The sequence below is a fragment of the Simochromis diagramma genome, unplaced genomic scaffold (genome assembly GCF_900408965.1).
Source record: "Simochromis diagramma unplaced genomic scaffold, fSimDia1.1 OVJJ01000646.1, whole genome shotgun sequence".
NCBI lineage: Eukaryota > Metazoa > Chordata > Actinopteri > Cichliformes > Cichlidae > Simochromis > Simochromis diagramma.
In genome coordinates this window covers 2386453-2674810 of record NW_024387279.1, presented here as the reverse complement: position 1 = coordinate 2674810, position 288358 = coordinate 2386453, and the positions used below count along the sequence as shown (strand labels likewise).

Genomic DNA, 288358 nt, shown 5'->3' with positions numbered 1-288358 from the left:
GTTCTGAACAAATTGCAAATGAAGCTACCACTTTAAAATAATGGCTTTGATTAATAATGATAATCAGTGATGATAATTCACTTGTTTTAATTTTGTTAGTGGGGTGATTAATCACATTCAGTTTTATCAGCGAGTCATTACTGGACCCATTGCCATGGACTCTATTCCTTTGTTGATCACACCAGGGATTAATGAGTCAGGAAAAGACTAGTTAAAGATCCCAGATTCCTTTGTGAAGGCTTAATGGACTGGACACCTGCTTCATATAGGCTGACCCATGTTTTGAAATCTGTCCATTGGAAAAAATGTTAAAGGAAACAAAAATTCCTTTCTCCCTCAACATCTGTGCTAGAGCTACGATTTTCTTATTAAACTGTCAGAAAGTGTGCAATGTATACACAATATATGTATTTAGCTTTTTTTGTTTTTACCATTTATCAGAGAAAAAAGTAGAAGACAAAACATTGCACTGAAATATGTATATTTTTCACAGCTTTTAGTCCATTAATGAGTGATAAGCTTGAATATGTTAAGCCACAGCCGTAGGTGTAGTCTTACATTAAAAGCTAAAGCTGAAATATCTCAACTCAGGACTAGCACACAAAAAGCTTTATATGAGCCATCTGAAAAAACAGCAACAAAAAAACCTGTTTGCACTTGTGTTCGTGGTAAGAGGTGCAATTTCATAACAAATACAAAAGTAAAACCACAGCTGCGCCACTCCAAGCAACTCAGCGCAAGCAGGATTGTTTTGAAGCCTCGAAATTACCGAACAGGTGCAAGAGTAAATAATCAGACTCCAACCAACAAATATGGCAGTAGTTCTAGTGCCACACTCTCTTTACCCAAGAGGAAAAAGCACCGTGGCATATAGGAAGGGATTTAATTTGTTTGTGGGAGCAGTGGCTGTGTTTAGAATGAATATGAGATGTGCTTGGTGAGTGACAGTATCCAGTATTAACAGAAACCCAAAGACCAAACATAAAAAAAAAACATTCCTGACCCCATCATATGTACACCCAATCATATACAAGACTAACTGAAAAATCACAGGGAAATGCATATGTGGACATATAAATGGTATATGGACTGGTTTTTAAATCGTGTGTACTGTGAATTACCGGTTCAAAGCTTCCTTTGTCTTGCGACCCCTCAGCCAATAAGAGCCTAGTTACAAAAATACTGACTGAAGTGATTTCTTTGCAATAGTTGAAATGCACTTTGCATTTGTACATCTGCACTCGGAAAGGAAAAGCTCAACATTGGAACCTCTCATCCATTCCTTTCACCCGACTTATTTACTTGATTACTTTTGCCTAAATATTTCTGCCAGTTTGAAACACATCCACTGAAACTGACCAAGGCAGAGCAGCAGACAGGTGATTAGATATTTACTGAAGATTAGTGTCAAGTCCATTTCTAATCCCATCCAGCTGTTTGTTTTCAGAACCCATTTAAACCCATTTAAAATTGCTCTTAGTTACTTAAAGGAGAATATGGAGTCTTTGTAAGTCTTTTAGATGCAGTCCATAGTAGAGTCAGGTAACTGTTCTGAGGCATGTCTATCTAAGGTCTGTAATACAGCTTTTTTTTTTCAATATTTACAATAATTATTTACAATAAGGTAGAAACCATACAATAATTTACTATAATTTACTATAATTATAAGAAGTAAAGTAAGTAGTACAGTTTTATTTGCAGCTCTTGCTGCAAATAAAACTGAATGCAATTACTTATACAGTAATGTACATTAGCAGAAATATATAGAAACAAAGTAACCAGTGCAAATCTGTAACTCTCAATTTTTAAAGGAATAATCAGAAAAGTTTTAATAGAATAAAATACATCCATCTTTCTTTTCAGCGTGAGAGCTACAATAACTGCCTTTAAACATAACAGAATCGTGTCCAACAAGCTAACCTTCTGAATGGCACATTCTCTTCTAACATTTATTGTTACAGGTGTTAGAGTGTGAAAGTGTTAACATTTAATCATTATAAAAGTATTCCCAGTATGCCTTCAACCATTTTACATGAAAATGCTAATTACTACTACCATTGTTGGAGCAGTGCACTGTGCTCTGTTCCCACTGAACAGAATACAGACCATAATTTAGCAGCTCTAAAGAGTGAAGCTAAAACCCTGCACTGTGTGAAGAGAGGCATGGGTGACAGTAGAGACAGACATCGAGTTCATCCTCTTTGGAGCATGAATCTGGTTTTACGCCATTATATTATGTAATTATTTTCACCCTCTGTCTGTTATAGGAATCGTCCACTGATGCTCTCACTGTTGGGATGGGAGAAAAGTGTGGTATGAATACCTGCCTTATTTAATATCCTAAAGCGTTGCTGTAGAAAATCATCTCATATTTGTCTCCACGGAGGCTGATCAACACTGCATCACATTCTGTGATCAAAGAACAATATGTGCCCAGTGTTTTTAAACTTGGACTCACTCTCTGTGAAATGCTGCCCTGGAAGCTTCTCTTTCTTCTTTTCTTAATAAGGCGTGGTGGGTGGCTTACTTTGTTCTCGCGCTGGGTTCAAGTCTATGGGATGCCATTTTCAGTTAGTCATTTATTACGTAAGCTTTATCAACCCCCCTGAGATTATAGCAGTTAGTAGGAGCTTCACAAATATGCCTCAGTTTTTCATGTAATACATTTCTGAAGCTTTTAGTTTTTTGGCAGATCATAGTGGAAGGCCTTTGAAAGGCACTTTTAATAAGTTTATCGCCTGTTTACTGAAACATGACACAAGAAGCAAGGCTAGCTTTTTTTCTTCTTTATAATCATCTTCTCTGCTCACTATTTGTCTTACAGTTATCTTCTCTGCGTCCTCTCCTGACACGTCGAGCTGATATTCCCCACCAGGGTCGTTTGAGTCTGAACTCGTCTGACCTAACAGAATCTGCAGCCCAGCTAAGGAAACAAGTCAGTCGCCTGCCTTAACTGCTGTCATCTTTCCTTATCTCGTGACACCTCAGTGACACCCAGAGTGGCACTCGGAGTCGCCTCCACCAACATCCACCTTTCAATCACACTTTCAATTGCAATTGCTTAATTCTGTGCTGGGATTTCAGTCCATGGCGAGGATATGAGATTTGTCAAGCACGAGCCCGGGGGAGAACCTGCATCGCATAACGCGTAGACGTGCGCCATTTCCTCAGCATGTGAACTGCAATTCATTTTATAAATGTCAGATGAAGCCTGGCAAGCCATCCACCCACACACACACACACACACACACACACACACACACACAAATAGCATGATGGGTAATATTCTTATTAGAGATCATTTTGATTGGCTTCCGCTGCCCTTTTCATTGTGTGAGCGACAGTGAAGGGAGAGATGATGAAGTGTGTGCCTAATGTCTGTATATATATATGTGTGTGTGTGTGTGTGTGTGTGTGCGTGCGCGTGTCCGTGTGTCGGATGTTGAGGGTTTGAGGGTTTATGTAAGCAGAGATTAAAAATGCAATAAACCTGCCACATGGAGAATGCTGCTGTCATGTCGTCAAAACCTGAGTTTGCTGTCATTCGTATCTACCTATTTCACACACACACACACACACACACACACACACACACACACACACACACACACACACACACACACACACACACACACACTTTTGATAAGAAAGGGGAGAGGATTACAGTTGGATATTGAGCATCTTAAGCCATCCTGACTCTCATGTCATTCTGTACCAGTGTGTGTGTGTGTGTGTTTGTGTGTGTGTCTGTGTGAGACAGACGAAGTAGAGTCACAGGGGCTCTTGAACAGGCAGCTTGCTTTCCCATTTCTTGCGGTGCCATAGCTTATTTCACGGCTCTTCGTCTGCTGTTTATATGAGAGCGTGTATGAGAGGCCTCCCAGTAAGAGTCATTTACCATGCTTTTGGTACCTGATTGTGTGTCTGTGTCTATATGTGTATCTCTGTGTGCATGCATGTGTTTGCACCATGGCCGAGGCCCTGATGGGTCCCTAGACACAGAGGATGAGTTAGCCTCTGCCCTGGTTTCCATGGCAGCTGCTAGCTTTATTAGACTCTCGCTTCAGCCCCCACAAACACACACCCACTTTCTCTCACACACACACACACACACACACACTTCATTGTACACTGACGGGGCTACACGGCCTCCCCGCCCTGAGGCGCTCACATTTTGGAGCAGTTAAGAAACTTGTCAGGAATGAGAGATGGGCGATGTGTGGCTAAATGAAGCGCAATGGAGAAAACGTCACGCGATTTCACACTTGAGTAGCCTCCGGCATTGCTGCTGCCCCACACACACACACACACACATACATACATACGCACACGCCCTCACACAAACACAGAGGCAGGGTGAGATGAGCCTGAAATGAGAGCCATAGTGAACATCAATACAGGCCCCCATATCTACGCTCGGCAAGAACCATTCGAGATCAATATTCTCCAAACCAAACCAGTGTCACATTCTGTATGCTGCAAGCCAGACAGCATTAGAGCCGGTCCGCTCAGCATCAATCAGCTGCGAGCGCAGCTCCGTCCAACCACTTACGTGGCTCATAACATGCTCCATAGAGGCTGTAACCATGATGACACGCACACCACACTGACATTCAGATCTGATATAGTGGTAAATACTGCAGTTATGCGGTTCATCCTAAGCCATTACTGCAACAGATATAAGCAAATGCCTTTAATGCTCCTCCTGACTTTGGCCACCTTACCTCAGGTGCTGCTAGACCTGCGGTCCCCATATTTTTGCAGAACATAACTGATAAGTGCACAACAAGTTATCAGTGAACTGTCGGTTTACTATATTGAACATTAGTTTGTATGCACTCATAGACAGGCGAGTTTTATACCACATAAAATATTTTAATGTTGCATTGTCAGGTGGTGGGGACGAATGACAGCATAAGACATCAATTACCCTCGCCAGTTTGCATCTTCCACAGGGAAACCTTTAGCTAACAACCACTGCAGATGGCCAGTGACCACATGGAGCGTTGAAAAATGAAATCAGCTCTGAAATGCCCTCTATCTAACCTCTGCTGATATCTCAGCCTCCTTTCATCTAAATGCAGTTACTTCTGCCTCCAAAAGAACAACAGAGCCAAAGTTGAGGTGCCAGTGCCTAAATCCATCTTTTACATACAGTCAATGCAGATGGCCCCCAAATAAATGGTAAATGTAGTTTTTCTTATATAGCGCTTTTCTACTCAAGGACAGCCAAGTTTAAACCATCAACTTTCTGATTAGTGGATGACCTGCTCTAACTCCTGAGCCACAGGCAACCTAAAACAGGTCCAGATGGTAGGGATGGACTGTCAAAATTGCTTTCATTTGACAATACAATTAAAAGAGGTCGAGTTACATATTTTGCACAGATCTTAACAAAGTAGACATTAATTACATTCTCCTCTTTTGTACTCCAAGAAATTAGCTCCCTCAGTTCCCCAAATAAACTCTGCTATGTGCTGCAGATATTGTAAATGTAATTTTTGCATTTACAGTAGAATTAGTAAATGGTGATATGTGGGACCAGGCAATGGCAAAAAACTTCCATTAACTTTAGTTTAGTCAAAGCTTACTTGCTGTGTGGAGAGCTGTCCTTTGTATGAGTATGTTGAGAGATTGGAGATTTTATTATCCTAATCCACAGGGGAGTGACTTCAGAGTTCTTATAGCCAGTTGTTAGCACTGCATATTAGTATAAAGGTGCTTCCACATCTGTAGCTTGGGTCATTAATAATTAATTTGGCTTCCACAACACTGTAACACAATTAATGCAAATGTGTTTTATGTTGTAAACATTAAAACAGGAGCAAATTTCTTTGATTACGTGCACAAGATGAACTCAACCACATACTGTATGAACATTTCTCTGCATAGATATGGACTCATAAGTAGCTTGTTTATTGTCATCATATTCTAATTTTGACACCATGACACAGCAGATTAAAATTACTTATGCCTCAGTGACCAAGGCCTAGAGCCCAGTCAGTGACCTATCTGAAAAAATGTGCATTTATAGCTTATGTTGTGTGAATGGGGGTTTATAGATTCCCCAGCGACTGCCAGCAATCACTTGCAACTGTTTGGTGAATATACATTTGTTTGCAACATGGATTCTGACTTGTCTCTAGGCCTGTGTGAAGCTTTACTCTGCATATGTACTCACACCATGAGAATGTTTCTTTTAGTTTTGCCACCATAAATAATACGACAGTCAGCCTGGAATTGGCTGGATACACTATATTGCCAAAAGTATTCACTCATCCATCAAAGTCATTGAATTCTGGTGTTCTAATCACATCTGCGCCCACAGATTTATAAAATCAAACAGCTAGTCATGCAGACTACTTCTACAAACATGTGTGAAAGAACTGGTCGCTCTCAGGAGCTCAGTGAATTCCAGCGTGGTACTGCGATAGGATGCCACCCGTGCAACTGTTGTTACATTTCCTCACTACTAAATATTCCACAAAGCTTCTACTGTTAGTGGCATTATTACAAAGTTGAAGTGAATGGGCGTGACAGCAACTCTGCCACAAAGTGGCGTAAAATTTCACACACACCCACTGTGAAGTGACAGATCAGGCTTCTCTGTCTGGCAATCTGACAGACAAGTCTGGGCTTGGCAGTTGCCAGGAGAACGGTACTTGTCTGAACGCACTGCGCCAAGTTTAAAGTTTGGTGGATGTAGGGATTATGGTGTGTGGTTGTTTTTCAGAAGTTGGTCTTAGTTCAAATGAAAAGAACTCTTAATGCTCCAGCATACTAAAAACATGGACGAGCGAGTTTGGTGTGGAAGAACTTGACTGGCCTGCACAGAGTCCTGACATCAACTTGACAAAGCAGCCTTGGGATGAATTACAGCGAAGACTACAACCCACGCCTCCTCATCCATCATCACTGTCTGACCTCACAGATACTCTTCTGGAAGAATGAAAATTCCAATAAACACACTTCCAAACCTTGTGGAGCCTCCTCAGAGTTGAAGCTGTTATAGCTCCAAAGGGCTGAGATCATATTAAACCCTATGGATTAAGAATGGGATGTTACTCAAGTTCATATATGTGTGAATACTTTTGGCAGTATAGTGTATATAGTCAATACCAGGATTTGATTTACAGCTTCACACCAGTTCAAAGGTACCAGGTGAATGTTAACAAAGAAAGCAAATAATAACTTGTTGGTCTTGCAAAGCAAAGTTATTGAAAATAAACAATCATTTCAAATGCTTTTAACTCTTTTAACGATTTCCAACTTGTAAGACAAAAAGAGCAGACTGTAATTGACGGCCGGCTCTGACAAAGCAAAATATAAAACACGAGTTCTTTAAACTATCATGAACAAATGCCACCGATATTTGTGGTTCTTGTACAAGAATTCTTTCTGTGTGAGCAGTCTGCCTTGGAATTATGTTTGTATTGAGTGTCTCTGCAAGATATGATTTACATCCAGCGGTCCAAGAAGCAGTTTACGGTTCGTGCAGTGTGGTGAAGTAATGGTGTAAAGTCCGCTCTGGTGTTGACCTTGTTATAACAAACTATAACTGTATTTTATGCATACTGCAGTTATAATGCACAGATATTTGTGTCTTAAGAACAGACTTTCGAGTTTTAGCTGATCTCCAGAGTCTTTTTCGTCTGTCAGTTACAGATTAATTAGATCTAAAATCTCTTTTTCTAAATTCTAAATTTGCACATAGACTTAAAATGTAACTAGATGTTCCCATCTATTATTGAAACTGCCTTTATTTTCTTTTATTACTTTTTGCCCTCTCTTCCAATCCCCTCAAAATTAAGTCTGCAAAAATTATACCATAGGAATGTTTTCCCACTTGGAAATTGCAGCTGTCACTTGGCATTAGCAGTACTTCATTTCTTCTCAGCAAGCGATGTAATTGCAAAACACCTATGCAACCATATAATTATTTTTGATTCTTTGTATCTGATGGCCATTTCTCATGTTTTATTCATATTTCTATCCACTTAAACAGTTCTTAAGGTCAAGTATCCTCCATGATTGCAGAAACCTGGGCACAGGGCTTTTTTTCCTCATGCCTGTAATTTGTGCGTCTAATGAAATGTAATTTGGCACACTCAAAATTTCACACAAAAACTGTCAAATTGAATATGTGCACTGTTTGAGCTTCATAATGAAGACTGACTGACAGCCCAGTGAGGAAGATTACTTCTCTAAGCCAATTTGATGTCACAATATCTTCTGTGCTGGGTGATATCTTTGCACAGGGCTCAAGTGTTTGAATGCTGCTAAATATCGTTCCAATCCTGTCATTCTGTCTGTCAAAACTACCAGCTTCCTTTCACTATGTCAGCAATGAGATTAAACAGAATTTTTACATATAATGCATACATATATATTTTACATAGCCATAGTGATGCCACTCATTGGTTTTGGCAATTTGACTGGTACCATGTTGGTTTTGTTTGGAGTCAGAAGTTATATCTGGATTTGCTAGCAAGTTTAGTTAGCAAGCTTTCTAGCATTAGCTCATCCATATTTGGACGAGAGAACATAGTGCTAAGTTATCAGCTAATGCTATAATATAACCTATAACTATGCCAATGTACCTGTGCAGCGCTTGTGATAAGTGTTGAATCCAACAACCTCAACTGGACAGCGTAAAGTGGAAAGGACACTTGTGGCCTCAAGTTTTGCTTCTTTTGGTACTAGCAGACATCAGCTTTAATCTACCGTATCAGAGCTGTGCTAAGTTAGAGCTGATGCAAAGCCAACATAATTTACATTATGTTTACACTGGCATACCAGCAAATAAACACAAAATAAACACAAAAGCATGTTGTGATTCAAATTATGATTTATTTTTGTAAAAGATTCATAGTAAACTAATAGGATGTTCATTTTTTAAGCTAGTTATTGAATACAGTGTTAGATGGTTATGATGTCAAGCATTGATTCTATATTGGTTTAGTATTATGCATGCTTTGGACTAACTTCTGTAAAGTACTTTTAAAGTACTTCTTTGTTATTGACAGCTCAAAGTTGTATCTGTCCCCGCACCTACAGTCACCATTCATGTGGGAGGAAACCAGAGCAACTCACCAGAAACAAGGAAAATAAAGATAAAACCTTAAAATTGAATAATAATAATAATAATAATAATAATAATATTTTAAATAATATCTATATAGCTAGTAAACAAATTGTCTCCTGATATTGCTCCTTAAAATTTAGACCAGACAATGCAAATATATATATTTTTGACCCTTGAAAAAGATATACAGTTATCCTGAGATCCAAAATTAGCCTTTGCTGATCAACTTGTTTATATTTTAGTTACAGGGATAGAACATTTGCAGTATCTGTTTCTGAGAGTATAGCTGACCTGTAGTTACCACAAGCTGTTCAATTTTAAAAAAAAAAGAAGTCTAAAAGTAAGCACACTGCACATTATTTTTATCACATGTTGTCAGATTATGATTGTAAATGTCTTTGTTAGCTAAAAAGTACCTGGTATGAGCAAATGATCCGTACCATCAGTAACAATGGTGAGTCAGTTTAATCAGCCCAACTGTAGAGATTCATTGCTAACCATTGCTTTAGATATTTACTTGCCACGTCTTTCTTTGGGATGTTATTATTGTGAGAACCTTAAAGGAAATGTAATGAATTTAGTGTATGCTTATTCACCCAGGTGAAATCTATATTAGAATAATCAAATTAGACCTGTGTAATGCAATAGCACAAACAGATACAGCACACCTCTGTTACTTAATCAACCATATCTTGCATTGTAGTGGAAAAACACTTAAAATGTGTCAGTGTGGCTCAAGTGCTAGCAGCTATTCACAACATAGCTTGGGGCAACCAGCGTCCCTACTGTGGAAAAACCCAGTGAGCATTTTCTTTCTAATAGTTTTACTGCTACTAATACCTCCTCTAGATTATGGAAATGGTCAACTTTGCCTCCCTACAACTTTGTGTAGTTCTCAAAAGTGAAAATCAAGTTGACAAATCACTGCTTTGACTTCCAAAAGACAAAAGGCTTTTTGTTTTTGGCCTGTGATCAGAACTTTTGCAGCATTCCTTTATAAAGGAACTGCACATGAATGCAATGCATATGTTTCGTCGGGAAACATATGCATTGCAAACTGTTTCCCAACGAGTTCCACTGAGTCCAGACCTCTAGCTGTTTTCCCTCCACTAACTATTTCAGTCTCTACCACTTCTGGTTATCACATCTGTTGCACAATCTTCTTGACCAATTGCTGCAATAGTTTCAAGTACAGCTGTCTACAAAGTCACATGAAGGAATTTGGTCTGAACATTTTGTTTTACTAGTTTTCCTAAAACTCCTGTCTGTACTTTTTGCTTTGAGGACGTTGTAAGGCATGTCTGATCCCACCACGACACGCAAGCCTCACCATCTGGCGTGGACACATTTCGGCAGCAGCCTGAGAAGACGCCAAATTAGATTTTGTTTGGAGTAAACTGCTGTTCGTGCTGCTACAAGCTTCCATTTTCTCTCTGTTGGGATATAGCTAATCACCTGTGATTACTAAGCACGCCGCAGGCTAAAGGCGTGTGTATGTGTGACACAAGTATAGATTATATAACTTGTCTCAATTTACTGTGATATTAGGTAGACCTGAGCATTAAAGGGGGTTATATTCAGCTGTGTCTTATTAAAGGTGGATAAACTGAGTGCAGGTGGGTGTACCTTGCACTCCATCTCTCTGTTTAACACGTTTACTGTGTATCGACACTCAGCGGACAATGTCCTGTTCAGCATTAGCAATGCTTTAACTGTCTGTTATAAAGAAAGCAAGGTATGTTTAGAATCATCAGTCACGCTGTGTAAACTTTATCCACCTGCATTTTGCTGCTCATACCTCCATCTCCATCTTCCCCCTTTCCCCCCCCAACCCTCTTTCTTTCCACTCTCCATCAGCCATTGGGAGTCTCATCTGAGAGAGGAGAACAGAGACGGAAAAAATAAGAGTGGGGATGCAAGGACGCGTGGCGCAGAGAATACTAAGCACCTATGGGTGTTTAACACAAAGCCCTGTACAGACACCCGTGTGCATACACACACAGAGGTGTATATAGGCACACATTTCTCACTTAAGCATGCACACGTATACACAAACACACTCTGCTGGGTATTATCAGCCCCCTTGGTGCAGGTTGAATAGAATGTATTTGTACCTCAGGCTTAAACAGTGAGGATTATGGGGGATACGAGGGGAATGCTAAAGCCGGGAGGGAGGCCGACGACCTTGGTATGGACTTGGAAGGCAGGAGGAGGGGTTGGTTGTGGTTGGCGTATCATTCAAAACTGCGGTAAACACGAGGGCTGAAAATAATGATGGTCTTGTGTGATGTGCGCGTCCATTTAAGTAGAAATCACAGCATTAGGGCTGTGAAGAGTTTCATTAGCCCAGTGCGAAGCAACATGTTGGTGAAGAACGAGCTTGCGCTTGTCTGATATTTCCATCAATAACGCATTCATGTTTTTGTTTTCACTACGTTTTGTGTTTGCGTGTTTACATGAGCATGTCCGTTCCCATTTTGCACGTGTTTTTGTGTGCCCAATTGTGTGGAAATGGGGGATGCATCATATACTTGTTACAAGTGGCAGGACAGAATGCATAATTCATTTTCATTTGGACTGCTGTAATAGGGTGAGTTTGTGTCTGTGTAGCGGCCGCAGGGAATGTGCTTTTTCTTTCACTAAGTGTGTGTGTGTGTGTTTGAGAGAGAAAGAGAGAGAGATTTGGCACATCTGTGTAATAACCTGGGATTGGATGTGTCAGGTCATTTCTACAAGTGTTAAAGAAAGCAAGGAGGAGAGACAGGCAATCTGATGAGTAGAGCTGCATCTCAGCTCATCAGTGTGGGGGGGAAAAGGGGGGGGGGGGATGTAGGAAAATTGGAAAGAGATGGGTGTGGAGAGGTAACATGGGTGAACAAACAGCCCGTGGACAGGGGCGGGGATGGAGAGATGGACGATGGAGGAACGAGCTGAAAAGAGGCAGAAGGAGGAGAGAAAAGTAATGTAGGAGCGATGGAGATAAATCAATAGGAGAATGGTGAGGAAAATAACAGAGAGGAACGAGTGAAGAGCTAGGTGAGGGTGGAGAGGAGAGAGAGTAAAGGAACGGGGGGATGGAGAGATGGTTGATAGAGAAAGGGTTGCAATTAGAAAAGCTGCAAAAAGGAGAAAGAAGACAGGAATATAATATTTATGTAAATGTGTATTAGCAGTGTTTCAAGATACAAGATACACGCATACATCTGCAGCCTGTGCTTAAAGTCAGCTGGCCTTTGCTGTGCTCATGTGTATGGCCTCTCACCACAGTTTTACTAGAACTAAGTTAAACTGTTTACCCATCCATCTTCGACAACTTATCCACTTATCCAGGTCCAGGCTGCAGGGGTTGCCTACTATTGTCTAAGTGATTTCAGTTCATTACATTACAATATAATACATTTATTTAGCACCAATTCACCACAGCAGTTGTCTCAAAGACCTTTTAATTGTAAGCTAAGGTCCTACAAGCCCCAGTCATCTATGAGAAAACATGTGGTGGCTGTGGGAAGGAAGAACTCACTTTCAACAGGAAAAGACCTCCCACAGAACCAGAATCAGAGAGGAGCAGCCGTCTGCTGTGACGTACAAGGGCAGGATTACAAAGACAGAAACGCATAGAAAAAAGTGCTTGTATGAATGGGTGAATGAGGCATGTTGTATAAAGTGCTTTGAGTGCTGCAGGACAGTAGATAAGTGCTATATAAGTCCAGTCCGTATAATCCAGGCAGCTGATATAGCAACACAAATAAGGGATGGTTTTGGGTCACCTGATCTAGTCCTAACTCTAAACCTTATCCAAAAGCACCAGCCCTTCTCCATTTTACCAGATCACCAGCAAGGGTGTAGGGTTCGAGCTGTGTTTTTGTATGGCCACATGCTAAACGGAAGATGCTACATTTCAAAGAAAGTCTCATACATTTGGCTATTTTTGACAGTTTTTCAATTGAAAGCTTATAAACACAGTATTCCAACCTGGGAAAAGGAAAGGGGTGGACGTTAGGGGAAAAACTCTAACAGATGGGTTGCCAGTGGCATGGTGGTTGTTAAGAGGTTAAGCCCAGTCTTAAAAGTAGATAGGGTGTCTGTCACATGACCCAAACTGGCAGCTGGTTCCACAAAACAGTGGCCTGACAGTTGAAAGTAAGGCTGTACTGTGAGAGCAAAGTGGTCTATTAATATAATATATAGTGCTGTCTTTGGTGGGAAACACAGGTATTTGCCAAAAAAGCTGAGAGTATAATCCTTCCTGCATATTCTGGGTCTGCCCTGGGGTCTTTTTCTAGTAAGACTTGTCCAGAACACTTTTCCTCAGAGGCATGTCGGAGGCATCGTGGCCAGATGCCCAGACCACTTTTCATTAAGGAGCTTCTCATCCTAAAGGCAGCACCTGGACAACCTTCAGAGAAAGCTTATTCCTACAATCTCAGAAAGCTGATGCGGTTCATCTGGACATTACGTTTTCAGTGGGAGAAAGGTTTGAAATAGGTGAAACTTTTCTCCCACTGAAAAAACTTTGGCCAGATGAACAGACAAAGCTTTCTGCGATTTCTGGGATTGAGCATGCAATAAGACCTTATTTTACAACCATATTCGTTCTGCCAAAACCAGCAGTTTGAGGCCATAGAGGGTAAGTTAAGTTGTTCACCAAACAAACCGAACTGAAAAATAACGGATCTATCATATACTTAAATAAATCAAAGCATGTTTTGTATGTGTGCCCCCTGAATAAAAGGTCTACATTTTGGTGTTAGAAATGAATAGTGTTGAAAAAAAAAAACGACAGTCTCAAAAGAAACCTTTGTTTTTCTCTAAAAGTATTGTACTTCTAATAGAAAAAGGTCCAGGTAAAGTCACCCATGATAAAACAAACAAACAAAAAGCAACCATAAAGCTATTGACAAATCACAGGCTGTAAAAGCTGATTGAACCACACTGCATTTGAAAAACTAGTGGCTGTGCATTCATGCTAGGTAGGAGGTCCACGTAAAAATAAAGTTGAAGTGCTGCTGACAAAAATCTGAAAAGCTCTCTTTGCCATTTTGCATGCACTTTTTAGATGGTATCGAACTCCAGCTCAGCAGTCTATCACTCCCCCGTCTACTTTCAAGTTGTGCACAGTGTCAGGCTTCAGTCTTGATCATGTGGGAAAAATAACATCTATGGAGTTTAGTTTAGTTTTAGTTAGCTTTTATACAGCTCTGAACAAAAAACTGATAAACTTACACTTAAGGACAGTTCTGCCAAATGCCCACTTTATTAGGTTATTAATCACCAGAATTATCTATTTTAAAGAATATTTGTTCTCAATATATAGATGGGATTATGTAAAGGTGGAGTTGTGCTAGTCAAAGTGCAGTCAGTTCATATTCTTAATGACAATCGAGGATCTTAATCTTTAAAATTCAATTCAATTCCACTTATTTATACATCACAACAACAGTCCCCTCAAGGTGCTTTACATTGTAAGGTAGACCCTACAATTAAACATACAGAGGAAAAACGCAACAATCATATAAGCAAGCACTTGGGCGACAGTGAGAAGGAAAAACTCCCTTTTAACAGGAAGAAACCTCCGGCAGAACCAGCCTCAGGGAGGGGCGGGGCCATCTGCTGCGACCAGTTGCGCAGAGAGAAGAAAGACAGGAAACAAATAGGGAGGGGATAAGAAGCATGAAAGTCAATAGATCTATAAGAGCAAATCTGAGCAAGACCATGGACTTTCTTTTTTCTCAAGTCCACGTTTTGTTTTGTTTTTCTAAAACCTAATGCCAAATAAAAAGATGAGCTATCCTGGATGCTTGGTTTGCAAATGTAGTCAATAAAAATGCGATACACGATCGTATCCCTACGCCAAGACTGAAAGTGGTGGTTCCATGGTGTAATGGTTAGCACTCTGGACTCTGAATCCAGAAATCTGAGTTCAAATCTCAGTGCAACCTGTATTTTGGACAGGGGTAGCTCCCCACTGCTTCTTTGAGTGAACTGGTTAAATGCAGAGGACTACAACATTTCCCATGTGTGGGATTATAAGGGTTGAAAAATAAAGTTCAAATTAAAAATTTTCTCTCAACCAGAATCCTGAAAGTTGTGAGAAAGCCTCAACTCCGGTAAAAAAAAAAATTAACTTTTGAGTATTTTTTCAAAAAACAAAAGAGATGATTTCCTTGACAGTAGATGGAATCATCATAAATAATTTATGACCATTTAAAATCCTTTGCCAAACTCACAGGTACTCAGAACATTTTTTCCTGGATGTCTTAGCGACTCCTTTAGATCTCAGCAGGATGACACCATGAAAGCAAAGAGAACACAACTGCAGATGTCAGAGGTTCAAATAACACAAGTTCCACCAGTCGTTTCTACTCATTAGTGCCTAACCTGGAAACTGAGAGTCTATTTTTATCCGTTTGATGATGTGATGAACTTTTTCCCCACGACTGAACAATTAAATTGTTCAACAAGTATTTCACTTTCTTATTGGGCACTGCTTTAAACACCTTAGCACCCAACAGGTTACTGGGAAAAAACCCTATAACTTAGCTATAGGGTCAGGTTTTACCTGGATACTAAAAAAAAGCACATTTTCAATAAGATAACTCTTTTTTTACTATGAGATATCAATTTGGGTCTGTCAATTAATTAAAGGGGTAGATGTAAAAATGAACCTAGACCTAGGCCTAAACCAGTTAACTGGACACCTGATGGATGTCAAGCCGGCCAAACCAAACCTGAAGCAGAGACAAGGAGGAGTTGGGGAATGCAGAAGGATAAAATGAGGAATAAAAACTATGACAGAGTCAAGTTTGAATAAATCTGAATGGAGTCAGATGGAGAATAAGCAAAGAGGATATGAGAACAGAAGACAGCTTTAATGAGGTGTGATAGATACCTGGAAAGGGGGCTGTTGATTACTATACCTCACTCAACAATGTGGTATATGATTGTGTGTGTGCACGTGTGTGTGCGTGCGTTTGTGTGTTTATGTGGTGTATTTGATGTTAAGGTGAGCTGATCAGTCACTGGAAACTCCCCCGTATGTCCCTCGCTACGAGCTGTTTAAGGTCAGTTCGTCCCCGTGGCAACATGGAACGTCAGTGAACTCCCCTACCATCACCGCCACTGCTCCCAGAAACCACAACACGACTCTGGCCAAATGCCACTGTCTGTGCGTGTGTGTGAGTGAGCGTGGATGTACACGCATTTGTGTGTTTCCTGAACTCTGACAAATGCCACTGACCGGTGACACTATCAAGCCAAACAACAGGGTCTTGGTAGGGTTTTCAGATCGTGTTAGGAGCGCTGGCTTTACAAAGTCGAGGCCACGCTCACACACGAACATACACTAACAGCAGCCAGCTTTTTCTTTTACCCTTCTTTGCTACTGCTATTTTATTTTTTTCCAAAAGTTTATACTAGTGTGTGTGTACCTGATATTTATGTACAATATGTGTGTTGTCCTAGATAGACACACACATACACAATCTGCCAACTGCACAGGTAGTAAACTAATTGGACTTTAGGCCATGCATTTACTTCATATGCATTAATGTGACTGTGCATATAACCGTGGCCCTTCTCATTTGCCTCCAGTGACAGGCTCGCCTCTCCTCGCTAATACTAACACGACGCTGCTTAGCTTCTAATTAAGATGTATGAGTCACCATGTCCGCTTGTGTGCGTGTGTGAGAGAGAGAGAAAGAGACAGAGACTGTGTGTGTCTCATCATCATAGTCTGCCACACATGAATGGTGCTGTCCGCGTTGTGTTTGGCAGGGTTGAATGGTTTTGCGGCCAGGAACGTTGTCTAATTTAAGATGTCACACATGCTCGGTAGCTCATTTACGCAAGCCGCGCACGCACTCACTACACTGTAGTAGCAGGCGACAAGCGCCCATCCAAAGGCCATACACACACATGCACAAACTTGTGCCACGGAACATCTTGATGGACAGACAGTTGGGCGAGGGGGTGTTGATGAGACATACACACAAATGTCATCTGTTTGCGAACCCACACACATGAAAATGCACCACTTTTTAGAAACAGCAGCCACTGTGCCTTCAGTTCCCTGGCAGGGTGATTACTACTTTTATCACTATGCTCATCATCAATCATCAGCCCACAGACACATGCATGGTGACAAAAGTGCTCCAGCTCCTTAACACACATGTAACATTCTTGTTAATGGCTGTGTCTTATGAGCACAGATACACATACAAGGGGATGGAGTGAAAGTCAAAAATTCTGATAAGTTCTTTTTTTTTTTTTAAATCGCGTGAGTAAAAATGGAAATATTTTCATTACCGAGAACTAAAAATGTTTGGGTGTACTTTTAGTTACAGTCAGTGTCAGGTGCAACTCCACAGCAATATAATATGTGTTAAATGGTCACCATCCTGCACTACTGTTCTAAATAACAACATAGCAGTTACTAATCAACCAATACTGACATTTAAACTGAGTTTATGTGGAAAGAGAAAATGTATGGTGACCTAAAACCTTTCAAGAATTAAAATTACTTCTGATTAATTCCATGAAGGATAAAGAATGAAAACTGCTCAGACCAGAAACAACAATCCATCAGCGTGAACACAGCACCAACTTGTCACTGATCAGAGGTGGGAAGTAACAACGTACAAAGCAAACATCCTGCAAACCAAACCAAGCTATGCTAACTTTGTGTTATTCAAATGCAAAGCACTGTGTTGGACTGGTACATCTGGTTGAATTGTGTAAATCCACATAGACACTAAACACTACCCTGAAAAACCCAGTGGATCTCACATTAGAAATGATTGTGATTACTGAGTTGTGATCCTTTGGTTCATTTTTAAATTGAACTTTCACTACTTTTGTCCTACATAAAAGATTCAAACGGAGTACCTTCTTCTGAAATAGAATTCAGATTGCATTGTCATGTAACAATGTTATTTTATACGAAAATAGTTAGTAGGATTGTCCTTCGAGGAGCTACTGTTTACTTTCTCAATTTCTTACTATAGCTTAATTTTTAAAAAGTATCAGTTCCTGCCCCAAGTGGAGGAGTTCAAGTATCTCGGGGTCTTGTTTGCGAGTGATGGGAGAAGGGAGCAGGAGATCGACAGACGGATTGGTGTTGCGGCCGCAGTCATGTGGACGCTTTCCACATTCACCCCCCCCCCACCGCACAAACACATCCTCCAGCCACACACACCCATATTTTATATTCAAACTCCATTGTGGTTTATTTCACACCTCAAAGATTTCGTAAACAATTAAACAAATAAAAGTAAACTGCAATAAATTACAGGTAGCAATGAAATAAACTACTAATTCTTTTACGCTACGTCCACACCTACACGGGTATTTTTGAAAACGCTGCTGTTTCTATGCGTTTGGGTCTTTCGTCCACATGTAAAGGCAAAAACGTAGTTTTTCAGTGATTTTAAACGCCGTTTACGTGTGGACGAGTAATACAGAGTTTGTCACGCAACGTCAAAGGTATGTGCCTTTTTTCTGTGCGCATGGTGTATTAATTTAAGTGTAGTTGTTTTTTTCCCGTGTAATAATATTCAACATTGCTATCAATACATTTTTCAAAAATGGGTTTAAAAACATAAACAACTGTGGGATACTCTTTGTACGTGGTTTGGACAGGGGGAACAAATTATGGCAGGATCAGCCTCATGTTATTTGTATCCCACTGTAACTTTACTGTATAAAGAGCTAACATCTCCAAAATGTCAGGAGTAGTTAGTCATTACAACAAGTGTTTGTGAACTACAAATAAAAGATGTGGGATCCTGTTTGTCTGTGATTTGAGAGCCCAGCGCTGCTCCCGACGCAGGGAAAACAAATTCTGTCGCAGAGACCCACATCGGCACTTGTCCAGGTGAAGCCAGAGGAAAGATATGCTTCATCATATTTTCTAGTCTTTGGTTTGGAAACATATTCAGCGATGCTTCATCTCCTGCTTTGCGTTTGTGTGGGAGCCCTGTCAAAAGGCTGTCCATTATGCTAGCAGTGTCCAAGCATTCTGGGTTTTTTTTTTTCCTTTTCATCCCCCCCTTTGGGAACCTCTGTACTAACTAGTGAAGACAGTGTGTTGAGAAGATGGAAGAGCCAATGAATTTAGAAAATGAGAGTGAGAGGAGGATGGATGGAGGATAGTTAGTCGAAGTGAGAGAAGCTAAGAAGAGGATTTAGAGTGGAAAGGGTTAGTTCAGATGACATACTAGTGCAGGTAGGAGATATCCTTTTTAACCAGATTGTTTAACATAATCTTGGGGAGTGACAGGATGCCTGAAAAAGGCGAAAAAGTGTATTATACCAATTTCCAACAACAAGGTTGATGTGTAGAGCTGAGTAACTACAGAGATAAAGCTGATGAGCCACAACATGAAGATATGGGAACGAGTTGCTGAAGTAGAAGTGACACATTAGTCAAAGGTGGGGGTGGGATTACATCAGAGATCAGCTCTGATACACTTCATGTTTGCAGTGGTGAATTGATAGGTTGACTCATGACGTCTCTGTGGACTTTGACATTTGTAGATGACACTGTGAGCTGTAGTGAGAGATCACAGGTGAAAGAGAGCCCGGACAGGTGCAGCTAGGCTCTGGAGAGAAAAGGGACAAAACTCAGTAGAAGCAAGCCAGAATACATCTGCGTGAATGTGTGGGAGACAGGTGTACCAGTAAAGCTGCAAACAGCAGAGGTATTGGAGGTAAGATGACTTTAAATACATGGGATGAACCACCCGAATCAATGTACACTCCACAAGAGAGGTGAAGAAGCGAGTGCAGGCAGGGTAGAGTGGGTGGAGAGGAGTGTCAGGGGTGATTTGTGAAAGGGAAGCTTTACAAGATGGCAGCAAGACCTGCTATGATGTATAGTTTGGAGATGGTTGCACTGACAAAAACACAGGAGGAGGAGCTGGTGGTGGCAGAGTTGAACATTTTAAGGTTTTCATTGGGAGTTAGCAGGATAAACAAGATTAGAAATTAATATTTCAGAGGGACAACACAGTTTGAGCAGCTTTGAAATGAAAAAGGAGCAGACAAAAGAAGAAGTGTTAAATATTTTTCCTGAAATCAGCCCATTTTAATTCCAGGAACTGAAGCCAGTTTTTGTAGGAATACCAGCAAATAAACATGTTTCTTTCTAATAAAAACTTCAGGTTAGCCTTAGGCTTTTAAAGTAACACTAAATACAACAAGGAGAAGTATCTAGACATGTGTTCACAACATGACATGTCAATTATTCGGGTCATGATTAAGGCCAAAAAACTCAGAATTTATGTTCAATAGTATTAGTAAAATATGAGCTACTTTCACATCCCGCCTCTCTGCTGGTGTGAGGCTGTGAACACAAAGTATTCAATCTACTGTAATAACAAAGCAATAAATTATAGCCTTTGTGTAAATGACCACGGCAGACCCGGGTGCAAGTTCATGCTTTGCAGCATACTTTATTGACTCACACGGTTGCTGTTCACAATGCTCACAGAGCTCTCCCGCTGCCCGCTCAACATTATCACAACCACCACAAACACAGCACCCATTACAATATTTAAGTCGGCGGGGCGTGATTGCAGATGTCGTGCAGGTGCGTCCGCCTTCCCTGCACGGCACCGCAGGCCACGCCCCGCCATGCTATGGCCCTTTCCTCAGAAATGTTGACTCTAAATATCACACAGTCTGCTTGTTGACACTCCTGAAGATCTTCTTACCTGGTCACACAATCTGCATTTAGCACCACCGTCCTCCGTGTTGCAAGCCAAAGCTGGTAACAGACATTGTGTTAGCTTGATTGACAAAATAGGCTGCTAGCTACCTGTAACCTGTCCTAGCTACCTGTAGCCTGTCCTAGCTACCTGTAGCCTGTCCTAGCTACCTGTATGAGGCTAACTGCAGTAATGATGCAGGCAGCCTGATGCGCTGAATGAGGCATTACCATATAAACATAGTTCCTCAAGATCATTCTAGGAAGTTGGAGAATGTTTCTACTAATTAGCCACAAGGATTTGTATTCATTAATAGACATTTTTGGAATGTGTTGCACCCAAGTTGGTTTTTTTTCCTGTTTCCTGTCATTACATTTTCTGGGAATTGGGAAAAGGTCTTGACTGGTCCTTCTGGGAATTCCCTGGATTAAACTGTAGTACAGATATGTGTGTTGTTGGATAATACTACAAGTAATCAGTAGCGTTAAAAAATTCGTTTGAACTAGGGCTGTCAACGTTAACGTGTTAACGCCTCATCATGATTAAAAATTTTTAATGCATTTAACAAATCTGAAGCGCAGAATGGACAAGCTTTGGACAAACTGCCCGAGATGTGCTGACAGAGACATTTCAGGGACTTTGAGTCATTCTGCGCTTCTGCAGAATGACTCAAATTAATTCGATTTTAATCAAATTAATCGTGATGATGGATTAATCCACTTTAACGCATTAACGTTGACAGCCCTACTTTGAACAGATAAAGTAATAGATTACTTTTTTTTTTTAAGTGCTGTGCGACGTTTAATAGATTACAGTTGTAAGTAGCATTTTATAAGAAGCACCACTCAAGGAAAAGAGTTCTGAGTAAAATCTGAGAAAAGGAATGTTGCATTGCTGCTTTTAGGTATTTCATATGCCTTGTAATCAAGATACTATAATCTACTATAAGTACAGTGTGACAGCCTTTATGCTTTTGAAGTTTATAACAATCAAAAGCAGCTATATTGTATGTGGGCATGATAACATGCTCATAATGGCAGCGTGTAGTAGTCATAGGGTCTGTATAATGTTTACTACCATTTCTATTTTAGTTTAACACCACCAGCACACTGCAGTAGGCTGATGAGAAAGTCAGAACAGTGGCATTTGACAATGAAATGTTATGTCAGGGTCTAGTACCTGGAAAATAATCCCCCCCAGAGTATTCTGGATCTACTTTGGGATCTGGAGGTGGGGATGGAGGGGCATCCTTATCAGACACCTGAACTGGCTCTTGCAAAGGATCAGGGGTTCTAGTGTGAAGCCCCCATGAATGGTGAGCCCAAACCACACAAAATAACTTTCAGTGAATTCTCAAAGCTTATAACCATGTGTGAGGGTTGTAACTGGTAAATCACTCAAAGCGCTTTTATACACCATGCCTCATTCACCCAGTCACAAGCACGTTTTTCTACACCTAAGTGGTTTTGACCAAACAGTCACACTCTGATATTCATATCAGAGAGCAACTTGGGACTGTTTTCCCAAGAATACTCTGGCATACAGCCAGGAATCAAACCACCAACCCTCTGATTCGTGGATGACCTACTCCACCTACTGAGCTACAGGTGATAATAGGAGCTACCAAAGTCAGTTATCATCCACCTGTGCTGACCTTTTCTGTCTGTCGATCCTGCTTGTGCTCCCTCTTTCTCCAGTCAGTGTGAGTAATTTTTACTCTGTTACTTGGTTTCAGAGTTGGGTGCACCTCTGTGCCTTTCAGCCCTCCTGGCGAGCATACCTGAAAATGGTTTGCTGATTAACTCACTGGTTTTGCAAGCAGTCATCACCTGCTGCCTTCTTAAGGCTGACGAGATTTTTCAGTTGTTACCAGACCACTGAGTCTACTGTAGGGTGGAGTTCGGCTCCATGTTTGGCACAGAAACTTCTTTTCTGTGCCAAACCCACTGTCATTGTGAAGTGTGTGCGCGTGCGTACCTTTGGACTTCCTATGGATCAAGCTTCAGCTAAAACCCAGCCAGCCCTCCCACCTGCTCCCCTCTGTTGTTATTGTCTGAGTCAAACATTCTGCTGTCTGCATTAAACCTGTTCAACTTTGATGCTTCTGTGCTGAGTGTGAGTTCAGGTCTGGTGATTATGGACTTGACGGACATGTACCTAATCCAGAGAGCCATTACCTTTCATGGAGCTCTGCTGGGAGAACATGAGTGAGTCCTCTGTCATCTCGCCTCTACACGAGACGTCTTCTGTCGACGTTATTTATTATTCATATATTAAGGGGCAGAACACTCAAATGGACTTAGTATAAGCAAGAGCTTCATTAGCATTTCTTACTGCCTGAGTTCATTATTAAATTTCAATGTGTATTTGATAAAGGTTGAAGTTCAGATGCTGCTGCTCCCAGAATATTTAGTCTGTGACAGGAAGAAGTGTGGAGGGTTACTCCATTGATTTGTTTGGATTTTGGCTGAGGACAGTAGTTGGGAGGACAAAGCTTCCCATTGGGCTTTTTCTCATTGATTAAATAATTACACGAGGAGTGAATTAGCTGCTCAAGTATTGCCTGATTACCTTCACTCACTTGATTCTATGGGTATTGGGATGGACAACCACATTCATAAGGACTGCCTCACTTAAGCTTATAGTTCCTGTGAGGCTTCTTTGTGGATAGTTTCCACTTTCACTGAACATGGAAAGAGAGCGAGTATGATGAATTAGGTGCTGAACCGATGCAATTCTAAGGTCTCACCTATCTCTGGAGGACAGTAGCAGAAGAACTGTGACTGGGACATGTTTATACTGTGGCGAGAAAGAACATTTCATTGAATCCTGCCCCCCAGTGACCAAAAGACCTTCTTATTTCATTTAATGGTTTCAGCCAAGATTTGATGTGAAAATGATTCCGTGTCTCACCAAACTTTAAATTATTCCAGGGAGGAACAAAGTTTTTTGGACATAAAAAAAACTAACTAAACAACTTGACATTCTGTTAGAAGGCCCACTCCAGGTCTCCACTCTAAGTGGCAACAATCTTGCCCATATTACCCCCCACCAGTCTCTTCTGCTCTCTGGAAATCACAGTTAAAATATCTACCTTTACATTTTTGATATGACGTGCACGCCGCTTGTTCTGAAACGCCCCTGGCTTAAGACTCACAGCCCCACTATAGTGTTCTCTAAACAAGACAACTGACTAGAGCCTCTTTTGCTATGAATGTTGTTTGCAGTCCATTCTGAAACGTAAGACCTGTTTCCCCTGTGTATCGTGACTTAGTAGAGAGTTAGCACCATTTCCCATCAGTTGACTCCCAAGCCACCATCAGGCACAATATTGAGCTATATGTCACATGCATTTTGTCTACACTAAGATCTAATAATTGTGCACATAACATTAAAAAAAACGATATAAAGGTATTTAAAGCTTGCAAGTATCAATTACAAGTAAACATGAGGCATTATAAGCCTCTGAGGTTTAAGTCATCATCAGTGATGACCCTAACTCTGATGTTAGGCAATCAGAATTTATCATTTTTGTTTTTCTGGAAATGCTTACCCAACTGTAGGCAATCAGGGTACAAAGTAAAGTAGTGCTCCTAACTGGCATGCCTTGTTTTCTCCAAAATATGGGCTTAGCCTAAGGGTGCCATATATAACGATTCAGGCTTCAGAGGGTTAGAAGCTTATGCAATTCAGTGACCCGGCAATTGCCAGATCCCATGAAATGAATGGGCCACCAAGGGATAAGCATCTGATGCCCCTCACCATCTTCTTATTGTGGTTCGCAAAATCTTTCTACATAAAACTGCCCAACTTGGGCTTTGTCTGTCCAGTCAGATGAGTACAAGTCAAACATTTGAAAAATGGCATCGGGTGTATTATGACATGGATGTGTCTACCAAAGTTCATGGCACACAACAGTTGTTAAGTCATTTGAATGTGTGAAATTGTTGGCGCTATTAAAGAGAAAAAATGAAATGAAATCTATTTCTGTCTTGACCGATGTGTCTGATAATTGTTGATGTGACAGACTGACAGAGTAGCATTTCCTGGAGACATGCTGTTAACAGTCAGCAGCAGGTTTGTCTATATGTAGAACTATTCCGATGTTAAAATGAATGAAACCTATTCTAATGAAGGCTAAAATGCTTTTGTTCACTTTGTCAAATTCATTCACTAGTCAGGCTAAATCAGATAATACAAATCAGAAATGTTTCCTCTCCCAAGCAAGACATCCAATCCACACAAAATTTTCACACAGTATGTTGACCGATTTCACTGTTGATTTGCACAATGCTTACTAGCCAGACTGTTTATCATCCACTGAGGGGCTTTTTGTTGTATTGCTGTTTCACACCACCAAGGCATGCAGGCAGGCTGCTGCCAGGAGGCCGATTCTACCCAGCCAGTACGTCACGGCTCAGCTAGGAGACTTTAAACACGGTTCCCACACACAAACAAATACGCCTCCTCCCTGTTGTTCCATCTTCATAAATTTCTGCAGATTGTAGCCCTGCTTATCCTTGTTACAGTTTTGATTCTAAGCATCCAAAGTGATTGTGTGCAAATCAGTGTTTCAGGCTTGTTTTTCTTTCTTCACATTGTTCTCAATGAGCCATTTCACTTTGTCTGCTGAGTTACAATGTTTAATCAAAGGCCCTGCTGTTTTTCAGCAGGCTCATAAAGACAATTTATCTAGTAGAGGGAAAAGTTTAATGCGAGCAGCCAAAGCACTGAAATATTTCACTGAATGAATGTAACAGCATTTCTTAGTGAACCTTTCAAAAGTTTTCAAGCCTTTTTATCAGATAAACTCAACTAAAAACTGAAATTCTGTCAAGAATTAAAACTGTACTTGTTCTTTGGCTACGAAGAGAAATATGCATTGGTTATACATACAGATGGTCCAACATAGAAATGTTACTTAGAAACTGATTTCTACAGCCACCCTGTAAAAATCGCAATTAAAAAACAATTTAAAAAAACAATTTAAAAAAACAGTTTCCAAGTTCTGTTGAACAGAGCAAGAGATTTTTAATACAGCTTTTCCAAATGTCCCAATTGTATCTTGGATGCTTACATTATTTTAATTTACACACAGAAACATTATTTCACAAAAAAAGAAAAACTAGGTCAGAATTATCAGCTAATAGTCAGTTGTGTATCCCTTTTGATAGATAACAGCCTGCAGTCGTTTGCTGGAAAATCTCCCAAACTCGTCAGGATTTGATGATCTTTTGGCATGAATCTTGGTCTTCAGTTTATCCTACAAATTTTAGTGGGATTCAAGTCAGGGCTTTGTGTAGGCCTGTCATTAATGCTCCCCTTTTCTTCTGGAGGTCATTCTTCGCCAGGAGCATGTATGTTTTGGGTCGTTGTTGTGCTGGGGGACAAAGTCACAGTTTTGCTGCTGACTGCTTGAAGTTTTCTTTCACAATCTTCACACATCCTTCTTTCTTCATGATTCCTTCTACCTGGACAATATTCCCAGTTCCAGACACAAGCATTGGGTCTGGAACACAAGCATCCCCACAACATAATACTCTCACCAGTGGGTTTCACTCTGTGGACATTGTTCTGTGGGTTGTTCGCGTCTCCCTACTTTGTTTAAACAATAGCAGCATCTCTTTAAAGAGATGCAATTCTAAGATGCAGTATCTCATCAGACCAAAGGATGTTCATCCAGTATAAATAATCTTTCTTCACGTCATCTTTACATACTTCAGTCTGGTTCGAATGTGGTTCTTTTGCAGAAGTGGAGTTTTTTTCTTGGTCTGAAACCTCAGTCATTCCTGTGCAGAGATCTAGTGATTGTCCTCTTTGAGACCACAATTCACAGCTTCATCGCTCTCTTGTGTCTTGGCAGTTGTTCTTGGGTCTTTTAAATGCTGTGCTAACTTTGTGTATCCATCTCCTGCTTCGATCAACAGTTCTTTTTCCAGTCTAAATGGACTCCTTTGGAAATAGAAATAATTTATGCGTATAAAGAAAACGAATATAGTTAGAAATAGGTTGGAAAATCACTTGGAATTATTTTGACAAAAATTTAAACTTAAATAATCTTGTCATCATCCTTTTTCCTTTTAAAAGGAAAAATAACCACCCGAATGTAGAGGCAATGTCAACCATATTGATAAATCACTGGATATTTTTAGATTATCTCAGTTTACTCAGTAAGTACCTGGTTTTATGTATTCATTTAAAAATATAGTCAGTCTAAAGAGAGAAAAAACTTTACAGTAAAATATCAAAGCTGTAACTACGTGTTACACGCAGCTAATAGGTAATGTTACTTCTCTATTAACTAGTTAGCTACTCACTGTAGTTAATGCTAGCTCCATGTTATCTTGTACTGGGACTGGTACAATGACATCCCCATTATAAATTCAGTATTACTCAATGCATGCTGGGTACTGCCACCCATCAGAGGTGGCCCCTTCCTCAGCCTGGTTCTGCTGGAGGTTTCTTCCTGTTAAAAGGGAGTTTTTCCTTCCCACTGTCGCCAAAGTGCTTGCTCATAGGGACTCATATGATTGTTGGGTTTTTCTCTGTATGTATTATTGTAGGGTCTACCTTACGATATAAAGCACCTTGAGGCGACTGTTGTTGTGATTTGGTGCTGTATAAATATAATTAAATTGAAAATTGAACTGAAGTTTGTGTTGACAAGTAGTTACATTCGTGGAAAGATACATGTCAGATTACAGCAGTGGGACTGGCTGCCCCTGAGTGGATCCGGGGCAGGCGTGGGGGTTTGGGGTTCGGGGGTGCTTCGCCTCCGTGCTGGGGCTCTGGCTGGGCCTTGGGGGCTTCGGTCCTCGTCGGTGTGTCACCGAGGCTGTGAGCGGGTGGGTGCACGGGGGCTCAGCCCTGGCGCAGGGGGCCTCTTGTGCATCGGCCTAACTGGGGGGCTCTTCAACTGGCGGGGAGGTTGTTCCATCCTTGCAGGAGTCCACTCTGCAGGAGGGGGAGAGACATAGGAGAGGTGGAGAATAAACTTAACCTGGGTGTCTGTTGTCTTGTGTAGTCTGGGAGATGATTGAATGTTGGGGTGGGTACAGTTTCCTCTGCGGTGGGGTAGGGTGGGCTGCCCCGGGTCCTGTGGGGCTTGGCAGTGCTACCGTAGGCCCCGGTCTGGATGGGCCTGGGCTCCCTTGCCTTGGTGGGTACCAGAGGACGGGGGTGCCTACTGGGGTCAGCGGGGGAGCTGGCCCTAGGGAGGGGCATCCTCCCCTCCCTCCTTTTCCTCCCCATCCCCGGCTACCTCCCTCTTCCCGCTCCACCACACTCACCCACACAGGTAGGGCCTTGGGGTGTGGGTGTGTCACCAGGGTGCAGGGGAGACATTCCCCCCCCTCTGTCCCCTTCTGGCCACCTGTGCCTCAATTTTATCTCACAACTTAGACATCCACATTACTCACACTCTCATAACACACTAGAGGCCTTGAGGGTGGGTACGTTAACGGCGTCCAGTGGACAGTCTGTGTGCTCAAACCTACTTCTGGCGCTGGTGCCCACCTCTCAATTTTAAATCCATGTAGACATTGAGGGTTCTTGGGAGGGGCCGTGCTAACACCTGCTGCTCTCTGGCAGCAGCACCATGCTCTCCCGTGTTTTAAATGCACTTTAGAACAACACGCAGCAACACTACACATGAGCGGGAGGAGGGAGTTATGGGGTCTTCACACACCCCCGTTCTCTGCTAGCCATCGGGGCGGGGGGGCTGGGAGGAGATGTTGGCTGTCCGATTGGCCTCCCTGCTGCTGCGGAGCCTGGGACGGTCTGCTTGCCTCCACCCCGGGGTGAAGGGTAACATCTCTTGGGTCTGGGTTCTGTTTCCCCCTCTGGGGGTGAGGGTACCTGGACCCGGGGTATAAAGTATGTTTGGGGAGTGTGATTGTGTGTACAGTGTCCATGTATGTCTATCCCTACGTTGGGTGAGTGCTGAGTATTTGTATATGTGTGCATGAGGGTGGGAATGCATGTTTGTGACTGTGTGTGCCTGTTTGTCCATGTCTATATGTCAGGTCGGGTCTTAGACTCCACCTCTCTGGGAACTCCCAGGCCCTCCAAAGGCCTGTCTCCCCTCACCACACTCCCTGCCGGTGACTGATGCCCTCAGGGGTCGGTGCATTGGTGGTTCTTGGTGTCCGGGGCTGGGCGCTCAGGTATGTACCAGCTCACTCCCGGTGGCTACCTGGCAGGGGCCGGCGCCTGTTGCTCGGTCAGGCCTCCTCCGGGGTGCGGGGGGCCCTCGGGCCTCCGGCCTCTGGGCCTGTGGCTCGGTTCACTCTGGCACAGCTGGCTGCCGGCAGAGCCGGTGCAGCCCCCTCTAGCTTCTGCTCCGTGGCTACTGGGTGACCCCTCGTCTGGGGATCCTCAGCCCTTCCCATGAGGGTGGCACGGATACCCCTCCGGTGGTCCTCCTTGGGCTCTCGCACTCTGAGGCCTCTGGATGTCTGGGGCCTGGATCTCCTCCATGCCTGCTTCATGCCCTGGGGGACGGGGCTGTGGCTCTCTACATCCTCTTGCAGACCATTACATGTGGAAACCATTTGAATACAAGCGCGCTGATCCACACAGGTATGCACACGGGTGTTCACTGTTCGTAAAGTTAAATTACACCTTTCTTGGCTGCTACTTCAAAGCACATTATGCGCTGTCTGTCCTGCGTGCTGCACAACAACATTGAATATTTAGTATTTACTGCTGTTTACACTTAGCTAGATTAATGCGATGGTGTTGTGTTTAGTATGTTGCTCTGTTTTTTTTGCTTGTTTTCTATTCTTTTTCTCTCAACAGGTGATCCAGGAGATTTTTTTTTCTCCCCCCCTTTCTCGCTGTCCCTCTCCCCTTCTGTTTTTCTTTTCTTTTCCTTCCTCTTTCCTCCCTCACTAATGTCTGTCCCGTCTGTAACAACTGAAAATAAAATAAAATAAATAATAAAAACAAAGGTCGATCAAATGGACCAATACGGCAATGCCACGATGATCCATTTGGCAAAATAAATCCATTGGGTATCCTTGTTGGTCTTCAGACAACAATTCTGACAGCTAAAGAACCAAATGGGACAGGCAAAAAAAAAAGAAAAAAAAAGAAAAAAAGATTACAGCAGTGGGTTTAGGCCGTAGATACAGCTTAGTTTTGACCTCGTCAATCAAGCATTATCTGCCACATATCATTCAAGGTTCAATATTTGCCATTTGTGCATAAAACCAGCAGTTAAGGCACATCGGAATACTTTTGGAGAGCTCTCTCAGTCATAGTAAGCATGTTAGAAAAATCAACAACAATAAACAAGACAATACAATGCTAATACAAATTGTTAATTATAAATCCCCCCCCCCCCCGCCCCCTTACAAGAGGGGTGGCACTATATACACACGAGTCTAATGATATTGCAGATTTTGCACAGTTAGGATATGCACATTTCTCACTTGTCATTTATATGACAAGCGTGGAGTTATTATTGCACATTGTTCAGTGGTTTTTGCTTTGCCATCAGTCCAACTCTGGTTCAGAAGAAACTATTGAAACACCTTGTTCTGTGAGTGATGATGGTGTGTGCCCTGCTGTGTCTTAGGTTGATCGCTTTATATTTGGTACATACCTGCAGTATCAACAATTTGATGGTCACCAGTTACAGTAAAGTACCTTACTGGTGTTTGAGAGTTAACATAATCTCTGATAGAAAAAGGCTCACAACCAGTAGGTTCCAGTTCCAACTTAAGATCAGAAACAATGAAGTGGACCAAACTGCAAGAATGCATCAGATAGAGCTTGAGTTCCAAGAAAGGAGTAAATTATCTATTACCCTTTCTTCTAATTCAATTGATCTAACTAAATGTGTTGCTTGTGTACCAAATTTCTGCACACCAACTGTGGAGAGTGCTGACAAAGTGTTTAATAAAGTTTCTTATTCTTAACAAGAATAAATGATTTGAACATGCCGTTTGTTCTGACCTCTGCCCTGACATATGTTCTGTGGCACATGAAAGTCAACAATTAGAACATTTAAATGTAAGAGACTTTTTTTGGCCAGGCTTAAAAATGTTTGTTAGATGACGTTCAGGCTATCCTGTCATATGAGAGCAATATGAACATACTTACAGCATAGTATTTTTTTTCTCATACCTGCTCTTCTACAGCACATACTGGTTGTTTCCACATGCTCTTGGCCAGTTATTTTGTTTTTTTCTTTACGGTGCTCTGTTCTTTGACAGACCCCTTTTGTTCCCTAACCTGTTTTTAAACTTGCCTTTGTTTTGAAATTTTGTCTCAGCACATTCCTTTGTACTTAGTTTGCCTATTTGCATTGTTATTTCCTTGTTATTGAAGAAGATTCTGATTTTTTTAAAAAGAGTTGTCCCCTTGAATGTATTTTCTGAAAACCACAACACTTTTTAATATCTAGGAAACATATTGCCTCACAGAAACAAGGTTGTTTGTTCAAAACTGCCAAGGTGGGTGCTCCTCTGTGATATGTGGTGCTCTTATGGTGACCGGTCCAGGAAGTACTCTGCCTTTTGCCTGATGCTGATAAATGTTCTGGCACTTTGACCCTGATTTAAATATCTCAGAGTATATATATATATATATATATATATAAGTTAGGCTTTACAGAAAATCATGTAGCCTCAGTATAAAATAAATAAACTTTTGTACTTTTGTAATCTTTTCCTCTAGTGCCATCATCAGGTTGAAATATGACCTGATCTCCATTTATTTGTTGCTTTTAACCACATAACTACAAACTCTGTGTCTAGCACTACTTAGCAAATATTAGCATGCTAACACGATAAACTAAAGAACAAGATGGCTGTGGTAAGATATAAATACCAAAACACTGGCATGTTAACATTGTAAGCATGTGGCTTATTACTTATTACTTGCTCCTTGTATTGCACCTTATAGCATATATAACTTGTATACAACTGTATACATCTGTGTATCTTTTATCTTTAAATTTAAAGTAATTTTAATATAAAAATATGCATTCTGCTAGTGGAGAGATGCCAAACTGCCTTTCATTGTTCTTGTAACAGTGACGATAAAGCTCTATCTTCTCTTATCTTATCTCATGCTTGCATGCTGACAGTATTTAGCCTCGCAGCTGTATTCAGTAGAGTGTAGCTGTAGATTGAAGTCATGTTTGATCTTGGGAACCATCACCCATATGGGCATCTACCTGTGCATTACAGGTCTTTTAAGTGGCACAGACTGAAAGCAAAGTTCTTTAGTTTCTATGAGAAGCTCAGCCCAAGACAGCAAATACACTTTTGTGCAAAGTAAAATGTGGTGTACAGACCATCTGTACAGATACTCCTCTCGCATATACGGAGGTATGGCCTCGCTCCTGAAATTTAGATGAATTATCTCCAAGTAATAATTCTGCTACCCTGTGAAAAAAGTATGTCACTGTAATCCTGGTTTTAATTAAAGTCACATCCATCTATATATTTTACTTCGCTTCCTAACCTGTGTGGGGCTGGAACCTATCCAGGCTTGTACTAGTTAAAAGACAAGCCAGAAGGCGTCTTAGAGCCCTTTAGAATATTAACCCTCTGAAGTGGATGTCATCATCAGTAATGACCTTAACCCTAATCACATGCCATCACAATATCCAATTTCTATTCCTTTAAACCCTGTTCTCACAAGTCTTGGCAATAAGGGTATTGCCCTAATGGTCATGCTTTAAAATCTATTAACGTTTTTTCAGAGGGTTAAAATTCAAGTTACATGTGAATGCATCAGGAATTGGTCACTTCTAATAATTATCACTCATAATACACTGCGATGCTAACTTGCTAAATGGACTATATCGTCTTCTACTCTGAGGGTGCTAATTACTATAAGCTGCATTTACCCAGTCAAACCTCACTGTATTTTATATTTGAATCACTTTCGAACAAACATGCACATACTTGCACTCTCATAGACAGAACAGGGAAAATTGAGAGGGATTGACTTGGAACTACAATTACTGTAAGTAAAGCAACACTTGCTGTTTTGGCAGCACGAGACCAGTGAGATTAGGTGAAAGCACAATTGAGACATACACCAAGCAGCCATAAGAAGAAAACTACTGGCTGGTGAAGCAAGTACCATTAATCATCTTCTTTTAGACTACATTATTCTCCTGTAAAACCTTGGGTCCTGGCAATTGTGGATTTTAAATGCAACTATGTTAAGGTGGTTGCAGCCTATTGAGCCACACTGCTCAATGGCAAAGACTGTCCGTGTCGCAGAGTTAGACTCTTGCAGATATGGCACACTGTGGCATTTTATATGATGTTTAATCAAGGCAAATAAGAGGGACTGAGTTTGTAGTATGCAACAAGACTGAAAGCGCGTCAGTCAATGTGACGTAAAGAAAAACTGCTGCAAACACAGTGTCACTGCCCACTGAAACCTGTTGTTATGAAATCATTACATAAAACAGCTTTGAATGAGAGTTTGAGACCTGCTCATCCAAATAACTTCACACATTTTCCAACCACACAACCTTTGTTCCCAATACAACAAGCTCCATGTAAAGTGTACTTTTTTGGGAATAGCACTCAGGAGTCGTTGGACAATTCACCGACAGTTTTACTTTGTTGATACTGTTGGTAGATGATGAGAAATCATTGAGATGAAAAGTAGGTTTCACCCTTTTTTAAAATATTTTATTTTAGTGAACTGTAAAATGAAACTCAAGCCAACTTTACACATTTTTTACTTACTGAATTCCAGACTTAATGCTTGAGTATTTACATCTATGTCTTCCTTATATATATCCTTATATTTGTAATTCTTAATGTGTACTGTTGCACTTAGGCCTCTGAAAATTGGTGGTAATGATTTTTTTACATCTGCTGTCATTGTGATCCTTTTAATGAGAGAAATGACATAAAATCCAAATTTCTGTCATGATTCTGTCACAGTAGCCTTATCTGAATGCTAACGCGCAGCATATTTAAATCTTGACATGGTCACGAAGACAAATGGTTTAGGTTTTCAGATTAATTTTCTACCTGCAAGTCATGACCAAGAGAGATGTGCAGCATGAATAGTTTGACAGAACTGCAATTACCTCTGATTACTTTCCTAATCATAATCAGACAGGCTCCATGTTGTCCGTGACGGGGTTGAACTCAAACAGTGTCCTTGTCAGAGAGCAGTGCCTGATAATGATTGCGGTTTATGCCTCAGGTGGGAGACGATGTGTTTTATGTTTGAAGCTGTGTTTACTTCCCACAGCAAACACAGCTTATATCAGAGGAAGTGATCAGAAATTAAATCACAGACTTGTCTTTGTGTCTAACACGATAAGGCCTGAATGACACTCATTTGTGCGAATCACCTACATGTTAACTACCTCCGGCTACTTAAACCGACATAAATTTGAGTTTGTGGTTAATTTACCATTTAGCACTTGGTAACATGTTCCATCTTCATCTCATTGCAGTTAACCTGATCGATTCTTCTGGACACCAATACATCTGCCAACTCGTCATCCTTATGAGTCAACTATAGTACCCTGAGGATGAGATGGTGGTTAGAGGTGATCAGCTTGGGCACAAATGAAAGGAGAATAAAACCTAATGGCTGATGTGCATCCATTCCATTCTGCTCCAGTAGTAATGCCGTACTCTGCACAAAGGCTACCCATTCATGTGGTCCTTCATCTGTTACTCCTCATCTATGAGAAAAAGGCACTACCCCAAGCCTTGTTTTTGAAGTGTTACATTAACCTCATGGTAGGCAGTGTCCCTCACACCATTATGATTTTCACCTACTGCATCATATCATCATAAAGATTTAACCCTTTGGGGTATAAGCCATCATGGGTGGCAAACCCATAACCCTGACCTCACCCTAGATTTTAGAAAAAGGTAAAGTAGACTTCTTTGGGACAGAAGTCTAAATAGGTTTTAATGTGTGTCAGAAAAATAATTTTCTTTGTTCCCTTTCTGGCTAGATCTGGGAGAATAATTTATTAAAACAAAGATAGCCCAGGATATCAGAATGTAAGGGTAATTTATAATGTACAGTTGAAGCAAGCTGTTTTTTTCAGTAATTCGAATAGATACTTAAAACCACTCTTAAGGGGGGAAAATGGGGAAGATTTATCAGAACTTCTTAATATCCAATAGTTCCCTAACATCTTGCCACAATGTATTAGACTCTATTAGAAAACAGTCTCCAAACCCTGGATGAAAGATGTTAAGAGATTTACTTAAGAGGATTCTATCAAATTATTGTGGTTGTTGCGTTACTCCCTTCTTCCAACCAGGGGTCGTAACATTTACAAAGAAGAGGCAGTGACTGATAAAGTCATACAATAAACACAGTTAGCAATCAAAAAACAAAAAAACAAAAACTAACAGCCATTGCCTTTTCTCCTTGCAATCCATCATTACACAAGTTAACTGCTGGCCATAGCTCTGCATTTACCAGAATGATAGGAATTCTCTGAATGTATTATTGTAGGTTCTACGTTACAATATAAAGCGCCTTGAGGCGACTGTTGTGATTTGGCGCTATATAAATACAATTGAACTGAATTGAATTGAAAAGAAAAATGTGTATATCCCAAAATATCAAACTAACCCAATCCAGAATAGAGGACCCAAATCCAGAACATGACACAATTAAAAGGGCAAATCTGGTGAAAAAAGACAAGGACAACATGTGAAAGTCTGAGTAATTCTTCCACGTAAATTGGCAAAACAATTTAGGAATAATCGGGAAGAAGGACCAGAGCTTTTTTTGTATTAGATGAGTTATTGCCAATGTGTGCCAGGTGAGAGATGTGCAGGAACACTGTGGAACAAACAAGGCCCAGCACATATGCAAACACACAGAAGGAATAGATAAAAAGTGACAGGTCAGCACTGGAGGACAGGTCGGACCATCACAGGTTACATTTGTAAGCACCTACTTTAGAGAGAGTGAAACAAAAAGCAAACATTTGTGTTTTGTGCCCATCCCAGTCACTTACCTTTGTGGACTTTCTTTGCTCTTTGCAAGCGAAGAGTCAATTCTTGAATAATTCCTTTAACACTGTGTCATTTCTCTCAGGAGGACATTTCTGGTCTAATAAGTTTAAAGCCTTTTTTGCATAATTTGGTATTGATGTACCCTAACAGGTTTGTCATTGGTAGTTACTGCATTGCCTGCAGTAGAACATCTGTTCTAAATCAACTTGTGAGATATAAATCTAATAATCACTCAAACAGCTTCCAGAGTCCACATTTTTTCATACAGCGCTTTGCATTACCAGAAGTAAAAAGTAAATCATCTAGTAGATGAATATGTATCACTAAATATAATAAATAAAACCAATTACTCAGTGCCGTGAGAGATGATAATTCCTCTCCATTCCTCCCCTCAGAGAGACAGCAGGAGGTGAGGAGCCAGCTCAGCCGTCAGATGAGCTGCAAAGAAACAAACATGTTGTTGTTGTAAGCTGTTGATGGACTCTTACCATGTACATAAACGGACATATTTCTTGGTATTAGAACTGCAGTTCCTATCTCTCCGTGTGTGGGAGTTTACACAGTTAGTCAACATGTGATTGACACGGTCATATGTCATGAATGCAAAGAGAGGACATATGAACTCATCAGTCTTATCCCCTTCCCCCACCCAGCCACTACCACCCACCACCATCCCAAATGTAGCAAAAGCTTGGTTTGCATTGCCATCAGTAGGTTTAGGCGTATCCAAGGGGCTGAAGGTTTCCAGTTCAGTGCTCTCAGGATCAAGTCTTTACTTTTTGGGGATGGTGTCGCCATGCTAACCTCAATGTACAGTAACCTCCAGTTTGTGCTGGGGCGTGTGCTGGGATCAGTGTTGCCAACTTAGCGACTTTGTCGCTATATTTAGCGAGTTTTCAGACCCCTTAGCGACTTTTTAAAGAAAAAAAGTCGCTAAAAAAAGACGTGAAAGCGCTACTCTCAACAAGCAGCGGGTGCTGTAACGCAGTCAGTTCTTTTACTGTTATGCTGTTTTGTGGATCACAAGGTTTAAAACTACTTATAAACACACACACACAAAGTAACTCCACCAGAGCGCCTATTTCGGGTCACTTTTGCCGGTCCAAGCCCGGGTAAAGGAGCAGGGTTGGAATTGTGACATTAAAAAAAACAATAATTGCTAAAAGAAATTTAATTTGTAGTTCTAAATAAACTCTAAATGCATTTAGGACGTTTTTAACTCACTTTATGTCTCTTCCACGATGTTATTTCTCTCTCCAACAACATAGGTTACAATTAGATTAGCATGACCAATTACGCAAATTAGGCGATGACGTCATTTAGCGACTTCTAGCGACTTTTTAGGACTTCCTTACTGAGGAGTTGGCAACACTGGCTGGGATTGCAAAGCAGCACTGGACAGGTGATTGGAAAGACTGGCGCAATGTCTACAGTGACTGGTGTGTTTTGGTAAAAAGAGAGAGCTGAGAATAAAGGCAAAGCTGTGAATTGACTGGTTGACCTACCTAATTACCCTCACATAGGCCACAAAGTCATATTCAAAGAAAGACAGAATCAAGCTGCCTGTGAAGGGTGTCTGGGCTCAGCCTTAGAGATGGGTTAAGGAGTTCACTCCTTCAGAAAAGGCTCCCCGAAAGGGGTTAGTTAAGGTGGTACAGACATTTAACTAGGATGCCCCTTGGTTGGCTCAAAGGCTATATGTTTCTGACACATTCTACTTGGTGAAGAGCAGCAAGGACACTGAATGCCATTTGCTGCTGTGGGGTGCTTTGCTGTTTTAGTCTGCCAGTGTGAACCAGACCCTGATAAATAGTAGAAAATGGATGGACTGATGGATAGATTAAACTTCTGCTAGCACACAATAGATTCTTCTCACTGAAAATGCACAAAAAACATCGCTAGAAAATTATTCTGTCAAGTTCAAGAAATTGAATGCTAATTTTATCTTTATTTACTCTGGAATTATGCAGTAGAGAGACTCCAGCCCCCCCGCTACCCTGAATTGGATAAGAAGAAAATGGATGGATGGGTAATGCAGCAGATATTTAGTTTTCTTCAGTTTCACTGTCTCACTGTGTAATCCTGTGCTTTCTTTAAACCGGGTGTTAATGTGTTTGTTCTTCTGTTAGTACAAGCTTCCATAAATAACTTTTAGCATCAACTGAAGCATTTACACAAAAGCCTGTGCAACTGGGTGGAAAGTCTGAGAGAAGATAACTATCTTACCAGACGAAATCATAAAGCCAGAGTTCTTACAATTAGTGTTGCACTTAAACTGATTTCATATGGCATGTTGGAAATGAAGTTAGATCTTATTTTTAAGGCCCTGGAAGGTAACATCGGTACATGAAGCAATTTACAGGAAATAAGCTCCCATAAACTTTAATGATTAGAAAGGTGCATTGCCACTTAGGATAACAGCTTCAGATTCCTGTGATGATTTAATGACTTTTCTTTAGTGTAAAGAAAAGAAAAAGTGCAAATTTGTGGACTGCAGGGATCCAACTTATGGCCCTTGGCAGCAAAGAGGAGGGATGGATGCAGTTGTGTTACTGATGACTTCGTGTCATGCTGTGATGCATTCTTCTATCGTTTAACATTTTTAATAGTGAGGCCAAACCAATATGTTGTACTGTATTTTACCACCCATGATAATCGAAGGTGAGGAAATTACTCTTGTATGTTTCTCCAGTCATTGTTTGCTACCTGCGGTGGATATTTATAGCTGCTTACTAACTCCGTCTGCACAGGTGTTACAGCAGAGCTCTTTTTTTCCTGCAGGAATGATCTCTGGTAATATGGGTGATAAAAGATGACCTTGCTTCGTCAGAGTTTTGTTCAATATGTTTTGACATTTTGTAACCGGTGCAAAACTGATGTGCTGACAATGTATAAATCAGACTGAGAAGAAATACATTTAAGAAAGGTTAACTGTGTAACGGGGCACAAGCAGTGACATCTACTGGATCCTTATCACATGTCAACGTCAGTTCTTTAGATATAGCTAAAGCAGCCATAGTTGTACTAGTAGCTTGGAAATTGCAGTAGCTTCTTTATGATAAACATGCTAACATACTTTAAAAGCCGAATGTGTGATTTCATTCCAATCAATTACCATAAAAAAACAAAACACATTTTTATCAGAATATGATATTTGCAGTATTTTTTTTAGCTTTCTGTAGATGTTCAGGTAACTAATGCAGGTTTATCTTCAAACTCACCAAACATCAGAGGTCTTCTACACCTATTATTGGACACAGTGTCCATTGTTTTCACCCAATGTCACATCATTATAGAAATGCCCATCTGAAAGGCACATTGGCTGCTGTTATGGATCACGAGGACTCAAAGCTTGTGTTCTGTTTATTTGGGGCCTATGGAATATTGACATGCTTGTGTTGTGATTCAGTTGAGTGCCAATTATTCTGCCCTCCAGAAATCCACACCATCCACTTGACTGAAAACCATGAATGTATCATGCTACAGTTGCACTAGGGAAATCCATGGTTGGAGACTGTAGCACTACCAGAATTATTGCGACCATGTGCAAGGAACTCAAGAGCTTGTTGCCTCTGAAACGGCTGCTTCATTTGAACGAGGCACGTGACCCGTGTCATCTTTAAAGTGTACAGTCTTGTTCCACCAGAGTCAGTCTGCTATCAATTTGGGTCAAGTTTGTAATTACATGCAATCTGTCTGTGATAATGTGGCAAAAATCTAGAATCTGTTGCTGTTATTTGGAAATCTGTTTCCATCTACACGCACAGAAACTCACATTAACGACTTGCGTTCCAGCTGGAACCTCACGGGCTTCAAACAGAAAATAAGAAATTCCACCTCAAACAGTGATGGAGTTGCTGCAGGATGGAGATTTGACTGCAAAATGACACAAGTGCTAGATAGTCTGAACTGGGACAAAATAAAAATCAGCCCTGGCATTTTTGGTTCAGGCGGCGTAGCATGATTGGACATGTTAGTGTCACTGTAGTGCAGCATGTGACAATTAAAAGCTACACTTTAGCTTTTAGCAGTGGCTTACGCTCAAAGTAGCCATTCATTTTACTTGAATCTCTCTCTTCCTCATTATGTCCCTCCATCTACTTTCTTACCACAGTAATTATATCTAACTTGGTCTCTCCCCCAGTCTGTTGTTGGGAGTGCTGTCCCTGCACTTATCCACAGTTACACAGTTAGTGGTATCAACAGCAGCCTCCTGTGACTGTGAGAGCTAGTTATTAAATTAGTTGTTGCTGGTGCTACTGTTGATGGTGCAGCAGCTGCACCGACAGCTAACATGTTGGTTAATTTAACACATTGCTTTTTCTATTTCTCTCTTAGCTTTCAGCTCCACTGTTTCGCTTTTGTTTACCCATCTTTAACACCAACACTAAAGTCTGCTCTGAGCACTGCAAAGGTGAGGGAGGGGTTGGTTGTGTTAAGAGATTTGATTGGGCAATCCAGTGTCAGTAACAAAAAAGAATGAATGGGCTGACTTCGGTGCTTGAAGGGCTGCTGAGCAGCGACCTTTCCAGCCGGCCCATAGCCTGCATAATAATATCAACACAGGAAAAAAATTACATCGATCCTGGTGCTTCACCCCAACAGGCAGATTGCCAGTACAGGCCTGGTGCTCGGCGACCTTACCTCCATAGAAGAATAAAGTCAGAAAACAAGCAGCTGGAAACCAGCTGAGTTGAACCCCCTGCTGCAAAGAGACACATCACAGACGAGTTGGTCCCCTCAGCACCGACTGACCCTGATTGAATGGAACGTTTTGACAATATGTTGTATGCATTTATAAACTAGACAACAATTATTTACAGTGCTTCACTAAGCTGACTCAGACTGACTTCTATCAGTGCAGAGTCAGACCATGGTGACTTAGAGACAGGTTGCTCAACCTCTGTACAAGCAGTTGGTAACAAGGAGTTTACCTATTTTTTCTCTAGTGTGACTGAGGTATTAACTGTTACCTTACCACATAATCTCCCCATTTAAAGGAACTAGCTCCAACTTTCTTTTATTTCCATCCTGTCAGCTCACACTGCTTCCATCAGCCATGATACGCCAGCCCACTGCTATTTTTGCCAGATGCTAGCACTCAACTATAAACAGTGATACATTGCTGTTTTGCTAAAAACCTGTATGTGCTGTTCCAGTTTGTCGCAAGGGGCCAGGATCATACACCAGCTGTCACTGAGTGTGAGGCAGTATACAACATGGACAGGTCTATTAGAGGGCTCGCACAGACAGATAACCACACAGGGTCACCTCAACACCTACTGCCGATTTTGAATCGCCAGTTAACCTAATAATAATGTGTTTGGATTGGCCAGATGAAGCCAATGCAGACAAAGTGAAAACATGTTAATTTCCTACAGGAAGGTGATGCCCCTAATAAATTTAAAAAAAAAAGTGCAAGTGAAATTTCAATCAGCACCGAGATTCTGAACAGTTTCAGGAAGCATAAATATCTTCCACTGGCAGTTTATCCAACATTACACAATAATTGTAACTACAAAAACTGAGATTTTAAACTTAAAATTCCCACATTTACGGTATTTACCATTGCTAACCAGAGGTGTAATCTAAAGAAAATTTGAGGCAAAATCATTGCATTGTAAAACGCGCTGTGAAATACGTACTAATATAATATTTTAGAGTATTTTCACTATTCCCTCTATCTGTTTAAATTGAGCCAATACGCTGCCGGCGGTGATAAGGGCTGAATGAAACTACATTAGGCCAGGTTCCCGTGCAGCAACACCATCTGTCTGTCTCTATCGCTCTCACACACATTTCTTTCTCCTCCTCTTTGCTGCACCGAGATGCTGTCGTCTCTTCCGTTTTCCACTAACTTCCCCTTTGCTGAAAAGCAGATGCCCAAAATCAATTGCATTCACTCAATTTATATCAGCTCAAGTAAACACGGCTGAATGAAACGGAGGGACGTTCCCCGCTCACACCAGTCTGAACAGCTGCTGCTGTTCTGCTAATCAATAACGCCACTGATAGACATCAAGTACAAAGAAAGGGCACAGAAAATAAACATTGCTGATAACAGTATACTCCATTCTCCTGAATAGCACTGAAGCAATTCAGATCAGACTATTAGACATGCAGTCACTTCGACTAGCAGCAGCTGCTGTCTCATAACTAAACCTGCCCGTGGCCATGAGCAGCGCTTTAAAATTGAAATTTATTTTTACCCAGAGAATCAAAGATTGGACAGAAAAAACACTTATCGAACACATGCATGTTTTTACATTTTAATGAGACTTCTGGGAGATTCTTTACAGTATTTTCTTCTCTTTTTTGCATTAGTGTGTAACAGCACAAAGTTTTACACACACAAAAACTGTTTCAGTTTTAGCCGATTTCTGCTGATGTGGAGATTTCAGAGGCTCACGGAGAAGGAAGAAAGAGAAAAAATGTATCCATTACTTGGCTGCGCATGTAACTTTGAATTATCTGACACGAGCTGTATAATTCTGCACTGCTAAATGAAATGCATGTGAATTAATTCGGAACAGTGGTTCCTCCTCAGAGTGACTGCAGATACACAACTCCATTTTGCCTTTAAAATATTCATAGTCATAATGTATTGGCAAACACAAACAGCTGACGCAAGTGTTTGCTCAGGGATATTGGGATGGAAAGAGCAGCGTCTTCCCCTCACGGAAAGAAAAATTCAATTGAAGGATTTTGGAGAAAATCCTGTCGGGCAAGCTGTGTGTGCTCCAGTTACAAAAGCAGCGTTCTTCAGCATCTCATTGTTTTTGCTCTGGGCTGTTCAGTAGTGTGTGTGTGTTCATAAGACACTGTGAGGGGTGTGTTAGAAAGAAAGCTGCAGGTTCCCAAGTTGTCAGAAGTGTAAAAACTCAGTGTCACAAAATCAACAAGCGCACGTGTCCTGTTTCCTCCACTGCTGTACCAAAGTGAGAACACTGATGATCACAATGTGTTTTGTTTTTGCAATTTTAAAACAAACAACAGCAAAAATCTTGTTAAAAACACAAGAATCAGACAGTGCTGTGCAAAAATCTTGAGCCATCTGCTATTTATTTTGCTAGGAAAATGGGAAATGGAGGGAGAGACTTATTGGAATGTAAAGAGATAAATGGAAACGGTACATAAACCATGGCTCAGGGGGTTGGGAAGCGTATCTGTAACCGGAAGGTCGCTGGTTCGATCCCCGGGCTCTCTGTCCTGGTCATTGTGTCCCTGGGCAAGACACTTTACCCTACTTGCCTACTGGTGTTGGCCAGAGGGGCCGATGGCGCGATATGGCAGCCTCGCTTCTGTCAGTCTGCCCCAGGGCAGCTGTGGCTACAACCGTAGCTTGCCTCCACCAGTGAGTGAATGAATAGTGGCATTGTAAAGCGCTTTGGGTGCCTTGAAAAGCGCTATATAAATCCAATCCATTATTATTATAAGGCAAAGGCAGAGTACAAGTGCATATTTGATATGACCACCATTATTCACTCTCATGCACTCTCTTCTTCACCTCGTGTCCACACACAGTCTACTCTACTCGCTTCTTCTTACTTCATTTCCTCTGCTCTCAGTACGTACCTCTACCTCTCCATAGAGTTATATCAAACAATCTCAGTTAAAAAAAACACTGCCATCTCTCCTACATATCTCAAAATATCCCCAGGTATGTCACCTGAACCAACTGCCTTCATACCTGCCTTCATTTTGTCATTAATCCTCTGTACTTCCTGATTCACTAACTTTCCTGTTATCCACATCACAAATCACATCTCTCATTTTCTTCATACACTAGCTCCTCGGAGTGCTCCTGCCATCTTCCCAGCTCTCCGTTCCCATGTTAGCACAGGAGTTTTTTTTAAATCACTCTAACCTGCTGCACATCCTTTCCAGCTCAGTCTCTCTGCAGTGATACAAGTTATTTTGTCCTTTCTTAGTGTCCAGCCTCAAATACAACTCACCGTTTGCATTTTCTTTTGTCACCTCTCTATTTGCTCCCAGTATTCCTATCCCACTTTTCCTTCTGAATTCTTTCCTATACTTCGTCATTCCACCACCAAGTCTTCTTATCATCTTTCTTCTGTCCAGAGGTTACACCAAACACCTTTGCAGTTTACCTCACTACTTCACCTGTAATTATTCAGTCACTGTCAGTCAGTGTAACATTCCCTACCACCCAGAGCCTGTCTCAACTCTTCCCTAAAACTTGCACAGCATTCTTCCTTCCAAAATTTCCACCACTTAATCTTTGATGCTAGTCTGCAGAATGACTTTGGAAATCAAGAACAGTAGAGCCAGATGTTGTCTAGCTCTGTTCTCCCCTTACACTATCTTGAATTCTCCTGTCTTTCAGACTGCAATTTCTGTGCAAGATTTAGTCCACCTGAGTGCAACTTCCTCCACTCTTACACATCGCACTGTGGTCCTGCCTCTTCTTCTACTGTGTTCAGTGTTCACCATCAATACGCCATTCTTCCATTAAATCCACCACCACTATTCACCCCTGTTCCCTTCATCTACATGTCCATTGAAGACTGCTCCAACTGCCCCTCCCTTAAATGTCTATATTAAACACATTATGCTGACTAGGTTTTACAACAGACAGCTTTGCATGAAAGCACTCATCACTCCTGCCTTGCATCAACAGTTCAAGCTGCTGGTGGAGATGTAACGGTGTGTGTAACGGTGTGGGGGATAATTTCTTCTTCTTCTTCTTCTTCTTCAAAAAAAAAGAAAAATCTGGAAGGGCATCAATACCTTTTTCCAGCACTCTACGTGTTCTCATCTGTAAGATGAGGAAACCTCACTCAGTCAGTGGTACTGCCATTCTCCACCTGCTACTGGATTCATGTCTGAAACATTTCCAGTTGACTCCTTCTTTACACTCAATAACAAGGATGTGCATCAGTATTACTCAGATACACCTGTGATATTAATATGCATCTCCTATTCCTCAGACTGACCCCTCGTAAATGTTCCTTTATATTATACTTACCAGTTTCTAGACTCATCCACTGCAGAAGACTCTTCACCCTGGGCCTGATAAAATATCCTCAGCTGTAGTTACCGGCTACTTTCACTGTTCTAATTGTAAATAAATCTGCATTTGAGTCCAGCTGTTGTGATATTTATGATATGATCCACAATAGATGATTGTATTTGCCATCGAGTATAAACTAGGTTAAAGTGTATAATCTTGTGAAGTCTGTCATTAACACACAATGCTAATTAGCACTTTAAACACTACCCAGTGCAAATAGACTGAAATGTATTACTTTGTTTAGTTGATGCTCTTTCTGCACATCAGGAGCTGTCCCGTCATTCCACTCTTATTGCTGCCATTGAGGAGCTTCTTTTATTTGTTTTGTTACCTCATACAAATGACAAATTAGTGGCAGGATTTGGAGACCCACACAGAATGCCAAGAAGTCCTCAAACCTCCTCTTCTCACCGGACATCACTAGATGCCAATAAAGATGTTTCTGTGATCCATTCTTCTCAGTTTGTCTGCTTCCAGTAAACTGCCTCACAGTAGCTCCAGACATGCCTGTAGGTAAGTCGTAGCTTCAACTAAACTGAGTAATGGGAAGCTGTGCAACTGGACTGAGTCTGAGCACACACTCTTGATAGGTGTATCTTGTCTGCCATCCAGTGGTTTAACGCCAACATTGCATTTCCATCAAGGATATCCAATTCCACATTCCTACAGCCAGCCAGCCTTGGAGAGGTGACGTGGATAATACTGATTACTTTGTTCTGCTGAGAAAACTTGGGTCTTGTAGTATGAGTGACATGAACCACCACTCCAAACAGACCAGGAACCTCCAGGGTTACAGGCAAAATATGGGGTACCTACACAACATGATTATATGGTGTAAAAGCTGAGAAGTTAACCTTATGCAAGACATTTTTCTTTATGCCGTGTCATGGTTTTATTTTTTTCTTTTATTTAATTATAATAAATATAGTTATTGTTTGTTTTATCTGCACAGTTTCTGTACCATTTGTTCCCAATCAACTCATCTCTTCCTCCAGTATATACATATACTCCATCAGTTCTCTGTTACTCTCCAGATTGCCCTGTCATTCTGGCCAGTCAAACATATTTGTGGTTTACATAAAGTGAATTACATCCTTGTTGGTACTGCCTGTCTAAAAGCTAAAATCAGTTTTTGACCACCTTATTTATACTACTGTAGCTGATGAATAGAAACAGTTTGATGTGATCTCAGAGCACTCAGTCTTATTGTGGTATACAACTCATTAAACACTTGGGCTGCAAATTATACAGTGCCTTTAAAATGTATTACTAGTCCTTGATTTCTTAGAAGAAGAATGAATATCCAGGCAGATTGTCAGCTGACCTGATCTTGGCTGCCTCTGTGCTGCTGGTATGGTTAGGTGACTGTCTGCTCCTTATATTCATACTATATGTTCTGTACTTTAGAACGTGGACAAATGGCCCGTATATGCAATTCTGTTCTATCCTTACTGTATTTATTTGTACTATTGAGAAAACTGAGTAAAATACAGTGTTAGGTTGAAATTGTTAAATGTTGTCATTGTTGTACTTAAATTTGTAAGTAAACTGCATGGTTAGATATTCGTCTGTTCCTCCCCTACACATCTATGATGCTGAGGGAGGTAATTAGCTGTAGCTGTTTATCTGCAGGCACATTCCATGTGAGATTCTGGTTTCCTTATCTTCTGAGGGATGTCCACCCCCGGCCATTTAGGGGCTCGCCTATGCTTGCATATGGTGAACCATTAAAGTTAAGCCATATACGTGTGTGGGGAGATGACCTTTGGATAACCAGGAAATGTGGTTAAACAGTTGTAAGCATATATTGTGTGGCAGGAAGTCAGGTGGGCACACACACACACACACACACACACACACACACACACACCTTTTAACCTTTTGTGACCATAGGGTTTTTTTTTTTTACAATGGGCGGTGCTTGTGTTGGCTAGGAAACAGGTGATGAGCGTTCAGCTCCAAGAGCCTGGTTCTGACCAGCCTCCCTTGCTAGCAAGTAAAACCCGGTTCCGTCATTGTCTTGCTTTCTTCATGAGTGATGAGTCTCTGAACTAGCAGGTCTGCTGAAGCACAGATCCAACATACAGGTTATTTCAAAAACAGTGCTGTGTACATTAAACTCCTATTTTAACTCAAACACATTACACAATTTTCATTAGTCTCTCCATTGTTCTTCGTCACATTGTGGATCCCTGTTATCCAATATTAACCCTTTAAAGCCGGTCGGAGCCGGCACGCTCTGTTTTGCGTAACTATTTTTAAATCTCGGTAGCTCTGCAACCAAGTAAGCTAGCGCAATAATTTTTTTTGCATATGAAACCAGAGGAGTTGCACTTACATCTTATGCCATCAGCTTGTCCTAGGTCACAGTTTCCTTCCACATATAGCTTTGCAAAAACTGCATAAAAAGCGCTTGCAGCAACAAAAACATAATATTCCAGAAACACGCTTTGCCGATCCAAGCTGTTCATAACACTTCCTACGTTGGAATAGACGTCAGCGCGAACTTTTGCATGTCCGCCATTACCTGCCCGAAACCGGAAGTGACGTCATTTTCGCGGAGATGTAGTTTTTTACCATCAGGGCCTCATGAGCCTATACTTTTTAAAAGTTATGTTTGACTTTATGACTTTCTGTGTCGTTTCTGGGATGCTTAGAACTCAAATTGCATTGCTGGAAATAGTTTATTTTGATGCATATGCTGCTTATTTGCAAATTTGCACTGTAATATTTATTTTCGTTTTTCCTGCAATATATAAAAATTGGTGTATTTCAAAAATAAAACTATGAAGACACTCAATAAATTTCCTGTGGTGGGAACCTATTTTGTGCAACTTTTTTGTATTTACACTTTTGAGGGATAAGCCTCTTAAATTTTTCTAACTAGAAATATATGTTAAAAAAACAAAAACAATTTTCAATTTTTTTGTAGTTTATTGCACTTTCTTGCAATTTATGTAATTTCTATGCACTTAATGCATACATATTATTAAAATTTGGGCTATAATGGTTGTATTGATGTATAGCAACTTGAAATGCTCCCAAACCCCCCCTCCCATCCATTTATTTTCACTCAAACAAGCAGCTGTTTTTATGTACATTAAAGCTATATAAAAAATTAAGAGTGCAAATGCAAATTCCTTGCTGAAAGTTTAACCAAAAAACATTTTCAGTAGAAATGGGCTGACATATCCTGAGCATAACCATGTATAATATCCACTGAAGTTAAAAAGAGGTGCTTTGCTACATTAAACTGCAGTGTGCCAAATAAAAAAGTCAAATACGTATTTTTCGGACCATAAGGTGCACGGGATTATAAGACACATTAAGCAAAACAATAGTCAGATAAATCAAACTTTATTCAACTCATTCTTCTTGCTTCCTCCACTTCCGTACCATTAATTCATTAATGTTGAATTCTCTCGCAGCTGCTCTATTCCCGTGTTGTTGCAGTATATTAATGACTAACCTCGTATTGTGGATGGATTACCTCAGTTGTTCTCCTGACTTAAGTTTGGTCCGTTTACAGCATCCTGCCATGCGATTGCATTTGTCTCTAACCATCAGGAACCCTCATGCAGTGTTGCCAACTCCTCAGTAAGGAAAATCGCTATTGGTTGTCCTAAAAGTCGCTAGAAGTTGCTAAATGGCGTCATCGCCTAATTTGCATAATTGGTCATGCTAATCTAATATTAACCTATGTTGTTGGAGAGAGAAATAACATCGTGGAAGAGACATAAAGTGAGTAAAAAATGTCCTTAATGCATTTAGAGTTTATTTAGAACTACAAATTAAATTTCTTTTAGCAATTATTGTTTTTTTTTTATGTCACAATTCCAACCCTGCTCCTTTACCTGGGCTTGGACCGGCAAAAGTGACCCGAAATAGGCACTCTGGTGGAGTTACTTTGTGTGTGTGTGTGTGTGTGTGTGTGTGTGTGTGTGTGTGTTTATAAGTAGTTTTAAACCTTGTGATCCACAAAACAGCATAAGAGTAAAAGAGTAAAAGAAGAACTGACTGCATTACAGCACCCGCTGCTTGTTGAGAGTAAAAGCGATACGCGCTTTCACGTCTTTTTTTAGCGACTTTTTTTTTAGAGAAAAAGTCGCTAAGGGGTCTGAAAACTCGCTAAATATAGTGACAAAGTCGCTAAGTTAGCAACACTGCCCTCATGTTAACTTTTATCGAGTGGAAAAAAGTTAGCGTTCATCCTCCAGTTTCACTGTTTATGTTATGCTAACATAGCTGTGTCGCTAGCGATCACGTAGCACATCATGATATACCAGCTAGCCCAACTTCAGTTACAAACGTCACTGCTGTTTAGTTTTCTGTCTTCATTTATGTTGGAAGTGATAGCAGAGCTGTACGTTTGAATTTTTTCAGAAATCTCTCAGTCAGAACATGCTATATCATGTATAGGTAACTAGCGAAACTAGCGAGCTAACTTCCGCTAGCTTCCTGCTAACTTCTAACTCCGTTAAATGTAATAAATTCTGTTTTCATGGATGCCTGGATGTTAAACTTCGTAGTTACACCTGGTAAAGCAGCAATGCTGATCGTTCTTAATCATTTAATGTTTGTTAAATTAATCAAATTCATGTCGCTCAGTGTCCACAGTGCCAGTGTAAGCAGGCACCCCCCCATCAACCCTCTGCATGTTCTCCTTCACTACATCCATAAACCTCCCCTGAGGTCATCCTCTTTTCCTCCTGCCTGGCAGCTCCATATTCAACATCCTTTCTCCAATATATCCACCATCCCTCTAGCATTGTCTCTACATGCTTGGTTCCCACCGTGAAGCATGGAGGCATGATGGTGTGGGGGTGCTTCGCTGGTGACACTATTGTGGATTTATTCAAAACTAAAGGCACACTGACCCAGTATTGCTACCACAGCATCCTGCAGCAGCATCCCATCCAGTTTGCGTTTAGTTGGACCATCATTTATTTTTCAAAAGGACAATGACCCCAAACACACCTCCAGGCTGTGTAAGGGCTTTGTGACCAAGGAGAGTGATGGAGTGCTGCACCAGATGGCCTGGCCTCCACAGTCATCTGACCTAAACCCAACTGAGATGGTTTGGGATGAGATGGAAGGCAAACAGGCCAACAAGTGCTCAGCATCTCTGGGAATTTCCTTCAAGACTGTTGGAAAACCATTTCAGATCACCACCTCTACCCCGGTTGCCCATCTCCGCTATTCAAGTTAGCGTTTCAAAATATGTAAAGGAAACGACTGAAGTGTGACGCATGCGCGTAGCAATGCTTTTACTTTCGTTGTCTTAAAGTGTTTACAATCCAAAATGCTTGAAATCATTGTCCTCCTTTATCCATCAAATCTCATCTGAAATATAAACGTTCCCACGTGTTTACGCCAAAATGGCATTTTATACGGCGTTGCTTGTTATCCGAGTTTCAGACCCAATTAAAAATTAAACCACCTGTCAGCCTGTAGCATGAGCTTTCCAATGAGTGATGACTAAATAGTGTAGATGTTTTCAGTGATTGAGCGGCATCTGTACACTATATTTACTGGTGTAGTGCACATCAGCATGACCCAACTGAGCAAGGGTGCTCTGTGTAGCCTTGTTTGTCTCATTCCTGATATTTGTTGTCATATTCTTCGTGTTTGTTGTCTGTGTCTGTGTTTTTCCACTGTCAAACAACCGGTCAGTTAGCCTGGCATTCCGCTGCTAAAGTGGGCTTCAGAAAGTGTTTTTTTTTTTAATGGAAGATCAAGGCTGCCATGCAATATTTATTTGGCTATTTAGAGCAAATAAGGTAAATAGTTATACAAAGGCTTACATTTTGTGTAGTGTTTTATAACTGTGCCTTGAAACAATCTTGGCTGTGGGGTAGTTTAGTGCCAAAATTTCACTATTTATGGAAAGTGTGTTTATATGTCATCTCTTGGCCACTGTTTTAGTGTTATAATAAGACACCTTGGAGGAAATGATAAGATCCTGTCCTGATTGTGTTTTACGTACAGAGAGTTATTAATAAAAGTATGTTAAAAAGGAAATAATGTCACTCCAACAGTGTACCCACTAAGAAAACTGTTGGTGCACTTTTACTGTATCACCTCCAAGTCATTATTGACTGTAACTGGATTATTTAAATGTAACTGAGAAGTAACTTTGACTTTTGTCTTTGGTATTAGGTGAAGGAAGCCACGGCAGCAAGCCAAACACAGGTATGTGCCTTCTTATCGAATATTTGAACATTGTTCTACTAAGAACAATGTAGTCTTTAAAATTCCTACATACAATTCAGTAACAATTACTAATGTCTAATAGGTAAAGATGACAACAGATGCAAACTGGAATCTGCATCAAGAATCGACAGTTAAGGTGGGAATAGGTGATTCTTAGATCAGACGTGATTGTCTTCAACAACGTGATTCTTTGTTGCTCTTAATATGAACAACTGCTGCTAGAACAATACTCATGTCTGTGAGGTCAGCCCCATGTTCTACATAAAATGCAAATAAGACATTGATCTTGCCTTTGTACCTGAAAATGGCACAAGAACAACACATGGTTGAAACTCAGCATTTTTAAAATATAAATGATGTAAGCCAGATATGAGAAAACAGTCTAATTCAGAATAAAAAAAAGTTATATTGGTGACGACAAACCAGTCTATTCATGTCATTTCTACTGTTATGTTTACTATGTCAACAGTAGCACAGATAAAATAGCATGGACGAAGCTGGCAGCAGAGGATCAGCAATTTGGAGGTTTTCCACAGAACTATACCAGATTTCCTTCGTATGGTTGTACTTTTTGATTTAATTGCAAACTGTTGTCATGTGGGTTGATACAACAGAATGTTTGTGGAAAGAAAACAAAAAGTCATCTTTGGTGTATGGCACTAGTGTGACTGACAAAAGGTTTTCCATGCAATAAAAGGTGTCAGCATACTGTATCATCTCATTTTAGTTCATTTTTCTTTTACAGTCCCAGGTTTAAAACAGTTGGGACACTGAATTCTGCTTTTATTTACATTCTACACAGTGTTTTTCAAATCTCCTAAACTCATATTTTATTCATAGTAGAACATGGAAAAAATTCTCAGTTTAAGCAACTGATATGTTTTCTATTTAAAAAAAAAAAATAGATCAGTTTGAACTTGATGGCAGTAACATGTCCCAGAAAAGTTGGGATAGGGCCATGTTTCCCACTGTGTAGTGTTCCTTTCTTTTTACAACACTGTAAACATCTGGGAATTGAGGAGACCAGATGCTGGACTTTAAGGATTAGAATGTTTTCCCATTCTTGTCTGATGTAAGATTCTAGCTGCTCAACAGTCCTTGTTTTGCTGAAATACGCAAGGCCTTCCCTGAAAAGAAGTTTGGATGGGCGCATATGTTGCTCGATAACCTGTATTATCTTTTAGCGCTGATGATGTTTTTCCACATGTGCAAGCTGCCAGTTCCATAGGCACTAATGCTCCCCCATACCCTCAGATGTGGGCTTTGAAAATCATTGCATTTTAACTTTTTGGAGTTGGAATTATGTAATAAAGCCGTAAAACTATCCTTATAATTACATTTGATAGTTCATCTTCAAGATGACACTTAAGGTGTCTTTAATGTTTGACTTCTTCTCATGATAATTATTCTCTTTACCTACAGTCAGGTATTCAGGAGGACCAGAGTGATTCCTCAGAGCTGGAGTTATCCATTTGCTCAGACACAGAATACAACAAGTCAGAGCTCAAAATCAAGTGCTGGTGAAACCCACAGTCTGCCAAGTAAGATCCCTAAAGTTCCTAGCACTACTTCAAGAGATGATCAAGAAATGAGAAATGTGACTGTTAAAAAGAAATTCAGAACACATGGGAAAAGGAGAAATAATCACAAGAAAAAATAAATAAATGTGAAATCAAAGGTGACTGTAAAAACCTGTACAAAAAGCAAGGACAAACGAGTATGGGACAAGAGGCATTATGTCTTTACTGCGGTAAGTCTCAAGCAAACATTTCAAGACATCTGCAGAGGAAGCACATGGAGATGGCAGAGTTGGCATATGCCTTTAGCTGCCCTCTGAGTTCTAAAGAAAGGAAGAGTCTTTTTGAAACAACTACTCAATAAAGGAGACTTAAAGCACAACAGCAAAGTGCTACAAAAGGGCAGAGGAGAAGTTGTAATATGGAAGCAGCCATCTAATAAAGCATTGGTTGGAGACTATTTACCTTGCTGTTATTGCTTTGGAATGTTCAGCAAAAAGATCTTATGGAAACATCAGTCGTCGTGCAAAAGTAAAAAAATCATGTGTGGCAGACAGCTCAAAAACCAGACAAAGAAGAGTCCAGAGTTATGCTGCACGCCTGCTTCCATTAAGTTTCATCTGAAAGATGTCAGACTTTATGTCCCAAGTCCTAGGCCACATCCTTAGAAGAAGGCCGGGTCCTTTGAAGGCCAGAAGTGCGAGGCTGTGAAATGGAACTGGCTAGCCTTCAGATTTGCATCACCAGCTGTTCCCGCCCTTACCACTTCTCCCCCTCGGTGAAATGATATTCATAAACTCTCACTTATTTTCTCTTCTTTTACGCAAGTATAATAATCAAAATAATGTTTTAACATGTTAAATTGTTTGTTTTTTAAGAAGAACAGCAACATTCATAATAATGACAAGACCAGACCACAGTACTGCAGGATTAACATGAGTGTCCTAGTCCTGGATTTATTTATTTATTTATTTTTAAACCAGGAGAATCTGAGGCCTGATTTTTGGCTAAGCAGGGAGTCTCTGGTAGTGTTGCTAAATCTCCTGAACAGGATCGGCAGCATAGTTGGGGTGCCACAATTGAGACCCTGGTGTTCCTTTTCTGGTTGGCAAGTGGAGCATCCTACAGGGTGGTCTCAAGAGTGTTTGGGATGCCTCGTTCTACTGTCCACTACATTGTTCACCGAGTCACAGAAGAAGTGGTGGCTATTCACCACCAGATCATCCACCTCCCAAAGACCCCGAAGGACATGGAGATAGTGTCCTGTGGGTTTGCAGTGCTGGCACGCCACCAAGCTTTTCTGAAAGCGGTGGGTGCAATCAACGGCTGCCACATCCGTATCAAGTCTCCAAGCTGCCCTTATGGTCAGTGCTATGGAAACAGTTTCCTGTTACTATCTATCATCTTTTACAGGTGGTTTGTGACCATCAGGGCCACTTTATTGACACGTACGTGGGCTGGCCTGGGTCGGTGCATTTCATCCTCGCAGATGGAGGGTACCCATGCCTCCAACACCCACTCCTCCTCATCACTCTCTACAAGAGGCCAGTTCAAGGTGTGGGAGCCCAGCACTTCAACTCTCATCATTCCAGGGCATGCTCTATTATAGAGAGACAACAATGGCGGACGAAGCGGGAGTGAAAAGCTACTGAAGGGGTAACACTCCTAAACGAGCCACTGAAAGCTGTGCTAAATGTCTGCAAATGCATCACAAAATCCCAAAGTTTGATATTGAAGGTTTATTTGGACGTGTGTTTGAATAATTACAACATTTGTATAACACCATACAGCACAGGTGTCGAACTCCAGGCTTTAACAAGCCTGCCCTTGTAGCTTCTTATTGGTAAAGCACTCCTGAACCAGGTAATCAGCAGCAGGTAGGGCAGGGATAACTCAAAAACAAGCAGGATGCTGGCCCTCGAGGACTGGAGTTTGACACCCCTGCCATACAGGGACGTTTGTCACTTTTGAGGCTTTTACAACATGCAGTACAATATCTCCTCTGAAATGGCAAAAATAAATGGTTGTTACTTTTTATTTTACTTGCTCGCATGTTGTATTTTCACTTGTTTGGTTTCCTATTCGCTTGTCTGTCCCTCACACCCATCTCACTACTATGTTCTGGAAATCACTAACATCAGAAATATGACTTCACTTTCTCTTTTCAAATCCTCACTCAAGACTCATCAGTTTAAATTTGCTTTCAATCCACAAATGTAACAGCAGTGTCAAATTTTAACCAGTCCTATGTTTCTGGTTTCTGTATTTTACTGTTTGTAATGTTGTGCAGAGTACTTGAGTGCCATAGAGGCCCCTTCAATTAAAATGATAACAGATCTATTAATACTTTTGTTTGTTCTCAGGAGCTTCATAGAAGAGAAGCTGGTCTGCAGAAGAGACTTGTGCTGTGGGGGGGGGGAAGCAAACAAACCCCCAAAAACACTTGAAAAAGATTCACAGAAGGTGGCAGAGTTCCTGGCAAGTCAGACTGTATTGAGTTTATTCAAGCTTCACCAAAAGAACTTGGACAAAGGACATGGAAAGCAGTTAAGTTCCATGTCAAAAAAAGAATTACAGCACTCAGGGACCAGAATTATAGAGGTAAAATCAAAGGAGTAGTCAGAAACTGCTAATTATACCCTTGACTCCAGAGGATTAAAAGCACCTCCTGTAAAAGATCAGTTTTCACTGTAAACTACGTTCCTGAAATATTACAGAAATTGTACAGTGTATTGCAACGAGGCAACCAAGAGTGAAGATTAAACCCAAAGTTGCACATTTTTTCATTTTTGGGTAGGGACAAAGATGGATTTGAGGTCAAATTAATCAATTTATTCAAAGGTGAGATACTAAGATACTTGAAGATTTTTGGTATAGTCATAAGTTTAACCACTGTGGTAGATTAATGTTGACATTTCCTATTTTCTTTGTAAGGTCAAGGAGTGTTTAGTAGGTGGCTACCTTGTGAAATATTGTGGAGATGTCATAAGCAAGAAGGAACATGGAAGACTAACAGTGCATACACACTGAATGCGATAGAAGCGACCAAAAAGCGCCACACGCCCCTAGCTGGTCGCTTGCACAGTCGCACCTCGAAGCGTGTCCAAGGCAAACTGGTCGCACTTTAAAATATGCAATTTTTGATGGCAGCTATCAATCCAGCGTTTGAAGAGAGAGTCTCCCTTCTCTATTTACTGTGGAGAGCAGAGGCAGCGGCGTAAAGGACGTCCTCGCCATACCTGGGTCCATCAGCTCCTCCAGAAGCGTGAGCAGTTTGGTGAGTTTCACCACTTGCTCCAGGAGCTGCGTCTGGATGACGCTTTCAGCGGTACCACCGTCTGTCCCTCGCCCAGTTTGAGGAGCTGCTGTCCCGCGTCAGCCTCTACCTGGTGGAGAAGACTGTGGAGCCCAGCTCCATGTCTTTGTGGCTGATGAAGCATTCCCGCTGTGGCGGGAGCTCATGAGGCTTTTCCCTGGACGCCTCCTTCCATTAAAGAAGAGGATCTTCAACTATCGCCTCTCCAGGGCCCGGCTGGTAGTGGAGTGTGTCTTCAGTATCCTCTCCTCACAGTGGAGGTTGTATCGGCGCTCCATGGAGCTCCGTCCTGAAGTTGCGGAGAAGTGTGTGAAGGCGACGTGTGTTCTCCATAATTTTCTGCGCTGTTTGGTAGATAGGGGCACCTGCTGTGAGGGGTGTGGCACCTGCTGTGAGGGGTGTGGCACATCGCAAATAATCCCCCAGAATAACAGAAGTACGTGTATATGTAGTTATTTTCATCAGACAAAATGGGATGAACGCATTTACATTTACACTACACTAATTTTGTCTCCCCTATTCATTTGTAATACCTGATTTTTTTTTTTTTTTTTTTTTTACCTGAAACTGTGCAGCAGGGATCCCAAAGGCATTCTCTCTAACTCTCCGGGCATGAGAGAGGTGTTAATATCCTCCTTAGCTGGGTAAGGCCTTTTTTTTAATTTTATGACCATTGCGTCCTGTTTCAGAGTTGGTGTGTCCACAGTGAGCCAGATCATCCCCCAGGTAGCGACGGCCATCTGGGACTGTCTAGTGGATGATTTCATGGCTATGCCTTCAACTGCAGACTGGCGATCCATTGCAGAGGGATTCCAGGAGCGCTGGAACTTCCCTCTCTGCTGTGGAGCTCTGGATGGGAAGCACGTCCAGGCGAAGGCACCCCCAACTCAGGATCCATGTTCCACAACTACAAGGGAACTTTTCCAATTGTTCTCCTTTCGGTTGTGGATGCAGGGTATCGCTTCCGCGTCATTGATGTTGGGGGGTATGGGAGGACCAGCGACGATGGTATTCTGGCCAACTCCACCTTTGGTCAGGCTCTTCGGGCTGGGACTCTCCATCTGCCTCCTGACCAGCCTATACATGGTGGAGCACACAGTGGAGCCCAGCCCCATGTCTTTGTGGCTGATGAAGCGTTCCAGTTGTGGCGGGAGCTCATGAGGCCTTTCCCTAGACGCCTCCTTCCATTGGAGCAGAGGACCTTCAACTAGCGCCTTTCCAGGGCCCGGCTGGTAGTGGAGTGTGTCTTCAGTATCCTCTCCTCACAGTGGAGGTTGTATCGGCGCTCCATGGAGCTCCGTCCTGAAGTTGCGGAGAAGTGTGTGAAGGCGACGTGTGTTCTCCACTATTTTCTGCGCTGTTTGGACGAGAGAGGGGCACCTGCTGTGAGGGGTGTGGCACCTGCTGTGGTGGAGCCGTTGCCAGGCCTGGGTCGTATAGCAGCCAACAACTCCTCCAGAGAGGCTGTCCCGGTGAAGGAGAAGTTCATGGCCCACTTCTCAGCAGAGGGAGCAGTGTCTTGGCAGCCAGAAGCATAGCCTATTTTAAGTCCCAGTGACTTCCCCACAACAGCTCTTTTAAGAGCCAACCCACAAACCTCTAAAGAGCGTTCCTGCCTTTTTTTTTTCTTAATAAATGGAGCTTGCCTCCAAAATAAACTAACCTCTCTTTATTCTCTTAAATAATTGGTCTTCACTATGTTCCTATATAGTACAGGGCTCTAGAGTGCGACCAAATTTTTCAGTGGTGCGACTAAAAAAAAATATTTGGTTGCACCTGTGCGACCAACTGTTCAGGTAGCAAAAAGACAAAAAAAAAAAAAAAAAAAAAAAAAAAAAAAAAAAAATCTGCAACCTTCCCTGTGGTCAACAACAGACACACATTATGCCCCTATCGTGGACTAAACCAATCAGAGATAGTAAGGGGCGGGACCTCTCTGATTGGCCGTGGTCCAGTTGAAAGTGCAGGTGGAAGTGGGAGGTGAGTAGCTTGAATAAAGCGATATCAATTCATTAAATCCTGAATCGACTTTTAAATATAACTGTGTTTTGCCAGAAACGCCAGATTCTCAGATTAAAGCTCACAAAACCATTTCAACAACAACCAAACAGCAAATGAGAGCAGGTACACGGACTCCACACAAAGACGTAAACACAGAACGGACCGACGCATCAGAATCAACTTTGTCTTTCTCGGCTTTCTCACCCGACGGCCCGTAGACGGACACGCTGTTGGAGCTTAGCGATCCTGATGCATCCGGTCCGCGCTGTGTTTTAGGGGTGGGGGAAAAAATCGATACTGTGTAGTATCGTGATATTTTGTTTGCTAATAATGTATCGATACAGGGACAGCAGAAATCGATATTTTGTTACAAAAAAGGTTTTTGTGCTCTGACTTCAGAGCATGTTGATCCTTTTTCTGAGCAAGAATCCTGACATTCCTTCACTGTCCAAATGTGTTTAACTTAATTTTGGCAGCAATAAACATGACAGTTTATTTATTTTAATTTAAGACATGTTTTATTTTAATTACGTTTAAAACTTTTTTATTTAATGTAAAATTATATTTTGTTTTAATTTACTTTCAAATTCTTCAGTTGCTGAATGGGCTGCATAGTTTTCATAAATTGCATAGTTCAGAATAGCTATAAGTTGGACTAGACTGTAATACAAACCGTTCAGTTTGTCAACAATAAAACTGACTGAAATAAGAGAAAGACTGAGTGTGAGACTTTGATATTAGATAAAATGAATATTGATAAAGTTTACCTTTATGTACAGAATCTGAATATCGCAAAATATTAAAAAAATTGCAATAATATCGTATCGTGCGTTAAGTATTGTGATAATATCGTATCGTGGGATGTATGGTGATTCCCACCTCTACTGTGTTTACGTCTTTTTGCGCTGATTCTGAGCTGCAGGTTTTGTCTCTCCAACCAAAATTCACCGAGCCAGCAGCAAAAGAAGCAGCAAACTGCGCTTCACAGTTGATCAATGTCGTCATGAATTTTGCTGTTTTGCTTCCACAACAATTAAAATCACACTTCATACACGGCTACCTCTCTCTATACTTCAAGAACAGTTTCCTGTCTCCAATCTGTTTTCTGTATTATTCATTTGCTTATTACCCACCAGTCTACCGTTGTTTACAGCGCTGTGGCTGCTGTCTTTTTCTTTTCTTCACTTAAATGACCTCGGACAAGAAAGCCTATTTTTTCTGTTGTTCAATACTGAAGAAATTTAAACTTTATATGCAGAACATTGTAGAATATTTTTAAGGTTATCTGCTATAAAAAGCCAGACCAGGAAAATCTCCTTCATGTTTTTCTGTGTTTTATTCTCAGTTACTTTCACACAAAGGCATCTGCTGTGATGTTCACAATTCTGATGAAGTCAGTACTGATAAATGATCAGAATTATAATATTTCTGACTGTCTGAGGCTAAGTTGAATCGAATCGGGACTTTAAAAACTGGAATCGAATGGATTATAGAAATCAGTGATGATACCCAGCCCTAGTGAGCAGCCTAGGCAGGACAGAAGTGGATGTAGCTGTAATAGGAAAAAAACTATTGCTAACTTTTCTGTTAAGGCCTGATCCTTCTGAAATTCATAGCCAGTGCTCTGACACGGTGGCATCAATCTTTGAATGCTGAAAAAGCACAGTGTATCCAGAAAAACACATTATATTATATAAATTATTGTGAAGTTTGCGGACGACACTACAGTGGTGGGTCTTATCACCAACGGTGATGAGACGGCTTACAGGGAGGAGGTCAGCGCCCTGACCCACTGGTGTCAAGACAACCATCTCACCCTCAACGTCGCAAAGACAAAGGAGTTGATAGTGGACTTCCGGAGGTGCAGAGAAGTACACACCCCCATCACCATCAACGGCGCTGCTGTGGAGAGAGTGAGCAGCTTCCGGTTCCTTGGAGTACATCTGGCTGAGGATCTTACGTGGTCAGTACACACAAACAAAACAGTGAAAAAGGCGCAGCAGCGCCTCTTCTTTCTCAGGAGACTGAAAAGATTCCGCATGAGCCCCCGCATCCTCAGGACCTTCTATCACTGTGCCATTGAGAGCATCCTCACTGGATGCATCACCACCTGGTATGGCAACAGCACCGCCTACAACTGCAAAGCTCTCCAGCGAGTAGTGCGGTGCTCTGAACGGATAATTGGAGGTGAGCTTCCCTCCCTCCAAGACATCTACAGGAAGCGCTGCCTGAGGAAAGCGGGGAGGATCATCAAGGACTCCAGCCACCCCAGCCATAAACTGTTCAGACTGCTTCCATCAGGAAGGAGGTTCTGCAGCATCCGGTCCCGTACCAGCAGAATGAGAGACAGCTTCTTCCACCAGGCCATCAGACTGCTGAACACGTCATAGACACCTCAGCTTCACTACTGGAACTTCAACATTATGCACTCCACACTGTATATAAATGCCACTTGTTTTGCACATATTCAACTCTGTATATTTTATATATTTTATTATTATTTTTTTTTTTTTTTTTTTATTTTTTTTTTTTTAACTATTTAATTTGTAAAATGTGTATACACACACACACACACACACACACACACGTAGGAAAATATTTAGTATACACATCCAGAAATGCATACACTATTATATATTGTACATATATTTATTAGTTTCAGGTTGGCCATTCTTGTATTTTGCTCGTTTGTGTTGTTGTGTTTGCACATCTCTGTTGCTTGTGGGGCTCGCACACAAGAATTTCACTCGCATGTGCTGTGCCAGTGTGCCTGCACATGTGATGTGACAATAAAAGTGATTTGATTTGATTTGAAATTATTATAAAATTTGTGTGCGCCTAACTTTTGTTCCGGTACGCCCATGGCAAAAAGTTAGTCTAGAGCCCTGTAGTAGTATATTTTTTTCATTAGTATAATATGAAAAATTCTACATGTGTCAAGTTGTGTGCCAATATTTGCTGTGTAGTAGAACTGATAAATTAGTCATTACAATTTTTTTTTTTTAAATAATATTAAAATTCTCAAACAAAACAAACATTAAACATAAATATATAAAATATAACTATTTACAGAGAGACAGGAATAAAAAGGACTGAAGAATGAATGGCTTTGGCCGGACCTGCCCCTTTGAACTAGGGTCAGAACATCACGTCACCAGGCTCCTGATTGGTTGTTGCGGCGTGACTTAAAGCTGGAGTTCAGATTTTTCCAACTCGAGCAGTAGACGCGAATGCACAAAATGCACCACACAAACTGCAGCGCGTATTTTCGTCATGCTAATTGTTCGCGTGAATCAGGCAGAAAAGCGTTTTCACGACGCCAATCTGCTTCTGAAGTTTCGCGAGACCCCAGTTCGCGCTTCATCGCGCTCCTCCATTGACTTTACTTGTAAACGTGAAGCTCTGGTCGCTTCTATCGCGTTCGGTGTGTATGCACCGTAAGATTGTACCATGATGCCTTGAAGGTCTTTCTGTTCGAATTTCAATAAAATGGAAAACAATTATGGTATGTAAATTAGAGTAATTTATGCAAAGCATACTTTTTGCAAATGTTATGACGACCACATTAAGACAAACTGCTAGTTTGTTGCAAATCCATATAATTAAAAATGTAATCGAATTTATTCTGCCTGTTCATAAAGTTTGTCATTTTATGTCTTGCAATTTTTTTGGTTTCAGCACTTATACGGCCAGAGAAGATGACTCCTTGGGCAGACTTGTTAATGATGATCATGTGAGTCCAAACAGCAAAATAAAGACCATTACTATGAATGGACAGCCTCATCTCTGTTTATTTGCAGTAACAGACATCAAGCCGGGGGAAGACATAACGTGCAACTATGGAGACTCTGACTGGCCATGGAGAGTAAAAGGTACATATTTAACTAGACAGACAAAAGACAGTGTTGTTTGGATGTTGATAGTGAGGGTGATAGACAGTTTTTACAGTGCTGGTTAATGCAGTGGTTCCCAAACTTTTTTTGCTAGGCCCCCCTTTGTTCACCCCCACCCTCCCCGGCACAAACACATCCTCCAACCACACACACACCCATTTGTTTTATTTCACACCTCACCTTTTATTTAAACGATTAAAGTAAATTGCAATAAATTACAGGTAGCAATAAAATAAACTTATGCTACATCTACATGGGCATTTTTGAAAACGCAGCTTTTCTATGCGTTTAGGGCTTTTCGTCCACACGTAAACAGCATTTCGGATAATCGAAAACAGATTTTTAAAAACTCGTGCCAGGGTGGAGATTTGAGGACTCAGTTTTTGCGTTTACCTGTGGACAAGGGATATGGAGATTTAGTCACGTAACATCAAAAGTTTGTGCCTTTTTTGACGTCACACTGGGCGCCACCTTATTGTTTACATGAGATTCATTTCTACAGTGGCGCATATGGACAAAATTCTCTTGCTGTTAATCTTGCTCGGCAGTTTTGTTTGTTTTTTGTTTTTTAAAACCACGTAGATAGACACACACAGTTACTGTTCCTCCATTTAGAAAAACAGGCCTCACAGTGAGCTTCTACATTCAACACAAACACTTTCAAAATCCAAATCCCGACCAAATTCTTTTTTTTTTTTTAATTAAATTTATGTACGCTGTATGCATTTTGTCCATTCTTAAGTTGTGAGTCTACACCAGCCATATTTCACAGCGCTGTGACTTATGAATCACTCAAACTAATGTCAAATTTTCAGTCTCCTTTTTGACCAACTCTAACCAAGAGAGTCAGTGAGACAAAATCCAAAATACCGTCTTTAGTTATTAACATTTGAGATGAAGGCACTTGAAAAGCAACACAAAATTAGCTGGCTTTCCAGAAAAGCAAACTTTTCAGAGAGGGTCCCCCCAAACGGAAAATCTCCATTTTCATACCCGTGTACGTAGCCTTGACAAAGCCAATAACAGAAAAAACAATCTTTATGGTGCAATTATTTTACGTGTAGTTGTTTTGCCCCCCCTATTTAACAATACTCAACGTTGCTATCATTAACTTTAAAAATAAATATATGAATAAAAATGCCTCTGTGCAAAATGGGTTTAAAAACAGACGACTGTGGGATACGGTTTGTCTGTAATTTGGACGGGGGGGACAGATTGTGCCAGCATCAGCCAGATATTATTTGTATCCCACTGCAACTTTACTGTATAAAGAGCAAACATCTCCAGAATTTCCGGAGCAGTTAGTCTTTATATGTTTTTGTGAACTAAAAATCAAGAGATACTGTTTGTCCGTGATTTGGATAGCTCAGAGTGCAGGGGAAATGAATTCTGTCAGGGATACCTACCTTGGCACCACCATTGTGCAGCTGAAGCCAAAGGCAAGATGCTTCATCGTAAGGCTCCTGGCTACACACAAACAGCCAAGCATTGATGCAATGAGGAACAGACTTTTTAGCATGTCCAGTGTTTGTCATCTTAACTTCACTGTCTGCATATAACATGCAAAACTAAAAATAAATTTAAATTTAAAAAAAAGAAAAGAAAAAAAAAAAAGAAGTTTGAGCAGTTTCTGATCCACAACATATAAATGAGCAGCACACTGATACAAAGACTGACAGTAACAGAGTAAGACTAATTTTTCCAACCTAACAGTATCCCCTCATTCATTTTATGATATAGGCAAACCTCCCCCCCAGTGATTCTTTCACTTGTTGCTTACTCCCACCAACAGCGACAGCAGACTGTAGTTCTTAAAAGGCCAGAGTAGCCTGGCAAACATCAAGAGATCTTCTTTAGCAGACAACAGATGATGGCAATTAGTATCAGCTAGCCTAATTAATGTCAAATCTCTGAGAAGGTAGACCCAGAGGAAACCAGACAAGCCTGTTACTGCTGCTCTGTCGACCAGCACACAAACTGTTTGAGCCTTCTGATGGAAGCTGCAGGTAGCAGATATTTTCCTGTGGTACCAAAATTATAAATAAAAACCCACTATCAGAGTTTATACAAGTGGCAATTGTAAGAAACAAGTCACTATACAGTCAATGTCTCATAATATTTAAATTTAGTCTTTAGACTCCGAAATGCCTCACCTAACAATCTTTGCTGTAACGTGGCATAATATCCTTGTTATGTCATCACATCTATCACTTTAGGCAATCATGTTCTGAATGTTACAGTGTGATGAGATTACATTGTGTGGGTTAGGATGATCAGGGTCAGTGTCATTCCTGGCTTTTTTTTATTAAAGCTAAAATGCGCTGTTTCAGAGCAGGAGGTATAACTAAATAAAATAGAAAAAATTCAGATTCAGAGCATTGGAAGACTCAGGAGGGGGAGAAAAAAAAAAAACACACACACACACACACACACACACACACACACACACACACCACGGTCAGCCATTTGCCTGACCCATAAAAACAAATTTTCCTACAGAGGTGAGCTGTGCAGCTTGTTCTTAAAGCTTGCTAAACAGCAGCTTAATGCAGAGGCTACTGTCTGTGACATCCTGCCAAAAATCACGTGCACGGTTTGTTGGCTTTGCATAAAGGCGTATCTGTTGTGCAAAAAGATTAACCTTAATGTGACCATCATAGCATATCACACGCATATGTTTGCATTATTTATTTAAAAATTATTTTTGACAAAACTTTGTGCTGTTGAAATTTGACCTTCATGTTTAAATTATGGCACAGCTGGCTAAATAGCTCTAAGTAGATTTAAATCTAGTCATGAGGAGATGAGGACCTAGAATGCAGTTACCTAAGCAGGATTGGATGGAAAAACAAAAGGCAAACAAATCTTTAAGGTGAAAAAACTCTTAACATGTGACCAAAACAGCATAACTGTCACGGTCCGGGGCAGCGGCCGTGTGGAGAGTGGAAGGAGGACTCAAAGTGCAGCACTTATTCAGGTGTGAGGGTGATTTATTGATAATAACAAACATAAAGAGGAGATGGCAAAACAGAACTACGGATGAACTAAACTGGGTGAAACTACACAAAGGAGTGGCAAACCTGAACACGAAGGGAGAACAGCAGGGAGAGCACGCAGAGGATTCCACAGGGTAGATGCAGAGTAAGCGGGATAGCACAGAGGATGAACACAGGGTATGTACACAGGCGACGCGACAAGGAGCAGAGGAAATCACACACTATAAATACACAAAGAGACACTGGGAAATCACACACAGGTGGGGGAAACAGCTGGACCTGATTAACCTGACGAGACAGGGGAACACTAACACCAGGGACCAACAGAGGGAGCACAAACCCAGAACCCAGTGTCTAAAATCCCAAACACAAACCATCCCAAAACAGCCATGAATAATAATGAAAGTAATAACGATAAGTACATAAACACAAAGTCACTGAGTCATGGTCGCAGGACCATGACAATAACAACCCCACAGATGGCAAAATGTGAAGACACAGGGGAAGAGACATGAGAAACACTGGGGGTTTAAATAGATATGTGAGGTAATCAGGAAGACGAAGCATAGCTGGGGACACAAGGCACAGGTGAACAGAATCAAGATAACAAGACAACAGCACAAGAGATTGAGGACTACTGAAATAATGAAAAGGAGGTAAGAAAACATGAACACATTAAACACAGCGAAGGAGACCTGACCACAGATCTCGAGGAGCACAGGGGAGGCAGGAGTAAACGGAAAAATTTTAGAAAATGAAATGTAAAAAATCCATACAAAATATAATATTTTAAAATCTCTTCATATGAAGAACAGAATTAAAGCAGAAACTCTATCCAAGTGAAACATAGCACAGAAAACCAGAACTTTAAAATAACTACATATTCAAAAGAAACGAGGAATAAACTCTTGTATACTTGAACTCAAAAGAAAATTAAAACTTAAAAATCCATTTTTCCTATTTGTTCTGTATTTGTTTATACATTCCCCAAAACGTGATTGAAGTGTACTTTAAGCTTTAATTTAAAGGGTTTAGCAAAAGGCTCAAAAGTCCCGGGATAATGGAACATAATTTGACATATAATTTCTTTAGGGATTAAAAAGTATTCTGGTTGTGAGGATTGGTTTAAATTCTTTGCAGTCAATGGGGCTAAATTACAAACACTGCTTATATACAGATCATGTATATGAATGTTTCATGCACTAATTGATAACGCATGAATATTTAACTACAAATTTATAAGTGCCTATGACCATGTGTACGAAGAAAATAAGAATTTTTAATCATTAAGCTGTCCATCACCAAAAATAATGAAGTTAATATTACACAAAGTCAAATTCTTGGAATTGTAATTAAATTATCAAAAATTAAACTGCATGAAGGGAAAAAAAATACTAAATTAAAATTTGTGGGTTCTAACGTTTAAACATTCAAATATCCATTATCTTACCATATAATTATTTAGAACTGACTTTTACCGTTGTTGTTGTTGGATATCATTACATATTGTCTTATTGGCACTGTCCCACAAATGTGACTGAGAATATGTCCCCACTGCAGCCAGTTTCTCAGCTTGGACCAACAGATCAGCTGCTCCTTGTCCTCTGCCTGTTATGGTACGCAGTGTTGCCAACTCCTCAGTAAGGAAAATCGCTTTTGCTGTCTTAAAAATACAAAATAAACTATCACAGCTATGCAGATGACACACAAATATATATCACAATGTCACCAGGAGACCGAGGCCCTGTACAGGCTCTTGGTAAATGCATTGAGGAAATCAATGACTGGTTGTGCCACAATTTTCTCCAGCTAAACAAAAACAAAACTGAGGTAATAGTCTTTGGCGCCAAAGAAAAACGATTACAGGTCACCAGAGAACTTCAATCTATACATCTAAAAACCACAAACCAGGCGAGAAATTTGGGTGTAGTGATGGATGCAGACCTAAACTTAGAAAAACACATTAAGACAATAACAAAGTCAGCTTACTATCACCTCAAGAATATATCAAGGATAAAAGATCTGATGTCTCAACAGGACCTGGAAAAACTAGTCCATGCATTCATCTTTAGTAGGCTTGATTACTGTAACAGCATCTTTACAGGTCTACCTAAAAAATCAGTCAGACAACTACAGCTCATTCAGAACTCTGCTGCTCGAGTCCTCACTAAGACCAAAAAAGTGGACCACATCAGTCCAGCTCTGAGGTCTTTACACTGGCTGCCTGTCCGTCAGAGGATAGACTTTAAAGTTCTGATGCTGGCCTATAAAGCTCTGAATGGTTTAGGACCAAAATACATCAATGACCTCCTGACCCAGTATGAACCATCCAGATCCCTCAGGTCATCTGGATCTGGTCTTTTATCAGTTCCCAGAGTCAGAACCAGACACGGAGAAGCTGCATTCAGCTTTTATGCTCCTAATATCTGGAACAAACTCCCAGAAAGCCTCAGATCAGCTGAAACACTCAGTTTATTTAAATCCAGGTTGAAGACTCACCTGTTCTCAGCTGCATTTGAATAAAGCACCAAATCCACACTTTAAGCTTAAATTTCAAAACTTACATTTAACTACTGATTTTATCTACTGTTCTGATTTTATCTGTTTTGATTTTATATACTGTTGTTTGTTTGTTTGTTTGTTAATTAGTTAGTTAGTTTATTTGCTTGTTTTAATCAATTTTAAATCATGCTTTTTATTTGTTCTTGTTTCTAATGTCTCTGTAAAGCACTTTGAATCACCTTGTTGTTGAATTGTGCTATACAATTAAACTTGCCTTGCCTTGCCTTGCCTAAAAGTCGCTAGAAGTTGCTAAATGATGTCATCGCCTAATTTGCATAACTGGTCATGCTAATATAATTGTAACCTAAGTTGTAGGAGAGAAAAATAACACCGTGGAAGAGACATAAAGTGAGCTAAAAACGTCCTAAATGTATTTAGAATTTATTTAAAACTACAGATTAAATTTCTTTTAGCAATTATTGTTTTTGTTTTTTTTTAATGTCACAATTCCAACCCTGCTCCTTTATCCGGGCTTTGACTGGCAAAAGTGGACCGCCAATAGGCACTCTGGTGGAGTTACTTTGTGTGTGTGTGTTCATAAGTAGTTTTAAACCTTGTGACCCACAAAACAACATAACAGTAAAAGCAGAACTGACTGCGTTACAGTCAGTACGGGAGTAGTGGCTTTGCTCATGCGCAATTCATTTGCAGTAGTGATGTGCGATACCACTGATTTCCTTTCCGATCCGATACCAAGTAATATTCAGGGTGGTATCGACGATACTGATCCGATACTGATACTGTGTACAACAACTTATTTTATTTATTGTATCTCAAATTATAGCGTCATAATGATTACAGGACATCAGATTACTTGTTCTTATCACTTAATAATGCAGGGTTCATCATATAGAAATAAAAAAAACTAAAGTTGTGGCTATTTGAACACCTTGCCTGCCTGCAGCACTAAAGGACTCCGTGAGAGACGTCTGTCTCGCCCTAGCAGCACCTGTCCCTCTCATCCTCTTCAGTTCACCTCAACATACGCTCGTCATATTCTGTGATATTTACTCTGAGGTGTTTGACAAGGTTAGTGATGTTGCCACAACCATACATGCCAACCCTCCCAATTTTTCCGGGACAATCCCAAATTTCAGTGCCCCTCCCGAAAATCTCCCGGAGCCACCATTCTCCCGAATTTTTCCCGATTTTCCACCTAGACAACAAAATTAAAAACCATATCACAGAATTCATAGCGCGGCCCAGCCAACTACAGTCTCCAATAATGACGGCAGCTGCTTAGTTTTAATATTACTCTTATTTCTCTTTCTGGGTCGCAAAAAACCTTTTAACATATTTTCAGGTGAGCATGTAGCTGTGTAAACTTCAAATATATGAGCCGACCGACACATCGTTTTCAAACCCCCGCGGTCTTTCAATACTCGGGTTAAACATGATATATAAGTCACTTAGATAACTTAAAAATCTTATTTTTTGGCTTTTTCAGTGTTTTATTTGTTTGTGGGTAAATCGGTTTGGCTGAGATTAAAGTTATTAGATTAGATTAAATTAAATGTAACTTTATTAATCCATGGGGTGGGTTCCTCCGGGGTTTTCACACAGCTGAATAAACGTCAAACAGAAAACTGATTAAACAGAAGTGTGAGACGGTCCAGAGTTTACGTCAGCGCCCTATTATATTTTAGATCAGCGGTCCCCAACCCCCGGGCCACGGACCCGGTCCATGAGTCATTTGGTACCGGGCCGCGAGAGTGAGACTCGGGTGTGAAATGTATGGTTTTCAGGGGTTTTAGCGGTTTTTAGCGTTATTTTGTTATCGTTTTTTCGTTAACTCGGTTTTCCTGGGTCTTTTCACGTGTGTTATGAATAAATCTTATTTTTTTTCGGTACCGGTACTAGTTTTATTTTGTTGTATTTATCCGCGACACCTTAAAGGCCGGTCCGTGAAAATATTGTCGGGCACAAACCGGTCCGTGGCGCAAAAAAGGTTGGGGACCGCTGTTTTAGATAGCAAGGAGCAGACGGCAGCATTTCACTCCACCAAGAGAGCCTGTGACGTACTACCCGGCTTTCTTTAGACCGCGAAGGCCGGGTCCTCAGGTGGAAGCAGCCTCTGAATTTGGACACCCCCGCTGTTTCCAGGCCGGCCAATAATAACGGTGACATTTAATGTATTTTATCCGATAAATAAACATTGTAAAATGTATTTATCACCCCCCCCCCCAACAGCCCTTTTGAATATCTCCCTAATAGTTGGGTTGCGGTCACGTGGTTCTGATGACGTGCGGAGGCAGCGCGATTTTTGAGTGGAGGGCGGAAGTAAACATGGAGGACACTGTGGAGAGTCAGGAGAGCAGCTATTGTGCAACTTTAGACCCCGTTTCTCGGGAGAGATATAAACAGATAGTTAAAAAATATATCGGACGTGATCCGTATTCTTTGAAAATGTCCAAATACACCACAGAAGTAAAGGATTTGCCTACTATCGAGGCTGTGGATATCACCAACTACTTGGTCCTCCAGACTTCTTACTACACTAGGCAGCAAATGAAAGCTTTCAAGAGTCTGGAGGCGTACAATTTTTTTGTCAGCGGGTGGGTCCACAACCTTGGAACAAAACGTCTCCGTGATGGATACAGTTTGGTGTTTGCAAGGGTGAGTGTTTGTTCTTATATTGCTGGAAGCTGCAGTTCGGGGTTCTCCACTGTCACTAGGCTCAAATCCGGGCTCTCAGCCGTCTGTTGCATATCCAAAATCGCCTCTGCACATCGATGCTGTTCTGCCTTAAGCTTCATTCTTTTCTCTCGTTTGAGAACTGATTCCGATCTGGATTTTCGTTCGTAGCCGAGATTGACCGTCGGAGCCCAGTCCTCCGACTCTTCGTCATCCAAAGCACTTGGGCAGCCTATAGTCCCAATCAAGTCAATATTAGACTACTAACTTAAAAGCACTAAGTAAACGAGAATTTAACGACAACCTAATGCTAATAAGTTCGTTTGCAAACATAACATTACCTCTGACGAAGTGGTCGCTGCAGACACGGGCATTGGCAGACTCTGCTCCTCCCGACTGTAAACGTAAATTTAAAATCCATTTTTTCCTACGTTTTTCGGTTAGAATTTTCCATTTTTCTCCTCTTCGTTGGGCTATTTTTGGTACCCTAAAATACCGTTTATCAGTTTCTCAGGTCGACCTACTGGAGCATCCGTAAACACAACAGGACATATTGCGTACTGTCTGTCTGTGATTTTGCGCTTATCTTTTTCACTTCCGACCGCCAGTCAAATTTCGCGCTTTACGTCGACGTCACGTCTACGTCAAATGAAACCTAGCTATTCTGAGGTCTCAAGATTGGCAAGTATGGCCACAACACCTCACTTTTTTGCCACATGTATCGCAAACCACGTCTCAACTGTTTGTGGAGGTAAACTACGTCCGCACATGACTCCAACTACGCTCAGCCATTGTTGTGAGTGAGTGCACACGCCAGCGGCTGCGAGACATTTACATTTAACTATGAGAGGCGGAAGAGGAAGTAGTTCCTTTGAATGTAGACAATACGAATGTTATAGTTTCTTTCCACTGTGTTCCTGTTAATGATAAACTACAAATTTACCCTAAATTACTAAAATATCGATATTTTAATGTGAGAATCGATTCTAGAACATAAATGATTGGTATCGGAGGAATCGATATTTCAGGATCGATCCGCACATCACTAATTTGCAGTTTGGACGCATAGATGGGAACATCTCCTGATATCTCTGCTATCTGCCAGCTGCTGTCTCCCTGATAGCAGCTGGGGGATAGTGATGGGATTTCTGGCTCTTTTTAGAGAACCGGCTCTTTCGGCTCGGCTCACTAAAAAGAGCCGGCTCTTTCGGCTCCCAACCAGCTCTTCAGGTTGTTTTGCTGCTTTAATTAATTTATTATTAACAACTATATAAAATTATGCACAAAAGGAATTACTAATGTAAAAAAAAAAAGTAGTTTTATTTATACATGTTTATATATAAATAGATACGGTGGCCCTTAGAGACAAAACACGTACAAACTCCAAAACACATTTCTAGCATGAACTGAACTTCCAAAACAGAGCTACCTAGATCACTTAAATTACACAATTGAAAGCATGACAGCATATGTGTATTGTTTGTGTATTTATACACAAGCATTCATATATAGTCAAATTTTTTTTTTTTTAAAAAAGTTCATTTACCTGTTATTACCACACACCAAATCCGGTCGTTGGTACCTGCTGGATTGTGTAGCCACTAGGTAACAAAAGCTCAACACTGCCCCTAGCATCTTGGAGCACTTCTGTTGTCTTTTGTACGTGTTTTGAGTTTTTATGTGCTTCTGAGTTTTTACTCGTTTTGGAGTTTGTACATGCTATGGAGTTTGTACGTGTTTTGGAGTTTGTACGTGTTTTGGAGTTTTTACGTGTTTTGGAATTTTTACGTGCTTCAGGGTTTGTACGTGCTTCAGAGTTCGTACGTGATTTGAAGTTTGTATGTGCTTTGTCTGTAGGGGCCACCGTAAATATACTTCTATTTATTCACCTCACATAAAATATAATAAATAAATCATATAATACAAAAATCAACTATTCACATTTCAACTTTTAACTATTTAAATTTTCAGCTTTTTCCTTTTACAAATTTAAAGTGAAACAACACAAAACACTGCAAACCACAACACAATTAAATATAAATTATAATATGAAAACAAAAAAAACATGCACATTCTCTGTCATATGGACCTGCATGAATAAACTTTCTGACTCCTTTATCATCTGCAACTGAAAATAGTTGTGGATGATTGCTATCCAGTTGTTCAGTGATGACGCGACGAATCCTACTTCCGGGTCTATAGTAGTCTGCGTTTAATATGGCTTTTGTGTTGTTAACATGTTTAATGTTATGTATTTTCATCTATTTGATCTCAAAAAGCTCCTAAAACAGTCAGTGATCCCTGTTGACCTCCCTCGGCTTTTATTACCGCTAATCATTTGTTTAAGCTCAGTTTTTAAAACCTTAGGATGTAACTACAGCCCAGCCCATGCAGCAGTATATGAATGACTAACCTCGTATTGTGGATGGATTATCTCAGTTGTTCTCCTGGCTGAAGTTTGGTCCTTTTACAGCATCCTGCCATGCGATTACATTTGTTCCTGACCACCGAGAACACTCACGTTAACTTTTATCGAGTGGAAAAAAAGTTAGCTTGTTTATATTATGCTAACATAGCTGTGTCGCTAGCGGTCACGTAGCACATCATTATATACCAGCTAGCCCAACTTCAGTAACCCTACAAACGTCACTGCTGTTTAGTTTTCTGTCTTCATTTATGTTGGAAGTGATAGCAGAGCTGTACGTTTTAATTTGTTTCCAAAACCCCGCAGTCAGGACATGCTATATTGTATTTAGATAGAAGCTAGCGAGCTAACTCCCTGCTAACTTCTAACTCCGTTAAATGTCATAAATTCCGTTTTCATGGATGCCTTGATGCCAAACTCAATTGTTACACCTGGTAGAGCAGAACGCTGATCATTTTATTAAAGATGAAAGACTTTAGACAGTTTTTCAACTCTCAGTAATGCCATAGTGATCGTTTGATATATGGACCTGCAGCGGAGTTTAGACCCAGACACGGCTAGTGACGTCAGACTGAACAACCGGATACCTTTCTACCGTGACGTTGTTGTCCCTGGCTCTTTCTCTGTCTCTCCCTCCTGCTCTGTTCCTGTGCTACTGCGAGTGTAACTACCGCCCCTCCCCCCTCTTCCCACTGTAAAGCACAAGGCTCGCATGCTGAGTGAAGCGGGGGGAAAAGTGCGAGAGAGAGAGGGTGAGAGAAAGAAAAAGAAAAAAAACCCCACAGCTCGCGATAAGGAGCCGGCTCGCGTCGTTCATGCCAAAGATCCGGCTGTAAGAGCCATTTCGTTCGTGACCGACACATCACTAATCTGCACAGCAACCTGAGATGAGTGTAACCTGATTTTTTGTTTAGAGAGCACCCAGCTGTGTCGGGTTTCAGTACAGCACACACTTTGTGATTGTGTAGAAGTGTGTGCACAGTGAAAATATAAATACTACTGATTGTTCTGAATTCCCTGTCTGGATCTGTGTTGAAGGTAACCCACAAGAAGCAGAATTCCTGCTATGGCTATTTTTTTAGTAATAAGAGAATTTATCACATTTTTATTTTCAGTATTTTAGGTAACAGTAATCTACCTGTTAGATCCAAGCTATCCCAGTGTGGTCTGGATCGAGCTATCTAAGGGTCTGAGTTTCTGGTCCCAAAGGGTGTTACCCTAATAGAAATCGCCAGAAACTTGTTGAAGCCAATGGTGGGGAGTAGGGATGGCAATCAAGAACCGGTTCTTCTAGAGACCCAGTTCCCAGTAGTCCAATTCCTTGGAATTGTTAGTCTGCCTGCCCATAGATCCCGCTTATCAGTTCTTGCACACTCTTTACGATCAGCTGATTTCAGTTTGTGTGTCTGAGGAGGAAAATAGTGGAGCAGTCTCCAGCGTGGATATGGACATTAATTTTATTGTTATTACACAAAAGGATGAGAGCGTGATGCTAAACTGGAGACTGCTCCAGGACAGAAATAGCTCCATCATACTGTTAACCAACTTCAGCTCTTAGCAAGCACCTGCACAGCATGCTAATGCGGATTGTAATCCATAGGCAGCAGCAACAGAACATAATGAAGATCAGTGGAGTCCATGTTTCTTCTGCTGATGATTTAGTCCTGTAAACCATGGGCAGCTGAGGAAAAACTGGCAGTAAATGATAACAACAATTAGGGCTGAACAATTAGTCATTTATTGTGATTAAAATCAAACTTTAGTTATATTCTTTGACCAAATATGTTTACTTTGATATATATTAAAAAAAAAACACCCAGCACGCCCCTGGTTTATCCTTCAAGCTCGGGTCCTCTACCAGAGGCCTGGGAGCTTGAGGGTCCTGCGCAGTATCTTAGCTGTTCCCAGGACTGCGCTCTTCTGGACAGAGATCTCCGATGTTATTCCCGGGATCTGCTGGAGCCACTCGCCTAGCTTGGGAGTCACCGCACCTAGTGCTCCGATTACCACGGGGACCACCGTTACCTTCACCCTCCACATCCTCTCGAGCTCTTCTCTGAGCCCTTGGTATTTCTCCAGCTTCTCGTGTTCCTTCTTCCTGATATTGCTGTCATTCGGAACCGCTACATCAATCACTACGGCCGTCTTCTTCTGTTTGTCTACCACCACTATGTCCGGTTGGTTAGCCACCACCATTTTGTCCGTCTGTATCTGGACGTCCCACAGGATCTTAGCTCGGTCATTCTCCACCACCCTTGGGGGCATCTCCCATTTTGACCTCGGGACTTCCAGGTTATACTCGGCACAGATGTTCCTGTACACTATGCCGGCCACTTGGTTATGGCGTTCCATGTATGCCTTGCCCGCTAGCATCTTGCACCCTGCTGTTATGTGCTGGATTGTCTCTGGGGCATCTTTACACAGCCTGCACCTGGGGTCTTGCCTGGTGTGATAGACCCCAGCCTCTATGGATCTTGTACTCAGAGCTTGTTCTTGTGCTGCCATGATTAGTGCCTCTGTGCTGTCTTTCAGTCCAGCTTTGTCCAGCCACTGGTAGGATTTCTGGATATCAGCCACCTCCTCTATCTGCCGGTGGTACATACCGTGCAGGGGCCTGTCCTTCCAGGTTCCTCGTCTCCCTCCTCTTTCTTGGGTTTCTGCTGCCTGAGGTATTCACTGAGCACTCGGTCAGTTGGGGCCATCTTCCCAATGTATTCTTGGATGTTCGTTGTCTCATCCTGGACTGTGGTGCTGACACTCACCAGTCCCCGGCCCCCTTCCTTCCGCTTAGCGTACAGCCTCAGGGTGCTGGACTTGGGGTGAAACCCTCCATGCATGATAAGGAACTTTCTTGTCTTTATGTTAGTGGCTTCTATCCCCTCCTTTGGCCAGCCTATTACCCCAGCAGGGTACCTGATCACGGGCAGGGCGTACGTGTTGATGGCCCGGATCTTGTTCTTACCATTCAGCTGACTCCTCAGGACTTGCCTGACCCTCTGCAGGTACTTGGTGGTTGCAGCTTTTCTAAGCGGCCTCTTCATGGTTCCCATTCGCCTGCGGGATCCCCAGGTACTTGTAACTGTCCTCTATGTCTGCAATGTTGCCTTCTGGTAGTTCAATCCCCTCAGTTCTGACTACCTTCCCTCTCTTTGTTACCATCCGACTACACTTCTCCAGTCCGAACGACATTCCAATGTCATTGCTGTATAGCCTGGTAGTGTGGATCAGTGAATCGATGTCTCGTTCACTCTTGGCATACAGCTTGATGTCATCCAGGTGGCTGACAACTGCTCCGTTCCGTAGTCGGTATCCGTAGCCAGTCTTGTTAATGATCTCACTGAGGGGGTTCAGGCCTATGCAGAACAGCAGTGGGGACAGAGCATCTCCTTGGTAGATCCCGCACTTGATGGTGACTTGTGCTATGGGCTTGGAGTTGGCCTCTAGTGTTGTACGCCACATCCCCATTGAGTTCCTGATGAAGGCTCTTAGGGTCCCATTGATCTTGTACAATTCTAGGCATTCCAGTATCCAGCTGTGGGGCATTGAGTCATAGGCCTTCTTGTAATCAATCCAGGCAGTGCACAGGTTCCTTTCTGTGTCCCGCTCATGTATTGACCCATGTGCCTGTTCATCTTAGCCGATATGATGCCTGACAGGAGCTTCCATGTAGTACTGAGGCAGGTTATTGGTCGGTAGACCCCTTCTTGGGGTCCTTGGGGATCAGGACCGTCCGACCTTCGGTTAGCCATTCCGGGTGTCTCTCGTTAACTAGCAGCTGGTTCATTTGTGCTGCCAGACGCTCGTGGAGTGCAGTCAGCTTCTTTAGCCAGTAGGCGTGAACCATGTCGGGCCCTGGTGCTGTCCAACTCTTCATACTGGAGACCCTTTCTTGGATATCTGCCACTGTGATGGTTACTGGACCCTGTTCAGGGAGGTCGCTGTGGTCTGCCCTCAGATCCACTAGCCACTGAGCATTGCCATTATGGGTTGCGTCCTTCTCCCATATGCTCTTCCAGTATTGCTCCGTCTCCAGCCTTGGTGGTGCTGTTCTCTTATTATTATTGTTCCCTTGCCACTGAGAGTACACCTTCTATCTCTCTGGTGTACCTCCTCAAGCGGCTGGCCAAGGCTGTGAGTCTTTGCTTGGCAGTTTCCAAGGCCTCAGGTATGGACAGCTTGCTGTATTTCTTATGCACCTTCTTTGTCGCACCTTTCTGCAACTCCGTTAGTTGGCTAACCTCCCTCCGTGCTACTTTGATCTTGCCCTCTAGCCTCCTTCTCCATGGAGGGTACTGCCCCTTGTGGCTGTTCAACTTGTAGCCAAGCATCTCACTGATCACTGCTGCCATATTGTAGATCAGCTTGTTAGTGTCGGTAATCGTGGGTGTAGGTATTGTCCGTAGTGCTGCATTAACATCATCTAGCAGACCTTCTGAGGGTACTTCACGTAATCTTGGTAACCGGCTACGGGGGATCCAGGTTTCAAACTTGGCCATGATCCTATTTTTCAGGTCAATTCCTCTCGCACTCAGCGATCCTTCTCCTATTGCACTTGGGGCTATGTACCCAATCTCGGGTGGGGGTGATGATATCTCCCCCCTGACCTGGCGTCCTGACTCCTCCTTGCCGTAGCATTTGTGTTGTACCTCGTCAATCTCTAGCTGTGAGAGCAGTCCCTTCTTTCGAATGTTGGAACACTGAGCTACTAGTTGTTTCGCCGTCATTGTGGTGTGGATGTTGGGTATCGAAGAATCCATAGGTCCCTCATCCTATTCATGTAGCCCCTTCCGCCGGGGTTACTTGCGTAGTAGCATTCCAACAACGCCCTGTTTTCATCTCTTGCCCACCGATGCCTTCTTGTTATATATATATATATATATATATATATATATATATATTTATATTTCAACTCTAATCTAAAATACAATATATGTTAGAAAAATCTGAAACAATTTCAATAAATCATTCAGCTCTCAAAGGCATCAGGGATCACACATTACTCTCCATAAAAATGGATTAGTTTGGTCATCTGTCTGCAAAGCAACTTGCCCGTTTTTGCCATTTCAGTTTTTCTTCCTGCAGAGTCACTAAATCTGACTTTGCAGTACCACGTGGGGGCCATTTTCACAAGTGCAAATCCTGTGATGTAGCTGATCACTGCCTCTTTGTATTCAGAGAGGTTGCATACATCTGGGAGGTCAGGAATCGAGTGATCTTCAGTGTCATTTACTTCCACAAAGTGCACTTCCATTCTGCAACAACATTTACAGCTGCAGATGTTGAATCGAGAATGTATGTGTTGTCTTGAAGTAAACAATTGTCTGTGCCTGTTTTAATTTGGTGCCTAACAAGTAAACGTTTGTAGGCTCCCCTGAACTGTCTGGCATTAGGATTGTCATTGTGCCCACCTCTTGCTCTTATGGCAGTGAAGAAGAACTCCAAGTGGTCCTGACTCAGTTTGTAGGTCAGAAGATACCTGCATGGGTCCTCTCAACAAGTTTATTATAGATGTTAAGTGCACTTATGCTATTAGCAATGAAGCCATATATGGCAGTCTTCTTTTTTGTTGTTTGAAGTGGCACCATCTTGTCATAGTGCTTGACCTTCAACCCACGAAGCAAGGTTTCTGCATCCTCCAAGATTGTCTCAGCCCTGTGTTTAGTTGTTGGCTTAATTAGAGCTTTGTAACCTTTTCCAAGAGGATTACAGCTGTTGAGCACATCAAAAGCTGCATCTACAGTGTGCACCAACTCCACAGTTGCAGCACAACTTTTAAACTCCTCCAACTTCACAGAACTCCATTGTATCCGCTGCACTTCTGCTGAAGAGCTGTGCTGCTAGATGGACTTTCAGTTTTTGTTTTTTCAACTGTAAATGAGCCACGTCTTGGAGTTTATTGAGGGCTTCAAAGTACTTCCACTTAATCTTCCTCCCATCTTCTGTCTCAAATTCCATCAAAGATGCAAAGGCATTACGAAGAAGCTTTAGCATATGGCATGCATCCAGGATCACATGCACTTTTTGTGTGGGATTGTCTGGATGAAAGAAGTAGGGCTTCATGTTGTCGATATTTAATTCTGTGCCAAGTTCCCTTATCATGCCGAGGTTACTTGTAGGAGCATCACACGTAAGGTAGACAACTTTAACAATGACCTCATGAAGCCTGCTAAGGCTTTCCCGAATAACATTGGCCTTCTCTGATCCATCCATACCATCGATGAGGACGTATACAACGAGTCATGGGAATTTTCCATGACTCGTTGACAGCCACAACCATAAGGACCAAGGCCTGGGTGGCGAGTGTGTTGTCAATTTCACCAGTGCCTATATCTACATAGCCATGGAACTAGTCCTCTGCAAACTCAATCATCTTTTGGATGTACATTTCATCCATCATTAGAGCACACACTGTGTCCTTTCCCTATTCTCTGTTTGCCTCCACATGACTTCTCAGTGCTCTGAAAGATGCTGCTGTAAATCCAGGATCAGCTGAGACACTACTTTACCAAGTGCGAATGGTGTGACTCTGTGGCAACGCTTTATTAAAATTCTCCCGTACATACTCATATGCCTTTGGGCAGTAAAAATGAAGTGTGGTGGCAAACTGTTTCAGCTCCTCAGAATATTTAGCTGACTTTTTCCCCTCTTGTATTTTATGCAAGATGTGTTTTAGAACTTCACTGATTGACTCAAGCAAAGATGCACACTGATTTGAGATCAAGAGCTTTTTCTTGAGTTCTTTGGTGACATTCTTTAAGGTACAAACTTTTGTCTTTAAACTCCTAGACTTTTGGCATTTCAGTCTCAGGTTTTTCCTGTACTTTGTTAGCATCTCTTCTGAAGCCTGATTTTTACGCTTTAAAGACTTTGGAGACTCAATGTTGTAGCAGTGATCCTCTTGAATACCGCTCGGTTTTGCTAATGTAGTTGTTAATAATGCGTAACTATGGTCCTGATGGTTAATATCCACTGTTACGGCAGTGTCATTTTCAATCAAGGTGCTGTAATTGGCAGCAGATGTCATGTTGTGGTTGAATTTTGCATGTGTTTGACCAACATTACGATTCCCTGACACCTTGCTTGATAAACCTGGAGAGCCACTTACCTCTGTGCCAGTACCTACCAAAATCTTACGTCTTGCTCCTCTCACAGTTGACTTCAGCTGAATACATGGAAAACTGAAAATAGTTGGAACTGCTGTGCTACTTAGGCAACAGAATGAGGAACTTTATATTTAATGTTATTTTTTATAATATTACATATTGTATAGTTATAGATTTTATTAACCTTTGAGTCCGTGATGATGACATTTTCTTCAAAATGAGCACTGCAAAGACGACATGATGGTGTGTGGTGCTGTAGCCTGTAGGTTTATATTGTGAAATGGTAATTATGTGACAGTGCGTTTCATTTTACAGAGTAACATGAAAGTAACGTAACGAGTAGTATAACGACTGTCTTTCTCCTGGGAGTAATTAAGTAACAATACTGCACTACTTTTAAGAAAAGCGTTCTCAATAATATGCGTAATAATGTTTTTACTTAACTTTTTTGACTAATGACCCCAACACTGATCACAACCTTGATGCTGATCACACCTCCAATATGCACAAAACATTTGATCACCCAGCATGAAATGAATTTGCATGAATGTAATGTCTTTGACATGCTGCTTAGAGATGATGGTGACTCTCAAGTTGGAGCTCAGAATTGCTAAATTCTTATCTATTTCAATTCCTGGTGGGGAGACATGCCTTTATCACAGTGCCCCACTAGTGCGGTACCATAACCAGCCAGACCCATTAATAGCAGTTTTCCATTTAATGATCTGTGAATTTTGCTTGATAAAACTTGTAGTTAAGGCTAGCCTGAGTGACCCTAGCAATCCCTTATGTTATTTTGCAAGAGATCAAGGGTGCTGGGGGGGGGGATTCCCATGATACTTTTCCTTCTTTACTCACCTCTTTTCCCTCTGTTTTATATGCTATTCTGCATTTAATCATTAGTTGTTATTACTCTTGCTCTCCTCCACGGCATCTTATGTCTTGCCTCTCTGCCCTCAATACCAACCTGTCGGCTGATGGCCGTCCCTCCCTGAGCCTTGTTCTGCTGGAGGTTTCTTCCTGTTAAAAGGGAGTTTTTCCTTCTCCCTGTCAACAAGTGTTTGCTCATAACGGTTGTCTGATTGTTGGGATTTTCTCTGTATTATTGTAGGATCTTTATCTTTAGATATAAAACTCAGTGAGGAATTGAATTGGTGAATTGCTAAGATTTTACTTTAGTTGTCAAGAAAAGGAACTATGAAATATCTCCATAGTTCCCTTGAAATCCATAACGCAACATAAGAGAGTGACAAGCATTGCTTGTCTTTTCAAAACACAAATCTATTAAAACGTTTCAAAGAGCATTCTGTTCGTGCACATTTTCCTGTGTTAGAGGCCTGACTTCAGTTCAGGAGATGTGGCTTGAGGTAAGGAGGAATAGGATGATATTTTATTGAGATGTGGGTCAGCACGGCAGCTTCCGCAAACCAGCACTTGCTTCTATGTTGTTTAATGGATAAATTGTCAGTTTATGAGACTGCATCGGTTTGTTGAGAGATGCAGTTACACACTAGTCAATATATGCATTTGTGAATACAACATTATTTTTTTTATTAAATAACCTAAAAAATCATCGATTGTACGTTTTAACTAAGTTCAGTACAACCGATAATTAAGGAGTATTGTTTGTTTCATATATTATGAATACTTCATGTATTCATATATTATGAATACACGTGTGCTGGCTATCACCACAAAGGAAAAACTTCTGTAATAAACTCAATGTGCTCACAAACCCTAATTACATAAGTTACACTGAGGAAGAAAACTTCTGTCCTGCCTGACTGCCCTAGTCCTTTTTTGCCTCGCTCGCTCTCTCTCCCTGGTTAACTACTGTACCAGGACCCATCAGCTTGTCTTTTTGCCTGTCCGTCTGTCAAGCTTTCCACTTGGTTTCCCACCAAGATGTGTTTTTTCCACCTCATGGAGCAGACATAAAAAAGAAAAGATTTTCTATTTCCCTTATTTTTTTCCCCCAATATAGCAGTTTGGGTTTTTTTTTTTACCCGAGTGAGTAAAATACACAAGTACATGATATTCAGTTGGAAAAAAAAAAATCTTTGCTCTACAGCATGGTTGAATTCTTGCTTCTGTTAATCCATCTGTTATTCTCTTTTTGTTCATTGTCAGTCTGTTCTGAATTCACAGGAGCAGACAGTGCTGCAGTCAAACAGCTCCACTTGTTCTTTGTCATCTGCTCGTTATTAGTTTAATGGAAGTGTTAAATCAAAACCATGTACAACAGTAAATCCAAATCACAGTGGGCTTCTTATAACTATGTATTCATTGCTGTTTGTTCATTCTCCCTTTGTAGCCATCTGTCTGAGGTCCAACCCTCAGCATTCATTTTCCTTTCATCTGTGTCTGAAAAGGCTGGACTGCATAATTCATTATGAAAACCGACCTCATTATATACATGCCTCTAATTTACAATCATTTAAAATAAAAACACATTTATGACTTTTAAAATTCCTAGTAAGTGGGTTTCAACCATCTATAAATGTTCCTGCTTAATTCTTCAGTGGAATACAAAATGCATAGATGCATTACACTTTGATTCTAATAAGAGCAAGAAAAACAAGTTGTTCATTTTTGGGGGGGTTTCTATTACATTGAAGGCTTAAAAAACAACATTTACAAACTGTGTAGAGCTGCCAATTTACAGATCTAGAATGTATAAGGGAACAATTCAATTGTTTTGGAATAAGTTTTAAATGTTGGAACATTTTCCAGTCGTTTAAGTTAAAGTTTTGGACTGTACTAACTACTGACAGAAATACTTGGGCCATTTATTCACAAAGCTTGATATTAATGCTATTCTAAAAAATCTAAATCCTAAAAAAAACAATTAACGAAAGTTATAGAAGTGGGATATTTTCTAAGATCGTCCCAGTAACAATAAAAGTTGCTCACGAAACGTGTACTGTCTACAAATCATGTGACAGCAATGTGCACCCTTGTAGTGTAAAAGACTCTCTGTTCCATATTATGATGACTTAAAATATTAAATACTCTATGCAGTTTTTATTCTGCTAACCTTGAGTTTAGATCAACTACACACTTTTGTTAATTCTATTTAGTTGTGATCATTTCTGCACTTTTCTTACCTTAGTGAGTGATTTCATCCTGTGATATGGTATTTCTCTTACTGACCTATTTTAGCTATTTTGTTGTAGGTGGTGGGGGGTTTGGTGTCTGTGTCATGGGCCTGGGTCTGTGACCCGGTGTTTTTGAATTATTAATAGTCTTTGACTTCATTGTTATTTATAGTTTCTAGTCTCTTGGGTTCTGTCTCTGTGCCTCCCCGGTGTTCCTCGTGTCACGTCATCTTTTCATGTCTTCCCCAGTTCCAGTGTCAAGTCCACGTCTCAGTCTGTGTCTCATGTTTCCTGTTTTATTTTGCTAGTTCCTTGTCTGGTGTGTAGCGTGTTCAGTTTTGCTTCCCTCCCAGCCTTGTGTGTGATTACTCCCACCTGTGCTCTCCTCCTGTGTCTCATTCCCTCGCACACTGGATGGGAAGCTGTGTGATAGCAGGCTGAACAAAACACGTTCTTTTGTGGGGTAATCAGGTTGTTAGTTTTTAACTGTTGCAAATCGGCAACGCCTGCCTTGAGAGGGTTAAACAGGATGCGATGGTTTAAATGGCGTTCAGGACCTTTGCTCCTGGTATTATGTGCAATTGTTGCCTCCGGCATTAAGTGTATTCTTCTCTAACTCTGGTGAGGTGAATGATGCGCCTCCTTTTGGTGACAGCAGAATTTATAAAGGTTTGCCATGAAACTCCCGTGCTTATGTTCATTTGTTGTCTCAAAAACCCATCCCACAGATGCTGCGAATTTGATTTTACTGTGAATAGAAGGTTTTTCTGGAAGGACATTATTGCCTCCTCACCTTCTACCTGAGCCAAATGAATTGGCATTGATATAGATAAGAGCCTGCTGCTGAAAATACCCCTGCTATCATTATCGGAGGTGCTGCAACTGTTTAGAGAGAATAGAGATCTCAGCAGGTTTAAGAGACAGGAGGAGGTGTATTTATCCTTCTGCTGAGAAGAGAGGTACACTGCAGCGTCTCATCTCTCATTGCACTGTTCAGCCTGAAGGGGAAACTCCGCCATCTGTTTCCCTGCAGGGAAAATGTTATTTGGCTGACTGAGACAGCTTCCACGATTGTAGCCACTGATGGTGGGTAACGTGTGTCTGTCCATGTGCGTGCTGTCTCTTCAGTTATTTGGAGATGATTGTTAGTGCTACACTAACAGAAAAAGGAACAAGGAAAACGGGTTCTTTACTTTGAATTATTGACAGTTTACCTTACAGCTGAGTTCCTGGTATTAACATATGGATCTATATGATTCACATAATATAGATTTATATGTAGACCTATATGTTTGGAGCAGCCTGAGTATGTGGCTCATTTTTACGTATGAGGTATTTGATCCCCACACAACCACAATCACAGCTTGGTCATTGTCAGCAATGAGTCAGACTTATTTCTGGTAGGGTATTGGACTTCACCAAGGCTTCCTTTTGTCAGCTATTGTGTCTTCAATGATGTGCACGCTGTACTGATGCTGATGAGAAAGCTGAGCGTAAATATGAAACTGAAATTTGAGGACTTCTTTAATCCCACTGAGATGTCGTCTGTAGAGGAAGCAAAGTCTGGAGCAAGGCGACTAAAAATAAACGTATCCATGACATGATGGGGGTTTTCGAAGTGGGAAAAAGGTATCGTGAGAATATGTTACTTAATCACATCATCAAAATGTTTTTTGCTGGGTTGACTGACAGTACCCTGTGAGTTTACATTTTTATGATTATTGAAGCATGTTTGTGTGCTTAACATGATGAATTTTGTTCGTTGGCTCACTGGAAACTCTTGTCAATGCTGTTTTTGTTTTCTGTTTCCAGGTGCCTTCCCAGTTACCACAGCCAACTTCTGTAGCATGACCTTCCATCCTCAAGCTTCCATAGAAGCCAGTAGACTCAGCAGAAATTACACTGTCCAGAAGCACCTTCTACACACACTTAAGTAGTTTTGTCATTACATAATATTAGATGGGTTATTATGGAAAGCTGACATAAATCGATTTTCACACAAATAGGTTGTTTTGTGAAATTTTAATTCCCTTTTGCAAAGGGGTCAAACAACAATACAGAGCACAACAGCACTCTGTGTGGCTTTTCAGAAAGAATAATAAGAAAAACCAAATCATTTATAGAAACAAGTTATCTCCCTGCTATGGTCACAGCATACAATACGGACATTCCATGCAAAACAAATGGCATTCATAGTCGACTGTATCTTGTATTCAAAGATTATATAAATGATGCTTTGGAACCTCCTGTTCAGCCAGGTCAGCTTAACACACACAACGAGAGAATCTTTACATTTTCCATCATTTTTTCATCGTCACACATCATGTTTACAAAATGGCGCAATCAATAAACTTCGAAACATCTAACCACTAACCACTGGGCTCATAAAAACATCAGCAGAGGAGAAAGAGTTAAAATGAAAAACACGAATAATGCTGGAATAATAAGACAGAATTCCTTAATCTGTGGCTCAGTTGCTACTCTTCCACATTTAAAGGAGGCAGGTAAGCTGGTTCGGGCATATGACCAGGATGTCTCCTCGAGATTACATCTCTCAGTTAGCCTCGGCTGGCATGGAGACGGTGGCTGGGAAAAGAGAGGTCTCGGCTTCATTCCTTAGAAAATGGATGGATTTTTTTTTAATCCTAAATGTGACATTTTTTTTAATGACGTTTTAATTAAGAATTTAATGAAGATTTCTTATTCTAATTCCACTTTCCATTTATTTGGGTATTTATTAATGCATTAATAGTTCATTTAGAAATATTTACTTATAATTTGGCTTTTTATAGTAAATTTAAATGATTAAATATAGAATTACGTCATCAATGTCTCTCAAATGATTCAGTAAAGGACTAGATGTTACAATCCCTGATAATGCATTGCTTCAAATGGAGAAAGTCTTGAGGGGTTATTAGGAAAGGCAGTCCAGAGACTTTACCAGCGGGACACATCTATGTGTGCCTCAACTTCACAGGGTGTTTCGGTCTTGTATCCCAGGCTAATCTGCCCTTTTTTTCCCTTCCTTGGTTAGGGTTTAGGAATTAGAGATCTGATCTAGATTATCATATTAAAATTTTGGGACACATCGTCAGTAGTGGACCTTGGATTCATCGGGTGTTTCAGCCATTATTACTAGACACTCTCATCCAAGGAGGCCTTCCATGGTTGATCAGGCCCCGGAGTGTGTCACTGGTTTATGTTAAATTGTTATTTCTACTGCTTTCTTCTGTTTAGTTTTCTACAATAGTAATACTTACCTCTTTAATATTTATGGAGCCTCACTTCTTCAAAGGGACAGAAAAGGTGATAGAGAGAAGTAAAACAAAAGGGACAAGATAGGAGAGAGCAGAGAGGAGACACCTCCCCACTGCCTCCCAGAAAAGGGAAGAAGAGCAGAGGGGAGAAAAGCGGAACATTTCCCTTTTCTTTATTTCTCTTTCATTTAGTTTCACTACCATGAGGTTGACTGCACAGCCCCCAGGAGGCCCTGAGACAGCTGTATCAGTCAACCAGCAAAATTTCTAGTGTTTTCTACCCATTTGACACCCTCTACTAAGGCAGGCCCACCACAGGTTAATCAATCCTGGTTGTGTGTCTCACGGTTAGCTGACTGCCTTAGCTGCCCAAGTGTTGTCAGTCCTCTTTAGCCACAGCCAGTGACTGGTCCTCTCAGCAGTGTTAGCTAGTTCTCTTATAGCCTGACGTTGCGCCTGTCTTCTGATCCCAATCTCTCTAAGCAGTTTTGCTGTTGTACTGGCAACAAAGCCCCTGTACCCCACTTCCACCGGGCGCACCTTGATCTTTCAGCCTCTGTCCTCTGCCTCAGCTGCCAAGTTGGCATACCGCAGCTTCTTACGCTCAACTGCTTCCTCAATTGCATCCTCCCACGGCACCGTCAGCTCAAAGACGTAAACAAGTTTTCGGGAGTTGGACCAAAGGACTATATATTATAACTATATTATTATATTTTTATAACTATATAACTCAACCATAACTCAGATTGCTTTATTTTGATGTGCTTGACTCTCCTGATCCTCCACAGTAAGCATTTTCGTTTTGCATTTAAAGAATTTCCCAGAGGACATATTTTGTCCAAATGCTTCATTTTGCAATACATGCTAATTAGTTGGGTCTGTTGCAAAGAGAAAACTGATTGTGCTAGCACATTTTGTTGTGATTTTGTAAGCAGATTTTCCAAACATCTGCATTTCCACAGCTATACAAGAGTGTGGTCTCTATCATCAATATTTCCCTTTGAAAATTTAGTTTGTCTTCAGAAAAACCGTATAGATGAATGTTTGTTATCTCTATGTCTGTAACTGTGCATTCAGCCAGGCTTGAATGAAAGGATAGAAACAGAAAGCGAGATCTCTGTGTTTGCTCATCAAATATGAAACAGCCTCCTTGGTGGCAGCAGCTCCCCAGGATAGATTTTAATTTCTGTAATGCTGTGTGCTCGTACACCATCTCCCTGTGTGTGTGTGTTAATGAGTGAGTAGGAAAGAAAGAGAGAAACTTGCCTGCTGCTGAAGGACGAGGGCAAGCGTGTGTTTCCATCTGTTTTTACACGTGTATGTGTCTTTATGGCAGTTCAGATGAGTTAAAACCAACATTATGTAATTTTTAATTTCGTGGGAATAATATAATGAATGTTTTCTACCTTATTCTTCATCATTATTCTGCAAAATGAAACACTCGCCTGCATTGATTCGTTTTTTGTCACTGCAGAGGACAAACGTGAGTGTCATGATTACATCAGACTTCAGCGTCATTATCAGCTTCACTTTTTTTTCTTTTTTTTCCTCTTAATATAAGTTAATAAACCTTGATGTTTTGAGAAGGGCTGCATGCTGCGTCGTGTTAATCATTTGATTCAAAAGTGGATTTTTCAGATTTCCCTTGTGGGTGTGTGTGCAATAATGCAGAATGACCAATTATAAACAATGTCCACCAAATGGACTGGACTATATATAGATATACTAGATATACACTCCCAACTGGTGCATCTGTGTCCAGTAAAGGTCCCTAGGCTAGACTTCAATGCCAACCAAGCCTACCTCAGACATGTGCAAGAGACAGAAAAATGAAGCGATACCAGCTCAGACATCACCCGGATTAACAAGGTCCACATCAGGTGTTGAGGAACCAGGACACACTGAAAAGTGGGCAACTGGAACAAGAAGGCATAAGTGGGCAAGAGATGAAAATAGGGCGCTGTTGGAATGCTACTACGCAAGTAACCTCAGCGGAAGGGGTTATATGAATAGAATGAGAGACTTATGAAATCTCCGATATCCAGCATCCAGATTGATGGCGAAACAATGGTTGCTCAGTGTTCCAAAATTGGGAAGAAGGAACTGCTATCATGGCTAGAGACTGACGAGGTACAACACAAATGCTATGGCAAGGGGGAGCCAGGACAGTGGGTCAGGGGATTATGTGAGGACAGCCTGGAAGGCTTCTGGAGAAACCTGCAGCAGAGGAGGGACTGGTTCCATTCAACTACCAGCCGATATCCTGCCTCAGTACCACAGGCATCAGAAGAATCAGAATCAGAAAGGGTTTTATTGCCAAATGTTGAGCAGGTTTACAACATTAGGAAATTGCTGCGGTACTTAGTGCAAACATACTGTCAGACAACGCTTAAATAAACATAAAAATAAAAATTAAGTGCTAAGTAGATAGATATATACATGAGTGCAGGTGGTGATCACTGCCAACATGGAATGATGCAGTGAACACAGCGTAGGGTCATGTGTTAGTGGTGGGAACAGTCATACGGTTATTGTTCATGAGTCCAACAGCAGAGGGGAAGAAACTGTTCTTATGGCGAGAGGTTCTGGTACGAATGGACCGGAGCCTCCTGCCTGAGGGGAGCAGGTCAAACAGACTGTGTCCAGGGTGAGAAGGGTCAGCTGAGATCCGAGCTGCACGCCCCAGTGTCCTGGAGGTGTACAGGTCCTGCAGAGATGGGAGTCTGCAGCCAAACACCTTCTCAGCAGAGCGCACAACACGCTGCAGTCTCTGTTTGTCCCTGGTAGTGGCTCCAGCGTACCACACGGTGATGGAGGAGGTGAGGATGGACTCGATGATTGCGGTGTAGAATTGCATCATCGTCCGTTTTGGCAGGTTGAATTTCTTCAGCTGCCTCAGGAAGTACATCCTCTGGCTAAGATGAATAACCACATGGCTCAATGCATGAGCGGGGCACAGAAAGGAAATGGCAAGAAAACCAGAGGAGCAAAACACCAGCTACTGGTAGACAGAGCAGTCGCCTGAGACTGCAAGACCAGGCCGACCAACCTGTGCACTGCCTGGATTGATTACAAGAAGGCCTATGAGTCAGTGCCCCACAACTGGATCCTAGAATGCCTATAATTGTACAAGATCAACTGGACCTTAAGAGTCTTCATCAGGAATTCAATGGGGATGTGGCATACAACACTAGAGGCCAACTTAAAGGCCGCAGCACAAGTCAATATCAAGTGCAGGATCTACCAAGCAGATGCTCTGTCCCCAATGATGATCTGCATAGGCCTCAACCTCCTCAGTCAGCTCATTGACAAGACAAGACGGATACAAACTAAGAGCAGAGCAATCGTCAGCCACCTCCTCTACATGGATGACATCAAGCTGTTTGCCAAGAGTGAACAAGACATTGATTCACTGATCCACACTACCAGGATATACAGCAATGACATGGGAATGTCATTCGGACTGGAGAAGTGTAGTCGGATACTAAAGTGAGGCCTACTAGTTTAATTTCATTTAATTGGTTTTATTTGAAAAGGGATGATGTACAATATAAACAGAAATCTTGCCATTTGATGAATTATACCAGAGTTAGCTTAAAGCTAATTGGCATGTGCAGTCCCTTGGCAGGTTACATGCAAAGATCACAAAAATGTCACTGTGAGACAAATGAGGACACACACACAGCATTGCACATTGCTATGTGCTTTATTGTGTATACGATTAGGCACTTTCTTTCTGAGCAGCTTTCCAGCTGCTACACCGCTCTCCCCTCCAGTGCCGGCAACATCCTTTAAAGGGGAGACACATTCGATGATGGAGGTCAGGTGTGTGAGTCAGCCTCCCCTGACACCACACCCTGAACACACTGCTCCACACCTCCCCTGCAGCTGAGCCACAAGCCACACCCCGCCGAAGTTATTCACACAACAAAAAATGAACTAGTGCAAACATCCGTCAAATAGATCAAAACCATAAAATTATTGGACAAATAAGAAATGAAGTCTGTATCCTCATCATAGATTTTTTTCTGTTTCTCATTTTTTCTGTCCAAATTGTAAAACAATAAGAAATAAACAAAAAAAATCTACATTATATGAATTTAAAGTGCACATAGAATACATAAATATGTGACTGGGCATCAGTGTATTATAATTTCATTGCAATAAAGACAGATTAAACAAAGAGAACAAACAGTGAAAACTCAGTGCAAGGCAGCAGCAAAGAACTCTAAAGGGATTTATTTTAATTCTGTAACAGGGTAATTAATCTGCTGCAGAGAGTTCAGTAGTTCATTGTTTTTTCTTTTCCACCCTCAGGATTCATTCCAGAAAAACACAGCTGAACTTTCACCTCTAACATCTTTTTGACCATGTGCTACAAAGTTCTTTTAAAAGACTCTCCAGCTGGTCCCGCAACATCTGACAAGCCTCCTTTTGGAAAGTCTGACCTTACTCGATATAGCTTGTACATGTGCAAGGCTCTGAGGCTGTCAGCATGTGAATACCCATCACTGACGCAGACAATCCTCATCATGCTTGACCTCAGCTGCACTTCTTTACCAATGGGAGCCGCTCAAAATATACTAGCATAATGTGGCAATACTTTACCTCAAATTACTCTAATCCAAGATACTGGAGATATACATTTAAAATCAACAGGTAATTACATCAATGGTGATAATAATTCCCTTTTTACAACCTACTAATTGTGTTTAAAGATGTAACAAGACGTGTTTAAACTGGTTTACTGCCAAGATTGCAGCTTTGCAATAAACCAGTAAACTGTAGAGTCTGGACTATGGAGAGTCGCAGAATATGACCTTACAGTCACTCAGAGACTTTTTCTTTATCAGCTTGCTGTCTTGCAGAGAATATGAGAGGTTTTGAGCTAGGTATGTCATTTCCACCTTTGTTTGTCAAGTTTTGCATCAAGGTAAATAGGGACCAACAGAAGCAATCTTTGCATTAACATTAGAATTCAAGTCTGTTAAATGTACATCAAAGCAGTGGTAGATGTACACTTAAACACAAAAAGTACTCAATTAAACTAACAAACTCTAAAAATGAAATCTAAAAAAGCATTAACAGCACAATATTTCCATGAAGTGTTAAAAAAGGACTTGTTTTCCAATCAATGGTGAATAATCAAGGGGGATTAGGTAACTCAATTGCTGGAATCTGAAGGGTACAGTGGTCCCTCGCTATAACGCGGTTCACCTTTTGCGGTCTCGCTGTTTCGCAGATTTTTTTGGATGCAATTTTGCATGCCTTTTTTTTCGTACAGCGCATTGTGTTCTGCGTCCTGATTGGCTGTAGACCATTGTCAATCAATCTCGTGCTGTGTCTCCTGTACAGTACAGAATGCGTTCAGATTGTCAAATTTACATAAATCTTCGATCACTAGCAGTGTGACTCTGAAGTGTCACATTCTATAATACTGGACTTACGGGGCGATCGTGGCTCAAGAGTTGGGAGTTCACCTTGTAATTGGAAGGTTGCCGGTTCGAGCCCTGGCTTGGACAGTCTCGGTCGTTGTGTCCTTGGGCAAGACACTTCACCCGTTGCCTACTGGTGGTGGTCAGAGGGCCCGGTGGCGCCAGTGTCAGGCAGCCTCGCCTCTGTCAGTGCACCCCAGGGTGGCTGTGGCTACAATGTAGCTTGCCATCACCTGTGTGTGTGTGTGTGGCTGGATATGTAAAGCGCTTTGGGGTACTTAGGGACTAGTAAAGCGCTATATAAATACAGACCATTTACCATTTATTTTTCTACGAAGGTTTGAACTTTGAGAGCATTTAAACAAGAGAGAAAAGTGTGAAAATGTTCGTGCCTGTCTGAGAAAAGTGCATAAATTGTGTAGTGAGGGGTTTTACAGCCTTAAGACATCTATAATAATTGTAAAAAATAAAGTTGGCTACTTCGCGGATTTCACCTATCGTGGGTTATTTTTGGAACGTAACTCCCGCGATAAACAAGGGACCACTGTACAAGATAAGAGGTGACTAATGCAAAAGTTCTACATAAACTTGAATGGACTGACTTCTTTGTGAAATATTAGTTTCATTACCTGTGTAGTTATCCAATTGAGTCCTTAAATATTCACTGTGGCAAAAATGATCTTAATCATCCTAAAATGTCACTGTCTGAAACTGTGTATAAAAGATGGATGTGAGCACCATGACGCCACCCAGTGGTTAGCGAGGGTTCATGATGAGCAAGTGGTTACTTGGATACATACTCATGAGCCAACAACGTCTCAGCAATGATGTAGATCTGTTTTATCCTCCTTTTCGGAATGTGTTTTTCCTTACTTTTTTGTTAAGCCACTTAAATCTGACCTATGAAACATTCAGGAGGAAGAACCTGAGAGATGAATCTACTGTTCAATGAAGCGTCATCAAAAATGGCCTAATTAAAATGTAGCAGTTTTTTCCCAAATTTTAAACACAGTCTATGATCAGACAGCATGGAAAGAAACAACTCACAACTCTTCTGTACGTAAACTCATTGTTGCGTAAAACCCTCAATAACTACTCCTGCACAACAGGTTATATTTTAATGTTACTGCTCTCATTAATCACCACGGTGTTAAACACACAACACAGTGACCAGCCACAGCTGCTCTTTACATAACACGATCTATCTGAAATGTCTACAAATGGAATGTGATAGCAGTCGAGTCACCACTGCCAGAATGACTTCAATGTTGCCTAGAGGGGAAGGGGCATTACTAAATTTGTACATTCACAACAGAGAATGAGAGATCAGAAGAAAAAAGAGGAGAAGAATCGTAGGGTTAGGGTTAGATTCCCACTGGGAAAAGGGTTGTCTTCTGAATCACTGTGATAGTGTCAAACTGAATTAAAATCAGTGTAGCCACTGTTGGATTATGAATGAACATTTGTTTGATTTAGCCTGAGTAATATAACTTCTGTATAGAAAGGATGGGCGTGGTTGTGTGGCTTTTAATTGTATTATTTCTAATGGCCAGCAGGGAGAGACTCCTCTGTTTGCAAAATGTTCTGCTTCCTTTATCTTTGACTGCAGTAAACACTTTCCCGATGAGTTTCTGGGGTCATTTAATAGTTTCTTCTATTCACAGTCTTTGATTAAGTGTTATAACATGGACCAGACCTACCAGATGTGTCATGGTCTTCAAGTCCTCCTAAGCTGCCTCACTCTTTTCTATCTTTTCTCTTCTCTTTATTGCACGATCTCTCGTTCTCCCTGTCTATCTGAATGTTGGTGTCAGTGTGTGTGCTAGCCACACGCTGTGTTTCAGGGGTGGGTCCTACTCTGGTTTCCCACCCTCAGAATCTGCACACCTGGAACTAACAAATTCACCTGTTGGTTATTACCTGAGTCTTCTACTTAATAGGAAGGAAGACCTTCAGCTGATGCCTGATCATTTTTTGGGACCAAGTTAGTGATGGTGCCTCCTTACCTGCCTGTTGCTTTATTTTTGCTCTGTGACTTTGTCTAACCTTCTGTTCTCCTCTGTGCAGAAAACCTGGAAGTGGAAACTGAGTGAGTTACCAAGAGAGAGATTCCTGAGAGAGGTTTATTCTGTGCATGTGTTTGTGGGAGCCCAGGCTAAGCTAACCTTGAATCTTTATTTACTGTAAATAAACATGCTGAACTCTTCTCCTGAGTCCAACCTGTACCTCTAGTCAAGAAAACATAGTATGATGTCTCAGTAGCTCTTCCATGGTAGCTGGAGCCTGGCTATGTAGAGCTTTATGAATTAATGATAGAATTTTAATGTGGATGCTGAATTTCACTGGAAGCCAGTAAAATGAAGAAAGAATGTGAGTGTTGTGCGCCTGCCTTCTAGCTCTTGTTAGCAGCCTACCTGCTGCATTCTCAACCAAGTGAAGTCAGGCTAAGGAAGACAGAGATGCACGTAACACAATAGTTACAATAATCACAGCAGGAGAGAATCCAAGTGCACACTGAAAGTTCCAAATTATTGAATGACAGTAAATGTTTAATTTTTGCAATACTTTTGCAAGACTGGATAAACTTAGATTCAAACTTCAATTCAATTTTATTTGTACAGCGCCAAATCACAACAACAGTCATCTCAAGGCATTTTATATTGTAAGGTAGACCCTACAATAATACATAAAAACCCAACAATCATATGACCCCCTATGAGCAAGCACTTTGGCGACAGTGGGAAGGAAAAACAGGAAAAAACCTCCAGCAGAACCAGGCTCGGGGAGGGGCGCGACCGGTTGGGGAGAGAGAAGAAAGACAGGATAAAAGACATCATGGTCAAAGATGATACCGTGGTTTTGCTTTAAAGGGGGCCGATATAATGACCGGCCTCCTTAGAGAAGCTGTCAGGATCAAACACAAGAACCCGAGTTATCCCAGGGTTGAGATGGAGGAAATATGGGGACATCCAATTCTTAATAGAAATGGAGAGGCTTTTGAGGTTGTTTTGAGGCTGCTGGGCTTAACAGAAAAATTGAAAATAATTATGATGAAACCCATTTGAGAACATCATTGTGCCAGTGATGCGAAAACAGTTCTATAATCCATTAATAAGAAAAAGGTTGCTGAAAAACTGAAATGGAAAATTCACCTTTGTCTAAGTGCATAACAATATTAGTAATTTTCAGTAAAGTGGACTCAATGAGCGATGGCAGTTTGAAATAAACGGCAGTTTGGAAGTAGGCCTGTAATTCTAAAAGGACAGAACTCTAGGAAGAAGTTGTTTTAAGCAGAGGAAGACATGAGCTCTTTGACCCCTAAACTGGGCGAGTGGCTCCAGCAGATCCCAGGAACAACATCTGAGATCTCTGTCCAGAAGAGCGCAGTCTCAGGCCTCTGGTAGAGGACCTGAGATTGAAGGGCAAAGACTGTTGCTAGGTGAAATTAGAACTCTTTGGGCCCTAGCTAATTGCTTCATTTGCCCATAGTTTGCATGGAAGATGCTGACTTGTTTGCCACGCTCGCTAATTAACCACTAAGCAGCATTTAAAAAATGAAGACATGAGGCAAACAAAAAAGTAAAATCTGTGCCCTGCACACATAACTTTTTATGCTCATCAGCCATTCTGTGAGATCATTTAGAGGAACATCCTGAAACTTTCCTCCAAGGGAACAAGTAGACCCAAAGCAAAACTTCCCCACAGCATGACAGATTGACTAAATCCCCTCACTGTGGCGGTCAGTGTTTCATTTTGTTCCTTAAAGAGTTGGAGTCACGCACACAGACACTTTATGTGCAGTACATAGAAACAAGGATACTGTGCATGTTCAGATTTACACACAAATATGCACTGTTATATGCATTCTTTCACACACAGAAACACACACACATGCTTTCATAGATGTCGCCACGCTAGTGTGTGCGCCCTGTCAACACTACAGGCTGGCTCTGGGGGAGGAGGGGGAGGGCTGAGAGGCAGAGGCTCGTGTTTTCCCGAGTGGTAATTGGCAGTCGCCATACCAACGAGGGAGGGCCAAAGTCAGAGATTGGTGGGGGAGGAGTTGCAGGCTGATTAAAAAGCCCTCCTCAGCAGCAGTTTCTCCTCTCCTGAGCTGTCTCCACTGTATTTCTGTGTCTTTATTTAGTCCTTCCTGTTATCTGGCCAGTGAAGCGACGCTTTGCGTGGAGGACGGAAGGGAGGGTGGAAGGGTGAGCTGTCAGAAGGACTGGTGGACAGGTTGGTCAGTTTCTTTACTCTGCCAAGTCATCTGTCCATCACTGTGGCAGAGCTGCCTACATCCTGTGGATTTATCTCTGTTTAAGACTGTGAGTGACACCTGGGAAGGCGAGGAGAAACCTGAGAGACAGGAGGCAGGAGGCTGCTCAAATCCCCTCCTCACCTCGCCTCTCACTCCCTCCATCTATCCATCCATCCATCCTCTGTGTGTGTGTGTAGATGACCTCTGCTCTTCTGTAAGTAAGTAGCTCTGCTGCAGCAACATCCACTCACAATGTTTATTAAAGGCGAACAGACTTCATAGCACCGATCAGGGGTTCAGGGAAAGCATACTTACATTTCTTTTTTTCTTTTTTCTTTAGAAATCCTCATTACCTCACTGAATATCTCATTCAGTAGCTGTAATTTGCCACATAAGTTGCCAGTTTCGGTTTGACGCTTTGTCTGGTGCAAATACAAGGTCAGACTTAGAGACTGTTTACACATAATAAAAGCTGCTATTACATAACATGCTCTAAGTACAACAGGTACTGATATGAGGAAGCATTTTTCTTAAAGTTGTACATCTGCACAATAACTGTAGCTGCAACAAAAATAACATCTGAGCACATCTGAAATCCCTGCTTACTCCCACCTCTCCCCTCAAGGTCTCTTCTCTGTGATCAGCTTCATGCATTAGTACTCACATGTAACCTGACACAGTGATAGCTGTGATGTAATAAGGACCCCTCACCCCAATTTACAGAGATCCATCTACAAACACTGTACACACTGCACTGTTTGCCCATAAGGGCCTGCAGGTGTAATTGTGCATCTGATGTGTGTGTATGTGTGTGCAGACCAGCTTCTCTTTTCCACTTCATTGTCACACGTTGTTGAATCATGCAGAGTTAAGTCTGCAGCGTTGCTGCTATGGCATCACGAAAATAACTGACTGTAACATTTTAGTGAGAAGTTTTACGTCTGCTTAAGTGTTGCACACTGAGCACGCTAAGAATGTGAAGTCATTATTAAATAGTTTAAAGTCTTCGCAGGCATCAAATAGCTTCGACTTTAATTCAGTTTCATTTTTCTGCAACTGCATTTAGTGACATACAGTTGGCAAATGTTTAGTTTGGCAATAACTGATCTCCCCTTATTCTGGACAGCAACTATAAGCTGGCCTGGCATGTTTGACAGGCTTTGATTATATCAAAATAGCAAAGTAATGTCTGCAGGGCTTACAGTTATCAAAACACCTCAGTAAAGGTGCAGAGGCAAAATGTGTGTTTTAGTTACTCCAAAGTTACCATTAGCTTGCTGCCTACTGTGGTACCTTAGTGCTGTGTGGATATTAGCTGCCATTATGGGTAACCTTAAAAAGCCACTCAGGACCAAAATATACTGAACACAGAGCTGCAAGCGAGTGTGAAAACACAACCAAAAGTGAATCTTTGAACTTGTTGCTAAGCCATCCAGGTCATTATAATCCTAAGTGGTTGAGTTAAAGGCAACGGGACTCCTTTTTAGGTGCATGAAGATATTTCATCTCTTTGAGACATTTTGGTTACACAACTTGCCTCATTCCCCCATTTACACAAACACTTTTTCCTCTTGCCAAAAGATATTTGGCATGCAGACTGGAGCAACCAGAGATGGAACCACCAACCTTCCGATTAGCAGATGAACTTAGCTTTTGAGCAAGAGGTAGCCAGGGGTGCTTAATAAAGTGTCTGGTGAACATAAATATGTAGCCATAGACAATGTTCCCTCCAAGCTGCACGCGTGCGCAATTGCGCACTGCTGGCACGGTCTCTGCGCACAGAAAATCTGTGTTGCGCACAAAAAAAAAAAATTCCGCACAAAAAAAAAAAATCCAACCTGAATTGAAATGAAAATTAAAACTTTAACAATTCTGTTTTGCAGTGTTAGTCAGTAAGTGACTGACTGCTCCCCTATGGGATCAGAACGATGCCATCTTATCCCATAGTCCAGCCAATGATGCGATTCACATTCATATATACGCAGCTAATCGACGTCGCTGACAGGCTATGACAGCGTCCTTATGTGCCGACACCGGTGTTTTAGCTAGCAAAGCAGCGTGGCTGATGTGGAGTGAAGCTACGTTAATGACAACGTGTACAACCACTGGAGATGTGAGCAGGACAGACGGAACAATTGACAGAAAAAGTGGTGACTTTATACCAGTTTTTAAATTGTGTTGATCGGCCACGTAAAACCAGAGTTATGATAAAAATATCTGCAATGTTTGTTTTTCTTCCTGAATATTGTCGTTGTTTATATTTACTGCGGGGAGAAACGGTAAAAACTGTGTTTTATAAGGAAAACGCTCGAAAGCCTGTGAGCAAAACCAAAACCAAAAACCCCAGCCTTTCCTATTGGTGGAAAAATGTACTATGTGGACCAATCAAAAAATGATATGGCAACATCACACTTAGTTGTTTAGGAAGGGGGAAGTTTTAGGAGTGACGGCGGTGTTTTGAGATGTGAGAGATTTGCGACGTTTAGCTCAAATCTTGTGTAGTTAGTGTGTAGTGTAGTCAATAGTTTTGTTGTGTGTGTCAGAACAATGAGGCGACTGCTGAGTGTTACAGGTGTTACAGGAGTCACACATCTGCTGCTGTCAGGCCTGCAGGTATCAGGCTGTTGTTCTCCTTTATCTCATAGTGGACAGAAATTATTTTTTGGCACAAATAATCTGTGTGGCATCACATTTGCAGAACAGCTGATTGTTCTGTAAATAGTTTGAAATGTTTATTTAAAAAAACGCCTTGGCTGCATTTTTAGGTAAACAGCTGCAAAAAACTTTATGGTTTGCATAACTCAGTTACTTTTTTGAAGAAGTAACTATATAATTAATTGCCCAACATTGGTCATTTTATGCTGTATTTTGCAGACAGAGAGTTACAGGACTCTCTCCCAGACCACAGACTCAGACTCATAATACAAGTCAGAGCAAATAATAATAATAATAATAATAATAAAGTTGTGTTTTCAAAATTGGAGTTAAAGTTATTTTTACTTCCAATAGTGTTAACATGCTACACACGTCATGAACAAGATTTTTTTTAAATTTTCATTGTAAGTGGGCTAAAGCAGTTAATTAAAAGTAGTCTAACAGAAATGCTGTAATTTGATTATTTTAATAAACATGTAACTTGGATGGATTCGATGCTGGCGTGACCACAGTGCACACGTCTGCTGTTGCTCACAGTGATCCACGGGATCGTTCAGCGAGTTTGTGTGTTCGCTCAGACACATGAAAAATTAGAGGGAACATTGGCCATAGACACATCGTAGCTTTTTGCAGGGTTCTTTAGTGTAAAATAGATTATCAGGTTACAATTTGAATGTTAGCTGGCTATCTGGCTAGCTAGTAGTTCTAAAACTCCCATTAGCAGTTTCCAGCTTACCTGGCAAACATGCTTATTTTTGTATTTGTTAACTGCATATGTGTCAAGCAAAAATGAATTGCAAGTGTAGCAGCAGTGGCTCAGAGGGGTCTGAACGGGATGTGAAGGCTCACCTGTCTGCATGCAAGACAGCAGCTTGGATGTGAATAAAGTGACGTTGCATAAACAGTCACTTTCTTTCTAGTATTCAAGTGTTTAACACTGAATTTGTCCCATCGCTCCAGGATTAATCCAACAGACCAAACACAAGATTTGCTCCTGCTTTTTTGTATTCTGTTAGTCTTTGTCAGCCTCATGACAGCTTCCCGTTTCAGATGACATTATCACATGCGTCACGTGGTTGTGGGTTTTTTTAAAGTAACACTTTGCCACACAGAGAGGTTTGTATAATTTGGAAATCATCATCATGTGTGCAGCTGAGGCACAATAGTAATATTTACATAAGCAGCTTATTATTGAGTTCCTAATTACAGAGCTCTAGGCCCACTCAGCCATGATAATGTGAAGATAGACCTTATCGTATTCAACAATAGCCATGGCACCAGCTCTGAGATGAACAAACACACGCAAACATTTGGTCAAACACACCAAATGGAAGATCGCTTGCCTGTCACACAGCACCAGGCCTCTCTCGCAACTAATGTGATGAAACATTAAAAGATTAAATGCTCCAGCAAGCCAGAATCTTTTGTGCAAATATTTCCACCGTGTCCATCACGTGAGACTCCATTTGTCTTTACTGTGTCTGCATTATTACAAAGGCTGTATTTCATTCGTGTAACCTGTTTAAGCAGGACGTGGCACTTCACCACTTTGTTTCTTTGTTTTCCATGAGACGTACAAAAAGTTATGTTTACTCACTGTTCTCATAAATCATTTGTCAGTCTTTAATAATGCATTTGTAATCATAAACTAGCAGAACTGCCTGACATCCTTACCACAAATGTGCATCATATAGCAAGTGGCTTCGCATGAATGCTGGGCTGCTGGTGGGACCTTTAAATACGATCTTCTATAAATCATGTTCACATTTTATAAAGTGTTATAATGTTCCAATATGTGGACAAACTGAAAACTGTCAGTAAATTGCATGTAGCAGTCAACTGAATTCTGTTTTCTTATTATGCATAATCCAAGCTATGGTGGCCTCAGCTGGCTGACTAAAGCATACATGTCCTACAGCAATCAAAAACATTCAATTAAATTAACTCATAGCTTTCATTTAACTGATAACAGACTCCAAGGAATGAGAAATTAGGTGAAAAATGGATATGTCTTCATATTTTGCACTGTCACTGTGCAGAGCCATATGTTACTGGTTAAAAGGGCTGAACTAGTGCTGCACGATTATTGCCAAAATGATTATCTTAATTCTTTTTTATTAATATTAAGATGATAAACATTTGTCAAGATTATGCAATGGGTTCAGTGACAAAAACGTTTTTATTCCACATAACACTGGTTTCACATCCATGTTTGGGTGTCATTCATGGTAATGTATACATTGTTGCATCACATTAAACTGATGACACTTATTCACCTAAATTCAGTTTTATCTTTTAGAAGAAAAGTGTAAAAATATAATTAGAAGAACTGCATCAGAAACAGGGAATTGTTTTCACTTTTAGATTCTGTTCCATTCCTGTTGGTCGCATTGGAAAGCTGGCCCTCTCTGAGCCTGGTCCTTCCAGAGGTTACTTCCTGTTAAAAAGGAGCTTTTCCTTCCCACAGTCGCCAAATGCAGAGTGTCATCTGATGGTTGGAGCGTTCTCTGTATTATTGTAGGCCCTTTGCCTTTCAGTAAAAACTGCCTCGACACAAATGTTGTTGTGAAATGGCACCACATTGAATTATTTTAAACATCTATGTAGGCAAACAAGGTATGTCTTCACCTGACCTACGTGCATCTATTAGAAGCTCAATGTAAAGTCTTTCACTCTGTTGACTGTGCCCGCATTATGGATGTGACTAAAACCCATATCAAAGCACTCAACAGCTGTATGACAGCTGTACGTTGACCATTTTCCTGAAGCGTGTTCCTCACTGTGTTTAATGGACAGATGTCTTTGGCCAAAACAAATCTGACTGCTTGGTGATTTCAGTGTCTTAGTGAGCTGGATGGATTGTAAAACCAGCTGTACAGGCTCATCTTTATATAAGCCTGAGCTGATGTTGTAACATTCACATTAGTTACCTTACATTGTTTTTCTTTGCTTTCATGCAGTAATTATACTGCAGCCTGTGGTGGCTTTCCAGGCAGCTGAATAAATCAGTTGTGTTGCTCTAGACCGCTCTGCATATGATTTGTTCTTGATCACTTGTGCTCAGTCCAAATTATTTCCAAACAACAGATGATGGTCCTCTTCGAGGGACAAACTCTTCACCGTCTGCCGTTTGATTTTTGTTTAACATAGTGTTACTCTTCCAGACTAGTACAGGAAACTTCAAGGTGCACAATACACGATGATTGGTTTTGTTTTGTTCTATTGGTGAAGCAGCCATTTTCAATACCGCTTAGGTGGTAGAGTGCACGGTCAAGTCAATCAGAAGGTCGGTGAATCGAACCCTAGCTTTTATAGTCCATGTGTCAAAGTAACCTTAGGCAAGATACTGGACCCCAAGTTGCCCCTGATACATCTACCAGTGTGTGTGTGTTTGTGTGTGTGTGTGTGTGTGTGTGTGTGTGTGTGTGTGTGTGTGTGTGTGTGTGTGTGTGTGTGTGTCAATATATGAAATGGTCAAATTTCACAAGTATTCGCAGACAGTCAGATTCTGTCATGTGCACAGGCAGTAACCACGTACTGCAGCATGTGCAGCTCTGGCTGCTGCTGCTGCTGCCAAGGTCACACTAAATTTTTTTTTTTAAAGCCCTAAAGGACGTAAAGTGTTGCTGGGCATTCTTACCTCACTCACACCCATCACGCTTCAAATGGTTGTCACAGGTGTGTGGGCAGCGCTTTCGCAGCCTAGCAGTCCAGCTCATTTAAATGATCCATCCTATCTCAGGCAGCCAGTGCTTTTTAAAGAATAATTGTTGTTTTCAGGAATGTTGGACAAAAGCAATTGTTGTGACAGGCTCCTTCTCGAGGGGGGGTTCGGTGATGGCATGGGAAAACGGACATCCAGGATCTGCTTCCTTCTCTGTTCAGGAGGATAAACACTTTAAACTGTGAGCTCAGTTTTGTATTTGAACACTCTGGATAATTGCAGGGCTTTTTCTCAGAAGTTGCTACAGTGCTGCAGCTGCGTTGGCTTATTAGGTGCCTGCTCACACACAGACATGTAGAAGACACCTCTGTGGTGTAAAGTAAGCTGTGAGTCACCAAGCTGCTCCTGTCAGAAACCTGACCAGAAGCTAAAACCTGAGGGAAGAGTCTCAAAAACACCAGAATAATCACACACACCAGGTGATGTGAGGCGGTCTGACAGGTGTGAATGTCTGAAACACGATTCCTGTTTCTGCCTTTAAAATGTGTTAATTTCACAACCAAAGTTTGTTTTTCCACTTATACAAACTGAAAGAAACAGAAGATCCATAAAGCTAAAAATCACATCTAGCAGCTCTAATCTGAAAGTTAATATCTCTCAGTGAAACACTGTTTCGAATATTTGCCTCCTTTCTTAATTATTTTTGCATATATTTGAATGACTTTGTTTCTCTGCTGTTTCTTTTGATAGTGGCATGATTTGTTTCTTTCTGAGCTATTTTAGCCTGCTTCACTTTATCAGACAGGTCTTATTTAAGTGGTGTATTTCTGTTTAAGGTCTGGCAGTAACCAGGCCTGGGTGTGGCTAGTGAAACTTTGGATGTTGATTGGTTAAGCTATAAGGACATTAAATTGTAGCAGGTACAATGCACAGCTCCTTATCAGGAGTGCGGAGCAATATCAACAGTAACTGAAACGTGCCCTCAGTAATTCCTCAGACGGCGTTTGTGAGATAAAAAGCAACACCAGTGTCAAACAAAGCGTATGTATGGTGCCGATCAGAACGCCCTGACTAAACTTAACATTTCTTTCTGTCAACAGGAAGTCCCTCACTCTAATTTTGCACTGAGCCTTTTTGGCCTCACTCGAGTAATTTCATGTTTTCAGTCACAACAAATGTCCATTAGGCTGAGCTGAGCTTGTTTGAGCATGATAGCCTTTCAGTGACGCTGCTCCTTTATTCTTTATAGTCTGGGATTAGTTTTTCTTCTTTGTTCTTATACCCTTTGTTTTTCTGTTTGGTAGCTAAATTATTTGGAGAGACATTTTATTTATGCTGCACTTTGCATCACATGATACCACATTTCAGTCTGAATCCTGAGTCAATGTGAAATCTCCATATCTTTAAGTTAACAGCAAACCTGAGCTAGCAGGATGGTTTATGTTGGATCTATGTCTTTATTGTTGTTCATGGTGGAGTGCAGACACTCGTTCCCTGTTCTTTGTAAGGATATTAACTTAACATGTTGCGTGCCCTGTTAGCCGCTATGCAGGTGTAGACAGTCTAAATAGATGCAGCAAAAAGGAAATCCCTTCATTCATTTTAGGTTGCTGATGCAAAATTTTTACCCTCATTTGTAGAGAAATGAATGAATGCATAAGTACCTTAACAATGCGGCAGACTCACACTCACTACAAACAGTTGCTGACAAACGCAGTCATGCAACAATCCAGCGTCGATGGGAGCTCAGCCACACTGCTAAGTAGCTCCCCCGAAGATCCTGATGAGCTGCAGGTGTGTGAGATCATCCTCGTCAGGTGTGGCCAGCCTCCCAATGGGACACACCCGGGACACAGGGTTGACAGGCCTGGCAGTTACTGTAAACCGGTCCTCCGGAACACCCACACACAAACACCTATACACACAAGCCTTGAAACGAGGGACACAAGCACCACGGACCAGCAAATATACACAATTCCACAAGCTACTCAAGGACCTGGGTCCACTGGACCCAGGTCCTTGACAGTATCACCAAGTTTGTCTTTTTTAATCGAACTGTGTGACAAATGTTGTCACCTGTGGTAAGGCCTCAGTTTTGGTGACTGTTATTTTTTTAGTCCGTTACCTAATCATAATCAGGAGTTTTCTGTGGGGTGGCTGTAGCTACTAATCAGAAAGGACCACAAACACAGTTGGACAGTCCAAGTGATACTTGAATTAAGCCTTGAAGCAAGTGGCTACAGCTCCTTGTTTCCACATAAGTCAGAGTAGTCATGCCCCTCACTGTAAGTCTCACCAATATTTCTTACTCAGTTGTATATAGCATTTATTCTATTGTATATATTATTCTATTCTATTCTATTTTATTCTATTGTATATAGTATTTTATTTTATTGCATTCCAGTGTTTTCTAATTTCTGCTACATAACTTTGCACTTTTGCTGTAACAAAACAAATTTCCCACCTGTGGGACTAATAAAGGTCATCTTATCTTATCTTATTATATTTATTATTAACTATTATAAAGTTTTACAAACTTCCCCCACTATAGAGTTATTATGAAAGGGGAAACTAGCCAAAGAGGCCAAAGCAATTTATGTGCTCGGTTGTTAAGGTTTTCCAAGCACATTCATCTGTTAGGAAGTCAGATGCAGGTTCTGGGAATGTCCATCAGCTGACTACCTAGAGAAGAATTAATTTTAAAATAAATACTAAAGCTCTTACAAACACATTTGCTGTTTTATTAAAACTTCTGACTGATTAAAAAATAAGCAAAACTCTAAATGAATTAGAGGATATGATAAACAAGGAAACAGAACAACCTCTATGACATTTAACACGTGCAGCACAAACCATGTCGGCCTGGGTTACAATAGGCCAGTCTGACCTGTTTGACCTCAGTACTTTTGCTATTCACTCATGAATACAGTGGGGCTACTGTTGACACGGGGACATGGGGTGACATGTAACAGAAAACAGCAGAGTACAAAGAGATTTATTGTTTCTGTCACACTGTCAGTTTTATCTCATTTATTAGCATTTATCTTCATCATTGAAGATGTGAACTGAGAATTTTAAGAGTGATGGGAGATGAACAAAGTGATGGAAATGTGTAGCAGAGAACAGAAGGCTGCGACTGTAGTCTAGTCAGGCTTGATTGAAAAAACAAGAATAGATGGGATGGAAGCAAACAAAATGCCATCTTTATTAAGGCTTCAGCCTGGAGACAAAGAGGCGGCGAGAATGTGACATCATATTTCTAATTACAAGTATTGTGTAATATGTCACACAAATGTTAAGCACAACAATGCTTGATTTTTCATCATTGATAAAAGGGGGACACCGACTCATAAACAAGCCTGTGTCAAGTCATTCAGGCTCGACTTTGCTTAGCACAACACTGCACAGAGACGTCTGGCAGAATTGATTATCACTGTGGGACATGGAGGCAGGGGGAATGTCTGGGTTGCTACCTCTTAAGCTAATCACACTTGTTCCTGACACGACTTAAGTCAAGTCCCTATCAAGTGTGCTTTAACTCTAAACTCTTCTTAAAACTGTGCTGAAGCCTGTGAAAAGTAAAGAGTAAGCATTCACGGTGCTGCTTTGTCCACAGTAACTTCAGATTTAGTTAAATATGTTAAAGGACATGTCAGACTGCTGAGAGCTCTTCTTTAAGTTTGGATTGAAGTTTCTGAGATGTGCGATTGTTATTTGTATTGTTATGTCAGCCAGCTACAGGAAGCTCACACTGTCATGGACTAAACACAGAAAGCTCAGGCCTCAAAGTCTAATTTTAAAAAAAGGCACAAAAGTTACAGCTGGCTTTTAAAGCTCAAATTATAAATGTTTTTAAAGCATCAGATAATAAATGACTACATGTAATCGTACTTCTGGTGGTGACAACATTAACCGTGTTACAATCCCTCAGCTTTGCTCTGCTCCAAAGAGCTTTTAGCAGCTTTAGCAAATTGCTTTGGTTCCTCTTGGTCACCAACTCCACGTTCATTGTTTTACCAGTAGAAGGTGGTTATTCTATCTTCTCTATTCTGGATGGGTCAAGTTCAAGACTTGACCTGTTTTAACATTTAAGTGACCAGTATTTAGCATTTAGTGTGCTTGTGGTGAGAAGTTGAAGACTGAAATCAGTGCGTACCCTTCTATCACACCTTAACTTTAGTCCACACAGGACAGAAGAGACTAGCAGCAACATGGAGACCAGCGATCATGAATTGCCAAAGAAATTCGGCAACTTGCAGCAAAAACGGGTGAAATAACTGCTATAGACTCTTTCCACTAGTGCCTGCTTGGGTCAGCTCAGCATGACTCGACTTGGTTTTTAGGCTTTTCGATTAGGTGGTAGTACCTGCCCTTTAGTTCCTACTTCGCAGGGTTTCAAGCAATTGGCTGGTCAGTGGCGTCACAGGATGAATCATGAGTGTGTGTCTTCTTCTAAAATCAAAACCGCCATTTCTCAGAGCAGCAGGTATATCATCACCTCGACGTCCCCCATTGTGTTGTTTGTGTTGCATATAAATGACATCAAAGGACTTTCAGGCACGTTGCTATAGCAACCCTACGCACATTAGGTGCTACTTGATTGTAATGGAACCAAGTTGAGTTGATTGATGGGTGGGTGGGGGGTACCTAGTGGATCATAGCACGGTTTTTGTGCTCTCAAAGAACTCAGTGGGACTGTGCACAGGAAGAATTCATTCATAGCGTGATGGCGTTGGTTCCACGGTGGATGAAATTTACTCTGTATTAGAGAATCACCTATACAACCAGGTTTCAACTCCAACTAGCTTTTGATGACTGTTCTGGGCTACAGTAGAAAGAAGGCAGCTCACGTCCATCTAAATAAAGTGCTCATTTGATTAATTTTAATAATATTCATATAAGGAGTTCATTGCCATTGTGATCGTTCTGTATTCAGGGTTTATTTATGTAATGTCTTAGATTATATAACACTTTGCTCATACAGAGACGTGTATTTGATTATATATGTGTATTGTTGCAGTATGGCTGGATAATGGCAGCTAAAACTTGATTGGCTGCATTACAGACTGTACAGCAGCTATTTCATAGTGATTGTCTTTCACCACTCTGTGAGCAGCACTGTCACTCCCATTCATCTTCTTTTAGGGAAAATGCGCGTGTATTTGTGCACGTGTGATGGTGGGTGTTGTGCAAGCAAAGGGTTTTTTTTCAGTCTATATGAAGCAGTGGAGCACACAGTAATTTAACCCCAGGCTCAAGGTCAGTTAAGAGCGCATGAGCCATCAAACGAATACACAGAAGACACTGACAGACATGTTCACGTGCTGAACTCTACTCCCTCTGTTTCTCACACACGTTGAACATAAAGCAGAGAAAAGCATGTATGACGATGATTTTCACACATGAACAACATGCGAGAACATGGCATGAACTACATAGAAAATAACAAAGTGGTGTGTGATAACAAGACCAACCTTGTGCACATATACAGTACAACAAACTGTTTACCTTTCCACCACATGTGCTGTTGGTGTGCAGCTGGAGACGTTCTTGCAGGAGTCATGATACTCAAAGAATCCTGAACAGAAATCTGTGAGAGACTTCAAAAAATGGTGGTTACCTCTGCCCCTCGAGAGCTAATTAGCAGCTGAAATATATTAGCTGTTCCACTGACATCGGTGCATGGCAGAGATTTAGATGTGTGGTAGACTCTCTTATTCGTTACCAAAGTAAAGATTTACATAAGGGTACTTTTTATTTTTTTGTCTTAGTATCTATGATGTAATGTGAGCCTTTGATCACACAGTGAGTTATTAATACAGCTTTAATCTTGTGAAACTTTGAGCATTAAAGTGATTTATTTCTAAAGGAAAAAGTCTTTCAAACCTTTTTTGTAGATCCTAGTGTGGATCAGATCACAGCTTGTGCTGTCAGAAACAAGAAATGGCCATGCCAGGTTTCACTGGACAAACACAGCAGTCAGATGATGCAGCAGTCTGAGTGATAGCAGGCTTATGGCCTGCTCTGACGCTACGCCAGAGCTGCTTTTTACCAGCCTCTCAGGGTCATTCATTCACTCACTTTCAACAAACTGAATGGAGAGATAAAAATATATGTTTGCCCAAGGCTCTATATCTGAATGAGTGCACATGTGAACTGTGGTTTGAGTCACAGTAGTATATAGTCATGCCTGTTCTGTTAAATGTGTCATATTTTCTGAGGTCTATGCTTACTGACCATGAAGCCCATCTAAACAACCCATCAGCTGGCCCCATTCTAAACAAGCGCACACAAGGGGAGTTGTGTATGCCACGGTTCACTGGGCCATGGGTATATGGCTTTTTGCTGAATCAAACACAACATCCACTGAACTACTCCAGTAGATCTGATTCTAACCCAAAAGTGCAATATTTTGTTAGCACTCAGCAGCTGAGCCAAGTTACTTGATGCATTTATAAGTAAGTAACTAACAGGGCTACTGTCAGCTTTTGCGATGATCTAAACCACAATAGTGAAAAGCAGATTGTTATTTCCACCCACAGTACTTTATATTTAGCTAAGCCTGCACTGGACCTCCCCGTCCTTTCATGTGCATACGTGGAAAGCCAGAGGCAGGGAGAGCAGCAGCAAGACCCCCCAGCACAGAAAAGGACAGGCATCAGTGACAAGTGTCTTCTATCTGCTTGGTTGTGGTGATAGTGTAACTAACCCTCTGCAGTCCAACTCACCATAAGTGCCAACCCCTAATCATATATTTTGGCAAAACAAACGGGGGTGGCATACATCAATATTTTTCAAATTTTGTTTCCCCCAATTATTTAGTTTATCAGTTAGAAGAGTAACCATTTTGGCGGTACTGGTGACATTACTTTAACTTGTTTTGGAATGTTGCAACTCTTCCAGTCTCCTCTAACTGTAACGACTTAATCAGAGGTCGGCTGGGACATATTCCCAGGTCACTCTGTGCATGTAAGTCATCATACTGCTTATTTTGCAATCACAATATAAAATTCTCTGTATCCATGGCCAAATCATCATAATAATTTACTCTAATGTTATCCTAATACCTAGAGATATTTTGAAGAATAAACAATATTCCATCCTGTTAATAAAATAACATTAATGTACTAATGCCCAATTCATTTTTAATTGCCAAATAAATACTGGTGTAGAGAGTAGAGCCATATGTGTCCAAGCGCTTTCTGATTGGCTGTTATTCGCATAATATGTTTGTTAACAACATGATATCAAAATGTAATTTTCAAAGTTTTCAAAGCTGTGGTTTGCCTGGATGTAGAAGGCCAGGCAAAATAATTAAACTAGATTTTTTTTAAACAGACACTGAGTCATAGTAAGCTCAAACTGCCCAATGATTTTAATCTGAAGCTTAATAAGCAAAAGGATAAAAAACAAAAAACAAAAAAAAAAACCCAAACATAAACACACATTGACTAAAATCTGATCATTAGTGATTGTTTACATTGACTTGGTTCCAGACTCACAGGTTTCACAGCTGCATCTCTTCTTTATTCTCTTCCTCTCTACTTTGCTTTCTTTCCTTTTTCCTGATTGATGTGTCTAACATTGGCTCCATGTGTCCATTTACGTGTGTAATTAGCCATTAGAGAGCATGCAGTCTGTGGCTGAGACTCTGGCACCTGGCACATAAACTGTTTGCTGATCAAGTGGAATCGCAGTAAGGTGGCTCAATGCTAACAGAAATGTATTTTAATATAATGGAAAAACACATTATTTATGCATGAAAAGAAATTCTGAATTTTCAGAGCTGAAAACTAATTGATAATAACACTAAGACAACACACATGAATATGTATAGCAGGCCAAAATTACCCTCGGGACACCAGGAAATATCCAGTGTCCCCTGGAATAGTGACCAGTCTGCCTCTGACAGTTACAATCATTTAGTATTTTAATTTCTTTTACATACGTATCATTCTGTTAACCATCTAAATTATTCACAGTAAAAGCAGCATGTTTTAAAGAAAAGCTGGTGGTGCAGCAGGTGCAGTGGCTCTATAAGCTCTATGGGTTAGGGCTTTGTCTACGTTCACACATAAGCAGACTATAATCAGCTAGACTTCCTTATGGAAGAACATGATGTTCATACAGGTTTCCATCCATTCCCTTCTGCTTATCCTTTTATACCTTCATTTTTTCTTGATTCTGTTCTCTTACCTATCATCCAATGTTTTAGTCAAGATCCTGTTTTTAATGTTGTGCTATAGAATATTATCTTAAGTTCATCGTATGTATTTACAGTGACAATGTTTATTTTTTAAACTACCAGATCTCTGGCAGTTTATTCAGGGTGAAGATTTTGATTTTGTTGTGCTGAACGAGCACAACTCGGGTGTGCCAGATGTTTCATTATAAAATACAATAAAAAGTAGAATCTAGTAGCCTAACCTTAACTGTTGTTAGTGTTTAGAGGTTAAAAATAAAGTCACTGGCATGTTTCTGTCTGCAGTGGAACCGAGGGTGCAATGCTGATTTACAACATTTCTGATAGAACAAATTAAGGTTACGTGAGTGACGTGTGTGAAAGAAGCCCTCATCCAGATGCATGAGAGGTGGGAGGGTTGATGGAGGAAGACAAAGAGAGATCAAAGAGGAGAGTGGGTGCTGTAGCAACCTGAAGTGTCCAGGCAGGATCACAGTGAGGGGAAAACTGAGATATGCTGGCACCTTGCTTTGAGCAGATGCACTTATGAGATCAAGCGTGTGTGTGTGTGTGTGTGTGTGTGTGTGTGTGTGTGTGTGTGTGCGTGTGTGGTCAGACAGTATCACACAACTACAACCACAAAGACCAGCTTCCTCCCTTTGATGGAGTAACTCTGAGTGTGATGCCAGATTCTGCTGATTGGATGCAACCATCCAGGACCTAAATCTGCACTCTTCTCCAAACAGAGGAGTCTGTTGTCTGGAAGATAAATACAACACACCGCTGGTCTCACAGAAAAACACACAAACACTGTCCACTGCAATCAGGAACTTTCTCCGTCACGACCTATGCAATTACGTTGTTTAAGAGGGCAAATGAGGGAGCAAAGAGAATAGAAGCTTTCAATCAGATGTTTTTCAAAGTCCTGTGTGGAAAATGAAACTTTTGATTTTCTTTTGGAGAGCAAATGGGCAAGATCAACTGATATTATCTTTGTGTGGACACTGCAAACAGAAAACATGTGGCTGATCGGCACTCTGTGTGAATAGAGTTGGAGGGGAACTGCAGATGAACAGATCTGTGGTTAAAATCTGAGGTTTCAGAAACTATTTCCACTTTGCTCTCTGTCTGAACTTTGGAAATTAAGTCATTTCACATATGCATAATACTGTACATGGGGTTTCAATTGTGCTGGCCTAAAGTTGCCATTAAATCTTAATGAAATTTAGACAAATTAATTTGGAGAAATCACTGAAGAGCAATAAAGTTTACAACTGTCATTTTAATACTCTGGGCAGTGTTGTGGTTAGCACTTGAATCCGCAGGGTTCTGGATTCACACTTCTTGGTCATCTGGGGCCTTTCTGTGTGGGGTTTGCATGTTTTCCCTGTATTTTTGTGGTTTTTGTGAGTGTCAGTGTGTGGTTGTCTGTCTCTCTGACCTGCACACGCTATGTGTACATTAGCTCGGAGTGCCCAGCATATTAAGTGCTGTGTCAAACCAAGTAGTGTTAAGTGGATTTTAAGGTCCTCCAACACTAATGCATACTTACTAACCTCACTCCGTGAAGGAGCAGCACCTGGTTTGTTTCTGCTATGGAGGAAACAGTCACTTCCAAAACTTAGTTTTTATTATTTCAGTGGAAAAGGAATGTTTTTATTGGAAACTTTGTACATGACTTTCTACATCTGTACATTTAACCCCCAATATTGAATTTTTCCCTCTATAGCATGAAGTGAATGAAGTAATGAAAAAACAGATGTCAGAGAGTTAGTTTGAAGGGTTAGAAGCTTCTGAAACTAAGCTTGTTTAGTGTGTTGCTGAAATGCAACTCTAACCCCAGTTCTAAGTAGTTCACTGGGTGATCTGGTGGATTTGAACCCTTTGGGTCTAAGTCATAATCCTGCCCCTGTGATGGACTGGCAAACTATCCAGGCTGTACCTTGCCCTATGGCCCAGGTGTCAAACTCGAGTCCTTGAGGGCCGGTGTCCTGAAACTTTTCCGTGTGTCCCTGCTGCAACACACCTGAATACAGTCATTAGCGAGACTCTATAGAACCGGACTGAATGCTGAGGTGACAATTCAGCCACTTGATTCATGTAACAGCAGCTCATGAGTGAATGAACATGGTGCAATGAAAGTACTTTTAGAACTACATTTTCACTTAAATTTACTTAGATTTACTTGAGTAGGGTTAGAGTCCCCACCTCAGCATGCAATCAAGTTCTATAGTCTTGCTAATGACCTACTAATTTTATTCAGGTGTGTTGCAGCAGGGACACCGTCCCTCGAGGACTGGAGTTTGACAGCTGTGCTGTACGGCATCTGGTTGTCTCGACACACTGAAATAATCTGCAAAGACTGGTATGTAAAAACAATATTTACTTAGGGTTTAAGGCCCAGTGTCGGGGGCAGAGTTAGGGGTTAGGAGGTTTATCTAAAAATAAAAACTGGAAACTATTTTCTTCAATGATGCTGATAAAGATTTAAAAAAAAAAAACACCTCCTCAATCTCCTTAGAAAGAACAGCTCAGCCAGTAGGCCAGTGCTGATGCAACACGAGGAAGTGTTTGTATTGCTGTTTTTTTTGCTTTGTTTTAGATCAATTTCCTTGACTTCAGTTTTAGACCACAGACTGAGCTACAATGTTCCTTTGTGTATCTCAGCTCCTGGTAAAGTGCATCGGCGGTACTCCTTGTCTGTGCAGCAGACTTCCATACCCTGCTGATACACTGGGGAATTCAGCCTTCACACAGGCAGCCCCACAAATCCTCATGGGGAAAAACATTTGCCACAACTGCAAACAAAGCAACACTTCAGTCAGCCTGCTGGTATTGATTTCTGTCTTCTCTGTAAGCCTCTTTCCGCCTCCATTCTCAACTCGTTAATCTGCTTTCTATCTGATGGCTTTTACTATTCCAGCTTCCCAAATTTAGAACTATTGTGCATTCCAACAATTCACAATAAATGCCTCAGTCGTCAGGGTTCATTGTTTATTCTAGTCTCTGGGCTTATGGGATTATTATTGGCATATTATGGACATTGCTTTAAATAACTGCAGCAAAGATATTTACTGGTAGTGAGAACAACTGCAATTTTACTGATACATTTAACTTAATCTAATGCATATATAAAATGTGAAATGTCAGCTGCTCATTTGACTTGATACTATCAGGGCTTTAAAAAAAGGTGATCTTTAGTTCTTGTAGCTCTGCTATGACAGTGCTGTTGTGATTTATGCCTCCGAGAGTGAGATTCCCTCCACAACAAGGCTTCACGTGAGCTGAATTTGATTTCTAAAGGCTTCCCCTTTTAGAAAATGAGAAATCCTCTCTTTCTCTGCACTGATCTGGGGATTATTTGCTTCCACCATCTTCTTGTGAGCGGCTTCCTCTCCTCTCATTCACTGTTCAATTTATGGCTGCCACCTACACGTCTTTGGGTCTGAGAATGCATTCATTATCTTCTCCCAACCCCCCGGTCTGTATTCATTTTTCACACCTTTAAATGATTTTTTTTTTTTTTAACAGATTAAAGCACCAAACTAGTTATGCACTGTCATCTGTAGAGCTGAAAAATAACTAAATACATACACATATACACAGTATGTGGTAACTGTTCCCTGGTTGTTGAAATGACAATCAGCTGAACACAAGCTTACTGGCAGGGCTGAGGATACTGTCTCATAACTATTGCTGTCTGGCCAAAGCCATCAAAGGAATCTTAAATAATCAAACCAAAACAGTTAAAGCAAACTTTAATAAATCAGTTTTTGATTTTCTCCAGTCTCCTTTTGAATGAAGATCCAGATTCCTGTTACTAAAAATGAGAATCAGACCTCAGCCAATGCACTTATAAATCTGCTTATATTTCCTGTTTAAAAGAAGAAAAAACTATTGGCTTCTAAATTGCAGTGTCAGACTTTTAAATCACCAAATATCCGTCACATTCTTAATAGCCCTGTGTGCTTTGGGTTATCATGAGTACGCTACAAAATATTATGTATGTATCAAAATTTGTTTGACAGTTACATTGATACTTTCAGCATGAATTAAACTTCTTCCACTTAACTTTAAGTTTTAAGAGATTATGGATATCTGCCACATACACAAAACCTAATATTAGATTAATGCTTTTAATGTTGAAATTAGCTTCATATCAAACTTTTTCATTTAATAATATTTAATCAGCTACAAAAACCAAGATTATGAACGAGTGTGTGCACACCTGTTTCTAATGATGTTTCTCTGAGTCATCACAAGGCTAACATTATTCATGCTAATCTCATTAGTCTGCAGTCCCACTGTTATCAAAAGTATCAGTTCCAATATTGACTAAGCAGCCTGTGTTGTCTTACCTTGAAGCTGGATTTTAAAGGTTATTCACCACCTTCAGTGTTTCCCCTGGATTGACCAGTTTGGAAGGGGGAGGTGGTTTGTAGTGGCGACATCACCGAGTCCAGCAATGACACGCTTCCCTCAGAGACCATTTAGAACTCAGAAGGTGCACAGACTTTGTCATACTGACTGCTCCGGTGCCTGCCTGCTTTAGAATTCCTTGGAATGTTGTGGAAAATTCTGGAAATGACCATTGTCGTACTACTGTCTTTACCTTTACTGGGAAAGGATCGAGAAAATAACTGAAATTAAAATTAAAAATGTTGTTTTTAGCTCTGTGTGCATATTTGTGAATAATTCATCTAACTTCACTTACAGGAAATTTGTGTATGAATCATTTCTGTGAGTGAAAATTTCAAAATTTTAATTCTATTCCCAGATCTCCACATACAAGTCTAGATTTTTCTCCTCAAGGTTTTGTGGCCAGCTTTGTGTTAACATGTTGGAAATGCTAAGAGTGATTTGATGTCCGTTTGCAGCAGTGAGCTGTTGTGTAGGATCGGGCACAGTCTGTACTTTACCATCATGTTCTTGTCCTTTTCAGAAAAGACCTTTCTGAAAGCTGCAGAAGTTTTAACTGAAAGTGTTCTCGCGTTAGAGGGATCTGAATGCAGTTTGTACACTGCCTCCTGATTGTCAGCTATTGAAAGACACTGTATGGGCATGCTTTAATTTAAACCTAAATGTTACCCACCTTAACCAGAGACTAACTAAAAATATTCAATCTTACCAAAGAGTGAAATCTGCTCAACAATGTCATTAATAGCAAAATGCTAAACATAAGATATCATGACTCAAAATATCAGATTTTCTAGTTTTTTGGAAGAATAAAACAAGATAACATAAAATAAATCTTCCCAGACAGAGTGCTGCTGGAGTGTGTCATGACTTTTAGATTGCTGCTATTTTCTGTGTGCGTCTTTGTTGTTTTTGCTTTGAGTCTTTGTTTCTCTGCCACCTTGTGTCTTTCCTGTTCCTTTGTTCTGTCTCTTCCTGTGTCTCCAGCCTTGGTGTTTTCACTGTATATGGCAAATAGACTGGTATTTACATAGCACTTTTCTAGCTGTTATGACCATGAGCCACATTTATAAAACATTCATTTCAAATACTTTTTCTGTTTTTCCCACACTCTCTCACACTGTAAATTAAAAGCTCAGTATCTTGCAGACTGAACCATCCAACCTCCAGTTTGCAGATGAACAGTTCTGCCTCCACAAACACATCCCCGTGCTTTTTCTAGTCTTTTTGCTTTTCCTGGAATTGGATATGTTTGTGGTCCTGCGTCAGACCTTTGTTCATTATACCTCCCTCCTGATCTACATCTAATGTCAGTGTAAAGGGAGAGGAGTAGCTTGATTAGGTTTCTCAATCATGCTTTTATCTATTAAAAAACTTTAGTGATTGTTAAGGAGGGAAAATTCTGGGTAACAGATTCATATCAGGAGTTTGACATTTTCTGCAGTTACAAAAGACCTTTGTGAAACCAGGCTCACTAATCATGAATACCTAAAATGTTCGCTTCCTGGAAAATTAAACAATTTCCCACGGATTACATGTGAATTGTGCTGCTTGGCACCAAAATAACTCCTGATATTCATCCTGCATTTTTGGTGCAGATGTTTAGCGAGGTAAAGGTGCAGCTGCTGTATTTCCCAGAGAGAGAGAAAAATATTTGATCATTTTATGATGGAGAAAGATGTCATGTAGGAATGCAGGAATTATTTTTGAATGTAAGGACTGCTCCATGCCATTTGATAAACTGGACATTTAAAGCCTACATGTGATGTCCTTAGAGTTTAACAGAGCCAGATGATTTGGTGCTGATATGTTTTTTCTTTTTCTTTTTAAAATATCTTCCAAAACAAATTGTAAAAAAAAAAAAAAACAAGAAGTATACTAACTTGAGCATGAAAATATTAGGCAGTTTCATGTTAATCAAATCAAGCTGAATTTAAGCTGTTGTCAATCTGCAGAACTCATTGAGCTTTATACTGGGTAGAGGTTGAAAATCAACCATCGCAGATGCAACATCTGTGTATATCTTGTTAAATTCTCTTGGCTAAATCCATAAAGAGCAGTGAATCTCAGATAAGAGAGCACAACTTCTCATCCCAGTCTATACACATAAATCTTAACCTATTTTTAATGGACCTGACGGGACTCAACTGGACTTCACTTTTTCTGTTAAGGTGAGGAGGTAAAGACAACCATCTACAATGTAAGAAACAGCAAATACAGCTGGATGTTTTAATTCCCTGTTTCCTGCTTTTCTTCTACTAAATAGATGTTCAAATTGAGCACATTCAGAAGAATTTGAATTTAACTTGAAATAAAGTTTGTACTCCCCTGTACAAAGTGATTTATTTTGTTATATATTAATATATGTTGTACAGTTTCCTCCAACAATGTGCTTTTTACAACCTGCACTTTTTCAATGCAAGTTAATCTTCTACTTCAACTTTTTCCAGAGTTTGTCAAAATGTTTGTACGTTGCCACTGCAAAAGTCACCAGATGCAGATGAAGTGGCGATGACTCCATCTCAAAACCTTCAAATGAAGGATTTTGAGTGCAGTAGGCTTTCCTTTTACTTTTGTTCTGCACCTTTTCCCTGGATGTGTTGTTGGGCCCGGGTATAATGGTTATGTCTATACACTAACACTACTCTGTAAATAAAAGTGATTACAGGATTGTATTGTAGAGCAATACAATACGGTGCGCTGAGAAATGATGCTAAAAACATGTACAGCAGACTATATTGTGCCAGGGATGGATGCTGACCACATCATTGTGCTGAGGTCTAAACCATGATACTGTAAGTGTCAACCCAAACCCTAAACAATATTTTTGCGAAGGCAAAACTAAGTTTTTGGGAATATTTTTCTTTTCTTTTAGATAGTGTGATCGTTTATTATGTTCCTTAATTACCAGAGACTTGGAGAGCAATTGAATAAAAGCAAAAAGGGACATATTCTGATTCACTAAGGGGGATGGGGCTGTCAAAGATGATGACATAAAGCTCGGGGCTAAGACTCGGGAGTGAGAACAGGTTGCACTGTATTAAAATCCATATATTCAAATATTTGGTAGTGGGCTGGAAGATTGCACCTGCTACTGGCAGAATTCTTAAAAATAGAGAATACTGTCTCCTAACCCTCTGAAGACTTCTGCATCACCAACAACCTCAAACCTGGCTCCAAACCCTAACCTTGACCCTTTTCTAGGAAAATGTAAATAGTTTTTGAAATGTTTCAGTTATATATTCACACAGATGACAACTTCCTTTACATTATCCCTTACATTATATATGCCTTACAGGGATATATAATGGACAAGCACAGTATTTTACTTGGTGCATTCATACATTTTTTCACATTTTCTTGACTGGGCTTGGCCGCCGTCTGACCTGCACTGTGTACAGACGCACGTTCTCTTAGTACCTACGAAGATTTCTCTGAGACAGCAATACTCTTATGAGCGAAGGCTCAGAGTACTGGTTGTATTTGAACCCACCACACACATCTCTTAGCTTTTTGCAGTAATGAGCAAAAACACATATACATATATGCTATATGTGGAAATCTTAGATAGTAAAGAAATGGTGGCGACCCTACGATACCAGTCTGTGCAACACACAGACCACAGGAAAGGAGGAGGATCAAAAAAACAAGACCAACAAAGTAAAAACTAACTGCTAGGGCAGGATTTGGCTGTGTAACCTACTGAGAGAGGGAGTATATTGATCAGCTGCTTCCCCGCTGCTTTCTGCCTCATTATCAGACAACACACATGACTTTATTTGGTCAAGCCGCACATGAAGATCAGAGCTGTACAACATGCCTTGCAGCCTGTGCCATGTAGACAGTGTACCAAGGAGGATTAACACTTAGTTACTTGTATTGATGCTGTCCTCTTTACATCGATCATTCTCTTTGCCTGGATGGAGGTATGTGTTTACTGCCGCTTTTTAGTTAGCAAGGTTATGCAAAAGCCCCCTAACACGAAAAGAACAAAGGAAAAAATCTCTCCCAGTGCACTCATTCTAAATAGTTTGCATTCAAAATGACGGACTACCGAGTGTAGTGTGCATGGCTTTATTACACCTTGAAAGTTTTTGTGAAATCTCTCTCTGCTTGTCTTCTCCTAGAGTCAACTACTCAGCATCATGAACAAGATGAAGAACTTTAAGAGACGTTTCTCTTTGTCGGTTCCTCGGACTGAGACGATTGAAGAAAATGAGTTCACTGAGCAGATCAACCAGCTCAACATACGGCACACTCAGGGTGAGAACACCTTTCCCCCTCAAATCACCAGCATTGTCTGAGATTACTACAATTATCTGTTCAATTTTGAAATTTCACAGATTATGAAAACCATTGCTGTTGCCAGGCAAACATTTTAACAGCAAATAACTCTTCAAAACTCACTATGATGGTCGATTTGTTGTAACATCCACTGCTAAGCCACATAGTGTCATATGATGTGGAATTGAGCATCCAAAGGACGAGTTGTGGGACAGAGTTCATAAAGAAAAAGACAAACATTTATTCAGGTGTACCAGAGAAGTCCAAGTGGCAACTGATAAGCAAAGTCCGTAAGTCCAAACCAAGAAAGGAAGGACTGATAATCAACAGCACAACAGAGAACTGAGGGGAGACCGAGGGTATAAATATACAGCAGGCAATCAGGGAGAGTGATGAAACACAAATAACCAATAATGAAGAAAAAGACAAGGGAAGTAAACTTAAATATACAAACATCATTCAATTTAGTTGCTTCACTAAACAACTTTCTATGCATAGTTTTGATTTAACAGCCAATTCAAAGATGTCCACTCTCGTCAACAACCTTTGGCACCAAAACAACAAACAAAAATCCACACGTCAACAACTAGGTGCTGAATGCAGTGGAGCATTTAGCATCTGCAGCTAGAGAGAAGACCAGAGCAGAGTTGGTGGAATTGATCACTTTACTGTTAGAACAGGTAGCTGGTGGAACATTTAGGAGCTTGAAAAGCCAGATATTTCTGCCGTTCTAGATTTAAAGAAAAAATAGTGCATATCTGACTTAAGGTTGTAAGGTGAGCACGAGCTTTAAATGGAAGACGTTGTTCTTTAACTGTTGAATGTTTGATTTCTCAGAGTATTCAGAGGCCGAACGAGCTTTTAAAAACAATAAAGCACTGGGTAATTAAAAGCATTCAAATCCATTCACATTCCCAACCCATGAGTTCTTCTACCTCTTTGCATCTTTGGTCTCCATGTGAGCATGAATGGCTTGTGTCTAATAATAGAGCACAAACTGCAACACCGCTCTGGGTTTTAATACAAAAGCCTTCCTTCCTTCCGTGTCTGTAGCAGACCCTCACAGATTAACTGGGGGTTTTCCGGCTATGACTGGTACCGCCACCAAGTCGGAGCCAAAGGATCAGCAGGCTTCAAAGGGGAATAAGGGTTATAGTGGGATAAATTGGGGTAGATAATACCAGGAAGCTGAATGCACTCACAAGTAGATCCTTGAGTGCCTGTGCTTGATTATGTAAACCACGTCTGATACTGAGAGATGGAATAACAATGCAGAGTCTATAAAATGCATCTGATTTAAACTTTCATCACAATTTCCAACCATTTGTTCCCGGGTTCAATTCAATTCAATTTTATTTGCACAGCACCTACTGCTACGGTGCTATTTTGACGATTCAGTATTATTATGACGTGTTATTATAAGATACGTTAGGCGTTCGTGTGTACTACCACATAAGTAATCAAAATGAGGCATCTAAAGTGCTTGCTTCCTATGAAAATATTACATTTGAATGAGGATGTTATTCAGCTGTCTAACGGAGTAGCAGCTGGCTATGTAGTCTTACCCCCCCAGAGTCCATCAGTCTGCATTACTGTCTGCTACTGAAGGTCAGGAGAGAGGTAAGCAGACAAACCCAGCTACCTCCTGATATTTACAGTCCACTCGTAGCTCTTACTGATCATTTCTCTTTTTTGTTTTGCTCTGTTCCATCTGAAGCATGTAGGATTGTATCATGTCCCATAGTGTAGCAGACTTGAATAAAAAACATCTCGGATATAAGCATCACATGGAAAAATCATGTGATGCCTTAACATTTTATTGTTGCTGTATGCCAACGTCAAAATTTGTGTGGTGATGGAAAAAGTTTGGTCGGCTTCAGCAAACATGGTTTTTGGGTTTTTTAAATTCAACCCAGAATTGTTTCTCGTGCAGCAAAATAAGTAGACTACCATACTACGTCAAAGGTTTGGACACACCTTCACATTTTTCTTCTGTTTCTTCTTTATTTTCATTACTATTTACATTGTAGATTCTCACTGAAGTGAAACTATGAATGAAAAGATACAGAATTATGTAGTAAACAAAGTGTGAAATAACTCAAAACATGTTTTAGATTTTAGGTTCTTTAAAACAGCCACCCTTAGCTTTGATTCCTGCTTTGCACACTCTCGGCATTCTCTCGATGAACTTCATGAGGTCGTCACCTGAAATGGTTTCCAACAGTCTTGAAGGAGTTCCCAGAGATGCTGAGCACTTGTTGGTCCTTTAGCCTTCACTCTGTGGTCCATCTCATCCCAAACCATCTTGATTGGAGGTCAGCCTCCATATGTCAGGTGACTGTGGAGGACAGGCCATCTGGTGCAGCACTCCATCGCTCTCCTTCTTAGTCTTCCATTCAGTGTGCCTTCAGTTTTGAATAAATCCCCAACAGTGTCAGCAGCAAAGCACCCCACACCATCACACCTCCTCCACCATGCTTCTGGGATCCATGCATGTGGAGACCATCCGTTCACCTGTTCTGCGTCGCACAAAGACACAGTGGGTGGAAACAAAGATCTCAAATTTGGACTCATCAGACCAAAGCACAGATTTCCACTGGTCTAATGCCCACTCCTTGTGTTTCTTGGCCCAAACAAATATCTTCTGCTTGTTGCTTTTCCTTAGTAGTGGTTTCTTAGCAGCTATTTGACCATAAAGGCCTGATTCACAGTCTCCTTTTGAACAGTTGATGTAGAGATGTGTCTGCTACTGGAACTCGGTGTGGCATTTTTCTGGGCTCTAACCTGAGCTGCTGTTAACTTGTGTTAACTTTTTGAGGCTGGTGACTTGGATGAATTTATCCTCAGCAGCAGAGCTGACTCTTGGACTTCCTTTCCTGGGGCGGTCCTCATGTGAGCCCGTTTCCTCGTAGCACTTGGGGACGCATTCAAAGTTTTAGAAAATTTCCAGACTGACCTGGCAGCAATGACGGACTGTCATTTCTCTTTATTCATTTCTCTGATTGGTTCTTTCCATAATATAAATTGTAACAGTTGACAATGCACACCTGTGAAGGGAGAACCATTTCAGGTGACTACATCATGAAGCTCATCGAGAGAAGGCCAACGGTTTGGAGCACTGTCAACAAAGCAAAGGGTGGCTACTTTCAGGAATCTAAAATATAATACATATTTAGAGTTATTGATCATTTTTTTTCTTTGCCACATATATCTTGCTTCATATATTTGATGACTGTATCTATAAAGAAAACCCATTAAATGAAAAGGTGTGTCCAAACTTTTGACTGGCAGTGTATAAGTGGTCAAATAATTCATGCAAACTCCCACACATGAGCTGGTGTGTCTATTTTTAAAATACAATCAATTACATGACTAACTGAATGATTTTACAGACGTGTGGCAACAGGACGGAAAACACCTGATGAAAAATTACTTATACATATAGAGCTATACTACAGCGCTGTAATAGTGAAACACAATAGTGCAGGACAGTGTAGTATATGTTGCATAATGGTAAATTGTCTCTATCATTGTAGTAATACGATGGTACTTTGTCATAAAGATGTAAATAAAGGCTCAACTTATAAGATCCCACTATCCATACTATAATAGTTTTAATGTAGTGTATCCTGTCAAATCATTGGTTTCTATTACATGTTTTTTTTAAAAAAAACATTGCAGCATCAAACAGAGACGTTTACAATCCCTGATCACGGAGTACAATCAGCTCATCAGCGTAACCTATAGATTCATGCACACATGAACAAAAACACACACTTTCAGTGCTGTTTTCTGTCATTATAAAATTATTATATTACATTGCAGGAATATTTTTTTGTTTGCATGAAACTACGTGAGAGTGATTTTGTTTTAATGGGTAATTTAAAGCCGCTTTGCTGAATATGCTTTTGTATAAGTGTGATATTTAAATGTCAAGTGTTTTCCCTTAAGGAGCTATACCAGATCAGAAATTCTTCTCAGTCAATTGTCTGTGCAGACGACGTGCAACACTGATGAAAAGCAAATAATCTAACATGTCCAAGTCAGTACTGAAGGTATTTCTTTCCCCGCTCATTTGTTCCTATTTCAGCCTCTCACTATGAGCACAGTTTGAGATGGAAATGCTACAAAAACATCATGCGGCGTACCATATTGGATTGTCCTTTTTCTAACAAGATTTCTAGCAGGCATCCATCCATATTTCACAGCAATGTGACACTTTGTTAGTCCGTGTTCATATCAGTGTCACCTTCACCAACCCTAATTAGCATCAAGAGATCAAAGAAGTGCTGTAGCTGTGATATTCAAATGACCAGCAAACAGGTTGTCATTTCATCCCCCCGGCCCATTTAGACAGTCACTGAATACAACGCATAGCATGGCTTGTTAAAAGCCTCTCTGCGGTGCTGTTAAAACGTTGCATCAAACCCAACCAGGCATGCTCAAATCTGAGCACCTGCCTCTAGTTTTGCGTTATCTTTTTATATGTGTATGCATATATGAATGAGCTGGGTGTGTGTAGGCAGGTTGAGAAAGGCCATAGTTACACAGTAAATGTTTAGCATGTATGCATATAAATGTGAGTGTGTGTGTGTGCTGTGCGGAAGCTAGGAAGAAACCTACTGTCTGAGACCTCCTCCTTAACACGAGACCTGCTTCCCTTGTTAAGCAGTATCCCCATGGAAACAGGGGCGCTTTGTATTTTAATGCACATACACATGCCTGGAGGCTGCAGATGAGATGAAGCTTATGGACAGTGAGGAGCTACTACCCCTGTGCTGGCACAGCTGTCAATCAAATCAGGTCAACAACTTTAAGTCTCATCAAAATGGTTGTAAAAAATAAAGTCACACACACAAATGGAAGACGAAATATCCATAAAATCGAATACTCTTTTGTTCCACCCTGTAAACATGGCGTTTAGTTGGGCATTTAAAAAAACGTCCTTATTTCACACAAGCATTTAAAGTACATAAGCAGAGTTTTAAACATAAAAGGAGAAGGCAGTTTTCTTGGGAAAAACACAGATTTGTGCACACATGGATATCAGGGTCAGATGTACAGCTTTGAAGTCGGACTTAATTACATGGGTTGGGGATGGATGTTTTCCCTTGATATTGAAAGTCAGCTGTAGTTGTGTGATTAAAGGACCACGACTGCAGAGAAACCCAAACTGAATTACTGCTTAAACTCAATGAATGCCGACGCTTTACAGGAGCTAAGGTGCCAGTCGCTGACTGTTCTGTCAACGTATCCCACTGAGATCTTAAGCTGTTCTCAGAGTTTTTGGTGGCCCACCACCGTTGATTAGATCTCCCCTCTGTCAGGCCTGACTCCAGACAGACTGGGTCCTCCATCTCATGATGTCAGCCCAGTGAGCCCTGAACCAACCACTCCAGGAGCTCAGTCTCCATCCCACCTCCACTACCACAGCAAGGCCCAGCACAGACGCTTCTCCATGGAGGTAAGTACAAACTCAAATTGCAGTATTACAGTACAGTAAATCAACCAGTGCAGTGGAATTATAAGACGTGCCTGTGTGTGTGTGTGTGTGTGTGTGTGTGTGTGTGTGTGTGTGTGTGTGTGTGTGCGTCTCACATCAGTCTCCTGCATCTTTGTATTACCTGTTGTTTTCTCCTTACTACACTGATACAAATCATTGTGCCATTTGCCTATATGTGTCACAGCATGCTAAAACCATGCTACAGTCCAAAATTGAGTTTTTAATTTTTTTAATGAATCATAAAACTTCAAAGCCTGTGGATTAACATGCAAAAACAGATTGGTTTAATTTTCTATGAATTTGTTGCTTAAACGTGTTACACTGTGTCTGTTCTGTGAATTATTGTGGTTTAGCAATGATGCATAAATAGTAAATCATCACTTACAGCATGTTTGTAAATGATTAAACGTCCAATAAAAACTCGACCAGGGTTACAAGAAACTGTTAATCAATCATAAACCACACAGTGTTTGGACATGAGCTGGAAAAATATGCTGCCACGTGACTGTAGAGTGGACAACCAGATGATCTGGCAGAGACGATATATACATTGAGTCACAGAAGACAGGAAGAAGAGGAAGTCATAGAAAAGGAGAAGACTATGAGAGCAGGGCAGACAATCACAACAGAAGGAGACAAAAACAGAAAGTAAAATTATCAAAGGTCCAAAACACAGCAACATGAAGATGAGATGTGAAGACTAACACTAAAAAAGATGTCAGACAAAGAGACAGAAAGGACGAAGGCACTGAAGGAGAGACAAGACAGAAGGAGATGAAAGGGAAGCACTAATGCAGTCAAAGCAGGGACCATGGAGTGAATCACATTAATTCCATCAGGAAGTTTTACTGAAAGGTGAAACTATAAAGATTAAAACTGATAACTTCGTCATCAGAAGGACCCAGCAGAGCTGGTTTGGGTATCTGACAACAACCAGGAGGAGGCCCCAGGGAAGACCCATTATAAGCTGGAGAGATCGTATCTGTCGACACTATGAGCTGGTTAAGGTGGCCGGGATGTTGGAAGTCTGGGCTTCTCTACTCAGACTGTTGCCTCCACGAACTTAACCCAGATAAGGGACAAATGGAAACTGATCGCTAGAATAACAAAGAAACTCATGTGAACTCAAATCCATCATGTCTAGAAAAAGAAATCTGGATGATAACAGAATGGCAAATGTTCCTTCTTATGTGCAGAGGTAATGAATTGTTCTGAAGGATTTTACAGCTTCTTTTAAAACCTTCATCTGTCATTTGAGAACTGAACAAAAGAAACTGAGAAAACTCTTAATACTTAGAGTATTATTTGAGGATATCTAAGTGTTGTAGAGCAGCGGTCCCCAACCTTTTTTGCGCCACGGACCAGTTTATGCCCGACATTATTTTCACGGACCGGCCTTTAAGGTGTCGCGGATAAATACAACAAAATAAAACTAGTACCGGTACCGAAAAAAAGAAGATTTATTCATAACACACGTGAAAAGACCCAGGAAAACCGAGTTAACGATAAAAACGATAACAAAATAACGCTGAAAACCGATTAAAAACCCTGAAAACCATACATTACACACCTGAGCCTCAACTCTCGTGGCCCGGTACCAAACGACTCACGGACCAGTACCGGTCCGAGGCCCAGGGGTTGGGGACCGCTGTTGTAGAGTATTCAGTGTCACTGAAATACCTGGTTTAAAGACTCTCAAAGGAAGACGACATTTTGATGGCAGTGAATTATTCATGCAAAGATTTGATTTTGATGTAAAATCAATACTTTGCTGCGTGTATGAGTTCTTTCATGAAAAGCATCTTCAGAGGTGAGGCGCTAAAACTTGTCGTGTCACAGCACTACAGAAAAACTGTAATATAATAGATGGTAGGGTTTGGATTCCTGTAATGCCTTCCATCTCACACGCTGCTTTCACACTAATTTGTGTTTTGCCAACTGACTGAAAGGAAACTGTCTCGGTTGGAGTGCATATTAAAAACATGAAACATCAGCCAGGCGCAGATATCAGCAGTTACACGAGGAGATGTCCTCCTCCCCACGAGTTATTTCTCCATTTCCACCTCCGTGGGCTCAGTGAGATGAGTCAGAAGCTTTTAACCCTGCGCGCTGCAGCAGACATTTTTATTGAAAATGTGAGAGTTCACAGTTCTACCTTTGCAGAAAAAGTCCCCGTGGTGCAAAAGTCATTCACGCCACACAGCACAGACTGTCGAGCGAACCCAAGAGAGAAATGAGTGCTCAGTGAGAAGACAGAAATAGGTTGCAGCCTGCTAGCTTACACAGACTTGGACAGCTTTTGTGTGCAGCTCTTTCTAATAAAAGGCTTTAAATACTGTAACTAATTAATGTACTTTAATAAGAGATCGTTTCATGGATTCGGCACTCCTCTGCTCACCTTCAGTCTGAGCAGAGTTGCAGTAAATCCAAATAGCCCCTGTGTGGGTGCTGTCTTATCAAGTAACACTTTTTGACCACACACTCTTTAATTACACGTCATGTTGCAGTTACTAAAACCGACTGAGTAAATTGCTCAAGGGCAGTCATTAATGACTGTTTAACAGCAGCGCAGTTACTTCACTTTATGTTTTCATTAAAGTGTCATTTCTTTCATTTTAACATGCAAAAGAGCAAAATGGAATTTAACCTATAATAAATGCGCACTGCCTTATTTAAGTGTGTATGTAGGACATATTAAATCTGATATGTATTTTAACCGCCCGCTCCCCAACGTCTCACTTAAGCTCCTCCCTGAGCCTGGTCCTGCTGGAGGTTTCTTCCTGTTAAAGGGAACTTTCCCTTCGCACGATCGCCAAGTCCCAATCATACGGGGGTTGTTTGATTGTTGGGGTTTCTTTCTAATGTTTAGCTTTTTACCTTACAGTAAAGTGCTTTAAGATGACTGTTGTGAATTGGTGCTTTATACAACACTGACTTGAATTGAATTGAAATCATCCTGTAGTAACTATATTACTATTTGTGGGGAAATTTCCATCTTTTACTAGATCTTTGAGGTTTTGGCTGCAAGTAATTAATTTCTGTTTAATATGAATTTCTATGAATGTAGACAACTACATGCCAAGTAACTAGACTCAATCCCTGTATTATCACAAACACATTGCCAGTTTGATCCCATTCTGTCACAGAATGATAGCAGACTGATTGTCTTATTGCTGCTTCATCACAGTCCTGATGCTCTAAAGATACTCGGAAGGTGGCAACTGACTGGAGAGTCATCGCAGATCTGGTCCCCATCTTTGAAGCAGCCATTTGAAAGGCAACAAGACTGCATGTTCTTTGCACACGGTCAAAATAATTGTGGTAGTGCCGCAGTTTCCAACTACTATTTTTACCCAGTCTGACTTTGGCATGATTTAATAAGGTTGTGTGATGTCGGTTGTGTAGCATTGTGTGGATTTTGTATTTTGAAGGCAGACATGACTAACAAGTGAATTGGACTGAGTGAAAATAAACAGACAATAAAAAGTGTTAAGCAATGACGTAATTTAAAAATAATAATAGTTATAAATGGTAACAGAATTAACAGTATTAATGACAATGGCTCAAAAAGTACAGATTCTCCGCAGCCTTCAGGAACAGTAAAGCCATTATTGTGGATTACAGATGACAGCTGAGGTGTGTGGAGACCAAGAGAAGGCCTAAAGGATATTCACTCCAAGAAATATCCAGCCTACTTAGTCAGGTCAGGTCAGTTCTCTTGTTGGATGGACCCGTGTGTTGAGGATGAGACTGCTGGTGGAGCACCAAGCTGACAGGGTTAGCAGTTCCTCCCTGTATGCAGTCTCCTCATTGCTGGCGATTAAACCGATGACTGTTGTGTCAACCGCAAATTGTATGATGGTGTTGTTGCATGAACGGTTTTTGTGCCAGGATCAGTCCCTCGAAGCACTTGGAAATGAGAACGTACAGTTTTTATGAATCACTTTTATTCTTGCAGGACGTTAGTAAGCGCATGTCCCTGCCAATGGACATCCGCCTGCCTCCAGAGTTTCTGAAGAAGTTGCAGATGGAGAATGAAAACTCACCGCTCTGCAAACCTCTCAGTCGCATGTCTCGACGCGCCTCACTGGTTAGTGATGTGTCTGTTTTTGCCATGTTTGTCTGCCTTTTTAATAGAACTTTCTCATTTTAGTGACTTTATTGGCTTTTCTTCTTGCTCCTAGTCTGACATAGGATTTGGGAAACTGGAAACATACGTTAAGCTTGGCAAACTGGGTGAGGTAAGTTGTATCTTTCAACAGTTTTCATGTTTCATTAAGAACATACACATAGGTTAAACACTCAATTTTGCTTATAAAGGCTTTGAAACGAGCGAAATGACGTGGACACATCTGCATAGCAGCCATAATAAGAGCTGGGTGAATTCTCTAAACACCTGATATGGCATCATCGCTTCCTGTATTACCTCTTTTATCAGAGGGCCATCCTTTGTGAAAGGAAAGGAGATAATGCCGTCCAATATTTCACAGTGACACACTACAAAAACAAACCATCAACAGAAGGTTATCATGTAAGCTGCTGCTCCGTTTCTTATCTTACAGGTTACAATGTGATGTTAATACATGTTTTGTACTCTGCACAATTTGTTAAACCCACCGGTGAACTTTAAACACTTTGCCGTCGTGTTACGTAGTTGTTGTTTCAAGTACTTTGGAAACGGAGCAGACTGGAATTTGTATAGTGCTTTTCAACCTTACTGACCAATCAGAAAGGTTATGCTACGTTCATGCACTTCTGTCCACTCCACTTTATCTACCTCACATCCATGACCGGTGTGGAATCACCAGTTAACCTAATATGCATGTCTCTGGGTCAGAGTACTCACGGGTACAGAGCAGTGTTGGTAAAGTTACTTGAAAATAGTAATTAGTTCCTAATTACTGATCACTTCTCAAAGAAAGTAATCCCGTTACTTTACTGATTGCTTATTTTCAAAAGTATTTACTTTGTTACTTTGTTACTTTTTAAAAGCACGACACACAACCTGAATATGTAATAAAGCAACAGACCTTTCAGCCATTTTTTTCTGCATAATCCATCATATGAAACTGAATCAAATGAAAAAAAGTATCTTTTTAAAACTTGTTTTATTACTTTTCATCTTTTAACGTTATGCACATTGCATCAAGCAAAAATTCAATGCATTAAATGCAGTTATATGCAACACTGTTTGACTTGAAGAAATCTGTTTAACATTGAAACCTATTTTCTGCATATTCCTGCATATAAAATTAAATCATTTTAAACGCTAATGTTTTTGTCACTTTTTACGGACTAAAACTCAAAGTGATATGAGTACTTCCACACTTTAAATGCTGCATGGTCGTGTTCTCTCCTGCACTCCATATTATCCATTGTTGATCTGCACATGTCTGTTACCACAGATGTCGCACGCTCGTACGTCATTGTCATCATGACACACTCACAAACAAAATCACAGTTTAGAAATGCAGCGTGCTTACGGGAAAGTAACTGTATTTAATTACCTTTTTGCAATAGTAATCCCTTACTTTTTTCAAGTAATGAGTAAAGTAACTGGATTACAGAGAGACCATGCAGGAAAGGCCCCAGTCAACCAGGAAATGTAAATCAGGAAGTTTCTTGCCATGATTTTGAGCTGTATTAAAATGATAAAGTGGAGTTTGTAGTCTTCATCATTTTGGACATAGTTGTATTTTAATTAGTTTGCCAAGTTCGCAGAATGATTTCAATAGGTTTTCATATTTTTAAAAGTCTCATTTTTATTTTCATTTTAGTTAACTACGTTTTTAGTTTAAGTTAACTATAAAAACCTCGCTCCAAGCACTCTGCTTTTTTCCATTTCACATGGTGTTAATTTGCCTCTCGTCCATTTCTAGAAACACAAGAATCTGAACTGACGTGTTTTTGCAAAGCTTGAATATTTTAACACAGATTACTCTCTATTCGGTTTTGCCTCAAGTGAAGTAATCTCACTTAACCTAACATAGTGTCATGACACTTCATGTTTCCTGTGAATGCACACTAGACTTTACAGAGGTTGGGAATTACAAGAAATAGATTTTCACCCACATCATAGTCCAGTGAGATATGAGTGTACACAAGTCCACAGATAAACGTCTCCGGAGGATAACGCTGTCTGTGATCAGCCATGCTCATCATATCAAAATGAGTACCACATGCAGTATGTGCCTTCTTTGCTTATATACCAAGCCAAACTAGTGTACCCATGTGTCCAGATTTCTGGCATGGCTTCATGACAAATTGCTAAGTGGATTACATTTCATGGACTTGCCTAAGATGAAGAGGGCTCATGGGCTGAAAGCACCTAAATACCATGCTATTCATGTGAGAACATTTATTGCCTTAAGGGCTGAGGAATGTTTAGTGGCAGAAGCAGCCTGCATCAATCTGAGTCACAAGGCTCAGCAGCTGATAACAGGGGTGGCAGGAGATCAAGAAGAGCTGCTTTTATTGTCAATTATAGTGATAGGAGGTCCACAAAAGCATGGTTAGCTTTACACAAAACCAGCAGTGGAAGGTTATTCTAGATGACAAATCATCAAACTTTAATAATCAGATCCTAAAACAATATTTACATATATATATATTTAATTATTGAATGTGACAAAGGCTGTTCGAGATGTGAAGTTGATGCTTTCACACACGATATGTGAAATCTTAATTCAGTTTGTAAAAGAACGAAAACGTTTTATTGGGAATCTTTTAACAAATGATATTATTATAACATTATAACCTATTGTGACATCAAATTGTTCCTTTAAAAGAAAAATTGTTATTGTTGTTATGGATTTTCATAAACTATAGACTTCATTGTTTCATCCTGCTATGGATGGTTCCACTGCGCTTCCCAGTATTCCCGTTATGACTCCATTAGCATGCAGATGTTTGAACCACTTCAGATCTTTCCTTTTGATGAAATACCAATAAGAGCCAAGGATACAGCTAACGATTGAACATATATTAAAGGGTTATTTGTGCATAAGTGATGTGGATGTGTGTGTGGATGGTGCCACACCCATAGTCTCTATGTGAACATGTACTTATTAGTATATTTTGTTGTAGTACAGCAACATCAGAATATCAGTAAGCTCTTCGGGGTGTTTCTCTGTGCAGGGGACATATGCTACAGTCTTTAAAGGGCGGAGCAAACTCACTGAGAACCTGGTTGCACTGAAGGAGATCCGGCTAGAGCACGATGAGGGGGCACCTTGCACTGCTATCAGAGAAGGTATGTGCACACAGACACACACACGCTTTACAGTCCAGTGCTGCTGTGTTTGTGTAGCACTTCTACTTGCAGTTTTGGTAATCACACCGAACAGGTAGGTCTAATAATAACACCGTGTCCTTTCATTCACCTGCAGCATTAGTAACAGAGCAACTTGAATTAATACTACAGAACTGTTGATACAGTTCAATATATCAGGTCGATGTTAGTTTAAACAACTTGCTAAAGAATTTGCTTATGTATGATCCTTTTTAGAAGCTGAATTATCTTAAATGGTCATTTAAATGTTCCTCATGTGAGTCATGTCACGGTCTCGGGATTTTACAGTGTTATGGAATTTTGATCATCATTAAATTTTTATTTTTGTTCTTATTCTAGTCTAGTTGTTCTAGTTATTTTATTCTGTCTCTTAGGCTGAGATGTGGAAAGATCTTGCAGACCCAAATGCAAGACGCAGAAGACGCAAAATCAAACTCAAAACAGACATTAAGTGCAAATTTAATCTGAACAATTTACAATGTCCAAAGAATCCAAAGGGAATGCAAGCCAAAGAAAATAAGTAAAAGGGAACTCATTAAATAGTAACAGTGAGTGAAACTTAAATGAACATAATATATCAGAAACTCAAAACACAAAATCTTTGTGTGGAAACAGTGAAGTAGGAGCATAAAGTAGCCATGAAAAAAAATCAGTACATGCATGTGTGTTAAATTTGATGAAAAGGATCAAAGAGCTCTCTTTTTGTTGTACAGTGGCTATGCAAACTTTAAAGCAACACACAGCTGCTAGCTTTAGACCACAGACTGTATATAAAGGTGGACAAATAAGTGAAGCCAGAGCATTTAGTTTCACACCTCGGGTGTAGTGTTGTCAGGTTTTGTTGAATAAAATAGCTCACTTCATGTCTCCTTCCCTTGCCCCACCAGTGTCTCTGCTAAAGAACCTGAAGCACGCTAACATTGTCACCCTGCATGACATCATCCACACCGACCGCTGCCTTACTCTGGTGTTTGAGTATCTTGTGAGTATATCACTTCATCTTTATTAGGTTTTCTGAAGATGTTGATCTCAAACACCAAAAAGCAAAATGGATCAATTTGACTGTGTGTTTCAGGACAGTGATCTTAAACAGTACTTGGACAACTGTGGGAACCTCATGAGCATGCATAATGTCAAGGTGAGTCATATGCATGGATCATCATCTACATACTGCACATTGTAGAGAGTTGCACTAAGTAAGTTTCCTGAAAAATGCGTTCAACATTTCTTTAACAAAGGTCGGGAGGTCACCGAACCTCACCAAACCAAATTACAATCAGGGGGAACCAACAAAAAATTCTGCCACTGTGGAGCCACCTGCTACAGTGACCCACGTGAATAAGAGAGCAGCCAAAACGAACTATTTGTTTGCAAATGTGAAAACCTTTGGGCAGATCTACGGTCTGTATCAGGACAAAACTGTTTAGTTTTTTGATACTAAGAGTTGCTCTCCATATTCATAACTAGGTCCAGTGTAAATTGTGCAGTGGAAAGCTGGCCTTACTGCATATGTATTTATGGGAGCTTCCCTTTCAGCTTGAAAAACTTTGGAAGGAGAGTATTTAAATGATTGACAGAAATGTGCTTTGTCCATCTTGTATGATGTATGTTTAGATTTAGTTAAACGTAAACAGTTTTTTAATTTTATTTTAGAGTTACTATACGAGTTTCCTTAAACAACTACATCCATTGATCAATGTTTTTCTGCTTATTTGGACCCTGGTCGCGGCAGCAGCCTAAGTTGACCACCCTCTCCCCAGCCACCTCCTCTAGTGTGTCCATGGAAAAACCAAAGCATTCCCAGCCCAGTTGAGCGATATATTCCCTCCAGCATGACAACTACATTGTTTAAGGACTCTGATAATAGATGATAGTTATGCAATACACTGAACATAGAAAACATATCAAATGTTTAAATTAAGGGAATGTGCCATTTTAAGATGTAAATAAGGTCTGTACTTACCTCTCAGAATTAATGCTGCCTTTCCAGATCCATTCCCACACTCTCAGAAATGCAGAGTGCAGATGCGCATCCATGTTTTCTAAAAAGAACTTCAAATTTCGATTCATCTGACTACAGGACAGTTTGACACTTCACCACAGTCCAGTTGAAATTAGCATAACGGAGAGAAGAGGATGCTGTTTCTAGATGCTGTGCACATATTCACAGACCTTTGACCTTGCTTTGTGAACGGCACGGTGAACTGTGTTCAAAGAGGGTGATTTGTGGAAGCGTCCCTTAGTGTCATTTTTATTAAAGATTGCTTTGTTTTTATCTTTTCTTTTGTTTTAAATCTTAACTATTACACAACTACTGCAACTCTTTTTCTCCTCAGATTGGTCCTGTATTGTTGTTCTGGTAATTACATCCTCCTTTCATGTTTCTGTCTGCAGATCTTCATGTTCCAGCTGCTGCGTGGTCTGTCCTATTGTCACAAGAGAAAAATCCTGCACAGAGACCTAAAGCCTCAGAACCTGCTCATCAATGATAAGGGCGAATTGAAATTAGCTGATTTTGGTAGGAAGGAGAACAATAACAAACACACAACAACACGCACACATTAACAAGTGAACTTTTCTGAAGGAAACGACACGTTTCTGGGCATGATCACTCCCCAGTTCTATTTTACTGCCACTCAAGAGATCGCCTGTCCTAATTACTTTAGCACCTTTACTTCCTGTATCCTAGCAACTGTGCCCCTCACTCTGAGTTTTCACAGTTTTCTGCTGGAAATGGGAATTAAATCCACCAGTACTTTCTGACTGCATTTCAAAAGTTTTAAATAAACACGGGTAATGAGCGGATAGCGGAAGCTTCTCTTTACCTGCTCACAGTGTGTAGATGATGGACTTATGATATTTCACTGTGCTGTTACTGAGGTCCTGTGACTTGTGTAATGTCCAGGTCTGGCCAGGGCCAAGTCCGTCCCCACTAAGACCTATTCCAATGAGGTGGTAACGCTTTGGTATCGACCTCCTGACGTGCTGCTAGGCTCTACAGAATATTCCACACCCATCGACATGTGGTAAGCAGGGGACAATAGACGTTTCTGTTGAAGGGCCGTCCTTACATTTTTCCACATCAGTCACGGTGCACACTGACCTGCTTGGCTGGAAACTAAATGCTTGAAACACAGCTAGAAGTGTACTTTAAACCACTGAGCTGGTCAGGAAAGGAATTGGTGCCGACCCTGGTTACAGTAAAATCCTGTTACTTGGTGAAACACTTAAATATACTCGAGGGCCATCCAGGATTTCCATGACTCAGTTCTGTCTATTAAAATGTCACAGGTTGTTAGCAGTGAGGTGAGTCACTAGTCATACAAAGGGGCGTGCATTCACTTTCCTTACGTGTTTTTGCACACAGTTTGCTGTGGTGAGAACACCCCCACAGCTCTGCTAAATCAGAAATATAAATGTGGCTCTCTAGCAACACAGCAGCCTTTTATGAGCACATAGAGCTACATACACTCTCATCAGACTGCAGGATGCCTCTTCACCACGCCATCCTGTGTGGAACAAAAGGCTGGACTGTGCCCACTCACTGCATACTAGTTTGCACTTACAATTAACAGTCTTTGAAGTGTGTGTGTGTGTGTGTGTGTGTGTGTGTGTGTGTGTGTGTGTGTGTGTGTGTGTGTGTGTGTGTGTGTGTGTGTGTGTGTGTGTGTGTGTGTTGAACTCAACCTCACTCAGAATTTTTATACCTAACAGCTCGTCCTCCTCTGTGCCTCCTTATCTCCGCCTCCTTCTCACAGGGGCGTAGGCTGCATCCTGTATGAGATGGCAACAGGTCGTCCTATGTTTCCTGGTGCCACTGTGAAGGAAGAACTACATCTAATTTTTAGGCTCATGGGTAAGAAAAACATTATTCAAATGTAAAGGCCATACTAAAGTATATTACAGCAGCGAGAGACAACAAGTAAAGCTTTAAATCATCTTTATCCTCGACCAAGTTTAAAAGTCTTAGAGGACTTGGCCACTACATTTAATATTTCATTTCTATTCCAAATATTGCATATTCAGAGTTCGATGCAGCTCATGTATGTTCTACATTCAGCATATTCTGCTCTGAATTGTTATTCTGAAGCATTTTTATGGAGAGAAATTTGCCTCAAAAGGGTTCCAAATGCGTACGATATGATCCACCAGGGGCGTAATTTCCAGGGGGTTGGGGGGGTTATGACCCCCCCCCCCCAATAATCAGACCCAGGCAACCCCCCCCCACCCAATAAAATTATGGATTATCTTGCAGAAATAGGCTGTTGATTTTCTTTACTCGTTTCAGTTATTACCAGCAAAATAGTTGCATATTTAATCATCTGGGAATTTACCCAGTGTGATTCAGTCCACACAAATGTGAAGCAACTGGCCACACATGAAACTATTTTACATCCAAACCTGAATAAATAGTCATTATTTATGCACAATTTACACACAAGTTCAGTTTCATGAATTGGATAAATTTCTCTTTCAAAGAGCTTTGTAAAGCTTTGTCTAAGACTACGTCTAACCTCTCTCCCGCTCACTTACAAAACTTTGCATGCTTGTGCACCAATCGCCTGATATTTACAGATCGCATCACGTGCCGACGTGGGGTTTTGAGGCCACAAATTCCACAAAACCACCCAGATCCACAAATACAAAATCATCCGATTCGTAAAGTTGAACTTAATAAATAAATTGACTTCCTTATGCATATACAAACTGCTGCGTCTTTATACAGTACTGTGCAAAGGTTTCAGGCAGGTGAGAAAAAATGCTGTAAAGAAGGAATTCTTTCACAAATCGAAGTGTTAATCATTTATTTTCATCAATCAAAAAAAAATGCAGTGAATGAACAAAAGAGACATCTAAATCCAATCAGTATTTGGTGTGACCTCCCTTTGCCTTCTTCTAGGTGCACTTGCACAGTTTTTGAAGGAACTCTGGTGGTAGGTTGTTCCAAACATCTTGGAGAACTAAGCACAGATCTTCTGTGGATGTAAGCTTCCTCACATCCTTCTGTCTCTTCGTGTAATCTCAGACACACTCGATGATTGTTGCCATACCATCACTTCCAGTACTTCCAGTTCTTCTTTACACTGAAGATAGTTCTTAATGACTTTGCTGTGTGTTTGCGGTTGTCGTCCTGCTGCAGAATACATTTGGGGCCAATAAACAATCATTTATATTTCTGAAAGCATTCTTTGTTTACACCATTTTTTCACACCTGCCTAAAACTTTTGCACAGTACTGTATGTGCCATACACAAAGCTGCCAACCAACATTTTATAAGGCCGGGTACAAGCACATCTCCCAAGAGTAAGTTAGTATAGACCTGAATATCATTTGTGCATGTTGTTATTTTAAAAACATTTATTTAATCCTTGAGATCATGAGCTCATTTTTAGGAGAGGCCTTTGTACAAAGCACATGTAACAATATGGACAGGCACACTTATGTAATACAAAGATACATGTTCACACATAAATTTAACCTTTTAAAATGCTCTAATGAAATAATAAAATGCAGCTCCATGCTTTTTTCTAGTTTATTGTGTTCATAGGCAGCAAAGGTTTCCATCCACTTTGTTTCAAGTTCAACGTAACTGAGAAGAAGAGCTGATGTTAACATGAGTGCAGAAAAGAACCACCTGTGAAAACACACAAAAACCCCACCAAAGGCAGTGTTGGGCAAGTTACTTAATTATAGTTACTAGTTACTTCTTCAAAAAAGTAACTGAGTTAGTAACTGTGTTACAATATTCTTAAAGTAATTAATTACTTGAAAAGTAACTATTGCGTTACTTTAAAAAAAACGTTTAACCCTCTGGGGTCCAGGGTATAATTGGCCATTTTTAACTACTTTTGATGTTTCCTCCACATTTCACCTTTAAAAACTATTTATTTGCTTGTTTGGTGTCATTGTTTTCAGAACAACCTCACGTGTCTGATTTTACAGTTATGTTTTCATTTTGACTGTATTAACACAATTGATCTAAAATCAGACAAAAAACATAAAATCAGAGTAGAAAAAGTTATATTTTTACTGTAACAACCACAAACATGTTTAATGAATCATATTTCATAACTTTAAATGCAAATATAAATTGTCAATTTTAAAATCATATGCACAAGTTTTGCAAACAAAGTTATTTGCATCCATTTACCTTTTACCTTGATTTTTTAAATAACCATTTCAAACTATTTACAGAACAATCAGCTGTCCTGCATTCAATAAGATGCCACACAAATTATTTGTGCCACTCCAAAAAAATAATTTCTGTCCACTATAAAGGAAACATCACAGCCTGATACCTGCAGGTCTGACAGCAGGTGCTCCTCTCACTCCTCCTGTTTTTCACCTGGAGACAGCAGTCGCCTCATTGTTCTGACACACAACACAAAACTATCCACAACACTACACACTAACTACACAAGACAACACATTAACTACACACTCCAAACACGCTAAACATCACAAATCTCTCACATCTCAAAACTCGCTCTCTCTCTTTTTCTGCTCTCTCTCTCGCCCTCACTCCTAAAACCTCCCGTTTTTTGTTTTTTTTGCTCATAAGCAGAGAGTGCTCGCTGCGCTGTCATTAGACAGTAAACGTGATGAAACTATTGAGGAAAAAACGCCGCATATATATTGTTTATCATGACTCTGGTTTTACGTGGACTATCAACACAATTTATAAACTGGTATATATCACCTTGTTGCTTTGTCTTTAAGTGGTCATGTGATTGGCTTACCATGACTACTTTATTCTTCCTCAGTCAAACAGCAGCACTCATGCAATTGTTTTGCCCCCTGAGCTCCAGCTGTTGTGCAGTGATCGTGATTACCGTCCGCGGGAGCGCGCAGCTGCTTAAAGCTGTAGCGTCCAGATTACTTACAGCTACTTCCGTGCAACTGATATAAGATGCGGTGAGCTGAGCACAGCTTCAACCGTCTGTTTGTTGAAAAATAGTAACGGACCGCATTTTCTTATTAGTAACTGTAACAGCGTTGTAACTATAGGAATAGTAATTAGTTAGATTACTCGTTACTGAAAAAAGTAATGCCGTTAGTAACGCCGTTAGTAACGCCGTTACTTGTAACGCCGTTATTCCCATCAAAGGTAATCGAGAAAAAAAATGTAAAAATTTAATAATAACTTTCAGATTTACATTTTCTCAGATTTCCTCGCCTGAAGTCTCACAGAGAAGACAATTCTTTCCATAATAATGATTCCATAAGTAACATCCAATCCTCAAAGACCGATGCATCTGACTTAAGCCATGTCTTTGTAGTTGCTTTTCTGGTAGCTACACAAGAAGATAGAGAATAATTGCAGATAAAGAAAGTAGAAAAGAGAAAGAAATGTTTCCAAATGAAAGTCATATGTTTTCTGAATGATCCTGAAATGTGGGACTTCTGGACAGGTAGACTGGAATATTTGTGAAGACTCTTCCTGTCAAAGATCTAAATGTTTGACAGGAAGGAGGGGCCCTTCGCCTGATCTGGATGCACACTAGCCCATATAATGTGCATCCTACCTCTTACGGATAAAATAAAGGTAATGGAAACACTCTCAAAAACGTTACCTCTGTCACGGCGGGGATCACCGGAGTGTTTAAGAAGCAGACCCAAAAGGCAGAGACGGGAGAAAAACAAAGTGTAACAAAAAGCAAACCTTTATTGTGGCTGAATATCATAAACAGAAAACAAGGCAAAATGAGGGAAAGACTCAAACTTATACTGGGATAAACTAAGATTAACTATGAAAACTGTGACAAAAAATATGAACATGATTCAGGAGAGAAGCAAAAAAACAAACAAAACTGAAACGTGAAGCAAGACAAACAGACACACCGACACTGAACAGAGGAGGACAGAGGACTTAAATACTCAGGAGGGTACATGTACAAGTAGAAACACCTGGGGAGACACAAATAAACATGACGCCACAGGGCAAAGTAAAACTAAACACATTAAACATGAAAACACTAAACCCTTCAAAATAAAACAGGAACCGTGGAGAGACGTAGACATGACAACACAAGCCTGACAATTAGAACATGGAACACGCTGAGAGACGGACACACAGGCATAACTGAAAAGTAAAAACACTGAGGACAAGACAGACTACAAAGAGGACAACAAAAGACTTCAGGAGTTATAGATGAAACAAAAACTAGAATGAAACTCAATTAAATTCTAACTAATAATAACAACCAAAGAACTAAACATATTTCTAATATAACACGAGGAATCAAAAATGCAAAATAAACTCAAAACGCTCGGTCACAGACCCAGCGCCTGACAATTTCTTTGAGCAAGCCATCATTAGCAATAATATTGTTGATCCATTTGTTAGTTCCTGCAGATTTTAATTGCCCAACTGTGCTTGAACCCCAAAAGTGTGCCCTTTAATTCCCTTCCATCTTCTACTGTAGTTTGCATTGCACCATTATTTTATTGGTGTCTATTCAGTAACGATTCAGTGAGCTTAATGTTTGTCTTGCTCCTGATTTAGATATAGATCAGCTCAACATTTCTATGAAAATGTTAGGTGGCAGTGTCCTCTGATCAAGTATTTCTTTTGTTTCTTTGCCCAACAGGCACTCCGGCAGAGGAGACCTGGCCTGGTATCAGCAGTAATGAGGAATTTATGTCCTACCTCTTTCCTCAGTACAGACCTCAAGCTCTCATCAACCATGTGCCCCGGTAAAACTCACAATCTTCTGTTCACTGCCTATTTACTGGCACAAAAAACAAGCTAACATTTGCTGATTAGCATCACATGCAGAATAATTGCTGGTGCTGGTATCAGTTTGCTTGCTTGTTTTTTGTTGTTGTTGTTGTTGTTGTTTTTTAAAGGATGCAAAACATTTTTGAAGAAAGTAACTAGGTTGTGAGCCATCACATTGATAATGGTAACTTTATTTGTCCCCAATATGCTCATGTTGTTGTCATGATTCAGGTCTTATATAGTTAACTGAAGTCAAAGTTAATTATGTCAATTCTAAACACAAAATACAATACAGTATAAAAATGTTATTCATTGTTTACAGTAGTAATATGCATTTAAAGGCACAATTAGTGTCCTTTACAGAAACTGTATTTCTTGCAGCTAAACTCATTATACAGTCTGAACTGTTGCTTTGTGTCCCTAAGGTTGGACCCAGAAGGGATTGACCTGCTGTCTGCTCTGTTGCTGGTAAAGGACCACACATCCACACTCCTGGTTATGAGGACCTAAATATTCAGACTCACCGATGAGCTGTTTTTATCTCATGATTGCAGTATGACACCCGGAGCAGACTCTCCTCTGAAACCGCTCTACATCACCCCTACTTCCTGAGTTTGGGAGACAACATTCATAATTTGGCAGACAGTAAGACAGACACACACACACACACACACACACACACACACACACACAGAGTATATCAATATCTAACAAAGCATGAATGCTGATGGTGCTTTGTACTAAGTTAAAGTACTAAACTCAATATTTGTTCTAATTACTGTAGGCAGGAATATTTTTACTCTGTGTGTGGATAGTATTTTCCTGCTGCTGTATTATCACTCTTCAGAAACAAATGTCTTTTCCTGCATGTCAGTTTGTCTTTTCATAGCAGCGTATGACCAGAGTGTAGCTAATTTAGTTAATTATGACCCTGTTCCAATTGGGGGGACACCCGTAGATGAACCTCTCCAGAGCCTGCTCTTCAACATTGTTGAAGCAGTGTGGGGTCATCTTGACAGAGAACGGATTTGTATATATTTGGACCAACTTTGTCTTATAGCATAGTGATTAACATTTGCTTGACAAGCAAAAGGTCAGTTGTTCAATTCCAGCCAGAGACAGAAATCCCCTTTGGGGTCGAATCAGAATCAGAAGTATCCAGTATGAAACTCCTCCAAATGAAGCTTGTGAAGCTGCCCGCACTGGCAACCCCTCTGTGACAAGGGAGGACCTAAAAATAAATTCTCCTGTTACTCAAGAGGATAAGTGACTTTGCCCTTTGCTGGGCTGAGAGAGGTGCCAGCTGCAGCCTGAAACCTTCACAGGGGCGTGGGTTTCTGGCTGGGCTTTAGTTTCTTCTGGTCTTCTGTAGAGATTATTGCCACTGTAACGGTGTGCCACCAGATATACATGTACCATCGCTGGGATCTGAACCTGAAAGTGCAGGTAGTATATGAAGAAGGTGAACTCCTTCCTTAAACACAAGAAGAGCCCAGGTTCACAGCTTTGTCATACCATCTCACAATGATGTTGTCCTGGTTTTCTCTGATGTCTAAAGAGCCTCTTCCCTTTTTCTTCAAATCTTTCTCATCCATTGTGTTGCAGTCTTTTACTCTGCTCATTCAAACTTTTCATGTTATGTTTTGGATTCCTCTTTTTTTCGAGTGTTCCACCTGTAAAAGGGAAGAAAGTAGCTTTCTGCAAAAACCTTGTGATTTTATTTTTCCTGCTGGAAGAGCTGAGGCCATTTTTACACAGCATCTCCAGTAGAACCAACATCAGATTTATTTGTTCTGGATTTTCTGCCCCTTGTAACAACAAATCAAAGTAAAAAACACAAATACTTTGTCCTGTACGTCTCCGCATCTTGAAAATCCAGTGTTGAAGCTTTGCTGGCATGTTAGATGCGTAAATGTTTTTTTAAGTGAATCAGCATCAGGACTTTTAGGAATCTGTCTCAACACATCACTTCACAAACAGCAAAGCGCTTTGCCTTCATCTCCCAACAGACTCGTACACTGGGCAGCTGTACTTATCCCATGTGCATGTACATACCCAGAATTTGCTCAGTTTCCTTAGGAATTTTGTTTATTGACTTTCTTCTTTCCACACACTATACATGTTTGTTTGTTCTGTTGTTGTTGTTTCTTGTAGCATTTCGTATTCACAGAATTTACAAAATGCATGTATGGTGCTCAGACAAGTCTGTCGTCTGAGTCGTCCTCAGCACATTCCACAAATTCAACATCTCAAAGTCAGGATGTTTTTCTTCTTCCACTGATATTCTTTCCTTTGCACTTTGCCTCTTGCTGAGTGCTTCGAGGTCAGTTGGTGTGTGATCTGGACAGTTTAGGTGTGACATGTGACAAATACTGGATGAAAATGGGACGCCGTCCCACAAAAATGTGTGACCAAGCTGGTGATCAGCATGAGGAGGTTGCAGCCTGTGTCAGCTGTGTATGGTTCCTCCACATGCTACTGAAGGCCTTTATTGTTAAATGAATACATTAAATTGTCAATACAGTAAACACCAACAAACAACACGCAACAGCAGAATAACTGTTTGGTACTGACAGAGAAGCTTTAGCGAGGTTTTCATGGGAGCAGCCCACATTCAGTGCTCTACTCACTCCTTACAAATGTGGCACCATTTCAAGGGCAACAGAGTCTCTCCAGTTGTTTACGATTTATTGTAAAGAACTATTACTATAGAGCAAAGGAATAACTGACCAAACAAAAGTGTCCTTACTTGCTTTGCTACGTTTGTTCTCCACCTGCGTTACAGCTGCTTCAGTGTTTTCTCTCAGAGAGGTGCAGCTCCAGAAGGACCCAGGACACCGCAGCTCAGTATTCCAGCCTTTAGGTAAGGGATCTGACCTCAGTGCAAAATCTGGCCACTTGTTGTTCACATAAGTAACATTTATAACATTCAGTCTTTGTGTTTTCTTCATATTGGTCACAAGAGAAAAATTTCCTTCATTGTTAATTTATCTGATTCTAAAAAAACAACTTTGTTCTTGAAATGCTGAGGTGTCTGCACATGTACTTTGTCAATTAGCAAAGCACTCTGAGAGGCCAGCATGCCTTGTTTGTTTATTCTAATGCAATAAAATTGCCACTCCAAAAACTCTCAGGGGAACTGAAAGACAAGTAAAAGTAATAAAGCTCTCTCTACTTTTTCATTTCCTTTTCTTTTATTGGAAAGTAGGCTCAGCTATTGTGAGATTTCTACTACTCTTTAATCAAACTAATTAATGTTAGGTTGAGAAATTCCTCTAAGGAAAAAAACATGAGTCATTCTTTCTTTTAAAAATTGCTTTAATTTGTTTGAATTAGTCAATAGGGCTGTTCGATATAACAATATATATCGGATGACGATATAAAAACGTCTATCGTTTCATTTTACACTATCGTTTGTTTCGTGGTGTCGCAAAATAAACTGTTTACTGCAATATTTTTTCATTATTTTGATGGTCACTGTAGTTATTATTAATTTCTTAAAGTTCTCTCTTTCTCTTATATTTAATATAACCACACTACAGATGGACAAGCGCCTGTTTTTATGCGTTGTCATTAGCAACAACAACGGTAACACCATCGCGTGTCCGCTTGTTTGTTCCACGTAAACCTTTCACAATAAAGCTCAAGATCCTGTTGAGATTTTTCAAAATAAACTGAATCACGTGAAAGATGCAGATTATTTACGGATGAGAATTAAAAAAGAGCCGCCAGGTGCTAAAAAATAAACCTTAGACTCAAACGTTAGAACAGGCTTTTCCCCGCAGCACGCCGTGTAATAAATACTCGCAAAGAAAACGGCGGCCGTTACAACTTATGTCTAAAAATGTATCGTTTCATGCATCGGTTAAAACACTCGACTCCAGGCACGCGACGCCCAGCTGGAAACACTTCACGCAAGTCGAGCTGCCCGAGATTCACAGAATTTACAGAAAATGTAACATTTTTGTGATTTATATCGTTATCGGGACGATAGATGTCTTATATCGGGATATGAGATTTTGGTCATATCGCACAGCCCTATTAGTCAATGCCAACTACAAGTGTCAACTTCAATTACAGGTCGAGGAAAGAACCGAAGACAAAGCATCTTCTAGAGGTCATGGAGAGGATGAAGAGAGAAGACGGCGAGGAACTGCCTTTTCAGATCACAACACCAAGGCCATCGCAGATCAGCACATTCACAGCATGTTCACCTGCACGGACAAACACGCACTCGTTTCCATGGCAGCTGACCGTGGAGGCACACAGAGTTTCTGGAGACAAACTTGTATTGCACTTGAAATACCTTCTCTATTCCTTACATACATATTTGCACACATTTGCACAATCAGCTACACTGAACATGCTGCCGTGATGTAACTGGACACCCGAGAGATTCATCCTCCCGACACGCACATGCATTTCAGCCTAAGAAGAAACGAAGCACTAAATGAAACGCTCTGCTATGCTATACTTACACAGGCCTGCTTTACATAGTGTTCAGAGCACACCCAGGGTTCTAGCCATTCAAAGTAGCTGCTATCACAACTGGAACAATGGATACAGTTGCAGGTGTGCGTGTCTTTGCCCTAACAGAAATGCAAGTATTGCATTATGTGTTGAGTTTGTTCCAGGTCAGTTGGTTTCTAAATTATTTTCTGGTTTTATCTTACAAAACTTATGGTCTAACACTGATATGTAGCTTAAAGACACAGTTTGGCAACCAAGGACCCTTATGAATCCTAATTCTTCTCTCAGCTCAACAGTGATTCACCAGGGATTTGTAGTTTGAGGACAGGGTTAAAACTTATACACCACCACTACCCACAGAAAAGGCTGACCAGAAACCAAAGAGAATAGTCACATTTTTTTTTCTGTTACTTGGATTATCGATTTTGTGATGTAATTTGTTTAAACATTGTGTAAATATATAGTTAATATTTTATTGTCACACAAGACGTTCATGTCATGTTTTTAAGCCCCTTTGCTTTGCTAATCTGAAATTTAAAAAAACTGTAATGTTAGATATAACTCTGGGTGCTGCTAGGCACTTGCTCAATAACGGACTCGTATGCGTTTGCAAAGTGTTTTGGCGAACTGATGAGGCAAAAACATTATGTGGCTCACAGAAAAACACTCAGTAAGGCTTCATGGTCATTCATTACTTTGCATAATGTGCATTCGCTAGTGACAGTTAGCTATCCCAGCTAGCTAAAAACTTATTCCAAATCCCACTGACATTTGAAATTATGCTAATTGCTAAAAGTTTATTCTGGAAGGGCATCTTTTAAAATGGCACATTATAGGCACACAGATATTAAATTAGATATTTGAAGACTGATATAATATTATTGCTCAATAATCAGTCTGTTTAACAGTGCAGGGTTGCATGGAAGTTTTAGCATGTAGTGGTCAAACCATGTTCAGTTTCTGTGTTCACTGTGTGTTGCAGAAGGCGTTGATGCTCTCTTGGCTTTGTAATGAATATATACTTGTAGGTGTTGCTTTCAGTCTTGTGAGGTGCTTCTCAGCACGGCACTAATCTGAAATGCAGTCGCAATTTACTTACACTTTGACAGCACAGTAAATGGGTTTAAATGGTGTGAGTTGCATTTGACAGTTGATTTTTACCGCTCAAGTTTATGAAAAGCACCTGTAGAATTGGAAAGTTAACTTTAAGTGTTATATTATCGAAGTATTAGGGTTGCTAACAACAACTTAAGATATTTTGTTATTAAAATATTCTTATAGGGAAACCCACAGATTAAATATAACTCTGTATCTCACATCACATTATCCTATCCAAAATCATTTTAAAATTCACTCCTCATGGTCATTTTTAATTGCGTATGAGCCTCTGTCCCATAGTTACAACTGGAGGTTCAGCTCTTCATGAACAATATGGCAACCGTGTTGACACAATGGTCCAATGAACAGAACTAAGCATTGCAGCATCTACATGTATATACCTTATCTCAGCTGTTGTTATTGAACAGAATGGAATCGGATGTATTGTGATATTACCTCCGACTTTCTTCGGCCCCAGTGTGGCAGCTATGGGTTACTGTTATCATATAACAGTCTTGAAGTTGTAGGCATAGCGTCACACTGCTCATTTGCAGTACCTCTGCCGTCACGTAACAACCACTGAAGCTACCATAAAATCTGACTCCGTTGTGAATATAAACCTGGAAACTGGATAGACTCGCCTCGCTACAGTGCCCGTGTCTCCTCGTTGTGGGGTAACATTCCTTACAGTGTTAACAGCTGACTTTCACACCAGTTTTTTGAAGTTGCCTTAGTAAACTGTGCATGATATTTTAGCTTGTGAAGAAATTATATTTGCTTCAGTGTATCCAATGTGCTAGGAGGCATTTATTTTGTGTATGTAAATAACTCACTATGGGTGTATGTATTTTTGTAGTTTCCTATTTGCACAAGCCGGAAGTGTCCTCTGAAGCCTGTTCCCCTCCCTTTGTGTCTTTCCTTACACGGTTCCAAAGTATGACCCCATATTTTACCAAACCCCCCATTCCTAAACCAGTGAATGGAGAAAATATGCCCTGCAGGTACTTTCTCGTATCAGTTTAATAGGGGTCACCACTACCCTTCATAATTTGCACAGCCTGTTGTTAGAGAGCAGCTTTTCACAGTAGATTCACTAAACAAAAGCACATACAGTGAGAAGTACACTCATCTGTTAATAGACAGGTGAGAATTTCACAACTGTGTTTTTAATAGTTCCCATGTGATCATTTGAGCCAAGAGCTTATGTGTATGTCCTGTTCAATGAATATTATCTGGAGACAAAAGTGATAATGGCTTTTGGATATTGATACTCTCCTCAGTCCTTAATTTGCTCTGACATCTTGCCTGTCCTCTTCCTTCTTGTTCAGTGCTGCTGAGGTATCCTCATTAACACCTCTGAGGTGTTGAGGCAACTGAGGTATTATTAATAGTTTTAGATACACTGTTTGGTGCCCTTGGACACATCATCAGTGATGTAACCTGAGGTCATGGGGGGTTTCGGGTCTCTCCATTGAAAAAGAAGATAGGCATTATTTTGTGACACGTTCAAAGCCTAAGTATGTGATCTGTAGTAAAAAGGTCCATAAAATATGTGAAAATCTCAAAGACCACTGTACTCGGACCACTGCTCTCCTGCCTCGCGGTATGTGGTCACCTCTGAGCTAAAGCGGTACTGAGTAAGCACTGGTTTTGAAACTTTCAGGGTGGTGCTTACACTGCTGAACGTTGCAGATATATCAGTTTGTTTTGTCTGTAGTTACCAGCCCGGCTGCCTTTGTAAGAATTCAGCTCTGTATGTATGAGAGAGACATGAAAAAGTCCCTCCTTCCTGTTTTTTTTTTATCCTTTTGCATATCTGTCACACTTACAGGTTTCAGATCATCAAACAAGTTTTAATATTAAAATATTAATATAATATTAATATAATATTTTAATGTTAGACAAAGACTGATCCAAACCCAATGTAAGGTTTATGTCACAGCTTGCTAACAGTATCAGTAATTACAGTTTTGTTTCTTTAATGCTTAATCCACCAGTTTGTGCAACATATTTAATCAAAATCATATTTTTAATACTACAGTGTAGTAATTGTCATTATCTATGAACTTTCAAATTTACTATTATACATAAATCCAAAAAAATAAAATAAAAAGCACATCATTATTATTTTTGTATTAAGATAAATAAACTAAATTGTTATAATATTTTGCTGATATTCAAGTACAAAATTAGTTTTGGTGGTTGAATGCTACACCTGATTGATGTCTGACTAAAGTCCAGTGTCGGCTCAAATTTGAGTATAAAAACATGAATTCAGTAATAAATAACAATCACATTTTTAGTTTTAAACGTGTTTTTAACAGATATCTAAAATATCTGTTTTCTAGTTTTTATGAAAGGTGGTCTAAAAAATTGGTAAGCGCTCTCCATACAGTAAATAGATACAGGAAGGCAACCCAGCAGCCTTTGTAAGGCTTTTGGTTGGGAGACCAGTCATTGCATTTTGAGCAGAATGGCTCTAAATCACTGCTGTGTATTCCAGACAACCAGTGTGGTCGTGCTTTAAACTTGCATTCTTTCCTATGGCCAGCTGTGAGCAAGTCCTCTAGTTGCAAAAAGAAGTCCAGTAGAAGTCTGTTGCTTAAGCCTGTGATCTCAGTAAACACTGTCCCCATCAGCCTATGCTAGTTCATGTTCTAAATGATGGTCCCTGCTAAAGTGAAAAGGAAGAGCAAAGCTGGGAATGCTGTAGGGCTGTGACTGATGTGTTGCTATTGTATAAGCTTCACGCATTACAATAACCTGAGGATTATGATGGACTGTGAAGTGGATGGGCTACTATGTCACTGGCATTCTGGTGTACATGTGAGTCTAGTTTTAATATAATTTTAATGCAGAGTAACTGATGTCACACCATGTGATGTAGGTTGCTAATGGTGGATGGCTGTGTGCTGTTTTACTGATGTCAAGGACAGTTTGAGGTCATCCTGGCTGCTAAAAAAGACCAACCCTTGATTTTTATGTTGCAGTATTGGGTATTGCTGCACATCTAATGTGAACAGTCTCACAGGCTGCAGTAGTTTTAACATGCCAAATGAGGCGTTGAGTGGGGATGGCAATTCCAAGAGGCTGTAAAAGCCTTTTTGGGTGAGTGTAGATATGTCCTAATGAAATCTACTGCCACTCCAGTTGTATTTTACTTAGCTTGAATAGATAAGTCAATCCACAGATTTACTGGCTATGTGTGCTCTCTATCCAAGTGCAAGCAAACAAATGTCACTTTAAAGTGCTCATAGAGGACAGCAGTAGAGAAGCAGAGAGCTGGGTCCAAGTGTCCTTAAGTCAAGCACTGAGCCTCTAAAGCAGGTGCTTGCTGAGCACCGTCAATGGGGTTACGCTTGTATATGAGTGAAGAGACAGACGCCATTCAAATTTTTTTCTACCTCTACAAGTGGGTGAATAGAATAATGGTACAACCATCCCAACCTCTGTTCACCTGTCAGCGTGTTAGAGCAAAGATAGACACCGAGGAGAGGAATTCAGGGCCCACCTGCAGGGACTTCAGATGGATGTATCGCTGTAGACGTTACACTTCCAACCTTCCCCTCCTCCTCCCTCAATGGCAGAAGTATTACTGTGTGTTTAGTTGTGGTAAATGAAGCTATTTTAAATATTGTAATAAAGAAAAAATAAATAATATATGTATTTTAACAGATGTTCTCATTTTTCTCAGTGAGTTTTATGATGTTAAAAAAAAAAGCGGAGCTCTTAAAATAAAAATAAAGAAAAAAACTGTAGATGACGTCTAAATGTTTTATAAACGATGAGTTTAGATTTTGTATAAGATGTGATATTTTGTGGGATTTGTCTACACTGTTATACAACGAGAAATTGAATGTACTGTGACCGCCATAGGCATAAAACTGATTGAATAATTGCTCAATTAATGAATCAATAAACTGCCGAAATTGTGGAGAAAACTGGTTCCAGTCTTTTTGTGTACGTTTACCATAATGCTGCTCTTGGTGGACACGATACCAAGGAGAAGAAGTAGTAACTCAGATGAACACAAGGTGGTGCTACTGGACAACTACAGGCTGTTTTTGCTGGATGAATGAAGAGAATACAAGGACAGTGACAGCGCCAGTAATTTCAGTTAACAACAATTAAACTCAGTTGTTATTATCAGTTAAGGTAAATATTGGAGGACCAGAGAACTGACTGTGACAGATAAACAGGTCCAGAGAGTGTCAGTGTCACAGGCATAATGAGTTTGTAGACCCGTAAACTGCGGCAGGAATTCAAAGAGTTGATTTAAAAGAAACAAAGACCTGACAGATGTTGTGCAGAGACGCAGGATGTGGCCACAATCCAAGTCATTCCAGAGTGTCAGTGAAACATAGAAGTCATATGACGCTCTGGATATGTTTGCAGCTTCTGTAACTGGCACAGATGGTGGCAGCAGTGAGACGCATGCAGAAGTGTGCAGACAGAAAGTAATTCCTTAATTCTCACTTTTATCCCACAGCCAGACGATGATCTGAAAACACCCATCAACCACAGTTTTTATCCCAGTATAAAACAGGAAGTGTTAGAATGGTTAAATCAGTCAGGGGTGTTGTAACAACAATAAAGAAACGCCCCGGGAAGAAAGCTTTTCTAAAGCAGATGTTTAGTTCTCTCAGTACTCACAGATTTAATGGCATCATTGTATCGACAGCCTGTGCGATAGAGTTGTTTCACTTTTGTTTGCCATGAGATTCATCTGTTAGCAGAGTCAAGATCATCATTACTGTTTGTATGAAATAATACAATTTATATGCATTTACATGTATAGAGTTATGAAGATCTCTGCTCCTTTTTATCCTCCATGCAGTACAAACCAGTCCTGCAATTCAATTCAACTTTATCTATATATCACCAATTCACACCAACAGAGACATTATATTGTAAGGTAAAACCCTAAAATGATAGAGATAATCAGATAACTCCCTATGAGCAATTACTTGGCAACAGTGGGAAGGAAAAACTCTCTTTTAGCAGGAAGAAGCCTCAGGCAGAAACTTCTTCCTGCTCAGCGAGGGGAAAGCAGAGAGAGACTGAAGAGAGCGGGGAGAATGAATGTGTTTCTTAATGTAGAAACATCCGACTGTGCCCTGTATGCCACGGAAAGCATCGTAAATGAGCTATTATTTAAGGAGTTTAACAGTTTACCTTTCAGCGTCCACGAGGTCAGTGGCAACCCATGAAGAATCAGGGTTAGGGTTTAGGTGACGTTAATATCCCCTCTTTTTACAAAATCTTCACCCGTTTGAAAAATGGTAAACCTTCAAGGCCAAAATGAACGTATGATGCTTTATTTGAAAGACACATCTTTTATAGTTACACCCTCCCACTCACAAACCCTAAAGCTAACCCTGAGCATGTTACTGCTACGCATGTCTCTCAGTAAAGGAAACAATGTATTTCCACCGGAAACTGAGGGAACTGTTTCACCCTGGGGACCTATGGCTCAGATTTTTTGTTGGAAGAAATATGAGTGTAAGAAGTCCACATATAATAATAAATAAACAAAAATATTATAATTATATTTCACCAATTACTGTTCTCCTTCAGATTTTCCAAAGTCATCCAGTGGGCCAGATTGGAGTCTTTGTGGACTGTTTGACACCACAGCACTAGAGAAAGCTCTAGCTTAACCTTTTAAGTCATATTTGACATTATGTAGTCTGTGTAGGACTACAGAAGAGAAGGAAGATACAACTAAACAGTTGAGACAAGATATAGGACGACCTGCACAACTCTGAAATTGATCATACATCAGATATCGTATCTGTGTTGTAGAGGCGAGAACACGCCGCAGCAGCTGTAACTTACTTTAATAAAAATACCTGTGTTAAACCTGTAATTAGTTCTTTATTTGTAGGTGAAATATTTGAGATGACATATTAAAATAAAATTATTGAATAGTTATTGCAAAATATATATTTCAAAAGAGCTCACGGTGACTTTCACACTGAGGAAGGTTCCTGCTGAAGGTCAACACTGACTCTGACATAGTTTTCCTGACAGTAAAAAAGCATCTGGGCTCAAATGGATTAACTATGATTTGTTTCTTCTTCCAGTTCTATACGCCGTTTAATGTCATCATCTGCATCATGTATGGTTTGTCTTTGAGGAATGTTGCTTTGAATCCTACAGGCATGCCTGCACAGCCTCCTGTAACGACAGTCACATGAGAATTCCGTCGACCCTCCAGGAAGGACCACAACAACTTTTAGACGTTTCTGTCCTCACAGAAAACGGATCTCGGATGAGACAAAACGGATCATTATCATGAGGGCGGTGCTTTCGACAGCCAATCAACGTGATTTTCACTACAAGCTCGCTGGCACAGCAGTGGAGGACGCCTCGGCTGACTGCTCGCACTCTGTTTACTTTGTCGGCTGGCAGTGTGTTCAGTTCAGTGTGAAGGAGCCGGCTCTGTAGATATGAGCAGCTGGCAGCTGTGAGGGCTCTCAGGACTTCCGTCTGCTCAGACGTGTTAACGATGCTGCTAGACGAGCGGATCTGGTTGCTGTTTAAGCGCCACTGGCCACAGACTCTCACCTACTGGAGCGTGTTCTTCAGCTTCGGCCTGTGCATCGCCTTCCTGGGACCCACTATCCTGGACCTGAGGTGTCAGACCCAGTCGACCCTGCAGCAGATCACCTGGGTGTTTGTGTCTCAGCAGTTCTTTCTGCTGGTGGGCAGCAGCGTGGGAGGACTGTTTAAGAAAACGTGAGTCTGGTTAGTGAACACAGAGTGTTTTCACGAGGTCTAGCTTCACATGTAAAACACCTCACTGTGTTTCATCCAGTGCGTCCTCTGCCAGTCATCAGTGCTTTGACTTGTGTTTGTTATCAGAGCTCAGCTGTGAATCCTCTCTCACTCTGCATGTGTGATGGGTTAGACACAAGCCCACTGGGACGGTTTCTAACAGGGTCCATGTGAACCCACACCCAAGGAGTGTGTAGGATAACATAGTTTACATGTCAGTGATGGACTTTATAATAAACAAAGGATCATATACTTCACCTTTACAGGTCCCAGCTGTGCGGCAAAGGGAGTTACTATGAACTATTTTCAATCTATGCGCGGTTCCACACATTTCCTAAAAGAACCTGGTTTGTACTAAAAGCATGATCTGAATAAACTGCTGGCTGCAAAGCTGAAGCCACTGACGTCAGTGGTTATAGGAGAGGCTACTCTCTCAGGTGGGTCTGTTATCAGGGTTTCTGTGAGTGCACTACAAGCACAACTGCCTGCAGGAGCCTTTCTAGATACCAAAACCACAATTGTTAAACTAGTTAATGTCTTATTAGCCTTCTGTTACATGTTGAAAATACACTTATTCACAAGGGGGTGCCACAGTGGGTGGCGTGGCATGTTTGGATCTTCAGCTTCAGTTAAGTTTTAGGGAGCCACTTAACCATGAAAGCAGCTAAAAAAAGTTCAAAGTTTTTAAATAAGGAAAAGAGGACGAGTTTACCTGTTAAGTTTAAGTCAGTTATGTCACTTATGTCCTCTAATTCACCTGCGTCTTCTAATTACAGGACTTACCTGCAGTGATATCAGTGTTCTTGTTCTGGCAGAATAACTGGTTCTCACATTTGAGCAGGACAGTGGTTTAGAGTTTCACAGAGTACAGAGCCATATACAGTAACTAACCCTGTGGGTAACAAAGACGTGCCTTTGCTGATATCTCTGCTACCTTTAAAGCTTGCTTTTTGGCCCTAAAACAGAATAAAGTTACATTGTAAATAAACACATTCAAACGAGAGTTCATGTTTATGAATGCACAGATAAAATAACTGAGCAGATGAATTATTACACCAAATGGGATTTTTTTTCTTTTCTTTTTTTCTTTTTAGTGACTGAAGTTGAGAGTTTGCAAAATATTGTGGACTTGATGGACGGCTCAGTATGAAATGTTTTGTTCCTGATTAACAATAGTGTTGAAATAATTTTGCAGCTAGACTTTCACCTGTGACAGTTGGACTGAATATTGTATTTGACTGGCAGATCTATGCCATGCAAATGACAGAGTTTTGGTTCACATCTCTGTTTGAAATTTCCGGCCACTGAGCAGGAACGACAGATTGTGTGAAATGGAAATCTACATGTGTTGGGACACAATGGACATACAGTATGATGCCAAACACATTCACTCGTCTGTGACATCCCATTCTTAATCCATAGAGCTTAATATGATGTCAGCCGCTGTTTGCAGCTATAACAGCTTCACCAAGGTTTCGTTTTTGTGGGGATTTCTGACCATTTTTCCAGAATCACACTTGTGGGGCCAGACACTGATTCTCTAACTCATCCCAAACGTGTTCTGTCAGGTTGATTTGAGGACTTTGTGCAGGCCAGTTAAGTTCTTCCACATCAAACTAACTCGTCCGTGTCTTTATGGACCTTGCTTTGTGCAGTGGTGCACAGTCATGTTTGAACAGGAAGGAGCCATCTCCAAACCGTTCCCACAAACTTGGGAGTATATAATTGTCCAAAAATTGTCCAAAATGTCTTGGTATGCTGAAGCATTAGGAGTTCCTTTCACTGAATGTTGGGGTTTTTTGGTTAATGGGAAAAAGCCTTTGGAACCTTGGAACGTTCCCATGGAAGCCCAGTCTCTTTCTTATTGTTAAATCATCAAAACTGACCTTAACTGAGACAAGTGAGACTTTTGAGACATCCTGGCTGAGTTGTTCTGGATGTTTCTTTGTGCAATGATGTGTTGCTCTTAGAGATCTTTCAGCTTACTTCACTTAATACATACATACATACATTTTCTACTTCAGTGAGCAGGTCTGGCAGTACTCAGGATAGTGTGGCTGTTGAACCAGAGATTAGCTTTCCAAAAAATGTAGTTAATCACAGTTAATTTATGATTGAATAAGGAGGGAACTATTAATATAAAATAATATTTAATAACCTACAGTACTGTATGTTTAAATAATCCACAAGAATTTTGGCACATTGCAAAAAGCAGTTGGAAAAATAGGCACATATAAGGTCAAATTGTTATGCCTAAATGACTGGGTCAGAGCATCTCCAAAACTGTAACTCTTGTGGGATTTTCCCAGTCTCTATGAAAGGGAGTCCAAGGAAGGAACAGTGGTGAACCAGAGACTGAGTCATGGTTGGCCAAGTCTCAGTGATGCATGTTAGTGGTTGGCCTATGTGGTCAGATACAAGAGAAGAGCTGACCCCTGTCCACTGCCGAATGCTTACATAACCCTAACCCAGGCACCAGGATGCACTGTAGAAAGAAGTCAAGCCGCTAGAAAGGTAATGTCAATGTTCTGCTGGGAAACCTTGGGTCCTGCCATCCATGTGGATTTTACTTGTACCACCTAGCTAAGCATTGTCGAGGACCACGCCCACCACGTTTCATGGGGTTTTCCTGATGGCTGTGGCCTCTTTCAGCAGAATAATGCACCCTGCCACAAAGACAAAATGGTTCAGGAACAGTGAGTTTGAAATGTTCAGCTGTGATCCAGCTTCAGCTTCTGAAAACGGGCCTGTTTTGCATGTGGCTAAAGCAAAGTCAAGTGGCTGTTAAGAGGTTAAACAGCCAACCATGTTTCTTGGACATTTGTTTTTTTTAACCATTATCTTTTAGTGCACCTACACTGTTTTTTCATTATCACTGTTGAGAAAGCTCCTTTATCTTTATTGTGTTTGCTGCTCACCTTGCACACCTGCGTAGGTGAATTCATTTCCCAAAAGCTAATCCTGGATGTGTTTGTGTGCACTTTGGAAGCCTTAAACAGTACATCTATATAATTTAAAGTGGAAGCCTTTACAAACTCAGCAGGTGTGATTCATTATTTTTGCTGCTGGTTTTTCACCCTCTGGTGGTTTTTGTGAATGTCCCTGCAGCTAACAGAGGATTATCTGGGCCAAGCTGAAAGAGAAGAAGGGGAATGTAAGGTGAAGATAAGATGTAGGTTTGCTGAAGCTGTGTGTGTTGTGTGTGTGTGTGTGTGTGTGTGGGGTGTGGGGAGGGGGGTGTGGCTGTGATAATTTTGGCTAGGTAAATATGTTTTAAGCGACAGACCATCAAGGTGACTTTACTGCAGCAGTAAGTAGGTGTGAATGTAGGCGGAGGATTATTGTTGGTATTTTCCTTTAGTTTTAGGTTAGTAGAGCATAAGAAGTTGTTTATTTATTCAAACAAAACTCTATCATGTGTACACAGGATGTGTATTCTATCCTCTGCTCCCTCTTTTTTTTTTTTTTTAGCCTTAAGTCCTCGCTCTTAGCCCTCTTCATCTGCACCCTCATCATCTCGCTGGTGTTTGCCGTCATACCACTATGTCACCACGTCATACTGCTGTCCATCGCCATGGCGCTGGCTGGCAAAGCCATGGGTGTGATCGACACCATCGCCAACCTGCAGCTAGTGAAGCTGTACCAGAAGGACTCTGCCATCTTCCTGCAGGTCACTAAGATGTTGATGTGTCTGTGTATTTGTGTCGGTGCAGTTAAAAAGCTGCTGTCGGTCAATTTGGGAAAAAAAAAAGAAAATCACTCTTTGACATAGCCTTGTTGAAAAAAGTAAGGGGAGTAACTGAGAATAATGGTGCCTTAATGAGCATTTTTATTTAGTCAAACAGTCACATGGTTTTGTGTCTGGATTTTCATGGATTTTATAGGTTACTCATTTGTTTACTGTTTGGATTCCTTTCATTGGGCTCATTAGGAGGCCAAACTAGGTTAAAAGGAGAGTGAATGTGTGACTTACATTCATCGTGCCAACAGAAACCAGGCGCCTGCACAGTCAGGTGAAAATCCTGTTTGCTTGTCATTGCAAATGACCCCTTATCACACTGCCCTTGACACACCGCACTAAGCCTGCACGATTATGGCAAGAATGATTATCACAATTATTTTGTTCAGTCTTGAAATTACTTTTATTTGTAGTGATTATTAAAAGTCTTTAGAGACAAAGTGTCTTTTTATTGCACTTTCATATAAATTGAATACTGCTTTCACATCTCAACGTCTGTATAAATCTTAGCACAAATATAACATCTCTTCATTATTGAGCTGAGCATCTCTTAGAAGAAAAGTAGAAAATACATGTAAGAAAAACAGAACACACCAAAATGTAGCACAAAATTAATTCAGAAGGACACTTTCACTTCATTTCACCTTTACGTTGTGCTACATTATGCTAATAAGTTAGTCTTTGCAGACAAATAATATAAAGTCTGTAATTCCGTCCTGTCTCTGATGCCGTGTATTTGTCCAGACTATTCCAAGAAACTTCAAGCTGTGTGGTTCAGGGAACAGCTGTGATAATTGGTCAGCGGCTGATTTGGTCAACAGAGCATGCTTTTTAAATATCGCTTGATCATGCTCATATGATTGTTGGAAACCAAAATTGTGATTGAGTTTAAAATTGTATTAATTGTACAGATCTGGCTGATAGAATAGAATTCAACTTTATTGTCATTGCACATGCACAGGTACAGGGCAACGAAATGCAGTTTAGTACAATGCCAGCTAAAATAAATGAATAAGTACATGCAGGGCTGGAGGAGGGTGCACTATTTTAAAAAGTAAAAACAAAACTTTGTTTTAATCTTGAAAGTTCTGACTCCTAGACTGCTAGATCCTCTTAATTTGAATAACGGAGGCTGCTGTTCGTGTCTCTTGCTAGGCCTTGCATTTCTTCACAGGCCTTGGGGCACTGGTCAGTCCCCTGGTGGCCGATCCCTTCCTGGCTGAGGACAGCTGTGTGCTGGGAACTAACTTGACCACCAACTCATCCTCTCCCAGGAACCTACAGCATCTCCGCAGCACCCTCGCTGGCCATGGAGCAGCACTGCACACCATCTCTCACTTTCGTCTGTATACTGACGGGGTTGTCGTCACCAGGGTGTCGTATGCTTTCTGGATCATGGCTCTTATCAATGTGAGTTCAATGTGATGATCCTTGATTTCTTAATTTTTGTATATTTTTCACACTTAAATGTTTCAGATTATCAAACCAATGTAAATATTAGGCAATGATAACCCGAGAAAATACAACAGAGTTTTTAAGTCATGATTAAATACATTTTTTGGAAAGAAGGTCAATTTCTCTTACAGTAACCAGGCTTAATTACTTCCAGACCCACTGAATCAAAAAAATCCCTTTCTGGATTGATGAGATAAAAGCTGAACTTTCTGGAAGCTTTGAGTCCCATCATATCTGGTGTAAAACTAACACAGCATTTCATAAAAAGAACATCATACCAGCAGTCAAACATGGTGCTGGTCTAGGCCTGCTTTGCTGCTTCAGAACATGGATGACTTGCTGTAATTGGTGGAACCATGAATTCTGCTCTCTAACAGAGCATCCTGAAGGCAAATGTCCGGCCATCCCTCCATCTCCTAAAACTCAAGTGCTCTTGGGTAATGGTTCAAAATAATATAACACACCTATGAATGGCTAAAAAACTGTTTTACAGTGACCTAGTCAAAATCCAGACTTAGATTTGACTGATGTCTTGAAATGTCCTTAAACAGCTGTTAATGCTTGAAAACTGTCCAGTGTGTCTGTGGCGCCACCAGTTATTAGGTTTAAGAAACCATTACTTTTTCACATAGGGCCACCCTTTGCTTTGATTGCTGCTTTGCAGACTCTCGATGAGCTTCATGAGGTCGTCACCTGAAATGATTTTCCAACAGTCTTGAAGGAGTTCCCAGAGATGCTGAGCACTTGTTGGCCTGTTTGCCTTCCATCTCATCCCAAACCATCTCAATTGGGTTAAGGTCAGGTGACTGTGGAGGCCAGGCCATCTGGTCTGATCTGGGATCATTGTCCTGTTGAAAAATTAACGATGGTCCAACTAAATGCAAACTGGATAGAATGGCATGTCGCTGCAGGATGCTGTGGTAGCCATGCTGGTTCAGTGTGCCTTCAGTTTTGAATAAATCCCCAACAGTGTCACCAGTGAAGCACCCCACATCATCACAACTCCTCCTCCATGCTTCAAAGTGGGAGCCATGCATGTAGAGACCATCCGTTCACCTGTTCTGCATCGCACAAAGACACGGCAGGTGGAACCAAAGATGTCAAATTTGGACTCATCAGACCAAAGCACAGATTTCCACTGGTCTAATGTCCACTCCTTGTGTTTCTTGGCCCAAACAAATATCTTCTGCTTGTTGCTTTTCCTTAGTAGTGGTTTCTTAGCAGCTATTTGACCATAAAGGTCTGATTCACAGTCTCCTCTGAACTTTTTGAGGCTGGTGACTTGGATGAATGTATCCTCAGCAGCAGAGCTGACTCTTGGTCTTCCTTTCCTGGGGCGGTCCTCATGTGAGCCAGTTTCCTCGTAGCACTTGATGGTTTTTGCGACTGCACTTGGGGACGCATTCAGTTTTAGAACATTTCCAGACTGACCTGACAGTAGCTGACTGGTTCTTGCCATAATATGAATTCTAACAGTTGTCAAATAGAGCTGCCAGCCGTGTACCAACCTGACTTCTAGATAATAGAACTGATGCTCCCAACCCCATTAAGAAAGTTTGAAATTCCAGAAATGAACCGTGACAAGGCACACCTGTCGTGATAACCATTTCAGGTGACTACATCATGATGTCACTGAGAGAAGGCCAACGGTTTGGAGCACTGTCAACAAAGCAATCTTCAACAATCTTAAAATATAATACACAGTGTTACTGATCAATTTTTTTCTTTGCTAGATAATTCTATGTATCTTGCTTCATATATTTGATGTCTTCACTTTGTATCACAATGTAGAAAGTAGTAAAAATAAAGAATAACCATTAAATGAGAAGGCGTGTCCAGACTTTTGACCGCTAGTGTACATGTGATGAATATGCAAAAAAAAGTCATGAAGGGGCACATACTTTCCCATGGTACAGTACATGATGTGAATAATGCAAACACATAGTTACATAATACATGATCTTGAAAGTTAATCTAAGCTGTCTGTTGTGTGTTGTGAATGGGATCCTCTTATGAATAGAACACTAGTCAGGTGTGGTTCTGAATGAACAAAGAGCCCCTGTTTGACATGTTTGCCTCATTGTTGGCCAGGACTCCCTTGAAAAAGAGGTTTTTAATCTCAATGGGACTTTTCCTGGTAAAATAAAGGTTAAATAAAAATTGTTAGTAGAGTAGTCAAACATGCTACTAGAACAGTGTAAGAAATATAATCAGCTTTCTCTTAAACACTGAATTTGTTTGTAAGTTTGTACCTAAGTTAAATGTTTAGCTTGGTCGAGTAATTAGCTCGGGGTGCTGGCGGCGAAGAAACAAAACAATCTGCACTGATTTTTGGCGTAGTCTTCTTCCCCATAATGAAATCACTGATGTATCCCATGACTAGATTTCCCGAGTAGTGCTGAACAATTTCACATGAAAATGGCTCAAATGGAAGTTAATGATATAATGACATTTCCAGATAGCACTGCTGCTCCTCAGAGTTGCCTAAACCTCTTGTTTACAGTTTATCTGGGTTAGAAGTAACAGCAGTTCAGATGAAGTAAACAGACTTCCCCATCACTGCGTGCAGCATTTTCAGAGTGTGCTGGATCAGTTTCAAGCTGACGACAAGAAAAGAAGATTGTATGTTTGTGAGAAGAGGTTCTCACAAACATACAAACAGGAAGTGTTACCTCTTCATTTGGTGAACAACGTTCTCATTGTGTGTCTGTGTGTTTGTGTGTGTTTTGACAGCTCCCTGTCCCAGCGGCAGTGCTCGCATTGATGTCCCATGAGCGATTGCTGCCTTGCTCCAGAAGCAGTCCACGTCTGCTTGATGCAGACTCCAACAGGAGCCCCACGGGGGACACGGACCAAGGTAGTGCACACGTGTTTGTGTGTCTGTGTGACAACTTTGCTGAGATGAAAGTGCAGACCTCTGAGTGTGACTGTCTCCCCAGGACATGGGAGTGTGTTTAGCTGCTGTAACCCTGCCAAACTCCGGGATCGCTCTGCTACTTTCTTCATCATCCACGCTCTAGGAGGAGCTATCCTCTTTATCACAGATGGGATTATAGTAAGGCTTCCAGCTAACACCACACACAATTACACATGAACCCAAGTAAAATGGGAACAATCCAAGAATAACCTTTTACACAAGAAACAGCAAAACAGGATCGTGATATGTGAGAGCTTCAGTGCTTTTGGCTTTGCTGTATTAAAACATCTAATCGACTAAGACTCTGCTTAGGAGCAACACAGAGCAGTACATCGATGTACCGTCACCGTTAAAATAGAAAGTTTGCACTTGTGACATCATGACTGTTTATTACACTGTGTTATATATTATATTGCACCCGTGTTATATTTATAGAAGCAATATCCTGGGAAGGGATATTGCTTCTATAAATGTGGTAAGAAATCATACATAAAAGAGCACCTTTACACTGAGTTTCCTTAAGAAACGTCATTATTAGAGTGACCGGCTGAAGGCTGTGTGTGAATCCAGTGTAAACAGGCAATATAAAGCTTTAAGAACAAGGCTCAGATATTATGGTGCCTTATTTGATCTGATTATATGTTACCAATGAGAACAGGGAAAAAAGTGAGCGACAAAATTTGTTCCTGGGCCTGATCTAACTGACCTCCAGCCGGGTTTCTTGTCCCGCAGGGCTCTTATGCTGGCTTCGTCTACACCTACGCCGTCTCCCCTCCTCTGCTGATGGGCCATAAGATGGCAGGCTGTCTGGACAGCATATTCTGGGCCGCGATCACCGTGGGAAGACTAGCTTCAATGTACTTGTCCTACAGATACACGGCACCCAAGCTGCTCACCGTCAGTCTGGTATGGACACGTGTCTGAAGGACAAACCTGCATGAACACAGATATCACAGGGCAGGAAAAGCAGAGGTGACCATCAGGGGTCAGGCTTTATTCCTCTTAAAGCTATAAGACGTTTGTCTTACGACAGTTCAAACCAAATATTTGAACAGGGTGGGAATGCAGCCACCGAGAAGAGGATTGTTGTCTGAGTGGGTACACACAGTGTGTCTGAGCTAACCTGGTTCAGTCTCACTTTACCACATCAGTCTGATTCATTCCACTCAGTTTCGGCATTGTAGTGTCTCTGTGGACAAGCAGACCATTACAAACGTATAAATGCCGTCCTGCTTGCTCTCATAAGTAAGGATTGTTATTATCAGTTTTCTGCAGTGTTAGCCTGAACATAAAGTTTGCCTTTCTCATGCAAACAGTGTTACTGTTGTTTTTTTGTCTTTATTAATTTTGTTTAACAACAACAAAATTGTATGAAATGCAAAAAAAAAAAATTCTACAGTTTCCTGGAGCCCGAGGTGATTTTAAATGATCGTGTTTACAGGTTTTAACCTGTAATGGTTTCTAGTTTTTTTTGCTTTTTCTAATTGTTCGTCACAACAGGCTCTCTGTTATGTGTTGAATATCTCAGCTGGTCGAGTGTTAGACTGAAGCCGGGTTTTGGCAGCACTTAGTTCCCTTTTAACCTTTAGCAGGACTTTCCAGTGTTAGTCTAAGCTTTCAAATCCAGTCACCTGTTATTTCCACTTTACAACAGTATGTGTACATTTCCATCAACGTCTGTGCAGAGAGGTAACTCTCTGTTCTTTCTGTTTATGTATATTTTATATTTAGTGTGTGTGTGTGTGTGTGTGTGTGTGTGTGTGTGTGTGTGTGTGTGTGTGTGTGTGTGTGTGTGTGTGTGTGTGTGTGTGTGTGTGTGTGTGTTTCTCAGGTGGGAGTCATACTGGTTCAGTGCCTGCTGTTAATCTTCTACACCAGCTCTGTGTTTCTGTTCTTTGGCACCTGTGTGTTGGGCCTGTGCATCAGCAGTGTGTTCCCCTCTGTGTTAGCCTTCACAGAGGACATATTAGAATACAAAGGTACACACACATCGTCAGTGCCTCACAGGAGTACAGCCATCAAACAGTCATTGTTAATATTAGGCTAAGATAACCCGACGATTTCATTTATTAAAGGGAAAAGGCTTCCCAACCCTACCTGGCCCGGTTTAAAAAAGTAACCTCCCCAACAGAGAGTGGCTTATGAAATTAAATTCAGTTTGTTTTGCCATACTCTGGCCTGATTACTGCCAGACCTGTTGAATCAAAAAATAAAAAATAGAATCTGACCAAGTGAAGTTCTCATAGAGCAACACTTCATGCCAAAATGTAAAGAATCTCAAGAAGAGAAACAAAATCAGTCTAGAACGGTCTTTTCTATGACTTTGATAGAGCTAATTTCCAAAAATGGATATAATGTTGAACAGTGGTGAACCTTCACAGGAGGAAAAAATAACTCCTATCAAAATAAGAGCGCACTCGCTTATTCAGGTCACAAAGGAATGCAGACAAACACGTAAAGAACAGTTAAGGTCAGCGTTCATACAGTTTGCTCACTGAAGTATTTTCATTTGTAATATTTCTGTCTTTGTTAGGATTTGTAGAAAAAGAAAACAACGGTCAGAAAGAGGACAAATACTTTTTCACTGCACCAGGGTGCATACTGCATTTGCTGCATAAGTAACCTTATATATATTGTAAACCAGTAGGAAATGAGTAAAATCATTCCTGATGACACTCAGTTACAGAAAAGTTAACAGTGAAAGTGTAAAACAGAATAACTTGTTTGCAAAACATATAAATACAATATTGGATGAAGAGCAGATCAAACTGTGGGCATGAAAATATGTGCTCACTTTGAATTTCATGCCACAAAGGCAGCAGAAGGAGAGATTTATAATACATGAAATTAAAACTATCACATAAAAATGTAGATCCATGCAGCATTTTTACATGTAAAAATAAAATATTGATGTTCTGTTTATAATACGCATCATAAATAACTGTGTTTCTACAGTTCTGTTGAGGGTTTTCCCCACATTCCTGCACTTGAGTGTAATAATTTCCCCCAAAACAGACAAAGATTGTTTAAATATACATGTTTGTCTTCAAGTATGATTTATTATTAGTTCTTAATGATCAGATCTTACTGATTCATTTATACTCTCATTAGTTTTTACAATTTTTATGTCATCCAGTTTTTATTATAATATTCAAATTAATTTAAATTTCTCGATATATTTTACATCAAGTGTTTAATATAAACAAACAGAAACCCTGCTCCCCATGTAACACACACATATGATCATAATCTAACACATTTGTTCATTTGTTTGATTATTAATTATTATAACTTAATAATAAGCATTGATTTTTTTTTTTAATTAATTGCCTCATGTACACTTTTACAGTGTGCAACTTTTGTCCCATAGCTGTAGATTATTCCTGTGTGCTTATTGTGTGTTACAGGCTGTGCCACAACAGTGCTGGTAACGAGTGCCAGCACGGGGGAGATGCTGCTTCAGCTGCTTGTTGGATCGGTAAGAAGGGATTCGAGACTCTTCTGTCTTCCTGAACATTTTTATAAAGCATTCACTTTCACAAAATGCTTTTACATTCAGTGTTTTATATGAATTTCTCGTTTCTTTCTGAAACATTTAAATAAGTGTAATATAATAGTGCATGTCCCCTCACTGGGGAACAGGCTTTCAGGTCACTACTGAGCATTTGTGCAGTGACTGTAGCCTGCTGTGTCTGCATGAATTAGGCTAAAGCGCCTCACTAACGTTGCTTGGTGGCTCCATTGCTTCCCAGGGTTGACCACTGAGATCTTTGCGATTTGGAACTCAATGTGTGTTTATGTGTGTGGCTCCTGCAGGTGATCCACAGTCAGGGCAGCTACTCCTTCCTGCTGTGCGGTACAGTAGCATCCTTTATCGGCTTCTGCCTGTTCCTGCTGCTCCTCTATATCCAGAATATCCACAGAAGCCAGCACACAGGTAAATACATGCAGAAAGACTAAATGATTTGCCAAAACACTGGTGATGCCATCTGAAAATACAAAAGGCAGCCTCAAGTGGCCATTAGAGGAACTGCAATTTTGGCACTTGTGCTTCAGTCACATTTTCTGCCCTGGGGCCCGTTCTTCGTACCTCGCTAAGTTAGCTGGATTTGATTGTTGACGATTTCGCGTGATCTTGGATCGTTCGGTTCCCCGAAGCTCATCCGGGACTTGCTGTCATAGCAACAGATCCGTAAGCGTAAACCTGCGCGGGAGCAGGCTTACTTTATGTAAACAAGATTAGATCGCGGCCACTCAGGTATGTCTGCTTCATTTATACGAAAGCAACAGCGATATTTTACCACTGTTTCACCATAAATAAATATTATCAATGTAACTAAAGATAATGTAGTATTTGATTCTGTTATTGATTTCACACAGATACATACAGGTCATTTCCTAAAAAAAGGGAAATGTACTATTAATCATTCTATTTCATGTATTTGGTTATTTCAGATGTAATTCATATTTTAGAGTTGTAATAGTAAATTACTTCGTGCAATCAAGATGAGAGACCACGGCTATAAAAGCGAAGGTGGATTTGGGAAGTCTGTCACAGCCATGTCCTGTCCGTTTACCGAGCAGCCCATTGCGGAAGGTGCAAGATTGATAAGGAGAGTTTTCAGAATTCAGCGTATATTGCGGGATAGACAGGATCCTTTAGCTCAGCGCGACAGTGTGCTCATAGAGAGATATCGATTTTCCCGTGAGGATATTATTTACTTAACCAACTTGTTGACGAGGGGGTGCAGGACCACCACCTGTCTTTTTTTGCTCTGCCCTTTTCTTGGTTGCTGTTATAAACAAACAGATTATTTCAGGGTCTCTTTTCAAGAGACTAAAAGCAATATAAGTGATAAATATTACCATTCTGTAGAATATTCTTATATTTCACTTTTACTTGTTCCCATGTTCTAGTGGGTCCTGTCGTGGCTCTAATGTGAAAGAGGATATAATGTAATATAATAAATGTACCCTACCGCCTACTGGTGTTGGCCAGAGGGGCCGATGGCGCGATATGGCAGCCTCGCTTCTGTCAGTCTGCCCCAGGGCAGCTGTGGCTACAACCGTAGCTTGCCTCCACCAGTGTGTGAATGCGAGAGTGAATGAATAGTGGTATTGTAAAGCGCTTTGAGTGCCTTGAAAAGCGCTATATAAATCCAATCCATTATTATTATTATTATTATTATTAAATTACTTACGAGTTTAATTTGTCAGCAACTTTCTGCCAGCCCTCTCTCCTTGCTTTTGCAGCCTTTGCAGTGTTCCCTTGCGTTTTAATTAAACTCTGAAACTCCTGAAATCCTTCAATCAAGAGTTCTTGCTCTGCTGCCGAAAAATACTGAACGCGCTCCTTCGACATTTTCGCCGACCAATCAAAGGGTTGCCGATCAATGTTTCTACTATCGATGCGTAGCCCCTTTTAAGCCACCCAGTGATCTCACATTACGTCATCCAGCTGTACTAATCGTCAACAACAGGTGTGTTCGGAGAACCGGAATAGCGAGCTCAAAGTTGGCGCGATGATTTGATCTTGGATGTAGTAAGCGAGGTACGAAGAACGGACCCCAGGAGGTTGCTGCCTGGACTTGTTTGGACTAATTCTGACGTTTCATTCTGGTTCTATCTGCGCTCACAGCTAGCGAACCAACAATCAAACCTCCTTTTTCATAGATTTTTTTCAGCTTGACAATATCGCATCCGATGTGACGTGTCAGCCTGTGGATGTCTTTTTTTTTTCTCCTGTTTTCCTTTAGTAACCAACTCTTTTACCTCTCAGATTTGTCTCAATGCACAGACATGAAAGAGAAGCCAAAGACCGGAGACTCGTGACGCACTGGAACCCAGAGAGCAGAGGATACAGTAAAGGGAGAAATACTTCAGGAGAAGCTGACACTTCTTCCCCCAGGGTGGAGGGTTCACAATCACACTCCTGCGTCATGGAAATCACATGCTGAATAATTATTTGCACCCTACTTTCACAGCCTGATGATCAACAAACAGCTCAATGGATGATTAGAGTGTACACAATCATCTCTTTGAGCACATTAAACTGTGCGTTGATTAAATACGACCTCTTCAGTATGAATGGACTCTTATAATAGGACTCGTTCGGTGGTGGAAAATAAAGATAAGATGCAGTCGGTTAGAGATCTTTTATTATTGGTTTCTCCTACTGCAATTCTTCTTATATGAACTCTTCCTCACACATCAATACGCAATACAGTCAATCCTGTGTGTGCATGTAAAGTGAGTCACTAATGGAGATTATCAGTCATCAAAAGTGGTTTTGGATGGGGCCAGACTGCAGGCCTTTCTCTGAAGTGTTTCACTTTTGAACTGGTAGATGTTACGAGCAAAGAGTTTCAATTCACTTTCACTTATATAGAACCAAATCACAACAACAGTCACCTCAAGCACTTCATAAGGTAAAGATCCTACAATAAAATAGATGGTAATCAAGTTCTTATATAGTGCTTTGCTATTCTACCTGAACAATCCAAGCACTTTATACATCATGTCTCATTCACCCAAGTGCTTTTCTTCCCTATGCTTAAGTACTTATAAGTAGTATATCCAACATTTACACACTGATGGATGCAAGCTTCTGTTTAGTAGATGACCTCTTGAGCTACAGCCACACCAGACAACAAGCAAAGTGTCAGATACCAAAAGAGCTTATCTTTCAATTCAAGTGTCTTATATAGACTATATGTTACGCATATTTGACTTAACGGTTCTTTTATTCTAAAATTTAAATTTGGTTTTGCCATATGTCATTTGAAAGGGTACTAAGTGGTACTGTAAAGACGATTCCCACGTCTGGTAGGCCTTCAAAAGAATCCTGAGGGAGGCTGGGGAGCTCAAGTGTACCATGTTCAACATACCATTTATATGTAAATGGTTACCTGTGGTAAAACGACTCAGTATCCCAACACCTTCCATAGTTACACCTCTTTCATAGCGTGCGGCTCATAAAAATCGGTAATCCATTATCTCAGATTATTAGAATATTTTCCAAGGTCAAGCAGAAAAGTATTTACAGAAATATCTGAAAAGTTTGCTCATTTAAACACTGACTGTATTAATGGAGTTCATTAGCTTGTGGGACTGAGGTGTTATTAAAGCTTAGGTTGCTTTGATAGCGGTCTTCAGCTCATCTGTAGTTTGAGGTTGGGTGGTTCTTGTCTTTTTTTCCCAACATGTGGAGTTCATGTGTGAGCGAGTTGGCTGGCCAGTGGGAATATGGCCAGAAAATCATTTGGTAAAGTCCATCTCCATATAGCTTGTTAACAGATTAAAGCATGAAGTGTTCTGAAATTACATGGCAAAGTTTGGCTTTTGACTTTATAATAGTGGACCGACCACCACAAATACCAGCAAAGGACATGGTGCAAGAGTCATCACAGGCTTTACACTAGACTTCAAAGACCTTGGACTTACTGCCTCTCCACTCTTCCTCCAGGATTTTCAAATGAAGTACAAAATTTGCTTTAATCTGAAAAGAGGACCGGATCACAGAACAAAAGTCCAGTTTGTTGTGTCCTTAGCACAGATCAGAAGCTTCTCACACTTCATTCAGGAGCGACCTGAGGTGGCTGTAGCTCAGGAGACAGCGCAGGTCATCTGTTAATTAGAAGGTTGGTGGTTTGATCCCTGGCTGTTTCAGTCTGCATGCCAAAACACCTTTGGGCACATTAAATTCTTAATATTTGAGAGTTTATTACGGTTCATTCTTAAAGTCTTTCAAGAGTTTTCAGTCAAGACGCTTTCACTGTTTGAACTGGACAGATCAATGTGGTAACTTAAGCACATAACCTAGTCTGGAACAACTTGTATTCAAAGTGGTGATGTAGACAATGTAGCAATGTTTTCAAGCTTGATGCTGATGCTGCTGGACTACAGCACTACTGGAATTACAACAGAGAATCGATGTATTTAGAGGCTATTCCTGATCATTTTCAGTCAATAAAATTAAATTCATAAGTTTAGAAAGTGAAATTCATTTAAAAGTGAAACTGATTTGTGTGAGTGTATGCACGTGTTTGTTTTCTGGCGGACATTAAAGACGCAGTCAGTTAGAGATCTTTTATTATTGGTCTCACCTAACTCTTTTGATATAAACACTTCCTCGCACATCAATACGCCACTTAAGACAAGCAGCTTGTAAACATTTGAAAAAAGCATCAAACAGTTGGAGAACTGGACAATACAAAGCAAGAAGGGGCTCAATTTGTCCAAAACAAGATTTTACATTTGAAGGAAAAGTCAAGGGGGGAAAAAATAAAATAAAATCAGAATACAAAAACAAATATGTCGATGAATAAAAGGCCAAGAGGAAATTTTAAATGGAGTTGAGGTTGAGGTCACATTCCAGCTATTTCATAGTTTTTTTTTCATTAAAGTTACTGCAAAAATATGCAATATAGCTTACCAATTCTATTGGGTATAAAGTCATACAAATAAATATTAAGTGGCAGTGCCTGATTACAAATTATTGTAAATTTATTTGATACACGGTAAAAGATTAAACTCTTGTTTGCCATATAAAATACCAAGTGCATAATTGTTTCCTCCCTTTGGGAAAATAGACATTTCTCAGTAAGCAAACAACATTTCAAAGAGCAACTCTGAGGCATAGAAAAGTGACAGAATCCAATACTACAGGAACCCCGAAGATTTAAGTGCAAACGTTTCATCACAACATCTGCATTTACAATATCAGCACTATTATCAAAACACATAACATAGAAAATGCAGATTTAGATTTATCCCATAAGGCTTTGATTCCCTACAAAACAAAACAAAAATGGCCAACATCGCCACGGGGCTGTCGTTGCCACCTCCTCCTAAATCCACAAGAGGAAACACATGCACAGAGAGAACATTAAATCAGAAAACCCAACATAGGAGACATCTAACTACTTGGCCATTACAAAAATAGAAATTAATCTTAAAATTCTATTTGTGTTACAGGAAAATAAAGAAGATTACACACAAACAAAAGCTTAAACAGGTCTTCTATATATATTCATATACTTTCTGAGTAGAACATTGAGAAGCAGGCTGGAAACAGACATGGCTGCCCACTTTAATACACTGCCTGATTACATTTTACATGCTGTGCATGTTGCTGTCCGTATGTACAGTAAAGCATCCAGAAGGTCACTGCGGCACATTTGAGCTGCAGTGTGCTTGTGCACAAAACATCCCTGGTGAAGTTTTACTCCAAACTTCCGGGGTTTGGTCTAAGATATGGCATAAAAGCGAAGAGGAGAGCTGTGGTATACTGTTCCATCGCTTTACCTCCATCCAGTATCGGGAGAAACGTGGGCGCGGCTGTGGTAAGGCACCATATATCACTCTGATGGACAGTGGGGTCAGTTAGTTGAGCAGAAATGAGCAGTAAGTTCCCCCACTCCCCAACATCCATCCCTGGGGTGCAAAGTCTGGTAAACACACAAAATTCAGTGTGTTTTATCCAAGTATTGTGTAAACATGTCATGTACAATTTGCATGTTTAGCATAGAAAGGTGGGATTTACCACCTTTGGGATTTCAGTCTGTCACTCAGACGTATGGCTTTAAAATCAGTGGCAAAGAAGGTGCAAACCTCTCATGGCTGATCAGCGAATAGAGGGTCCTAAGGGGGAATGAGCTTTTCTGGAGATGAGCCACAACATGATGGCTGCTCTCATGAAGAGAGAATAATCTGGGGTGTGTTTAAAGGTACTGTGAGCGAACTGCGAACTAGTAAATCTCGGAGAAACAAGCAGATAGCTCTTACAATGGCCAGCGACAACACATATGGAACACCAAGGCTGGCGTGTGGGGTAGTAACCAACAAACCACCTTCAACTGTCTGATATAATCCCCAACACAGCAGGTGTGCACTGTGGCACATGAAGGTTCATTAGCATATGATGAGGGGTGACCATAAATGCTTTGGCTCGTCACTGCATGTTCAGATGACTAACAGCCAGTGCTGGGAACCAACAACAGCACTGACACGCCAAGCAACACGTCAGATATCAGTGAGGCTGTAAAAGATGCTGGGAATGTTTCCTGGGAGAAGAATCCTTCTGGTTTCAGCTCCCACCAAAGATTAACTAATACATCAGCTCAAAGATATTACGTCTTTAAAAACACCACCTCAGCTGACAGAATAACCCAGTATATATGATGTCTGCCATTTTTACTGCATGTTAAACAAATTGTACAGAAAAGATGGACACAGTCTCCACGACATTGCCAATTGGTTTTGGTTTAAACATTTTGAAGCCTCAGTGTTAGGAAACAAGAGGCTGTAAACATACATTTTAATGCTGTACTGGAGACTTCTCCACATCACCTGTCTTTTGCATAACTACATCAGATAATGATAAACTGGTGTTGGCACAGGTGAGCTTTCATCCATACTGAACTAATGTTATGCATATTAATCACTGAGCTTTAGCGGTTTCTGCTGGAGTGGCAGTAGAGTGGCTGCTATGCTATTTTCTCTCGGCTTTTCTCTTACATGGTTTGTTTGAGACACTTATGGTAAGAGCCGTTAACATGATGCCTGAATTACAAATGAAGGATTTGTCGTTGCTTGGAGAAAGAGTTATGGCTTCGCTTTCTTTCATTCCCACGTGAAAGCTTTACCAACCGGAGGCAGACCAGCTCATTCTGGATTTCAGACCTATTCTACTAGAGACGCACGATTCACTAGAGCTGATACACCGAGGCAAGGTTCATGGTTCAGCTTGGATTATGGCCACATGTCACGATAAGACAGAGCAGCTGAGGCAAGGCTTAACATTTAAATTTGTGTTGAGACCTGGCTAAAAGATAGAGGAGCTGCAGGTAAACATGCAGGTTGAAATAAATCCGTTAAACTAGAGGAAAAGTTAAGGACTGAGCACAAAACCAAACAGAATCACTGTGAGCAGGCCCGGTGTCGTGTTTGGCAAGAACACTTTAGCACGAGAAAAGAAGGTCTGAGTCTATAAAAGGAAAGATTCAGCTGCTCCGTGTGTCCAGGTATGAAGACTGCAGCTGCTGAGGGTTCAGTCCACGTGCACATCCTGCTTCCATAAAAAAGGGGTTTCAAAAAACAACTTTCTTTCAACTTTTGTGACACAAGGAGCCCCAAAAAAGCCAGACTCGGTTTAAGTGTGTTGGTATTATTAAGATAATAGTGAAGATGAAAATAAACGAGCACAGCAAAGCAGTCACACAGCAGGCCTACCGACACTTCTCCACACACCTGAGCGTAGTGTGAATCCTGTGGCAGAGAACTTCAAAGCACCAGAGTGATGTGAAATAAACACTCAGCTCATCGTCCTGGATGTGGGTGGAGAAGGTGGAGTAGGAGCGGGAGAAGAGTAGGTGTCTGGCTTTCTGGGTCCAAATGTGTTGGTACTGAGGGGAGGAGGAGACGGGCTACTCCTATGTTTTCTGAGGGTCCGGTGAAATGGGGCCAGGTGTGTTGGTCCCGTCCATGCTGTGCACTGGGATCTGGAACTGGGGGGTGACGACCGACGGAAACTGAAAGAGATTATCAAGGGGTGAGTTAGATGCACCGATAGATACAGAAAGACTGACTGAGAGCAGAGAGCGGCACTGACTTGGAACAGGTGGCCTCCCTGGCGTCGCGTGGCTGGGCTGAGTGGAGCGACCGGACTGAGCGTGCTCCAGAAGTGGATGTTGGAGAGAAGCGGGCTTGGAGTCAGCAGAAGCGTTGGAGTCTAGGGAGGACAAAACAAGGCCCACACTTAAACTAGACTGAGATTAATGTACGTAAATGATAAAGATGTTTTTATAGCAGATTTTTAAAAATAAATAAATACACATTGGGTGTCAGTTTGGCTGAGTGAGAGAGCAGCGGCCTGCTGCATGTCTTCCCTCTCCATCTTCACTGTTTCACTATCCAAATATGCAAAAACACAGAGTCATGACTTTCTAGTCATTGTGATGCACAGAGGTGTCACGTTGCATTTTTGGAGTTTATTTCTAGTCTAACTGTTAGGATCACGATGCTTTTGTTCGACTCCAGTGTTGCCCATTAGCAGCAGCAGAATGTATTTCGCGGAGGAACCCTGAGAATGCAATTACAACGCACTAATAGACCTTATCAAGGTCCGGGAAGTAGGATGCTGAGGATGCTGCAGGATACCCAAGGGGATCATAGAGAATCTGCACATCCACAGCTACTTGAATGAATAAATATGCATGTGATAAAGACAAACAAGTCCCAGGCTGTGTGACGTAAGAGACTTTTTCCCCAGTGGCAAAACTTCTTTACCCAACAACACAGACATTATGTTAGACATCAGAAAAAAGAACAATAGTTTCCTGAAAACATAAATAGACATTCAAACAGAAGCAAACTGCTTTTACATGACACCTTGGAAATTACTCTTTCATTGTCATTAAAAGTGATCGAGACCTCTCACACATTGCGTTAGTTGAAAATATCCCCATTCAGTCTAAAAATATCTGGATAGGATTTTGATCTAGTTTTATAGAAAGACAGGAAATAACAGGATGGATCACCATGCGTTAAAAATCAACTACAGCTAAAACCTCTGATGCCACCAGTGCAGCTCTGACTCCATCACAGGCTGCGAACAGAGAAAACATGAACTCAGTCTGAGCTGGATCTCATGACCAGACCTGGCTGGCCTGCTGGGGGACAAACAACACAATTACATCTAACAGACTGTGACATTTTATACAGCAGCGCACGCAGGCATGTGATCTGTAAATAGCATGACCAGGAAGACTCAAACATCACAACAAAGCAAGGGAGCATCAGTTAATCCTGAAGCACTGCTGCCCCCTGCTGGACATGATCACTACCTGTTTGAGCCGTTTCTGTGAACTCACCTGAAGCATTGCTGGTGTGAGCGAGGCAGTAGGCAGTGAGGGGCTGCAGAGATTCATGGGGGAGAAGTCAGAGGCAGTGACGAGCAGAGCTGGTGGGCTGAGCTGCAGGATTTTGGGGGGCTTGCGTGCCTTTCCTGAGCTCTGGGTGCTGACTGTGGTGCTGCTGCTCACTGAGGAGGAACTGGTTTCAGTGTCCAACATGCTGGTCTCATCTCCAGACAGGACAACGCTGCTCTCCATCTGCTGCTCAAAGACAGGTTCTCTGTTTTTACTCTGACATATTCAAACTATTAATATCTGACTCAATATGATGGACAGCAAATCAGCACAACCCGCCAAAGAGAACTAGAACAGGAGTCCATAGTGACTTTAGTGGGCATGCTCATTCCATTTAACTTTATTGTTAAAATGTCTAGTTTTAATTTGGTGTTTATTGTTTTCAATTAGTTCTACTTTTCATTATATGGAGGGGTATTTGTCAGGTGTACCACGTCAAAAAGATATATTCTAACAGACAAGTCAAAGTTTTAGCTGAGTTCTACTTAACTATAATAACCTTGGTAAAGGTGCATCGAGTGTAGCGCTGAGAGGAGATTAAAGTCAGACTTTGACAGGACTGTAAAATTTATGGAGTAATCCAGTCAGTTGTTTTATCACCAGTATTTATGGCATCACAAAAAAGCAGCTGCAGAATTCTAAAATACACTTTGACGTTCTTTTATAGACATTACTATCAATATAAAAACACACATAATAAACTAAATCAAATATCCTGTATTATAAAAAAAGTTCAACCATTTTTAAAGAAAATGAACTGCTTGAAAACTCTAAATATGTATGATATCCAGTACTGTGTAAAACTCCAGACTTTGTGTGGTTTTCTGTAATCTTGAACAAGAGTTCTCCAGACTTTCTGAAGGCCTGTCAAAGATTTTTCTGCAGATATTGGCTGCCTTTTCCCCAAGTCCTTTTTTTGGTTTTGTTTCTTTAGTCGCTTAACACTGACCTATGAATCATTCAAGCAAAAAAGAAAGGCACATAAATAAACAGTGTTGTATATACATGTAACAGAAAACTTGGCAATCCTATTTCTTTTTGCACTTTTTGCAAGGTGACTCAGAAAGAGCTAATAGCTGCAAACTTGGCATATCAAAAAGAAGGGGCAAAAAAATTACTTATAGCAGATGAACAGTATCTAAAGGTCATGTCCTGGGAAGAAAAGGCTGGCAAAACTGCCAACAGTGAGCATCCAAAGTCTGTTAAACACAGCAGAGGCCGTGTCCCTCTGTAGCATGGACATGGTTTGGTTATGAAAAGTCTGCCACGGACCAGAAAACTGTACTATGCAAATTATGCAGGAAACCGGTTCCCACCTCAGACTGAAACCCGGCAAACCTCTACCACCTATGCAAGAATCAGGTGAAAGAGTATGGAGACAGTTTATGGATGAGAAGTAAAAAAGAGCCGTCAGGTGCTCAAAATAAACCTTAGACTCAAACGTTAGAACAGAACGCAGCACGCCGTGTAATAAATACAAAGAAAACGGCGGCCGTTACAACTTATGTCTAAAAATGTATCGTTTCATGCATCAGTTAAAACACTCGACTCCAGGTACATGACGCGCAGCTGAAAACACTTCACGCAAGTCGAGCTGCCCGAGATTCACAGAATTTACAGAAAATGTTACATTTCTGTGATATATAGCGTTGTCGGGACGATATATCGGGATATGAGATTTTGGTCATATCGCACAGCCCTACTATCAGTCAGTGACCCACCCAGAGCCAGCATTGAAGCAGCGTGGGATCATTTTAACAGAAACAGAACAAAATGTAGTCAACATCCAAACAAGGGCTTTCAATGTCCTTCAAGAAGTCTGGAGAACTTTTCCTAAAGACTACTTAAAGTACCGCTGACAAATAAAGGTGGTCATACCAAATATGGAGTTTCAAGCTCTTTAAAATTGTACAATCTCGTGTGTACTGTACTTCCACGTCTGTTTGCACATGTTTCAATAAATCGTTGCACCTCCAAGCAAAATTTTAATAATTTCAGTTTTAATTATAACTAAAATTGAGGCGTGATTCAAGGCTCTTGCACAGTACTGTACTATGATGATGTGTGATTGTTCCACTGAGCAGAGTGACCGTCTCTCTGCGTTTGAATGTATACTTGCCTTCTCCTGTGCCTGAGAATTTGTGGGCTCCGGTGCCTGAGCGTCTGTGGGCTGAGAAGATCCAGACTCAATGTCGCTGTCAATCACCAGCTCCTGGGAAGAGTCTGGCACTAGATTGGGCGAGGGGCTGGTTGAGGTCAGATCTGGGAGGCTGAACGTTGGTTCTGATGGGCGGATGTTATCGAATGAGTAAATGGTCTGTGGTGGCAGGGAGGAGTGTGTGCTGATGTCTTCAGCCCTGCGGGGAGGAGTTTGAAGAGAATCCAAGGGGCTGGGCATGAGGCCGGGCTCTATAGCAACCTGAGGAGGCAGTGCTGGTGCTGGTTTTTGAGGGGTGTTCCCGAACTTGATGACTGAGGGCAAAGCAGTGGGTTGCTGCGTTTGAGGCAGCGTCTCCTGGCCCTGTGAAGCGGCAGTGACAGCCCTCTTCTCAGCCATCTTCTCTGCTGGATTCTCTATTTTGATGGACTTGAAGAGCTGCCGCCCATTTTGCAGCGAGTTGAGCGTGAAGGACGTGTACATGCCAGAGTGAATGTAGTCATTGCGGTTCGACTGCTTGGTGCTGGAGGCCAGAGATGCTGCGCTAACTCCCACCCTGGCTCTGTCGCCAGACTCGGCCTCCTGCACAATGTCGTCTGCCCTCTTCGATAGTGGAGTGGTACCCCCTGCGCCCGCATCCACGCCCTCTGCTCGAGTGACGTCTCCTTTGAGGATGTCAGGATAGGACACGAAGCGATAGACAAACTTCTGACCGTTCACCTTCTTTATGATGTTCTACAAAACAGAAACACAGCGTGATAATTATGCACGCACACAGCTAGTGCAGTGTGAGACTGTGGTAGTATGTTTCTAAGAAAAAATATAGAGTCAAACCACAGAAAGGCTTTGTGCGTGGGACAGATCCGTCTTTCCTGTCTGTACGAATCTACTAACCACGAATGCTGCAGCCAAACATACCAGACCAGCCCTGCCCTGCACGCCCACAGGGTCAGCCTGAGACTCAGCCAAACCGCGAGCAGAGTGGGAGACAGACAGCTCTCTCCTTCTCTTCAACATGTCACAGAGCAGTAGGTTTGAAAGGCCCCTCCCCACACTCAAAAATGCATTTGACTCTTATTGTAGACAACCAAGTGTGGTACTTAAAGAGGAAGTGGGAATGATTCGGTGACATTACTACTGCTTTGAAGCCAATCATGGTGCCACATGTGTCACAGATTACTACTGAAAACTGTTTTCCTATACGTCTGTATATACTCTGGAATGGTTGCTCTTTGATGCAGCTGTCTGGAGGAAACGATCTCCGAGTCTCCAGCTGCTGCTTCAAAACACACAACAGCTGCACACTTGATTTCACACACATCAGAATGTGATCAAACTTACAGTACACGTTTTGGAATGTGAGTCTTTATGTAGCTAACATTCCGCCTCCTGGACAACATGCCGGGGAGCATTTTTAAATATTCAAATTTAAAATTCCCTTCTGCTTCATCTGACCTCAGGGGCTTTTTGAAATTCGAGAAATAGGACAAGAATAGAACAAGTGATTCATCATAGATTAACTGTGCTAATGTCATATACTCCAGCATTATCTTATCTATAAAACAATCATCAGTATCTAGAAAACAAGGCCAGGAGACTGTGCTGCACATTTAGTGGGGAAACTATTGCTGATCTCTACTAGAGAAATCAGAGATGATCTGAACCTGTATGGCCCTCAGCCCAAGGTGCCATCTCTGAAGCTGAATGACGCTACCATGAGTAAACTGCAGGTCCTCTAAAGGTCACTTGAACCTGGCTGTAAAAGCAAAGTGATCTCCACAGACTCCCAGTTTAAAAGCCTTAACTTGACATCGTGAAAAAGCATATTTACATCCCAGTTTAAAAATGGTTTTCCAACTAATGGCTATTTTACTCCTTCACAACAAATGCATGGTAGCTGAGGGGTTTTTGTTTTTACTTCTCCTGTTTGGATTTTACTGAGGTTTACAGTAAGGAGCATGTCAGCTTGGATTGACAGATGCGGTTATGGTTGCCTTAGCTCTGCTAATTGGAGTCAAAGAACTCGATCGCTTGACCACATTTGAGGGTTTGAGTATGTTAATGGCCTAATTTGATAAATAACATCCCGCTGTGAGACAAAACCCATTCAATAAGTCTGTGCTTCAATTTCAGTGAAATTCAGTTATTTTATTAGTCTGTTACTTACCGCTGTAGGTCTCTGCATTGCACAGTTTATAAATATGGTCAGCTTTGGCTCCAAAGTGCATGTTTCAAAATGAGGAGTCCAAAAACCACAGACGGTATATAAATCTTTTCAGACTAAGGAAAAAAAAATTGAGAAATTGCCACAACTGTGTGCTTTTGGCTCTTTACCCTCTGCCTCCGTTAGCTTTGAAAGCTAAGTCTGTTTCACTAGTCACTCTTTGTGTTACTTAAGTGGTGTTACCAGTAACAGACCAGTCTCAGATTCAGATTTTTACAGTTGCAATCACTGCAACTTTCTTGGCTGATTCTGATTTGTTGTAACTGCATCCCGCCGATACAGATCTTCTTTTTATACCCGATTTTCTTTCTAAAACCTATAATAAAATAAAAAACAACTTTTCTTCAATAAAAAAAGTTTTATTTTCACAATAACAGAAATTATTCAACTTTACAGTTTTCACAAGTTCTCACTTAAACAACTGAAAATAAACTGCTCTCCTGCTGTAAGAGGTACAAACTCTGAAAACAAGTGACCTGACATATTTTAGCTTACAGCACAGAAGCAGGTGCAACAGTTTCGTACAGCAAAACAAATGGCAGTAACTTGTATCACGTTGCAGTATGTTTATAAACTCCTTCGATAAAGAGACTTTTACGCTACTCTCTTTTTCACCTGTCTCTATAATTCTCCTCATAACCACTTTGATCCTTTGCCTGTACTTAGCCTGCTAGCTTGTGACTGGCTATGAGTAGCTTTAGCCCTTTTGCCTCTGCTAGCTTCTTTAAAATACCCATGTTCAGCTGGGTGAGGGGGATTTTTAAAACACCCAAATAATAATAAAAAAAACAAAACAAAGAACAACTTTTCAAGGCAGTTAAGGCTCACAGCAGCTGGTAGCCCACCAACCACACAGTACACACCCTATCAGCCACAGGAAAAAACATATCCTGACATCATCTGGCCTACATGAACACCAGCCTGCAATTGGTTGAATGTTTAAGAATACTGAAGAACAATGAATGGTTTATGTTCAGTCTTAATGAACTGAAAGTGTAATAACTGTTACTTGAAGAACAAAAAAAACCTGAGCTTTCAGCTGCGATGTATCCCACCTGATAGAAGACTATAGACGTGCTTACCTTGTCATAGTAGTATCTGAGTGCCCTGCTCAGTTTGTCATAGTTCATATTGGGCTTGTTCTTGCGGGCTCCCCACAGCCGGGCCACCTCCTCAGCCTGCAGCAGTTTGAACTCCCCTTCGTCATTGGTCCAGCAGATGAGCTGCTCATTGTTGGAATCCAACAGAAGCTGAAGCAGGAACTGCCACAGGGTGACGGAGTTGTCCATGTCTCTCACTGAAAAAAAAACAAGGCAGGGACAAAAAAATAAATAAAAAAATGACGCTTTGGGTCAGTATTAAATCAAATACTGAGATCCCACAGACATGTGGCCCCAATTTATATTATATTACATCTTATAACTAAAGATTTACAGCTTTTACAGGACCAGGTGGAATATCTGCTACAAGCACTGTTCACCTGTGTGGTTCTGCCATTGTATGTATTACTGTAGGGTCTACCTTACAATATAAAGCACCTTGAGGCGACTGTAGTTGTGATTTGGCGCTGTATAACTAAAATTGAACTGAATTGCTAGATAATAATGCAGCCACACACTCTGCTGAATAAACGGAAGACTTGTTTCTTTACCAGCTGGACTGAGTCAAAAATCTTCGATGCCACACTTGTTATGGAAATTTCTAATACGCAGAGAACACAGTCACTTTGGTTCGTCTTCATATCTTGGTGAGCAGGAGCATTCTGAATGACTGCGGTTGTTTACAACCATGACACACTCATACTAAATGGAAAATCACATACTTCACTTTAAGCCAATTATTCAGAGATAAACATCAAAATTAACAATGCAATGTGGTTACTATGCAGTCGTGCTCAGGCCCAAATATCTTTCTCACATGTCGGGAGGTATTCACAAAATTCCCTTCCTAAAATGTAATAAAGGCGGCTCAGAAAGGAGACTTGCTGAAGGGGCCCAGGATATGCACAGGTGTGTCATCTGCAGAGGTGTTTATGTATATATTGTATAAGTGTTAACAGACCTCTCTGCATTGAATCATATCTGTTATTAACCTCTGTCTCTCTTCCACAGCATGTCTTTATCCTGTCTTCCTTCTCTCACCCCAAACAATCACAGCAGACGGCCCCGCCCCTCCCTGAGCCTGGTTCTGCCGGAGGTTTCTTCCTGTTAAAAGGGAGTTTTTCCTTCCCACTGTCGCCAAAGTGCTTGCTCATAGAGGGTCATATGATTGTTGGGTTTTTCTCTGTATCTATGAAGCGCTTTGAGGCGACTTTTGTTGTGATTTAGCGCTATATAAATAAAATTGAATATATTTATGTCTACAGTTCCAATAAATGACTGTAGGAACAGGACTCTTTAAAAGAACTTTTATGGGTTTGTTTTTTTATAAAGATGATCAAACTTCATGCCTTTCACTGTTTCTCTGTGTGTGATTTAAAAAAAGTGTCTGATATGTTGTTGCACTGCACCATGTTGTGAATTAAATTGACAGCAGCTAAGCTTCGATCACTGACCAGAGAGGAAGAACTTGGTGCAGACCAGCGTTTGTTATTTTTATGTACCATGCCTTTAATGTAGTGTTCAACATTGCGGGACTATGAAGCACTTGTGACATCCACAAGCAGCAACCCCCGACTGGGTAGCAGGCAGCTATTTCTACCCTGCTGCTAATGGCCCACGCTTTGCTAGACAGGGCTGTTTCCAAATTTTACAAAAGGCAATTACGACAAGCAAAACAATTTTCCGTATTATAAACTACAATAGAAACGGTCACTAACACAAATACTGGATTTACATTAAACAATTTAATAAAAAACTAAAAAAAAAAAAAAAAAAAAATACCTAAAAGGATCTAAAATTAAAAAAAAAAAAAAAAAAAAGGATCCCACACACAATTCCATTCTTGGTCTTTCCCAGAAACTTTAGACTGTTTTCCATTCTCTGGGGATACAGTCGCCTGAACACCCTCAAAAAGTACAAAGAAGAAAAACAGGTGAGTCCTAAGTATAATAAGTATAAGTGATAAGTGACTGCCTCCACTTCACACTAAAATTAGCACCCTTATTCATAACAGATTCAACACACATTTACCCACACAGTAATCAATTACATTTGATTTCATGTGGCTAAAATTGTCTCTTTATCTAACAGACTCATTCTGCCATACACCAAACAGCTGCTCGAGTGCCTGGAAGGCAAAGACAGAATCACACACACAAATCATGTAAATGTATAAAGTAACCAGTTCTTCCAGGCACATTTACACTTTGAAACAAAATACCAGTTATTCTGAACCAAAAATAACGCACCTCCTTATCACAGGCACAACAGTAGTTACACTATAACAGAACAGTATGTCAAAGGTCACATTTAATTGGCACTGCTTTAAAGTGATGGATCCAAGTCAAAGGTGACTCGTTTTTGTTAGAAGGCTGTTTTCTTGCCTCCTCTGCTCACATTTCTAGTGGGAGTGATTAAGACATGAGGGGAGGAGCTGAGGATGAGAATCATTGATGTGCAATTCTGGATAACTGTGAAGGAACTCTGACAAAGATTGCTATAAGAATATTTACAGCTTGGTTAATTAATGCACATCTTTTCAAATGCTAGAAGATGCAATCACCACTCAAGAGTATGTTGAGAGAGGGCCGACAAAACCAAAATAAATGGTCACTGTTGGCTAGTTGAGCTAAGACTTGGAGCAAGTGGAATTTTTCTTAAAATGAAACTGAAGGAATGTGAAAAGATCTGGCACCCTTTCATTTTTGACCATTTTGACCAGTGTCCATTTATGTGGCAACAGTGATAGTTCTCTTCTTGTCTCATTTTCTTCTTACTGTCGTTATTTTTCATTGATTCCCTGTTTTGTTTTTTAATTGTGTATCTTTTTTTTAAAGCTATAAGACAAAGATGTTTGAGCATTTAAACAGCCAGAACAACTCAAGCTGCCAACTCATGCACTAAATTATATGTAGGAAAACATTCCACCTTAACAGTTGCCAGCTGCCTTGGAACAACAGTGAATTTGATCATTATTTTGTTACCAGAACATACTGTACATGGACTGTCTGATAAAGACGGTGAGTCAGAGGCCCTGGCACAGTCAAATGACTTTAGGAACTGTCTACTCAGTTACATCTAAGTGTTATATGTAGAACTGCCATCATAAGAACGGTGGTTACATCACTTCACAAATCAGCCACAAATAACTGCACTCTGGTTTTTAAGTAGACAGCAATTTTAAAGAAGGGTAAAGTCTGAGGTGGTCACCATCAGAAGTGTGCATCCCCCAAATAACACAATAACTGTAGCAATGACAGTGGTAGCAGCATTAATACGACTGCCACCCGTAAAAGTGTAACCATGCAGCCTTAACGATTTGACTCTGTCCAATCCTTACCGGCTGTGTGATGAAGCGATCAGTTTCACTATAGCCTCATACCGTGGCGTACAGTACTGTTCAAAAGCCTCAAGCCAGCTCTCATTTCTTTAGATTCGGCCTCCAAAAAGCCAGTAATCTTGAGCAATAGTTCTCCAGGATTTCTAAATGTCTTTCAAATTTTTACTTCACTCACTTGTTTTCAGTCCAGTCCTTCTACCTGACCATTTTCAGAGGAATGGGTTACGATTTATTATTATGACTTATGAATCATTCAAGTACAAAAGGCACCTAACTCAAAGGATGAACCAGCGTAAGAGAATTTAGCAAAGAACCAATATATAATTCTATCTTCAGATACACAGAATTTGCCATCACTGACAAACACAAAATAGAACTGTTGCACCAATTAGTAAAAGCGTTATTAGCCAAAAACTGATAACTTATATGATCTTTTGGTGCATAGTGTGTCCTTTTTAAGAAGACATGCTTAAGGAAGAGAAACTGGGAGAAAAGAATGAGGTATGCCAAATGACACAGGAACTGGACTGAAAAGCAGCTGGACTTTTGAAGTGATGGATTCAAATCTTAGGTTTAAATCATCACCAAATACCCAGAGGTCAGGAGACAGGTACAACAGTGTGTGTTTCCAGGCATCTGTACAACAAGGTGGAGCCTCTGTCATGGTTTGGAACTGCATTTGGGGATCTTGTCAAAGATGAAGGAATAATGAACACAGAAAAGAGCAATCTGATTTTGTCATACCAAATATTGACTTTCAAGCTCAGTAGAATTGCACAAACTCCATTTTTGCCACATTTACATATTAGATATATGCAGGCCTGCTGAGGCCCATGTGTTTCTGTCTTTGAGTCATGGTGGGAAACAACACCAAGTGAATATGCTTATTATGCTAATTTAGCAGAAAAGAGTCCTGTTATTTGCAGATAAATCGCGGTTTCAACAACACTGCAAACAACTGAGTAACAATCAAAAGGCTGACTTTTGATAACACTTTGGTTTCCTGTATTGTTTTGTAATTTTCAGATCATGTCCTCGGTGTGATTTTCTTTCATTCTTGTGATTGACTTTACTGATATGACAGTGCGCTCTGATTCCAGCCCACAAACACAGGCGGCACACCCACACAGGTGTCCTCACTATAACTAATTAGGACTATGTGGGAGTGTACAGAATGTTGCTGACTGCCATCTCTCTCCACATTGCAGCTCACATATTTGTAAGCACCAACTTTTATTTTCTTTTTGTTCCATGCTTTGTGATCTTGAAATCAAGAGCACAGGCAACTGGTACATCTTACTTCAAACCAGCTAAGACAGCCTAACTATAGTTCTTCCTGCTTGTTACCTCAGCTGGGTGCATCTCTCAAGGGTCACCTAATTATATGGTTTCAAAAAGAAAAATGAGAAGTTCCTTTTCTCAGCAGGGAAAAGGCTTCTATGGAATTAGAAAAAAAATCAGCCGAGTTCATGTTGTGAGTGACACTGCTGCAAGTCCTATAGTGAAGACAGCAGAGGAACAAATGTATATTGAGTGAGCGGATACTACACATAACCCTAAAAGTACACAAGAGTATAGCTGCCCTTTGTCTTCGGTGCTCCTTATCCTGCCAACTCTCTGGACTCGTGCAGTTTTTGGACATAAAAAAAAAGAGTGGACAATCTCTTTCTATTTGGCTGGGGGCAGGTGACAGTTTCATTATAACAACATCCTGCTTTTCATGTAACCTTTTTTCAACCTGTTTAGAATTATGAAAACAATAACCTGGAATCTCTGGTCCTTTCTCACACTTTAATGCTATGACAACAATTTTCGTGCAGTTGCTGTGCTGTGGAAAGCAACAGTCTAAAGCTAAATGCTTTCAATTTTTTCACTGCATATTAAGAGCAAAAGACCGTGCAAGTGTAGAGTAAATGTAGCTAAACAAATCTGAAATGGAAGGCGGAAAATGTATGTGGTAAGCAAGCAAGCTGCTCTACAACTTGTATCTAATTGTAGCAAGATTTGTTAACAACAGAGCTGCACAACTAAGACCATCAGGCACATTAAATCTGGCCCTCCTGCTCCAAAACGTAGCCAATCTCCATAGACTCCCATGTTAGAATGCACGGTTTTACAGCACATTTGCAGCCTGGGTCAGGCTAATCGCAGCATTTATCAAAGATAGGGCAATAAGAATGATGAGCTTCCTTGTAACATGTTCAGTATATTTTGGTTTTCTGGTATTAGTTTACTGTTAAAAGAAAGGTTCAACAGTAATTTGCGATTGTCTGGTGACAAGCAAGGGGAATGGACAACTGTTTCCAATAGAATAAAAAAAAATAGAATTATTAAATGCCTGCAGCCTTATCAATTATTTTAATCACCACTGGAATGCGTGCGACAGTTTCTCATTCCAAAACAATGACATCAAATTTAAGGCAGTGGAGCAACAAGCAAAAGCGCCTAATAGGGCTGGGCGATATGACCCAAAATTCATATCTCGATATTTTTTAGCTGGATGGCGATATAAGATATATATCTCGATATATTTTTTTAAAGCCATAAAGTAAGAACAAAAAGAGAGTTCTTAGTCAAAGCTGTGTCCCAGATGTCACACAGGCACTTTTATTAACATAGAGCAGATGTACATAAAATAAATTATGAGCATTTATTAAATAATCATGCTCCATAAATAAAAGAAAACAATGTTGTTTTTGTGCATAACAAAAAGCTCACAATTGTGCAGTCAAAATGTAAACTAAAAGACGCTGAGCACAATAACAAAGACAGATTTCACAGCTGCTCTGTTCCCAACTTGTACTGCGTGACTGACAGCCTGGAGTTTGAAATCCGCTTCGCAACCACGTCTCTTAACAGGTGCCATTTATGGTCCTTATACACAGTAGGGTAATATTACGTTGAAGCACAGTACGTATCACTCCGCGAGCCTCAGCCGTAATGCTCCGACAATCCATCAAGCGGTGCAGCCCCGTAGCTTACCAAAGTCGTACTAAAACATTTTTGACAGATTGCTGAGCGCCGTGTTCCACATAAAATCGGTTCGCGGCCATCAAGCACAACCAGAATTCATACATAAGGCACGCTGTCAACTTTTGAGAAAATGAAAGGATTTTAGTCCGTGCAGCACCTCTGGGCTGCATGGCGTTAGCGTGGTTAGCTCGTTAGCGTGGTTAGCTAGCTAACACGTTGACGCCGTCCAGCCCCACGCACGGGGCGATGCGCAGTAACTCGTTAACGGAGATTTGCCGTGTCCATCTTGTCGCTTCCTGCAGGTGAAGCGATGGGGGAGGAGGGGGAGTTGTGTTCAGTGAAGGAGAGGCGAGGCCGAGTAACGTTGCGTAAAGACGAAAGTGGACGAAAGAGAGGCAAACTTGCGGCTCCACAAGTATAATTATAACGTAACATAGACTATATCGATATAAAGGATATTGTCACATCTTATATCTCGTATAAAAATATATCGATATTTTTTAAAAACTCGATATATCGCCCAGCTCTAGCGCCCAACCCTAACAGGAGCTTTTGCTTGTTGGTTTCCAACAGTAAGCTGGTATTAATCATGTAGTACTAATTATGGGTGGGCAATATACTGAATATACTTCATGCATATTTGCAAGTTTTTCCACGTACAATGGTTAAAATGGCTTTATTGTAATCATCATGTATAAATTGGAAATATTAAGCTGTCTGCAGTGTATCAGCTTTGGGGTTTTTTCTACCACATGCTGTGAATGCATCATTAATTCCCCCTCCCAACCAGGACATTTTCTACCTAGCACACTACGCTGAGCATGCGTGCTTATATACTACCAGATAGGGAAAAATATGGAGACTGCGGGAGTTTCAGACATGCGAGGGAATACTCGCTGTCGTTTGGATTTCATACGGAGGATGCCGAACAAAATGCAGTCATTTGCAAAGCTTTCCATAAAACTATTGCTGCAAAAGGTAGCAGTACCACGAATTTATTCCACCAGCTGAAAAGTCATCCACTGCAAAATGAAGACTGTTTTAAACTCAGCCTGTCAACGTCTCCCTACACGCCAAAGAAAATGTTAAATAAATCAGCTGTGATACTTGTGACTGTTCTTGGTCAGGTGTTTTTATAGTCACTCACTGTATAGATCTGTAATTTGAGGTCATCACATTTTTTATTTTACAATTTTTATATAAGCAAAAAGAATACCTTTTTAATTTCAATTGTTTTATTTTGTCTCCTGAATTCTACGGCACTATGTAGTTAAAAACAACATTAGTATACGGCGTATCATGATATAGCCAAAACATGTTGTGATTAGATTTTCCTCATATCGCCCAGCCCTAGTACTAATGGTATCAGTCTACAGCTCTATGCTGACTGTATGCCAGCGTTAATTTAATTATTTCATTCACAGAACACAATTGCTTCACTTTTCACAATTTACTCACTCTTCTTTGAAAATTAAGTCAATGCTAACCAGCTAGCTATGCACTGGTTGGTTAGGTTGCTATTGTGGTGGTCATCAACGTCTTTCAGTTGTCTTGAGTTCTTGAGTTTTCTCAAGACTGAATGCAATGCATGCGCTCTGTGAATGCAATGAATCAAATGCACAAACAGCACATAAATACAACGTCTTTGTCTCCATCCATACTGGCTGTATTTTCCAAAAGGCACTGGATCGACTAGCTAAGCTGCAATGTTTTGGTTTTGACTGGGTTCCATTTTTGTACAGTTCATTGTCCAAATACTGTGCCACAAACACTCTCCTACTGGCTTTAATGGTAGTATATCATAGAATTCCCAGCATTTTGAGTCAAGCCCCATCATTCAGCATCAGCACAGGTCCATATATGTGAGGAACTGAGAACCCTGTGCTTAACTTATTTCCAACAGCAATGCTGCCAAAACAACAGGGAAACAGGCATGTTTTCAATGAAGGAATAATCTGAAAAAAAAAGTTCCATCTCTCTGCTTCTCTTCTACTTTCTGTGGTCACATCATGTTTTTGCTGTCAGATGACTGTACCGGAAAAACATATTAACACAGATTAAACCTGCCAAATTTTCAGTTTGCTTTTCTTCACTGCTTAAGTCACAATTTTTTTAATAAGAAGGCATCTGATAAAATTGCCCAATCACATACAGTAAAGACTTGGCTGGTCTGTGATTTCAGTTCATATCATCCAAACCAGGATTTACACAGTCAGGTACAATTTCTTTCCCCAAGCCATCACGTCCCACCCCAACTCACACATCAGCACTTCAAACACACGTACAACACAAACACTGACACATAAACATAAACATCACCACCACACAGGACAAGCGCAATACTTTGGCGCAACAGTGCATGTCTGCATAAACATTGTACATCTGTTTGTTTGTTCTTTAAAATATTCACTATTTATTTGTTTTTTTATTGTTATTTATTCAATTTCGTTGAACATATGATGTTCAATGACAATAAAAGGATTCCGATTCACACGTTATAAATGTGAGTAAAGTTTCTTCTTAGCTGATACACTGATGGTACATAGCTGACACTTTTTCCGAACTCTATAAAGGCCAGTTTCGAGCCAAGGAAAACCCTGCTACCATCACAAGTTCTGTGGTAAACACTAGAGAGACTTAATCATTGTTGAATAGGAATAATTTTTAATACTTTGCTTAGAAGGTTTGTGTTTTGTTGACTAATATATCAATGCACACTGATATAAATGGAAGAAGGGCTGTTCTTTAAAAAAAAATTTAAAACAACAAAAAAAACTTATCTATTGACCATTTTCCCTCATTAGGACTAGGGCTGCCACAATTAGTCGACTAGTCACGATTACGTTGACTTTCAAGATCGTCGATGACTAATTTAATAGGCGACGAGTTGTTTAAAGCCTTTTAAGATCTTGAAAGACGCAGGAATAAGCAGTAGGATTTAAGAGTGCAATAACTGACTGAAACAGAAGATGGCAGCATGGAATGTACAAGGAGTCCAGCTGCCGTTAAACCCCGAAGAAAAAGAAGCAGTGCCTGGTATTGTAGCTGTATCCACATTTCGGTGGCCGCATTTGTAGGCCAATTACATTACAGCGACACGGCGAAGCCTGTCCAAATTTGAAGACTCCCCCAAACACGGCCGAAAAATGAGTCCTTCATTTCCCCAGATGTGAAGGATGGGTCGGGTGTATCCTTCGTGGCCCAACCTATCCCAGGATTCATAGTGCGGCCCAGCCAATTCCTGTTTCCAACAATGGCAGCAGCTACTTAGTTTTAATATTACTCCTATTACTATTTCTGGGTCACAAAATAAACTTTTAGCATATTTTCAGGCGAGAATGTAGCTGTGTAAACTTCAAATATCTGCTTGGTTTATCAAGACATCACATATTTGCAAAAGTGCTCCGACGTTTTTGGAGACGTCTGTTACCCACCAGCTCAATAGCTCGTTTTTCAGTTCAAGGCTCACTAGAGCGGCCAGAACATCGAACTCTCAGCACATAATTTTCAAACCCCCCGCGGACTTTTGCTACTCATATATATAAGTCACTTAGATAACTTAAAAATGTTGTTGTTTGGCTTTTTTCAGTATTTTATTTGTTCCTCGGAAAATCGGTTTGGCTGAGATTAAAGTTATAGTTTTTACACAGCTGAATAAATGTCAAAAAGAACTGATTAAACAGAAGTGTGAGATGGTCGAGAATTTACTCCAGTGTCCTGTTATATTTTAGATAGCAAGAAGCTGAGTTTATTAAACTCCACTGAGACAATCTGCAAATTTCATCAAAAGTTTAATAAACAATCATCTTGTCTTTATTTTTAGTTAGGACATACCTTAAACACATCAAGCTGTAAGCTAATGATAGTTATATAAGAGCAGACACATGCTGGTGCAATAAGCCGTACATTTTACATGATCTGATTAGTCGACTAATCGCAAAAATAATCGGTGACTAGTCAACTATCAAAATAATCGTTTGTGGCAGCCCTAATTAGGACATTAGTACATAGAATTGAATGTGTGTATGTGTGTGTGAGAGAAAGATTTTTTTACGCATTTATCAAATGATAGTAATAAAAGCATTGATAAAAGCCACCCAACATCACCCCCGTCTATATTTTGGAGTGCTGTGTTCAGATGATATATATATATATATATATATATATATATATATATATATATATGCGCATGATAGCTTTATTTAAAAAGTCTAATGGATCATGCTTGGAGCCCAGTCTCAGTAATCTACAAGTGATGTAGTTTTGGAAAAGGACGTGGCTGCCTTATTTTGTAAGAAGCTCGTTTTTTCCTCATGCTTACTCTTCAGTTTTAATAACATCTCCTATTGCAGGTTTTATGTACCTGTAAGTCACAGCTCCACTCCTCTTGCGCACAACAACTTATTACTGAGGTGATCGCTGCTGCTGCTGTGTGTCGCTGGCTTTTTCATCTGCGATTCTTGTTATTTTGTCCAAGTAACAGGTTCAATATGACTTATGCTCTCGTCAGTATCTGTCAACATGTGTGCATATAAGCTTCTTATGGGCCAGGGAATAATAAATCTGTCCTGACTCATCGAAACCTGCTGGGATGGAGACACCCAAACCCACACACTCACACAATCTGTCCCAAACTGTCGTGTTAAACCGGTGATATCAGGGCAAAAATAGGACAGTGTCAAAACTGGTGCCAGGGAAGAAGATTACCACTGAATGTTATGCAACTCCTGACATTAGCTGCAAATGTTATCTATGCAGATAACGTCAGCTAGGTCAAATCAGTCAAATGAGGTGTGTTATTCGTGTGGTGCGAACGCTAGGACCCGAGTTGCTGGTTTTCTCCCCTGTCACAGCAAAGCACCCACACAGTTCAAAATAAAAGACCACTTGTTGATAGGTAACGTTTGCTAGTTTCGTCACCGTCAACACAGGCTGGACGTCTTTTTCCCCTCGAGACTTGCAAGTCTCGAGCTATAGCTTCGAAGCTACGTTTAGCGCGAGCGCAAACATCCGCGTACACCAACAAATCAAAGCAGTCTGTTATTTTGCTAACTCTAAGTTAGCACTTAGCTAACCTGGCGTTAGCTTTGCCTGCTAACATTACCTCGCTCGCGGAGCCCGCTGAATTTCCGAGTCGTCGAGCCGCATCGAAATATTCCCCAAACATTTCCGGAGGGCTTTCTATGCGACCATAGCTCAGGAAACAAGTTTCAAACAGAACGTCAAGCAAATGCCTGAACATCAAACACATTAAACTGTATTTGGCTCCCACTGACGAGATATCCTCTGAACAGGAAATAATGTCGCGTTCAACGTTCCTCGTACACTTCCAGTTCAGTGAATTATCCGCCTTCAACTGCTTCAGTGTGCTGGCGGCACTAGATTTTTTTTTATTGGTAAAACCTGAGCATCAAACGCATTCGAGTTACGAAACTAGTGTAAGAATAGTCGCTTTTCTTGCTGGATATGCGTTTAATGTTAGCAGTGTTATTATTAAATCGGCTTAAAAGTTATACCGTGCAATCTTCAGTGTTTGCACCTGCTTTTGGTTGCAAAAAATCCTGCTCTACCAAAAGCACGTTAATGCGTCATTAAACTCACGCTGAGCTCACTTCCTTTGTCGTTATTTGTTTATTGCAGGTGTGTCAAAGTCATTGTAGTTAATTTATATATTCTGTAGCGAAACAACAATAGTACTTTACTTACTTGTGATTTAAACAACTTCAGCAGTGGAAATGACACGTTTCTACTCACAGTTCGCAGTACTGCTGGTATCCCCACAGCAGAAATCGCAAGGCAATTACATGAAAAAAGGGATTGTGTCCACTCAGTTTTTACTCATACTTGTAGCCTTCACCAGCTCGTTTTGACCGTTGGTGTCACGTTATTGTTTTACCTAAAAGTTCCAAATAGCAGTGGGCTTCTTCTGTGTAGTAGTCAACGTATTGCTCTTACAGATAATAACATAAGTCCAAATCAAATTTGATAAGAAATGAAAACAAACGTCTCGTAACATTGAGTCTGTAATACAGACTTTTTTTCACACAGCGCCATGTAGGTTTGGATTTTTTCCTCTTAATAAACAGCTTCGTGTAGAAGTGTTATCTTGTCTTATCTTTGTCTAATATTTACATTTGTTTGGTGATCTGAAACATTTATGTGTGACAGACATACAAAAAAAAAAAGGAAACAGAAATCCAGACAGGAGCAAACACTTTTTCACATCACTGTATATTCCCTAGTTTCTTATGGAATTGTACTGCTGAGTGATATTGCAGTTCCTTTAGCTAATGCACTGCCAAGTAATTAAATCTAATAGCAAAAAAAAGTGAGAATGTGGAAGCAGAGTCATACTGTTCACAACTGCAGACTTAACCCCTACACAGTGTTCCCCTTATTACCTGCAGGGTACCAAAGTGGGTTTTTCACTCTCTCTCTTACATACTTTCTGTTTAATACTTGGTCATTTGTTTGTTTTGTGCTACTACAAAATAAATAATCCCATTTGGGGACATTTAAGCTATTTGAGGCTCTAATCTTAATTTCAAGCTATTTTACAAAGATATAAGTTAAGGACTTTTCACTAAAATCTATATAAAAATATTATTTATTTCACAAGCTGAGAATAACTTCAAAGATTTAAAAACCCTGTGCCACTGGAATAATCTGCTTGAGTCTGTCACAACTGTAATTGCATTCAAATTCAAAATGAAAACTCTCAGAATAGTTACAATGTGTTTTAAAAAAACTAATAAATTCTTATTTGTGGAGTGGGTACTTTATCATCTGTTTAACACATATTGTGTAATAAAGTGTACCATTTAAATGGTCTCTTTATTCAAATCGAATTTCAATTAAAGACTACAATATAAGAGAGAGCAAATACTTGGCAACAGTGGGGAGGAAGAACTTTACAGTGACATCCAGACACTGGTGTTGGGAAATTTTAATGGCCTATATTCCGTGGTCTATGAAATCTTCAGAGAGAGAGAGAGAGAGAGTGTCGTTATATATACAGAGATGCAAACAGGAACCAGGACAACAGCAGAAGGAGGGAGGCCCTAGATGGGGTGCCCAGTGCCAAAGAGTCCCAGAGGACCGGAGGCAACGACCCCGCTAGAGGCTGATCACCCTGGTACGGGGGGGCAAATACTTTTTCGCAGCACTGCATGTATTTGACACATGGACTGGCTATTCACAGTCCATGTGTGCGGGCCTTCAACTGAGCCACATGCATATGATGTTAGGCAACAGAAAGAATGCTGATCAGCTGAAAAGTGGACATGAGCAGCAAAGGAAGTGACAGCAGAATTTACCAAGAAGAGGAAGCTGAAAAATAGATTATATAATAGAAAAGATTTAAAAAAAGAAGAAGCACAGAACGTTGCTGCTGTGGGCAGTTTTTCCTGTTTTTAACACTCAAATAAATATCCATGGCAGTCTGAACATAAGTCCTGCTGATCTACTCCAGCCATCTCTTTAAGAGTGGTCTGAAAAAGAGAAATTATCCATTGAGGTCAGAAGAGAATGGCTTATTTTCAGCCGACAGGAAGTGAAATAAATCCTCATTACAACCAAGATATGCAAAACATCTCTGAACCCACGACATCTACAATCTTGAAGAAGATAGGCCACAGTGAAGAACACCAGGCCACTGTCACTCCTGTCAGCTAAGATCTAGAAACTGAGACAGTAATTCATACGAACTCTCAATCAACATTAAATTGCAGCCAGGGCTAAAGAATCTTGATTTTGGCAGACACAACATAAAGTACTCAATTCATCCAGCCTTGTATCAACAATTCAGGCAGCTGGTGGTGTAATGATGTGCAGGATATTTTCATGACACACTCTGGGCCTCTTAGTACCAACTGAGCATCATTTAAGTACCACAGCCTACCTGAGTATTGTTGCTGGCCATACATTTATGACCACAGTGTATCAATCTTTTGGTGGCTGCAGGGTGGATGCAGACATCATGTCACAAACCTTAGATTATCTTAAACTGGTTTCTTGAACATAACACTGAATTTAATGTACTCAAATAGCCCTTTGGGATGTGAGGACATGTGAGAATCACACATGTGAGCAATAGCACACGTGTGATTACTATGCACCAAAATCTCTGAGGAAAACTTTCAACCTCTTATTGAAACTGTGCCATGAAGAACTAAGCCAATTATAGGTACAAGCAGATCCAGCCCAGTTCTAGCAAGGTGTACCAAAAAAAGAGTTGATTGAGTCAAAATATTACAATTTAAATATATTTTGTGTGTATACAAATTATACAAAAAGCAATTTGTAAAAAAGAACCACGTTAAACGTCATTTTGGATTTTCCATCAACACAGAACATCATTAGCAACAAAAAACAATCTAACCTCCACGTCCAGAAGCTGCATGTTGTCAGATTAACCACCAAGTGGCAGCGTATGCTAACAGTCACAGTAGCATCAGTGAGCCCTGTGCAGATTCTAGTCTTGTTATTGTGGACATTCATCTGTTATTATCTGATGTTGTCAGAAAGCAAACATACTGCTAAATGTAGCCCAACTGCATTAAAAAAAACTGAGAAAAAACAGGTTAGGTTATGTATTATTTAAAAAAAAATAAATTAATAACAATTTAAAAAACAAAACAGCATTATGTTACTACACGAAAAAAAAAGTCTGAGCTGTTGTATACACCTCAGGCTGGAGAGTGAGAGTACAGAATCAGACTGGCACATTTAGCTAAAACAAATACCAGCATTATTCAGACATAAATGCAAAGCAGTCGAAGACCAGAGGGTGATTATTTATAGAGTGGTGGAGCTGGATTGACTTGGCGGATGAGTGACTCATTCGCAGTTGAAGTAGAAATCTGCTCTATATGAATTGCCCTAATTAATATCTTGTGTAGGATTTCAATAACCTCATATTTCTGGATGCCAGAAAAAGGCTTGTCTGTCAGTGAGAGTCTAAGGGCTTTGAAGGCATGACAAAATCAGTTGTAATGAGTTTTGTGTTTTATTTTTGGTCCCTGTCACATTAGTCAGTGTGAACATCTAGATTTCAGGAGTAAGACTGCTGAATTCCACAGAAGCCTTACATTCTTTTAACATTTGGCACTGAAGCAAACCCAGCTTTTATTATTAAATATATTTTTGTCACTAGAGGGCAGTGGAAAAGGCAAAGGTCTACAGTTGTGGTAAATGGTCTTGTGCTTTTCTACCCCCAACTGAACACTCAGAACTTTTTGCTACAAGCTTCATTCACCCAATCACACACCTTCGTGCTTTTAAGCACTTTGATCTAATTCAGTTTAATTTATATATTTACAAATTACAAGAACAGTTACCTCAAGGTGCTTAATATTGTAAGGTAAAAACCCTGCAATAATACCCCAATAATCAGATGACCCCTATGAGAATTCACCTGGCGACAGTGGGAAGGAAAATCTCCCTTTTAACAGGAAGAAACCTCTGGCAGAACCAGGCTCAGGACAAAAGACATAATGTTCACACAAACAGTCACATTTCAATGAATACATGGGAGAAGGGGGGGGGGGGGGGGGGGCACTTATGGTTCAGAATCTTGTCCAAAGATACTTTGAAATGTAGACTTGGGGAGCCAGGGATTGAACCACCGAACTTGGCAGACAACCCGCTCTACCACCTGAGCCACAGCCAGGTGGTCTGTCATCTCTGTTTGTCTCACTGTAATAAAAGTAATTGCACACCACTGTGTTGGAATAGTCCAATCACAAACCCCTAGATGGGGTGCTGGTGAGTATTTGTATATGTTCAGAGCAGCTGCCTGCTGCTAAAAGTAAGTAGATATGAGCTGTTAGAGAATCAAAACAGCAATGCTGAAAAGCAGGCTGTAAAATAAAAAACAATGTGCTTAAAGACACTAAAACAAGCTGCAGAGCTCAAGGGATACAATGATGAGAAATGTGTCACTGTAAAGAACATTTCATCACCCAAACTGGGAGGCTATAGGGGTTTTGCAGAAACATGACCGCTTACCACGTGACAAGGGTTCCCGTTTTAGCCGGGGCTATTGTGCTTGCGTCCAGTCACAGCCATCAGTGATGGCCCATCATGCACACCAGATGTGAGGATGTGCACCAGATGTGTGATTCATAAAAATAAGGTGCCGTTTGGTCCCAGATGCATAATAAACTGGGTGACTGAAGCTCCTATTTTGTCTTTTTTTGCTTATTTTTCAAAGGAAATGCCCATGTGATTTCTGTTATCATTTACTGTATTTTTCCTGTATTGTTTCAGATTAAACTGAATATCAACACTGTACTGCATTTATATTGTACGAATATGAACATACAGTTCCTATTTACACTATTCCTAGCTGACTGTGCATTGTGCTTCTGGCAGGCCAGAGTGTCCTTTTTTGATAGTTAAGAGTTGGCAACCCTACATGTGACATTAACTTGTCGGCCATTTTGGATATTTAATAATACGGTTTACTAAACATAGTAAACATATACTCTCTTGGAGGAAGTACATTTTCTTGACAAGCATCTTGCTTGTTATTTGGAAAAACTCGGCAAGGCATATGGATAGCCATAATTTTCCATCAGTGTGTTCTGCTGTTAGCTCCTGTTCACCGGTATTCACGGCTGTTACTGAAACTTTTTTTGAAATGGATTTGACGTTGGCAGACTCGTACTTAGCAAATAAACTCTTGTGATGTGAAAGTGAAATCAAACTGTTAATCAGAGGGAAATTAAGTTTTAGGATGCTAGAGGCTAATGTTAGCTTGCATGACTAGCTTGCATGGTTAGCTTGTTACGTTGTCGCTTAGCTATCTCTTGTTACCTGTCCAGAGACGGGAGGGTCACATCTGCTGACAATAACTCATTGCAGTAATATCAAGATTAAATAATTATGTTCATATGAGACTTCTTACGTTAGAACCCTAACGTTAGTTTAGGAGGAAGAGGATGAAATGGAGATGAGAAGGCGAGAATTGTGCTGGAGGAGGCAGACGAAGAAGAAATAATGAAAATATCAACGTAAAAATTTTAAATGGTACATGTTGTTTGAAACAGATACTGGTTATTTAAAAAATTCAACTAACCCATAATTGTTATACTGTTATACTATTTATCTGATGCCTTTATTCATTAATTCGTTTTTTTTTTTCTCGTATTCTTCCATCTAAAAAACATGATTAAAAAAAGATTTTCCCTCTGTCCTTGATTGTCCTTGACGATTACTGCACCTAACCCCGCAGCATGTAGGCGTTGTGAGGGAAAAGTAGTGATAATTTCTACGTAAACAACGGATTAGTGATGATTACGTCCAACATGGCAGACAGGTCTTGAGTGACGTGCGCATGACGTCCTCTGTATGTAACGCCTCTGTATGATTTCAGAATCTGCAAAACGTATTATTAATATCACAATTGAAATTATCCTTATTATCTAGGTTTGATTAGTTAGCTGCATATTGTTTGTAGTATTCAGATCACTGACTTTCACTTGTGTTGTCTATTTTTCACACATCCTCTTAAATTACACAGTTGTTAAACACTAATCTTTCCTTAAGCTGCGTTTTTATTCCAACATGGATTCTATTTAGTTTCCACCTAGGCTGGGTGATGAATGAAAGAAGGTAAGAAGGAATAAAAGGAGTAGTCTTCAACAAAGTTTCTTGTTAACAGTCACAAAGAATTGCTGCAGGCATCTATTGAGATAAACAGAAAGCCTTCTGTGTTCTTCAGCTTCATGTTCTGGTCCCATTTACTGATCATAATAAATCTATAGCTTTTTAAAGGCCAAACTGTTCTGTTTTAAAGAGCAGCGCAGCGCTTTGTCCTACAGTAACCTCTGGTCATGACTGTTGTCGACTACTCTTATTACATTACAGCTTGTGGGCACATTTCATTTCTAACAGGAAACTCCCTCCTTGCTTCTCTCCTCCTGTTCAGCCCTACGTTCTTGCCAGATGCCTGCCTACAGTTTAGGAATCAAAACAGGACTCAGACGATTAGCATTTTTATGACTGCGTATTCAGGCCGCATTAGCAAAAGTGTCCAAGAGCAGAGCAGGAAAGGAGGAAACTGTTTTTTTTGCTTTGAAGCTGGTCCCAGTTCCTTCCAGGTGTTCCCCTCCCATTCCCCATGCAGTCAAGCACAGCTAGAAAACACTGACAGCCAAAACATGATATGTGTAGAGAGCTGTAGCTTCCTCTTAGCTTTGTAGATTACCGAAGTGAGAGGTGGTGCAGCATGCAGCAGGATTCAGAGTACTGGAAAGTAATTACAGGATTGAAACCTGCCTGCTGCTTTTTTTTTTTAAAGCCAGATTTGCTGTGCTGTAATCCCTGCTGTCATTTAGCACTGCAGGAAATTCAGATTGGTGTCACTTCTATGAGACAATCTCTGGTATTATCAGAGAGCAGGTGACTACAGAGAAATGAAAGGAGAGAAGCTGGTAAATTTGCCTGCCAGTACCGCAAAACTGTCGATATTTGAAGATTCATGTTTCTTTCTTCCAAGATTTGTTGGGGAATGTTGTACATCTGTTACTATCCTTTTTCAATCACTGTTTCTGCATGTGTATTTTTATATCGATGCTAATGTTTCCTTGGACTTGACAATTTTTTGCTGTGTTTCTTGTTGTTTTTTTTTGATGTGAATCAATGAATGTTAGACGAGTCAAATGGAGTCTACTCATAACAGACCTTTGCATGGACACCGGACACAAAGTGTAATTAGCATTCAATTTGACATGTGATTCTGGCCAAATGGTGAATTAAAGTCAAACTTGTTTCCTATTTACTTATTTGTCTTCAACAAGAACATAAAAAGTCTCATTTAGTGCCAGTAAATAGATATATCAGACTATTCATGTAAGCTGGGACCCAAAACAAAAACCCCAAGAAGACAGCTCCAAATAGCCCCTTAGCTTTTTTAAGAAACCTTTGTTTCCCACAGTGCTTTCGAAACTATCACTAAGAACAGTACTCAAGATTTCTGGTTTCTGTACTGTACACTGTACACAGATATTTCACACTATAAACTTGTTATAAAAAGACTGAGTGTGAATAAAAATACTTTCACACCATTTCTATACTTGTTATTTTCTCACATGCTGGTACATTGTCACTGTAAACCTCGTAGCAAATGTTCATCTATGTCTGCCTAACAAGCATTGCTAGAATAACAACATAGCAAAAGGATTAGTGTTTTTCTTTTTTCTTTTTTTTAATTTTATTTCTGCAAATAGGAAAATAGCATTTCTGGTATTCAAAAAAAAACAAACAAACAAAAACAAAACAAAAAGAAAATATTGCCTGTGCTCAGGCATCACACAGAGAGAGAGAGAATTGGATGATGATGATTAGGGAATACAGGTCTGGATGTAGGTCAGTAGAAGCAGCCTGGGGAGGCTCAGACACAAAGACAGCACTGGTTCAGACAGATAAACACGTCTGCCCGTCTGTTTCTACGCTACAGAGCACGGTTGCTTGGAAAGAATGAAACCTAGGGTTTCCAGAATGCTAAGAATCACAGATATAAGAACGATTGCTGTGTAAATAAGTGCTCTATTTTCGCGCTTATCCATAAGCACCAGTGTTGCTCCAGCTAAAGTTAAGACTGCCGGTAGCCTGCAGTTTGTAGTTATAAGTGCCTGTTCAACAGAGATAATCCAGCTATGTGAGGTGTTACGCTTGTAATTACAGCCTATTTTGTGAAGCACCGGTAGGTTAACAAGCACCACAATGTTGAGATCAAATAACACACGGTAATACCGACCGCCACGGGCAGTTGAACCTTCCTTACAAAAATTGCTTCACTATTTTTTTTTCGCATTTTGCTGTTCCAGTGCATTTTATGGAACTGCCATAAGAGCAGGAGTGTTTTCTGACTGTTTCTCACTTTTCACTAGCACAAGTGCACTTGAGACCAGCAGACTCAGCTTAATGGTTTATGTGAACGGGTAGAGCGGGACTCCAAATCCCAGAGCATAATCAGTCCGACATTCCACAGACTGATCGCGCTACAATCAAACTCACATAACAGACTGAAAACCTCTCCAGGAACACCACTGAATAGCTTAATGCGCTGATTGAAAATCCTTGGATTTCAAAACAAACAAACATCTATATAAAGGCTACAAGCTGTACACGTCATCTGTGTCCTTAATATTCAGTACACATTATATTGAATATGCTAATACAAATGATTGGATAGATGTTAGCTGCCTTTCCAGCTATTCATACTATTAGCTTTTCTTGCTGCTATAACCAAAAAAATAAACGTTTACAGTAAGTGCTACTGTAAATTTAAAAAAAGAGCAAAGTTTCACATCACTGTTGCACCTTATAGGCCCATAACTACTTTGTGTGTGTGTGTGTGTGTGTGTGTATGTTTTTTAAGCCACATCAGTGGGCTGCACAATGGTTTCCAGAGAACAAAGAGCTTATAAACCGTATAAACGAAGGTGTCATTTTCATCCTCCCTCAGAGGGCCAGAACAGGGATTTCAGGTTTGGCAACCCCGTGTTCAGAGTCACAGTTAAATAAGAGCAGTCATATGATAACAGCAGGCTCAACAGAGGTTTTGTGAGATGGACAAAGGCATCGATAAAGAGATTAGGACATACTGGGACTGAGAAAAGGCATACAGGTCCAAAGCATTTTGGATCACGACTGGATGAATGCGATCAAGGCCAGAGGTGTGGTCCAGAAAACAGTGAGTTTTGCTCAACTTGGCCAAATTATCGGGGACACCAGCAGTTCAATACGACTAAACTATCTCTGCTGTGAGGAGCCTCGGCATCCCTCTGAAAGTACTTTCAGAAGAATTCAGAAATTGGGAGCGGGTTTCCGAACTCTCTCGCGCGTATCGCGTTAACGATTAGAACACATAAGTGCAACAACAGAAGCTTCATCTGAACCATTTGAACCCTGAAGTTTACCTTTGAGGAAGCAAATCGATTGCAAAAGTAGAAAAAAAAGATTCTATAATTACAGATGCTCCCATTACTGGTTAGCACTCTACTTCCCACAGCACCTGGCAGCTTGGTAACTGGAGCAGTGGGGCACGCAGTGGTTACAAGAGGAGCCCTTATAAGAATGTCTGCTGCTCTGCATTCTGCCACGCATGAGTGCGCAAAGGCCAGGAAATCCACTTTGAGCTGACTTTTTCCTGAGGTGGCTGCTAGCTCGGTACAATATGAGCAGCTCACAAGGAGCACTGAAGGTAAAACAGAGGGGAGGAAGAGACGGGACAGAAACTTTGAAGTGAAACGGCAGCCAACTCCCGAGATTCTTCTGAAAGTCCAGCTCGTAAAGCACCAAAAGTCCTGAGGAGGCCCGGACCCTCACCGCGCTGCCCAAATCGAAGCTGGGCAAGGGAGGCACGGCAGGTGTGGGTGGGTGGATGCTGGGCAGGGGTCAGGTCAGCTGAGGGTATCACACGGTGGCTCTGATAATCCTGCTGGGCCTGGAGCTGCGGTGGACCTTTGTGTGTTTGGAGAGGTGGTCGCTGCGGGCAAACTTCTTCTCACACAGTGAGCACTCGTAAGGCTTGACGCCCGAGTGAGAGCGGCGGTGACGAGACAGTTCGTCGGAGCGGGAGAACCTGGAGACACAAGAACAGAGGGGTGGTGTTATCCACAGCTTGAAGGAGGTTTAGAGACACACCAGCTAACATATCCATTAATCGGGACATACCAAATCCCTTCCTCCCAATGATGGATAAGATTACACAAATTAATATTGGATTTATTATATGAATCAAATCCATTCTCATGTTTTGCAGTTAAAGATGAGATATTTGTAGAACTTCTGCCAGCAGATCTCCTGTGTGGGAGGTACAGTAAAGGTTCAGGAACTTCTGGGGCTGAGCGTGCTGATTGGCCAAATGTTTTTGTGCTTTTGTAAGTTGTTTTTTTTTTTTTTTTAAACCTGCAGGTCATGTTTAGCATTCACAGAATAAAAGTGGGAACTGTGACATAAAGAGAAGGATTTATCTTGTAATTGCTCACAGTCTGTCATTTAGTCCTGTAACAGAGAGAGTAGAACAGCTAAGAAGTGACTATTATCTTCACAGAGCTTCAAACTTAGATAAGGAGTTAAAACAAGTCTCAGTCCCTTTGGAAGTCCCTGACATCAATCCTCAAAACTAAAAGGCATTAAAAGTCTTTAACGACACAAACGTAATCACCGTTCCTTATTAAGACTGAATAAGCTGGCAATGGGTAACAGGAGACTGAGAGGCTGAAATCAATATTTAGCAGATGAAAATGAGAAAATGATCATATGAAACAGTTTCCGCACGCTCAGTTACAAATGATTCTTTATCAATATGAAGCACTCCAGTGCGTTAACAGCCCTGGAAAAATCTGATTTTTTTACCTCACCAATCATTTAAGGCACCACTTCAGCAGCTGAGGAAGGCCTTGTGCAGACACTGTAGCACAGGCTCAAACACCCCTCTCTTCATATCAGTGAGACTACCCGGGGAGACCAACGTTTCATGTTTAATAACTACCATCTCAGTCTCATCGGTGATCATCATCACATCTCAGCTCACCTCACAGGTACTTTTCAACCACCTTTGCCCCGCCCTAAAACACACAATATCATAATAATGTATGCATGTTCCCTATCTTACAGTTAACTGAACGCCGAATGGTGACCTTACAACTGCGTTCACCATGCGCATGCTTGTTGACGTTTCATGCACATTTGGTACGTTCATCTATTTTGTTGATGTTCTACATTTGTTAACGGTTTTTATCTTCGACAAAATAAGCCAGTGTAAAAATGCTTAAAAGTGCAGCAGAGCAGGCGACATCAGCATGAAGATAAGATCCCGAAGGCTGGGTGAGCATAATCATATCATGAGACACTTTCTGAAGCAACCTGCTGGGTATTAAATCCTCAATATCTATTTGATTATTTATGTTATTCATATTATTTTGATGTATTCCAAATTTCAAATAGTTTCATTGTTCATAATAAATTTGTTATATTTTTACTAAACTACATGCAGGTCTTTGCTAGCCTTTTAGATTTTACCTTTTTAGATTTTAGATTTTTTTTAGACGTCAAGATGAACGTAATATAAAGAATCTAAAATCATGCTGTTTTGAGGAATACTTGAATCTCATAAACTCATGAGCTAAACATTTACTAAGGCCACAGATCAAGTGTCATTTTACTGTGGGCTTCGATATAATTGGACTTCATTTTGCAGCCAGAGGTGCTGCCCCCTACTGACTGTTAGAAGGAATGCAGGTTTTAGCCACCTCAATACTGGCTTCACTTCCCAGAACTGGAAGCTTCACACATCTTTTATGTAAACTGTTTTTACATGAAGGTATTCATATAAAGTTATGCTAATTTATGTGCATAATATTGTCAATTGACAAAATAGCTTTGACAATTGACTGCTGTTTACCATCAAACCTTTGGAGCTAAAGGGAAAAAAACACTAGACAAAAAGCACTTCTAGACACAAAGCTTAATGGGCTGTTAACCAGGAAGATGCTTTGTTAAACTCGTAAAGTATAACCGAGATGGAAACTGAAATTCTTTGTTGCTATGAAAGTATTCTGTGGATGCATGACAAACCCTTGTGAATAAAGGAGCAGCTGAAATTGTTTATTCTTCTTCCGTTTCCTCATATTGTAATAAACGTACCGTGGCGTGTTTGTGCAAGGTCTGCTGCTCTAACTAGTCTTGCTGGATCAGGCCATCTGCTTAATCAGTGCCAACAATCAATCATGGGGAAAAACCCCTAAAACCTCATCTTAACTGTTAAACCTGCTACAGTCTGCATCATGTTCCGTACCTCCACCCACACTCGGGCCAGCTACACGTGTAGGGTTTCTCTCCTGTGTGACGGCGGAAGTGAGCTTTCAGGTGGCTGCTTTTGGTGTACATCTTCCCACAGCCTGGGTGGGAGCACTTGTGGACCCTTTCAGTAGGTGGCACCCTCGTCATCCGAGGAGCCATTGCTTTTAGCACACCGCCTCCATGGCCCCCGACCCCAGTCAAGCCTGTGATCTCCAGAGTCCTCATAGTGATTGGCAGAGGGGCGATCTTTACATACTTCTGGTCAGTTGGCTTGTTATCACCACTGTTTAGTGATAACAGAGTGGTGTGGGTGGAGGGCACCTGGGGAGCCAGCAGGGTTACATTTTGTCCTGTAGCACCTTGAAGCCCCATGACCACATGGGTGAGCAAAATCCCACTTTGGGCCCCTGCAGGAGAGCCTGCTGGATTCTGGGCCTGGGCCAACGGAAGAGGCTGGAGTTGGAGCACCAAAGGAGCACCCAGGAGCACCGGTGGGGACAAGGTGGGTGGTGAGGGGTTAACTTGGGCACAAGAAGAAGGGTCAGCTGGAATGGGGCTATTTCTCCCGCCTTGAGTGGCATCTGAGCTAGACGTGCATTGGGAGGCATCAGTCTTTGGATCATTAATAGTCTCTGAGGAAGCAACCGGGAGAGCGGAGGCAGGTGGAGGGTCAGCGGAGCTGCATGGTTGAGGGGAGGCCTCCTCCTTTGGAACAACCATCCCATCTTTGACTATTTCCATCTTTTCCCTCAAAAACTCTTCGATGTCCTCCAAGGTTGGGGAGAACGGGGAACAGGGGTGGAACGAGAATTCAGGCAGCTTAGGCTCCTGACTGGCAGCTTCTCCTTCTCCCAATTCTCCCAAGAAAATATGGAGACGCTTTTCTCCATCCTCATCCTCTTCTTCATCTTCCTCATCCTCTCCTGGGCTGGAGCTGTGCAGAACCTCCACTTCCCTGGCTTCTGGGCTGTTGCAGGAGGCCGAACTGCCCCCCTGGCTGCGGTCTCCGTCCCCGAGGTCAAGGGAGAAGAGGCTGCTGCTGTCCCTGAACAGGTCATTTTCCAAACTCAGCATTCTGCTGCTGAGAGACACCATTGATCCTGTCCGAACGCTGCAGAAGGGATGTAGAGGAAACTCGATCCAGAAGAGGAGACACAAAGACCTGCAAAGGCAGCAGTGAGACCAGATTTTATTACCCAGCAGAAAGTAAAAAGGCAGGAGGGCCTGAGGACCTCAATGACTCGATTATTGACTTTAAAATAAATATAGTCGATGCATTTGGCAACAAAAAACATTTTTCTCCTTCAGTTTTTCTCCTTAATATTCAAGTCAAAGTTATATTGTAAACTCTGATTATGTCAGTGGGTTAAAACTAATACTGGAACACAGAAAAAGAAATGAGCAAATACTCTAATGATGCGCTGAATTAGACAAAGACTCATATATCAGTCAACCAGATCACACACATATCTGTATAAACGTACCAGGTGGTCCAATATCGATAATATCTAGAAAAACATATGCAGGGTAGTTGGGGTAATGGCATCATTTAAAATTTCTCTTTTAATACTGGATGTCCATACATATAACAAGTTTTGGCAGATGAGTGCATGGCATCCTCTCAGTCACACTGTTGCAAAACTTTTCATGCATAGCAGCATATTAGGACCTTGGCGGACAGCTGGGCCTAAGCCCCCCCTCCCCCCCGAACCAATACACTGTTGGAGTTTACCGATCTATCTTATTAGCAGTTTTTAGACATATAAGAGTCTTGAAAAATCTCTGTGGTGATATTTTATGACTTTATACTTTTTTAACAAATGTCCTGGGGATGAGCTGAATGATTTGCTGCTGCACGCAAACCAGGTTAAACATGATTGGGTGCTCTCCCGCTGGTACATGCATACTTTCTGGGCAGTTTATTTCCTGCTTCTGTGAAGAGAAAAGTAAGAATGTATGAGCAGGAGTGTGAGAATTCCTTGGTGGTGCAATGCAGAGTCTACTCCCAGTTAGTGTAAGTCTCTGGTCCTCACTTGGATAAATAAATACTTTGAGCTCTAATATAACGTTAAACAAGTCAGGTACTAAACGTGGACTCTGACAAAGGGCCCGTGCAGCACGCTGCTACAGCATCAGGGCACAACAAATCTGACTGTCATTGTACTTCAGCAAGGTTACCACCTTTCAACTATCCACTCGAGTGAGAATGTGGGAACCCCAAGGGGTGAGGGGTGGGGGTGGGGGGTGTTAGTCATTTGGGTTGAGGCGGCCCTTTAAATAGAGGCGCTGCTGTACATTTACAGTATTACTAAGTATCAATACCAAATTTTCAGACAGTTGATTGCTCATAAAAGCGTTTTATTTACTCAATGAATGCCACACACTGGAAATCCTGTTCCTGTGTGAGGATAACTCATCTAACCACAGCAGCTTATGACACAACTAAAACATTTTTATTGTCACCGGGCTATTTCCTGCCCAGTTATTTTAGTGACTAACAAACATGTCTGTTTATACTGCTTAGGATAATCCATGTAAGGCTACATGTTGCATTTTAGTTATATTTATTTGTTTACAAGCATGCCAATAATAAACCACAATAAACCTGTGGCTCCACTCTGTCGCCTTGGAGATGCACATGTCTGGAGATCCAACAGCTAGAAGCAAAAGGGCAGGCTACCAGGGGTGCCACCAATGGGGGTGCTGGGGGGGGCACTGGCCACCCCCTCAAAATTTGCTGGTAGTGGCTTCCCATTACAAGACTGTCCTATGTTGGTAATTCTAATAAACGTGAGCACAAGAGAGAGGACGCCACCCTCTTATTTGATTTTCATATGTACCTATTTTCTAACTAGGCATAGAATTCTTCTCTTTTCCCCCCATATTTTTCCAAGTAATCTATGTTTGACAACAGCATAATAAAATTGGAAATTATATTTTTGGTGTGCCACCCCAATATTTTTATGGCGACCCCTATGAAAAAATTCTGGCAGTGTGTCTGCTGTCAAACCAGGGTTCACATGGACTGAGGCCTCTTCTTTAACGCTACACCACAGGTGCCCTGTAACCACAGGCTGGCTTTTATTTTGTGTGCTTTTGCAGCTTTTATTTTTTAAAGTCATTTCCTAAGCTGCAGTGCATTTGACCTCTCACGTCCATTGCAGTGTTGGTGCTGAAACACAGAAAAAGCCTGATGTGAACGCTAAACAGTGTAAGAAACAGCAACCCTGTCTAGAGTTATGCAACAAGTGCTGGGACCCCAAAACGCATCGGGACTCAGATTTAATCCGATGGAGGGTCCCCGGGAGTGCGTTTACATCCCCTCACATGTCCGCAGCCCTTATGTTTAAAGCCAGCGTCCTGATCACAATAACCCCGTGTGCTTATGTAAAGGCTGTTTGTGGGTGCTGTCAGAGGGCACATGTGGCAGCAGGGCCTCGCTGCTCGCGCAGAGCACGGCCGCTTGCGCAGGGTAAACAAGGGCCGCACAGACGCGCCCACAAACACGCCAGAGAGCGCGAGCGTCGGATCACCGAGAGAGAAAAGATGGAAAATCCACGGCGCGACTGCCTGAGAAACGAGCGAGCGCTCCTCCGACAGCATGGCAGTACAACTGTGCCCACTCAGACATCCACGAGCCTCAAGTTCGCCTGGGTCATAAAAACTGCTCTATTTATACTCCTCGGTCTTTCCGGAGGAGTCGAGCGGCGCGATCCCGGCGGCTGCTTCGACCTACCGTGCTTCAGAGCGGGGAGAGTGTTCGCGGAGGTGGCGCAGTCCACGGCTCTCCGTGTTTCGCCTTTATTTCTCGTCTCCGTCGTGTTATTGTCGTCGCGCACTCGCGTCCCGTCTTTGCCACGGGTCCATGTTGGCATTTCTTTTCCCAGCGTCACGTGACGGCATCGCTGCACAACTCGGAGGCACGGGTCCCTTTCCGCGCCTTTGATTGGACCAGCGCCGCGGAGGCTCGCCCAAAAAGGAACGCGCTGATTGGCTGCCGCTCAATAAATTCTGACTACCATGTGTTGTTAGAGGGGAAGCCGTGCCGTTTTAACAGGATGCACCGTAGCCAGCAGATGTGCGGAAGGAGGTGGAAGTGGGGGTGACGGACACACTGATAAGAGGTCAAGATTAACCTGGGCCATCAGAACAACCTGCAGTTACTGCTAGAGATAAAGCTGCCGTGGAAGCACTGCTACCCAGTTGTCTAAGTTCCGTGAAGCGAGAAATTAGGGAGGCACATAGAGCATCTGTTTATATCAAATAGCACAACATCCACCCATAACATGGATAGATGGATGGAACAAACATGCATGTGGACAGTTGGATGAAACCTGTGCAGGGACCAGAAGAACCTGCAGACTCAACACTCAGAGGCTCCAGCCTACCAGAAGATTCAAATCTTCCAGTTGTGGGGCAACAGTGCTCTGAATCACGTGACCGTGATTTACTCCACCTATAAATCTTTTTAGGTAAACTTGACTATCCCCTTCACACGCCATTGGTCCAGAGCAAAAGGAAGAAAGAGCCCGATATTAGAAGTTTCTTTTTAATTTTTCAGTGTTAAAAATAAAACACTATTTAGAAGATTTAGAAGGGTTGTTACTAGTTTGATAACTAATCCAGTGGAAATGTTGCCTGTGCTTCTGATTTCCAGCCAACCTGAATAACATAGTCGCTAATAGCAACTCGCTATGATTCCTTAAAATCACAGACATGTGTGATGCGTTCACATCTGAGCTCTTGAAGTCCAGGTGTTTATGAGTAAAAAGTGCACGAATTCATCATGAATGTAATGACAGGATACGTGTGACATATGTGCACATTCGAGCAGGTCATTAGCTCCAAATTTACCTGAAATCAGGCAGAACTGTCACACTGTCTCATTCAAAAGAGGACAGAAGAGTAAATCATGCCTATGTGCGCCGTTGGCTCAGCAAGTTATCATCTTAAATGCGAAAGAATAAGAACTTAAAATCCCCACAGAAGGTCTGCTGGCCAGAGGCATTTGGCATAAACAGATATGCAAAAGGTTCAAAGTGCTGCACAAAAATTCACAATGTAGGAAATGAAGCCCCTGATGATCTAAATCTCCTGAGGTAGGACTTCCATTATCCATCATTCACGCTTTCACAGTCGCGTCCTTTTCATTTTCATTCTCCATGTTTTTTAAGTCTAACACAAAGTCTGCACATTTATTTTTCCCCTGTCAGGATGTTTTTTGAACTCAGTCGAATTTGCCATGACGCTACGAGTGCAGACATGAAACTGGCTAAACTTGGACTTCAGTTTTCAGAAATTCTGCTTTGGCAGAATTTACTGCACCTTCGTTTACACGGAAATAACATTTTATTACCACCTTATCTATTTTTTTCCTCAAATTTACATAGATTAGTTATTGTTTCATTAAGGAATAAGCAATTAACTCATTACACAATAGATTATTTATGATTACAGGTGATTTAAAAAAATGTTGTTCTATGCAGGATCTCTAGTGATCCAAAGCATGTATCTGGTTAAGTAATTAATGTTTTCGTGTTGTGCATTGAAAATTCGAGAGGGCAAAGTTGTAATTGTCACGCCGACCACACCGGGGCGCTGTTATGCTGCTGAATAATGGATTGGATTTATATAGCGCTTTTCAAGGCACCCAAAGCGCTTTACAATGCCACTATTCATTCACTCTCACATTCACACACTGGTGGAGGCAAGCTACGGTTGTAGCCACAGCTGCCCTGGGGCAGACTGACAGAAGCGAGGCTGCCATATCGCGCCATCGGCCCCTCTGGCCAACACCAGTAGGCAAGTAGGGTAAAGTGTCTTGCCCAAGGACACAACGACCAGGACAGAGAGCCCAGGGATCGAACCGGCGACCTTCCGGTTACAGATGCGATTCCCAACCCCCTGAGCCACGGTCGCCCCTATAAGAAATACACAATGATACAGAAGTGTGCTTACAGGATTAGTTCTCAACAGCATTTTGTCTGATACTGGAGACTTTTGATTACAACAGTGCTGCTGATGAAGATGTAGCTGAGTAGTTAGTTTTGTGTCATCCATGAATCTGGTTAATTAAAAGCATCAGAAGAGGAAGAAACGGACACAGATGTGGATTAACCCTTCTTATACAACGCAAACTTTTTCTGTGGAGAACTTCCCTGATTTTTAAAATTAATTTCTGTTGCTGTTGTTTTCTGGGACCATTCTTAGTCCAGGTCTGGTTAACTTGCCAATAATGATTACAGCACTCTGAATGACTAAGTCTGTCCAATAAGCATCATTAGAGAAGTAAGGGCCGATCTGTTAGTCAGATTAACTCTGCTGGTACAAACACAGGTTTTTCAGAACACATTTCCAGTGTGAGAAGTCAGAAGATTTCATAGACGGGCAAGCTGTGGCTGAGCTCATGTGGCTGGAGAAAAGCAATGGCTTGCCAGAGGTCAGTAATGATGCAGCGAAAGAGGAATGCGTTTTCACTTTGCAACCTTGCTCAGGCCTCTTCCAGACACCAAAAACTGACTTGCATTTTTGGCTCAGCAGCACTACATCACTTTCTGTGGCTCAAAAACAGTTTCATTACTGGGGTGTTGATATAAAGGATATTAGAGAAGAGGGATTTCCATCCACTACCAGTGTCCACTGATCACTCAGGTGACCCATTACTTCTTACCGTAATATTTAAGTCTGTTAAAATATTCACAGAGGAGTACACTATGACAGGCCTGTGTTGTACTGGGACTGTGTGTCAAACATAGATTTATATTCTGGTGTGTTTTCAGTATTTAAGTTTGTGTGTCTTATGGCCATCATGCAAAAACTACAAGACCTACAGTTTCATGAAACTTGGTGGAACTTCTCCAGTTATAATGAGGATCTGGATCACTTCCCAAGTGGCCTTAGTTTTCTTTTATATTGAGTTCATTTGTCTGCTGTAAGGCTGCAATCAACACTTTAAAGATAAATATATCATAAGATACTATTTTCTGTTTTCTTTAACAAAATTATTCATTGATGAAGTCTTTAATTATCAGAAAATAATCTGAAGACCAAATACACATACGCATTTTGAAACACTGACAGTTATTAGTAATATATAATACAATAAACATTATCAATTCAATTTTATTTATATGGAGCCAAATCACAGCTCAAGGTGCTTTATATTGTAAGGTAAAGACCCTACAATAACACAGAAAAGCACAACAATCAGATGGCCCCCTTTGAGCAAGAACTTGGCAACGGTGGGAAGGAAAAACTCCCTTTTAACAGCAAGAAACCTCCAGCAGAACCAGACTCAGTCGTCTACTGCGACTGGTTGGGAGTGAGGGGAGGAAGAGATTAATAATAACATCATAGTTCACGTTTTAAAAGAATTTTAAAGTCAAATGTGTTTGAGCAGTTCAAGCATCTCCTTGTGGAGATGTGAGAGAATCTCGGCACAAAGTGTTGACGTGCTGAGAATGATCTTCATGCTTTGGAGGAACTGATGAAATGCATCCTTCTCACTGCTAGGCAAAACCAAACTTCACACCTTGATTTATACTCCATCAACATGAAAGCTGTAATATTCCACATTATTTTGAGGACATAAAACTTTTATTTAAAAAAAAAACTCTTAACATATCAAGATCACATTTGTTAATGCATGTACACTGTTAGAAGAATGAACATATAAAAGTTGACCTGCAAGAATACCTTCATGCATTTACACTTCATGCTGTGCAGCTTTTCTGTTGTGCAAAGGGGCCCTCTGGTGGTTTGGAAGGGCTACAGAACTCAGACAGAAGATGAATCTTTACACTAAACGTGACTAAAATGGGAAAATATTAAAGCCAGTAAAACAACACATTTATTCACATGCCATGGCTACATTTCAAAGTAAGACTTTTTAACCCTTCTACCATTCTTTAAACCTATAAGATTCAGAAAACAATTAGGACAACTTAAAAACAAAATCCCCCGAGCGAATTCCCAAATAACCTATAAACTTAGTGCAATTAAGTATCTCAAACAACTCAAACACATGTAAATATAAAAAGAAAAGAAAAATCTCAGTCAGAAGACCCCATCTCTAAATATATCCCAGAAGTATGACACATACAAAACACGTTTTGCGTCAATAACATTTCCAACTGAGCATTTTTACACGCAGTTGTGTCATTTCCAAAACTATAACCTCCAATGGTGAAGAATTTATATATATATATAGTAATTAGTACAGCTTTTCCAGCACGCCAGTCAAACACGTGGTGAACTGGGGAATCTGGGCTGCCTCCTGATTAATTGACAACAAATTACATGTCATGTCTACTTCAATAAATTAGGGCCTTATGGCTGAATACAAGATAATGACATGAATAAATACAAGGTACTGGCTCATTGTCCCTTTTAAAGGAATCCTTCAGCTGCACAGTTTCCAGACAACTTTGATGAGAAAGATGACATCAGTGCAATATTTCAGCCTCCCTGGTTATACTGGATGCACACGTGGACTCAGAGTAGATAAGACTGCACAGATGTATTGTAAACTCAAGCTCAAGTCAATATTGATCTGTCCACACCCTCTTCTACAACAGAAGGACAGGGAGTGGAGAGTTCATTTTACCATAATATCTCAGCCCATCATGCGTAAGACTACAACCACTACGGCCGCAAACGGCTGGAACACATGGCTCAGAAGGAAGGTATTTTAAACATGCTTTCTAATCACTGGGTAATTAGGTTACATGCTAGCTGTAAATGAATCTCCATAGCAGCCAAGCTGAGCATATGGATGAGGAGACTGCAGCAGAATGCACCACACAAGGAGTGTCAAGGCTCCAGTGTTGTTTCTTAGCAACAGCACACGGCAGGATATCATTCCCTGTCGTTCCCTATCCAAGAATACAAAAAACAAAGTTATTTGATACAGTGTATTCTGTGTGCTGTGTCATTTCACTCACAATAAGAGTGACGGAAACACAGCATTCATGGACCTTATTGTATTAAAAAGACACTACATTTGGCATGTGGTATGATCTTAAAGTGGCAGCATGATTCTTATGTGACTGCTTTATATCCTTGAATGCCTATAAAACCTGAAGAATGCTCTGTGTTCCCCCACACGAGAACACTCAGGATCCACTGTTTCCAGCACATGACTCTTGCGTCGGCTGATGTTCCTGATGGAGACTCGATCAACACTGGAGGTCAGTGTGGCTGTAGACAACTCTTCTGGCAAAGAGCAAAGCCAGCAGGCTGAAGCAGCAGGCGCAGGCCATGTACGCCCTCACGCTGTTAGTCAGCTGCACTATGGAACCGAGACACATGGCTGGCAGCAACTGCAGGTAAGCAGATGAAAAGAGCAGCATTTTAAATGCATGACCACAATTTAAAAAGCAGTCCTCTTGAGTTGTAAAATAGCCCATCTTCATCTCTCTGTTAACCGCAAAATTGTCTTAATTGCTTGACCTGATTAAACTGTCTAAGAGTATTTGCAGAGACATTATCAAAGAGAGGTACGGTATTCAGAGAATCCTGAATTCAAATCTATGGGAGGATTCTGCAGCAGCAAAGATGATGGTAAAAGTTTAACTTCCAGGGGAAAAGAAAGTTTAAAAAAAACAAAAAACTTTTCACTTTTTAAAATCAGGTTTTACGTCCCGTGGAGCATTGAAGCATTGAAATGAAAGTTAAGATAATCCTTCAGCATGACTTCCAAAATAAGTGCCCAGGTGTCAGGGCTCTGTGACCCAGCATTTTGAGTTTGTTTTGTATTTTTGACTTCTTATGAGGTATTCGAGAAATGTTAAGTTCTAGTGTTTATAAAAAGTATGTCATAGTTAGGTTTTAGTCTAGTTAATGTTATCACCCATGCTTCCTTTTTTAGGTGCCATTTCCTGTTCCTTCCTATGAAGGGCGGGTAGACCGGTAGTGAGCGGCTGTGAAATTGGACGGTCTAGCCTTCAGTTTTGCGTCACCGCTGTCTCGGTGGAGTTTAATAAACTATGGAAAGACTGCGGGGGCTGGCTGGGCTGCGCAATGAATCCTGGGATAGGTTGGGCCACGAAGGACATACCCGACCCATCCTTCAAATTCGGGAAAAAGGAGGACGCATTTGTCGGCTGCATTCGGAGGAGTCTGCGAATTTGGACAGCCTTCATCGCGTCGCTGTGACATAATCAGCCTACAAATGCGGCCTCAGGAGGATGCAGCCCATGAATTTGGACACCCCCATTGTAAAACTTTTAGTTATGTCCGTGCCCTCGTATGCCCTTGTGTTTCATGTCTGCATGTTCCATGTCCTATTGTCAAGCTCGTGTTGTCACAGTCTACGTCTCATCATGCTTCCTGTTTTATTTTGATAGTCTCTTGTTCCGTGTTCAGTGTGTTTGGTTTTGCTTCCCCTGTGGCGTCGTATTCATTTGTGTCAGCTGTGTTCCCCAGGCGTTTCCACTTCCCTAATTATGCTTCTGTGTATTTGAGTCCTCTGTCTCCCTTTGTTCATTGCTGGGTTGTCTGTTCATCTAACCTCATGCTACATGGATGTTTCTCTAGTCTTAGTTATCTCAGGTTCTGGTCATGTTCATGTTAGATTTATGATTATCATTAGAATTCCATGTCCTGCGTTAGTTTTTCCCAGTTTTCTCAGTTTATCATTTAGTTTCTCACTCCTGCGCTTTTGTTTTGTGGTAGTTATCAGCCTAAATGAACGGCTCGCTTTTTGTTAAACTTTAGTCCTGTCCCTTGTGTATCTACTTTCGGGTCCACTCCTCAAACACACCAGCCATCCGGCAGCAGTGATGAGAATAACAGCGTTACAAGTAGCGGCGTTACTAATGGCGTTTCTTTTTGTCTATGTAAGCAATCTGCGCGCTCCCGTGGACGGCAATCACTTTCTTGTAGACGATCACTTTTTGGCACAACACCAGGAGCAAAGGGGGCAAAACAATTGCATGAGTGCTGCTGTTTGACTGAGGAAGAATAAAGTAGTCGTGGTAAGCCAATCACACGACCACTTTAAGATGACAAAGCAACAAGGTGATATATACCAGTTTTTAAATTGTGTTGATCGGCCACGTAAAACCAGAGTCATGATAAACAATATATATGCGGCGTTTTTTCCTCAATAGTTTCATCATGTTTACTGTCTAAGGACAGCGCAGCGAGCACTCTCTGCTTATGAGCAAAAAATAAAAAAACAAAACAAAAAACAGCCCGTTCATGTTGGTGGAAAAATGCACCATGTCGACCAATCAAAAAATAATATGGCGACATGACATTTGGTTGTTTAGGAAGAGGGGGAAGTTTTAGGAGAGAGAGAGAGAGAAAGAAAGACAGCAGAAAAAGAGAGAGAGTGAGTTTTGAGATGTGAGAGATTTGTGACGTTTAGCGTGTTTGCAGTGTGTAGTTAATGTGTTGTCTTGTGTAGTTAGTGTGAGTGTTGTGGATAGTTTTGTGTTGTGTGTCAGAACAATGAGGCTACTGCTGTCTCCAGGTGAAAAACAGGAGGAGTGAGAGGAGCACCTGCTGTCAGACCTGCAGGTATCAGGCTGTGATGTTTCCTTTATAGTGGACAGAAATTATTTTTTTGGAGTGGCACAAATAATTTGTGTGGCATCTTATTGAATGCAGGACAGCTGATTGTTCTGTAAATAGTTTGAAATGGTTATTTTAAAAAGGGTAAAAGGCTTCAAATAACTTTGTTGTTTGCAAAACTTGTGCAAAACTTTTGTCTGATTTTAGATCAATTGTGGTAATACAGTATGTCAAAATGAAAACATAACTGTAAATTCACACACGTGAGGTTGTGCTGAAAACAATGATACCAAACAAGGCAAAGTAAAGAGTTTTTAAAGGTGAAATGTGGAGGAAACATCAAAAGTAGTTAAAATGGCCAATTATACCCTGGACCCCAGAGGGTTAAACATTTTTTTTTTTTTTTAAGAAACACAATAGTTACTTTTTAAGTAATTAATTACTTTTAGAATCTTGTAACTCAGTTACTAACTTAGTTACTTTTTTGGAGAAGTAACTAGTAACTATAATTAATTACTTTTTCAAAGTAACTTGCCCAACACTGTCCGGCAGTGACACCAGGAGTATTTCAAGAAGCCAACCAAGCGGCAAGATCTGGTATAATTTAACTTGATTAACTCCAACTGATTAACTTAACTGATCAATAAATGCAATTAGCTGTTCAAAGAAGATCTGAATATACTTTATATCGCATGAAATGAGATCAGGTACACCACCAATTAATTCGGCTCCAATTGCCCACCCATACCTGGGAGAGAAGGTACGCGCCTTCCAGTATTGCCATGTCAAAGCCCATCCCTCTGTTTGAGACTTGTGTGGAGTCTGCTTCAGCTCTATCACCTCCAGCCACCAAAAGTGATAGATGTGGCGACTCAACAGAGGGCTCTGCCACAGGAGGTATCAGCCCCACAGCTTGGTGCTTAGCAGGTGGACCACATGAGGGAACAGGCTTAGCAAGTGTTGGGTCATTACTTTCAGTCCGCTCAAGAGGTCTGGGTCTGGATGACTTGAAGAAAATCTTAAAGAGAAAAAGTTACCAATTACATTCACTGTCATCACTAAACAATATCATCTGATGTAAGGGGGACTTGCTATGTTTCGTGATTTTACTTGGTATATGTATGTGTCTACTAATCAGAGCATAAGTCATTTAATAGTCTGAATATCAAAGTAAACTTGAGCAAGATACTAAAGCCTGGGTTGCCCCTGATGCATCCATCAGAGTAGTGTGTGTGTGACTGTTAGATTACCAGCACTTAGGCACAGGAAATGGTGCTTGTATGAATGCATGTGAAAATGGGTGAATGGGGCTAGTAGTAAGACAGCACTTTGAGTAGAAAACCACTATATAAATACTAGTCCATTTACCATTCTAGCAATGTCCAGCCTGCCAGATTTAATGACTGAATAATTGACCAGACTGAACAGTGTGATTGTTAGATTTGTGTTCTCATGAGTAAATATATTGATTTATTTCATGTTGGGAGAGACGTTTTTCTGATTGTCGTTTTCTGATTGTCATTTTATTTTGAAAGAGATTTTACTTTGGTGATTGTTTTTTCATTTCCTCTTCCTGTTCCGTGTGTGTGTTCAGTTGGCTCGAACTGCAGCAATGATGTATCTTATTCCCTTCCTGTGTTGCTAACAATAAAAGAAACGGGCAAAGTAATCAACCAAGTGAGTGTATTATTAAGAGAACATGGCCGAAGAAGAAGAAAACTCTTCAAGCTCAACAGTGATTAAAGGCTGCGAAAACCAATCAACAGCTGAAGGCGGGTTGCTGAGGACCGATTGCTGGCTCCAATTTGAAGCTATAAAGAAGAAAAATGCTTTAAAATAGTTTTTGATGTGTGTGTCACTTCCTTTGTAATAATTTGGAATTTGGAAAACAATTATTTATAATTGTATATTAATTGCAATTAAATAAATAATATAAATTATGGTGATTAGCCAGTTGTGATTTACATCCAGTAGTAACAGAAAGTTGGTGGTGAGGAATCGTTAACAGCAGGCAGGTAGCTTGTCTCATGCTAACTGTTAGCTGGTAACTTGACTTGCCTTGTGGTTTCTTAGTTGTTGTAACAATGGTAATTATGCTCCAAAGATGCCTGACCCCAAAAAGGTCAGGCATATACACCCATCAAGTGCTGAAGCAGCATCCACAACAAGTTCCTGTGATGCCATGCTATACAGTAAAAAGACAATACACCCTCTGTCAGTTCTACCGTTTAAGATTTAAAAGGATGCATTTTCTTTTCACCATGACTGTAAGTGGTTTAATTCTCAAAGGGAAATGCATGCAATGGTAAATTTAACAGAGCTGTTACGGGCTAAATGTAAGCTTTAATTATAAATGGCAGCCAAGCACCGAATGTAAAATTCTGGATCAGTGCTGATGTTAAAAAGAACAACCTGACTGACAGCAGACATTCATATTCTTTCTTTTGATTTTGTTGCTTTTTATTTCCAACAGATAAATATTAATAGATTTTTTGTATCCTTTTCCTCACAAACACTGGACTTCCTGAATATTCATTCTTCATTCTTGCAGATTTCCCACTATATCACACATAAGGCTGCACACTGTGTAAGTAAGAACTAACCTTTCTGTCTGAGTGATAGAGACACAGCAGTGTGTATGGCAGCACCTGCAGGACACAGAGTGTGTACCCCATCACAGCAGCCATGACAGTGACCATCATCACACTGTCTGTGACACTCATGACGGTGGTGGCCAACAGCAGAAGAGCCACTCCACTAGTGTATACCACTTTGGCTCCCAGCAGAGCCACCCAGCGGTCCATTAGCGTAGAGCACAGCACCGACACTGCACACTGCAGGAAGAGAGCCAGACTGGCCATGCGCACACCTGGACAAGAATCAAGTGGTTTTAATGCAAAACATAATCTCACTGACTGACTTCAACGGTTGGAAGAACTTACCCTACCTTCATCATAGTGTTTCCTTTCCTGTGATTCTGGATCTGCACTCGGCACTCCCTGGTACAATCCCTCCCCCATAAAGTCAGCGAAGAAGAGCATGACACTCATCAGTGCCATCCAACTACACACCTCTGCCACAAAAAGTCTCCATATGACCTGTGGCACATGTATGCACACTGCATACAAATGATGCAGCATTGAAAGAGCCTCTGATGCACGTCGACACAGCACATCACGTAAACAACGAGGCCGAAGTAGGAAGGGGAACGGGCAGCATCTGCTCCCCAAACTTTTTAAAGGGGGATGAACAAGAATCTTCCTCTCTCCTCTGACTCCTGCTTCCTCCTTGATGCAGGTTGTGGAGAGGAGGCAGCCAAAAAATAGGAGGGTGAGCAGGGTGTAAACAAAGGCCTCTTGCCCTCCCAAATATACTGCTATGGGCACCTGGCTCCAGTCCACGGAAGGAAGCAAAAACCTGGAAAAAATACATTTTAAATGTTGAAATATTAGGTCTTTTAGGTCTGTTCACTTACTTGGATGCTGTGACTGTATTGTGCCTGTTGGAGAAAATTTTTTTTATCTTACTATTAATACAGCTGTACCATAGGTACAACAGCTAATATAATGATGTGTCTTTGTCCTGTCTCCCCTCACCCCCAACCGGTTGCAGCAGATGGCTGCCCGTCCCTGAATCTGCTTCTGCTGGAGGTTTCTTCCTGTTAAAAGGGAGTTTTTCCTTTCCACTTTCTCGCCAAAGTGCTCACTTATCGGGTTCATCTGAGTTTTAGGGTTTTCTCTGTATTATGGTAGGGTCTTACCTTACAATATAAAGCACCTTGAGGTAACTTGGCACTGTATAAATATAACTGAACTGAAATGAAGTATGAGACACAACCAGTTAGGAAGAAAAGATAATAAGTGGCTTACCCCAAGCATCCCCCCAGGCTTGTCATCAGGGAATTAACTGAGAATGCTTTTCGGTTTTCTTCCTCCCCGGGGAACAGATCTGACAGCAGGGCAAGCAGTAGGGTGAGACAGGCCTGAGGAGAAACCTGAGAGTTAGCTGACACATGTAATTATGATACTCAACTAAAGACTTATTCTTTCAGAAATAAAAAATAATAATACAAGTGTTTAATTGCCAAAGTTATTAAGTGAACCAGGAAGGTCTAGATTTGATTTTAGGGGTACAAAAACTCACTCATAACTACATTAACTACAAATTTAGCCTCGGGACAGAGAATCTCATACTCATACAAACTCTGGCCAGGATGGATATTTCTGAAAACTCAGTTTTTGCATTTACGTGTGTACAAGAAAAACGGAGAAAACGCAGCGTCAAAGGTGTGCGCCTTTTTTGACGTCACACTGTGCGCCACGTTATTGTTTTGGTGAAATTAATTTCTACAATACTGTTACTGTTAATTGTACTGTCTGCAGTGTTTAAATGCTTACATATACACACAGTTACTGTCCCCCCCACACATAAGACTCGGTTCTGCTTCTATGCCCCAGCCTTGTTTACTATTTCCCACCGAGGCTTCTAGACTTCTGATTGGCCAACGTTTCTGCACGGTTACGAATATAGCGCCACCTGCTGCTTTGGCATGTTCCTAGCAGCGTTTTCCTTCATTTCTGCGTTTACGTGTGGACGGGATTATTTTTTAAAACGAAAACGGAAAATCTCCGTTTTCAAAAATACCCGTGTACGTGTGGACGTAGCCTCAGGGTGCAGATATTAATAATGTCCAACCTAACAGCCCCAGGTTAGTGGCTCAGAGTTTTATTGCTCCATGAGCATTTTTATTGGCCTGTGGGAAAAAGCTAGTATTTTCTTTTTTTCTTTTTTTAAAAATACTAATATAATTTTATGAATATATTTCATGTTATTTCACTTTAAATCTGAAAAACAATGTTATGAAAGTGTTGAAATAGTGTATGATCTAGTACCCATGCCCCACTTTAGATTCGCCCCTGCTTGCTGCAGGTATCAAAGGATGGCTGCTGCCAACCTTCAGCATGCTGCCTGATTTAAACATGGTTTAAGTTAACAGTCCATCTACATATTTTATTACAACAGCTGTAGTTTCCCTTTTCAGTGTAAAACAAACAGCGGTGGATTGAGCAGCTACAAAGTTTACTTTTCTTCACGTCAGTGCTTGTTAAACAGGTGCATTGATGAAGGACTGCCGCTAGCTTTTTCCCAGTAAAGGTTTTAATGGTGATTACAGGAACAAGCACTGCTGCTTTAAACAATATAAAAACATTTTCTTTCTCTACCCCTTAGCTCACTGACTTGCTAATGGCTCCACCTCTTTGCTCTTCGTGGGGTGAGTGTGTAAACAGACTCCAGATCCACGAAGCATCGAAGCAAAGAACTGATGTCAAGGATTTAAAAAAAAAAGGACACGAGACTGTGCTCTATCCATGTTGGTTACCACTGGACCCCTGGAAGAGATCCCTGTTAATCCCTCATCTAGTTCCCAAGAAGCACGAGAATAAGAATTAATAGTATAACTGAGTATATAATTTTTATTTTTGTACAACTTTACTTGTAAAGTTTACTCACCTGTGCGCAGAACTCGACAAGGCACACAGCTGCAGCCTGCATGCCGGCTTGCACCCAGTGAGGGTGCTGTGGTGAAATCAGTAGAGTCAGCCGCCTGGCTTGGGGAATTATTTGCAGGCCTAGCAAAACTCCCAGGCTCAGGATCCAGATAAAGGGCGTGCGTCGACCGAAGCGCCCTCTCCAAGAATCACTAGCTGAGCCAATCATGGGTATAAAGATCAAGCCCAAAACTGGAGTCACAGCTGGTAAAAAGAAAGACCCTGTTAACCTTCTTAGTGGTCTTTAAAGCTCAATCATTTACCAGGGAAGTATCAGATGGGATCTAGTCATTATTTTTATGGTATAATGCACTTAAACTTCTGTTGTAGTCGTACTTTATCTGCACTGACGACATTACAGTTACCAACAGTCTGGGAAAGGTTTACAGCCTGCCCAGTGACAGTTAGCTAGCAAGAAAGACATTATTTACATTTTTCCACTTAACTTAGGACTTAGGTGTATCCATTTGTTAGCTTAATAAATATTAGCTTTCTGCTATCTTGCTAATGAATAGCCACAGTACTCGGGGTTCTCTTTTGATCAAACTGCATGCTGTTCGATTTTAAAACCAGAGATGACCATTATTATCAGGCAACCAATATGGCAGCTGTGAAAAACCCCAATGTAAGGCTTAAAAACAAGACTTGACAAAGCAACAAGTGATGTCACAGTTGCTACGCCCATCTTTGATTCTGTCCATGGATCAAAGTCGTTATTGAAACTAAGCTACCTAAGATCCGCTAGTTTTAAAAACATATGAATATATGAAAACTATTGATAATGAAAAATCATTATATAATGACAAAACTAAATGAAGCTATTTGAATACATTTCCTAGTTAGTAGTTGTAGACATGCACCGTCAGCACTGGTGCTTCAAACTACAAACAGATGTTTCAAACACACAAACAGAACATCTATAAAATTGTAATGCTCATATGATTTTTTTTCCCCTCCACTTACCAAGCATCATAGTCATGTAGCGTTCCTCCATGCCGGCCTGCAGCAGTAGAGGTGGGATGTAGACAGTCCCGGCAGCCATGCACACCTCCAGGCCACATGATAAAGTGTTCACCAGCAACAACTTCCACATCTGACACTGAAACCACTTTTTCACAACCATCTTGGCTCTTCAATTTTTTATTTAGTGTCTTATTTGAATGTACAAATGTCTTTAGTCCTGATATGAAATATTAAGTTAATATAAAGACAACTATTAAACAAAAGGGTTTCCCAGAGGGGTTTTGGCTGGTCATCAGTTTTGGACAGCTTCCTTGTCATGATGTGCTTTGTGAATGAAGCGGTCATCAGAGAACAGCAAAGACAACTTTCTTAAGTTTCCTTTTTATTTGAGGTTCCATTAGCGCCCCAGCAGAGGCCGGCATCTTCACCTGCCAGTGTGGTGTCTTCCTGCATAATTCAAAGAAAGCACAGCAAAGCCTGAAAAAATCGTTGTAAAATCTGGAAAAAGATTACCTTCTAAGATATCTAAATGTGAAATGGGGGAAAAGTCATTTTGTTCAATCTATTAGCAAAACCTCAACTCCCATTTTAGCCATTCACCAACTCACCTCAATCTACTGAGTCATTTTCTGTAGGGCAGACCATCACTGTGAACTAAAACTGAACTTAGAATTAAAGAAACACTGAAGAAAAAGTACATAAAAACTAGACTTTTGAACAAGATGGAAACTGACTGAAACAATACTGTGCATCAAGGTATTTATAGATAACTAAAAACTAAAACTACACGTGAAAAACTTTTTAGTTAACTAAAAAACAAAAAAAAAATAGACTTAAAAAAACCTCTAACTCTAAAAACTAATAGGAACAATTTCGTGAATTTCGAAAACGGAGTAAAATAAAAACATGGAGGTGACATGCTTAGTTTTACTACCTGTATGTATCTGTATGTTAAAAAATGTAATACAACTTGTTTTTTTCTGTCACGCACATTAATAAAGGATATTTGTCGTTTTAATGAGAAATCTTGTGCTTAGTGGCAATTAAAAGGATTTTAACTGGTTCAGTATTTGTTCCTGATAGATCTTTCTGACTTCCTTTCATTTTTTAGGAAGTATCATCACTGCTTAGAAATCTATACACATCGCCATAAATGTGGTTTCAGTGTGTTTCTTGCTGTCTAGTGTCATTTACACTATTATCTATAGATTTCAGTGAAGGTGTAAACATGACTGTAAAATCATCTGGTTTTGAGGACTTTTGAGGCTATAGTCTGAGCTCGTCCTATCTATAAGTGACATGTCCCTTCCCACACACCTTAGAAGCGCTTTGTTGTTTCTTAGGAAAATGAATAGTACCTTTAGGCGTTAGACGTAGAGAGGTATAGAATGTAAGGTGTGTCAGGGATATAGATGATTATTATGGTTTTAAGTGTTGCTATAAGTACACAGAGCCTTATGGCTCTTTGAATTCTCACAATGTTAAAAATCCTGAAAATGAACGACAAAGAAAACTGCATAATTTGTTAATATGTAACAGTCTGTTTCTTTGTGGTATGTGTGCCTCCTGCTTACTGTAAGCTATTGCACACAATTCATTCATTTCCTAATGATTTCATCTGGCACACTGTGTGCGTGCATGTGTGTTATTCACTCACTTGTTAAACCAGAAGCTCCTCTTTCTCTGAGACACACTCTAAAACATTAAGCAATAAACCACTAGCATTTTTATTTCCACTTGCCTCATGAAAGTCCTTTGATCTCTCTTCGAGCAGCAAAAGTTGTTTGAAAAGCCAGCAGTGGCTACTGGTTTTCTTCCTTTAAAGTTCAGTAGCCTGTGGTGTATACAGCTGTGTATGTGCCGCAAATGACAACAAAGGTGAGATTATTACTCACGTCACGCTTTCTGTTAAGGATGTGGGCGGGATTACAGGTAGTGCTGACATTCCTATGTTGGGTTTGTTTTTACATATGTGTTCATATGATTTGCTCAGCTACTGTTGATTTGTAAAGGCTGACACTTGTTGGGGCTACATTTGGAACAACTGAAAAATGTGTTCATTGAATTATTTTTTTAACTATTACTAACTTACTTTGAAACTCAGCACTCAGTAATCTATAGTGCATTTTCTTTTGTCACTTCCTGTAACTGTAGCGTAAGCCCGATGCAAATTATTGCATAATGCTCTGACTGGTTCAACAGTAAATATGAATAAATAAAACGGTCATTGTTTTTCGTGCTAGCCAATCAATCCAAACTCCTTATTTTTATGTCTGTGTTTTATATTTATTTCTCTGTCATCACATCTTCCTCTTGGGTTAAGAGTTTTGGTTTCATCCTCGACAGCACTCTCTCCTTAAAGGCACACAGAAATAATATCACAGGGTCTTCTTATTTTAATCTTAGTAATTTTAACCGCCTTCGCCCTTCACTCACTCCAAACAGTACCACCATACCTGTCGCTGCTCTTGTCACATCTTGTTTTGGATTGCTGTAATTCTCTTCTCTATGGTAAGTCATCCATAAACTGCAGTTAGTTCAAAAATATTGATATTATATCCAGAATTGGATCCACTGAACAAATAACACCTGCTCTTAAACAGCTCCATTGGCTTCCAGCTCACCTAAGAGTGAATTTCCTACTTCTTACTTTCAAAGTGCTTCATAACCTCGCTCCTCCATATTTATCTGATCTTCTCCATGCGTACCCTCCCTGCTCTTCTTCAGCTTCCCTTCTGTCTGTTACACCTGCTTGCCTCACTACCATGGGGCTCAGAGCCTTTAGCTTGAGCGTCGAGTCCTTGGAATGCACTTCCACCAGATCTGCCAACTACAAACTCTCTGCTTTAAAATTACATCTTAAAACCGATCTATTCAGAATTGCATACGCTTTATTATGACTTGGTCTTATTGTGTTTTTTACCTCGATTAACTTTTATAGTTGTTTTTTATTTGCTTACCTTATGTTTTTATTTTGTTGTACTAATGTAAGTTGACCGTGAAGTTCTTTAAAGGTGCCTATAAATAGAATGTATTATTATTAGTAGTAGTAATTATTTATGCGTAAATGGCATATCCCTTCTTCATGTTGGTACACACCTTAGCAACAGTTTCTTGATTCTTAGGAAAATGAGCAGTACCTTTGGGCTAGCAACAGTTCTTCATGCTAGTCGTGAAATGATGTCATACAGCCGAACAGGAAAATGCTAATAATGGCTGCTCTACAGAAGTGCCATTGGTATACTGCAGAGGTGGAAATGTTGGAGGTAATTGTGCTATACTTGTTCAATATAACAAAATATTATTTTAGCGGGGTACACCCTGCGACAGCCTGGCGACCTGTCCAGGGTGTACCCCGCCTCTCGCCCTATGACAGCTGGGATAGGCTCCAGCGCCCCCCGCAACCCTGAAAAGGATAAGCGGACACGAATGGATGGATGGATGGATTATTTTAGTCTGAAATAACTATGGCTAACTTGTCACATTTAGTGTCTTGTTGCTATTACAAGAGGACAGGCCTGGACTGGTTATGCGGCATGTGGGGGATTTTCCCAGTGGGTCGACGTACTTTGGAGTGGATGGAATGATTGAAGGGCCACTGCGCACCCACCCTTTGAGCACTGACAGGATCCCATTGTGCACTGAGAAATGCTCGAACCTATACATAGGAAACAGTCACTCCACAAACCCACGGCACAACATAGGAGAACCGGCACAACAAGACGAGACTCAGTGAGGAGGAGGAGTAATGTGCTTAGTAAAAAAATATTTATTTTATTTTAGATTACTCTATTATTTCTAGTGTCCCTTATTATTGTTTTTGCTAGCTGAGCCTGTAAAGCACTTTGGTCATTTATAGTTTTTAAATGTGCTATTATGGAGGCATGTGACACATGAAATAAGGGGCTCTAGTTTTACACTCCAACTTTATTCACCTCCAAACATGAACTGAGCATATTGCGCCCAAACACAGCAGAACCCTTCCTCCCAGCTTGGGTGTGAGTGGAGCCCTCTAGTGGGTCGCCACACTATTCAAATAAAGTTGAAGTTGAAGTGAGGGAAAGAAAAAAAGGAAACTGTGGTTGTGTCCCAATTCAGTGACCGCACGCTTCAGAGTACGCATTTTGAGACCTATTACGTCACAGCGACGCAACGATCTGTCCCAATCTGAAGTCTGTATCTGTACTCCAAATGCGGTCTCCAAATGCGGTCTCCAAATCCATCCATCCATCCATCCATCTTCATCCGCTTTATCCGAGGCCGGGTCGCGGGGGCAGCAGCCTAAGCAAAGAGGCCCAGACCTCCCTCTCCCCAGCCACCTCCTCCAGCTTATCCGGGGGAACACCAAGGCGTTCCCAGGCCAGCCGAGAGATATAATCTCTCCAGCGTGTCCTGGGTCTGCCCTGAGGCCTCCTCCCGGTGGGACATGCCTGGAACACCTCACCCAGGAGGCGCCCAGGGGGCATCATTGTCAGATGCCCGAACCACCTCAGCTGGCTCCTTTCGATGTGGAGCAGCAGCGGCTCTACTCTGAGCCTCTCCCGGATGGCCAAACTTCTCACCCTATCTCTAAGGGAGAGGCCAGCCACTCTTCGGAGGAAGCTCATTTCTGCCGCTTGTATCCGCGATCTCGTTCTTTCGGTCACTACCCACAGCTCGTGGCCATAGGTGAGGGTAGGGACGTAGATCGACCGGTAAATTGAGAGCTTTGCTTTTACACTCAGCTCCCTCTTCACCACGACGGACCGGTGCAGCATCTGCATTACTGCAGCTGCAGCCCCAATCCGTCTGTCGATCTCCGGCTCCCTTCTCCCATCACTCGCGAACAAGACCCCAAGATACTTGAAATCCTCCACTTGGGGCAGGAACTCATCCCTGACCCGGAGGGGGCACTCCACCCTTTTCCGGCTGAGAACCATGGCCTCAGATTTGGAGGTGCTGATCCTCATTCCCGCTGCTTCACACTCGGCTGCGAACCGTTCCAGTGTGAGCTGGAGGCCCTCACCCGATGAAGCCAACAGAACCACATCATCCGCAAAAATCAGAGATGAGATTCTGAGGCCACCAAAGCGAAAGCCCTCCGCCACTTGGCTGCGCCTAGAAATCCTGTCCATAAAAATTATGAACAGAACCGGAGACAAAGGGCAGCCCTGGCGGAGCCCATCACCCACCGGGAACGAGTCCGACTTATTGCCGGCAATGCGAACCAAGCTCTTGCAATGGTTGTATAGGGATCGAATGGCCCGTAGCAATGAGCCAGACACCCCATACTCCCGCAACACCTCCCACAGGACACCCCGAGGGACACGGTCGAATGCCTTCTCCAAGTCCATAAAACACATGTAGACTGGTTGGGCAAACTCCCATGCACGCTCAAGTATTCTCAAGATGATAAAGAGCTGGTCCAGTGTTCCGCGACCAGGACGAAAACCACATTGTTCCTCCTGTATCCGAGGTTCGACTAGCGGACGAACTCTCCTTTCCAGCACCCTGGCATAGACTTTCCCAGGGAGGCTGAGGAGTGTGATCCCCCTGTAGTTGGAACACACCCTCCGGTCCCCCTTCTTAAAGATGGGGACCACCACCCCGGTCTGCCAGTCCACGGGTACTGCCCCTGATCTCCACGCAACATTGCAGAGGCGTGTCAACCAGGACAGCCCTACAACGTCCAGAGCCTTCAGGAACTCGGGGCGGACCTCATCAACACCAGGGGCTCTGCCACCAAGGAGTTGTTTAACTGCCTCAGTGACCTCGCCCCCGGAAATTGGCGGGTCATTCCCCTCATCCCCAGACTCTGCTTCCTCCTCGGAAGACGTGTCAGTGGGATTAAGGAGGTCCTCGAAGTATTCCTTCCACCGCATGACAATTTTCTCAGTCGACGTCAGCAGCGCTCCACCAGCACTATACACAGTGCAGGTAGAGAACCGCTTTCCCCTCCCGAGACGCCTGACGGTTTGCCAGAATCTCTTCGAGGCAGTCCGAAAGTCTTTTTCCATGGCCTCTCCGAACTCCTCCCACACCTGAGTTTTTGCTTCAGCCACTGCCCGAGCCGCATTCCGCTTGGCCTGTCGATACCTGTCGGCTGCCTCCGGAGTCCCACGGGCTAACCAAGCCCGATAGGACTCCTTCTACAGCCTGGTGGCTCCCTTCACCTCTGGTGTCCACCATTTGGTTCGGGGATTACCACCACGGCAGGCACCAACCACCTTGCGGCCGCAGCTCAATGCAGCAGCTTCGGCAATGGAGACGCTGAACATGGTCCATTCGGACTCAATGTCCCCAGTCTCCCTCGGAATGCTATTGAAGCTCTGCCGGAGGTGTGCGTTGAAGATCTCGCGGACTGGGGTCTCTGCTAGACGTTCCCAGCACACCCTCACTACGTGTTTAGGTGCTCCAGGTCTGTCCAGCGTCCTCCCCCGCCACCTGATCCAACTCACCACCAGGTGGTGATCAGTTGACAGCTCAGCCCCTCTCTTTGCCCAAGTGTCCAGAACATATGGTCGCAGGTCTGGTGATACGATTACAAAATCGATCATCGACCTACGGCCTAGAGCGTCCTGGTGCCACGTGCACTTATGGACACTTATGTTCGAACAGGGTGTTTGTTATGGCCAAACTGTGATTTGCACGGAAGTCCAATAACAAAGCACCGCTCGGGTTCAGATCAGGGAGGCCGTTCCTCCCAATCATGCCCCTCCAGGTCTCGCTGTCATTACCCACGTGAGCATTGAAGTCTCCCAGCAGGACACTTCAGAGGTGGAAGGTGCTCCAGGTGGAGCACCTTCCAGCAACCCCCCCCCCCCCCCCCCCCCCAGGGACTCTAAGAAGGCTGGGTACTCCGAACTGCCACTCGGGGCATAAGCGCAGATGACAGTCAGGACCCGTTCCCCGACCCTAAGGCGCAGGGAACAAACCCTCTCATCCACCGGGAAAAACCCCAACGTACCGGCAGCAAGCCGAGGGGATATTAGAATACCCACCCCAGCCCGTCGCCTCTCAACAGGGGCAACTCCAGACTGAGACAGAGTCCAGCCCCTCTCCAGGAGACTGGTTCCAGAGCCCAAGCCATGCGTAGAGGTGAGCCCGACTATATCTAGCCGGTACCTCTCAACCTCACGCACTAACTCAGGCTCCTTCCCCACCAGAGAGGTGACATTCCATGTCCCTATTGCCAGTCTTGGCAGCCGGGGGGTCAGTCCGGGTCTCCAAATCGATTTCCCTAAATTTGAAGTGTGGTCCGGTGTACACTTCGTGGTCCCATATATCCCACAATTCATAGCGCGGCGGTGGGTGTGGATAATTTTGCCAAAAAATACGGCAAACGGCTGAAGCGGAGCGGCCAAAGAGTAAACTTTTAAAAGTAAGTGTACAGCGATGTCTGTACTTTCAGAATTAACTTGGTTTTAAAGCCTTTACTTCAAAATATACGCCGTTCAATAGTTGACTTTAATCTTACAGAGAATGTGATGATTTTGTGGATAATTAAAGTCAGTCATATATCCACAAAACACAACAAGCTGAAAGTCAGTGATGCTGCTCGGTTTGCAGTCCTGAATATCACGGCACAAGCAAGATTCACTGCACTGTTAATGTTAGCTATGTTACATTGCTGCCTCTGTTCGGTGGTGTCGAGCCAAACGGACTTTAACGTGTGTTTGAACGAGCTGACGGTTCACTCGTTAAGCTGAAAGAAAGATGCTTTAATCACAGGAGTCACACATGTCCACTGTACCATCTGGGAACTCTTCTTGTTTAGCACTCGTAATAACACAAACACTAAATCCTCCTTCTCTTGAGCTGTTTTGTAGCAGTGTCTACACCTGAGACTGTCACCTGTCTGTCTGTCCTGCACTCTCTGTTTCTTTCTCTCTGATTGTGTAATAAAAGTATGAACATGTGTTTATAAGTTACACTTGTGTTTGAATCCTGCAGCTTATCACACATTTGATTTCCATGTGTGACAACTGCAAGTGTCCAGAGTGAGGACAGACTGAGGGACCCACTGCTGCACATCAGCTGAATCAGTCTTATTAGGTAATGTTTAAATAATGTTATCATTCCAGTGTTTTCAGTGTGGGAGAAAGTACTCAGGGCCTTCAAGTTACACACTATGAAAGGCAGAAACAAGTTTAATGTTCAGAAACCTAAAGTATGTATCAGCAGCAGAATGGACCTAAAAATAAATGTTTGTTCCAGGTCTATGAAGCTTTGAGTATTTTGGATCAGTAGCACTGCTGTGTTTGTTGCATCATATTGCTGTAATTGTTTATATGCTTTATATATTCTGAGGTAAGTTGATCTATAGTGTTACATCATATTCTATAAGGATGTTATGTGTTTGTATACTTTCTGCCCAGTTTGACCCATTTAGCAGAAGTCAGCCTGTTTAAGGCTCTGATATCTATTCTGTATGACTTAAAGCAGTTATGACATGGTCTGATTTTCTCACCCAATAAAGGAATATTTAATATATCAGTCTACTCTTCATTCTATCAGAAACAGTTATCACAGCTTGTACATTTTCTTTTTATAAATATATGTAAGCAATGAGCCAAATTTAGTAATGCCAACATACTGAAGGAACAATATTTGTCTCTTATATATGATACACCTATATATGCACTGTCAAAGATACTTGTCTTTGAGTGAAGATTTAAGGTGATAAGACATATAAATAACTGCAACTTGAATCTGTACTGAAGCTCAGTATTTGACTTCAAGTTCACTGCTGTAATAGCTAATAATGATTAATATAATAACTATAATATTGGCCATATTATATTTACATTACCAAAGTGATATGACTTTAGTCTCATGAACAACATCAGCTAATTCTTATTTACTAACTAATCTTAAATGACTGTTCAGTACAGAAATGAAGCCCAAAAATCATGTTTTACTGTCCTGTGGTCTCAGCCTCAGATACTTATCAAATCACACAAAGCTCTTGTAGAAACAAACAAACAAATGAACAAAATATGTTCTCCCTCATTTCTGTCAAACCAAGTTGTATGACACGTTTCCAGCGGTTAGTATCATGGTTGCTAGGCAACCTGGGAAGCGCGACGGACAGACAAACTTGACGTTTATTTTGCAAATCGAGCTCAACACTGCCCCTAGCGTCCTGGAGCACTTCCGTTGTGTTTTGGAATTTGCAAGTGTTTTTGAGTTTTCAAGTGTTTTGGATTTTGCAAGTGTTTTGGAGTTTGTACGTGTTTTGGAGTTTGCAAGTGTTTTGGAGTTTGTACGTGCTTTGTCTCTAGGGGCCACCGTAGGGAAATATAAATAACTGCAACTTGAATCTTTGACACAAAGTTCAAGTTCACTGGATTGGGACACATGCAGCTAAAACTTTGTGGGAAATGTGAAATTGACCACGATGAATCCGCAGCTTTATTAAACCCGGACATTTATAAGAGAATTTTTTGGAACAATATATGCAGATGATCGTGGGCTCAGAGGGCCTCACAGCCCTATTTCAAAGGCTTCGAAACAATTCAAAATAAACATTTGGAGAACATGTTCAACGTATCGAGAGGAGGTTGCCAAACAGGTATTACCAGCCCCTTTCGTTGCCATTCAAGCGGATGATACAATACACAATTTGTTCATTGCGATCGGCACTGCTTAAACCTCATGCGGCAGCTTGTATGCTCAGGAAGACTCTGACTTGAAAGTGTTTATTATCAGATTTATTTGCATCTTTTTTTCAAATTCGCTCATTACTCAGACATAAAAGGAAGGAGACTGATCCAGGATGGGACAGTGAAGTCTGTGACATGTCTTTACATCTGGAGGATGACGTGTTTCTACAGTTTTTGAAGTTTTTCTACAAGCTGATGCAGACCATCATCTGTGCAGTGCAGTACTACTTCAACAACAGAAGACAACTGAGAGAAAGAAGGGGAAAGAGAAGACACAGTAGCATGGAAGAGGAAGAGCATCGTGTCTAAATGATAAAAACAATGCTGCTGCTTTAATGAAGGAGACAGGTAACACTGTGGTTGTGCAGATACAAGATAGATTCTGGAAAAATGGTCACCTTATTGCTGCACAACATCTGGACTTTGTCCCATGATTTCCCAGTGCTGCACTTGAATGCCCAATCAAAATATGGCCAACTGCAAATAAAGGGTATAGAAACCGAACTGAAATTAATGTACAGTCACCTCCCGTTAGCCTCGAGTCAGTTTTGATCCACCCTCTGCCTGCCACATTCCTGTTTCCAAACACTAAAGCCCCTTTTCCATTAGTACCTACTCGGATCGATTCGGCACGGGTCGCTACGGTTTTAAGGGTTTTCCGTTAGGTCATAGTACCTGGTACCAGGTACTTTTCTAGTACCTGCTCGGCCAGGGTCCCAAGTGATTCAAACAGGTACTAAAATGTGACATTGGCAGACTGCATGCCACAGGTTGGCTGGTCAGTAGCATCACTCGATGAGTCACAAGAGCCTCTCATTCACAAAACTCAAACCTGTCACTTTTGAAATCCAGCAATGGCTGCAAAAAACGATATCATGGTCCTAGAGTCTGACGAAAAGCCACAGACCGAGCAGCAGGTACATTTCTGCTTCGACGTCCATCTTTGTTGTAGCGTTGTAGCGTTCGTGTGCCATATTAATTATGTTGCGGGACCCACAGATGGGTTGCTATGACGACAATGACGCTCATTAGGTAGTACTGAATTGTAATTGGAAAAAAAAAACCAAAATGTGCAGGAGGGGCTTATGATATCTACTAATGCTAGCAAGCTTCAGCCATAAAGCAGCAACACCCCAAACGCAGTGGGGAGGTCAGGTCCAAGTTTAAGGGAATTGACTCACTTTTGTAGTCAGCCTCAAGTGGGCATTAGAGGAACTGTAACTGTTGGTTTTCTGTTTTTGTGTTTTTAATGTCGGCTTCATTCTTCAGATTTCCGCTTGGCTGAAAGTTACTAAAAACTCTCCCTATCCCACACATAAACCCTGTAATAAACACAACTGTACACAATTACAAATGTAAAATTCATAAGCTTTTGATTTGCTGGTCAATGCATCTTTTAAACCTTTTTGATAATTTCCCATGTTTTTAGCATTTAAAGTCAGTGACTGCAGCAGAGGTGTCAGCTTATTACAGCTTAGCAAGAAACTGAAAAAGCAGTCGACTACTTCTTTTTTTGTTTCTTCCTGACGTTGATAGGCAGCACTTCAGTTTTCAGGAGTGAATAAAATGCTGTTTTCTTTAACTGCCATTTTTAATGATAGCTTTATGACCTTTATATCTGTTTGAACTTTATACCAGTGTAACAGCATGGATATGTGGAAGTAAAAAACTCTATTGTGTACTGTCTGTGTCGGTTCTGTCATCCAGGTCATCTAAGGAGCTTGGAAAGAAAAGCGACTGGACTTCTTTAAGTTTATTGAAGATTTTTCACCTCTCATCTGAGAAGCTTCTACAGTTCTGAAGAAGCTTTTCAAGCTCTGTAGTCTATTTACTTTTTATTCTACACATTAGAAAAGAAGTCCTAGAGCCCCAAAGCTACAGAGCATGCTGCTTTCTGAAGTGACAATAGAGGGAAAGAAAGCTGTGTAAGAAACACAGTGTTGGTGCGTTGGAGACAATAAAACAGCAGACAGTAAGAATAAAATCAATATTACTCACTTTGTTATTCCAAGTAAAACGAGCATGTTGCCATCTGGTTAGCAGTCACTGGCTTCTACCGCTGTGACCTTAAATACGACTTGGTTTGTGTGTTTTGTGTGTTCAACTCATAGTGTTATCAATGCAGCAATAAAAAGTGCTGAGGAGGCGAGATGTATACAAGTTGTAAAAAGGGAAGCTGAGAGGGAACATGTGCTTACGCCTTCACACAAAGAAGCACAACCACAGACAGTAGAGAGGGTATTGGTGCCACTGTTGTGTCAGAGCAAACATGGGGAGATTTAGTGTTGCAAGGTCGAGAACTCATAGCTATACATGCATAGATGCTGTCAGAATCATAGATACAGTCAGGCTGCATTGCCAGCTTAGATGAATTGCTGTTAATAGTAACGGTAAGTTGACCTGCGCAATAGCACAGGTATATAAACATTTTCATCAGGAATCAGCAGAAAGATGACCAAAGAATTTGTCATTATTGATACATACATGTGTGTTTGCATTGCCACTTAACAGGCCAAGAGAGGCGACCCACACAGCATAAAAATGAAGCCAGGGCATGGTAAAAACTGCACTCTTACTAATGGGACCTTGAGGCTAGTTCCAAACAGAGTAAATCCCTATTGGCTCCCATGTTGAATTGCCCAACTTTACAGCATTAAAAAGCATGTTTACAGCTTGGTAGAGACCATTTTTTTGGTCTCTTTGGACAGTTTCACTCTTTCACCCAACTATGAGGTGGCTGTTAGGAATTAGGACCATGGACAGTATTGCTGATAGCTGTCTGGAAGGCCTTGATAGTTGAACCTCTTCACTGTGTTTATGCAGTTGGTGTCTTTTCTAGCATTTTAATGACATTTTCTCACAAACAATACAGCCTGCCATTCATCCGAATTTGTATTTCAGTTACAGTGAACAGTCAAATTCTGTTACCTCACTATTCTACTAATTGGCTCTAATTGGATGCTACACATGGCTGTGTGTTGGATTTTTGCAGTTTATGGATGCAGCTTGCGAGCCAAGCTTGCAAGCATTAGTTGATACCCTGACACTTCACCATTTCTTCCTTAAAGTTTCATCTTCTTTGTAGGAAGAAACATTTAAAACATGCCAAGCGTGATCAAACAGAAATGAAAATTTATGATAAGTAATTTTTTATTGATTACTTTAGACTACTACCTTCAAAAAATTACATTAAAATATTTTGTGGTTGTGTGGAAGAGATACATTACATTAACCAAATATCTTCTCTAAAGTTGATGGCTAATATGTTACTAATGTAACTAACTATTAAGCATCAAACAGACACCAAGCAGGATAGCCTTCCTCCTTGAGTTGTTTTTGTAGACACGTGGCATTTTGGGGTTTTTGATTTCTCTACACTCCTTTAGACATTTCTGGACAAAAACCTGCTTCAACTAAATATGTAAACCAAAACACAACTCTCGAAAAGTTTTAAAAACCTGCCACAAAGGCGAGGTTAGCTCTGCAGTGCAGACAACAATTTGGGACACCGACACTACAGGTGCTTGTTCCACTGTCTGTATTAAAAAATATTGAAGATGAGCTTTAATTTGAGACATGCTGTTATACAATCAACGCAGCTGATTGCTGGTGATTCCATAAATGACATACCAGAGAGAACACATAGACAAGACTACATAGACAAGTATTGGGCCATCTACACATTTCAGCTCCAGCAGCTTTTATGACATCTCATTCTACATCCGTTGGATTGCTCCTATTCCTTTGTAGATATTACAGCTTCCACTTTTCTGGGAAGGCTTTCTATGATTTTGGAGAGTAGGACACACTTTTGTCCATACATGAAGAAAGGAAATCGTAAGGTCAGGCACTGATGTTGAATGAGAGCAATTTTTGTTTCAGTTTACCCTAAAATTACTAAATGGGTCTGAGAACAGCTTTAACAAATCTGAACTATAGAATTATCCAAAATGTCTGGGTGAGATAAAGCAATAAGATTTTCCACAGCATGATTCCTACCCCACCAAACTCTATAGTTGGCACAGTGCAGTCAGCCAGGTAATGATCTTCTGGCATTTCCCAGACCCAGACATGTCCACCAGACTGCTAGACAGAGGGACCCACGCCATGAAGCTCCCAGCACAGTTTTTGTGCTGATGTTAATGCCAGGGGAGCTTTGGAGATGCACTATGGACTTCAACGACCCCTGTTTGTACCTACGTTCTTTACGGTGGTTAGGTTGCTGTGATTCCTCCACTTTCCAATATCACTCACACATGATAGTGGAATATCTAGGAGAAGCTAAATTTCACAAATTGTTCAACAGGGGCATCATTTTGCAGAACTATACCAAAAATTCAGTGAGTCGCAGATAAAGTCACTGACAATAACTAAAGAAATGTCATTTATATACTATTTAAAAAATTTAAAGCAACACAAAGAAAACACATTAAGGTCTGGGTAATGTGTTAGGAATGAAACGATGCCACATCATTTTAGAGAAATGAAAACGATTAACCTTAAGACAGCTGAATTCAAAGAGTCCTTCTGTGGATACGCATCACGAGACCATCACTGAGCCAGTACCAAATTGGTCATGCTGAACCATGTTACAGTCAGCATAATGTTCTCCACGGCTTCTCCTGACCCTTTCAAGTCTGTCAGATATGCTAAGAATGAACCTGCTCTCATCTGTGAAAAGAACAGGGGGCCAGCAATGGACCTGTTAATTCTGATGTTCTATGGCAAATATCATTTGGGCTCCAGAGTGCCTGACTGTGAGCCCACCCTCATGAAGCTGTTTTCTGACTGTTTGGTCAGAGACATTCCCATCAGTGTCCTCCTCAAGGTAATTTCGTAGCTCTGGCAGTGCTCATCCTGTTCCCCCTCGCACTACGGTGTAGATACTGGTCCTGCTGATGGGTTAAGGACCCTCTCCAGCCCCGTCCAGCTCTTTTAGAATGACTGTCTGTCTCCTGGAATCTCCTTGAGAATGCACAGTGAGACACAGCAAACCTTCTGCCAATGGCGCGTATTGATGTGCCATCCTGGACGAGTTGGACGTACGCGACCTCTGCATGGTTCAGATACCGCCTCATGCTGCCAGTAGTGACACTGACCCTTGCCTACTGGAAAACTAGACAACAGCCAGAAAAGATGAGAAAAAAATGTTTCTTGGCCTCCACCTTTAAACCCATTCCTGTTTTGTGGGTTGTGTCATTGCTGCCTCTCTTGTGCACCATCTGTTAATCTCATTAACACCCCTCAGCTACTTCACTGACCAGATCAATATCACAAAACGTTTAATGACTTTATGCCACACTGATTAAAAAGTGTTCCTTTTTTCCATTTTTTGAAGTGTACTCTTGAGTACACATTACTTCCGTTTTGGTTTGTATTTCAGTTACTAAACATTTTACCACATCTAGATATGGTTCAGTTTTTCTCAACTATAACACTGATTGCAACAAGGTGCAACACTTACACCAGGGGTCCCCAATCCCAGTCCACGAGGGCCGGTGTCCCCACAGGTTTTAGATGTGTCCTTGAGCTATCACAGCTGATTTAAATGGATAAATGACCTTCTCAACATGTCTTGAAGTGCTCCAGAGGCCTGGTAATGAACTAATCATGTGATTCAGGTGTGTTGACCCAGGGTGAGCTCTAAAACCTGCAGGGACACCGGCCCTTGTGGACTGGGATTGGGGACCCCTGACTTACACCAAACTACCTCTGCACTTTATTTTAATCCTCATTTCCACTCGCTGTAGTTTTAGTCAGCCTCTGACCTTTCACTTTTATTATATCCTGTTTTATTGGCTTTCAAGGCCTTACTAAAGTTTATGTTGTGTAAAGCTCTAAAGAGCTCAGGTGGCATTAGACTGATGGTTTGTGGCTGGGGCAGTTATAATTTATTGTGGACCAGCTAAAAAAATAAACTGTACTGTATTCTGTGTAAAATCTATTTAGATAGAAAGGTCCCACATGTAGTGTAAAATTGAGGGAATATATGCGCACACACACACAGATCAAATGTTCTTCCTACCCCCTCTGGGTTAGGAGTGCCTCAGCAGCACTGTCACTAAGCCCATCTAAATATAGCATCTGGTGACCAGACCTGATCAACATCTGAAAACATAGTGGTGCTGTTGAACACGCCGCCCCCGAGTGGTAGTCAGGGAGCACTGCAGTTTATTACCCATCAAACCCTTCTTGCTCATCCCTCCAGTCACCACCCACACAGAGCTCAACGGCACAAAACAAGTAGTTAATCTGTATAAAAAGTAGGTTGCCTTTATTAGAAGCTGGGAAACCAAAAACATTATCAACATCGTTGTTAATACTTTTTTTTTGTAAGACCACAATATTGCCATTACCACCATCATCATCACCGCTTCGCACTTTTCCACAACATGCAAAAAGATTCAAGAGTTCAGTGTTCCTTTTCCATACTACTGACAAAATCTTCTCCACTTGGTCTCCTGTAGGAATCACAACTTGGCTTACATTTACATTGCCAGTACAACTGAAGGTAGATTGAAAGAAAAACAACAAAAAAAAAAGACAGAAAGAGAACAGAAGTTGTAGAATGAATGAGAGAGGAGAAATTCATAGCCTTATGCCATGTGGCTCCTGCGGGAAGATGATAGGAACGTCATTCAAGCCCTCAGTGCTGTGAACTACGAGCCGCTATCTGACCCTACCGCTAACAGCGTTAGGTTGATATAAACAGAGGTTTGTTTTTTTTTTAAGTTCCAATCAGAAAATGACAGTAGCTACAGATGGGTGCCAATTCAGGACCTGAACGTAGAAAGAACACTTTAACCTGCGAACGAGGACAGTCGGAAAACAATCGAATGTGCTTCTGAACCAGGGACTAGGTTCGAGTGGGTCCTGTACACATCCAGGACTGACGTTTACTGCAGCCTCAGACTTTATGTGAAAACACACTCCCAAGACCGCAATACAGACTTGGTTTTTTTTTTTTTGGTTTTTTTGTTTTGCTTTTTTTCTTTGTTTTTTTCGCTTTGACATCAAACACTATTTGTTGCAAAAAAAAAAAAAAAAAAAAAAAAAAAAAAAAAAAAAAAAAAAAAAAAAACCAACAAAAAACGTTTAATCTCACAAGTGCTGCACCTGATCTCCGAGTCACTAGTTTTGAGATCGTTTTATGGCTTTGGATTGCTGATCGTACAGATTGTTGACTCGTTTTAAGCCTAATTTGCCGTTTGTAGCAAAGACCTAAAACTTGAGGACAGATTACATTCTCGGGCCTCCAGTGACGATATAATCAGAGCCACGACCGAAACTCAATGAAAATTAAGGCATTGACAGAGAAACAAATGCCGGATATATACCGAGCTGCCCGCTTTTAATCTACTCCCGAGTCGCAGGACTGTGGAAATCTGGAGTCAAAAAGGTGTCCACTTGTGGAAACAGTAATGTGGGCAAAAAAAAAAAAAAAAAAAAAAAAAGCCTCCAGGAAACATGGACCTCGCTAAAGCGGATGTGTTTGGGGGGGGGGAGGGGGGGATGAAAAGGACAGAATAAGTCAAAGAAGGGATGGCTGATCAAACCATCAGGCAAGAACAGATTGGATAGGGTCGACATTTTTTTTCTTTAAAATCAAGATACATTTTATTTCTTTTTCTTAAAAAACAAACATTACAAAAAAAATCTGAATAGAGAATTAGAACAATAACCAACAGGAGAAAAACATTCATTTTTTAACTCTGAAAAGAAAAAAAAAAGACAAAAGAAAACAAAAACACCTCTTTCTTAAAATAAAACGGTTTCAGGATGCCTGGCACAAGGGCTTGAGTGTTCAGAAGATGCTGTAGCCATGCAGGGAATAGAAATTGTGTGTGTTTTTTAAAAGGAGGTTATTAGAAAGCCTGATGTACAACAACAGAAACCATTTCACAAAGGTAGCTGATGGGCTTAGAGGAAAAATACAAAAAGTACCCCAATGAAAATTTAAGCATGTATGCAAAGGCACACACACGCGCGTCTTCTTGAAATGTGCAACGGTGGCAGTCTGACATGTAGCGAACACAGCAGCCGCAAACTATGTAGATCAAAGTGTCTGAAGGAAGCGGAGCTAGCTTTAAAAAGAATTTAAAAGACGCTGCTCAAACTCAAAGAACCGTCTAAAACAACCACCTGGTGCCAAAAAAGCAAACCAGAGAGGGTGAAGGCTTGACTGCTGCCTGCACGTGCTCACTCAACGTCATGTTGCAAATACAGTGCTCAACTTACCGACACATATCAGTAAAAAAAATAAAAAATAGTAAAGAGTGTGGCCAGTCATGCCTGATAACCGCGAGGAGGAAACAAAGATACACAGCAGTGAAGGGGTGTGTTCACACTCGGGACGGATGCCTGCTAGCGCTGACAGTTTTCACACGAAAATCCAGAAAGGATGAAGAGAAAATGCTAAGTCCTTACATATGCTGTACAGCCACAGGAGCACTATGTCCAAGCTGGAGGCAGCGAGAAGGAGGGGGGAGGTTAAAGAAGCACACCAAGTCCAAACCACTGAGCCAGGCCACCGGCACAAACCAAAAAAAACCAAAAAAAAAAAAAAAAAAACCAAACAAAAGTCTAAACGCAGAGCAAAACAAAAAGAAAAAAAACAAAACAACAAAAAGAAGAACAGAAAAAACCCACTGAGAACAGACAGAGAGAGATGTGGAGGATGGGCTTCAAATGGGTACCATCTTCTAGTCTTCTCCAGAGGGTGCCTCCTCTTCTGAGCCATCCTCCTCCTCCTCGTCCTCCTCTTCCTCTTCTCCTCCTGCGGCCTCCTTTGTCTTCTTGGGAGCTGGGGAACTCTCCTTCTTCTCGGGCTCCTCCTCTTCCTCCTCCAGGGGACTCTCTGGGTCCTCCTCCTCTTCTTCCTCTTTGGGTGAGCTCTTCTCCATCGCCTTGGTGCTGGGGCGCCCCTTCCCCTTTCCTTTCATTGGGCTGGGGGTCACTTCAGAGAGAGGGACACAAATCAGTCAGTGACTAATCGCACAGGTAAATGCACACAGGCGGGCTGCCATGTAACTCTGACTCACAATGAGGAATATATTTAACACTGGTCGGTACCCACTGCTCTGCACTGGCACACACCTGAAGCAAAGGTGCAAAGCAAAGGCAAACCAATTCATATTTTCTGTTTCCATTTCTGATCAGGATCCACTCAGTGACACATTTTTGCACCATCAACCTTAACAAGTACTTGTTAATGTACATTGCATATGTGTAGTCCTGTAATAGCCTGCTGCAGTATTTCTGTCAGCAAGCAGCGACTTACTTTTCTCCTGCATTTGTCAGGAAAATTTTGTTCAGCTCTCGTTTTAGAGCACACAAAACACGATGTGCGCGACTATTCAATTCAATTTTATTTATACAGCGCCAAATCACAACAACAGTCGCCTCAAGGCGCTTTATATTGTAAGGTAGACCCTACAATAATACATACAGAGAAAAACCTAGCAATCATATGACTCCCTATGAGCAAGCACTTTGGCGACAGTGGGAAGGAAAAACTCCCTTTTAACAGGAAGAAACCTCTGGCAGAACCAGACTCAGGGAGGGGCGGGGCAATCTGCTGCGACCGGTTGGGGTGAGAGAAGGGAGGGCAGGGTAATGACTAGTCGACTGATCGCTGCTATTGTCACTAGTACTCGACGCACTCGTTATTTAATCTAATTGTTAACATTTCCGTTGAAAATGCTACAAATCGCCGTGTCCTAAATGTTACGTAGCCATCTGCCACCAGATGGAGCTGCAGCTTATTATCGTTCATTATTTTGAAGGCAAAAAATAAGACTGCAGACACAAACAGTGGAAATTAGGTTTCTTAAAAGGGTGACTGTCCTCTCTCTCACCGATAGGGTTCTGAGTTGAGTCATTCAAGAGGGGTTCAAAATAGCACTGCTACTTGGAGATGGTCACTCCCTGGGTCAAATCCTAATGGGACATGCCTAGAACACCTCACCCAGGACTCAATGAAAGGATTATATTGCTTGGCTGGCCCGGGGATGCCTCCGTGTTTCCCCAGATAAGCTGGACGTGACTGAGGGGAAGGCTTGGGCTTCTCTGCCTGCAACCCAGCCTCGTATAAGCATTTAAGATTGTAACTTTTGAACAGGATTCATAGCCAGCATGTCAACTTACTTAACATATTCATTTAATATTCTGACAGTTCCTAAAATAAACAACTTGGGTGTAAAAACTGAAGGTTTTGTGTGCTCAGAGATACACAGATATACAGAGGGAAATGTTGCAGCTGTTTGAAAACTTTGTGGGGAAAAAAAACACTTGGAAAGTCGTTGTTTCCGGTTTTGACTACTTCTCTTCCTACATCAGCATTTTTGTGGTTGTACTGTCTGAATGGCGGCACCTATCGTTCAGGAGAATACTGCAGTGACCTCCTGTGACTGCACAATGAAGTTACGGTGAGCAAGGAAGCCACGTCACAGGCATACTGGGACCCATCTTCCTGCACCTGTATTCTGATTGGTTGCCTCACCTGTGGCCTTTAGCCGTGGCTTGGGGCTTTTCTTCTCCTTGTCTGTCCGTCGCCGTCGAATCACCTTCTTGCCTCTCTTCTTGGAGTGACCGTAGTCGCTGTCATCGTCATCCTCCACCATGAAGTCCTCATCGCTGCCAGACTCGTCAGCTGCAAACAGGACACAGAAGAATCTCAGAGAGCGAGCACAGAGGGTATCCAACTGAACAAGAGTCACTGTTTACATACATACACAGCATGCCTGGAATATTAAAGCCTCCCCAGCTTCAGTTTAAAACAAAAAACATTTCAAACACTGAGGTACTTTAATGTCTTCATCCATTTCCAGTTCCAGTTAATACCATGATAGCACTGCGGCTTTAGAGGATGATTCCATTTCCAGTTTGACTGTTGTGGCTCTCTGGGTCACATCCAATTTGCAAGACTTGGGAGTCTACTGATACCCAACTACTACATCTGTTTCTGGGAAGCACAGACTATACATAAAAGATGGGAGTAGTGACCTCAGCGTCACCTATTGATTAGCAGCGTCCCACCAAGAAGCAAACCAGGCATTTTGAAACTGAGGGGTAGGTCTGCATGAACATGATCTAAAGACTTGTCGATCCCAATGCAGCTCTGCCCCCAAACTCAACCTGCTTTATCGTTCTACTAGAAACATATAGGGAGCAAAAACACAAGACTAAAGACTACTAAAACTAGTAATAGAACCAATTAAGTTATGAGAAAAAAAGCTTACTGAGCTTAGCTTAGCTGACAAACTCCGGTGAGTGAAAACAACTTGAAGTTCAGTTTGTAAATTGTGGAGATAAACACGCTGTTGAACATTAACCTCCAGGACACAGGAGTTATAATCAAATGCACTGTTTTTGTTAGCAGAAAGGGACCAAATATTGTATCTGGGTGTTTTCTAATGCCTCCATTTTCCCATCATGTGTATATGTTGTGGAGAACACAGTGAATTAAAGTAAACACCTGGCTATTTCCAGTGTGAATACCTGGATAGAGTGAGGTACAGTGGGGCAAAAAAAGTATTTAGTCAGCCACCGATTGTGCAAGTTCCCCCTCCTAAAATGATGACAGAGGTCAGTAATTTGCACCAGAGGTACACTTCAACTGTGAGAGACAGAATGTGAAAAAAAAAAAATCCATGAATCCACATGGTAGGATTTGTAAAGAATTTATTCGTAAATCAGGGTGGAAAATAAGTATTTGGTCAATAACAAAAATACAACTCAATACTTTGTAACATAACCTTTGTTGGCAATAACAGAGGTCAAACGTTTACTATAGGTCTTTACCAGGTTTGCACACACAGTAGCTGGTATTTTGGCCCATTCCTCCATGCAGATCTTCTCGAGAGCAGTGATGTTTTGGGGCTGTCGCCGAGCAACACGGACTTTCAACTCCCGCCACAGATTTTCTATGGGGTTGAGGTCTGGAGACTGGCTAGGCCACTCCAGGACTTCCAAATGCTTCTTACGGAGCCACTCCTTTGTTGCCCGGGCGGTGTGTTTTGGATCATTGTCATGTTGGAAGACCCAGCCTCGTTTCATCTTCAAAGTTCTCACTGATGGAAGGAGGTTTTGGCTCAAAATCTCACGATACATGGTCCCATTCATTCTGTCCTTAACACGGATCAGTCATCCTGTCCCCTTGGCAGAAAAACAGCCCCATAGCATGATGTTTCCACCCCCATGCTTCACAGTAAGTATGGTGTTCTTGGGATGCAACTCAGTATTCTTCTTCCTCCAAACACGACGAGTTGAGTTTATACCAAAAAGTTCTACTTTGGTTTCATCTGACCACATGACATTCTCCCAATCCTCTGCTGTATCATCCATGTGCTCTCTGGCAAACTTCAGACGGGCCTGGACATGCACTGGCTTCAGCAGCGGAACACGTCTGGCACTGCGGGATTTGATTCCCTGCCGTTGTAGTGTGTTACTGATGGTGACCTTTGTTACTTTGGTCCCAGCTCTCTGCAGGTCATTCACCAGGTCCCCCCGTGTGGTTCTGGGATCTTTGCTCACCGTTCTCATGATCATTTTGACCCCACGGGATGAGATCTTGCGTGGAGCCCCAGATCGAGGGAGATTATCAGTGGTCTTGTATGTCTTCCATTTTCTGATGATTGCTCCCACAGTTGATTTTTTCACACCAAGCTGCTTGCCTATTGTAGATTCACTCTTCCCAGTCTGGTGCAGGTCTACAATACTTTTCCTGGTGTCCTTCGAAAGCTCTTTGGTCTTGGCCATGGCGGAGTTTGGAGTCTAACTGTTTGAGGCTGTGGACAGGTGTCTTTTATACAGATGATGAGTTCAAACAGGTGCCATTCATACAGGTAACGAGTGGGGGACAGAAAAGCTTCTTACAGGAGATGTTACAGGTCTGTGAGAGCCAGAGATTTTCCTTGTTTGAGGTGACCAAATACTTATTTTCCACCCTGATTTACGAATAAATTCTTTACAAATCCTACCATGTGAATTCATGGATTTTTCTTTCACATTCTGTCTCTCACAGTTGAAGTGTACCTCTGGTGCAAATTACTGACCTCTGTCATCATTTTAGGTGGGGGAACTTGCACAATCGGTGGCTGACTAAATACTTTTTTGCCCCACTGTATGTACAGTGGCTTATGTGCTGGATGAACAGCTAGATGAATGGTGTCTTGTTTTTGTCAAGCTTTTGAACTGCTTGGCTTCCTGTACAGTTCCAAAAGAACCAAATCGTTCCAGGCTTCAAACAAAAGCATCACCAACACGATGGTTTATCTATGGTTTAAAGAGGCCAGAAAAGGTGCATGCATGCTCACAGTATGAGTACTATTGCCACGAAGAATGGAGGCTATAGATCAAACTAAAAGTCTGAAAACAATTACTAGTTAAAATACCATTTAAGCTGTGATAAAAATTCATACTACAAAAACAGCTCACTGTTGCCTTTGTTCTAGCAAATGAAGATACAGGAACATTGTTTTTAGTGAAGACATGAGCTGCTGTATCAAAGTGTGCTGTGTTCTACATACGGTCCATGTAGGACTCCTCTTGATCTTCGTGTTCCTCATCCTCGCTGCCTCCATCTCCCAGCAGGATCTCTCTCTGTTTGGACACGGCCTTTGAGGCCGCCTGACGCACTGTACGCTTTCGACTCACTTCCCTGTCGTCATCGCTGTCATCTACACAAGAACACACACAGACAGTTACACAACGACTCAGAGGATGATGGGTAAAACAAACAAGACAAACGGAAACAGTGCTTTAATGCTGCTCTATATAGTGCTTTTATTTGATCTCCGGTATCATGCAACTTTATTTCTATTCAGACGTAGATCTTTCCACTAATTCCACAACAAACCCTCCACATCAACTGGTCGTAAAAAACAAAAAAAGGACAGATCTACTGTCCCATCATTCCTCTGCGAGATCAGCAAAAACCAAAACAGCTGCAGCCATGCCAGTGCAGGCTGGTGGTTAGCATGCACCCATTAACAGTGCCATTGTGCTCGACTTGTCGCGTGCTCAGATTCTTGCAATTGGGCTCATTGCGCTGTGGCCGCCGCCGCTGGGTTGAGGACGCGAGTGCATAATCATGCCGGCTATTCCCGCCATTTTAATGATATTCCAGCTCAGGAGCTCAGAGACCGCTTGGAACAGTTTGAAAACTTCAGCGTTTGTGCCCCCTCTCCAAAGTCTTGGCTTTGGTATTGACTGTCTGATTGGCGACACCTATTGTCCAGGTAATTACTGCAGAGGCTTCCTGTGGTTGCTGCGGTGAGTGAAACGACCATTACAGCAGGTATATTGTGGCCTTTAGGCGGTGCCATCCACCCTCCATGATGTATACCGAGTGCCTCAAACACAGAAAACTTATTACTGCTGCTGTTGAGGAGTCACTTCCAGTATGAATACCACAAACGCAGGCTACCAGCATGAGCGCACGGTTCACATCCATACTGTAACTAATGAACATACGTGAGGGGATACTGCCTAAACAGCTTAGCAGCAAAGCAACACAGCACAAACACAACATGTACAACCCTGATGTGTAATGAAAAGCCACAGTGGAGCATTGCAGGTAAGCCATTTATGCCATGTAGGACATCTGAAGGCCCACATTGCTGGCTCCACTGCACACGCACACACACACACACCTCTGTGTGTAACTACTCACTCGTTTGTTGATGAGGCAGAAATATAAAGGCTGATTTAAATCAGCAACATAAAGTTGCTCCACTATAACTAAAAAGTGGGCAGCAGATACGAACAGGATATTGTCCGGACCATCAATTAATTAATATATTAATTACAAATACCGATATGTTGTCAGTATTTATAATCGCAGCTCAGCAGATGACAGTGACTGATCAGCCTCGTCCACTGTAGCTTCCATTCACAGTAATAATAAATCACAGTGTCGGGGACCGTTGTAGGACAGCAAACGCTTCAATCAGTTGAAAGTGTGGGAGGAATAAATGTCCAGGAGAGCACATCCAGTGCTCTCGAGCTGTGGTGGGCTGAGTGAGATATCCTCCAGCTGGATGTGTAATGTCAAGCGATCGATGTCAATGATCTCTTTATCGTTTAAGATAAAACCACGAGGATAACATTGTGGAGTCTCCTGAAGCTATAACACACCGCCATGGCTACACAGAACACAGCTGATAAACTGACATCCGCCTTGTTTGGTCACATCTAAGAATACAGACAGAGCACAACCGATCAAACTTTAGACAGTTTTGACATTTTAGCTGCCAACTCCTTTGTTTCTTTGATGCGGCTAAAATGTATAGCGCCACATCTGAAGCTCAGACTACAGCCTGTTTCTGAGAGTTTAAAAAACTAAACATAAAAGTAGAGCTTTTTACCAAGAATGAGGCTCTTGGTTAGTTTTTCCTTTAGACCAGTTACCAGGCGACCAGTAACGAGTCCATGACTAATATCAATCTCAAAACGATGACTTATTCCTTGAGTGGTTTTGTTTTCTCAAGAAAACACTTTGTGGAAATGTTAAACACATAAGCGCCGTGTGCCGCTCTCAGAGGTTGAACCTTTTTTACTCAGAGGGTCGACGAGAGCTGAGCAAATCAAAATCATGTGCTCGATCACTCAAACTTTTTTTATTAGTCCTTTATTTATCCAGGTAAAAGTCTCATTTCCAAGAGAGACCTGGCATTTAACAGATAAATAACACCTCAATATCTCCACCTAAACTCTGATCCAGACCTACCTCGATGCCACAGTCTGGATCAGAGCTTGTTGGATCAGTTAGACCACAAACACATTCACATCAGAACGTTGATTCTTCCTCAGCTGTCATTAAGTGATCTGAATTTTATGCGGAATTTTTTTGATATGATTGCTTGCTTGTTTTCCGACCACTCTTGCAAAGGTTTGCTGGTCATTATTTGATTTGTTGCATTCTTTTGTTTATAAATTAGCATAATGCCAGTTGAAGCCCTGAGAGCATTCCCAGATCTTCCCATTCTCCATCACCGCATTCCTGAGATTGCGAGCGCATCATCATTTGCCCCTCTTAGTCAATCTGACCGTGTGTGTGGATAACACTGTCCAAAGTAAAATTCCATATACAACAAACAAAGCTGATCAACATTAAAAGCTGCATACGTCTTCAGTGTTTCATGCTGCCAGAGTTGTAGCAGAGAATTAGACATAGCGTTCAAACAAACTTGCGTTACCTGCAGCCCGTTTTCTCTTCGGCCCCCGCTTGCTGGGCTTCTCCACCTTGGCTTTCTTTCCCTTTTTCCCTCTTTTTTCTTCATAGTCACTTCCTCCATCTTCATCCTCCTCCTCTCCAAAGTCATTGTCTTCATCATCGCTGCCAAAGTCATCTTTAGTATCGACACAGAGGAAGTCAGTGAGCGTTAATCAAACTCCAGCTGTTTTCAGAGAGAGTCAACCTTTTTCATGTAGCTCAGACTGACTTACCTGCTGAATCATTTTTGGGTTTGGAGAGCTTGTCATCAGAGTCCTCACTGGGGAGCAGAACAAGAAATAAACAAAACAGTGTCTTCAGTAAGTCGAGGAAAGGCAGCCAGGAACTCTTCAACAAGACAGACTGCAATGGACTGGCATGGATGAAATAATATGGACGTAATGTGCTGAGGACTGGTCTGAAAGATGTCCTGATGAGCTCCAGCCAGTGTTACTCTCACTGATTCAACATTATTCATTCAGTGGGAAGCATGTTTCATTTTGCCTACTGTTGCATTACTGAGTAAAAAATGTAAAAATACAAAACAACCATTTTCTCCTCTATTCAGTCTCTCAGACTTGACTAATTTATTCACATAACTGTGATTTTATCTGCCAAATAACACACCAACATGCCGATTAAACAGCGCGATAATCACACATGATAGAGAGAATAAAGGCCACCTGTGGTGGGCTGGGCCACAGGTGGCAGCAGCAGTAAGAGACTGAGCAATCAGCACTATAACTGGCACTTGCTTTGATATCCAAGAACTATTAAACAAATTGATAAACGGTGCCAGTGTTTGTCTCTGGCACAGTTAATATCCTGCCACTGAGATCTTTCACTAACAAAAATATGCATATTCTGATATCCTGATACACACAACATGTGATGTACTTTGTCCTCCCTTCTTCTCCCTTTCAAACATATATTAAATCAACAATGTATTTCCTGTTCTCTATTTTCCTATAAAAGCTCAGGTCTACAGCTCATCAGGACGGATCACCATACGCTTCACCATGTACATGTTTGCCGGACCTTTAGATCCAAGTCTATTCCTTTACATCCAAGTGATAAAGTGTAAAATTGATCACAGTGTCTGACGCTGCATTAGAAACTGTAACCAGACACAACAATCCTACCAAATCTCCACTTAGGGCTCACCTGTCATCTTGCGAGTTCTTTGAGCGCTTGTGCTCACGAGGGGCAGGTCGCACCTTCTTCGGCTTGTCGTCACCATACTCCTCATCTAAGGAGAAAGCGCACTTTTAACCTTTAAGACACACAACTCAATATCATGCTAGCAGCTCTACAAGATACCAGTTAAGACATCACAGTGCTTTGAGTTAAATGCTAAAGTCACCACTCTAAATTACTCTCAATGACTTTTCATTTTTTTTTTTTTATTTAACCAGGAAGATCCCACTGAGATTTTACACAAATTACACAATTAAACAAAGGCAACAACACACACACACAAATAAATTTAAAATATTCTGGGGGGGGGGGTTTAATAAATAAAATAAAATTCAATTAAAATGACAAGCAATCTAATTGAAACAGTTGCATGTTATGGGACTAGTTCTGATTTAAAATCATTTAATAAATGAATTCTGTCATTTTTTTCGTTGTTCTGCAGCTCGTTCCAAACCGAGGGGGCTAAATGGACAAAAGCTCTTTTGCCAAGTTCAGTTCAGGCAAATGGAACAGAAAGCAACAAGTAACCATGCGGACGAAGAGAATAATGACCAGCATGTTTCACTGCAACCAGGGAACGTATATAGGAAGGCAGCAATCCAAGTATTGCCTAATATATAAAACCGTATAAATGAGACTGACTGGCCAAAGCAGGCCAACATACCCGAGGGTATAACTCACAGTGGTGAGTCTGAAATTTACGGTTCGTGCTGAACCTCAGAGAAGCATGAGACACAGTATCAACCATCCAGAGACACTGAGCAGAAGCATTCATATATAGAATATCTCCATAATCCAGAACAGGCAAAAATGTTGCAGCAACAAACCGCTTCTTTGTATTAAAAGAAAAACACTACCAGAATAAAACCAGCTGTTAGGCTCAGTTATTGCTAGCTTGCTTATACTTAAAACTATCAGAAGACCATTAGTTTTGTACTTATAGGATGGACAAAAATGGGCAAATTAACTTTGTTCATCCTTGTTGCTTTGGCTGGATATCGCAGTAACGAGTGGTCAGGAAGGCAGCCGTACCCAGCCACCTTCTCGCCCCATGAGCCAAACCAGCACCTGAAGAACTTACACTTTGCCTCAACTTGGAAACTTGGACCATGATTTTCTCAGGAGACTGAATATCTTTTAGATTCCAGCTGATGAAGCATTTTAAAAACCAATGTTGATATTTGGGGATTTAAAATCTGATATCTCAGCTGAAATTCTGTTTACTTTCAGACACAAAACTGGAACAGATTTGTCAAACATTTGTTCTGCAGAGGTATTTATTTACTGGTCGACACAAAGTAAAGAGAAACGGTGCGCCTATAAATGTACCAAAACACAGTATCGCCTCACAGGACAGGTTTTTTTTTTTTTTTTACCTCATACTTTTTACCTTAAATTGTGTCATTACTGTGCACTGATGCTAAATATCTATAGCAGAGACTAATCTGTACATTGCCCTTGTGTCACTCCATTTGTAATGAAACACATCTGAAGCCTCACTTACCTGCGTCATCAGACTCGTTGAATTGTGAGTAGTTCACCACCTTCCTGTTCCTGTGAAGAAGAACACACTGCATTAGATTACATTAAGTTACTGCCTTAACCCGATATTAGACAGTGTAGACTAGAGTGCAACAAAGCTATCATATGTAATGTCCAGCAGTTCAGGTGGTGCAAGTGGCAACGTGCTGGCTGTGTATGAATGTCTCGATCGTATTATTTGGTACGAGACATAAAACGCCTTCCAGCCAGGGGGCCCTGAACTGGACACTGGTCTACCTTCTACAGTTACAAAGGCTAATTGGGCCAAGTGTATGGGGGAGGTCTCAGTGACAGTATTTGACTGCACTTCAGGAAACACGCCCTTTGGAAAACTGAAGAGCAGCACTGACCAAGACAAACAGACAGTTCAGGTTAAAATCATTGGGAAAAAATTTACCCCTGAATTAGGGGTGGGCAGTAGAGCAGGGCGATATGACCAAAAATATTTATCACGATATACATTTGAAAATTTGCGATAACGATATAATTGACGATATAACTGACACTAGACAAAATACTTTACAACTCCACAACTTTATTAGTGCAAAAGAAAATAAATCAATGTATTTTCACTTAAACAAGCAGCTTTTTATATGTGCATTAAAGTTATATAAAAACGTAACAGTGCAAATTCCTTGCTGACAGTTTAACCAAAAGGCATTTCCAGTGGAAACTGGCCGACATATCCTCAGCATAACCATGTATATTATCCACAAAACTTAAAAAGAGGTTATACACACACAATACGATAATATTATGTTGAAGCACAGTACGTATCACTCCGCGAGGCGCCTGCCTACGATAGCCGTAATGCTCCGACAATCCATCAAGCGGTGCGGGTTCGTAGCTTAGCAAAGTCGTACTAAAACATCTGACAGATTTTCGAGCGCCGTGTACAACATAAAATTGTTTCGAGGTCAGTAAACACAACCAGGATTCATACATAAGGCGCACGGGATTATAAGGGGCACTCTGTCGATTTTCAGAAAAACCAAAGGATTGGTTTTAAGTGTGCCGTATTTTCCAAACAACACGGTAATAACGACGGCCCGCTAGCATGCGCTACCAAAAATAGTGCTTTGTTGTGTATCTGACGGGCAAAAGCTAAACCAGTTCCACACCACTGAAGTTGCAGCATTTTTACAAACCAATTCTGGTTCATCCGTTTCATTTAACAATCCACTTTCGCTCTTCTCATTCTACGTCGCCGCCATGTGCGTATGTAAACATAGGCACTGCGCATGCGCGTTTTACCCATATTCTATCGCGATATTTCATTTTCCTATTGTTGCCCAAAATTACACCGGTATTACCCTGAACGGTATGATATAGCCCAGCCCTAGGGGGCAGTATAAACGGTATACGGTAGAAACGATATAAATCTGGCCAACGGTAGAGATTTTGACTATACCGCTCTATCGCGATAGCGCATGTTGATGGGGTCATCAAGCTGGGCCTGTTTTGGTCAAAAGCATTGCAGCGGCTGCAAACAACATCATCTGCAAATTATGCCGGGCAACAGTAAAAGCAAAGAGACGAAGCAATTTTGGAATATGAGGAAACCTGTGCTTCCTCCACTTCCCTATCATTGATTCATTAATGCTGAATTCTCTCGCAGCTACTCTATTCCCATGTTGTTGCAGTATATTAATGACTAACCTCGTATTGTGGATGGATTATCTCAGTTGTTCTCCTGACTGAAGTTTGGTCCGTTTACAGCATCCTGCCATGCGATTGCATTTGTCCCTAACCACCAGAAACCCTCACTTAACTTTTATCGAGTGGAAAAAAGTTAGCGTTCATCCTCCAGCTTCACTGTGTTTATGTTATGCTAACATTGCTGTGTCGCTAGCGATCACGTAGCACATCATTATATGCCAGCTAGCCCAACTTCGGTAACCCTACAAATGTCACTGCTGTTTAGTTTTCTGTCTTCATTTATGTTTGAAGTGACAGCAGAGCTGTATGTTTTAATTTGTTTCAGAAATCTCTCAGTCAGAACATGCTATATCATGTTTAGGTGGAAGCTAGCGAGCTAACTTCCTGCTAACTTCTAACTGAATTTAATAAATTCTGTTTTCATGGATGCCTGGATGTTAAATGTAATTGTTACACCTGGTAAAGCAGCAACGCTGATCATTTTATTACAGATGAAAGAATTTAGACAGTTTTTAACTCTCAGTGATACCGTAGTGTTCGTTTGACTTTGGGACCTGAAACGGACGGAGTTGACTACGGCAACTTTCCCAGAGCAAAACAGCAGGTCTGTCCTGAATAAGATCAGCAGTGGGCTTTTGCCTTTTATTAAACCGGTAATGTTACTTTGGTGAAACCTAAAACGGTACAAAATATGGATACAGCAAAACAATGTCACCAACTGATATTAGAAATCTTGTTTTGAACTCTCTGAAGATTTTAACAATGCCATCTTGGTGTTTTGAAACCAGATGTGAATGATAATTGGCCAGTGCCTTGTCAATCAGAAGTTTCTAACTAATGAGTATACCGTTGATACACAGTATTACATTGAAACACGGTATGACTAAGTATTACAAAGCGGGCTTGATATTTTATTCAACACAGCCTGAAAATAGTAACAGACCACAAACTTAACAGGAAACTACTTATAGAAGTCAAATCAGAAAGCCGTTTTCAAACAGACAGGGCGCCAGTATACCCTCTGCATTGGTCACTTAGCTCGCTGCCACGTCATCATCACACAGTCACCTGTATCACTGAGCTTCTGTACTGGACCATCATTAAAATGATGAACACTGACACAATCGTACTGTCTTCAATCCAGCTGTGACGGTCGTGGTACAATACACCAGGTTACAAAAATGAAGCGGGGCACGACTGACTGAAGCACCTCAAATACAGTGGTGCACGCAACGTGATGTAACGTCAAAAAGATCAACACATGCTGACTATAAAGGGTTGGCAGTCTTTTTGCAGCAACTGTATCTCCCCCGGTGGCCATTTAAAATAATGCAGCTTTTATACTGCCTATGAGTAAAACTACCAGCTGCATTAAAAAAAAATAAAAAAAAGGAGTGCAGCTAGCAGTTCATACAAGAATTAAAGCAAACTGAGCTCCAGTGTAGCATAATGTGGCATAAGTATAATGAATATCAGACTCAATCTCATGTTAGCATACAAGCACAGATGGTAAACAAAGAATAATTGCTACCTCCACTAATCTACAACAGAACCCATTATAATTTCAGTGATAAAATAATGTGCTCATAAACAAGCAGTGTTAAGATGTAGATAACCACACAGTTTATTAGGCTAAGTAATTTGACAAAGCTGCTACAGAACTGGTCATTTGATCTGACTGAATTGGCATATTTAATTCAATTCATATAATGCCAAATGACAACAACATTCATCTCTCAAGTGTTTTATATCGTAAAGGTAAAGACCCTAAAATAGACTACTCCTGTAAGCAAGCACTTGGTGATAGTAAGAAAGAAAAACTCCCTTGTAACAGGAAGAAACCTCCAGTAGAATCAGGCTCGGGGGGGACAAATCACGATAATGAGCATTGAACCAGTCAACTGGAGTAACAGTCAACCACCCTGTACACAGGCTGACAACCCTGGCTGCTGGTGCTAGCAATGCTGACATTAGCAATATTTCCAAATTAATCTGACACTATGTGCGCAATGTTATGCACAACGTTAGATTTTGTTTATTAAACAACCAAATTAACAGTTGTAAACAGCTCTTAATTACACACAATAGCTCTCCTGACTTTACTGACAGCTTTCGTTTTCTTATGGTGTTTTTATTCTCGCCACGTGACCCACCGTGGGTGGCCCGGGACGACTTCTGACGTCACATCATGTAGCATGCACCACTGCTTTTGTGGCCATCTGACTTGCTGTGCACCTCTTAATTTTTAGAATCTGGCACGTTGTGCCATTGTCGTCACAGCTGGGTTGAACACACAAGTGTACAATTGCATCTTTTTTTTTTTCTTGTAAAAACACCATTTTAATGATATTCCAGTTCAGGTTACGGCGTAGGTCAAAGTGTAGTGTATTTCCAATCGAACCATTTTCTATGGTTAAATTCTGTAGCCCAGTAGGTCGTGAAAACGTAAAGTTATGCTGCCGAGGTCTAGGTGGAGCTCTTGCCTCCCCTCCAAAAAAAAGATACATGAAGTTGGCTATATTAGAGTTAACTGATAAAGCCTCGCTACCAAAGCAATGCATCACCATATACTGCAGTTGTAGACACAGCGCAAGGTACCACGCTTCTCACTAATATTTAAAACATTTGATTATCAAGGAATGTTATAGTCTCATGCAATTATTCCTTGTTACTACTAGTTTAAACCAGTAGTAAATTATTGATCAGGAGATTTGAGCATTAAAAACAATAGCATGAGTAACACAAGCAACATACCTGTAAAGAATGTGTTCAAGATTTTTTGGGGTGGTGCTACACAACAAAAAGAATATTTTTAAGGTGTCTGAGGTATAGCTGTGCTTCTGCTGACATGGCTTCTAATTTCATTTCTATTCAAACAGAGTTGGTAAAGTAGGCTGCTATCATTTCTGGCAGACTGCTTCAATTTTTGTCTTAAGAGGAAAATGTAACACACTATAGGCACAAATAATTGCATTATGTTAAAGTAACACTGTCTATGAATGTTACAGATGGGCAGAACTGACAGCGCCTGCAGCATAGCTCCCATATTAATGTATTATTTTACTATTAGCCACTGTCGCTAGCCACCACGTTAATGAGGATTTAACAGGCAGCTAATGTAGCTATTGGATGGCGGCTAATAGCTAACATTAAAATGTACAGTGGCAGGTTAGCATTTATTATAACTCTGTAATGCGTCAATGTTGGTGAAAATGGAGCTTTACAAAATTCCTCAAAGTTTTTTTAAATGTCAACTATTGTTCATGTGTTTAGCTGCTAGTGAGGGGAGGGGCTGTGTGCCTGAGTATCTGCAACAGTGCTGTGTGAAGTTGTCTCGGCTGAGGGACAACACTTTTGTAAATGAGTATCTAGTCCAACAGTCATTTTTAGTATTGACTTTCTAGCAACCTCAATAAAGAACAAAATGCAAAAATCTTAACTGCAATGACTTCATCAATGGATCTGTGGAAGTGTCTAATCGAGTTGATTTTATTTATTTATTTTTTAATTTATGTGTAGAAAACAAACAAACAGAAAAACATGCTATTCCCAGCAGAGCTTGCCCAAGGTATCAAATGCCCTTTCTATGTAACGCATGCTAATTATTTGTTTTGCTTTTTTTCAGCATGAAAGTAGTTATGCTCCTAAAGACATTTTGTCCTGTTCTACTGATCGTCCTCGTGACTTTAAAATTATAACTCAATGCTTAAACATTTTTGAGTTTTTCCTTTTTTAATCGTTTTGAGAGCACTATTCTTTCATCCTTTTCAGGTTTTATGTTGGCGCACATTGTCCCATATCTTTCACAGTGCAGCATTCAGTTATATGAGGCAGCCCTGCAATCCATCACTTACTGCCAGACAATGACTATATGGCATGCAACATTTGGATGGCGCACATGTTCAAGCTTTGTTAAGTAACAATTCCAATAAAGTTTATTCAAATGTGATTGCTGTGCTCTGAGTGTTGACAAAAAGAGTAAGGCAGTGTTATTTTGTCCAAAGTTCATTGACTTCACCTGTCTTAATCGACATGTTTAGTTTTGTTTTATACCTGTTGAGGGCTCACGTACAGACTTTGTGTTTAGCATGTAAAAAAAAAAAAAGTAAATATTAAAATCCTACAAAGCATATTTTAACATTGTTACGTTCTTAGTCTAGGCGTGTCTTGAACGCAACAAAAAAAAAAAATACCTCAAGACATTTTAAATCCAACTAAGCCCTTATTTTTACAATTTATTTTAATGCAATGCCTTTAAAATCTTAGAAACTCTGAAAGGCAGAAACCCTGTTTTCTCAACCCGAATATAAGATTAAGAAGAACATTAGTTAATGTCGGATTTCTTTTAACTTCACAGCTTTTTTTTTAAAATAAGGAGTAATTTTCATACAGTCCCTAAATATTCACCCAATTGTCTCTGCGAGAATGACCCAGTAAAAGATTCCATGTCGTCGCCACAAAATTTCGAGAACTGAATTTACATTAGATTAGCATTAATGTGATTTACAGTAAAAAGGCATTTTAATCTGAATAAAAGGTCTGAATGCACCTCGTGCGTTATAATCACAGCGGGGATCTTGCAAAGGGAATGGGGGTTGGAGGGGGTGTGGTGACTTCTTGTAGTTCTCCGCCTTCCTCTGACATCAGCCAGCAGTGTTAATTTACTGCCAGCTCTGTAAATGTAGACCCGCTCTCAGTGCTCTTTTTTCCTCCTCCCCCAACAACAACGACATTTTCGTTGGCTGACACCATTTTTAAAAATGTTCTCAAAGTACGAACCCCCCCCCCGAAATGCGATGTAATGGCGACTACAACACGACACGCACAGTCTGCGCGGTAACAAGATCAAATCCCGAGGCCGACCACCACCTCCTCCGGAGATTTTTTTTTTTTTTTCGTGTGGGGGTGTATTGGCGTTTCTGGAGCCTACCCTGGATGAATGGGTAGCCATATTCTCATTCTCAAACAAAATGGGAAAAACGTTATCTGGCCTGGCTTAAGTGAGCCGTAAAACGTAACTGGTTAAATCACACCGACTAATTTTCCGCTTGGCCTACATAGCAGCCAACAATGCACATCATGGATCCGTTTAAAAGCATGAGAGACACGACACGGCGGCGGGCTGCGCGTATCTCCACACAAGACATGGCGAACAGTCCACAGCGCTGGGATCCATATTAGAAAAAAATGAGGGTGCACACGCGAGAAGAGAAGCGCACATACACACACGCATGCACACATTCCCATTATTTTTTCATGAAATAAACAAATTCCCAGCTCATAAAACACAACATGGTGGAGACGTGCACGTTATCGGCTACGCCAGGCGCCAGCACAGTGTCGTTATTAACTCGGAGAGAGCAGAAGACATATTTAGCACACCTACCTCACTGGTCTTGACATTTTGCAGGAATACTGTGGAGGTTAAGGATGTGAGAAAGGGGGAGAAGAAAAAGCACAGGGGGGGGGGAAAGGAATATAGATTCCCGCTCTGCAAAACACCGAGGGGAGTGAGGTTGACGCACAACTCCACCGTCCGAGCTAGCGCGTGAAAATAAAAGTACGGCAGCCAGTAGTCCTCCTAACGCAAAAATTCTTATATTTTTTTTTACCTCCAGCTACCTTCAAAATGGTGAATAAAACAAACTGAAACTGCAGCCTGTGCTCAACCAAACTACGCGGCCTTGAGGGGTGGGGCCTCCCCGGCAAGGCCCGCCCCCCAATGAACCATGAGAGGCGCAGCGCGGTGCTCCGCTGCTGCCATTGGCTGATTTAAACGACGACTTTTCTTCTTCTTGGACATTTTAGCTGCTCATCAGAGCATTTTTAGCATACAGTTCCCCGCCTCCGTTAACAGGCTCGGTTGAAATGACACTGTTAAGAAAACAAAAAGAGGCCCTCAGGGTTGGATACATACATTCAATTCAGTGTGGGTCCCACAAGACCATAAAGCAACGTTGCATCAATAGGTTATAATGTGCATGTATGTTCATATGAACATATATCGTATTTCACTAATCTCTTTGATGTGGCTGTTACTAAGACAAGCCTTTCTCTCCTCTGTTTCACCTGGCAGACTGCTGCAGCATGAAGCGCAGGTAGCGGTTGCATTTATACATTTTTAGCCCACATGTCAGTTAACATGTTATCCCTGTCTCAGTAAAAGAATTTATACTGCTGTGCATATGTTTCATTCTCAGACTGCTGTGAGAATCTAGTAGCCTCCTGGATGTGAAAACAGATTTCTTCTCCAAACTACTAAATAAAATCCACTTTCATAATGCAGACTGAGCCCTGATAAGCCTTTCTTTTAGGTTCTTGTGACTGGACTGGGCTGTTCAGGCTACGTTTAATAGCCGTGTTTCTGACCTGGCTTTATACTTGTCGCTGACTGCTCCATTTTGGTTAAAATTATGATTAGAAATATATTTTTTTCCTGCTATTTAAAAACCAAAAGTAATGTTATTCTATTCTTGTTTAGCCTCACCAGTTAACCCCCCCCCCCCCCCAAAAAAAACAACAACAAACAAATAAACAAAATTGAAATTACCTCAAACTATTAGAATATTTCATTTGATTTGACTAAATTACTGTTCAAAAAGTTAAACTAGTGTGTATCTCTCGGTCTAGTTATGTACATACAACCACAGTCATGGGGAAGACTGACGCCTTGACCAAGTTGTCCAGAATACAATCGGTTATTTTACGGATCTTTGCTGAAAAGCATTGCTGTTCACAATGTGCTGTATCCAAGCACATTAATGGAAAGTTGTCTGGAAGCGAAACGTGTGATACAAAAACAAGACAGATGACCGGAGCCTTGAGAGCTCTGTCAAGAAAAATATATTCAAAAAGTTGGGGGAGCATCACAAGGAGTGGACTGAGATCCACCGTACACAGACATCTTAAGGAAGCATTCATAACATCAAGCTGCTCCTGAACCAGAGACTTTAAAGGTATCTTGCCTGTTGCTTAGTGGTCCAAAGTCCTTTTTTTCAGATGAAAGTAAATGCTGCATTTCATTTGGAAATCAACATCCTAGAGCAGGGGTTTCTAACTCCAGGCCTCGAGGGCCGGTGTCCTGCAGGTTTTAGATATCACCCTGGGTCAACACACCTGAATCACATGATTAGTTCATTACCAGGCCTCTGGAAAACTTCAGGACATGTAGAGGAGGTAATTTAGCCATTTAAATCAGCTGTCTTGGTTCAAGGACACATCTAAAACCTGCAGGACACCGGCCCTCGAGGCCTGGAGTTGGACACCCCTGTCCTAGAGTCTGGAGGACAGTGGAGGGGCACATAATTCAGAATGTCCCTTCTAGTTCTCATTGATATTCTTCACTGGTATCAAATCTACAAAACAACAAAACAGAACCAAAAAAGGCTTTTAACAACCTGAAATACCCACCATGTATATGATTTGAAATAAAATCAGAAGCCAACTAGTGTTATCTAATTAGGGATTGTCCTCTTCATTAACACACATTTGAATGAAGGGCACATATGCAATACAGTGACAGCCCATGTACATACGAAAGCTATGATGAATTTCTGTTTCTGTTTTCTTGTCTGTATTGTAATGTTTTTTTTTTTTTCAGATACTTGCTGATCTTTACATTCTCTTATTCATGGGTCAAATTACCAGAATTAGTCAGTTGTTGATGTAAAAAGTCTATAAAATATAGATATCAAATTCATTGTAGTTTCTTAAGTGATGGTGGATCTGCTTATTGCTATTAAACACACATTTTGGTCAGGCAGAGTAAGCAAACCTCTAATGACCAACTCTATTGACAGAATATGTAACTGAATGATTACAACAATGTAATATTGCCAAATGAACCACACTTTCTCTTTTTCATTGATCTGAGTGATCTAAAAATTCAGGTACTTTCTCTGAATATACCCAATGTACTTGAGCCATATAGGTACGTGAAGACACTGAAAGGTAACAAAGTCACATTTTAGGTTGCATCAACATACTGGTCGTAGTCATGATTTTTAAAAGCTCTGCTAACTGTGCTAAACTGGCAAATGCAATCATCTAGAAACAGCTGAGACACTATATTGCAAAAAGTATTTGCTTGTCTGCATATTAACTTGAGTGACATCCCATTCTTCATCAATACCGTTTAATATGATGTCTCCCCACCCTTTACAGCTATAATGTCTTCAGCTCTTCTGGTAAGGCTTTCCACAAGGTTTAGGAGCGTGTTAGTAGGAATAGGAAGGCCTGTCTTGCGCTCTAACTGTAATTCATTCCAAAGGTGTTCCCTTTAGTTGTCAAGTTCTTCCAGACTAAAGACATGATACATGTCTTTATGGACCTTACTTTGTGCACTGGTGGGCAGGGATGTTGGACCAGGAAGGGGCCATCCCCAAGCTGCTACAAAGTTTGGAGCATGAAATTGTCTATAGTGAAAGAGTTCCTTTCACTGAAACTAAGGGGCTGAGCGCAACTCCCGAAGAACAACCCTACACCATTATCCTCCCTTCACCAAACCTTATACTTGCCATAATGGAGTCAGATAAGTACTGTTCTCCTGGCAGCTGCCAAACCCAGACTTGTCCGTTGGCTTGCCAGATGGAGAAGCACCTGAATTCAGTGATTTGGATATGTGAGTGAATACTTCAGGCAATATAGTTTATCTACCTTCTTTCTCTCCATCATATCAGCTAGCTCTCTCCCTTTGCCAGTCATAGTACCAACATTTAGAGTCGCTACTCTCATCTCCATACTCCAGCTTTTGTTTCTCTCTCACTACCTCTCAACATGCCTTCCCTCATTCATCTTCATTTGTCTCTGTTGTCTAACAAACAGCCGAGACAGTTGTTGTTAACCCAGGCCCTGACCAATCCAATATAGAAATCTCATTCTTTATGATCTGCATGTTTGATTTGGCCAGGATTATACGTTGGACACTATTCATGAAGCAGTTCTCCCCATTCACCCGGGCTTGGGACTGGCACTAGGAATACACTGGCCTGTGGCTTGCCTGTGGCTGGGTTTTTACTTAATGTTTTAGTGTATGATTGTGGCTCACCTGACATCTGCAGATAACAGTCTTGACTGAGATGATCTATAACAAATATCTTTGCTACAGGGTTCACTTGGAAACAGTTTCATCTGTCTACAGTCCATTTTAAATAGAAATTCATAACTCATAATTGACTTTTGTCACTACTACTGTACTGCTCAAGGACTAAATGCACTTTTACACATTGTGCCTCATTCAGACAAACACCTAAATGCTTTCTGTGTAACACTGACACATCAGAGAACAACTTGCGGTTTAGTATTTTGCCCAAGGATACTTTGCTTGCAGACTCTTACAGCCAGAGATTGAACCACCAACCTTCCAATTAATAGATGACCCAATACCTCCTGAGCTGCAGTCAGTCAGTCCAGCAAGACTCTGAAAAATGTCTCTTTGAAACAAAATACATTCATCAGCTTGTGAAGCTGGCTTTAAAGGATGCTTTCGGTTGAAAATTACAGAACAAATGTAATGCAGAAAGTCTGCACTCACAGGACAGTGACACATACACATGTGTGGCAACGTCTCAAGGTGTATTTACGAAAGCATTTAACTTAACTTAACTTTTCTACCTGAAAAATGTATTTTATGCAATTTTGTAATTGTGGCTATATTTATCTATGAGCAATTATGTAATTATATAAACCAGTTTATGATGTGGTTTAAGCCCCCAGAGGTCTATGTCGTATTTTTTCAAACCAGGAGTGGGCAATTATTTTTTATGAGAAATTGACACTGTTGTGGTGGGCTGCACCAATAAGCCGAACTCAATTTTGTGCAATATTAAATTTGTCTATTTATAAACTGCTATTAGTAAGACTAGATATTACCATTAGAAAAATGTGAGAGGCATAATAAAATTTTAATTATTCACCATTTTTTCAACATTTCCAAAAAGCAGTCAAAAACAAAATGTACATGTTTTTGTGAACTTTCAGTCTCTTAATTATACAAAGTTTGATTGCTCTTTTGCAATTGTTTTTTAGCTGTTTAATCTTGTTCAGTGAGTTTAATTTTTCTGCTTGAACAAGTGAATTAAACTCACATTCAGTTTCTAAAGTGGAAATGCGAAGGGCAGTGGATCTACAAGCCGATTGTAACTGAAATAATTTAGAGTTGTTAAATATCATCACTAAGAATGTTTGTTTGCGTATGAAGGCAGATGAGAACCAACATCTTCTCCATTGGTATGCCAGTAAGAATGATGCTTTCAAGCTGGCTTAAAAGAAATGGTAACTTTCTCATGAAAACCAGACTGTATATTTTGCATGCAAATAGGCCTTGCAGTTTGGTATTTAGTTAATTATTTAGTTAAGTAATTCGTGAAGTCACATAATTCAGTAAAAGCAAGAAATGCCTCTGCATCTGAGAGCTCTGAAATATCCTTTCCTCTCTTCTCATTCTTGAATTTCTGCTCTCAGATCCCACACTCTGCGCTCTGTCGCCTGACAGCTCCATGGTGGCCTGTGTCACCATGTTCATTTTGTGCTCTTCCAAAAGTGCAACAAACTGTCTGTGATTCAGTGCTTCTGCTGGAATGAAGTGAACTATTTTAATTACATCAACTACATGGTTATTTTTTTAGCACTATAACTCATGACTTGCACAATACCTCCTGGTGCAATACAAAAATAGCATTTTTTTTTTTAGCTATGGAGTCGTTTCAGTCTCTTTATCTTGCATCCACTGTCCTTATTTGAACAGTCATTGGTTATAACACCTGCCAGTTTGTCCTGTTTCTGCCCAAGCCTATCAGTTACCTCCATGAACAATTCACTCCCTGTAAGTCCTTTTCATTGAGTGCATTGCTCCTAGCTCTACTGTCATTTAAAACTCTTTCATCATTCCAGGTACAAAGACGAGTAGCTGGGCCTTGTCCCAGATATCACAGCTCCTGTCCAGTTTTCTGTGCTTTTTCAGCTGAACACAACAATACAAATGGCGTTACCTCTGGTTTTAGTAAAGGCAGGCAGACCTGAGTAGAGGCATCAGGAAAGCTAAGGCTGCCTATAGGAGGAGGATTGAAGATCACTTTGCTGACAACGACCCCAGAAAAATGTGGTAGGGGATCAATCACATTACCAACTACAGAAGCAATAACCAGGCAACATCTAGGACTGATGCCTCACTGGCTGAGGATCTAAACCGTTTCTTCGCCCGCTTTGAGACGACCAGGCCCTCAGCTGCCGCACCACTTCCACCCGCCCCCAGCACTGGCACACTAACACTCAGGGAGCATCAAGTGAGGTGTGTTCTAAGGTCAGTGAATCCCAGGAAGGCGGCAGGTCCTGATGGAATACATGGAAAGGTTCTCAGAGCATGTGCTGACGAACTGACCGGAGTCTTCACTAAAATCTTCAACCTTTCCTTGTCATCAAACACCGTCCCGCCCTGCCTCAAAACCTCCACCATCATCCCCATCGCCAAGAAGACAGCTGTGGCCAGCCCAAATGACTACAGGCCTGTTGCACTTACGCCTGTAGTGATGAAGTGCTTTGAGAGACTGGTCTGTCAGCACATCAGGGCCGGTCTGCCTCCCACTCTGGACCCCCACCAATTTGCCTACAGGACAAATCGTTCCACCGAGGACGCTATCACCATAGCGCTCCACACTGCGCTGAGTCACCTGGAGCACCGAGGAAGCTATGTGAGAATGCTCTTTCTGGACTTCAGCTCAGCATTCAATCATATCATCCCGGAGATCCTGGTCCAGAAACTGTCTCACCTGGGACTCTCCACCCCCATCTGCCTCTGGATCAAGGACTTCCTGACAAATAGACCACAGTCTGTCAGACTCGGCCCCCACCGGTCCAGCACCATCACACTCAGCACCGGGTCTCCACAAGGATGTGTTTTGAGTCCCCTCCTGTTTACGCTCTACACATCCGACTGCTCCCCTACCCATCTCTCAAACACCATCATAAAGTTCGCGGGTGACACCACAGTGGTTGGACTCATCTCAAGGGGGGATGAGTCGGACTACAGAGATGAGGTCAACAGACTGACTGAGTGGTGTTCAGTTAACAACCTCCAACTGAACACCACGAAAACTAAAGAACTTATCTTGGACTTCAGGAAGGGCAGAGCAGACCCGGCCCCACTTTACATTCACGGGAGCTGTGTGGAGAGGGTACACTCTATGAGGTTTCTGGGCGTGCACATCTCTGATGACCTCTCCTGGACTGCAAATACTGCGGCGGTGGTTAAAAAGGCCCAGCAGCGTCTCCACTTTCTGAGAGTGCTCAGGAGGAACAACCTGGAGGAGAGGCTGCTGGTGACATTTTACAGAGCCACCATAGAGAGCATCCTAACGTACGGCATAACAACATGGTATGCAGGGTGCTCAGCTGCGGACAGGAAAGTACTGCAGAGGGTCATCAACACAGCCCAGAAGATCACTGGCTGCTCTCTGCCCAGCCTGGAGGTCACTGCAAACTCTCGGTACCTCAGCAGAGCTGGCAATATCATCAAGGACCTACTCTCACCCCAGCAACCAACTGTTTGAACTATTACCGTCAGGCCGACGGTACAGGTCACATAAAACCAGGACCAACAGATTCAGGGATAGCTTCTTTCCCAGAGCTATCACCGTAGTAAATAAGCACAAAAACAATTGAACCTATTCCATACCGTCACTGTCATTATATTATGCTGCTATTCATACTGTCATTATATTAATGCTGCTATCCTGTATATATTGTACATACTATTGTTTGAGTACTTACGATTGTTTTTTTGTACTTTTTATATTTTACATTTATATTTATTATTGAAACTTGCACCAAGGGAGTGGCCTTTATTGTCATTGTACTCTGTACAATGACAATAAAGGCTATTCTATTCTATTCTAAAAACAAATACGTAGGAGACCATATCTTATTAAAAAAAAAAAAAGCCTCTACAGTTTATGTGAGCTAACATCTTTAGGAGAAGCAAACTCAGTAGCAAAGTCTGTTCCAGCATATTTGAAGTAAAGCTGTATTTGCTTCCATACCTGCAGATACATAACGAAACCAAAAAATATATAAAATAGCAGTTACATTCAAATTAAAAGCAATGTGATTTCCCACAAAATCACAAAAACAGTAGGGAAGTGGTGGGTGAAATGGGGCAAAATAAACGGATGCATGCTTGATACATCAAGGACGCTCAATCTTCCAGGTAAGGAAATCCCAGAAAGCTAATTCTATTCATATGGACACAGCATTTTCAGCAGGAGAAACGTATTGTCACTCATCCAAGGGACTTCTTCAGTCTCAGGTGGTTGCAGGTATCCCCAACCTTATAAATAGCAAAGATGCATAATGACTGAAAACTAGAAGCACTGACCAATCATGGGCCATGACCTCATTGTTAGTATGCAGACTGTCACGGCCATTGATCAGTGTCATTTCTGTTCTTTGAAATGAGTATTATTCACAGAGTCAAGGAAAGGTTGCAATCCTAGCATGGTAAGATGCTGAAAGTTGTACTCTAAGGCTCCAATTCCTCAGTTCAGAGATGGTCTTTTTCCATTTAAACCAGAGTTTTAATGGTGAGTTTTTTGTGGTCTTTTATGAAACAGTCTGAACTTGAGCCCTTATGCTTTGGTGTCCAAAGGATAAGGGCTGGACCTGATCGGGCCATGTGAGAGGTAAACTGTCAGGTACAGCAGTTTAATTGTTCGGTATTTACACACTAACTAATCAGTTACTGAGAGTATATAAAATTAAGACTGTCACAGAAATATACAGTCTTTTGTTAAGAATTGCAGTTGAGTTTTCTGACACTGAATGGAAGTAACATTTGTTTTCTAGGCTCATTGAATTTCAGGTCCACCCACGCGTGCAGTGAGTTTGAGTAGGTTCTGTCAAATTGTAGGCTGTGTTGAGGGTTTGTTTGGAATGTGAGTTATTCCCATTATACTGTGTGTGCATGTGTGTCGGTGATGATGCTACCCTGGATTTTAGGAGACAGGCTGTTGAATTCTGATCAGTGTTTTAGGAGTTTTGTGTATCGTGATGAAACACTGTTAGAATGCATGCCTTGTGTCTTCTGTTTCTTGCACATCAGACAGACTTCTGTCTCTGTGTTCAGGGATGATGCTGTGAGTGAGGAGCAGGTATGTTTCCATAGCAACCAGGGAAGAAACTCCAGCCCCCCTCTCGCTCTCTCTATACCTCCATCTCCCTCTCTTTTGGTGGCTTCACATTGGCCAGTGGCTCATGCTCAAGTCTGAGCGCTGTAACCATCACTATGGAACTACAGCAGAAGCCTTTGAACCTTTCAGCCTTGGTAATAAACCTCTTCAAAGTTTGATGATGAACGTCATTTGTGCATCATAACAGCACTGACCTCCAGCTAAAAATTCCAAACAGTGTTTGTGGATTAAACCATCTAGTGCTCTATGTTTAAGCGCCAATCACACTAAAATGTTAAGTGCAAGACAGAAACAAGGAGTTGGGAGCTTGTTATTCTGTGTCCTCATCTGTGTAACACTGACACCAGGTGGCCCGTTTAGCCAACTGCAATGCAGCAAAAACACAACCTGTAAATACAACCAGATTCCCCCTGGTCATCAAGGACCCTGTCAGAGGTATACTACCACCCAGTTTTTGAGAGGTAGTGTTTAAAGATAGGAAACCTTTCAGGGGTTCTTACTGTGTTTGAAACAGTCAGGTTGATGAAACATATCATGTGGTGTTTTGATGATAGTGAGGGAGAATGGATGAATGAATGTCAGAGTAATTTTGAGATTTTAATGATTTCTTTGAACTATTCTTTGGATGGAGTGATTGTACAGCAGGTATCTTAATGACTTAACAAGAAAAAGGATTAGGTGCACAAGTTTGAATTTATTTTAATTTTCTCTAATCCACAAAACTGCAAAACAGCTTGAGTTCTCTTAGGCAAGCTAGAGGCTTCACCTCTCTTGTGCTCTGTCTGTTGTTTTGGATAGTTGACCCCAGGTATTTAAACTCACTCATTTTCACTAACTCTCCACCTTGTGTCTTCAATCTCTTACATCTGTCTCCCTCTCATTTACACAGAATTAGCACCAAGTAAACACACCAGCAAAGCACACCAGACTGGCTGGTGTTTTGGATTATTGTCCTGTTGCAGAACCCAAGTGCACATCAGCTTCAGGTCAAGAACATACGGCTCTCCTTCAGGATGTTTTGGTAGACAGCAGAATTTGGTTCCATTTACTACAGCAAGTCTTCCAGGATAGGCAGCAAAACAGCCCCAGACCATCATACAGTCCCAATCAAAAGTTTAAGACCACTTGGCAAAAAAAATAATAATCGTATTTTGCATCTTAACAAGGTTCCAAGTAGAGCTTCAACATGCAACAAGAAGAAATAGGAGTGAGACAAAACATTTTTTGAGCATGCAATTTATTGAAAACAGTGCTTAAAATGAAACAGGCTGTTTTGCAGCTGATGAAAAGCTCAGCTCACCTCCAAAAACCCCCGTAAGCCCCTCAAATGGTAAATGTCCTGTATTTGTATAACACTTTACTCAGTCCCTAAGGACCCCAAAGCGCTTTACACTACATTCAGTCATCCACCCATTCACACACACATTCACACACTGGTGATGGCAAGCTACATTGTAGCCACAGCTGCCCTGGGGCGCACTGACAGAGGCGAGGCTGCCGGACACTGGCGCCACCGGGCCCTCTGACCACCACCAGTAGGCAACGGGTGAAGTGTCAAAGTGTCAAAACAGAAGTCAAAGTTCCAAACATGAACTCAGTAATGAGCAGCTCCACTGTTACTGTTGATCACTTCAAAAATTTGTTGTGGCATGCTTGATGCAAGTGTTTCCATGAGGTGAGTGGGAACATTTCTCCAAGTGGTGAAGACGGCCGCACGAAGGGCATCTACTGTCTGGAACTGTTTGTCCATTTTTGTAAACCTCCCTTGCCATCCATCCCCAAAGGTTCTCAATTGGATTTAGACGAGGGGAACATGCAGGATGGTCCAAAAGAGTGATGTTATTCTCCTGGAAGGAGTCCTTTGTCCTGCGGGGATTGTGTACTGTAGCGTTGTCCTGTTGAAAAACCCAGTCGTTACCACACAGACAAGGGCCCTCAGTCATGAGGGATGCTCTCTGCAACATCTGGACATAGCCAGCGGCTGTTTGACACCCTGATGCACCTCCTGAAGCTCCATTGTTCCACTGAAGGAAAAAGCACCCCAGACCATTTCGGCGCCCCTCCTGTGTGGCATGTAGAAAACATCTGCTCATCATGCCAGTAACGTTGGAAATCATCAGGACCTTCAAGGTTACATTTTTTCTCATGAGAGAATATAACTTTCTTCCACCTTTCAGTGTCCCATGTTTGGTGCTCTCTTGCAAAGTCCAAATGGTCAGTTCTGTGGCGTTCAAGGAGACGAGGGCTTTGAAGACGTTTACTGTTTTTGAAGCCCTAGAGTCTTAGATGCTATGGTTATGGGGCTGTAGTTGGCACCAGTAACAGCCTTAATTTGGGTCGAGGATCGTCCTTCGTGTCTTGACGGACAGCCAATTGCTGGTGCTGGTGAAATTTTTTTGGGTCTTCCGCTTGACTTTTTTGTTCCATAACCCTCAGGATCACTTAAGAAATTCCAAAGGACCGTCTAACTGTGTCCCACCTCAGCAACAAGAGGCCCCGCTTATACAGCTCAACAACCTGATCATGTTCAAAAAGGAAATGGGTTTTTTTGTCTTTGCCATCAGAATGCCATGACAGTGTGACGACCTGACAGAAAATGACAATGAATCCACATTTTTCACAGATCTGGCCCTTTAAAGGCACGTTGTCCTGAACTATTGATAAGCTGTAAAACAGCCTGTTTCAGTTTAATTGTTGTTTTCAATAAATTGGATGCTCAAAAAATGTTTTGTGTCACTCCAATTTCTTCTTGTTGCACGTTGAAGCTCTAAATCCAAAATATGACTTTTTTGCATGGTTGTATTCAACAGTCTTAAAGTTTTGATTGGAACTGTACTAGCACCACCATATTTTACTGTTGGTATGTTGTTCCTTTTCTGAAATTCTGTGTTACTTTTACACAGATGTTATGAGACACACACCTTCCAAAAATTTAAACTTTAGTCTTGTCAGTCCAGAAAGTGTTTTCCCAAAGGTCATGGGGATTATCAAGATGTTTTCTAGCATAACTGAGACGAGCCTTTATGTTCCATTTGCTGAGCAGTGGTTTTTGTCTTTGGAACTCTGCATTTCTGTCCAATCTCTTTCTTATGGTGGAGTCATGAACTCTGACATTAACTCAGGCAAGTGAGGCCTACAGTTCTTTGGATCTTACTGATTTTTTTGGGATCAGGGCATGATATTTGGCTTTTGAGGATCAGTTGGTCTACTCCACTTTGTCAGGCAGGTCTTATAATAATAATCAGGCTTCGGTGTGGCCTGAGAAACTGAACTCAACTTTCCAAAGATGTGATACACCACAGCTAATTTATGTTAAAACAAAGGGGGGCCATCACTCGTTCACACAGGGTCATATAGGTTTGGATTTTTTCCGCTAAATAATAAACACCTTCATTTGAAAACTGCATTTTGTGTTTGCTTGTGTTATCTTTGTCAAATATTTAATTTTGTTTGATGATCTGAAAGATTTAAGTGTGGCAAACAGGATGGCAAACACTTTTTCATACCACTGTGTTTATATTTGTGTGTGTGCCCCGAGGATTCGTTCGTTTTAAAAATGAACCAGGTTGTTGATTTGACCACTCCTAAAGGTTGGATGTTGCTGATGCTGAGAAGAAGGATTTCTAGGTAAAGATGGGTAGAGGTTAACCAATATGCAAAAATCTGCATCAACGGTCAGCTGAGCGCACCATCCGTTCCGAGCTCCCTGACCTGCACTCAATCTACAGCAGGCGGTGCTGGACCAAGGCCAGGAAGATCGTGAAGGACCTCAGCCATCCCAACAACAGACTGTTCTCTCTGTTGAGGTCAGGAAAGCGATTCCGCTCCCTGAAGACCAACACAGAGAGACTGAGGAGGAGCTTCTTCCCGCAGGCGATACGGTCTCTCAATCACACCACCACACAGTACTGACCCACACATATGGTTCTTACACACACACTGGACTTTCTGGACTTTGTTTTTGCACAACACTGGTCACTATATTCTTCATTTCCGGTTAATACTTGTACAGCTGCTGTTATGTGTATATATTTATTTAATTTAGATTTCTTCATACATTCTTATATAGTTCTATATTGTGTATTGTGTATTTTGTTGTACAGTTATTTTATTTTCAACTTTAATTTATATATTTTATCTTATTCTTCCCAGTTAAATTTACCCTTCATTCTAATTTGTGTTGTACAGTTATTTCATTTTTAACCTTAATTTATATTTTATTCCTTCCTAGTTAAATTTACCCTTTTTAATTTTTCATATTTATTTCCTATCTTATTCATAGCCTTTCCTTTTTTTGTTTTCTTTGGGTCACGAGCAGTTGTCCAAGCATTTCACTGCATATCGTACTGTGTATGACTGTGTACGTGACAAATAAAATTTGAATTTGAATTTGAACAAGTTGGGGAACAATTTCAGAATGATCTCCTTCAACATAAAATTGTGAAGACTGTAAATATTTCATCTTCTACTGTCACGGTCCTGGGTTGGTGACCCAGTGTTTTGAGTTTCTTGTGTCTCTGAGTTTTTGTATTATGATCTTAGTTCTCTTTGTTGCCCCAGTTTATTCTTTAGTCTAGTGTCTTAGTTTGGCTTTCTTGTATTCTCTTTAGTTTTCTGAGTATTTAGCTGCCCTCTGTCTCCTTGTTATTGTTCTCTGTGTTTCGTAGTTGTTCTGTCTCCCCTAGTCAAGTCTGCGTCTATGTTACATTTCCTGTTTTACTTTGAAGGTCTGTGTCCTACGTGAATGTATTGAGTTTCGCTTCCCTTGGGTCTCGTTATGTCAAATTCAAATTCAAAATTCAAATTCAAATTTTATTTGTCACGTACACAGTCATACACAGTACGATATGTAGTGAAATGCTTGGACAACTGCTCGTGACCTAAAGAAAACAAAAAAGGAAAAGGCTATGAATAAGATAGGAAATAAATATGAAAAATTAAAAAGGGTAAATTTAACTAGGAAGGAATAAAATATAAATTAAGGTTAAAAATGAAATAACTGTACAACACAAATTAGAATGAAGGGTAAATTTAACTGGGAAAGAATAAGATAAAATATATAAATTAAAGTTGAAAATAAAATAACTGTACAACAAAATACACAATATAGAACTATATAAGAATGTATGAAGAAATATAAATAAATATATACACAATAACAGCAGCTGTACAAGTATTAACTGGAAATGAAGAATATAGTGACCAGTGTTGTGCAATCCACATTATGTCTTGTGCAGTGCAAATATGCTTAAAGTGATTTAAGTGATGAAGTGAAAACAATGTCCAGAAAGTCCAGTGTGTGTAAGAACTGTATGTGTGGGTCAGTACTGTGTGGTGGTGTGATTGAGAGACCGTATCGCCTGCGGGAAGAAGCTCCTCCTCAGTCTCTCTGTGTTGGTCTTCAGGGAGCGGAATCGCTTTCCTGACCTCAACAGAGAGAACAGTCCGTTGTTGGGATGGCTGAGGTCCTTCACGATCTTCCTGGCCTTGGTCCAGCACCGCCTGCTGTAGATTGAGTGCAGGTCAGGGAGCTCGGAGCGGATGGTGCGCTCAGCTGACCGCACAACCCTCTGTAGAGCTCGTCTGTCCTGCATGGTGCTGTTCCCGAACCAGGTTAAGATGTTTCCCGCCAGGATGCTCTCTATGGTGCACGAGTAAAAGTTCCTGAGCACCTTGGAGGGCAGTTGGAAGTCTCTCAAGCGTCTGAGGTGGTAGAGACGCTGACGGGCCTTTTTCACCACGGTGTTGATGTGACAGGACCACGACAGGTCCTGCGTGATGTGAACTCCGAGGTATTTGAAGCTGTCCACTCTCTCCACTGGGCACTCGTTGATGACAGGGGTCTGGTAGTTCCTCTCCTGCTTAGTGCTGAAGTCCACTATCAGCTCCTTTGTCTTACTGACGTTTAGAAGGAGGTTGTTCCTCTGGCACCAGTTCTCCAGATTCCTAATCTCCTTCAGGTAGGCCGTCTCGTTGTTATCAGAGATCAGGCCCACCACGACGGTGTCGTCAGCAAACTTGATGATGGTGGTGGAGCTGGTAGTGGCCACACAGTCATATGTGTACAAAGAGTACAGCAGGGGGCTCAGAACACACCCCTGGGGGGCTCCAGTGCTGAGAGTGGTGGAGGCTGAGACATGTCCGCCCATCCTTACTGCCTGTGGTCTGCCAGTTAGGAAGTTGGAGATCCACTGACACATAGATGAGCTGAGTCCCAGATGCTCCAGCTTGGTGGTGAGTGTGGAGGGAATTATGGTGTTAAATGCAGAGCTGTAGTCTATGAAGAGCATTTTAACATAATTCCCCCTTCTAGTGTCCAAGTGAGTGAGTGATGTGTGGAGGAGATGAGAGATGGCATCGTCTGTGGAACGATTTGGACGGTAAGCGAACTGTAGTGGGTCCAGTGTGTCTGGTAGTGAAGAAATGATGAAGTCTCTGACCAGGCGTTCAAAGCACTTCATCACTACTGAGGTGAGGGCTACAGGGCAATAGTCATTGAGAGAAGCAGGGTGGGGTTTCTTCGGGACAGGAACAATGATGGACTCTTTGAAGCATGTGGGGATCACCGACTGAGATAAAGAGATGTTGAATATCTCAGTGAACACAGGAGCTAGCTGGTATGCGCAGTCTCTTAGGATACGACCTGGGATGCCGTCTGGTCCTGCTGCTTTCCTGGTGTTCACTCTCTTGAAGGCTCTCCTTACTTCATGCTCGGAGATGACGAGCACGTTTCCGGTGCTGGCAGTATCTTCCTGTCTGCAGCCGTTAGCGCCGCTAGCACTAGCATTGTTGGTATTGAGAAATTGTCCGATTTCTCCCAGCTGCACTCTCCTTCTGTGTCTCATTCCCCTCGTTATTTCCCAGTGTATTTAAGCCCTGTGTTTCTGTGTCAGTGTTGTGATTGCCCTCATGCTATGTGTTTCTCCTTGTGTGTGTTTTGTTAGATTCTTTTCAGTTTAGGTTTTGTAGAGTTCTTTGTTCAGCAATAAAAGCTGCCATTTTGAGTTCAATCCCGTTTCTAGTGAGTTTGCGTTTGGGTCCAATTCCTGCCTGCACACAGCCGAAACATGACATCTACAATACATAATATCAAAAAAAATGTGAAATTTCTGTGTACAAGCGACAAGGACAAAAAAACCCAAAACGCTGGATTCCTTTGATCTTCGTGCCCTCTGGTGGCAATATATTTAAAAAAGGCACGATTTTGTCATGGAAATCACTGTGTGGGCTCGTGAAAGCTTCCAGAAATCATTGCCTCTGAACACAGTTCACAGTGCCATCAACAAATGCAGGTTAAAGCTCTATCATGCAAAAAAACCCATAAATGAACATGATCCAGACCACCACCTTGTTCTGGGGGCTAAAGCTAATTTCTAATGGTCTGAGGCAAAGTAGAAAATGTTCTGTGGCCGGACTAATTAAAATGTGAAATGCAAGTGTTTGCAGTCAAAAACAGAACTCCTGACTTGTCCATGGCCCCAGATATTCTGATACCATTTTAAAATAAAAAATAATCAGGGCTATCAGGGCATAGTAGCACAACATCCATGTGGTGTCTGAAATGTATTAGTACCTGTCTGCACTTGTTCCCTATTACTGTACCTTCTAGCAAATATTATACAGTGAATGAGTGAGTGAACAACTGGACAATTCAAAGTGGCAGAGCATGACACGATTTCACATGCACCTATAGCTATGTATTTTACCACTTGTTCCCTGTTTATAGTGAATAAATCTTTAGAAAATAGGCAAATAATTTAGAAAATGTCCGTTACTGTCACATGAAACACCAGAAAGCATGGTTTAGAACCTGTACACCTCATCTGTCCATAGAGACATCATGCATGGCTGCCTGTCTGTTATCAGAAGAAAAAAAATCTCCAGATATGATTTTCTTTCGCGGTAATCTGGTGTCTGGTGAGCACGGCACAGTGGTTTGTCACCTACTCTGCATCAACAGCAAGATTTGCTTCTTATAAAAAAAATGCATTTAAGACTTTAGTTGTCCAACTCAAACTATAAATATGTTAGCAGCTCATTGTTAAATAGCCCATCTATAAAGTCATCATCATATAAGCTTCAAAAATGTGGAGCTACTGCATAACACAGAGTTATTCAGTGTTTCTGACTGCTTTTCATGGGGCATATTCACAATTGATATTAAAAATGAGTATGTAATATAATTCAGTGTAATGAACAGCTGCAGCACACTTGCACAGGAGGATTGAGTTCAGCGAGAGTGTGGTGTAAAAATGTTTGAGGTACAGGCAGAAGATTAATCTTCAATTGAAATGATTTAAGAAGACTTCAATCGTTTTTAAAGCAATAAATGAAATTAAATACGTACAGTAAAATTGACAAAAAGTTCAACTGAATTCAAGTTTTGCTAGTTTAGTTTAAGTCGTTCAGTTACTTTCCACCATTACAGCTTTGGTGTCAATATTCAACATAACAGAACTCATCTAGACTTTACAATAACAGCTCTCACTGCACTTTAAATTTCAAAGGTTAAATGTAAATAAGGTTAGCGCTAAATTCATGCTTGAACTAAATAGTCTTACTCCTGACAATTTGGACATTTATTGAATACGGGACCAAAATGACCTTTTTACATTTTTGCCTCTGTCCTCGTCACTTCCCATGTTGACCTAAAGAGGGCAGTGCAGGGCTGCAGTTGGGCTGGATTACAGCCCGTCGGCACAGGGAACATATTACAAATTCAAGTCAGCCACTACTGGTGGATGCCTGCTGGCCAAATGTTTGACTTAATACCTCTGCCTGTGTGTGTGTGAACGTCTGATTAAAATGTCTCTTGACCTGACTGTGACACCCTCAGTTGATGAACTCATTGTCTGACAGTCTGCAAACAACCCACTGATGCTCTGAGAGGGAAACAGAAAAAGCAACAGGGTAAAGAACTTCCATAAATGAGCCTCCTTTTCAAAGGCTTATCGTGCCTCCTGGCACAATGATTGTTCTTACATATCATCCTGCACCACTTTGGAGTTGATTCCCTCATTTTCTCTGCTCTGTTCTCAGATGAGTAGCTGCAGGCAAAGCTGTGGATAAGTGGAAAAAGAAATACAGAGAGCGTGAGAGAGATAGATGGAGAGGAGCCTGTGCTGCTTAACTTAATTCTTAACTGGCTGATTTATGTAAAGCACAGGCATGAGCGGGAAATGATCTTAGATGCCCACTTCTGCACAGTAAAACATCAAGCTGTAATTCAGTGGAAACAACTAATCCTTTTCTCACTTTCATCTTAAAATAATGCAAAAAAAAAAAAAAAAAAAAAAAAAAAAAAAAAAAAATATATATATATATATATATATATATATATATATATATATATATATATATATATATATATATATATATTATTTATTTATACACACCATATTCATTTCAAGAATGTTTTTTTTCAGACCACTTTAAGACCCGTCCAACATGATGCGCTAACTTAGCTGGAAAAGATAAGGTGAATGTGAGTGTTGCTGAGAACTCAGTCACCTAATTACACTGTGAGAAAAAAAGAACACACACACCAGCAGCGACTGCTATTTAAAAAGCAAAGTCTTGGAAACACAAACCATCTATGCTTGCTGTGTGTCACAGATGAGTCATGGCTGGGCTTTTTTTGGCTGTTTTTTCTTATAAATAAGGTTATTCATAACCTTATTTAAAAAGTTCACATGACAGAAAGAAGTGACTTTTCAGACTGAGAAAATAAACTAATACCAGCCGACAGCACAATATTTGTGTCTGATAAGATGCTCACTGTCTCAGTTTTGACGACATGCCAGTCAGGCCTGGATGTCTGTGTTAAAGCCAGTGACTGATGTAGCGGGTGGTGCAAATGAGTGACCAGCAGTTAGACACTGAAACAGAGGTTAGATCAGGTTAGGTGTGTGTCTATCAAAACATTAAGCATTTTTAGCCCCCCCCCCCAAAAAAAAAATAATTGAAGGAATAACAGCACTCAAAATGTTGCTAAACTTTAAAAGTCAAGTAGCTAACTGCCCTCTACTACGTAGTAGTTTAAATACAAATGCTAAGATTCAAATAAATGGTGTTGATATTGAAAGAGGCAGTGAAAATAAATTTCTGGGGGTAATAACAGATGAAAAACTTAACTGGAGAGCTCATGTAAGATATATTCATTCCAAAGTATCACGTAGCATTGCAATATTAAACAAGGCAAAACAGGTATTCGACAGAACATCACTTCATATTCTCTACTGTTCACTGGTTTCACCATACTTAAGCTATTGTGCAGAGGTCTGGGGCAACAACTATAAAACGACACTACATTCACTTTTTACTCTTCAAAAAAAAAAAAAAAATCAGTTCGAATCATCCACAGAGCAGGTTACAGGGAACATACAAACTCACTATTTTTGCAGTCTGAAATATTGAAAAGTGACGATCTAGTGAAATTCCAAACAGCACAAATTCTATTCAAAGCAAAAAATAAAGAACTGCCAGGTAATATTCAGAGTATGTTTTTTTTGCAAGAAGGAAGTTACAATTTAAGGGGTTTTTGTAAGTTCAAAACAGGGAAGGTACGTACTACAAGAAAAAGCTTTTGTGTCTCTGTGCATGGAGTGAAACTGTGGAACAGTTTGAATACGGAATTAAAGCAACATCCAAACATAAAACAGCTCAAAAAGAGTTAAAAAATATGATCTTCTCGAACTATAAAGAAAGGAAAAATATTGAAGTTAAGTGAATGTCTCTATTTAAAAAATTTCATGATGTGATTTTATAGTATATAGTATATATTATATCAGAAATCTGTTCACTGTTTTTATTACAGATTATATCAGTAATGAAGCTGACTAAATATTAACTGATAACTTCTGGCAAAGGGGTGGGATTAAATAAGTGTGTACTTCTTCCCACTCCCTTTCAACATGTAAATGAATCAGGACGGTAGCTATATTGAAATGTATTGACTTTTGTATAGTATTTTTTTCTCTCGCTCTTATTTTCTTTACTAAATGTACCTGTATATTGTTTACATGTTTGAAATAAATTAACAACAACAACTACCCTGGGCCACGGACCGGTACCGGTCCTTGAGTCGTTTGGTACTGGGCCGCAAGAGTTGAGGCTCAGGTGTGAAATTTATGGTTTTCAGGGTTTTTATCATTAACTTGGTTTCCCTGGGTCTTTTCCCGTGTTGTAGTTGTGTGTCTTATTTCAAAAGAAATATTTACGCGCTACTATAGTGACCAGAGAGCATTAAAGGGCAGAGAGGATGATGTTACTCTCAATGTTGTTGGTGCATTTTCAGGAGGACGCTGCTAATAAAGTTACACAATTACACAGTTCGCGTTTATTTTTATTATATTTACAAAATACCACAGTTTTTGTTTTGATCGTATCATTTTATTTGGTTGTATTTATCCCCGACACCTTAAAGGCTGGTCCATGAAAATATTGTCTGACATTAAAGCGGTCCGTGACGCAAAAAAGGTTGGGGACCGCTGCTCTACATCTTCACATTCTCTGTTTAACAAGAACATATAATAAGGCAGATCTCTCCACTACACAACTGTGAGGGCTCAGACTGCAAAATGTACAGCTGTTCGTGAAAAATTACATGCCAGTTGTAAAAAAAGAAAAGAAAAGCCAGAAACCATAATTGATGTTATGAAATGTGTTAAAAGGTTCCTGGCATGACAGCAGTTGAATGAGTGTTTGTCTGTTAAGTGGTGGTGCTGTACAGGAGCAATGCCAAAGTCAACCGAACAAGAAACATAGTGCTGGGTGGGTTGGATGTCTGGTAAGAGAGGGAGACGGAGATAGAAAGAAAGAGAAAGCTGAGATAGACAGCTCTTAAATGCTGCAGGCACGGACCACCATCAGCAGCACTGATTAACTCCACCTACTACTAACCTGCAATGCAACACAGGGGGACCAAACGGGGGGAAAACACAGCAGGCCTACACAAGGAAGGAGGGCCATCATGTGTATAACCTGGTGTATCTAGTATCTTTTTGGTGGTTTTTTGGGGTGGTTATTTTTATTCATCCCATCCATCCATCCATTTTCTTCTACTTACCTACGGCTGGCTTGAGGGTGCAGCAGCATAAGCAAAGATGCCCCAACCCCCCTCGCCCCAGCCACCTCCTCTGGCTTATCTAGGGGGAACACAGAGGTGTTCTCAGGCCAGCTGAGAGATGTAATCTCTCCAGGGGTATGTCTGCCTCAGGGCCCCCTTCTGGTGGGACATGTTTGAAACACCTCCTTGGGAGGCAAACCACCTCAACTGACTTCTTTTCATGTTGGGGAGTAGCGGCTCTACTCTGAGCCACTCTCAGATCACTGAACTCCTTACCCTATCTCTAAGGGAGAAGTCAGTCAACTTTTGGAGAAAGCTCATTTCTATTGTTGGTTTCTGCAATCTTATTCTTTTAGTCACTACACAGAACTTGTGACCATAGGTGAGGTTAGGGATGTAGTTAGGGATGTCCTTAAAACTCTAAACAGAATTGGTAACAAATGGAAACCCTACCAGAATCCAACTCGCACTAGGAATGAGTCTGACCTATTACTGGGAATGTGGACCAAGCTCCTGCAACAGTTATACAGTGGCCGAATGAACAGTAGCAACGTGTCAGACGCCCCTGATTCACCTCCCATAGTATACTCCCAGGGACGCGATCAAATGCCTTGTCCCAGCCCAGAAAACACATGTAGATTGGTTGGGAAAATGCCCACGCAGCGTCAAATATCCTCAAGAGGATAAGCAGCTGGTCCAGCGTTCCACAACCAGGATGACAACCGCATTGTTTCTCCTGTATCCAAGTTTTAAGTAAGAACAAACTCTCCTCTTAAGTACCCTTAGGCATAGACCTTCCCAGGGAGGCTGAGGAGCGTGAACCCTCTGTAGCTGGAGCACACTCTCCAGTCTTCATTTTTAAACATGGGGACCATCACCCCAGTCTACCAGTCCAGAGGCGGCACCTCAGATCGCCAACCAATGTTGTAGAGGCGTGTCAACTAGGTCAGCCCTATACATGCAGGGCATTTAGGAACTTAGGGCAAACCTCATCCACACCAGAGACCCTGCCACCAAGAAGTTATTTACCTGCCTCAGTGACCTCACCCCTAGTAATTGGCATCTTGTCTTCCTCATCAGCAGATTCTCCTTCCTCTATAAAAGACATGTCAGTGGGATTAAGTAGGTCCTCGAAGTATTTCTTTTGTCACTAGACTATGTCCTCAATTGAAGTCAGCTGCACCTCACCCTCAGTGTACACCATATGAGTTACCTTCTTAGTCACCTGACAGTTTGCCAAAATTGCTTTAAGGCAGATCAAAGGTCCTTTTCAATGGCATCACTGACCTCCTCCCACACCTGAGTTTTCCCTTTTGCACAAAAATGCAATAACAAAACATCACATTAGTTTCAGATCTGGAAGGCTGTTCATCCCAATTACAGGCCTACTGGTCTTGCTGTCAATGACCATGTGATAACTGAAATCTCCCAGTAGGACAACAGTGTCACCAGATGGAGCACCCCACATATACATATTACCACATTTGGGAAAACACATCAGCACACACACTGATTCAATTCAATTCAATTTTATTTATATAGCGCCAAATCACAACAACAGTCGCCTCAAAGCGCTTTTTTAAGGAAGACCCTACAATAATACATACAGAGAAAAACCCAACAGTCAAATGACCCCCTATGAGCAAGCACTTTGGCGACAGTGGGAAGGAAAAATTCCCTTTTAACAGGAAGAAACCTCCGGCAGAACCAGGCTCAGGGAGGGGCGGGGCCATCTGCTGCGACTGGTTGGGGTGAGAGGTGATGCCACTTGTTGAGGTGATGAGGTGGTGGAGGTACGACAATTTAGGCTTGTTATGTACTCACAGAAACTGGGTACCTTGGAGTCATTGAGTCAATGATGAATTCCTCTATAAACCAAATTTTTCTAGAGTCAAATGTGAGGGCATCAGTCTGAAAGCTAAAGCCTCAACCTTGAAATGAACTTAACTCATAGTTCCTAAATCTCTGCAAGGAAAAGTTGTGCACCTGGCCCACGTGGGACATCAAGGCATGGTTCGCAACAAACACCGCCTACTGGTGGCCACACATGGATGAGTTTGTCCACAAAAATTCTTTCAGCATGCACAACCTGCCAGACTTGTGATAAAACAGCTACTGTTTCAGCTGCCCCATTACAACCCATCAAGTTTCCAGTAGGTCCATTCCAACATGTTGCAGTCGACATTGTTGATCCATTTGAACATTAGACCTATGACTGGAGGTTTGAATAGAATAGAATAGAATAATCCTTTAATTGTCCCACAAGGGGAAATTTGGTTGTAACAGCAGCAAGAAAAACACATATACAAACAAACAGGACACAGGACACAAAACAGGACAATAGTTACCAAAAACCTTATTGACTATTTTAGTAAGTGGCCTGAAGCTGCATTCACCCCAAATGCCACAACTGCAACTGTGATTGCATTCCTAACTTCTGTTTTTGCTGATTTTCTGACTGAGCATGGCATTAACCACATCAGGACAAGCAGATCGCATCCTCAGGTGAACGGAGGTGTGGAGCACTTTAACAGAGAACTGAAGGACTCTATTCAGAAAGCACAAGCTACACAACGAGCCTGGAAAACTGTGGTTACAGAACTTCTTCACAGTTATTGGGCTACCCTTATGCTACAACTGGTGGGTACCCTTTCCATCTCCTCAGAGGGATGCCAATGCAGACTAAATTGGACATCCTGCCTCTGCTGATGGATGGACAGTATTAACACATCAGAATTAAAATGGCACAGACACAGGACAAAAGTGCACTCTACACAGTATGTATCTACTAGTATCTACACAGAGTATGCAAACCTTTCCATTGGGAAAAGGAGAGACACAGTACAGCAATCCATTGTTGGTACAGCAGCGATGTATTCTCAGTGATGGGAAGAGATGGAATGCAACGTGTTTCATGGCCAGAGAGCTCAAAAGAAGCACCAAGAGCTGATACAGCGAATGAAAATGTCAGGCAGACACAGACAGTCATACGTTCAACTCTGCAACGGGAAAGACAGCCCCCAACAAAAGACTATATCATGAAATAAGTCTGGGGTTATAGTTAAACTTCTAACTGTGGCATACACTGTTATGCTAATCAGACAAAGAAACAAAAATGTGAGTTTGATTTAAAGTATTTAATTTCAGTAATGCCTTCTGCCAAAGTATTTTGTGTTTTTAAAAAAAGAAAAAGGTAAACCTGATTTAGTTATTAAAATACTGGCCCAGACTAAAATGAGGATAAAAGTTAAATGCAGATGCTTTGCTTTGCCCTTTTTATCCACATTTTTCATCAGAGACACAATGCTTTATTTTGCCCTTACAGTCTTTTAAGTTGCCAGAAGAATAAAACTTGACTGAAGTATTACTTAGGCACCTTTAAAAATATACATGTTGTTTAATGTTTGACCAGTGTTGGGACTAACGCGTTATTAAGTAACGCGTTACAGTAACTACGTTATTATTGTGGTAACGAGCACGGTAACTAGTTATTATGCCAAAATCAGGAACGCGTTACTCGTTACTGGGATTTAGATAGGCTCGTTACTCGTTACTTCGTGTGGTGGCTATCGCGGAGCTTCCACAGATTCAGTAACATTAGCAAGTGGTGGAGGCCAGCAGGTGGATGAAGGAAAAGGGGACGCAGAAGGAAAAGAGACCCGAAGCGGCCGCCGGTCCAAGTGTGAACTGAACTTCAGGTAAGAAGTTATGACCTGCAGTCTCTCTGGGTCAGATATGAACCAAGTTTAGGTGGAGTTTATTTTCGTTATTCTGACTTTTTCCGTACTGCGTGCTAGCTAGCATGACGGAGTTTCTATACAGCTGGGTGGTGCTATGAAGTTAATGATGCTGAACTTTATTTTGTTCATAAGTTATTAGAGTTGCCAACCGTCCCGCCTGGTATTCAGAGAAAATATTACGCGTTTCTTATTGAGGTGAAAAAGGAACAGTTTGTCCCGTAATTCAGCTACAATGAAAAAGGCACAAAGCTGGAGTTATTCTGTGTTTACGCTGCACAGCTGCCTCTTCTTCTTTCATTCTCCCCCCTCCCTCTCCCGTTTCTACTTCAATCATGAAAACTGATCAATGATCAGCTGATCGGTTCTCTTGTTTGTTTATCGCCCACTTTGCGCCGAAAGAGGAAACCAGCGGATGTCGCGCTAGACAACAGCAGCACGTTTAAGCTTGATCAGCTGTTGTTAGAATTTATTTAATATTAATTTCTAGTATCAGCTGATGTTTGCTGGAGCCACAGCTGCAAAAAAGCTGCTGGTCATGATATCGGTTTGGTTATGTGGTGAGAGGGAAACATGAAGATGTCCTTACTGAATCATCAGAGCTGAACAGGTGATGGAGAAACAGGTTTACCTTTTAGGTGACATGAATGAGTTGAAGGGAAGTTATGAACTGTTTCTGAGAGACAAATAACACCAGGATCCTTTTTTAGGTAGCTGACAGCTGGTAACTGTGCAGGGGCGGATTTAGCAAAGTGTTGCCAGGGGGGCAGGTAGGGCATTAACAGGGAGAGGGGGGCACAAGGAAATACTTTTCTTTCTTATTCTCATTTAAAATGTCTCGCTTTTAAAAAATAATTATCTGAATCTTACAACAAACGATTGATAGATTGATGCATATATACCATCAAAACAGTGTACATCACTGTCAAAACAGTGTTTGTTTTCATTCAAAGGCTTTATGATTTTTCCTATAATGGTGGGCCGGTCTCTAGTCAAAATGCCCGGGATGATTTTCTGTCCCAGTCCAGCTCTGTATGCAGCTCACCTGCAGTCTGGTGTTGCCTACATCTTCCTATTCAGAAGGCAGAATTTCTGAGTTCTGAGTACAATCGAAAGCACCACGACTGCAGTTTTTGTGTTGGATGTACAGTGGGGCAAAAAAGTATTTAGTCAGCCACCGATTGTGCAAGTTCCCCCACTTAAAATGATGACAGAGGTCAGTAATTTGCACCAGAGGTACACTTCAACTGTGAGAGACAGAATGTGAAAAAAAAATCCATGAATCCACATGGTAGGATTTGTAAAGAATTTATTCGTAAATCAGGGTGGAAAATAAGTATTTGGTCACCTCAAACAAGGAAAATCTCTGGCTCTCACAGACCTGTAACGTCTTCTGTAAGAAGCTTTTCTGTCCCCCACTCGTTACCTGTATGAATGGCACCTGTTTGAACTCATCATCTGTATAAAAGACACCTGTCCACAGCCTCAAACAGTCAGACTCCAAACTCCGCCATGGCCAAGACCAAAGAGCTTTCGAAGGACACCAGGAAAAGTATTGTAGACCTGCACCAGACTGGGAAGAGTGAATCTACAATAGGCAAGCAGCTTGGTGTGAAAAAATCAACTGTGGGAGCAATCATCAGAAAATGGAAGACATACAAGACCACTGATAATCTCCCTCGATCTGGGGCTCCACGCAAGATCTCATCCCGTGGGGTCAAAATGATCATGAGAACGGTGAGCAAAGATCCCAGAACCACACGGGGGGACCTGGTGAATGTCCTGCAGAGAGCTGGGACCAAAGTAACAAAGGTCACCATCAGTAACACACTACAACGGCAGGGAATCAAATCCCGCAGTGCCAGACGTGTTCCGCTGCTGAAGCCAGTGCATGTCCAGGCCCGTCTGAAGTTTGCCAGAGAGCACATGGATGATACAGCAGAGGATTGGGAGAATGTCATGTGGTCAGATGAAACCAAAGTAGAACTTTTTGGTATAAACTCAACTCGTCGTGTTTGGAGGAAGAAGAATACTGAGTTGCATCCCAAGAACACCATACCTACTGTGAAGCATGGGGGTGGAAACATCATGCTATGGGGCTGTTTTTCTGCCAAGGGGACAGGACGACTGATCCGTGTTAAGGACAGAAAGAATGGGGCCATGTATCGTGAGATTTTGAGCCAAAACCTCCTTCCATCAGTGAGAACTTTGAAGATGAAACGAGGCTGGGTCTTCCAACATGACAATGATCCAAAACACACCGCCCGGGCAACAAAGGAGTGGCTCCGTAAGAAGCATTTGAAAGTCCTGGAGTGGCCTAGCCAGTCTCCAGACCTCAACCCCATAGAAAATCTGTGGCGGGAGTTGAAAGTCCGTGTTGCTCGGCGACAGCCCCAAAACATCACTGCTCTCGAGAAGATCTGCATGGAGGAATGGGCCAAAATACCAGCTACTGTGTGTGCAAACCTGGTAAAGACCTATAGTAAACGTTTGACCTCTGTTATTGCCAACAAAGGTTATGTTACAAAGTATTGAGTTGTATTTTTGTTATTGACCAAATACTTATTTTCCACCCTGATTTACGAATAAATTCTTTACAAATCCTACCATGTGGATTCATGGATTTTTTTTTCACATTCTGTCTCTCACAGTTGAAGTGTACCTCTGGTGCAAATTACTGACCTCTGTCATCATTTTAGGTGGGGGAACTTGCACAATCGGTGGCTGACTAAATACTTTTTTGCCCCACTGTAAAAGGCGCACATGACTCTGTGACGTAGGCTAGAATCATGGCAGCAGTCAATGATGGTCCAGGCGTGGGATTTCTCTCGTGGAAATATGCACGTTATCTTTTCCTTTCTATTGGTAGGTGGCACAGTGCACTTGTGGCAAGTAAGCAAGCTAGAAGACTGGCAACGTTATGGAAGAAACACATTAACAAGAGAATTCTGAGTAAAACCAAAGTTACTTTCCCTAGTAACTAGTTACTTTGAAAGTAATGAGTAACTTGAAGTAACTGAGTTACTTTTGAGAGAAGTAACTAGTAATGTAACTAAGTTACTATTTTAAAGTAACTTACCCAACACTGTGTTTGACTGATACTTGCACTTGGCTGATATTTGCTTTTTTGGGTGAAAAGTGAACTATACAGCCAAGAACCCAGAGTGATGTTATTGCTTAGTCAAATATAAACCCCAGCTCAGTAGCCAAACCCTGAACTTCAACAGGTAATGAAATGATGACCAGTCAGGCATCAGCTTTAAAGTCTCTTTGTGCCGTTTTTCTGCTTTACTTTGTGTTCTCAGTTTTGTGTCCATACCTAAATACTAAAGGAAGGATCATGTGTGACCTCATTAGGGCAGGGATTTGTGTTGGCGTGTAGGGCTGTAGTCTATAGGTTTATAGTGTTAAATGGCCTCATCCTGTTTGTCAAAATGGTGATCCTTCATTTCCATGTTCAGGAAGTGGAGAGAACCACATGGAGATAAATCTAGCAAATAGGACTAAGGGCAAGCAAAGATTGGCGTGGCTAAAAAACTCTGGTGTCATCTGTGGTAGTTGGCACTTACCATAGTTGAGTAAGTTTCTGCTGATTGCTCTCCCTCAGACTACTCAAATTCCTCTGCACATTATGGTAGAACTCATTAGGGGACTAATTCAGTTGCTCCCAGATTTGCTCCAGACTGGCTGTGCAACTTTGGTTTTGGAAACTTTGCACTCTTCCAGGGGAAACTGATGAAACCACTTGGTTGTTGTTGGAGACCCAGCTCTCTTCAATGGCAGTGATCCTTAACATGAAATGATTTTCAAATAGAAGTGGATGTGTAATATATGTTTGCACTGATTGCCTATCACGCTTCTCCTCGGTCAGAAGGAATGGTACTCCACAGTGATGTAGTTCAAATAACTTTAATAAGGAGGTGGCAGATGGCATCAACAGGATGAACAGCGTTGGCAGGGATGCGATTGAATTACAACATTCAAATGTAAGTAAAGGGGGTGTGAGTGTGTGTATGTGTGTAGTCATGTGGTAAGCATGCACACAGTATTTGTCACGGTCCTGAGTCTGTGGACTCAGTGTTTTTCTGTTTGTATTAGTTATCTTTGATTTCATGATGTGTTTTGATTCTCTTGGGTTTGATTTCTGTCGCTAGTATTCCTAACTCCCTAGGTCCTTGGCATTTCATGTGTTCTCCTTCTTAGGTCGTGGTTCTGTGTTACTTCTGTTAGTATACAGTCATTTCTGTCAGTGTGTCTCTTGTTCTGTCACTGTATCCCCTAGTTTAGTCCATGTCTGTTCAGTTTCCTGTTTTACTTTGAAAGTCTGTGTACTATGTCAATGTGTTGAGTTTTGCCTCCCCTTGTCTTGTCATGTCTGATGAGTCCCAGCTGTGCTCTCCTCCTGTTTCACATTCGCTAATCACCCCAGTATGTATTTAAGCCCTGTGTTTTTCCCTGCCAGTTGTTGCGTCCTCCACGTTTGTTGTGTGTGTATTCATTGTCGTCTACCTTCAGCATCTCCAGTCTAGTTAGTTTAAGTTGTTGTTTATGTATCGCCAAGGGTGACTCACCAGCAAATAAATGTGGCGCGACGAGGTAGAAATAAAGTAAATACTCTTTGCAGTTTGAAAAAGGACAACGCCACCCTGGGAATTTCACCCAGAGAATACTGAAAGTAACACTAAATCACCAGAAAGGCACTTAGGTTCGCTATACTCAATCCAGAGACGAGGTTCAATGATCAACAAATTAACAATTTATTAATAATTATTTAAAACACCATATAAAAGCACAATCATAAATATTCAAGTACAAATATGCTTAAAAAGGTATTCAGAGCTGAGGCTTACCAGTGGAGGGGCAGGGATGCCACACACAAACTAAAGAAAGAAAACCCACCCAAAACACAAGTGCAGCACACTATCACACACTCACACTAATAAACTAAACAAGGCAGGTGTGTACACTCAAGGGATCCCACCACCAAGGCACCCTAGTCTCCTCCACGTCGGCACTCCGCATCTGAATAAAAGAAACAAAGAAAAATTTAATATATTACAACAAACTAATGTGTAGCACCGGGGGATAACCCAACTGCAGGACCACACTGGTGATCTACAGCTAGAAAAAGGGCCTCCCACCAGTGGTGTAACAAAAATCCAAACTACAAATCAAAAGCAATAAAACAACATACAATCTGGATAAAACTCTAAAATCTGGAGCAAACGGAATCGCCGTACTGCTCCAACTTGCCGTCACACGACGACAAGTTAACAGTCAATCAATATGCACGCCAGCTGACTCCGATAACCGGCATGCATATGGCCGTTGTCCACGCCGACGTCCACTGTAAAAGCTGACAGCAGCAGGGAAAGAAATCTCACAACGGGAACAGACGATAAAAGCACAGCAAGGCAAAACAGCAGCACTTCAGTTCGCGTAGCTTGGCGCAAAACTAAGGCCCACACTTCCAAGTAAGCCGTGTCATAGAACATAAGCAGAATAGCTCAGGAGGCTTCTATAGCTACGACCAGCCGCGATGGAGACTTCAGAGGAGTAACCCACAAATGATCTCTACCACACCGAGGGGAAGTCAGGTGACCAAAAAGGAGATCACAGGCAAGCGAAGCAGAGACACTCAAATGGCCACTATTTATACCAGCGCCCCCTAATGGGCCAGGCTGAAAGTGGGTTGGACCGAGGGATAACATTCATCCTGCCACATAAAGCTGTCGTTTAAGTTAATGTTTTGTCTCCGAGTCCTGCACGTGGGTCCAGCCACTGACAGCCACACAACTCATCGTGACAGTATCAACTCACACAGGAATGCAAGTAAATACGTTACTCCTCCGATGCACCTCTCAGCTGTGCAGAACCGCACTGAACACATTTCCAACCGGAAGTACAATACTGAGGTGCATCGTGGGTGACTTAGTCTAAACAAGGTGCAGTAAACAAGTGGACTTTTAACAGCCGCCCCAGTATTTGTATGCAAATACACTCATCCTAAAGTCCTTCTACTTTGAGACGGTATCATTTGAGTTCTCAGGAACTTTGGGAAGTTCCACAAGCTTAGTTACCGGGCGAACATAGGTACTGTCTTTAACCTTGACCTTGGCAGCTCGAACAATGCCATCAGCCCTGGGAAAACTTTGGAAATGGTACCCACAGGCCAAAGGCCTCTAGGCAGATTAGAGTCCACAATCATAATAGCTTGTCCCACTGCCATGTTGTCAGTGGACTTCCTCCATTTCTGTCGGAGTTGCAGTCCTGGGAGGTAGTTCTGTATGAACCGCTTCCAGAAGTGGTCGCTGATGACCTGACTGGGTCTCCATCTTCTGTTCGAAACAGTACCTGAGGGGCCGTAAACTGCCTGGGGTAGTGCCGAATCATGCCGCCCCATCAAGAGAAGATTTGGTGGGATGGGATCTGGGTCAGCTGTGTCAGCTGATACATAGCCGAGTGGTTTAGAGTTCAAAATGCCCTCAACCTCTATAAGGGCTGTGAGTAGGACTTCTTTGGCCACAACTTGGTCTTTAAGGACTACTTGCAGAGCTGACTTCACTGCTCTAATTTCCCTTTCCCAGGCTCCCCTGAAATGAGGAGAGTGTGGGGGATTGAAGTGGAAGTTGATAGTCTGCTTGGCTAGTTCAGGCTCCATGTTTTCAAACGCAGTTTGTTCTCTGAAATTAGTTCCTTGATCGGACCACATCTTGTATGGCTTTCCCAATCGTGCGATAAATCTGCCTAATGACATAAGGAAGGAATCGGTGTCAAGACTAGGGAGGAGATCAAGGTGCACGCATCTGGTTATGAGACACTTGTAGATAATTCCCCAGCATTTCTCTCTTCTACAA

General features: G+C 41.1%; 6 protein-coding genes and 1 non-coding gene across 11 annotated transcripts; 3 read left to right on the top strand and 4 right to left on the bottom strand.

The window, feature by feature from the left end:
• Positions 1 to 14952: 14952 nt before the first annotated feature.
• trnaq-cug lies at positions 14953 to 15024 on the top strand. The gene has a single exon. It is a non-coding gene; the product is annotated as a tRNA-Gln (tRNA).
• An 80325-nt stretch (positions 15025 to 95349) lies between these two features.
• Positions 95350 to 149737, top strand: cdk18 (cyclin dependent kinase 18). 5 transcript variants are annotated; one of them, XM_040003337.1, is made up of 18 exons: positions 95350 to 95494; positions 95581 to 95734; positions 112281 to 118359; positions 118561 to 118696; positions 124045 to 124181; positions 128179 to 128310; positions 128405 to 128461; positions 131358 to 131472; positions 132399 to 132493; positions 132587 to 132649; positions 133906 to 134029; positions 134417 to 134537; positions 135270 to 135367; positions 140103 to 140208; positions 140659 to 140701; positions 140788 to 140878; positions 143019 to 143096; positions 144314 to 149737. In XM_040003337.1, exons 3-18 carry the CDS (start codon positions 118354 to 118356, stop codon positions 144346 to 144348), a joined length of 1437 nt encoding a protein of 478 aa, XP_039859271.1. In that variant the 5' UTR covers positions 95350 to 95494; positions 95581 to 95734; positions 112281 to 118353; the 3' UTR covers positions 144349 to 149737. The 5 variants fall into 5 exon arrangements, with proteins under 5 accessions (XP_039859271.1, XP_039859275.1, XP_039859276.1 ...); XM_040003341.1 differs by having other exon boundaries at positions 95350 to 95734; positions 112281 to 112382; XM_040003342.1 differs by lacking the exons at positions 95581 to 95734; positions 112281 to 118359.
• A 2034-nt stretch (positions 149738 to 151771) lies between these two features.
• Positions 151772 to 168244, top strand: mfsd4aa (major facilitator superfamily domain containing 4Aa). Its single transcript, XM_040003335.1, has 10 exons — positions 151772 to 152542; positions 156053 to 156251; positions 157476 to 157730; positions 160509 to 160632; positions 160715 to 160830; positions 161425 to 161598; positions 162524 to 162671; positions 164100 to 164170; positions 164509 to 164629; positions 166472 to 168244. The coding sequence occupies exons 1-10, from the start codon at positions 152313 to 152315 to the stop codon at positions 166522 to 166524; spliced, it is 1491 nt and encodes a 496-aa protein (XP_039859269.1). The 5' UTR covers positions 151772 to 152312; the 3' UTR covers positions 166525 to 168244.
• Positions 168245 to 168766: 522 nt separating this feature from the next.
• On the bottom strand, positions 168767 to 190755 carry elk4 (ETS transcription factor ELK4). The gene is made up of 6 exons (XM_040003336.1): positions 190521 to 190755; positions 179086 to 179300; positions 175741 to 176514; positions 173565 to 173807; positions 172304 to 172423; positions 168767 to 172223 (listed from the first exon to the last, which is right to left on the bottom strand). Exons 2-6 carry the CDS (start codon positions 179290 to 179292, stop codon positions 172125 to 172127), a joined length of 1443 nt encoding a protein of 480 aa, XP_039859270.1. The 5' UTR covers positions 179293 to 179300; positions 190521 to 190755; the 3' UTR covers positions 168767 to 172124.
• Positions 190756 to 198975: 8220 nt separating this feature from the next.
• On the bottom strand, positions 198976 to 207131 carry si:ch211-117k10.3 (Krueppel-like factor 15). Its single transcript, XM_040003343.1, has 3 exons — positions 206967 to 207131; positions 203226 to 204392; positions 198976 to 201008 (listed from the first exon to the last, which is right to left on the bottom strand). The coding sequence occupies exons 2-3, from the start codon at positions 204323 to 204325 to the stop codon at positions 200840 to 200842; spliced, it is 1269 nt and encodes a 422-aa protein (XP_039859277.1). The 5' UTR covers positions 204326 to 204392; positions 206967 to 207131; the 3' UTR covers positions 198976 to 200839.
• A 3207-nt stretch (positions 207132 to 210338) lies between these two features.
• On the bottom strand, positions 210339 to 225567 carry LOC120715981 (solute carrier family 45 member 3). Its single transcript, XM_040003307.1, has 7 exons — positions 221260 to 225567; positions 220259 to 220500; positions 218617 to 218729; positions 217695 to 218164; positions 217351 to 217616; positions 215496 to 215765; positions 210339 to 212550 (listed from the first exon to the last, which is right to left on the bottom strand). Exons 1-7 carry the CDS (start codon positions 221417 to 221419, stop codon positions 212407 to 212409), a joined length of 1665 nt encoding a protein of 554 aa, XP_039859241.1. The 5' UTR covers positions 221420 to 225567; the 3' UTR covers positions 210339 to 212406.
• An 11583-nt stretch (positions 225568 to 237150) lies between these two features.
• nucks1a (nuclear casein kinase and cyclin-dependent kinase substrate 1a) lies at positions 237151 to 257231 on the bottom strand. Its single transcript, XM_040003101.1, has 8 exons — positions 256904 to 257231; positions 249821 to 249870; positions 248284 to 248368; positions 247353 to 247399; positions 247103 to 247255; positions 244433 to 244582; positions 241405 to 241554; positions 237151 to 239859 (listed from the first exon to the last, which is right to left on the bottom strand). The coding sequence occupies exons 1-8, from the start codon at positions 256918 to 256920 to the stop codon at positions 239606 to 239608; spliced, it is 906 nt and encodes a 301-aa protein (XP_039859035.1). The 5' UTR covers positions 256921 to 257231; the 3' UTR covers positions 237151 to 239605.
• Positions 257232 to 288358: the final 31127 nt, after the last annotated feature.

Excerpts from the sequence above, each read along its gene's own strand:
- cdk18 (XM_040003337.1), top strand. Across the intron at positions 124,182-128,178 it reads ACAGACGCTTCTCCATGGAG|GACGTTAGTAAGCGCATGTC; the intron begins GTAAGTACAAAC and ends TTATTCTTGCAG. Across the intron at positions 134,538-135,269 it reads TCCACACCCATCGACATGTG|GGGCGTAGGCTGCATCCTGT; the intron begins GTAAGCAGGGGA and ends TCCTTCTCACAG.
- mfsd4aa (XM_040003335.1), top strand. The coding sequence starts at position 152,313 with ATGCTGCTAGACGAGCGGATCTGGTTGCTGTTTAAGCGCCACTGGCCA. Across the intron at positions 160,633-160,714 it reads CACGGGGGACACGGACCAAG|GACATGGGAGTGTGTTTAGC; the intron begins GTAGTGCACACG and ends CTGTCTCCCCAG. Across the intron at positions 164,630-166,471 it reads CCACAGAAGCCAGCACACAG|ATTTGTCTCAATGCACAGAC; the intron begins GTAAATACATGC and ends TTTACCTCTCAG.
- elk4 (XM_040003336.1), bottom strand. The coding sequence starts at position 179,292 with ATGGACAACTCCGTCACCCTGTGGCAGTTCCTGCTTCAGCTTCTGTTG. Across the intron at positions 176,515-179,085 it reads TCAGATACTACTATGACAAG|AACATCATAAAGAAGGTGAA; the intron begins GTAAGCACGTCT and ends TCTGTTTTGTAG. Across the intron at positions 172,424-173,564 it reads TCACACCAGCAATGCTTCAG|ACTCCAACGCTTCTGCTGAC; the intron begins GTGAGTTCACAG and ends TGTCCTCCCTAG.
- si:ch211-117k10.3 (XM_040003343.1), bottom strand. The coding sequence starts at position 204,325 with ATGGTGTCTCTCAGCAGCAGAATGCTGAGTTTGGAAAATGACCTGTTC. Across the intron at positions 201,009-203,225 it reads TGGCCCGAGTGTGGGTGGAG|GTTCTCCCGCTCCGACGAAC; the intron begins GTACGGAACATG and ends TTGTGTCTCCAG.
- LOC120715981 (XM_040003307.1), bottom strand. The coding sequence starts at position 221,419 with ATGGTTGTGAAAAAGTGGTTTCAGTGTCAGATGTGGAAGTTGTTGCTG. Across the intron at positions 218,730-220,258 it reads TTGTCGAGTTCTGCGCACAG|GCCTGTCTCACCCTACTGCT; the intron begins GTGAGTAAACTT and ends GTTTCTCCTCAG. Across the intron at positions 218,165-218,616 it reads AGCCTGGGGGGATGCTTGGG|GTTTTTGCTTCCTTCCGTGG; the intron begins GTAAGCCACTTA and ends TATTTTTTCCAG.
- nucks1a (XM_040003101.1), bottom strand. Across the intron at positions 248,369-249,820 it reads CAACGAGTCTGATGACGCAG|ATGAGGAGTATGGTGACGAC; the intron begins GTAAGTGAGGCT and ends CTTTCTCCTTAG. Across the intron at positions 247,400-248,283 it reads AAGAACTCGCAAGATGACAG|TGAGGACTCTGATGACAAGC; the intron begins GTGAGCCCTAAG and ends TCTGCTCCCCAG.